The following is a 288358-nucleotide window of genomic DNA, read 5'->3' on the forward strand; positions in this document are numbered from 1 at the left end:
TAGATCTTATGCACAGATTCTGTCAGACCTGGGCCCTGACAGTAAATCTCAGTAAGACCAAAATAATGGTGTTCCAAAAAAGGTCCAGTCACCAGGACCACAAATACAAATTCCATCTAGACACTGTTGCCCTAGAGCACACAAAAAACTATACATACCTTGGCCTAAACATCAGCACCACAGGTAACTTCCACAAAGCTGTGAACGATCTGAGAGACAAGGCAAGAAGGGCATTCTATGCCATCAAAAGAAACATAAATTTCAACATACCAATTAGGATTTGGCTAAAAATACTTGAATCAGTCATAGAGCCCATTGCCCTTTATGGTTGTGAGGTCTGGGGTCCGCTCACCAACCAAGACTTCACAAAATGGGACAAACACCAAATTGAGACTCTGCACGCAGAATTCTGCAAAAATATCCTCCGTGTACAACGTAAAACACCAAATAATGCATGCAGAGCAGAATTAGGCCGATACCCACTAATTATCAAAATCCAGAAAAGAGCCGTTAAATTCTACAACCACCTAAAAGGAAGCGATTCACAAACCTTCCATAACAAAGCCATCACCTACAGAGAGATGAACCTGGAGAAGAGTCCCCTAAGCAAGCTGGTCCTGGGGCTCTGTTCACAAACACAAACACACCCTACAGAGCCCCAGGACAACAGCACAATTAGACCCAACCAAATCATGAGAAAACAAAAAGATAATTACTTAACACATTGGAAAGAATTAACAAAAAAACAGAGCAAACTAGAATGCTATTTGGCCCTACACAGAGAGTACACAGCGGCAGAATACCTGACCACTGTGACTGACCCAAAATTAAGGAAAGCTTTGACTATGTACAGACTCAGTGAGCATAGCCTTGCACAGTGCAATTCCTTGCACAATTCCACAGTGTGCCATCACAGCAGCAAGATTTGTGACCTGTTGCCACGAGAAAAGGGCAACCAGTGAAGAACAAACACCATTGTAAATACAACCCATATTTATGCTTATTCATTTTATCTTGTGTCCTTTAACTATTTGTACATTGTATATATATATATAATATGACATTTGTAATGTCTTTACTGTTTTGAAACTTCTGTATGTGTAATGTTTACTGTTAATTTTTGTTGTTTTTCACTTTATATATTCACTTTGTATGTTGTCTACCTCACTTGCTTTGGCAATGTTAACACATGTTTCCCATGCCAATAAAGCCCTTGAATTGAATTGAATTGAATTGGAAGGAGAGTGCTGTCATAATGGGTGGCTGGCTGTCATAATACCCCAGGCTCCTCTTCACCGGGGAACTATACTTACATTAATAACCATTTGTGATGACCTCACTGTGATATTTATAGGTCCTTCCAGGGTTCCAGGGGCTTTAAGAGGGAAAGGGATCTCAGTGAGAATTGAAGCATCCAGAACTCTCCTTCACTAAGAATGAACTGAGTAACAGTTCTGCCCCTAAACTGATATTCTGCTGCAAAGGGATATTGCTTCCTCTTGTGTGTCAGTGTGTGGGTCTACGTTTCAGAGTTGTTTTCCTTTATTATCACAAGAGGTCAATCCAGCCAATAAAAATAGAGATACTTTGGAATGTAGAATTGTAGAAGAATGTAGAGAATGTAGAATAAAACAAATCAGTCATAAAGATAAAAAGAAAACAACGATTTTTCACATAAGGAAACTATTACGGCTGTAAATAATATTTCTGGTGCCCAGTGGTTTGGGACTGGGTTTGGGTGATTTACTGCTGTATTCTTGTGGAGATTTAGGGTGTCACGGTGCCCTATCTCCTTCTTCTTGACCTTCTTCTCTTCTTCTTTTAAAGGGCCAATCTGCAGTTTCTACATCCATGGTTAAAACTATGATGTCATGTATGGTCAGTTCTTGCATCCATTGCTCTGTCTGTGAATTTGAGAGTGTTTACAATTCTCCAGCCCCATCCCTCAGCTTTTTACCTGAAACAGTGGCGGGGAGTACGCTTTGTTATTGCTTCTACTGCTGATTGCCCCTTTAACTGCATTCTAGAGCATTCCGGCTCAGCACTTCCCCTCCCGTGAGTTGCCGTGGTGCCCTGGGTTCCCAGCAAGATTCAAAGAGGGGAGAGGAGATCACATAGCACGGGGGCTACCAGGGTCTTCATTTATCTGGATTTTTTAAACTACATCTGACAAGGAAATTCAGAGAGGACAGAGCTCAAATCTCACTCGTTCTACATGAGTCCCTTGTTGGATTATTTCCAAGGCAGCTCCTGTCTCTGGGATCCTGCTCGGTGGGGGATCCAAAGTGCCATAAATTCTTGGGCAGTAATGTAAACTAGAGGGCCAGCTAGGTTGGTTAATGATTATGACCTGCTCTGGATCAGTGTGTCCTCTTGTTCATAAAACCTGTATCTCTCTTTCTCCCTCTCTTTCTCTCTCTCTGCTTCTCTCTCTCTCTCCCACCCTTTTTTTTCTCTCCCACACCACGTCTGTTATGATGTCCACACTGTAAACAAAACCTGATTCTCAGAGGCTGTACAAACTCAGTGTTGAAAGCTATTGTTTCTTGTTGAGGTGCATGGGTTTAAAATGTATTGAATTAGCCGTCAGCATTGTCTTTGGTGCCTCCTGTTTCTATTTAGTGATGGGGGAATTTAGGAATTAAGACCTTTTAGGAGGAGTTAGGCAGCACAGACCTCTAGAGGATGTTTTGGCTATGAGAACGGATGCACTCTCGCCCCACTTCCACCCATTTCTCTCAAGAGTTGGGATGGCAGAAGGCCCAGTTAGTTGATGGGTAATCCTTGTATCCCCCATACCTCAGGTCTCTAATGGCCAGACACTTTTTCCATTATACCAGACTTCAGTTGCCTCGCAATCCAAATTATGACATCATTAATGTGTGGTTGAAAAGGTCCCTCTAATAATCGCTTTGAAATAAGGCGGGTAAGAGCATGCTAGTAAGTTAATTGTAGTAGGATAAATCATGCTCTGTTATTAAAAGGAGAAGCATTCAGAAAGTGCGAACTGAAGCCTTCTGGTCTAAGAATCTCAAAGCGCATTAGTCTCAGATGGTATTTTTACGCCACACCTGTCTATATAAGGTCCCACAGTTGACAGTGCATGTCAGAGCAAAAGGAATTGTCTGTAGAGCTCCGAGGCAGGATGGTATCGAGGCACAGACCTGGGAAAGGGTACCAAAAAATGTCTGCAGCATTGAAGATCCCCAAGAACACAGTGGCCTCCATTCTTCTTAAATGGAAGATGTTTTGAACCACCAAGACTCTTCCAAGAGCTGGCCTCGCGGCCAAACTGAACAATCTGGGGAGAATGGTCTTAGTCAGGGAGGTGACCAAGAACCCGATGGTCACTCTGACAGAGCTCCAGAGTTCCTTTATGAAAATGTGCGAGAACCTTCCAGAAAGACAATCATCTCTGCACCACTCCACCAATCAGGCCTTTGTTGTACAGTGGCCAGACTGGGGCAAAGGTTCACCTTCCAACAGGACAAAGCCCCTAAGCACACAGCCAAGACAACGCAGGAGTGGCTTCGGGACAAGTCTCTGAAGTCATTGAGTGGCCCAGCTAGAGCCTGGACTTGAACCCAATCAAACATCAAACATAACAAGAGCTTACTGGTGCTCTTCCATGCCGTCCCTAGGAGGGGTGCGTCACTTGAGTGGTTTGAGTTGCTGACGTGGTCTTCCTGTCTGGGTTGGCGCCGCCCTTTGGTTGTGCCGCGGCGGAGATCTTTGTGGGCTATACTCAGCCTTGTCTCAGGATGGTAAGTTGGTGGTTGAAGATATCCCTCCAGTGGTGTGGGGGCTGTGCTTTGGCAAAGTGGGTGGGGTTATATCCTGCCTGTTTGGCCCTGTCCGGGGGTATCATCGGATGGGGCCACAGTGTCTCCTGATCCCTCCTTACTCAGCCTCCAGTATTTATGCTGCAGTAGTTTATGTGTTGGGGGTTAGGGTCAGTCTGTTATATCTGGAGTATTTCTCCTGTCTTATCCGGTGTACTGTGTGAAATAAGTATGCTCTCTCTAATTCTCTCTTTCTCTCTTTCGGAGGACCTGAGCCCTAGGACCATGCCTCAGGACTACCTGGCATGATGACTCCTTGCTGTCCCCAGTCCACCTGGCCATGCTGCTGCTCCAGTTTCAACTGTTCTGCATGCGGCTATGGAACCCTGACCTGTCCCAGACATGCTATTTTCAACTCTCTAGAGACAGCAGGAGCGGTAGAGATACTCTCAATGATCGGCTATGAAAAGCCAACTGAAATTTACTCCTGAGGTGCTGACTTGTTGCACCCTCGACCAGTACTGTGATTATTATTATTTGACCATGCTGGTCATTTATGAACATTTGAACATCTTGTCCATGTTCTGTTATAATCTCCACCCAGCACAGCCAGAAGAGGACTGGCCACCCCTCATAGCCTGGTTCCTCTCTAGGTTTCTTCCTAGGTTTTGGCCTTTCTAGTGAGTTTTTCCTAGCCACCGTGCTTCTACACCTGCATTGCTTGCTATTTGGGGTGTTAGGCTGGGTTTCTGTACAGCACTTTGAGATATCAGCTGATGTAAGAAGGGCTATATAAATACATTTGATTAATGATTCATCTCTGGAGAGACCTGAAAATAGCTGTGCGGCGACGCTCCCCATCCAACCTGGCAGAGCTTGAGAGGATCTGCAGAGAAGAATGGGAGAAACTCCCCAAATACAAGTGTGCCAAGCTTCTAGCATTACACCCAATAAGATTCAAAGCTGTAATCGCTGACAAAGGTGCTTCAACAAAGTACTGAGTAAAGAGCTGAATAATTATGTAAATGTTATATTTCCATAAAATGTTTACATTTTTTTTTCTTTTTGTTTTGTCATTATGGGATATTGTGTGTAGATTGATGAGGTCATTTAAAAAATATAGGTATTTTAGAATAAGACTGTAACGTAACAAAATTTGGAAAAGTCAAGGTGTTATGTTAGTGTGTTAGTATCGTAGTGGTTGAAGTTTGGAGAGTTAGCGAAGTGTACAGGATTAATTTCATTTTTATAATTTTTGGAGACAATATTAATGCCTTACTTGTACATTTTCAGTGTGAAATCACTAGAACCCGGCTTTGTGCTTTAGCTGTCACTCTGATACATTGGTTGCAGTAGTAAAGTAGTGTAGTTAACTAGCATCCTCTCTGGCACCACTCAACATCCTGTCTCAGCTCGCATGTCTCACAGCATCTGTGTCCTGAGGAGGTATATACTGGAGCCAGACCATATTGACCATATTGATTAATAGGGTGAAGAGGAAGTGTGTTGCATCTGTCTACTTTTTCAGATAATACACGTGTCCAGGCCCAGTGCACCTTGTTTAGGGTGTCACCGGATCACCAGATTAGAGGGCTCTTAGATACTTACATACTGATGTCTTCCCCTGAGGGTGTTGGGTGTTCTCCTTCTCCCGTGTGTCTGGCCCTCATTAGGCCCGTGCTGAGCGTGCCCACTCACACAGGGAGGAGAGGTCACCTCCCTCCCTCCCTCTCTACCACCCTCTCCGCCCCACCTAACTAACCACCACAGGCAGGTGAATCAACACACTCTTTGTTGAAACACCTGAAAGTCTTTTCCCCCTGGATTCCTCATTTACTGATTAGTGGCTTGCTTTCCCAGTGGAGAGAGCAGGGAGTCAGAGTTGCTCTTTGTTGGGGTGGCAGACTGGAGGTAGCAGCTGCCTCTCATTCATTACCTCCCTGTTTTCTTTGTCATCATGAAGAGAAAACTATTTTTGATATGTGTTATTATGGTGGTTGGAGTGGCCGTGTGTGTGCGTGTGTGCGTGTGTGTTTGTGTGTGTGTGTGTGTGTGTGTGTGTGTGTGTGTGCGTGCGTGCGTGCGTGCGTGCGTGCGTGCGTGCGTGCGTGCGTGCGTGCGTGCGTGCGTGCGTGTTAAAGTAGTCACATATTGTAAGAACAGTGAAAACACTTAGCCTTTTTGCTTCAGTCTATTACCTGGTTGTCTGTAAGGACCAAAAATCATTTAAAAGTTAGCAAAAGGAGGAATTAAGAGATCACATAGTGGTGAGGGAGTGGTGGCGGCGGTGGTGAAGGGCCCATGCTGTGTTAATGAGAGGGGCATATACAGTCTCTCCCAGTATGGGAGATGATAACAATGTACACATGATGCAGTTAGAGGTCACTCTTTTATTTCTTCTCAGCTCTGAGAGTCTGTGGTACACGTGTCTATGTGTGTTTAGCATCAATCGCTGAAGTTCGGTTCTTTCTTTCATTTCTTACGTTTACAGAGAAGGGGACTCCATTCATCCAGAGGAGCCCATTACTCCTTATCGTAGTCTTTCTGCTTTCTCACAGCCCCCCTAACAAGATAAACATTGTCATAATGATAAGATGACAAAGATAAGATGTCAAGAGATCAACTGAGGTGTTTTACAGTTTAACCCAAACATGTCTGAATAGGAGTCATTCATGCATAGTGGTGAACTTTTATCAAAACAACCATTGAAAATAGTGAGTGCTATGAACAATGCTTTTTTGGTTACTACCGTACATCCTCAAATGTTGTGGGGTTGCATCATTTTAGGAAAGGTGCTAGGACTAGCTTGTTCCTCAAAAATGTTTTTGTGTGTGAAAGTTTTGCAATTCAGCTTGTCTCTAGGCAACTCCAGCATGGCCTTTCCTGTCTTGTCTCACTGCAGTGCTGTGTAAGTAGAGTCTCTCCGCTTCCACGAGTCACTGCAGCTGGGCAGCTGTGAGGGGTGTAAATATGGTTTATCTGGCTGCTGATTTCTGTGGACTCTTAAACATTCACACTCACACTGGCAAGCACATGAAGACTACTACAAGTGTATGTTTGTTTGGTCACTGTGTGTCCTCAAGGAGAGTTAAACAAGCAGCCATCACTCCCTTTCTGTCTGTTGACCTCAGCCCCTCTTCACACACATACCTACACACAGTCAGCTGTGAGTGGAGCTCGTATCACTGTCTGCTATCTGGATGGACTCATGTGTGTGCTGGTCACTGGACAGCCCCATCAATATGCATCTGTTTCTTGTGACTGCAGCTACAGTATCTAACCTGACTGCAGCCTTTGCCTCTGGTCTCCGACAACTCCTGATTCTCTAGATACTCTCTGTGAGTCAGTCAACCCTTTTGCAGTAACAATGAAACCAACACTTTTATTCATGATGGAATTCATGTGGTCTGCTTGCAAACAAAGACTTAGCTAAGTAATACTGTAAACCAGAGACCTCACCCGGCAGTACTTGTGTTCTCGGAGGTAGGCTTACCTCAGCTCAGTCGGCGATCAAACCCAGTCAACGAGGGCATTATAACTTTTGGGTTAAAGACTATGTAAATGATACAGGCTGTCAGTAGGTTTCTTTTCAAAAACAAATTCTCCTCATGGTTTCCTTCTCCATGGACATCCTTGTGTCACCCCTTCTCTGCCATATCAAAAAGATCTGTTGTGATCTGAGGGATGGGCAGGAACACCAGGCAGGAACACCAGGCAGGAACACCAGGCAAGAACACCAGGCAGGAACACCAGGCAGGAACACCAGGCAGGAACACCAGGCAGTAACACCAGGCAGGAACACCAGGCAGTAACACCAGGCAGTAACACCAGGCAGGAACACCAGGCAGGAACACCAGGCGGGCAGGCAGGCAGGCAGGCGGGCGGACGGACAGACGGACAGACATCAGTCCACAGCATCTGTGGAATTCAGACTGACTCCTCCTGCATGAGTGCACCTGGTAGTTTGTACACAGAATTCAGATGTAGGGTCTTAATTTGATCACTCTTTTGTCGCTGAGAATTTTCCTGCTTGGCAGAGAAAGCAAACTTGTAGTGTACTCAAGGTTTAAAAATGATTCTAAAGTTTGTCATTTACACTTTAAAATGTCAGACTTGATTTGCCTTAATGAAACAGGTATCAACCTCTACAAAAAATGTCCATTAATTATAATCCACATAATAATTCACATTTCCTGTTGGCACAGGATTATTTTCATGCTGTAGCAAACTGGGTCAAATTAAGATCTGTCATCTCTTTCTCGCTCTGTCTGTCTGTCTGTCTGTCTGTCTGTCTGTCTGTCTGTCTGTCTGTCTGTCTGTCTGTCTGTCTGTCTGTCTGTCTGTCTGTCTGTCTGTCTGTCTGTCTGTCTGTCTTCTGTCTGTCTTCTGTCTGTCTGTCTGTCTGTCTGTCTGTCTGTCTGTCTGTCCGTCCGTCCGTCCGTCCGTCCGTCCGTCCGTCCGTCCGTCCGTCCGCCCGCCCGCCCGTCCGTCCGTCTGCCCGCCGTCTGTCATAGTTCATTTCATTACATCTAAGGCTTCAGCACTTACAAGTGTTAAAGAAGGAGAGTAAAATAAAATTTTCACAATTGGTACCGCAAAGTTTCACAGAATAATTCTGCAGATCAAAATACAGCAGAACCCCCGTTCCCACACACATTTTACCGCTGAGAGCATGATTTACTAAATCCCCTGCAATATGTTTTGAATCAAATGCTCTTCCTTTCACATCTAAAGGCCTCGTATAGCAAATCAGAGGACTTGTCTTGCTTCTCTTCTCGCACATTTAATTTACTTTGTATATATATGTTTTTGCCAACCTCAGTATTTGGTGGTGGGTTTCACTGCATTTAAAAAGGTTGTGGTATATAAAGTTCTTGGGACATCCCTCAACTGCTGGTGTAGCCATGGAAATAGAGAAGTGTATTTCCTAAAGGGAAGGGAAAGCCTTACTCATTCTCACAGGCAGAGAGAGGGTGTGTTCTGTTCACGGCAAGAGGTCTCCTGCTACAGCAGTCTCATCCATGTGCTGTGTGAGACTCAGCTGGGAGAGAGAGGTATCCACAAAAAAGAGACAAGCAATCCCACCCTCTCCTCTCCTCTACTTACCCAGCCCTCCTTCTAAGTCTTCCCCCTTCTCTCATTCCGACAAAGTCAGCATGGCCTGCACCACAACTGAGAGAGATGGAAGTAATTACATTTGAGGCAAGAGAAGCACGGGAACATTTAAGGAGACTAAAGTCAAATCAGAGCAGACCACGGGTTTCAAAGCTCTCTCTGTTTCTCTCTCTGCTCCCTCAGCCTGAATGCCAGGACATTGATCAGTGTTTTATTTGATCTGTGATTTAGGATTTATTCTCGAACATTGAGAGCAGGGGGATTTCTGTGGGTTAGGTAGGTAGCAATCCGTGAAAGTATCATGATGGAAGAAAACTGTTCTTGACTATATTTGGTGCTAGCTAGCAGAGGGGGAACTTTCAGACATGACAATGAGGATATAGCTATTGTACTTGGATGTGAGCCCACCATCTAAATCTAAGTCCATCTTCATTTCTCCATCCAGACAATGAGTTTTCTCATGACTCCTCACCTTCACTTTTCATCTTCCCACATCTCTCTCTCTCTCTCTCTTACTCCCTCTCGCTGATCTTCCCTGGGCGGCCGCAGTCACATCATACAGTACATAGATCCCTCCATCTGGCCCTGGACTCAGCCAGGCTGAGGGAGACTCAGCAATGACAGCTCCTGTGGCCAGGCGAAACGCACGCAGAGGCCCGTGCCAAATTGCTAATAGAAGCCAGACGTGTAGCACATGAGGAGTGAGGTTTTCACAGCACAACCCAATTCCAGGGGGGATTGTTGGTGGAGAATATAGGAGGAGAAAGAGAAAAATTGTGGGGGACACAGGGAGAGAAAGGAGAGGAAAGAGGAAAAATATATCTTCTTCACAGGACGTTTCAGGTGGCAGGGCCTCTCTCCCCAGCTCTATCAGATGTCACAGGCTCAGGGGTCAAGCAACCTTTAACTGCTTTTTGTTACTTTGCCCTATTCAGAGAGGCTGGATCACATCGCTCAGAACAGTTGTTGCCTCCCATAGAGGTGTCAGAGGAGAAAGTCCTCTCCCCTGCCAAGATGAGTGGAAGCAGATCGGTAGAACGTCAGCCAACATAACACTTCAGTCAGGTATCTCTTTGGAAGTGGGCCCACTGTCTATGGTTCCACTGTTAGATGGTGTTAGATGGTGCTCTGTGAATACACAGATTGAGCTCTATTTAAACCTTCATTTATCATGGGCTTATAAATAAACATGCACACAGACAAACACACATAGACACACACTCCATAGTGACTATTAGGAAGGCAACATAAGGGATGTAAAAGGGAAAACAGGAGAAAAGTGAGCCAGAATGCTTATGAGAGAGAGAGAGAGAGAGAATAGTTGGAGTCAGAGTATAACTTTGATCAGATGATTCATAATCATAATTATGTGACTCATGATGTCTCCAAGAGAACTCGGGTCTGTTCTTCCCATCCTCCTCTCCTCCCCCTCCTCCCATCCTTCTCTACTCCTCCCCTCCTCCCTCCTCCTCTCCTCCCCTCTTCTCCTGGATGAGTTGCATGGTGGTCATAAGTGAGGCATCCAGAGTGGGAACTGAGCGTCCTCTTTAGGCTCTGCATGCCCCTGTGCCAGAGTTCAGAGCATGCGATAGCAGCAGGAACAGTGAGTGCTACTGAGACTGAAAAACCATTACAGAGAACCACAGACAGAAAAGAGAACATCAAATCAAATGTATTTATATAGCCCTTCGTACATCAGCTGATATCTCAAAGTGCTGTACAGAAATCCAGCCTAAAACCCCAAACAGCAAGCAATGCAGGTGTAGAAGCACGGTGGCTAGGAAAAACTCCCTAGAAAGGCCAAAACCTAGGAAGAAACCTAGAGAGGAACCAGGCTATGTGGGGTGGCCAGTCCTCTTCTGGCTGTGCCGGGTGGAGATTATAACAGAACATGGCCAAGATGTTCAAATGTTCATAAATGACCAGCATGGTCCAATAATAATAAGGCAGAACAGTTGAAACTGGAGCAGCAGCACGGCCAGGTGGACTGGGGACAGCAAGGAGTCATCATGTCAGGTAGTCCTGAGGCATGGTCCTAGGGTTCAGGTCCTCCGAGAGAGAGAAAGAAAGAGAGAAATAGAGAATTAGAGAGAGCACACTTAAATTCACACAGGACACCGAATAGGACAGGAGAGGGACTCCAGATATAACAAACTGACCCTTGCCCCCGACACATAAACTACTGCAGCATAAATACTGGAGGCTTAGACAGGAGGGGTCAGGAGAAACTGGTGAGTCATACTGTAAGTCATCACTAAGACTCCATGTCTCTCTTAAGAGAAGGTTAATACTATTATGAATCAAGAGTTTAGTCCAAACAGTCTAATATTACTGTTTATCCTTGGGGACTTTTCATGACAGGTATCACCTTGAATGGTCAGTTGTGTTGATTTGGAGTGAAGATATTAAGATGATGGTAGACAGAGGTATAGTTCAGCCCTTACATGGAGAGCTGCATCACTCCCTGAAGGTCCACTCACCAATGCATGAGTCTGAGGAATAGTAATCAAGGTAGTAATCATTTACAACATTTGTCAAAACAAATATTTATCTAATTTGAAAGAGCATTTGGAAAAACATTGTGTTTCTAATTTAAACCACTAACCTCTGAATCATGGGCAAGCTGCACACAATCAAAATACATCTCAATTGTAAATCTACAAAGGAATGAGAGAACACCACCCTCTGGGCAGTGGGCACTGATTTCCAGATGTTCCATCTATCTTTACAAGGGATAAACTACAAAGGGATTTGGCCATTAGGATTCAGGATAAGGACAGGTGAACACACACAGCTCTTGGCTTCAGACATGAGAGGACCAACCTGTGTTCTTGTCTCCTTCACCATCTGTGGTGATTTTATGATGAGCTATTACAATTTTTCATCCTCGGTGTTCCACTATCACAAAATCATTAGAAGAAGAACAGATGCAGGATGGGTCCAACGTGTATATTTAGAACACCTGCTGGACAAACAGCTGCCTCTCTTTGGACAAACAAGGTCACTCTCCTTTCCCTGCTGTACCAGCATACAGATGGTCCTTCCTCAGCCCAGTTTGTACCCCCTATACTGGTGACATGTGCACAAAGATTGGGGATAGGGTATAGCGTTCTGCTTTAGACCCTATCGCTGCATGTGAGTGCCGAAATTGGTCAAATAAGTCATATCGTCATTCACAGATGTTTGATGCATTTGATTTCATCACAAATGGCATCAGTCACCCTGAAGCGACCTGAGAGACTAAGTTAGCAAAGAGAAAAATTGTAATAAATCTGGCTGGCATGACAAAGAACCAGAATGTGAGTATTGGGTGATAAAACTCCTTTTAGCCCACAAAGACCAGCATGGTGATTCTCTCTCTCTCTCTCTCTCTCTCTCTCTCTCTCTCTCTCTCTCTCTCTCTCTCTCTCTCTCTCTCTCTCTGAAGGCTTGGGATGCTTAAGCAGTAACACATGAACCAAAACACAACGGGACAAAGGCAGGAAAACTGGGATTGTTTGCCTGTCTCACGTGTTAACTTATAGTGCTTTGGCAGAGAAGACATGACACACTCCCATTGATATTCTGTGTCAATCTACCCCTTTATCACATTCCAAGATTATTCAATCAGTGGGACATCTGTACAGAATGTTTTGATTCTGTGTTCTTCCTGTTCATAATAGAGAGTGTGATTGTTGTTTGCCAATAAACTGTGATGTCATGTTCTTAAAGGCGACCACAACTAGGCTATCTGGTAATAATGGTGGTTTATGTATTTACTGTAGATGTTTGCAATATCACGTTTGTATTTTCTATGTGCGTGCGTCTGTCTATACAACATGCGTCTGTTCATATTTAAATCCACTTGCTTTTTGCATAATGTGTTTGTCACTTGAGAGTTGATACATGAACCTGTCATTCCTGAGAAAAATTGACAGTTTAATAAAAAAAAGAGTGAAAGAATATTTTTAGTTTGGAACAGGCTGTTTGAATTATGGCTTACTGAAAGCCAGCAGAGAAGCCTTACAAGCTGTCTCTGTTACAGCATTAAGTATTGTCCAAAAGCTTCCAGGCCTAGCGAAACATTTTCCATAGACGTGTCTCAGAGCTGGTCCCAGAGCAAGTCAAAGCTCTTGTAAAAAGGCCCGACTGACATCTTTCTTTCTTTCTAACCATTGGCTGTTTGATTCTCACACAGGGCCAGTTGGAGTTGAATGAGCCCAGAAGTACTCCTCACCTCAGTCACATGTCCTCTTCTCCCCCGCTTCAACCTCTCTCTCGGTCTTCCCTCCCTTCTCTCAAATCTCAACAACTGTGATTATATTGTAATCTCACGCCATTCTGACCAGAAGGCCCTGAGACTGAGAGCAGGTGGAGGTCTCTTTGTGGGCCTGTGATATGGGAGGCTGGATACCCTTTATTAGGACCAGGATGTGTCAGGTTTCAACCGGAGAGAGAAAAAAGAGAGATTTTTTTTTTAAACATAATAGATCTGTCGACCCTTGCCCTCTTCATTAGAACAGACTCTCATCCTCTCCTCTGCTTGCTTGTGAAACAACACTCAGGTTTGTTTGAGATGTAACTCAACCCTTGGACAGGACATGGTGTGTAAAGTCTCCTGTCCTCTACCCCTGCACCAAACAAACTGATATTACAACTCCAATCATTCAGGCCCCCCTGTCGTGGCTCTATGGGAATTGAAAGACACTCACATTAAAGGATATCAGTTTCTAAACTTCTCAGACCCACTACGAGATATATTCCTCCAGTGACTCCAGCATTAGTCCCAGCCACTCTCTATATAAGCTCATGCAGCGAGCCTGCCTGTACCTCCTCAACGTTAGTGTTGGTTACCCTATTGCACTGATCACAGAGTTAGCATTTAATATGGCTTCTATATAAGGCTGTGTTGCTCGGTGTGACACCTTGGTGGTCTGTACAGCATGAGCACCAATATGAGCTTATAAGGAGGAGCCTGTTGCTGGGATTAGATGGGGTGCATATAACCTTGTTTTAATGGGAAGTATCGTGACTCACCATCCTAAACATTGTTTTTCCACTTAGAGGGCTGGGACATAGTCATTGTGACGCGCGTGGACTTAGATGATGGAATACAGGCAGAACAAACCCCTGCATTCTTCATTCTGGGGCATTCTTCTAGCCACACTGTCATCCACCAGCCAGGGCTAAACACAGTCTGGACAGGATGTAGAAAAACAATGCAGCAGGAAATGGTTAGGTGTGCGATAGGAGAGAAGTTTGAAAACAAGCAGAAAGACTCAAACACATGGTCATGAAACTAGGACTACAGTTTACAAAGGAGGACAGTCATTTCTATTTATTTATTGTAACAGTGTAAAAATGTCAGCAATTGTATATACAACCACTGTTCGTCATTAACAGACAACCTTATAATACTTTAAAAGTTTCAATACTTACTTCTTATACCTAAATCTAACTGTGTAAATCTGTGTTTGAAATCACACATTCAGTTGAATAGATAGATTTTGTTACTTTTATCTATTCAGGGGAGCCCAATTGAGAGCGTGGTCTCATTCTCAATGGTGCTCTGAGAACAAACAATTCACAAATCAACATGATAATTCAATAGAACAGCGACAAAATAAGAAACTGAAAGATACCTTCAGTCACATATACATTACATTTCGACTAAACAAATAACTGATCGCAAACCTCAGTGAATGACCCCCCCCCCCTTAAAAGATTTAGATGCACTATTGTAAAGTGGCTGTTCCACTGGATGTCTTAAGGTGAACGCACCAATTTGTAAGTCGCTCTGGATAAGAGCGTCTGCTAAATGACTTAAATGTAAATGTAATGTAAATGAATGTATTCCTCAACAGTGTTCTAAACTGCCCTATTGGCACCAAGGATTCAAGATGTAATTAGGATTGTAAATTATTCCAAACATTGGGGGCATTAATAAAACTAGACTGATTTGCCTAGGTTTGTAGAGACACGAGGGACCTACTTCTATAAAAGAAGCCTACTTTAAATCTCAGCTTCAGCTTCTAGCTCGTCTGTATGCTTTTTAAACACACATTTTTTGTCAATCCAGAAGACCAGTTATTTATAGGCGGGAACCTGCTCGATGAGAGAACCATCCAATGCATAAATGTGTAAACCAGCTGAAATATTTCTAAGAGAATTAGAAAACAACATATTTACTGTAGGTAACGCACTTAACACTCTGAATGATAAATTTAGCCCCAGAGCTGATGGAACAGCTTGATAAACAAACAGATGGCCTCATGAGCAGGAAGGAAGCACTAAGAGGCTTCAAACCTCTGTTAGAACCAAGTATGGCTGGATGCTGCAAGCTGATAAGATATGTCTAAAGTCCCCCATAAAATATGTACACTTCTCAGCACCACCAGTTTCTAATATGTGTCCCATTGTGAGGATGAGGTCAATAGTTTTAATGTGAAGGCCTGTGCTTTTTTCCCCCTATTGATCTGAGGTGGGAGATCTTGTGAGATCATGTTGCTAAGATATTGTTCTTTCCCCATCAATCTTTGTCTTGAAGGTTCACTGTCAGAGTAGGAAATATATGTAGCGGGTGTTGAGGAGGATATGTAGCGGGTGTTGAGGAGGATATGTAGCGGGTGTTGAAGAGGATATGTAGCGGGCGTTGAGGGGGATATGTAGCGGGTGTTGAGGAGGATATGTAGTGGGTGTAGAGGAGGATATGTAGCGGGTGCTGGGGAGGATATGTAGCGGGTGCTGGGGAGGATATGTAGCGGGTGTTGGGGAGGATATGTAGTGGGTGTAGAGGAGGATATGTAGCGGGTGTTGAGGAAGATATGTAGCGGGTGTTGAGGAGGATATGTAGCGGGTGTTGAGGAGGATATGTAGCGGGTGGTGAGGAAGATATGTAGCGGGTGTTGAGGAGGATATGTAGCAGGTGTTGAGGAGGAAATGTAGCGGGTGGTGAAGAGGATATGTAGCGGGTGTTATGGAGGATATGCAGAGGATGTTGAAGAGGATATGTAGCGGGTGTTGAGGGGATATGTAGCGGGTGCTGGGGAGGATATGTCGCGGGTGTTGGGGAGGATATGTAGCGGGTGTTGAGGAGGATATGTAGCGGGTGTTGAGGAGGATATGTAGCGGGTGTAGAGGAGGATATGTAGCGGCTGTTGAGGAAGATATATAGCGGGTGTTGAGGAGGATATGTAGCGGGTGGTGAAGAGGATATGTAGCGGGTGTTGAGGAGGATATGTAGCGGGTGTTGAAGGAGATATGTAGCGGGTGTTGAGGAGGATGTGTAGCGGGTGTTGAGGGATATATGTAGCTGGTGTTGAGGGATATATGTAGCAGGTGTTGAGGAGGATATGTAGCGGGTGTTGAGGGGGATATGTAGCGGGCGTTGAGGGATATATGTAGCGGGTGTTGAGGAAGATATGTAGCGGGTGTTGAGGGATATATGTAGCTGGTGTTGAGGGATATATGTAGCGGGTGTTGAGGAGGATATGTAGCGGGTGTTGAGGGGCATATGTAGCGGGTGTTGAGGGATATATGTAGCGGGTGTTGAGGAAGATATGTAGCGGGTGTTGAGGGATATATGTAGCTGGTGTTGAGGGATATATGTAGCGGGTGTTGAGGAGGATATGTAGCGGGTGTTGAGGGGGATATGTAGCGGGCGTTGAGAGATATATGTAGCGGGTGTTGAGGGGGATATGTAGCGGGTGTTGAGGGATATATGTAGCTGGTGTTGAGGGATATATGTAGCGGGTGTTGAGGAGGATATGTAGCGGGTGTTGAGGGGGATATGTAGCGGGTGTTGAGGGATATATGTAGCTGGTGTTGAGGGGGATATGTAGCGGGTGTTGAGGGATATATGTAGCGGGTGTTGAGGAAGATATGTAGCGGGTGTTGAGGGATATATGTAGCTGGTGTTGAGGGATATATGTAGCGGGTGTTGAGGAGGATATGTAGCGGGTGTTGAGGAGGATATGTAGTGGGTGTAGAGGAGGATATGTAGCGGGTGTTGAGGATGATATGTAGCGGGTGTTGAGGAGGATATGTAGCGGGTGTTGAAGAGGATATGTAGCGGGTGTTGAGGATGATATGTAGCGGGTGTTGAGGAGGATATGTAGCGGGTGTTGAAGAGGATATGTAGCGGGTGTTGAGGAGGATATGTAGCGGGTTTTGAGGAGGTGATGATTGTCCAACTCCTCCCAACAATGTTTACTTACTGATGTCATTAGCCAGTTGTTAGAGGGAGACATGGCAATTAGCCTACACTGGAAAGAGAGCTATACAGGGCTAAACGATTTGTCAGGTTAGAAGAATAACAAACACATTTTAATTTGATTGTGTGACTTAAACACCTTTCCATGTATTTTGTCATCTATAAACAGTAATGTTTCTATATTATTGTGTGAACCTTGTTGTCACAAAAGTCTCAATGAAAAAAGTTTATGTTGTGATACCTCGTGTGACTGTGTGTTTTAGGTATGTTAGACCATGGGAGGGGGTGTGGGAAAACCAGCCATATCCTGTGTGTGTGTGTGTGTGTGTGTGTGTGTGTGTGTGTGTGTGTGTGTGTGTGTGTGTGTGTGTGTGCGTGCGTGCGTGCGTGCGTGTGTGTGTGCGTGTGCATGCCTTTGTGTGAGAAAGAAACAGTCCCCTCTGCTCTGCTCTCTCCCTGTACCCCACCACTCCCAGATCCATCCACTACTATACAGCCACATTCCTACACTGCAGGCAGGGCCTCATGTCAGCCCGGTCCCACAGCACGCCCGTCCCACAGCACACCCGGCCCAATAAGATAACACAGGAGGGGGTCACAGGGCGTACATTGTTCTGAGATACAAATAGGCCAGGCAAATAAACATGACACCTAGAACAGAGTAACATAGGTTCTGAATGCTGCAGGAGGAGAACGGTGGTAGACAGGGCAGACTGTTGCTTCAGCGTCTTTTCTTTACTATCAATTTAAACATTCTACAAACATTCCTGCACATCAAATCAAATTGTATTAGTCACATGCGCCAAATACAACAGTGAAATGCTTACTTACAAGCCCTTAACCAACATTGCAGTTTCAAAAATATACGGATAAGAATAAGAGATAAAAGTAACAAGTAATTAAAGAGCAGCAGTAAAATAACAATATTGAGACTATATACAGGGGGGTACCGATACAGAGTCAATGTGCGGGGGCACCAGTTAGTTGAGGTAGTATGTACATGTAGGTAGAGTTATTAAAGTGACTATGCATAGAGAGTAGCAGTGGTGTAACAGAGAGTAGCAGTGGTGTAAAGCGGGGGTGGGGGGGGCACTGCAAATAGTCTGGGGAGCCATTTGACTAGATGTTCAGGAGTCTTATGGCTTGGGGGTAGAAGCTGTTTAAAAGCCTCTTGGACATAGACTTGGCGCTCCGGTACCGCTTTCCATGCGGTAGCAGAGAGTCCTGGATGGCAGGAAGCTTGGCCCCAGTGATGTACTGGGCCGTTCGCACTACCCTCTGTAGTGCCTTACGGTCGGAGGCCGAGCAGTTGTAACACGAGGCAGTGATGCAACCAGTCAAGATGCTCTCGATGGTGCAGCTGTAGAAACTTTTGAAGATCTGAGGACCCATGCAAAATCTTTTCTGTCTCCTGAGGGGGAATAGGTTTTGTCCTGGCCTCTTCACGACTGTCTTGGTGTGCTTGGACCATGAGAGTTTGTTGGTGATGTGGACACCAATGAACTTGAAGCTCTCAACCTGCTTCACTGCAGCTCGTAGATGAGAATTGGGGTGTGCTCTGTCCTCTTTTTCCTGTAGTCCACAATCATCTCCTTTGTCTCGATCACATTGAGAGAGAGGTTGTTGTCCTGGCACCACATGGCCAGGTCTCTGACCTCCTCCCTATAGGCTGTCTCGTCGTTGTCGGTGATCAGGCCTACCACTGTTGTGTCATCGGCAAATTTAATGATGGTGTTGGAATCGTGCCTGGCCGTGCAGTCATGAGTGAACAGGGAGTAGAGAAGGGACTGAGCACGCACCCCTGAGGGGACCCTGTGTTGAGGATCAGCATGGCGGATGTGTTGTTACCAACCCTTACCACCTGGGGGAGCCCCGTCAGGAAGTCCAGGATCCAGTTGCAGAGGGAGGTGTTTAGTCACAGGGTCCTTAGCTTATTGATGAGCTTTGAGGGCACTATCGTGTTAGGGCTTTCTCCTGTAGAGCTCCATTCTTATGGAATGGTCTGCCTATGCATGTGAGAGACGCAGACTCGGTCTCAACCTTTAAGTCTTCATTGAAGACTCATCTCTTCAGTAAGTCCTATGATTGAGTGTAGTCTGGCCCAGGAGTGTGAAGGTGAACGGAAAGGCACTGGAGCAATGAACCTCCCTTGCTGTCTCTGCTTGGCCGGTTCCCATCTCTCCACTGGGAAGCCTATTACAGGGGCTGAGTCACTGGTGCTCTTCCATGCCTTCCCTAGGAGGGGTGCGTCACCGACGTGATCTTCCTCTCCGGGTTGGCACCCCCCCCCTTGGGTTCTTGCCATGGGGGAGAACTTTGTGGGCTGTACTCGGCCTTGTCTCAGAATAGTAAGTTGGTTGTTGAAGATATCCCTCTAGTGGTGTGGGGGGGCTGTGCTTTGGCAAAGTTATATCCTGCCTGTTTGTCCCAGACCTGCTGTTTTCAACTCTCTAGAGACAGCAGGAGCGGTAGAGATACTCTGAATGATCGGCTATGAAAAGCCAACCGACATTTACTCCTGAGGTGCTGACCTCTTTTTATTTTTTTTGAATTTCACTCCTTTTTTCTCCCCAATTTCGTGGTATCCAATTGTTTTTAGTAGCTACTATCTTGTCTCATCGCTACAACTCCCGTATGGGCTCGGGAGAGACGAAGGTTGAAAGTCATGCATCCTCCGATACACAACCCAACCAAGCCGCACCAATGTGTCGGAGGAAACACAGTGCAACCTTGGTTAGCGTGCACTGCACCCGGCCTGCCACAGGAGTCGCTGGTGCGCGATGAGACAAGGACATCCCTATCGGCCAAGCCCTCCCTAACCCGGACGATGCTAGGCCAATTGTGCGTCGCCCCACGGACCTCCCGGTCGCGGCCGGTTATGACAGAGCCTGGGCGCGAACCCAGAGTCTCTGATGGCACAGCTGGCGCTGCAGTACAGCGCCCTTAACCACTGCGCCACCCGGGAGGCCCGGTTCCAGCCTTTCTAGGGAGTTTTTCATAGCCACTGTGCTTCTACACCTGCATTTATTTTTTTTACCAGGTAAGTTGACTGAGAATACATCCTCATTTACAGCAACAACCTGGGGAATAGTTACAGGGGAGAGGGATGAATGAGCCAATTGTAAGCTGGGGATGATTAGTTGATCATGGTGGTATGAGGGACAGCTTGGGAATTTATCCAGGACACCAGGGTTAACACCCCTACTCTTATGATAAGTGCCATGGAATCTTTAGTGACCACAGAGAGTCAGGACACCTGTTTAACATCCCATCCGAAAGACAGCACCCTACAAAGGGCAGTGTCCCCAATCCCTGCCCTGGGGCATTCTTTTTAGACCTAAGGAAAGAGTGCCTCCTACTGGCCCTCCAACACCACTTCCAGCAGCATCTGGTCTACCTTCTCGGGACTGACCAGGACCAACCCTGCTTAGCTTCAGAAGCAAGCCAGCAGTGGGATGCAGGGTGGCATGCTGCTGGCTTGTTTACATTGCTTGCTGTTTGGGGTTTTAGGCTGGGTTTCTGTACAGCACTTTGTGACATCAGCTGATGTAAGAAGGGCTTTATAAATACATTTGATTGAACGCTGAGCTGTAGTCAATGAATAGCATTCTCACATCGATCTTAATCACATTGGCTTACTCACATCGGCTGCGGAGAGCGTGCTCCTCTTTAGTCAAAGAGGGGGTCAGAGTTATATTTATCACAATTAGACCCATCTCGACCGGCAGATAAATTCTTTACCTCTATAATTTGGACACATACTCAGGAAATGAACATGATAGTTTGGGTAGAAACACAACTACTGGTACTACTAGTCTTTCAGTCTCACAGGTTTACACACAGTCTCTGTCAACATGTTCACTGTACCACTAAGACCCCATCAAATTACATCATTCCTATAATGCAACCTTTGTGTTTTTACAGGCAAACATGCGTGAGGTAACAGAGGCTAAACTCTGTGTGAAGCAGCATTATGCTGATGAGAGCTTGTACATGGGCTGTAAATGGTAGCAGCACAGTGGGATCCGCTGGTGCAACGGGACACTTATGTGCATCATAGAGTGTCCAATGATCTCGCTGCCGGCAGGCAGGGCCACAGAGGCCTGGTGTCCTTAGTCATTACATGTGGCGCTGCTTTACTGCTTCTGTAACTGAGGCTGATTAGCGGATGTACATAAAAACACAAGTGCCCATTTTCAGACATTTTGTGGCTGTTTTAACTAGGTAAGCAAACAGTGCATGGACACTTTTGGATGGTCTTACCCCCACCACACATGTTGTCTCAGTTGGCATGGGACCACAGTAAAAAACACACGCAGAGAAGAAGGTCAAAATAAAATAAGTCCAGGGCCTTTTGGAAGAAGAGGGGTAATGAGAATGATTGGAACTGTTTTGCAATGAGAACTACCCAGATGATCCCTTGTCTAAATCAATACTATGATTCACTGTTGCTAGGAGTCAGCGTGTACAACAATGGACAATTCCTTCTGACAACCCTGTCTGTCCAGCCAAGTTCCACTCCTTCATTACGAATCTGTCGACCAGTTGACAGTGTTAGACTGGCCTGGAGTAATCAGCAACACCTCCCCACCCTTCCTCTCCTCTAAATGCAAAGGTTGAAAAGAAAGAGAGGAGGAATTCAAGTGTGTGTGTGTGTGTTTCTAGGTAGAACTCTTTTGGATTCCATGTAGAACCCGTACCACAGAGGGTTCTACATGGAACCTAAAACTTTTCTACCTGGAACCAAAAAGGGTTTTACTAGGAACCAAAAAGGGTTTCTTTAAAGGCTTCTCCTATTGGGAGAGCCGAAGAACCCTTCTGGAAACCTTTTTTATATGAGTGTAGTAGAAACAGGAAGTGCAGGCAGGCCTTCACATAGGAAGAATTTAGATGTGTATTACTACAGTAGAGGAGAGAGAGAGGGGGTAAGGGGGAATACAGAGGAAGGTTTGAGCTGTGTGTGTGTGTGTGTGTGTGTGTGTGTGTGTGTGTGTGTGTGTGTGTGTGTGTGTGTGTGTGTGTTAAAGGTATTGTGAAACAGGTTAAAGGCTTAAGGTTTAGAAGGCCAGTGCTTTAGCATTTGGAGACTACAGTCTAACTCAGGAGTCGCTAAGTGCGAGCTCTCTTTTCCATTTGCAAATCAAGCCTTTATAAATACTGAATAACAATCAAATCTGTCACTATTGCCTCCAATTTCCTTCTTTGACAAGACAATTAAACTTCATTTAAACACACACAAAACAAGATGTCAAATAAAGAGCTTTGCCAACAAGCAAAGCAACAAACAGGTTACAGCTCCTGCTAGCTCTTGCTTGCGGTGGCTTTACTTACTGTATGCATGTATACATCCCATGTAGTCTGTTGTGTCCTTTGTTTGCTCTCTGTTGCTGTGTGGTAAAGTGGCATTTGCATTGGGACTTAAAAGGGTCCGGGTTACCTTATAACTACCATTGGAGTGGCACTCAACCCCAACCCCCACTGTGTCAGTGTTTGTCAAACGACTGTTTGTCTTGCAAAGAGAAATTAGGGTATGGAGGAAGGGGTGCCGGCCAGGGCAGGGTCTCAGTGAATAGTGGGGGATTGAATATCAGATGCACATGCAATTAGTTGCTGCATCAGCAGCGTTCATCTCTGAATGTAGGAGTTTTCTGGCATTTGGAGGGAAATAAAGTGTAAAATATTCAATACTGGTTTTAGTCTTGGTGTGTATTATTCTGGGTATGAAACAGAGAGTTGAATATTAACTGATATTTGGAGACCAAATAATTCCTAGTATTGAGCTTGTTTCCCGCTCTGGCCCATTCCACTGTGCAGCATATCCAGTCTGTTTAACAGTCTAAAAGAATCACGTTACCAGTTCAGAGACAGTTGTAAGGCAGAGCAGAGTCTAACCTCAAAATTGTGTCAGGATCAAAAAGTTGACTGGCCTTGTGGTGTTCCTATTAAAACGTTGCCCTACTGTATGGAAAGACACGTGTCCAATTGCTTGTAATTGAAAGTGTGTGTGTGTCTGTGTGTGAGGTCTATATTTATAAGAGTGGCCAAGCTGTTTGGAGTACTGTGAAGTGTTTTGTTGTGTTCCTAATCTGTTGCCACAACAACATGGTGACGATGTCACAGCTGAGGCATGGGGATAGCCGCACCCCTTTTTTTGTGAGAAATCTCTTATGAAGAGAGAATTCGAGGGTAAATAAATTGAGAAAAATATGGAAAACAAAACACTATTCAGTTGCATACTCTCAAGTTGGCATGGAAAATAACAGGATGTCATAAGGTGAAAGCACCAATTTGTAAGTCGCTCTGGATAAGAGCGTCTGCTAAATGACTTAAATGTAAATGTAAATGTAGAACAGGGCATTTTCAGTTCCATCTGGATTGGCTGACTCCCTCAGAGAGTCAGAATATAGATAAAGTATAGTGAATGGTCAATTCTCTCTCCCCTTTAAAAGATGTAGCATATTGAACATGACCCTTTAGTTGAAATGACAGCACTCCTGGAAAGTGACATGTGAGACAAAAAACCATGACCTAAATCCAACTGCATTACCTAATCTTGTTTTAGTTGTTTTAGCTTCATATTAGCTGTACAGTACCAAAGTTACATTCCCTCCCTGTTTGGAGAGATTTTGAAGTAGTACATGTATTTACAAGATAAGAATCCCTGTACTAAAATGGCTGAGTTCTAAGCTGAACTGCAAAATGCAATAAAGTCGCGCTTATACCTGTGTAGTAACACTGTAATTACTACAGTAATTATATAGGACTTGCTACACAATTACATGGTGTTAGAGTTGAGTGTTGTTTTTTTGTTATTACTTAATTAATAACATAATGAACAGTCTATATTCCAACATGTTAATACAATGTTTTTAATAGTGTAATTACAGAATTACTCCACAGGTTTTTGAGCAACTTAACGTTAGCCCAAACAGCCACCAGATGGCACTATTATGTATTTTACGTCATTTGTCATCTGCATAATGTGCCCAGCCGGCTATACACTCGTGTCCCTTGGTGACCTGGTCGTACATAAAACATCCTTCATTCAAGCTGCAAAGGCATCTATTTCCCCCGTAACTCAATTTAATGGCCCGCCGGCTAAAAAAAACCGGAGAAAATATGCAAACTATCTTAATAAAACACAATTTCCCACCACCACGAGTGGCTAATGCTACTGCCTGATGTTGTGCGCCACGTTCATCCAGACTGCTGCAACCTGATTGGCTGAATGTGGTATGCAACATCCGGAAAATTGTGTTTAATTAAGACAGTAAGCATTTTTTCCCAGGTCAGTGAGATATGCAACCAACGTGGTCCAAGAGCATTTCGTATTATTCTGTACGTAAATCCAAGACACTCCATTTAGTATGATATGTTAAATTTCATATGGTATGCATTAACTTGTGGAGGTCCATCATCAGTTTCGTATGTATGTTACAAATTACAAAGAATTTTCAAAACGTATGATATGTTACAAATTCCAATTTGTTGTAGCAAATGTTAACGTTAGCTAGCTCTAAGGGTTAGGGGCTACGGTTAGGATTAAGGTTTGGTTTTAGGTTAAAGGGTTAAGGTTAGGGGAAGGGTTAACTAAAAGGGTTAAGGTTAGGGTTATGGGAAGGGTTATCTAACATGCCAAGTAGTTGAAAAGTAGCTAAAAAGTAGCAAGTAGTTTGAAAAGTTGCTAATTAGCGAAAATGCTAAAGTTGTCCATGATGAGATTTAAACACACAACCTTTGGGTTGCTAGACGTTTGAGTTATACGCCCGCCCGCCCATCCACCCCAACCAACCAATCTCCTTTTGTTTTTGCTTTAAGTAACCTATCTTATTTAACCATACCAAACATGTAAACATATCATAATAATTTGAGTGTCCCGAATTTTCTTTTACTGTTTCATCTAGTCTATGAGACCAGCTGATGCAACCGGTCAACAATTCAGAGTGCTAGGTGGAACAATCAGCCATAATAATAACTGACTAGGAGCACACAGCTCTCTTATCTGTCCCTTACGTATTCCTTTACCTCTCTCGTCTGTCTGACCTCAAACTTTTGACCCTGCTTTGTCAGGGAGATAAGACTGGGTCTGTGCATGCCTGTCTGTTTACCACAATAATCACAAAACAAGTCATCATGATGATGTGGCAAGTAACACTTTGTTTCTTGAAAGTCCAATATCTGCTGACAATCAAAACATTTTGGCTGTATCAACCGTGGACTTATTTGTATTTATTTTTATCCTTTAAGGCAGGATAAAAATGGGCAAAAACTGGTTGAATATGAAGATGGGCAAAAACTGGTTGAATCAACATTGTTTCCTATCACGTTTCAGGAGAAGACCCAGATGCAGACAGTGTTGAAGTAACAAATATTTATTACTAGAACAGGGGGCATACAAAACGACAGGTCAAGGGCAGGCAGAGTTCAGTAATCCAGATCAGAGTCCAAAAGGTACAGAACGGCAGGCAGAGGTCAATAATCCAGGCTGGTGTGACAAGGTACAGAATGCCAGGCAGGTTCAGGGGCAGGCAGAATGGTCAAAAACGGAAAAACTAGAAAACAGGAACTAGAAAAAGACAGGAGCAAGGGGAAAAACGCTGGTAGGCTTGACGAACAAAATGAACTGGCAACAGACAAACAGAGAACACAGGTATAAATACACAGGGGATAACGGGGAAGATAGGCAACACCTGGAGGGGGGGTGGAGACAAGCACAAAGACAGGGGAAAGAGATCGTGGTGTGACAGTTTCCAAGTAATTGCAACAAAATAATTCAATGTTATGACGTTGAATCAACATAGAATAGTGATTGGATTTGCAAAAAGTCTTAAAGTCACCCAACTTTTAATCTAAATCCAATGACAGTGTGAAATGTTTGGTTTATTTCACAAATGTGAAATGTTGGGGGGGTCAGAAGTGTATGGAAAATTGCTGTACCATTGGAAATTATACAATCTTGAGATCGGAAATAGAATTGGTAATCGTTAGATGGTGATATGATCTGGGTAGAAACTATAAACCCTTGTCATAAACAGACGGTTTCACTTTCATCCATCTGCAAGCTCATCATGTGGGTCTAAAAAGGGAGCGAGATAGAGTGATGAATGGGAGCACTAGCTCCAGGATTAGGGCTGAGAACCGGCATGTTGCCCCCAACAGCTGTTAATCGCCCCGCAGATGATCCCCATTATTATCCCAGCAGCTCTACGACTCTACGACCTCCCCCCCTCGGCATGAAGAGACTATACTATAGAACTAAAAGTAAGGGTGCTTTGTGGTTCTATATTGAACCTTTTTGATGTTCAATATGAAGCCAGCCATTGAACCCATTTTGATTCTAAAGATTTAGAATATTAAAACCATTTATTCTGGAAGTGTAGTTCTAAATATGAGTGAGCCTTGAGTGGACAGTCCTTAGTGCCACCCAGCTAAATGTGGCCCCTCAGTCCCAATCCCCTGTGAATCAGCTAAACCAACAGACACAATTCCAGCCAGGCGAGTGGCTTTATTGAACATCTCATTTCAGTGAGGTGGTTGCTTCTGACTTGCAACGTAACCACTTTCCAACTGTGCGGGTCTCTATTGGTGTGACTCAGAAACAGAAATAGGAAATGTTCTCAGTTAGTTCCTACACCCTGGGAGAAATAACCTCATGCTTTGAGAGATGAAGGACAGAATGCATCATCTACCTGATTCAGATCTTATGTTGCATTATTCAACTAATAGAGAACACATACGCAGCCCAGACTTGTGTGATACTCATGCATACTGTAGCATATGGCTGCATATGGGCAAGATGGAGACAGTTGTTAAAATTCACAACATACATTGTATTTTCCAGAATGTCTGATTAATTATAAACGTTTGACCATTATATCACCTCAAACCTCTAAATCTACTGATGATCATCAAATTCCTGTGTAACCATCCTCAAGAAAATAATGTTGGTAAATAACCACCCTCCTCACTCCATTCCAACCAGGAGGAATACTTAGTAACAACTCGAGGTAGAAAAGGTCATTGAGAGTTGAGGTAATAAACTGATAAATACCGATGATGTTACTCTGTATCAATTGACCACCAAGTTAATAATATACTGTATCTGGTTATCTGTGTTAAATCTCTGTTGGTCAGCATCACCCAGGTAGAAAAGGTTACAGAGAGACAACCATGTGATCTTTATTAGGCAGATAGACCAAAATCCCCTCCACATTCTAAAGGGTTGAACGCAAATGGTGGCTGCGCGCCAAGGAGAGAATAAAATGATCAGAATACCCAGATCGGGAAGATTTCTCCAGACAGTTCGGGAAGATTTCAGTGTCATACAGATGACTCCGTTCTGAGTGTAGCCCACTCTAGATTGACGAAACACGTTGGTCTTCTGTCTGTCTTTTTCTGAATTAAGAGATCCACCTCTTCAAAAGTTTGTCACGAGTCGAGGAACTCCCTCCTTTCAATATTCCTTCAATTAGGACAGAGGAGCGAGCGTAGCGAGGGAGAGCGAGTCGAGGGAAGAAGCTGACTGAGCATTTAGGAGAGATACAGCGAGTTTGAGTTTCAAGGCATGCAGTTTAGAGAAATAGAACAACCACTCCACAAGCTCTACTGATCTAAAAACATAAGAGCAACGCAGGTGTTGATTAAAACAAATACAATTTTAGTGGATTAATTGAGAAATAGAATGGGTTCCAAAAGATACCATTCGAAGACACCGGGAAAACTGAACTACTCATTATTCTGCATTGGGGTTTGTCTAATAATTCTGCTACCGTTGTGTGATACATTCAACTTGGACGTGGAGAACCCTTCTGTCTACAGCGGACCTAATGGGAGCTACTTTGGATATTCCGTGGAATTTTACTTGACCAATTCTTCAAGGTGAGTATTTTTTCTATCCTGGAAGTCATTTAGAAAGTTACTGTGAACACGGTGGGAAATATGAGGTAATTGTCAGTCATTTTCACTGTATGGTAAATGGTAAACATCCCAGGAGGTTAGAGGGTTTATTCCCGAGTTGCCGTGAGTATCAACTGAATCTTTTTGTATAGCCTACATTTAATAAATCAGTTATTACATTAGGTAAATGCACATATGGAATTAGATTTTCTCTTTTGGTTTTGGTTACAAATCCATCCGTGCACGTGCACGATGCACTGGAAAAAGGTTACCCTCTTGATGACGACCAGTGACCGCCCTATGGTACGATTGGGAATAAAAACGTAATCTTTCCTATTGGAAAACGTGTGGGAATGTGACCTCTGAGTCACAAACAAGCTGCGTCTCAGCATCCTGGCATGCAGTGGCTCCATCACATCAGTCCTGTCATGTCATTTCCATGTAAAAGGGACGTGAAGTTCATAGAAGCGTGTCAAAGTGGGTGTAAAATGAAAACTAAGAGTCTATATTTGAGAAATTAAGGCATATATACATTTTTCAAACATTTTCCATCCTAAAAATGTGGAATTAACAAAGGCTTTGATTTCTGATCAGACAGATGGAAAAGGGGTCTTAGAAAACATCTACCAGAAAAAGTCTTAAAACGTGTTAGAAATACATTAAAACACGATGTTGAAGTAAAGACCCCTGCCAACTAATACCAACACTTATATCATTTCAGAGAAAATGTTCTGTCTTCTAAGTTTAAGAAACATTGCCTTGTGTCTTGAAATGTCCATATCCTTAAGATATTTTCTAAATTCTTTCCCTCATGAGGAAGGAGGATAATGAAAGTTCACAGAAGTAACAAGTAAAGGTAAACCTATCGCTTAGTTAGTTTTGACTGATCTTTCAAAAATATATCTATCAATTATTAATTATTAGTAATTAACTTGAAATTGAAACACGAATTTCAGAAAAATCGGTAACAGAATTTCTGCAATTGAGTTTGCTAAAATGGGAAAGCATAGTAGTCACAAACCACAGTTGGGTTCCCAAGTTTGCAAAGCACAGTACTGCACAGTAGAGTAGAGTAAAGAAAAGTAGATTATAGTTCAGTACAGTAGAGTTCAGTGGAGCTCAGTACAGTAAAGAAACATTGAGTTTAGTACAGTAGAGCACACTACAGTCGAGTACACTATAATGCACTCTAGTGTACTGAACTACGCTTTACTGTACTTTAATGTCCAAACTTGTGAAGCATAGATGTCTATGGTTGGTTCAGACCAACCAAATGTGGTCTTGTTTGGCGGCAGAACTCATTAAAATAATAGCCAGTGTGTAGAATAATACTCAAATATGCAAGGAGAATTTTGCATATGTATACCTTTGTATGCCCATTTAGGATACATCACTATCAGGAGAACGACATTGATATCCATCATTATTATGCATTTCTGTGTAGTACAGATCAGGGACCCATGTTGAAATTCCGTTCCCGCAATTCCGTTACCGGGTGTCAATGTGTCATGTCATAGTTAACACCCCATTCTTTCTGCAGACATCGTTGAATCTTAATTCGGAGCGGATATTTTTGAGTTTTTAGAAAACTCTGTGTAAATTGTTGAAAGTAGTCCTTCTGCATAGAGTTGACTGCTTTGTTAAACTTTGAAATCAAAAATATGAGTCTCAGCGTAATTCTGTTACTGTGAATTGTCAGTCCATAGTTCTGCTGAGATCATTCATCAAAGACATTCTCCGGAACTTTGGCGACTGCTAAGTATTTTTAAACCTCCCGCGTTGGGCTGGATGTGTCAATGTGTACTTCATACATGCATCATCTATGAGCAGAATTACTGTCTTACCTGCATTTGCCCCGAAATTCCTAGTTTGAAAGCAACTGTTTTTCTCGAAGCTGTGCTTGCACCATTTTCCCTACATTTCCCCCCATGTGGGCCAACCCCTAACAATTTGAGTTCTAACCAATGAGCTTCAGCCCCTCGTTTTTTGAGTGACAGCTAGCAAGATGCACACACAGCAGAGCGAGATAGCGAGCAATGACGTGGTACACATATCTGCACATATGTGATGTAGTACGCAGTTTTCAGGGACCATATTTGACTTGTGAGTGCTACTCTCAGAACTACTGGCTAGAAAGTATACAAAAGTACCGGAGAAACTCTTTAAGAAGGGTTTAAAACTTAGTCCATGTCACACTTATTACAGGTACTTACAGACTACTAGAGCAGCACAGCCAAAATGTGGTCAGGGTAGAACCCGGACTATTTGCATTGTGTTCCCCCCCCCAACCCCGCTTTTACGCTGCTGCTACTCTCTGTTTATCTTATATGCATAGTCACTTTAACTATAGATTCATGTACATACTACCTCAAATGGCCCGACCAACCATGTAGACCTTTTTTTCTCGTACTATTGGTTAGAGCCTGTAAGTAAGCATTTCACTGTAAGGTCTACACCGGTTGTATTTGGCACACGTGACAAATAAAAGTGATTTGATTTGATAGATAGTCTGGACTGATAGATAGTCTGGACTGATAGATAGTCTGAAGACAGACATAGTTGATGATGGAAGGCACCCAGACGGTCACTGCTGTCCATGGGCTGTTTGCTGTGTGTGTCGACCACCACTCATCAGTAGGCTGTGTCAGCGACTCAGCCTGGACCTAGCTATCTGCCCTGTAATTGTAATAATTCATCATTAACCAAAGTGAAGCTTCGCTGGGGTGTCGGCGTTAGACGCAGTCAGATGTCCTGGCTGACCGTGTTTGTGTCTATCTGCCCAGAACAGTCTCACCTGCCAGAGCGTTCTAGGGGTTTAGGAGAGGGGCTTTGTGCCGAGTGGGTCGCCAGTGACTCCAGTTTCCCAATGTTTCTCCTCCCCACTTTCCTAGTTCTCTTGACTACAGTTCAGACACAGGCAGGTCTAGCAAAGCTGTATGATTTAGGATGTGATGCTAGCAGACACTGAGTCAGAGGAGAGTCCGTTAAAGCCCGTCTACCTCCTCTACCTCCCTCCTCACCCCTTCCTCCCCCCTCTTCTGGTCTGATGTCAATCTGCAGGGTCTTTAACCCCCCTCCCCCTCTGTCTGCCCAGGCCCCGTCTGTCTCATATATGTAGTGTGAAGTCACAGCAACAGCATGAACAGCAGTCATCTCTCCCGCCGATGACTTCATCTTAACTTTTAACAACTGAGACATCGTGGTAAGGGGAGGAGAGAAGAGACAATGGGTTTAAGATTTGAGAACATGTGTACTGTGTTCTAGAAGATGGATACTACATTTAGCATCTACCACACACTTGATTTTGTACTTGTGTATATAGCCAAGTTATCGTTATTCATTGTGTATTTATTCCTTGCTATCTTTACATTTTTCAATTATTTAAAGGACCAGTCAAAAGTTGGGACACACCTACTCATTCCAGGGTTTTCTTAAGTTTTAAAAACTATTTTCTACATTTTCTCCCAAAAAAGTGTTAAACAAATCAAAATATATTTGAGATTTTAGATTCTTCAAAGTAGCCACCTGTAACGCCGTTCTTCGGTTGTAGAAAGAGAGTCGGACCGAAATGCAGCGTGTAGGTTACTCATGACTTTAATGAAAGAATGCATACATGAAATAACTCAAATAACATACTAAGCAAAACAACAAACGGAACGTGAAACTAATACAGCCTATCTGGTGACTATAACACAGAGACAGGACAAACACCCACAAAATACGACGCGAACTCAGGCTACCTAAATACGGTTCCCAATCAGAGACAACGATAAGCAGCTGACTCCAATTGAGAATCGCCTCAGGCAGCCAAGCCTAACTAGACACACCCCTAATCAACACAATCCCAATTACTACAAACCCCAATACGAAACACAACATATAAACCCATGTCACACCCTGGCTTACCCAAACATATACCAAAAACACAAAATATAATGACCAAGGCGTGACACCACCCTTTGCCTTGATAACGGTGTCGTGACTTTACTTTCATGAATCTGATGACTGTTATTTATCGAGTCAACTAACTATGTTTAATTGTTACCCAATTAAATTAATATTGTAACAATTAACTCATTAGGAATTTGGGACACCACGAGAGCTGTTGCCTATCTATCACATCCATAAAACAGTCAACGTATTAATCATAACCTCGTATCATATCATCATTCTGAACAGTCGTAACCTCCTGCATCTACAAAAACTCCAGCCGTACTTATGATTCAGTACTACACAAATTAGTTTTATTATTTATTTACTAGCTAACTACTAACTAAATGATAAGACAGGATAACATACACACTTAATACATTAGGAAAAGGTCCCTAGCGGACTAACGTAACATATGGCGGCTTGTTACACAGGGAGAGAGAGAGAAAAAGACACTTATCGTTGATACATTTTAGAAACTATTCTCACAGTAATCATACCCTTTCCACATGAACCGCCACCCATTTGGAGTAAGAAATCATGAGCGTATTTATGTTTAAATGTCTTCGTTCACCGTGAATCTCTGTCGGGAACCCTCACTCCTTAGGAAGGGTGTTGGGCCTTTCAGCGGCACGCTTGTGAGGCTCTGATTGTCCAAAAGGGTTCTCCCCTCCCCCGTCTTCTACTGTTGTTCTCTCTGGAAGATGCTCCTTGGAAGATAGGCTAGCCAGCTTTTTTGACAGTTCCCATTGGTGATGAAAGGTGTATAATACGGTGATTTGAGAAGAGTAGTAGAATAGGATGGTTTGAAGAGTAGTAGAATGGTCTCTCCTAAAATTAAATTCCCATCTTAACAAAAATACTTTCATTGCTCATATTTCATGCACAATGTAAAGGATTGAGACTTCATACATGTAGTGCGTATACTTTTCAAGTTACAGTATTTCCTTTATAACACTTTTTATGACATCACAAATACCATCCTATATGACATTATTATTTTTTAGATCACCTCTGATCATTTCCCACGTTCTTATGTTAGAAATATTGTTCCAGTATTCGCTTTAGAATATGTTAGTTTTGTCGGGAAAAGTCTCTGAAGACAAAGGAACATTCCTAATTTACGACAGGGAGTGAGCTGTCAACCCCCCAACAGCTCCCTCCTCCCCCCTCTGTGGATGAGAGAGAGGGTCTGGTTACTGTCATCCATTGCCAAGCTGACCTGACCCATTCGGATCCACACAGGACAGTCATGACAACAGTTTTGCACACTCTTGGCATTCTATCAACCAGCTTCAACTGGAATGCTTTTCCAATAGTCTTGAAGGAGTTCCCACATATGCTGAGCACTTGTTGGCTGCTTTTCCTTCACTCTGCGGTCCAACTCATCCCAAACCATCTCAATTGGATTGAGGTCGGGTGATTGTGGAGGACACGTCATCTGATAAAGCACTCATCACTCTCCTTCTTGGTCAAATAGCCCTTACACAGCCTGAAGGTGTGTTGGGTCATTGTCCTGTTGAAATACAAATGATAGTCCCACTAAGTGAAAACCAGATGGGATGGGGTATCGCTGTAGAATTCTGTGGTAGCCATGCTGTTTAAGTGTGCCTTGAATTCTAAATGAATCACAGACAGTCACTAGCAAAGCACCCCCACACCATCACACCTCCTCCTCCATGCTTCACGGTGGGAACCACACATGCAGAGATCATCCGTTCACCTACACTGCATCTCACAAAGACATGACGGTTGGAACCAAAAATCTCACATTTGGACGCATCAGACCAAAGGACAGATTTCCACCAGTCTAATGTCCAATGCTCGTGTTTCTTGGCCCAAGCAAGTCTCTTCTTCTTATTGGTGTCCTTTAGTAGTGGTTTCTTTGCAGCAATTCGACCATGAAGGCCTGATTCACGCAGTCTCCTCTGAACAGTTGATGTTCAGATGTGTCTGTTACCTGAACTCTGTGAGGTGTAGTTAATTGACCATTTCTGAGGCTGGTAACTCTAATGAACTTATTCTCTGCAACAGGGTTAACTCTGGGTCATAGTGCTGGATGGTTTTCCGAATTGACTGACCTTCATGTCGTTTCTCTGCTTATTTGAGCTGTTCTTGCTAAAATATGGACTTGGTCTTTTGCCAAATAGGGCCATCTTCTGTAACTTTTCACAAGGCACATCTGTTAATTGAAATCCGTTCCAGGTGACTACCTCATGAATTTGGTTGAGAGAATACTAAGCGTGTGCAAAGCTGTCATGAAGGCAATGGCTGGCTACTTTGAAGAATCTCAAATATAAAATATATTTTGATTTGTTTAACACTTTTTTTTGGTTACTAAATGATTCCATATGTATTATTTCAGGGTTCCCGAATGGCACAGCGGTCTAAGGCAATGCATGTCAGTGCCAGAGGGGTCACTACAGACACCCTGGTTTGAATCCAGGCTGTATCACAACTAGCTGTGATTGGGAGTCCCAATTGGCTCAGTGTCGTCCAGGTTTGGCTGCTGTAGGCCATCATTGTAAATAATAATTTTTCTTAACTGACTTGCCTGGTTAAATAAAAAATAAATTCATAGTTTTGATGTCTTCACTATTATTCTATAATTTAGAAAATAGTCAAATTAAAGAAAAACCATTGAGTGAGTAGGTGTGTTCAAACTTTTGACTGGTATTGTATATATTTTTCTCTGCATTGTTGGGGAGGGCCCGTAAGTAAGCATTTAACTGTTAGTGTACACTTGTTGTTTATGAAGCATGTGACAAATACAATTTGATTTGAATGTGTATGCTAATGCTACTCCCAAATGTGTAGCCAAACCAAACACAGAATGTGAGCAGAGTCAAATTTAGCAACCAGTGGTCCAAATCAGTCTAATTCTTCCACATTTCACACTCGTTGTTTGTGACAGCTTCACACGTCAATAACATAAACCAACAGGAAACAGACACATCAGAAACAGAAAAGTCTTCAGTTGTCACTCGTTTTCTTCTCAGTTATCAGACTATTGCCCACATTGTGGCGACACGTGGGAGTAAGGGGAGTAGCTGGAATACAGGGGTGAGGTCAGTCTGGCCGGGATGGGGAGGGTGTTCTCTCTATCTGTGTGTGTGTGTGTTTTATTTCTGAGCCTTAACAGCAGCATAGGCCCACAGAGACACACAAAAATGAGAAAAAGCAAGCTAGAACCTTCTCACACATTCATCTCCCTCACCCTACTACACACTGGCAGACTTTCACCCTCACTGATAGCATGGCTCCATGAGGGTGTATGTGTGTCCGCTTCCTGTCAGGCCTGGTCTAGTAGAGTGGCCTGGTCTAGTAGAGCCTGGTCTAGTAGAGTGATGTTAGCTAGTAGACAGAGAGGACACTAGCCATACGCTGACACCACCGTGGTAGACTGCCTGAAGGTCTATGAACTGTGTGTGTGTGTGTGTGGACTAGGGAGAAGTAGCATGTGTGTGTGTGTTAGTAGTCTAGAGAGGGAGAGGCAGCACAGCGTGGGGCCTTTTAACCTGTTGCTTCTACTCGGGACGCTTGCGTCCCAACTAGAGCTCTGGAAATGCAAATGCGCTACGCTAAATGCTAATAGTATTAGTTAAAACTCAAAAGTTCATTAAAATACACATGCAGGGTATCGAATTAAAGCTACACTCGTTGTGAATCCAGGCAACAAGTCAGATTTTTAAAATGCTTTTCGGCGAAAGCATGAGAAGCTATTATCTGATCGCATGCAACACCCCAAAAGACCCACAGGGGACGTAAACAAAATAATTAGCATTTCGGCGTTACACAAACCGCACAATAAAATAGAAAACATTCATTACCTTTCACCATCTTCTTTGTTGGCACTCCTAGATGTCCCATAAACACTATTTGGGTCTTTATTTCGATTAAATCGGTCCATATAAAGCCTAGATATCGTTATATGTAGACTGTGTGATAAACGAAAAAAACATTGTTTCAAAACGTAACGTCATTTTTTAAAATTCAAAAAGTCGACGATAAACTTTCACAAAACACTTCGAAATACGTTTGTAATGCAACTTTAGGTATTAGTAAACGTTAATAAGCGATAAAATTCATCAGGAGGCGATGTAAAGATCATTAGCTGTCCGTCTGGAAAAATGTCCGGCTAGAAACTCAACGAAAATATCCGGTCCTAGACCGGATTAGATACGGTGTCCTGCATGTGTTTGACCAAGAAAAAACTCAAAGGGAAATGACAAGACTCTAGACACCGTGTGGAAGCTGTAGGTACTGCAACCTCAGTCAATTAATTGTGGTTCACCTTTATCAATGGGATCAAGTAGCGCATGGATATATTTTCCCATTTTCAGTGATCAGTTTTTCCTGTGCTTTTCGATGTAAATGCCGTTCTGGTAAAGCCACAGCAGTGATTTAACCAGTTTTTTAAACGTCTGAGTGTTTTCTATCCACACAGACTAAGCAAATGCATATACTATATTCCTGGCATGAGTAGCAGGGCGCTGAAATGTTGCGCGATTTTTAACAGAATGTTCAAAAAAGTAGAGGGTCGACTGAAGAGGTTAAGTATAGGTCTGCTCCTCAACCTGATATGATATGAATCTCAGCGAGGCCTCAGTCCGGCCAGATCCACCATGTTGAGAAGAGGGGATGGACTGCTAAGATGGCTGAGGTCAGAGGTCATACTATAGATGACATGCTGTCTGCGAGGGTCTTGTCTGTCTTGACTGATCGATGTCTGCTACATAGATTTATCAAAGGGTCTTGTCTGTCTTGACTGATCGATGTCTGCTTCATAGATTTATCAAAGAAGTTTCCATGCTCCTGTCCCAATAACAGCAGGCTTTCCTATCTGTCTGTCAGAGGAAGAGAATAGAGGATATGTCAAGAGACCTTTTGAACTATGATGAAGTTATATACTCAAGGAGTCTGTCAGATACTCAGTGCATCACAAATCCGGTGGGCTGACCTGAATTACTGAGGATAGTCTCTGTCTGTCTTTCCGTGTGGTGTAGTTCTGTACAGATTACATTACAAGACAGTCATAAGGAGATGTTTGGTCATGGATGCCTCTGCTGCTGCTGATAATGTTTCCCAGCCTATCCCTGCCACATGTGGTCTAGATGGGGTGGTGTTCTGGATTAGATCATGGATGGTTTGGCTGTGACGTACCCAGATTGAGGTCACCGTGTTCATGTTGGTCACTTTCCTGGAGTTTACCCCCTTAAATAGTGTTTCTGCAAATACAATATTGACACTGGACCCACTGGGGGCTCTGTTAGCTACTAAAATACATTTTTCCTCTGTGTCTATACTGTCTCCCTCTCCATATATGATCAAACAGGTTTCTGGTATTGTTTTCATTGTTGGTATTCTTTTATTTTGTGATATTCTTATAAATCATAGTTTGTGTGTGGGGTAGTTGTTTAAATTGGGCATGTGTATTTGGGCTGCCAAGCTATTCTTCACCCAGGTTCTCTGCTCTGCGATTAGCTGCTTTTCATGGCCCTGTGTGTTGGACAATGGGGCTCTTTGTGGGATGTCAGAAAAGGTTTGCTGTTTTCCGTCTGAGAAGCTTTCCATGTGACTCCATTTTCTTTCTTTCTTTATTCACTTTTTAAAAGGCCTTTGAGTCTTTTTCTATTCATGCTTCAGGCCTGTGAGGTTGGTCTGGTCTCTCTGTAACATTAGTGTGTTGTTTGAAAGGTTAATGGAGACATGCTTAGCCTGGTGACCGAGGTCATGAAACAACCCTGTCTCAAACATTGAAGGGCTGTCTAGATTTTACTGCCCTGTTCGGTAATGGGAGGCTTATATAAAGAAGTGTGTGTGTGTAGGTCAGTCAGTGGAAAAGGGTACGTGTGTTTGGTCATGATAAGCCTAATTGGCCCTGCGGACCCCTGTGTTAGGTCTGCTGTGCCTGTGTGGTGGGAAATGCCCTCAGGACGTCACATACTCAGCAGCTGACTCGTCGATTGAGTCGCCCTGACGACACACACTTAGTTAGATTTAATCTTTACTGCCAGAAGTCCTAGCTTGTTTAACCCTATTAGGGTCAAAAAGGGACTCTATTCATTGTGCAGATTTGGTAACGGCACTCTCCTTTTAGGGAAAATGGACCTAGCCAGACCAAACATTGGACTCAAAATAGACTAGCTCTTTCCAGTTCAGATTCACATTTTCAATTAAATGGAATTGACCACAGTTCTGCTACTCTGGCAGTCAGTTTGCACAAGAGGGTGCTTGGGAGATAACAGAGACAGTTTGTTTCCAGACATCTGTGGTGAATGGGAGGTGATCAGAGGGATGGCTGTGTGACTCTCCTCCCATCGGCTTCACTGTTTTTCTGTGTAGAGGTGGGAAGGACCCCCCTCGGTGGTCACTCTGGAAAGGTGTGAACGGCCTGTAGTTAAAACATCCCTCATGTTTATGAGGTCCATGGGGGTGTGTAAATTAGGGGTTTGGGGATTTTTCAGAGCTGGGGGTGGATTGCAATTTGGCATCAGAAAAATATAGCGTCTGTAACGGCTCTCGTCGGTGGAAGGAAGAGTGGACGAAAGCGCAGCGTGGAAAGTGTTCATGATATTTATTTTCAAGAAATACTCAAACAAAAATAACAAATCCAAAAAAACGAAAGCGAACAGTTCTGTCAGGCACAGACACTAAACAGAAAATAATATAATATATATGATCTCCAATCAGAGACAACGATAGACAGCTGCCTCTGATTGGGAACCACACTCGGAAAAACAACAAAGAAATAGAAAACATAGATTTTCCCACCCGAGTCACACCCTGACCTAACCACACATAGAGAATAAATAAGGGTCTCTAAGGTCAGGGCGTGACAGTACACCCCCAAAGGTGCGGACTCCGGCCGCAAACCTGAACCTATAGGGGAGGGTCCGGGTGGGCATCTACTCTCGGTGGGGGCTCCAGTGTGGGACGCAGACCCGCTCCGCTTTAGGCTCCCCCCACTTCGGTGGCACCTCCGGTGCAGGGATCGTCGCCGGGACTTCTGGACCGTAGATCGTCGCTGCAAGCTCTTAACTGGGGACCGTCGCTGCAGGCTCCAGATTGGGGACCATCGCTGCAAGCTCTTAACTGGGGACCGTCGCTGCAAGCTCTTAACTGGGGACCATCACTGGAGGCTCCAGATTGGGGACCATCGCTGCAGGCTCCAGATTGGGGACCATCGCTGGAGGCTCCAGATTGGGGACCATCGCTGGAGGCTTCGTACGTGGAGCTGGAACAGGTCTCACCGGACTGAGGAAACGTACTGGAAGCCTGATACGTGGAGCTGCCACAACGTGTCCTGGCTGGATACGCACTTTAGCTCGGTGAGTGTGGAGAGCTGGCACAGGACGCACTGGGGTATGAAGGCGCACTGGAGGCGCAGGATATACTGAGCCGTGGAAGCGCACTGGAGGTCGGATGTACCGATCCTGTGCAGGTGTTGTTACACGTGGTCTACCACTGTGAGGACGATCAGCTGTTCGTCCTGTCTCCCTGTAGTGCTGTCTTAGGCGTCTCACAGTACGGACATTGCAATTTATTGCCCTGGTCACATCTGCAGTCCTCATGCCTCCTTGCAGCATGCCTAAGGCACGTTCACACAGATATGCAGGGAACCTGGGCATCTTTCTTTTGGTGTTTTTCAGAGTCAGTAGAAATAACGCAATAATGACCTGCCTCTCTCTCGTTGCACTCCACAAGGAGATTGCCTTTTACACGAATGCAGTAAGCCAAGGTAAGTTGCTAGCTAGTATTAAACTTATCTTATAAAAAACAATCAATCATAATCACTAGTTAACTACACATGGTTGATGATATTACTATATATTATCTAGCGTGTCCTGCGTTGCATATAATCTGACTGAGCATACAAGCATACAAGTATCTAAGTATCTGACTGAGTGGTGGTAGGCAGAAGCAGGCTCATAAACATTAATTCAAACTTCACTTTCGTGCGTTTTGACAGCAGCTCTTCGTTGTGTGTCAAGCATTGCGCTGTTTATGACTTCAAGCTTATCAACTCCCGAGATGAGGCTCGTGTAACTGAAGTGAAATGGCTAGCTAGTTAGCGCGCGCTAATTGTCGTTGTGTTGCTGGTTCGAGCCCAGGGAGGAGCGAGGAGAGGGAAGGAAGCTATACTGTTACACTGGCAATACTAAAGTGCCTATAAGAACATCCAATAGTCAAAGGTTAATGAAATACAAATGGTATAGAGGGAAATAGTCCTATAATTCCTATAATAACTACAACCTAAAACTTCTTACCTGGGAATATGGAAGACTCATGTTAAAAGGAACCACCAGCTTTCATATGTTCTCATGTTCTGAGCAAGGAACTGAAACGTTAGCTTTCTTACATAGCACATATTACACTTTTACTTTCTTCTCCAACACTTTGTTTTTGCATTATTTAAACCAAATTGAACATGTTTCATTATTTACTTGAGGCTAAATTGATTTTTATTGATGTATTATATTAAGTTAAAATAAGTGTTCCTTCAGTATTGTTGTAATTATCATTATTACAAATACTTTTTTTTTTTAAATCAACTTTTTTGGTCCTCCAATAATCGGTATCGGTATCGGCGTTGAAAAATCATAATCGGTCAACCTCTAGTTCAAATCAGATGTTAGTTACTATAATTATTGAATATTGTATGAATTCTATAAGTTAAAAGAGACAATTTGGGTGCAATCAATACTGAATGAACAGTTTTTACCGATTGCTTACATACTGAAAGTGAATGCTTAGACAAAAGCATCAAAACCTTAACTTTTGTAACCATGCCCTAAACAAAGGCACCAAAAGTATGAACACTTTTTCTGCAACACACTTTGCACTTAGTTTGCACGTTGTTTGCAGTTCTGCAACACACTACAGACTGTTTCTTACATTAGACACTTCGTTCAAGAATGAGATATATATGGAAAATTATTCAAAAAGAAAAACATACCTGAAATTGGCAACACCCACACACACACATGAAAACATTCTACAGTAATTGAACCCCAATTAGTCTGAGCCTTACCACTACAAATAGACCTCAGATAAGCTCCCCACTTTTGTGAGAACTTTGCAAACATGGAGGCAGTGAGAGCGAGAGGAAGATGAAGAGGTAGAGGAAGAGAGAGAGGAGTAGGATCAGGACGAGGACAAGAACGAAGAAGGGGACCAGGCAATAGACGGAGACATATTTCCGACGACATTAGGGCCACTTTGGTGGACCATGTCATAAGTGAGGGAGGCTGGGCAGAGTCCAGCCCAACCTGACTCGCTACATGGTAGCATCCATGATATGGACATTTAGACTGGAGAACAGGTATGTTTTCAACTTTCTACACAAGACTGTACCTATGTAATTATTGCACATCATTCTGCATCACAGTACAAAACAATGTAGTCCTTCAATATTAGTTCTATGCTCCTCAGTGAACAAAAACATAGGCATAGTGCTGTGAAGTACATGTAATACTGTTTTGATGTTACTGTGAACCGTATGTAAAAAATAAGAACCTAACCAATGATGACATTCTTGCATTTTCTACAGAACTTCCAGACGACCTCCTGAGGGTTGAAGGCAATGTCTGTTCACCCATGAACAGGAACTGGCCGTTGTCAATCTAGTGTTTGCAAACAACACCATCCGCCTACATCAACTACGAGAGCAACTCATTGCAGATCACACAACATTCCATAATATCAACCGCGTCAGTATGTCGACACTCTGCCACATCTTGCGTCAACACCAACTTACGATGAAGCAGCTGTACAGGGTTCCATTTGAGAGGAACAACGTTAGTCAAAGACCTCCTTGTCTGTGGGGCACCTGCCTTGCCTGTAGCTTGTAGTTTTTGACTGAATGTGTCTGACCCAACCCACCCCCATCCTTGTGTGAAAATGTAGACATTGTAGTTCTGTATTTTTATTAAACACCATATTCACGGTACAGTGTATGCATTTTCTGTTAGAGAGTCCTGGACTTTGAAATATCACCTTGTGTGACGCCATTAGTCTGCAAGGAGTTCTCCATCACCATACCACCCTCGGTCCCTACAATACTGCAACACATAATCATATTTCTGGATGCATTACATAATGCAGTTGTACAGGACGGACCAGAGCAGCCCAGGTTTGTTGTCTTCTGGGATAATGTTAGATTCCACCGGTCTGCTCTGGTCAAGAACTGGTTCACCAACCACAATAACTTCACAGTTGTATACTTGCCCCCTTACTCCCCATTTCTCAAACCGATTGAGGAATTATTGTCGGCTTGGCATTGGAAAGTGTATGACCACCAATCACATGACTGCCTGCCTCTTCTGCAAGCAATGGAAGAGGCATGTGGAGACATTGAGGTGGGGTCAGTCCAGGGTTGGATACAACACTCAAGGCGATATTTTCCCTGTTGCTTAGCCAGGGATGACATTGTTTGTGATGTGGATGAGTGATGTGGCCAGACCCTAACAGAAGGCGGGATCCATAAACCATCCAGCCCATCCCTTTTAAATGTGTTTTTTTATTTTTTTTATTTCACCTTTATTTAACCAGGTAGGCCAGTTGAGAACCAGTTCTCATTTACAACTGCAACCTGGCCAAGATAAATCAAAGCAGTGTGACAAAAACAACAACACAGAGTTACACATAAACAAACGTACAGTCAACAACACAATAGAAAACAATAGAAAAATCTATGTACAGTGTGTGCAATCCCTTACAATACTATTTGTTTACCATCGCACTGCAATTTGACTAATTATTGAGTGAGTTTACAGTAACATATTGTATTGATTACTGTACTGTAATTCTAATTTTCTTTGTGTTTTTGTTGTTGTAAAAGCCTGCAATGGCAAAAAAATAAGCTGTTTATATATTTTTCTGAAGCCCTTCTATTTGTGTGTTCATTGGAATGTGAGTAGATGTACTGTACTTGAACAATCTTTCACAGAAGTCTTTATGAGAAAATGTACTACAAAGTACTAAAGACATCAGTGTGTTGCTGCTTTGAAAGAGTAATTAAAATGGTGTGTGTGTATAATTTTGTTGCAAAATTACAATTTTGAAAACTGATTTTTAGGTTTTCATTGCAGAGGTTCATTTTGCCATAGAAGTGAGATGTTTTTCTCTAAGCGTTGTCTTATTTGGCTTGTGTGTAGAGTTTTGACACAATGAGTCAAATTCCGCAACAAGTTTGTAAGCAATCGCAAAAAAAATGTAATTTCTCAAGAGATTAAATTATATATCAACAAAAGCAGAAATGCCAATCTTATTTCTTTCTAGCAACATAAATGATTCCAGAACAATCAGAAATGGTGGGTGTCAATCTTCTTGTGCTGTTTGAGGTGGAACGACCCTGATACGAAACAGCAGTGTAGTGTATGTGTGGCTCTCTGCACCTGGGCCAGTTCTGTTGATTTGCAGGCCTCCTGCTCCACTGCACAGGACCAATGTCCTTTGGGAGGACATTTCTTTGCAGTGACATTAAGATCCTGTTCTGGAGATGGGATAATGTTTATCAGATCAACATTGGTGGGTGTGTAGTTTTTGTTCGAACTCCTGCTTTTGAAGTACAGTACTCAAGATGGGAGTTTGACAAAGAATGTTTTAACCTGGATGCTGGGTAGTTTTGGTAAATTGTTAGGAAACCCTAATGAGATTGGAACTGTTCCATAATTCTCAAAATAATACTTTCCAGTGCAGGTTCCTACCTCATTTAGTCATTGGATACAGCCTACTGTAGCATCTTACTGGTTGTATGAGTGAGCGTTCTGCACAGTGCTCTCTCTCATTCAGCTCTAACTGTCCCAGCAGGCCCTGGTACTCTCATCATCCCTCTGCCTGTCCCATAAGAGTAAGGAGATCCTGGACAGCAGAACTACACAAATGCTGTGTTTGTGTGAGTGTGTGTGTCTGTGCACGTGTGCCTGTGTGTAGTGATGAGTGGATGACCAGACAAAATAGCAGTTGGGACTCAGACAGTCTGTTTCCCGGTTTGGCATTGGCTCTGATCGAACCGTAGGCCGTGTGATTGACTGAAGGCCGTGTGTCTGACTGTAGGCCTTGTGTCTGACTGAAGGCCGTGTGTCTGACTGAAGGCCGTGTGTCTGACTGAAGGCCGTGTGTCTGACTGAAGGCCGTGTGTCTGACAGAAGGCCGTGTGTCTGACTGAAGGCCGTGTGTCTGACTGAAGGCCGTGTGTCTGACTGAAGGCCGTGTGTCTCACTGAAGGCCGTGTGACTGACTGAAGGCCGTGTGTCTGACTGAAGGCCGTGTGTCTGACTGAAGGCCGTGTGTCTGACTGAATGCCGTGTGTCTGACTGAAGGCCGTGTGTCTGACAGAAGGCCGTGTGTCTGACTGAAGGCCGTGTGTCTGACTGAAGGCCGTGTGTCTGACTGAAGGCCGTGTGTCATGGCTCCATGTGGTCCAAAATAAGTTGTTACATTACAGTACTATTCAACTGGCATTCCCCTCCACAGTGGAATAGTGATTCTGAAGTCGCTCCAGTGATTCAGTCCAGTAATAATGTGACGATGCCATACTTGGTGACGGTCCCATTTGACAGTTTGTTGGCTTTGCTGACTGAAGACCGTCCTCTTCTACAGCCATGCATTTTCTTTAGTTTATTGGCGTCAGTTCGTCGAAGCAGTGCGGCAGTCAGTTTCTCAAAGTGGAAGAGAGACCGTTGCTGCTGTAGCTGTTTACTCATTGGGTTTTGGGCTCAGGATAGATCTCAATATCTGCTAGGGAGTGGTAGGAAGGGAGGTCAAGAGTGCCACGGGCTCAGTCTGGGTCACTACACTTGAGCTAATTCAGTTTCTCCTTATGTGAGGATTTGATTTAGAAGTGTAAACTCCGTGAAGAGTTAGTTGAGTGACTTCATTTTGGTTGGTATTTTGTTCAGGCAGTCCCATCCCTAGCTGAGGTTTGGACCAACGTTTTTGAAGGCTCCTTTACTTATACTTTTGAACTTTTTATGGAGCGGAGGTCCTCAACAGTGCATTTTCAGCAAACTCTTCCCTTGGCAGTTTTCTGGACTTAATTCCAGGTGATTCCTGCCTTGTTCATTTAAAGGCTCCAGTCCTGCTGCCTTTTCTCTGGTCTTTCCCTCATATGTAGACCTACCAGTTCCCTGGGAATCTGTCTGTGCCATACCATTCCCATTGCAGCCAGGGTTTACGACTGCAGATGGTGACTGCAGCCGCCTGCAGTCACCATCTGGTAGTCCAACAAAATGTGATTGTGATTTCTTGCTATTTAGTCAAAGCTGCATCTGTTTTTTTTCCTGGCTGGCTTAAAACAATTATAATAGTGTTCAAGTGCCATAAGCTTTGCAGCTGGGAGGAAGACCATTAACTGTGGAATGGGTAAAAAGCTGTGTTTGGGTGGGAAGGGGACGAGAGGAATTTGGCTTCTGACTGCCTCTCTCGAACGTCATCATAAACTCTATTGGGTTAAGCCTGGGAAAATCAGAGGTAGACCAACAGTTTCCACCATTATACAATGCCCCTTCATTAAAAAAAAACTTATAAATAGTGGCTGCAACCAGCAGCTTATGTATTGCTGATTTCAGAAGCCTCAAATTAGACAACCCTCACCAGCAACAGTCATTATACTGAGGACTCTGTGATTATACTGAGGAGTCTGTGATTGTACTCAGGAGTCTGTGATTGTACTGAGGAGTCTGTGTTTGTACTGAGGAGTCTGTGTTTGTACTGAGGAGTCTGTGTTTGTACTGAGGAGTCTGTGTTTGTACTGAGGAGTCTGTGTTTGTACTGAGGAGTCTGTGTTTGTACTGAGGAGTCTGTGATTGTACTGAGGAGTCTGTGATTGTACTGAGGAGTCTGTGTTTGTACTGAGGAGTCTGTGTTTGTACTGAGGAGTCTGTGTTTGTACTGAGGAGTCTGTGTTTGTACTGAGGAGTCTGTGTTTGTACTGAGGAGTCTGTGTTTGTACTGAGGAGTCTGTGTTTGTACTGAGGAGTCTGTGTTTGTACTGAGGAGTCTGTGATTGTACTCAGGAGTCTGTGATTGTACTGAGGAGTCTGTGTTTGTACTGAGGAGTCTGTGTTTGTACTGAGGAGTCTGTGTTTGTACTGAGGAGTCTGTGTTTGTACTGAGGAGTTTCTGTGTTGTGTGCTCGACACTAGCAGCCTAAATCAATTAGTTTAATTAACGCTGAAACCATCAGACTGGGGTTGGTTGGGATCGTTAGTGGGCTACTGATTGGGGAGTTGGGTCTCGCTTCAGGAGACGCAGGAAAGCCACTAATGTTTTTCTTCCACCCACACTGCCATTCCCAGCAGCAGATTGCTCAAGTCTCCGTACTATACTTTATGCTGTTATATTTCAACATGAAAATATGATGCCAAAATTAACACAATACATTTTTGGGGAAACTATGTCGAAATTACGTCGTAATGAAAATAACCCTTCCTATGATTGCACCAGTGCAGGATTGTGGGTTTCTTGGCTTTGGTTTAGCTGACCCTAAACCAAACCTCTACCAGCATGTTTCTGAAGTATTGTGGCTGTCACCTCGACGCAGGCTATGACTACATCAGAGTTGTGGTGAATCTGCTGGCTGGTCTAGAACCACAGTGACCTCATTGCATCAGCCAATGGCTGCATGCCACGTCATCGACTGTGTCATTGACTGACAAATTGCTAAAACATATGATGTGGTTAGCTGATACGTAAAATACCTATCCAGGCGTTGTAAGATCTTACATGCATCGGCAACGCCTGGGCAGAGGATCGCGCCTTGTGACTTCACTGGTGAAAGTGGCCTATGTTGACCTTCTATAATTAGGACCTCCCTCTTCTGACTGACTCTCTCTGTGTCGGAGATTGTTGATTCAAACTTTGATGTAGATATTGCAGTGTTGACTTTCCCTTGAGTTCCTCATACACTCAATAACATTCTCTGTAGATTTGAAGAGCCTGGTGTTTACATTAAGCAACTGAAATGACTCCCTGTCCTCTATAGTATACCTCTCCTCTGCTCTGTCCTTATCCTCAGAGGGCCAGACGGTGTCCTCTATAGTATACCTCTCCTCTGCTCTGTCCTTATCCTCAGAGGGCCAGACGGTGTCCTCTATATACCTCTCCTCTGCTCTGTCCTTATCCTCAGAGGGCCAGACGGTGTCCTCTATATACCTCTCCTCTGCTCTGTCCTTATCCTCAGAGGGCCAGACGGTGTCCTCTATATACCTCTCCTCTGCTCTGTCCTTATCCTCAGAGGGCCAGACGGTGTCCTCTATATACCTCTCCTCTGCTCTGTCCTTATCCTCAGAGGGCCAGACGGTGTCCTCTATATACCTCTCCTCTGCTCTGTCCTTATCCTCAGAGGGCCAGACGGTGTCCTCTATATACCTCTCCTCTGCTCTGTCCTTATCCTCAGAGGGCCAGACGGTGTCCTCTATATACCTCTCCTCTGCTCTGTCCTTATCCTCAGAGGGCCAGACGGTGTCCTCTATATCCCTCTCCTCTGCTCTGTCCTTATCCTCAGAGGGCCAGACGGTGTCCTCTATAGTATACCTCTCCTCTGCTCTGTCCTTATCCTCAGAGGGCCAGACGGTGTCCTCTATATCCCTCTCCTCTGCTCTGTCCTTATCCTCAGAGGGCCAGACGGTGTCCTCTATAGTATCCCTCTCCTCTGCTCTGTCCTTATCCTCAGAGGGCCAGACGGTGTCCTCTATAGTATCCCTCTCCTCTGCTCTGTCCTTATCCTCAGAGGGCCAGACGGTGTCCTCTATAGTATCCCTCTCCTCTGCTCTGTCCTTATCCTCAGAGGGCCAGACGGTGTCCTCTATAGTATCCCTCTCCTCTGCTCTGTCCTTATCCTCAGAGGGCCAGACGGTGTCCTCTATAGTATCCCTCTCCTCTGCTCTGTCCTTATCCTCAGAGGGCCAGACGGTGTCCTCTATAGTATCCCTCTCCTCTGCTCTGTCCTTATCCTCAGAGGGCCAGACGGTGTCCTCTATATACCTCTCCTCTGCTCTGTCCTTATCCTCAGAGGGCCAGACGGTGTCCTCTATATACCTCTCCTCTGCTCTGTCCTTATCCTCAGAGGGCCAGACGGTGTCCTCTATAGTATACCTCTCCTCTGCTCTGTCCTTATCCTCAGAGGGCCAGACGGTGTCCTCTATAGTATCCCTCTCCTCTGCTCTGTCCTTATCCTCAGAGGGCCAGACGGTGTCCTCTATATACCTCTCCTCTGCTCTGTCCTTATCCTCAGAGGGCCAGACGGTGTCCTCTATATACCTCTCCTCTGCTCTGTCCTTATCCTCAGAGGGCCAGACGGTGTCCTCTATAGTATCCCTCTCCTCTGCTCTGTCCTTATCCTCAGAGGGCCAGACGGTGTCCTCTATATACCTCTCCTCTGCTCTGTCCTTATCCTCAGAGGGCCAGACGGTATCCTCTATAGTATCCCTCTCCTCTGCTCTGTCCTTATCCTCAGAGGGCCAGACGGTGTCCTCTATAGTATACCTCTCCTCTGCTCTGTCCTTATCCTCAGAGGGCCAGACGGTGTCCTCTATAGTATCCCTCTCCTCTGCTCTGTCCTTATCCTCAGAGGGCCAGACGGTGTCCTCTATATACCTCTCCTCTGCTCTGTCCTTATCCTCAGAGGGCCAGACGGTGTCCTCTATATACCTCTCCTCTGCTCTGTCCTTATCCTCAGAGGGCCAGACGGTGTCCTCTATAGTATCCCTCTCCTCTGCTCTGTCCTTATCCTCAGAGGGCCAGACGGTGTCCTCTATAGTATACCTCTCCTCTGCTCTGTCCTTATCCTGAGAGGGCCAGACGGTGTCCTCTATAGTATCCCTCTCCTCTGCTCTATCCTTATCCTCACAGGGCCAGACGGTGTCCTCTATATACCTCTCCTCTGCTCTGTCCTTATCCTCAGAGGGCCAGACGGTGTCCTCTATAGTATACCTCTCCTCTGCTCTGTCCTTATCCTCAGAGGGCCAGACGGTGTCCTCTATATCCCTCTCCTCTGCTCTGTCCTTATCCTCAGAGGGCCAGACGGTGTCCTCTATAGTATCCCTCTCCTCTGCTCTGTCCTTATCCTCAGAGGGCCAGACGGTGTCCTCTATATACCTCTCCTCTGCTCTGTCCTTATCCTCAGAGGGCCAGACGGTGTCCTCTATAGTATCCCTCTCCTCTGCTCTGTCCTTATCCTCAGAGGGCCAGACGGTGTCCTCTATAGTATCCCTCTCCTCTGCTCTGTCCTTATCCTCAGAGGGCCAGACGGTGTCCTCTATATACCTCTCCTCTGCTCTGTCCTTATCCTCAGAGGGCCAGACGGTGTCCTCTATAGTATACCTCCCCTCTGCTCTGTCCTTATCCTCAGAGGCCTCAGAGGCCCAGACCTCTATAGTAAAGTCCATGGAGAATAAGAGCAGCTCCTCCCAGCTGCTCTCTGCACTGAGGCTAGGAAACACTGTCACCACCGATAAGTCTACGATAATCGCAAATTTCAATAAGCATTTTTCTACGGCTGGCCATGCTTTCCACCTGGCTACCCCTACCCCGGTCAATAGCTCTGCACCCCCCACAGCAACTTGCCCAAGCCTCCCCAATTTCTTCTTCACCCAAATCCAGATAGCTGGGCTAGACAATCTGGACCCTCTCTTTCTAAAATGATCTGCCGCAATCGTTGCAACCCCTATTACTAGCCTGTTCAACCTCTCGTCTGAGATCCCTGCTGTTGTCATCCCCCTCTTCAAAGGGGGAGACACTCTAGACCCAAACTGTTACAGACCTATATCCATCCTGCCCTGCCTTTCTAAAGTCTTCGAAAGCCAAGTTAACAAATGGATCACCGACCATTTCGAATCCCACTGTACCTCCTCTGCTATGCAAGCTGGTTTCCGAGTGGGTCATGGCTGCACCTCAGCCACGCTCAATATCATAACCACCATCGATAAAAGACAATACTGTTCAGCCGTCTTCATCGACCTGGCCAAGGCTTTCAACTCGTTTGAAAGACTCAACAGCCTTGATTTCTCAAATGACTGCCTTGCCTGGTTCACCACCTACTTCTCAGATAGAGTTCAGTGTGTCAAATCGGTGCCGCAGGGTTCAATTCTCGGGCCGACTCTTTTCTCTGTATACATCAATGATGTCGCTCTTGCTGCTGGTGATTCTCTGATACACCTCTACGCAGACGACACCATTCTGTATACTTCTGGCCCTTTGGACACTGTGTTAACAAACCTCCAGACGAGCTTCAATGCCATACAACACTCCTTCCGTGGCCTCCAACTGCTCTTAAATGCAAGTAAAACTAAATTCATGCTCTTCAATCGCTGCCCGCACCTGCCCGCCCGTCCAACATCACTACTCTGGATGGTTCTGACTACTCTGGATGGTTCTGAATATGTGGACAACTATAAATACCTAGGTGTCTGGTTAGACTGTAAACTCTCCTTCCAGACTCACATTAAGCATCTTCCATCCAAAGTTAAATCTGGAATCAGCTTCCTATTTCGCCACAAAGCATCCTTCACTCATGCTGCCAAACATACCCTCGTAAAACTAACTCCCCTACCGATCCTTGACTTCGGCGATGTCATTTACGAAATAGCCTCCAACACTCTACTCAACAAATTGGATGCAGTCTATCACAGTGCCATCTGTTTTGTCACCAAAGCCCCATATACTACCCACCACTGCGACTTGTATGCTCTCGTTGGCTGGCCCTCGCTTCATATTCGTTGACAAACCCACTGGCTCCAGGTCATCTATAAGTCTTTGCTAGGTGAAGCCCAGCCTTATCTCAGCTCACTGGTCACCATAGCAGCACCCGCCCATAGCACGCGCTCCAGTAGGTATATTTCACTGGTCATCCCCAAAGCCATCACCTCGTTTGGCCACCTTTCCTTCCAGTTCTCTGCTGCCAGTGACTGGAACGAATTGCAAAAATCACTGAAGCTGGAGTCTTATATATCTCCCTCACTAACTTGAACCTCTTTGGGCTAGGATGTTTGTTGACGTCTGGATGAGAAGCGTGCCCAGAGTAAACTGCCTGTTACTCAGGCCCAGAAGCTAGGATATGCATATAATTGGTAAATGTCGATAGAAAACACTCCAACATTTCTAAAACTGTTAAAATAATGACTGTGAGTATAACAGAACTGAAATGGCAGGTGCAAACACGAGGACAAACCACCCAGAAAAGAAAAACAATTCAGCCCACCACTTATTCCAATGGCTGTCATTTTTTATATGAAGGGAAAACCTCCCAGATTTCAGTTCCTAGGGCTTCCACTAGATGTCAACAGTCTTTAGAAACAGTGTCAGGAAAATGAGCTAGAATTTGTAGTTTTCTAAGTGGCTCCCATTTTGGCTGTAGTGTTTTCATGCATGTGGGCTGAGAGCGCGTACTTGGTTGTTTATCTCTGGTAAAGACAATAACGATTCTCCATCTTAAATTTGATAGTTTATTTACGTATTAGGGTACCTGAGGTTTGATTATAAACGTTATTTGACTTGTTTGGAGAAGTTTGGTAGCGTTTGAGATTCATTTTGTATGCATTTTGAAGGAGGGAAACCAGGGGATTATTGAATGAAGCGCGCCAGCTAAACTGAGTTTTTGGGGATATAAAGAAGGACTTTATCGAACAAAAGGACCATTTGTGATGTAGCTGGGACCTTTTGGAGTGCCAACAGAAGAAGATCTTCAAAGGTAAGGCATTTATTTTATCGCTATTTCTGACTTTCGTGGCGCACCTGCCTGGTTGGAAAATGTTTTTAATGCTTTTGTGTACTGGACGCTGTCCTCAGATAATCACATGGTGTGCTTTTGCCGTAAAGCCTTTTTGAAATCTGAGACAGCCTCTAGATTAACAAGAAGTTAAGCTTTTTTCTGATGTATGACACTTGTATTTTCATGAATGTTATATATGACTATTTCTGTCATTTGAATTCCGCGCTATGCAATTGGAACACTAGCTTCCCACTGATCCGCAAAAGGTTTTAAGCATCAGCTGTCAACGCAGCTTACCGATCATTGCACCTGTACACAGGCCATCTGTAAATAGCCCATCCAACTACCTCATCCCATTTTTCTCTCTCCTTTGCACCCCAGTGTTTATACTTGCACATTCATGTTCTGCACATCTATCACTCCAGTGTTTAATTGCTAAATTGTAATTATTTCGCCACTATGGCCTATTTATTGCCTTTCCTCCCTAATCTTACTACATTTGCACACACTGCATATAGATTTTCTATTCTGTTATTGACTGTACATTTGTTTATCCCATGTGTAACTCTGTGTTGTTTGTGTCATACTGCTTTGCTTTATCTTGGCCAGGCCGCAGTTGTAAATGAGAACTTGTTCTCAACTGGCCTACCTGGTTAAATAAAGGTGAAATATAAAAAATAGTATACCTCTCCTCTGCTCTGTCCTTATCCTCAGAGGGCCAGACAGTGTCCTCAGTCTCTGTATGCAAAGCCCTTTCTAAATCATAATTCTAACTCTAGCTAGACTGATCCCCTGCCAGATAAAGGCCCATTAAATACTAATTATTCCTTATTTAGAATACTTTCAGATCACTATCAATGTGTTATTGTGTGTGTGTGAGAGAGAGAGGTGAAAAAACACACCCCTGTTTCCAGTTTGCTGATTAAAGCACCTCCCCCTTGTTGACTTTTTTCCCTTTGAAATGATGCCATCACAGAATACTTTTAGCATGTATTCAGATCAGATTCTCAATAGATGTAGTAAGCCTACTTTCTTTGGCATTTTAGTGCTTGGGATTTAGTGCTTACTGGCTTTTGTTCAATTTACCCCTGGACAAGGATTTGTAAAAAAACAAACATTTTTGGACTGTACTGATTTTAATTTGTATATCTTCAAATTATACAATATTTAAAACAATTTGTTCAAAGAGTATTGCTCAAAAGCACATTTTGGAACACAGGAGCACAGCCAAACTTGTGTTCTGTATATCTCTCTAGCAATTGAAGAGAGGGGAAGCACTGAGATATGAGACATGAATGGACAAAGCAGAGCTCCACAGCAGCAGTGGGTTATTAAAGGGATAATCCACCCCTAGAAATACAAATCATGAAACTCCTGTCAATTTGGTGACAGTCTATGTTCTGTCAGTGGGTAAAAAAATGAAATCCCTATGATTTAACTTCTAAGTGGTCTGACTGTGAAAATCAGGAAATCGTGTAGGAACAGCGTCATAGCTACATAATTCTCGTCACTGGAGATGGGGGTATAACACACGATCACACTTCATGATGCTTTTAAAACAATGACCTGCTCTTCAGATCACCACATCAGCCAATAGATGGTATGGGCATACTAGAACACATCCATCCACCTATATCGTCATGACAATGTATATATTTCGCTTAGATGTGCTCAATCTAAACAGTGTACCAAATGATTCAACTCTGTTTCTCCTTCAAGTACCATCTTGCAATGCGCCCTGTGTATCTGTGGGAGACAGAGATATTACAGAAAGGAGGAGATCGGTATCCCATTGGGCAATGAATGGAGAAATGTCCCACCCAACTGACTGACCCATCGCATTCACGTTGTAATGCTGCGTCACGTGGTTACTAAACTAATCGTCACGCAATCCCGTCTCAGTGTCAGGGTAGGAGTCGAGAAACCTGCCTATTTTCCTCAAGCTGGTCAGCCAGCACAGAAAGCGAGAGCATTGCATCGTGGGTTTGTAGTAGGCTTGAGCTGCAACAGATTTCCCAAAACAATGTCCACATGTTTCTACCAACCTTGTTATAATGACAAAAGGAAACATTTGTTCATAAAATTTGTTTTCACATATTAGTGTTATTTATAGGAATTAGTGGTTTGGGCTGGATTTATCCCTTCAATGAACAAGTGATGAACCATAGAATATGCTATGGAGTGAACACTCTAGTGTCAAACTTCATATCTGCGTGAGTGTGAAGAGAGAGAGAGAGAGAGCCTGTCAGCTGTCTCATCGTGGGAATCCATGATGACAAAGGTTCTCTGTCATCTACATTATTCTACAGCCAGAGCTCCATTGTCTACTCTTCTGGGAGCTACCCTCCTCAGTCTAAACCCAGGGCCAGAGCACTTGGACTCTCTCGCTCTCTCTCCCCCAAATCCGGACGGCCATGTTTTCTTTTCCCTCTTCCAAAACAAACCAAGGATTTCTGCCAAAGCTTTGACTTGGGTTTGGCCTGCACTTTATCTCTTCTATACCCTCACCTTTATGACCTGGCCCCCTGTTTGGCCTCAGTTTTGAACACCATAAGGCCTGGCTGACGCCAACTTCTTCTCTGTACTCCAATAGTCTCTTCTACCAAACCTTATTTCTATGTAAAAAGACCCATCTATAAGTCCTAACCAAGATGGGAACGTGTCGTGGCTCTACAAAAGCAGTGCAGTCTGACTAGGATGAAAGTATGGTTTCACCAAGGCTGGTTTCTGAAATGACGGTGGATCGTCTTGAGTCTGGACTGGAAATTGTTGAGTAGTTGTCCCCTGAGGGAAGATATTTAAATTTAGCGATAACGTAAACTACCATGCATCATTGGGTGACTGACCTGGAGCAGGAAAGGGTGTGCTCTTCCTGTGTTTAGGAAGACCCCTCTAGGCTCTACTCTACACTCACTGCCCTCATCTCTTCTGTTTTCTGCCCACTTCACTGTCCAGCACCATGCCAGTGATGATGATGGGAGAATTGGAGCCTCGATGAGGTAATGACTACACTGTACTGGTTCAGCCAGACTGTCTACTGGAAAAAACGTCTGTCAGTTGAGCCATGGCAATATGTCCTGGTTCAGTGGATTGTCTAAAAGTTCTCATTACCTGGCTGTTTTGGGTTTCCTCTGTCATTGAATATTCTGTCCCAGTGATTTTGAACCTGGTCAGCTGTTCCTCACACTCACCTGTAAGACCACTCGTTGTTGGTAGATCTGCTGAAGGGGTTTCCGTGTTACAGCCGCTATATGTCTGTAACAGTCCTGGTTTTGCATTTAGTTTACTTCAGGGTTACAGCAGCGATATATCTGTACCAGTCCTGGCTTTGCTATTAGTTTACTGCAGGGTTAAATGGTTTAGCTAGATGTCTGTCTAAAGGGACAGGGCTATACAGCTGTGGAAACAACAGTGTGACCCCACTTAGGCCTTCTGCTTTCTTGTTATCCCATCAAATTTGCCCCACAGAGATCGCATGTGTGTGTGTGACCGGGAGAGGGAGAGAATGTCTTGTACACACATTACAGCAACAATTGCACATGGTTACAATGTTATGTAACATAGTACTGTACTAGAACCTGTTAGAATGTTGGAAGTAGGGGTATAGCTTTGTGAGCAGTGAGATGTATATACAGTGCATTCGGAAAGTATTCAGACCCCTTGACTTTTTCCACATTTTGTTACGTTACAACCTTATTCTAAATTGATTAAATTGCCCCCCCCCCTCATCAATCTACACACAATACCCAAAAGTACATGTCCAAAATAGTTTATTAGAAATGTATAAAAAAATAAAAACGGAAATATCACATTTACATAAGTATTCAGACCCTTTACTTAGTACTTTGTTGAAGCACTATTGGCAGCAATTACGGCTTTGAGTCTTCTTACATGTGACGCTACAAGCTTGGCACCCCTGTATTTGGGAAATTTCTCCCATTCTTCTCTGCAGATCCTCTCAAGCTCTGTCCGGTTGGATTGGGAGTGTCGCTGCACAGCTATTTTCGGGTCTCTTGAGAGATGTTTGATCGGGTTCAAGTCCGGGCTTTGGCTGGGCCACACAAGGACTTTTACATTCTTGTCCTGAAGCCACTCCTGCGTTTTCTTGGCTGTGTACTTGGGGTTGTTGTCCTCTTGGTAGGTAAACCTTAGCCCCAGTCTGAGGTCCTGAGTACTCTGGAGCAGTTTTTCATCAAGCATCTCCTCTGTACTTTTCTCCATTCATCTTTCCCTCGATGCTGACTAGTCTTCCATGCCCTGCCGCTGAAAAACATTGCCACATCATGATGCTGCCATCACCATATTTCACAGTAGGGATGGTGCCAGGTTCCCTCCAGACGTGACACTTGGCATTCAGGCCAAATAGTTCAATCTTGGTTCCATCAGACCAGAGAATCTTGTTTCTCATGGTCTGAGAGTCATTAGGTAACTTTTGGCAAACTCCAAGCGGGCTGTCATGTGCCTTTTACTGAGGAGTGACTTCCGTCTGGCCACTCTACCATAAAGGCCTGATTGTTGGGGTGCTGCAGAGATGATTGTACTTCTGGAAGTTTCTCCCATCTCCACAGAGAACCCCTGGAGCGCTGTCAGAGTGACCATCGGTTTCTCGGTCACCTCCCTGACCAAGGCCCTTCTCCCCCGATTGCTCAGTTTGGCCAGCCAGCCAGCTCTAGGAAGAGACTTGGTGGTTCCAAACTTCTTCCATTTAAGAATGATTGAGGCCACTGTGTTCTTGTGGACCTTCAATGCTGCAGAATCTTTTTGGTTTTTGGTACCCTTCTCCAGATCTGTGCCTCGACACAATCCTGCCTCGGAGCTCTACGGACAATTACTTCGACCTCATGACTTGGTTTTTGCTCTGACGTACTCTGTCAACCGTGGGACCTTATATAGACAAGTGTGTGCCTTTCCAAATCATGTCCAATCAATTGAATTTACCACAGGTGGACTCCAATCAAGTTGTAGAAACATCTCATGGATGATCAATGGAAACAGGATGCACCTGAGCTCAATTTCGAGTCTCATAGTAAAGGGTCTGAATACTTACAGTAACAATCAAAAGTTTGCACACACCTAATCATTCAAGGGTTTTTCTTTATTTGTACTACTTTCTAAATTGTAGGATAATAGTGAAGACATCAATACTATGAAATAACACATATGGAATCATGTAGTAACCAAAAAAGTGTTTAACAAATCAAAATATTTTATATTTATATTTATATTTCTCTTGGCATCCTCTCAACCAGCTTCATGAGGTGGACACTTGGAATGCATTTCAATTAACAGGTGTGCTTTGTTAAAAATGAATTTGTGGAATTTATTTCCTTAATGCATTTGAGCCAATCAGTTGTGTTTTGACAAGGTAAGGGTCGATTACAGAAGATAGCCCTATTTGGTAAAATACCAAGACCATATTATGGCAAGAACAACTCATGTAAGCAAAGAGAAACGACAGTCCATCATTTCTTTAAGACATGAAGGTCAGTCAATCTGGAAAATGTCAAGAACTTTATAAGTTTCTTCAAGTGCAGTCGCAAAAACCATCAAGTGCTGTCGCAAAAACCATCAAGCGCTATCATGAAACTGGCTCTCATGAGGACCGCCACAGGAAAGGAAGACCCAGAGTTACCTCTGCTGCAGAGGAGAAGTTCATTAGAGTTAACTGCACCTCAGATTGCAGCCCAAATAAATGTTTCACTGAGTTCAATTAACAGACACATCTCAACATCAACTGTTCAGAGGAGACTGCGTGAATCAGGCCTTCATGGTCGAATCGCTGCAAAGAAAGCACTACTAAAGGACACCAATAAGAAGAGACTTGCTTGGGCCAAGAAACACGAGCAATGGACATTAGAAAGGTGGAAATCTGTCCTTTTGGTCTGATGAGTCCAATTTTTAGATTTTTTTGGTTCCAATGTCTTTGTGAGACACAGAGTAGGTGAACAGATGAAGTCCGCATGTGTGGTTCCCACCGTGAAGCATGGAGGAGGAGGGCTATTTGGCCAAGAAGGAGAGTGATGGAGTGCTGCATCAGATGACCTGACCTCCATAATCACCTGACCTCAAACCAATTGAGATGGTTTGGGATGAGTTGAACCACAGAGTGAAGGAAAAGCAGCCAACAAGTGCTCAGCATATGTTGGAATTCCTTCAAGACTGTAGGAAAAGCATTCCTTATGAAGTTGTTTGAGAGAATGCCAAGAGTGTGCAAAGCTGTCATCAATGCAAAGGGTGACTACTTTGAAGATTCTAAAATCAAAAATATATTTGGATTTGTTTAACACTTTTTTTGGTTACTACATGATTCCATATGTGCTATTTCATAGTTTTGATGACTTCACTATTATTCTACAATGTGGAAAATAGTAAAAATTAATAAATGTGTCGGTGTCTAAACTTTTGACTGGTACTGTATATAAAAAAGTTATTTCAGTTATTTTGTTATAAATTAGCAAACATGTCTAAAAACCTGTTTTCGCTTTGTCGTTATGGGGTATTATGTGTAGATTGATGAGGAAAAGAAACAATTTAATCAATTTTGAAATGAGGCTGTAACGTAACAAAATGTGAAAAAATTTAAGGGGTCTGAAGGCACTTTACCAGCTCTGCATCATGCTTAAACTGTTGAATATAAGGTCTGGAATGTATTTTTATTTGATACCAGACCAAGAGCAGATATTAACAAACTATAATGACAGAAAATAATACCAAACTCATTCAGTGGATCTAAATTGCTATACTTCTACTGTTATGTTGCTGGGGAAGGAAGCATGTTAGGTAGAGGTGACATAATGACATTTGAATGACTGCATGTTTCTTCTTTCTTCTTACAGCGTCAGTGTAGTAATTGGCGCTCCCAAGGCCAATACCAGTCAGTTCAACATCACAGAGGGCGGGTCTGTGTACTTCTGCCCATGGAGTCTCGGCCAATCTGAGTGCCACAACATTGAATTTGACAATCAAGGTAAGACCCAATATGACCTCATTGCTTTAGGTCTTGATCACGCCTTCTCGCTCTTGCAGTCTGAACATGTTCTGAATTACATTGATTTATCGACTCACAAGTGGTTTAAGCACTAATGTTTGAGTCAAACATCACAGCAGAATGCCAGCTGTCCTTTTCGCTCCGTCCCGGCTCTCTGCTTCCTATAACATAAACCTACATTTACATTTACATTTAAGTCATTTAGCAGACGCTCTTATCCAGAGCGACTTACAAATTGGTGCTTTCACCTTATGACATCCAGTGGAACAGCCACTTTACAATAGTGCATCTAGGTCTTTTAAGGGGGGAGAAGGATTACTTTATCCTATCCTAGGTATTCCTTAAAGAGGTGGGGTTTCAGGTGTCTCCGGAAGGTGGTGATTGACTCCGCTGTCCTGGCGTCGTGAGGGAGTTTGTTCCACCATTGGGGGCCAGAGCAGCGAACAGTTTTGACTGGGCTGAGCGGGAACTGTACTTCCTCAGTGGTAGGGAGGCGAGCAGGCCAGAGGTGGATGAACGCAGTGCCCTTGTTTGGGTGTAGGGCCTGATCAGAGCCTGGAGGTACTGAGGTGCCGTTCCCCTCACAGCTCCGTAGGCAAGCACCATGGTCTTGTAGCGGATGCGAGCTTCAACTGGAAGCCAGTGGAGGGAGCGGAGGAGCGGGGTGACGTGAGAGAACTTGGGAAGGTTGAACACCAGACGGGCTGCGGCGTTCTGGATGAGTTGTAGGGGTTTAATGGCACAGGCAGGGAGCCCAGCCAACAGCGAGTTGCAGTAATCCAGACGGGAGATGACAAGTGCCTGGATTAGGACCTGCGCCGCTTCCTGTGTGAGGCAGGGTCGTACTCTGCGGATGTTGTAGAGCATGAACCTACAGGAACGGGCCACCGCTCATCCACTCATCTCTTTTTATTGTCTTGACTGGTGACTGGAGCGTGAGACTCTTGAGAACTGGAGATTGTAGAGGATGGTTAGCAACCGTTAAGCTGGTCAAGCCGTGGTCCTGTTCTAAGCACTTCTTAAAACCACTGGTCCATGGCCTCCAAGCTCCTGTGGCCGGCAGGTGATCATGTGTCTCTGTTCTACTTCACTGATCCTTTGTTTGACACGTTGGTTCCTGGAAACTCGATGCGCACACACAAACCCACACACTACATATACGCACACACACACGTGCACATCGACAACACAAACACATGCACGCACACGCACACACACGCACACACACACCGATACAACACAAACACATGCGCACACACATACTTTTACGCTCATCATATGCTGCTGCATATATTATTATCTATCCTGATGCCTAGTCACTTTACCCTGCCTTCATGTACATATCTACCTCAAATACCTTATTATTATCTATCCTGATGCCTAGTCACTTTACCCTGCCTTCATGTACATATCTACCTCAAATACCTTATTATTATCTATCCTGATGCCTAGTCACTTTACCCTGCCTTCATGTACATATCTACCTCAAATACCTTATTATTATCTATCCTGATGCCTAGTCACTATACCCTGCCTTCATGTACATATCTACCTCAAATACCTTATTATTATCTATCCTGATGCCTAGTCACTTTACCCTGCCTTCATGTACATATCTACCTCAAATACCTTATTATTATCTATCCTGATGCCTAGTCACTTTACCCTGCCTTCATGTACATATCTACCTCAAATACCTTATTATTATCTATCCTGATGCCTAGTCACTATACCCTGCCTTCATGTACATATCTACCTCAAATACCTTATTATTATCTATCCTGATGCCTAGTCACTTTACCCTGCCTTCATGTACATATCTACCTCAAATACCTTATTATTATCTATCCTGATGCCTAGTCACTTTACCCTGCCTTCATGTACATATCTACCTCAAATACCTTATTATTATCTATCCTGATGCCTAGTCACTTTACCCTGCCTTCATGTACATATCTACCTCAAATACCTTATTATTATCTATCCTGATGCCTAGTCACTTTACCCTGCCTTCATGTACATATCTACCTCAAATACCTTATTATTATCTATCCTGATGCCTAGTCACTTTACCCTGCCTTCATGTACATATCTACCTCAAATACCTTATTATTATCTATCCTGATGCCTAGTCACTTTACCCTGCCTTCATGTACATATCTACCTCAAATACCTTATTATTATCTATCCTGATGCCTAGTCACTTTACCCTGCCTTCATGTACATATCTACCTCAAATACCTTATTATTATCTATCCTGATGCCTAGTCACTTTACCCTGCCTTCATGTACATATCTACCTCAAATACCTTATTATTATCTATCCTGATGCCTAGTCACTTTACCCTGCCTTCATGTACATATCTACCTCAAATACCTTATTATTATCTATCCTGATGCCTAGTCACTTTACCCTGCCTTCATGTACATATCTACCTCAAATACCTTATTATTATCTATCCTGATGCCTAGTCACTTTACCCTGCCTTCATGTACATATCTACCTCAAATACCTTATTATTATCTATCCTGATGCCTAGTCACTTTACCCTGCCTTCATGTACATATCTACCTCAAATACCTTATTATTATCTATCCTGATGCCTAGTCACTTTACCCTGCCTTCATGTACATATCTACCTCAAATACCTTATTATTATCTATCCTGATGCCTAGTCACTTTACCCTGCCTTCATGTACATATCTACCTCAAATACCTTATTATTATCTATCCTGATGCCTAGTCACTTTACCCTGCCTTCATGTACATATCTACCTCAAATACCTTATTATTATCTATCCTGATGCCTGGTCACTTTACCCTGCCTTCATGTACATATCTACCTCAAATACCTTATTATTATCTATCCTGATGCCTAGTCACTTTACCCTGCCTTCATGTACATATCTACCTCAAATACCTTATTATTATCTATCCTGATGCCTAGTCACTTTACCCTGCCTTCATGTACATATCTACCTCAAATACCTTATTATTATCTATCCTGATGCCTAGTCACTTTACCCTGCCTTCATGTACATATCTACCTCAAATACCTTATTATTATCTATCCTGATGCCTAGTCACTTTACCCTGCCTTCATGTACATATCTACCTCAAATACCTTATTATTATCTATCCTGATGCCTAGTCACTTTACCCTGCCTTCATGTACATATCTACCTCAAATACCTTATTATTATCTATCCTGATGCCTAGTCACTTTACCCTGCCTTCATGTACATATCTACCTCAAATACGTCTGCACATTGATCTGGTACTCCCTGTATATAGCTCTACATTGATCTGGTACTGGTACTCCCTGTATATAGCCTCACATTGATCTGGTACTGGTACTCCCTGTAAAAAGCCTCACATTGATCTGATACTGGTACTCCCTGTATATAGCTCTACATTGATCTGGTACTGGTACTCCCTGTATATAGCCTCACATTGATCTGGTACTGGTACTCCCTGTAAAAAGCCTCACATTGATCTGATACTGGTACTCCCTGTATATAGCTCCACATTGATCTGGTACTGGTACTCCCTGTATATAGCCTCACATTGATCTGGTACTGGTACTCCTGTATATAGCCTCACATTGATATGGTACTGGTACTCCCTGTATATAGTTCCACATTGATCCGGTACTGGTACTTCCTGTATATAGCCTCACATTGATTTGGTACTGGCACTTCCTGTATATAGTTCCACATTGATCTGGTACAGGTACTCCCTGTATATAGCCTCACATTGATATGGTATTGGTACTTCCTCTATATAGCCTCACATTGATATGGTACTGGTACTTCCTGTATATAGCTCCATTCTTGGGTATTTTATTCCTCTTGTGTTACTATTTAAATTTTGTAATAATATTTTTTTACTATTTGGGAAGGGCTCGTAAGCAAGTGTTTCACTGTTAAGTCTACGCCTGTTCTATTCGGCAAATGTGCTAATAGTTTTTATTTGATTTGATCCCTTTGAGCATGTCATTAGTGCCTTTCTTTTTGGGACAAAAACGTGTTTTTGGAGTGTTTTAGACAAGGGTATCTTCCCTTTAGGCTAGATACAGTATGTGTTCTGTCCAGGGCACATAACTCCAGGGCATATAGGGAGAACAAATATACAGTCAAAAGAAACGGCCACTACATACAATGACAATAAATACAATTATATATTTGTTCTCGCCAAAGAGCTTAATTTGAACCACCTGAATGTAAAGGGTAGACATACAGTAAACCTTCCCGGGTTTATGGCTCACTATTGTGAGCTCTTCAGAGAAGTGGAGCAGTGTTCCAGTGACTGGACAGCTGAAGGCCTCATCAACCTTTACAGGAATGATGAAAGAATAAGTTAAGGAGTGACAGAGTTGTAGGAGAAGAATTTGCTGTGTATTGTGTATATTAGATTGTTCTCTCCCTCTGGCACACACACACACACACACACACACACACACACACACACACACACACACACACACACACACACACACACACACACACACACACACACACACACACACACACACACACACACACAGTGGAGCCCCATTTTACAGCAGATCTCAAGGAATCAAATTGCTGGTTGCTCCTTTCTTCTGTTTTCATTCCCTTTCTCTTTCAACAGATTCATAAAATGTGTTGCACATCCTTGGATGCTGGCTGAGGGCCATGTTCGTCACAGTGATGTAATGTGCAGCAGGCAGCAGGGCGTTGGGGTGAAGGATAGTCTTTTGGGGATTTGGACGCGAACATTTGATTTGTGAGGAAGAGACAATTCTGCCATCTGGGCCAGCATACAAGAGCCTAGCACCCCTGTCTGTAGGACAAAGGAAATATGTTTTCCTTATTTGCTTATGACATGGCTAGAGCTCGGTAATATATTAGTGTTGACCCTTTATATGAGAGGTGTGTCTGTTTTTGTGACATTATTCAGGGTCTCCCCTGAGTGTGGGTGAGGTCTCCCCTGAGTGTGGGTGAGGTCTCCCCTGAGTGTGGGTGAGGTCTCCCCTGAGTGTGGGTGAGGTCTCCCCTGAATGTGGGTGAGGTCTCCCCTGAGTGTGGGTGAGGTCTCCCCTGAGTGTGGGTGAGGTCTCCCCTGAGTGTGGGTGAGGTCTCCCCTGAGTGTGGGTGAAGTCTCCCCTGAATGTGGGTGAGGTCTTCCCTGAGCCTGACCAAGAGGCCTCCCTCTCCACTTCCCCTTCCAATGAGATAAGACGAGACAGCCCAGTGATCTGAGGGAGGGAGAGAGGGACAGGGGGGAAATCAGAGCCCTGTTTCCATCTATGAACCATCTTCCCCTACCACCAGTAACTCCCCCAGGGACAGCTAATGTGATGAGTGAAAATGGCCACTTGTCTCTGACCGCATCCGCCCTGTACTCTAACCCAGGATATTCCTCTAATGGGTCTCCTCTCGCAAAGTTCAACGGGGAGAGTCTGTGGACACACGCCAGACCCCACCCTACTCTCTTCTGTCCTGTCTCAGGAGAGAGAAGGGTCGAGGGGCACTAGTCACGTCAGCACAAAGTCTACCCAAGTTCACTGAAAGGATGTTACATGACCACATTGCCACAAGCGTCTACTGGATTTTTCTCTCTCGTATCAAAGCCGTGTTTGTCTGGCTTGTCCTGCCTCTTAACCTACTGATCTTTTCATCATTCCATCCGGCACACTCTATGAACGCCAATATGGCACCTCTGACATGGACAATAAGAGCAGTGACAGACACGGAGCTCAGAGCACAGCAGCTCAGAAGTGAAGTGAAGTTAGAGAACACCCCAACGCCAGTTCTGTATGGAGTTGATAGTCTTGGACTCTGAACGTAGCGATTATGTCATTGACATAACTGTAGAGATGTCATGTTGAATATCATTTTCTGTTTCACCGTGACCAGGTGGTCAAGAAGAATCCATCTACTAAAGTTCTGAAACATTAATAATAGATTGATTTCCCTGCTGATACTCATGGTTGCCGGGGTAGTGTGTCCTATTTGGCTTGCATGTCTCCTCAGTGTCACCCTCTCACTTTATCAAAACAAAGGCCCCTGAGTTATGAAAATAGTAGTGCAGATTATTGCTGTGCAGTTAAAGGAACAAGCCTCTTAGATATTTTTAATGTTAGGCATGTTATTTGTGGTATCGCTAAAGCGTGTCTTTCCACACATGTTGGAGGTGACCACATGTATTATGGTAGGGAACAGGGGCCCATGCGTAATGCTGAAGGGGAAGCCTGGTGACGTTATATCTACTGTGACGTTATTAAAGGACCCTAATCCCCACTGCTTTCCTTCCAGGCCAGGGGGAGACCAAACTCCCTGAGAGAAGGAGGTAGTGAAGCAGGGGAGGGGAAGAAAAAGGAACAGAGAACAAGAGAGAGAGTGATGTACAAAGGGATGGACAGAAAGTGGAGAGGGAGAGGGAACACTTGCGAGAGAGAGATGCATGCCTAAGAGGTTGCTAGGAAGAAGCAGAGCCAGAGCGTTTGTTTTCCTTGGACACAGTCCCCCCCTCTTTCTTTCTTTCCTTCCACCAAGACATGGAGCAGAGCAGGCCCTCACCCAGAGCTGACACACAGCCTGCAGAGGAGGCTGAAACACAGCCTGCTTTCCTCACATCCACAGGTCACAACCTCTGGCTCACACCACCAGGCCCCCTTCCCCGACAGATAGATATGGCTCTGTTGCAACACTTGTGGTTTAGCGCTGGAGAATATTAGTGGGGAAAAAGAAGTGGGCTGGGGTGCGGTTGCTGGGTACAAGTTCCACTGGATACGTCTTGTAGTCCGAATTCCAAGCGTTTAGAATACTTGTTACAGGATGTTTCACGGTATGTACACTGTATAAACCGATTTGTTTGGATTTTGTTTCTCACCATGGCAACACAGATGTTGCATCAGTTTTGCCAATAAAACGTCCTGTTTGAACCTGTTTGAACCTGACTCCTGCAGCCATGTCCTGTCCTGTCACAGAGGTTGAATCGTAAATGGCACCCTATTCCCTACATAGTGCATGTCTCTGGTCAAGAGTAGTGCACTATATAGGGAGAATGGTGCCATTTGGGTCTCAGACAACGATGGGGTAGAGCTCTGGGTTACAGGCCAGGTGGCCAAACAGAGTCAGGGTCAGTGTGGTCACCCAGAGCTGGACCAGCCAGAGAACTCAGGTTGACATCTGAACAGTGAGGACCAGAGCCATAATGAGGAATATAAGGCTCTGGTGAGCACCAAATACCTTCTAGTTTTCCTCTGTTTCTCTCTGGAAAGTTCTTCATGAGAAACTTGATGTGTGTTTGTGTTTAATGATGCAGTAAGTAAGTCCTGTAGTAGCAGATGTCTGGATGACGTTGTCTGGAGCCTCCAAGAGAAGAACTACAATGTTTCATTAGGAGCTTTTTTCACTCAGTTTAGTTGTTGTTTTGTCTTCTTCCCAGGGGACCGCATAGTCACTGTCAGTGGCACAGACTACCAGGCTGAAGTCAAGTCCCACCAGTGGTTCGGCGCCACCATCCGTTCCCACGGAGACACCATTCTGGTAAGACGACACTCAGAGACTGAGACCAGGTTGAGAAAGTCAGTTTACTTTCAACGTTGGTCTCTATAGCCCAGAGTCCCTCAACTGTTATGATGTCTGGCGTTCATGTCAAGGGGTTGTATATATTCATTGTTCCAAGTTTGTCTTAAACTTCTTAAAGGTCTTTGTCTATCATGTTGTTGTGACTCTCTTACAATTTTCCCCTCCACTGTGTCTCTCAGAGGAGAAGTGTTTTGTGCTCCTGTGACATTGAAGTTGAGACGACTGTCGTTTTTCTTTTGATGATTGTGAGGGACGTGACCTGGATTTGGTTACATTTGTGACTTTTCTCCAGATGTAACATTAACCTCTCTCTGGGTCTCCATCGAGTTACACAGGGTGTTGTTGTACCTGAAAAACAACTCCCTCCTCTGCCCCCCCCCCCATATAGGCCTGTGCCCCCCTCTACTCCTGGAGAACCAAAGCAGAAAAGCCCCAGTCAGATACCACGGGAACCTGCTACCTCTCTGTCAAGAACTTCACCAAGTTTGTGGAATATGCTCCCTGTCGCACAGGTAATCCTTCTTGGTTTTTCACAAAGACGTCATCTATTTTCTAATGCTCTTCTCTGCCGACCGAATACCCCTCTACCCAACTACCCTACACTACAGGTTACTCCTGTGGCCTACCTCTGACACAGCAGCTGTCCGCACAGCAGGCTATTAGACAGGGGTTAAGTGCTGCGCCTGAAGGCCTCAACAGAAGGGATGTATATAGTCTCAAGTACCCCTACTGAGTAAACACTTCCAGTGACATCACACACTGGCTGTGGGGAAAGAATGTACCTTTATCAGATGCAGTCAACTATGTTATCCCGTATTGACCAAATGTATCCCTACTGCTGGTAATGGCTGGCTGGCTTGGTTCTGTTCAAAATACCCAGTTGAGTCATCACGTCAAGGTTAAAAATATTTCCAAAATATCTACATTCTGAAGTATTGGTTTAATATGAGGCAATTTATGGATCTTTAAATTAGCTTTTTCAAATCAGAAACATTCATGTATAAAACTGATTTATCAACCTTTGCCTCTGTTTATTTCAGAATTCATTAACCAGGGTGGTCAGGGCTACTGTCAGGGGGGATTCAGTGCTGATTTCACGAAGGTAACACTCCTAAACACTTCCTCCCAGTTCACTACCAGAGGTTTATCAAATACTATGGATTGCAAACACACATGATCTCTCTCATGATTCTGTCTCTCTCTCTGTTGCTCTCGCTCTCTCGCTTTCAGGATGGGAAAGTGGTGCTTGGAGGACCAGGCAGCTTCTTCTGGCAAGGTACAGGGTCTGACAACCCCCCTGGACCACAAGCAAATAAGTTGTAGCAGTATTCTGAAGGTATTTGTGTGAAACCTGAGAGAAACTTTCCATTCACTCCCTGTTTCCTGCTTCATGTGTCTCCTCAGGTCAGGTGATCTCAGCAGCCAAAGAGGAGATCATCAAGGCCTACTATCCAGGGTACTTCATGCAGTCTGTGGAGGGACAGACCCAGACCAGACAGGCTCAGATCAAATATGACGACAGCTACCACGGTAAGACTTTCCTCTCTCGTAATTCTATCACTCTCGTGATCCCCTTGCTTTCCAAACATGCTGGTTTCCTGTGTAGGCTACTCGAGTCTGAGAACTATGATTTGGAAACGTCACCACATTCCCTCTAACCCTCTGAGCTCTGATAAAAGGCGGATAGATGCAAAGTTGGGCAAAGTACATGTCTTTATCCTGCTCTCTCTTGCGGCCTTGCAGGTTACTCTGTTGCAGTTGGGGAATTCAGTGGAGATGACGTGGAAGGTAAAGACATCTGTACCGCAGACTTCCACAGGCCTGGCTGCACATCAGACAGCCATTAAAGGGTTCAGATTGTTTACTATACCTGAAGTGAACTCAAACTGAACTCACCTACACAATTCTGTCCCGCTACTAAGCTGGAAAGACTGCGATCGCTGGAATTCTCAGAGTTCCAGACAGCTGTGACCTTTGTGATATTTCCCCTCCTAAATCTTCAATTTTTTCTCTGTTTTCCCCCTGTCTGTGCACTTCTCAGATGTTGTGGCTGGGGTCCCAAAAGGGGTCATGCTCTATGGTTTGGTAAGAAAACCTCATCACCGCTCTCATTTTGAGTGTAATATCGTAACACAGGCCTAATACACTATACATATGTTGGACCTCAGAGATTTTGACCATGTGTTCTGTGTGTGTGTCTGCTCTCTGCAGGTGTCTGTTTTAAATGGCACTGATCTGAAGTCCATGCTCAACTACACTGGCGAACAGGTAAGCCACAAACCTCAAAACAGGTTTTTTCAGACAGACTCTGCGGTTCCATATCTAGCTGTTTCTCGTGGCAACTCTTAATTTCCTGAGTCAGTGTGTACTGGAACACTGATGATATAAGCACAATAATTTCCTTTACAAGTCTCTGCTAACTGGATTTCAAGCCATCTGTGGTTTGCTATAAAGCATAATTATTGAAGTTAAAGTGCAGAAGCAATTTTCTCCAAATGAGCAGCATGATCCTTTCTGCAAATGGAATGGAAATAGCGTGAGCCCCTTTTAATGGTCTGATTGGTTCAGCTGAATAAATAAAATCATACATGTATTTTCTTAGCCTGGGAGTCTGGGAATTAAGCGTTTTCTGTGTCTTTGCTACTTCAGATAAAAATGTATTATACAGACATGAAAAAAAAGACTAACTTAACAGCTTCAAGCTAGACCAAGCAAGCACCATCATTTTCATTGACCATTTTTGTCTCTGTTAGTAGTCTCTTCTTCAGGATCTCTCTTAATTCAAGTAGATTTACTATAATTTATGTTATAGAAGCCCCTTTGCTTAAAAGCAGCTTTTCTATTTTGAGCCGTTTTGACCCCAGATAGATAGTGATGTTGTAGGAATGTGACATGATGTCTTGATATTTTCTCAGATGGGCTCCTATTTTGGGTATACTGTGTCCACAGCCGACATCAATAACGACGGGTGAGTTCTCGAGGAGTCGAACGTCACATTCTAATGAAACATTGTCGTACAGTATGTTCTTGCCCATGAGCAACATTGAATTTATCCAATAATGTTATGGGAAAACTCAGTCAACATCAATAATGACGAATGAGTAGGAGTCGGTTCTCAGACAGCTGACATAGTGGCGTTCTCACCCTTTTTAATGATATGGGTGGTGGTGAGACGGGTTTTCTGAGCCAATGACTACTTTTATGGGAAATGTGTCTTTTGTGTCTGTACTAGGGTTGAGAAATTGTAAAAAAGAATCCAGAAATTCCCAGATATCTCGAAAACCTGGGAATTTGAGGAAAGCTTCCTGAATTTGCCACATTAGTCTGTACAATGTATATGTCTGTGACCATGTGTTTCTCTCTCCTCCCCTCAGCATGTCTGACCTGTTGGTGGGAGCTCCCATGTACATGACCCGAGGGTCAGACGGCCGTCTGGAGGAGGTGGGACGTGTGTACCTCTATCTGCAGCGTGGACCACTGGACCTGGAGCCAACTCTCAACCTGACCGGGACCCAGGTGTTTGGGAGGTTTGGCAGCACCATCGCACCTCTGGGAGACCTCAACCTGGACGGATACAATGGTGAGAGGTGTGGTGGTAATACTGGAGCTTTAAGGGACAGAAGCATTATTTGATTGAAAAGTGAAACCTTCCCTCTTATGGACCGTTTGTGTGTCAGGTTATTGGTTTTGAGACTACTTATGTCGCTTTTGTTGGTCTCATGTAGTTCATTCAAAGTCCTAGTAGTCTGGAAAGTTCTGAGTGATCTCACGGTCTTCTCCTGTTCTCTCCTCTTCTCTGATTGGTAGACTTTGGAAAGTTCTGAGTGATCTCACGGTCTTCTCCTGTTCTCTCCTCTTCTCTGATTGGTAGACTTTGGAAAGTTCTGAGTGATCTCACGGTCTTCTCCTGTTCTCTCCTGTTCTCTGATTGGTAGACTTGGCCATCAGCTGTCCTTTCGGTGGAGAGGACCAGCAGGGATTGGTTCTCATCTACAACGGATTCGCCGGTGGGCTCAGGAACACACCCTCTCAGGTCATAGCTGGCCAATGGGCTTCAGGCACAGTGCCGGCCAGCTTTGGATTCTCACTCCGAGGTGCTAAGGATCAGGACATGAATGGCTACCCAGGTGAGTGACAAGACCAGTGAATTTTTAAAAACATCTCTCATAGTTCTGAGTGTGCTTATACTGTGTACTTATTGTTTACTTGTAGTCTATGAACTAGAAATGTCTTTTCACAACAGATCTTATTGTTGGTGCTTTCGGAGTTGACAAGGCGATTTTGTACAGGTAATTTCATTTTACTCATAACCTTCTATCTGTCAAACTATTGAGGGATTGTTTTTTTTTAATAAAGTGTTGAGTTAAGGGGTTTACCCAAAGTTCTGCCTTTACCATATGTAACTTCAGCCCAAAGGTCTGCCTCTATCATATGTAACTTCAGCCCAAAGGTCTGCCTCTATCATATGTAACTTCAGCCCAAAGGTCTGCCTCTATCATATGTAACTTCAGCCCAAAGGTCTGCCTCTATCATATGTAACTTCAGCCCAAAGGTCTGCCTCTATCATATGTAACTTCAGCCCAAAGGTCTGCCTCTATCATATGTAACTTCAGCCCAAAGGTCTGCCTCTATCATATGTAACTTCAGCCCAAAGGTCTGCCTCTATCATATGTAACTTCAGCCCAAAGGTCTGCCTCTATCATATGTAACTTCAGCCCAAAGGTCTGCCTCTACCATATGTAACTTCAGCCCAAAGGTCTGCCTCTATCATATGTAACTTCAGCCCAAAGGTCTGCCTCTATCATATGTAACTTCAGCCCAAAGGTCTGCCTCTATCATATGTAACTTCAGCCCAAAGGTCTGCCTCTATCATATGTAACTTCAGCCCAAAGGTCTGCCTCTATCATATGTAACTTCAGCCCAAAGGTCTGCCTCTATCATATGTAACTTCAGCCCAAAGGTCTGCCTCTATCATATGTAACTTCAGCCCAAAGGTCTGCCTCTATCATATGTAACTTCAGCCCAAAGGTCTGCCTCTACCATATGTAACTTCAGCCCAAAGGTCTGCCTCTATCATATGTAACTTCAGCTCAAAGGTCTGCCTCTATCATATGTAACTTCAGCCCAAAGGTCTGCCTCTATCATATGTAACTTCAGCCCAAAGGTCTGCCTCTATCATATGTAACTTTAGCCCAAAGGTCTGCCTCTATCATATGTAACTTCAGCCCAAAGGTCTGCCTCTATCATATGTAACTTCAGCCCAAAGGTCTGCCTCTATCATATGTAACTTCAGCCCAAAGGTCTGCCTCTATCATATGTAACTTCAGCCCAAAGGTCTGCCTCTATCATATGTAACTTCAGCCCAAAGGTCTGCCTCTATCATATGTAACTTCAGCCCAAAGGTCTGCCTCTATCATATGTAACTTCAGCCCAAAGGTCTGCCTCTATCATATGTAACTTCAGCCCAAAGGTCTGCCTCTATCATATGTAACTTCAACCCAAAGGTCTGCCTCTATCATATGTAATTTCAGCCCAAAGGTTTGCCTCTATCATATGTAACTTCAGCCCAAAGGTCTGCCTCTATCATATGTAACTTTAGCCCAAAGTTCTGCCTCTATCATATGTAACTTCGGCCTCTGCTCCCATCTAATGTACCACAGATCCCGGCCCATCGTCAACACCAGTGCCTCCCTGACCGTCTATCCCACAATGATCAACCCAGAGGAGAAGAGTTGTTCAGTCAACAACGGCAACACCACCATACCGGTCTCCTGGTAAGCACTGCATCATATCTGTCTCCTGGTAAGTACTGCATCATACCGGTCTCCTGGTAAGCACTGCATCATATCTGTCTCCTGGTAAGTACTGCATCATACCTGTCTCCTGGTAAACACTGCATCATACCTGTCTCCTGGTAAGTACTGCATCATACCTGTGTCATGTTGAGTACCGCATCATACCTGTCTCCTGGTAAGTACTGCATCATACCTGTGTCATGTTGAGTACCGCATCATACCTGTCTCCTGGTAAGTACTGCATCATACCTGTCTCCTGGTAAGAACTGCATCATACCTGTCTCCTGGTAAGTACTGCATCATACCTGTCTCCTGGTAAGTACTGCATCATACCTGTGTCATGTTGAGTACCGCATCATACCTGTCTCCTGGTAAGTACTGCATCATACCTGTCTCCTGGTAAGTACTGCATCATACCTGTGTCATGTTGAGTACCGCATCATACCTGTCTCCTGGTAAGAACTGCATCATACCTGTCTCCTGGTAAGTACTGCATCATACCTGTCTCCTGGTAAGTACTGCATCATACCTGTCTCCTGGTAAGTACTGCATCATACCTGTCTCCTGGTAAGAACTGCATCATACCTGTCTCCTGGTAAGAACTGCATCATACCTGTCTCCTGGTAAGAACTGCATCATACCTGTCTCCTGGTAAGAACTGCATCATACCTGTCTCCTGGTAAGAACTGCATCATACCTGTCTCCTGGTAAGAACTGCATCATACCTGTGTCATGTTGACTAATTGTCTCGTCTCCAGGTCCCGAGTGCTGATCAAGGATCAGGTCTCCCTGTCCATGTTATCTTTTTCAAAAGTGTAAATTGATCCTAGATCAGCAACCCCTACTCTAAGACAGTTTGTGAATACAGGTGCAGACTCCATTATCTAAGGGTGTTGTTGTCTAACTGCTGCTTGATTGACATTCTGCACAACAGGAAGGAGTTCCTCAAAACTAGCTCTCATTTGTAATTAGACAGGAAGTCCCTTTGAGGACATACTGTATCACTCCACAAGACTAATCATGTTATTTATTTGGGAGACAGTCTGGTGGTGGTGGTGACCTGTTGTTATAGCAACTTCATAACAGATTCTGTTTCTTCGAGAGGAGCAGTGAATATGCAGCATGGTACTCATTACCATCCAATGGGAGCCGATACAGAACAGAACAGCGTTTCTCTGATCTCTGGCTGTGCTGCCCAACATGCTTGACACTGTGTTGGTGTGTCTGCTGCTTCCCCCCCTGCATTGCCAGGTGATGGTGGGATGCAGGTGGGGGTGGAGGGAAGGCGGGATAGAGGGGGAGATGGAGGGAGGGAGGGGTCGGGAAGTTTGCCAGCTGCTTTTGAATGAGTTATTGTTTGGTGTTGGAACACAGCTGGGAAGCATCAGGATGTGGAGATGCTCCTGTGCAGGCACACACTCTTACACAGGCACAGGCACACACTCCTACACAGACACAGACAGAGGCACAGGCACACACTCCTTCACAGACACAGACACAGGCACAGGCACACACTCCTTCACAGACACAGGCACAGGAACACACTCCTACACAGACACAGGCACACACTCCTACACAGACACAGGCACAGGCACACACTCCTTCACAGACACAGACACAGGCACACACTCCTACACAGACACAGGCACAGGCACACACTCCTACACAGACACAGACACAGGCACACACTCCTACACAGACACAGGCACAGGCACACACTCCTACACAGACACAGGCACAGGCACACACTCCTACACAGACACAGGCACAGGCACACACTCCTACACAGACACAGGCACAGGCACACACTCCTTCACAGACACAGACACAGGCACACACTCCTACACAGACACAGGCACAGGCACACACTCCTACACAAACACAGGCACAGGCACACACTCCTACACAAACACAGACACAGGCACAGGCACACACTCCTACACAGACACAGGCACAGGCACACACTCCTACACAAACACAGACACAGGCACAGGCACACACTCCTACACAAACACAGACACAGGCACAGGCACACACTCCTACACAAACACAGACACAGGCACAGGCACACACTCCTACACAAACACAGACACAGGCACACACTCCTACACAAACACAGACACAGGCACAGGCACACACTCCTACACAAACACAAACACAGACACACACTCCTACACAGACACAGACACAGGCACAGACACACACTCCTACACAAACACAGACACAGGCACAGGCACACACTCCTACACAAACACAAACACAGACACACACTCCTACACAGACACAGGCACAGGCACACACTCTTACACAAACACAGACACAGGCACACACTCCTACACAGACACAGACACAGGCACAGGCACACACTCCTACACAAACACAGACACAGGCACACACTCCTACACAGACACAGACACAGGCACAGGCACACACTCCTACACAAACACAGACACAGGCACAAGCACACACTCCTACACAAACACAAACACAGACACACACTCCTACACAAACACAGACACAGGCACATACACACACTCCTACACAAACACAGACACAGGCACAAGCACACACTCCTACACAGACACAGACACACACTCCTACACAGACACAGGCACAGGCACAGGCACACACTCCTTCACAGACACAGACACAGGCACACACTGCTACACAGACACAGGCACAGGCACACACTCCTACACAGACACAGACACAGGCACAGGCACACACTCCTACACAAACACAGACACAGGCACAGGCACACACTCCTACACCAACACAGACACAGGCACAGGCACACACTCCTACACAAACACAGACACAGGCACAGGCACAAGCACACACTCCTACACAAACACAAACACAGACACACACTCCTACACAAACACAGACACAGACACAGGCACAGGCACACACTCCTACACAAACACAAACACAGGCACAGGCACACACTCCTACACAAACACAGACACACACTCCTACACAAACACAGACACAGACACAGGCACAGACACACACTCCTACACAAACACAGACACAGGCACAGGCACACACTCCTACACAGACACAGACACACACTCCTACACAAACACAGACACAGGCACAGGCACACACTCCTACACAAACACAGACACAGGCACAGGCACACACTCCTACACAAACACAGACACAGGCACAGGCACACACTCCTACACAAACACAGACACAGGCACAGGCACACACTCCTACACAAACACAGACACAGGCACAGGCACAAGCACACACTCCTACACAAACACAGACACACACTCCTACACAAACACAGACACAGACACAGGCACAGGCACACACTCCTACACAAACACAGACACAGGCACAGGCACACACTCCTACACAGACACAGGCACAGGCACACACTCCTACACAAACACAGACACAGGCACAAGCACACACTCCTACACAAACACAAACACAGACACACACTCCTACACAAACACAGACACAGGCACAGACACACACTCCTACACAAACACAGACACAGGCACAGGCACACACTCCTACACAGACACAGACACACACTCCTACACAGACACAGGCACAGGCACACACTCCTACACAGACACAGGCACAGGCACAGGCACACACTCCTTCACAGACACAGACACAGGCACACACTGCTACACAGACACAGGCACAGGCACACACTCCTACACAGACACAGACACAGGCACAGGCACACACTCCTACACAAACACAGACACAGGCACAGGCACACACTCCTACACAAACACAGACACAGGCACAGGCACAAGCACACACTCCTACACAAACACAAACACAGACACACACTCCTACACAAACACAGACACAGACACAGGCACAGACACACACTCCTACACAAACACAGACACAGGCACAGGCACACACTCCTACACAAACACAGACACACACTCCTACACAAACACAGACACAGACACAGGCACAGACACACACTCCTACACAAACACAGACACAGGCACAGGCACACACTCCTACACAGACACAGACACACACTCCTACACAAACACAGATACAGACACAGGCACACACTGCTACACAGACACAGGCACAGGCACACACTCCTACACAGACACAGACACAGGCACAGGCACACACTCCTACACAAACACAGACACAGGCACAGGCACACACTCCTACACCAACACAGACACAGGCACAGGCACACACTCCTACACAAACACAGACACAGGCACAGGCACAAGCACACACTCCTACACAAACACAAACACAGACACACACTCCTACACAAACACAGACACAGACACAGGCACAGACACACACTCCTACACAAACACAGACACAGGCACAGGCACACACTCCTACACAAACACAGACACACACTCCTACACAAACACAGACACAGACACAGGCACAGACACACACTCCTACACAAACACAGACACAGGCACAGGCACACACTCCTACACAGACACAGACACACACTCCTACACAAACACAGATACAGGCACAGGCACACACTCCTACACAAACACAGACACAGGCACAGGCACACACTCCTACACAAACACAGACACAGGCACAGGCACACACTCCTACACAAACACAGACACAGGCACAGGCACACACTCCTACACAAACACAGGCACAGGCACAGGCACAAGCACACACTCCTACACAAACACAAACACAGACACACACTCCTACACAAACACAGACACAGACACAGGCACAGGCACACACTCCTACACAAACACAAACACAGGCACAGGCACACACTCCTACACAGACACAGGCACAGGCACACACTCCTTCACAGACACAGACACAGGCACACACTGCTACACAGACACAGGCACAGGAACACACTCCTACACAGACACAGACACAGGCACAGGCACACACTCCTACACAAACACAGACACAGGCACAGGCACACACTCCTACACAAACACAGACACAGGCACAGGCACACACTCCTACACAAACACAGACACAGGCACAGGCACAAGCACACACTCCTACACAAACACAAACACAGACACACACTCCTACACAAACACAGACACAGACACAGGCACAGGCACACACTCCTACACAAACACAAACACAGGCACAGGCACACACTCCTACACAAACACAGACACACACTCCTACACAAACACAGACACAGACACAGGCACAGACACACACTCCTACACAAACACAGACACAGGCACAGGCACACACTCCTACACAGACACAGACACACACTCCTACACAAACACAGACACAGGCACAGGCACACACTCCTACACAAACACAGACACAGGCACAGGCACACACTCCTACACAAACACAGACACAGGCACAGGCACACACTCCTACACAAACACATACACAGGCACAGGCACACACTCCTACACAAACACAGACACAGGCACACACTCCTACACAAACACAGACACAGGCACAGGCACACACTCCTACACAAACACAAACACAGACACACACTCCTACACAAACACAGACACAGACACAGGCACAGACACACACTCCTACACAAACACAGGCACAGGCACACACTCCTACACAGACACAGACACACACTCCTACACAAACACAGACACAGGAGCACAACAGAGGGGTTTCTCCTAGATAGATACAGAAAGAGGGTGTCTATTTCATTCTCTTTTATTTCTTCCTTCCCTTGTATTCTATCAACACTATCTCTGTTTCGCTCCCTTTTTTCCCCCATCGCCGCCTCGCTCTTTCTTTCCAGTCAGTGAGGGTTTGGTTGTAAAGGGCTTGGGTTTGCGTTGCGGACTGTTGGAATCTGTGACTGATGTCATGGGAGAGAGAGAGAGCTCTGAGCCCGTACACATACAGACACTGACTGACTGTCCTGTCTGTGGGGATACATGAGATGATGTTCAATTTCACCCTCTTTAACTCAGCCATTCCAGGCTGGAGAGCTGAGGATGGGGGGGACACGCCACGTTATTAACTTGGCTGGCTACACCATAGAGATGCCTTTCCTAACATTACCCATATGACTAGCCATTCCTTCATATGATACAGTGTTACCCATTATACCACTTGGCTTGTCTTGTTAGATATCTGAAGGCGGATTTGAGAGGAAGAGCAAGTATGGGAGGAAGAGAGTGAATGAGTGAGATGTCTGTGCGTTTCCATGTATGCTGTTTGCTTCCCTTATCGTGTCTCTGTTATGTCTCTCCTCTGTTCTAAACAGTGTCAACCTGAGTTTCTGCCTCTCTGCCAATGGGAAGTACCTACCAGACAACCTAGGTGAGCCGACTGTCCACATCTGGTCCAGATGACATACAATACCATATTACAAACTCTCAATTGCACACGAATATCAGATGTGCACACAACGTCGTGTATGTTGAATGACTTTGCTGATGCTTTGTATTGTATTGTGACAAAGATGTGAGGAGCAGTGTCAGGCTTCCAGAATCCCCATATCTGCTCTGATCCTTTTAATGATTTCAAATCAAAGCACTAGGCTCCTCTTTGTTCATACACAACCCCAGCAATTATTCCACTAATCAGCCCTCTATGCATATAGTTACTGTGCTAGGTGCCATATGGTAAAACAAACTACATAGTCTGGATTCTCTATTCGCTTGAGATTATGCAAGTTAGTTTTAATGTGATGGTGTGTAAAACAATAGCACATTCATGGTTGTGTGTATGTGTGTGCGTTCCAGGCTTCCTGGTAGAGGTGCAGTTGGACCATCTGAAACACATGCAGAAGGGAGGGGTGAAGAGGGCTCTGTTTGTAGACTCCCAGCAGGCAATGCTTCAGAGGAGTGTGAGAGTGCGGAGCGGAGAGCGTGTGTGTCACGAGACCAAGATCTACCTGAGGGTAAGTGCTCTACCCAAAATTACAACCAAGTAATTGCACCATTACCACAAAAATGGAAGAGGAAAGTGGAAGGGAAAAGGTAAGAACTGGTCTGTCGGCCCGGCATTAAAGACCATCATTGGTTAAAGAAAATTGTGATCAATAAAAAAGTATACCAGTTTCATTTAAGGACCAAATAATTGACAGCCGTGCCATATAGATTGCAAAATAGTTGGGAAGAGATTTTTGACGTACTGATTCCATGGCACATGGGCTCCCGTGTGGTGCAGCAGTCTAAGACACTGCGTCTCAGTGCTTGAGGTGTCACTACAGACCCCCTGGTTCGAATCAAGGCTGTATCACAATCGGCCGTGATTGGGAGTCCCTTAGGGCCGCACACAATTGGCCCAGCGTCGTCCGGGTTTGGCCGGTGTAGGCCGCCATTGTAAATAAGAATGTGTTTTTACCGGACTTGCCTAGTTAAATAAAGGTTAAATAAAAAATACAAATAAACATGGTTTTTGAACTGATATGCAAAACGATGCTAGATTCAAAACTTAGAATTTTTCAATGTAAATTATTATACAGAATTCTTGCAACCAACATAATGTAATTTATATGGGAGAGACAACCTTCCCAGCTCTGTAGATTTTTGCTGCGAAGAGGCAGAATCACTAGATCACTTGTTTTGGTACTGTCCGTATGTAGCTTGTTTTTGGTCACAGATAACACTACTGGGCGAACTGAAAAGTCACAGTCAATCGATCAATAATATTATAATACTTTTAGCAACAATGTTTATTTTCAATTTACAATCTGTAGAAACTATGAGAATAGGAAGGTTCAGAACTTTTGTGAAGAAAAAGTTGTGTTTACTTGATAGCTACCTACACAAATAGCTAGCTAGATATATCATTGTGTTTACTTGATAGCTACCTACACAAATAGCTAGCTAGAACAAGGTGTTAATAAGATAACATCTTTTTAATGAATTTAATGCACCATTGAAAAATATATGGCAGATAGAAAGCCAATATGGATGGTGTTAAGAGATAGATGGGAGGGGTTGAATGGAGCTGACGGTTGGGACTAATAACAGCAAGATAACTCATGTAAAACATACTGTGTCCTCAAAACCTATATATATACATTTTGGAAAGAGCACAGTTTGAAATATATGGCAAATAGAAATCAAACTGGATGGACATCAGAAATATATGGGAGAGGTTGAGGGTAGAGGAAGGACAAGAGTTAAAAACAAACAAAATCAAACTATTGTAAAGTAGACTGTGTCCATAAAATATATGTACTATGTGTGTAGTATGTATGTAGTATGTATAAGCTGGAAATACAGGCCTAAGCGTTGTTGTTCACTAGTTTGCTCCAATTGGGTGAGGGGTGGTAGGGTTGGAGGGTAATAAAGAAAATAAAAAGAAAAGAAAATATGTATTTATATGTATGTATATGTATATACATATATATTTGCAAAAATATATATGTGGGATTGGAAGTGATGCGGACAATTACATTGATGGAAGCTACAATCTATCTGCAATATTAAAGCTGATCTAACCCCTAAAAAACACACAAAAAATACAAAATAATAATAACAATGATTTAAAAAATGTTTTAAATAAAGTCTCGGCCCCACGGACACAGACACACTCACTCGCTCGCTCGCTCACTCACTCACTCACTCACTCACTCACTCACTCACTCACTCACTCACTCACTCACTCACTCACTCACTCACTCACTCACTCACTCACTCACTCACTCACTCACTCACTCACTCACTCACTCACTCTGATAAACCCTCTCTATCTCTCTGTCTCTCTCCATCTGTCTCTTTCTCTTTCTCTCTGTCTCTCTATCTGTCTCTGTATCTGTCTCCATCGCTCTCTATCTGTCTCTCTATCTGTCTCACTCTCTCTGTCTATCTCTCTCTCTATCTATCTCTCTCTCTATCTATCGCTCTCTCTCTGTCTCTATCTGTCTCTCTCTCTGTCTCTATGTCTCTATCTGTCTCTCTATCTGTGTCTATGTCTCTATCTGTCTCTGTATATGTCTCTGTTTCTGTCTGTCTCTCTCTGTCTCTCTATCTGTCTCTATCTGTCTCTGTCTCGCTCTGTCTCTCTCTGTGTCTCTCTCTCTGTCTATCTATCGCTCTCTCTCTGTCTCTCTCTGTCTCTCTGTCTATCTATCTGTCTATCTATCTGCCTCTGTCTCTGTCTCTCTATTTGACTGCAGGATGACAAGGAGTTCAGAGATAAGCTCTCCTCCATCTACATCTCCCTCAACTTCAGTCTGGATCCTCAGGCAGCGTTTGACTCCCACGGCCTCAGACCCATCCTTAACTACAAGACCACCGAGCTCATCGAGCAGAAGGTACTTCAATACACCCCCCCCCCCTGTCTAACTATGACCGCCCCAGCCCTTAGCACCCCCACAGCACTGCTGACCCCCAGCACCACTGACCCCCAGCACAACAACCCCACAGCACCACTGACCCCCAGCCATCACCCCCCGCAGCACTCCTGACCTCCAGCAGACCCTCCCGCCCTTCTGTCTGACCCCCAGCGCAGCACTCCAACCCTGGAGGACTCCTCTGAGTCAACAGCCCCTGTATCTCTGGTGGTGGAGCACTGCACATGTTTTAATGAACAAGACTTAGTGAAGACGTGGCTGGAAATCCATTCACTCACTCAGAGGTGATGGTAATGTTTTCACCTTGACCAGACCTCCCCCTTCCTTCCCTCTCCCCCACACACACCCTCGGAACGACTCAGGCTGCTCTCCTTGTTGATTTCCAAACCGCTCTGCTGGGAAGGGGTCCAGAGGGTCTGGAAAGCAGTTTTCAACAGAAGAAATTTGAGGCATGTGCACACTATGGTGGAGAGAGAGTTAGAGTTTGACTGCCCCTCCAGGAATAGCAGCTTTCAGCCCAGCTAGGCGGTGTAACGGTTGATACAGTAAGTCATGTTCTGACTGAGGGGTGCACAGTCAGACACACAGGGTTAATAGATATAGATAATAGATAATAGATTCTGGGTAGGGCCAATGCGGTGCTTCGCTCGCAGCACACAGGCCATGTGCCATCTGGTGTAGATTTGTCTGAATTTTTCCAGTTTTCTCCTGGCAGGCAAAGAGAGGGAGAAAGACGTGAGCAGGGCTCAACGTGTGGGCTGCCTGCCTTCAGCTGTGGCATGCTGGACCATATGACACAAATGTGGACACTGACTCAAGTAACAAATTTGATGACCTGAGTCTCAACTTAATAGAAAATAAAATAACTTAAGACTGATGACTTGAAATGATCTGTCTGGGTTTTGAACGTTTTGTGGCACAGAGTCTCCGTGGATTACTTTCCACGCAGCCAGACACAGTAACCGCAGCCTCTCTCTCTCCCTCTGCATTTCTCCCTCTCTCCCTCTGAGCAGGGCAGGACTGAGCCCTGTCATTGGTGTCTCCTTGTTGTATCAAAGCTGCCGGGGCCTCATCAGATCTGCTGTGTTGTACTTACACTACATCTAAATACTCAACTCTAAAAATGATGTTGTAGTACTGAAACTGAACTTCAGAGTGGGGCTTGAATAACCCATGTGTGTCTATGATGTATGTGGGGGTTAGTAGTGTAAAGCTGCTGACATATTTCTTTAATCATGGATACCCATTGTGAATGTAACACCGTGTAGGGGGTGATTACTGACTACCGTCTGGATTGAATCACATGCACCATGCTTTATTATGGATTTCACTATATGGCATCGTATGTACTGGGCTGGCAGTTGTGGTTTACCCCGGTTCTCACACCCTCTGGTTGCCGAGTGAGAGCTCACTGATGCCTCTGTGTAGTTTCAGAGTTTCTCTGTAATGTGCTCCACATGTTGCCGTGAAGCCGAGGCACTGTCAGTTGATATTTCTTAGCTTCAGCGAGGATAGGAACCTGTAACTCTTTCTCCGACTGTGGGCCATGCAGCACTCACTGAGGGAGGGGGCAGAGTGAGCTGGAGGTTACTATGGTTACCCTGCTTTCCCTTAATTCAAACCCCTGGCTGTGTAATGACAGGGGAGGCACTGAGCTCTTTCTAATCTCGCTCAACTTATATTTATTATCCTCATTGTCAACTAAAGCATCATGATCATCACTCTGTGATGGAATCACACAGGGAGACCATTACCTACGCTAAGCCTGCTACACACACACATGTTCAGTGGTTATTGCACCCTTTCCTGCTTAGTTCATGTCTTTCTGGTCATTCTACCGTAGCGTCTAGGCCTCAAGATCACCCTGGCCTAAAGTGAGTGTTTTTTCGGCTGTCGAGAACACAAACATTTTTCTAGAGGCAAGCTGAAGTTTGGAGCCGAATCAGACACGCACTGCAAACAAGGAGGAGGATCGACTACTGGACGAGTTGTGGTGAATAGTGTACAGTGGTTTTATTGTCAAAGATGCACTAATACCGCTTGGGAATGTCTAGAGGCAGGATTGTCCATGTAGAAGGTACAGAAATGAGTTGAGGTGGTGCAGAGTTCTTCTGACCTGTCTCTGCACCGCTGTGTCACAGACTAAAGCACAGACTGTGTTGGCGGTTTGAGATCCCCACCAGGTACAGCCTGTGACTGGCTGTCCAGGTCATATGACTCTAGCCAGGGGAGAGTGTTCTGGAAGGGCCCAACGTAGTAGCCAGGACCAGAGGTGTGAAACTGGGGGATGGTAGTCACTGCTGAGCTGGAGGGTTTCCCTCCAAATATTGTGCCTCTGTGTCCCAGGCCAGAGAGAGGGTTTAAAAGAGGGGTTTTGATCACACAGTCAGATGTGATCTTGAGCTTCTCCTGCCTTCTTATTGAGCCATTTCCCTCAAAATGGAAGTGAAGTCAGACACAGGGCTTAATTAGTGTTATTTGTGTCATCACACAGTCATACAGTCTATAGAGAGGACTGTTAACAGGATTATTACAGGTGTCTGGTCTTTAGTGATGACTCTCTACTCGTGGGCGGTTGAGGGTTGGACTGGAATATATTCCTCCATGTCCCGTCCCGCTACAGTCACTCTATTGTATGTTTACCATCAAAGCAAAGTGTGTCTAATTCTCTGTGTGAATTCTAATTGAAAGAAGTGTAGGGTTAATTTTAAAGGGGTGATCTACTGTGTGATCATGTATAAGCTCTGTCACCGTTTAATGTGTTCGTCTCATCTTCTTCCCTCCTTTAGGCCCAGATTCTGCTGGACTGTGGAGAAGACAACATCTGTGTTCCCGACTTAAAGCTGGCGGTGCACGGGTGAGTTAGTCCCTTCATTTCCTTCTCTATAAGTCCTAGACCATACACGGCTCAGGACATCCACTGGATCAGGAGAATATAGCTATGTATGGTCAACTGTGAGCCAGGTTGTAGTGAGTGAACTCTTCACCCCACTATGCAGATGAGTCGGCCTTGTTGTTGTTTTGATCTGATGGGTAAGTAAAGCTGTGTCGTACTCCACCCGTTTGTTTAGTTTAGCCAGTCTGTTAATAGCCCTACAATGCTCCACTAGCAGAGGATACTACTTTGCTTTGAAAACAGGAAGGAGTGCTGGTCTACAGGGACAGGGATTGGCTGTCAAGCTGGTGGGGGGGAAAAAGACAGGTGCGATGGAACAGATTTGTTGGAACGTATGGTAACTGGGGAGGGAGTTGTAGGTGTGCCAACCAGTACCAGCCTCCCTCTCGAATCGTTTGAAGTAGTATTCAGAGTATCGACACACTTTGATCTGTGGGCATTTTGACCCCCCCCCCCCTCTCTTGCTCTCTTTCTGACCTATCATTTTTGTAACGGTTGTCTTCCTCTTCTGATGAGGAATAGGAAGGATCAGACCAATATGCAGCGTGGTAAGTGTTCGTAATTTTAATCAATAGCAAAACAAAACAGTTCCGTCTGGTAAACTACATACAAAGACAGAAAACAACTACCCACCAATCATAGTGGGAAAGCAGGCTGCCTAAGTATGGTTCTCAATCAAGAGACAACGATTGACAGCTGCCTCTGATTGGGAACCATACCAGGCCAAAAGCAGAAATACAAAACACAGAACAAAAACATAGAATGCCCACCCCAGGCCCTGACCAAACTTAAACAAAGACCTAAAAAAGAACTAAGGTCAGGACGTGACAATATTGATTTCTATATTTGTTTGCGCTTTCAATTCGTCATTGGTCTTCTATCACATAAACAAGTCCATTTAAGTAATTATGAGTTTTCATAAAAATGTAATCAAATTTGATTGGTCACGTACACATATTTAGCAGATGTTATTGCAGGTGTAGTGAAATGCTTGTGTTCCTAGCTCCAACAGTGCAGTAATATCTAACTATTCACAACAATACATACAAATATAAAAGTAAAATAATGGAATTAAGAAAAATATAAATATTAGGATGAGCAATATCAGAGTGGCATTGAAAAAAATACAGTAGAATAGAATACAGTATATACAAATGAATGAGTAAAGCAGTATGTAAACATTATTCAACTGTCTATTAAAGTGACCAGTGATTCCATGTTTATGTATATAAGGCAGCAGCCTCTAAGGTGCAGGGTTGAGTAAGCAGGTGATAGCCGGCTAGTGATGGCTATTTAACAGTCTGATGGCCTTGAGATAGAAGCTGTTTTTCAGTCTCTCAGTCCCAGCTTTGATGCACCTGTACTGACCTTGCCTTCTGGATGATAGCAGGGTGAACAGGCAGTGGCTCGGGTGGTTGATGTCCTGTGACATCAGGTGATGTAGGTGTCCTGGAGGGCAGGCAGTGTGCCTCCGGTGATGTGTTGGGCAGATGACACCATCCACTGGAGAGCCCTGTGTTGGGCAGATGACACCATCCACTGGAGAGCCCTGTGTTGGGCAGATGACACCACCCACTGGAGAGCCCTGTGTTGGGCAGATGACACCACCCACTGGAGAGCCCTGTGTTGGGCAGATGACACCACCCACTGGAGAGCCCTGTGTTGGGCAGATGACACCATCCACTGGAGAGCCCTGTGTTGGGCAGACGACACCACCCACTGGAGAGCCCTGTGTTGGGCAGATGACACCACCCACTGGAGAGCCCTGTGTTGGGCAGATGACACCATCCACTGGAGAGCCCTGTGTTGGGCAGACGACACCACCCACTGGAGAGCCCTGTGTTGGGCAGACGACACCACCCACTGGAGAGCCCTGTGTTGGGCAGACGACACCACCCACTGGAGAGCCCTGTGTTGGGCAGACGACACCACCCACTGGAGAGCCCTGTGTTGGGCAGACGACACCACCCACTGGAGAGCCCTGTGTTGGGCAGACGACACCACCCACTGGAGAGCCCTGTGTTGGGCAGACGACACCACCCACTGGAGAGCCCTGTGTTGGGCAGACGACACCACCCACTGGAGAGCCCTGTGTTGGGCAGACGACACCACCCACTGGAGAGCCCTGTGTTGGGCAGACGACACCACCCACTGGAGAGCCCTGCGGTTGTGGCAGTGCAGTTGCCGTACCAGGCGGTGATACAGCCCGACAGGATGCTCTCAATTGTGCATCTATAAAAGTTTGTGAGGGTTTTAGGGGCCAAGCCAAATTTCTTCAGCCTCCTGAGGTTGAAGAGGTGCTGTTGCGCCTTCTTCACCACACTGTCTGTGTGGGGGGACCATTTCAGATCGTCAGTGATGTGTACGCAGAGGAACTTGAAGCTTTTCACCTTCTCCACTGCGGTCCCGTCAATGTGGATAGGGGCATGCTCCCTCTGCTGTTTCCTGAAGTCCATGATCAGTTCCTTCGTTTTGTTGACGTTGATGGAGAGGTTATTTTCCTGGCACCAGTCCGCCAGGGCCCTCACCTCCTCCCATTGTTGGTAATCAGGCCTACTGCTGTTGTGTCGTCTGCAAACTTGATGATTGAGTTGGAGACATGCATGGCCACGCAGTCATGGGTGAACAGGGAGTACAGGAGGGGGCTGAGCACACACCCTTGTGGGGCCCCTGTGTTGAGGATCAGTAGAGTGGAGGTGTTGTTTCCTACCTTCACCACCTGGGGGCGGCCTGTCAGGAAGTTGCATAGGGCGGGGTTCAGACCCAGAGCCCTGAGTTTGATGATGAGCTTGGAGGCCACTATGGTGTTGAAGGCTGAGCTATAGTCAATGAACAGCATTCTTACATAGGTATTCCTCTTGTCCAGATGGGTTAGGGCAGTGTGCAGTCCAATGGCGATTGCATTGTCTGCGGTTCTATTGGGGCGGTAAGTAAATTGAAGTGGGTCTAGAGTGTCATGTAAGGTAGAGGTGATATGATCCTTAACTAGCCTCTCATGGCACTTCATGATGACAGAAGTGAGTGCTACAGGGCGATAGTGAGTTCAGTTGAGGAAAATCATAATGCATTAACTGTCTTTGGCAGTTAGATGATAGTGCTGCATTTATTTCAATACTTTGTATAATAGTAGCTTGGGGCAAAGGGTCAATTATGAAATTCCCAGCAATGTATCCGAGACATATCCTTCATTCCTGTAGTTGATATTTCTACTGTTTTCCTGCCAAGGCACACAACCTGTTCCACAAGGGGAAAGGTTTTTGTTTTTTATGGGTTCTTTCAATGTTAGCCCTTTGTTTTCTTTAAAGGGAAAATCCACTCAAACTATTTAGGAATTTTTTTCATTAGTCCACTTGATACAGTCCCAAACTGTTTTGTATGTCAGCAGTCAAGTTTTCAAGATATTGGACTTTCAAGAAGTGTCCCTGGCTGTTGGAGTCTGACTAGGCTGGCTGGCTGTTTTAGTCTAACTTGGCTGGCTGTAGGAGGCTGGCTGTAGGAGGCTGGCTGGCTGGCTGTAGGAGGCTGTTTGGCTGTAGGAGGCTGACTAGGCTGGCTGTAGGAGGCTGACTAGGCTGGCTGTAGGAGGCTGACTAGGCTGGCTGTAGGAGTCTGACTAGGCTGGCTGACTATAGGATCAAATCAAATGTATTTATATAGCCCTTCGTACATCAGCTGATATCTCAAAGTGCTGTACAGAAACCCAGTCTAAAACCCCAAACAGCAAGCAATGCAGGTGTAGAAGCACGGTGGCTAGGAAAAACTCCCTAGAAAGGCCGAAACCTAGGAAGAAACCTAGACAGGAACCAGGCTATGAGGGGTGGCCAGTCCTCTTCTGGCTGTGCCGGGTGGAGATTATAACAGAACATGGCCAAGATGTTCAAATGTTCATAAATGACCAGCATGGTCAAATAATAATAATCACAGTAGTTGTCGAGGGTGCAGCAAGTCAGCACCTCAGGAGTAAATGTCAGTTGGCTTTTCAGAGCCGATCATTAAGAGTATCTCTACCATTCCTGCTGTCTCTAGAGAGTTGAAAACAGCAGGTCTGGGTCAGGTAGCACGTCCGGTGAACAGGTCAGGATTCCATAGCCGCAGGCAGAACAGTTGAAACTGGAGCAGCAGCACGGAGTAGGAGGCTGACTAGGCTGGCTGTAGGAGGCTGACTAGCCTGTCTGGCTGTAGGAGGCTGACTAGGCTGTCTGGCTGTAGGAGGCTGACTAGGCTGTCTGGCTGTAGGAGGCTGACTAGGTTGTCTGGCTGTAGGAGGCTGACTAGGTTGTCTGGCTGTAGGAGGCTGACTAGGTTGTCTGGCTGTAGGAGGCTGACTAGCCTGTCTGGCTGTAGGAGGCTGACTAGGCTGTCTGGCTGTAGGAGGCTGACTAGGCTGTCTGGCTGTAGGAGGCTGACTAGCCTGTCTGGCTGTAGGAGGCTGACTAGCCTGTCTGGCTGTAGGAGGCTGACTAGGCTGTCTGGCTGTAGGAGGCTGACTAGCCTGTCTGGCTGTAGGAGGCTGACTAGGCTGTCTGGCTGTAGGAGGCTGACTAGGCTGTCTGACTGTAGGAGGCTGACTAGGCTGTCTGACTGTAGGAGGCTGACTAGGCTATCTGACTGTAGGAGGCTGACTAGGCTATCTGACTGTAGGAGGCTGACTAGGCTATCTGACTGTAGGAGGCTGACTAGGCTATCTGACTGTGTAGGAGGCTGACTAGGCTATCTGACTGTAGGAGGCTGACTAGGCTATCTGACTGTAGGAGGCTGACTAGGCTATCTGACTGTAGGAGGCTGACTAGGCTATCTGACTGTAGGAGGCTGACTAGGCTATCTGACTGTAGGAGGCTGACTAGGCTATCTGACTGTAGGAGGCTGACTAGGCTATCTGACTGTAGGAGGCTGACTAGGCTATCTGACTGTAGGAGGCTGACTAGGCTATCTGACTATAGGAGGCTGACTAGGCTATCTGACTATAGGAGGCTGACTAGGCTATCTGACTGTAGGAGGCTGACTAGGCTATCTGACTGTAGTAGGCTGGCTGGCTGTAGGAGGCTGACTAGGCTGTCTGGCTGTAGGAGGCTGACTAGGCTGTCTGGATGTAGGAGGCTGACTAGGCTGTCTGGATGTAGGAGGCTGACTAGGCTGTCTGGCAGTAGGAGGCTGACTAGGCTGTCTGGCTGTAGGAGGCTGACTAGGATGTCTGGCTGTAGGAGGCTAACTAGGCTGTCTGGCTGTAGGAGGCTGACTAGGCTGTCTGACTGTAGGATGCTGACCAGGCTGACTAGGCTGGCTGACTGTAGGAGGCTGACTAGGCTGGCTGACTGTAGGAGGCTGGCTGGCTGTAGGAGGCTGGCTGGCTGTAGGAGGCTGACTAGGCTGGCTGACTGTAGGAGGCTGACTAGGCTGGCTGGCTGTAGGAGGCTGGCTGGCTGTAGGAGGCTGACTAGGCTGTCTGACTGTAGGAGGCTGACTAGGCTGTTTGACTGTAGGAGGCTGACTAGGCTGGCTGGCTGTAGGAGGCTGACTAGGCTGTCTGACTGTAGGAGGCTGACTAGACTGGCTGTAGGACTAGGCTGGCTGACTGACTGGCCGGCAGAAGATCAGTGTTTGAAATATGGTCCATGTTGCTTCCTCTCTGCCTGGTTTTATGAGTTCAGCTGTAATTAGAAGCGTCTGTGTGGCCCTTGTATGGTTTTCCTTTCTCATTGTGTTCAGAGAGGGAGAGAGCTGGAGGGAGAGATCGAGGGGAAGGGGGAGATGTTTTAAAGTCCTAGTCTGTGCTCTATCGCATGTATGACTTTACTGCTACATTGGAAACGTTTTGTGTGAGGGGGATGCAGGGGGAGGGAAGGGGGTCAGGGGAAGGGGGAGGGAATTTCCTGAGATGAATCTATGTGCTTTGGGCTGTGTCCCGTTCTGAATCCCGGCTCTAAATCAGCCTGATATGTAGAGCAGAAAGCCTGAACAGGGAAGAGGAAGAGAAAGCACAAAGTATCAGGCTGTAGCAACAAAACATGTTAGTGGCCAGACTGCTATTGCCAACTACTATCTGAACTGTACACAAAGCTTTAACAGTTCTCTCTCCCACCTCTCTGTGCTTATTTACCCTCAGAGACCCGACACCTCTTGACCTGACCTCTGACCCTATTAGTAATCCATTTCTGGTTTTGTTGGTCCATCAGGGACAGGAAGGAAGTGTACCTAGGTGACGACAACTTGCTGACCTTGACTTTCAACGCGCGGAACGAGGGTGAAGGTGGGGCCTATGAGGCTGAACTGTATGTGGTGTTACCTCCTGAATCAGACTACAGCGGTATAGCTCGCAATAACGAGGTGAGAGCAAATACTAAACATTCAGCTCACCCCAGCATTTCTATTAGATATGGAGGCTCCCAGTCTATTGGCTTATAAGACTTACAATGATAGATTTATTGGGAGGACTGTTATGGAAGTTATGAAAACTTTAAGTGGAACCAAATGTTCTTGAGTTATGAAACGTTTTATAATGTTGCTGACTGCTGCCATCTTTAACATGTCATCTTGCAAAATAGATTTGAGCTAATTGAGAGCAGCCTATTTACATAAGGATGAAATCATAAAATGAGTCTATAGATTATAAATATCTTTCTTATCTATTGTGTTCTAATTTCAAAATATTTTCTCTTCTTTCTCACCCAGAGTCTGACCCAGCTGACCTGTAGCTACGAGGCTGAGAACCAGACCCGCTACCTCAGCTGTGACCTGGGCAATCCCATGAAGTCTGGCACCAGCGTAAGTCAAGGATCTAGGTTCTGCTCGCCCTTTCTGAAAGTGTTGTTTATGAGTAGGGCCAGGAGTATTTTCTGGTTAGGTCACATGGGTGGAAAACAGGAGCAGTTCTGGCTCTTGAAGTGAAAACATTGTTGATGTTTCAGCCATCTTGGTCTCAATCAGAATGAGGTCACATGGACCTAAAAAGAAACTCCCGCTCTGGTCCTACTCAAGACCTTTCTGAAGCGCATTGATTATGAATAGGGCGACCAGGTTTTCCTGATTATGTCACATGGTCCTGGCCCTACTCATAAGCAATATCCTTCATTGGTTCTGATGAGTTGTGATGACCAGTGGAATAGTGCGCTAGCCCTCTGAGATTTGTTTAGGGGGGAAAACAGTCATCGGAGCTATGCAGAGAATCACTTTTTTCTCTTGTGTGAAGGAAGGGATTGTGTTGTGCTATCGAGGGGTTGGTAGAGAATTGGACAGGAAAGACTTTGTCATGTTACATCAGTATTCAGAGAGGAAGTCCCTGTCCGGTTAGCAGGAAGCTGGTCTACTTCCCTGCTGAGCAGAGGTTCCCTCCTAATGACCTGCTGGCCGTGGGCAGGTTGTTGCTGTGGGTTTGTAGTGTGTCTGACTCCAGAGGAAGACTGTAAAGTGGACGTTGGTGGAGAGGTTTTTCTGATAAAATGGTTTTATTTCAAGTGTAAACTAAAGTTGAAAAACTTTAGTATGCAACAAATACATAGTGTATATATAGATCCTGCCATTGTAATACTCATTGTGTGTGCTGATTATACCTAGGCTAGTTTGTCCCTGGAGTGGATTAGTGATAATTCATAATTGCATATATACAGACAGATGATATGGATTAATATATTCATTGAGCCAGGGAGAAACCAGCATTTTTATGAGCAGTATTTTCATTGCACACACACACACACACACACACACACACACACACACACACACACACACACACACACACACACACACACACACACACACAGTTAAATAGTAAAAGCTTTAACCTTGCTGGTCTCCTGATTGCAATTACTGTGCTGTATGTGCGTGTGGTTTGGATGGAAAATAAAAGTGGCATGACATTCCAATAGAGAGAAGGGCAGCAGAACAGAATGCTGTAACCAGGAACTCCCAGACCTGCAGGCCCAGGTGTATTACAGCTGTATACCACCCAGACAGACAGGCAGATAGGCAGAGAGTACTGATTGATTGACCTCTGAACAGAACAGAATTGGGAGGAGAGAAGACGAGAGGCAAGGCCAGTTAGCCTGGTGGGAACTGCCCCCCCCCCCCAGGATTTGCTGTAGTCTGCTCACTGTCTCTGTACTGTATGTGTAAAAAATATTAACCAAACAGTTACATCATGTTGGGGCTGTAGTCCTTGACCACGTTGCTTCTCATCTGCAGCTGTGGGCAGGCCTGCGTTTCACTGTGCCACGACTGAAGGACACACGCAAGACGGTTCAGTTTGAGCTGCAGATCCGCAGGTATGACTCACAGTTACCTCTCCTCTCTAAGCATATGTTTGAACTGGGACTATAACTGGACATGTGTTTGTGTCATTGACAAAATAATTGAAGGCTAAACTTTCCAAGGCGCTCTTACCAGACAGTTGCTGATAGGTGTGTGTATTCTGTACTTCACCACCCTCTCTCTCTCCCTCTTTCCACAGTAAAAATGAGAATAATTCCCACAGTGAGGTGGTGCCCTACAAACTGGAGGTGGTTGTCCAGGCCAATGTTATTTTACAGGGGTGAGTTCAGAGGGAAGTCTGGCGGTTGGAAGAAACTCTGTCAGTGTTAGAAAACCTTTTGGAACTCCATAGAAGTGCTATTCTTTAACCCCCCAAACACATACACACAGTCACTCACTCTCTCGCTGCTATCTCCTTCTCTCTGCTCTCTCTCTTTTTGAAGTGTCTCCCGGCCAGACAAGGTCTTCTTCCCTCCCCTCAACTGGAAGGTCTCCAAGACCCCCCAGGAGGAGCAGGACATTGGGCCTGTAATCCAACACGTCTATGAAGTAAGGAGCCAGAGGGTTGGGGTCGGGCAGGTTAGGATTAGGATTATGGTGGGAAGATCCAATGGAACATTCAATGCATAGAAAAAGGGAAGTGCATCATGGACATTCTCTTTTTTCAATGTAAGCAGCCAGAGGCCCTCCAGGAGGCTAGCTGCTAGCCGTCTGGACAGGCAGAGTCATCGGGATGTAGCACAGGGTTCTATACAGAAGACACTGACCTTTAGCAGGTCTGTAGTAGCAGGTAGTACTTCCCAGACAGTGGCCTTTGTGTAGAAGCACACCAGACAGACACTACTTCCTGGAGAAGCTGAGAAGCACACCAGACAGACACTACTTCCTGGAGAAGCTGAGAAGCACACCAGACGGACACTACTTCCTGGAGAAGCTGAGAAGCACACCAGACGGACACTACTTCCTGGGGAAGCAGAAAAGCACACCAGACCGACACTACTTCCTGGGGAAGCAGAGAAGCACACCAGATGGACACTACTTCAAATGAAATTGTATTAGTCACATTCACCTTACAGTGAAATGCTTACTTACGAGCCCCTAACCAACAATGCAGTTTCAAAAAATACAGATAAGAATAAGAAATAAAAGTAACTAAATAAAAGTAAGAAAATAAAAAAGTAACAATAAAAGTAATTAAAGAGCAGCAGTAAAACAACAATAGCGAGACTATATACAGGGGGTACCTGTACAAGAGTCAATGTGCGGGGGCACCAGTTAGTTGAGGTGGTATGTATATCTAGGTAGGATTATTAAAGCGACTATGCATAGATGACAACAACAGAGAGTAGCAGCTGTGTAAAAGAGGGGTGGGGGGGAGACTATGCAAATAGTCTGGGTAGCCATTTGATTAGGTGTTGAGGAGTCTTATGGATTGGGGTAGAAGATGTTTAGAAGCCTCTTGGACCTAGACTTGGCGTTCAGGTACCGTTTGCCGTGCGGTAGCAGAGAGAACAGTCCGACTAGGGTGGCTGGAGTCTTTGACAATTTTTAGGGCCTTCCTCTGACACCGCCTAGTATAAAGGTCCTGGATGGCAGGAAGCTTGGCCCCAGTGATGTACTGGGTCGTTCACACTACCCTCTGTAGTGCCTTGCTGTCGGAGGCCGAGCAGTTGCCATACGAGGTGGTGATGCAACCAGTCAGAGGTTGGTAACAACACATCCGCCATGGTGCAGCTGTAGAATCTTTTGACGATCTAAGGACCAATGCCAAGTCTTTTCAGTCTCCTGAGGGGGAATAGGTTTTGTCCTGGCCTCTTCACGACTGTCTTGGTGTGCTTGGACCATGTTAGTTTGTTGGTGATGTGGACACCAAGGAACTTGAAGTTCTCAACCTGCTCCACTACAGCCCGTCGATGAGAATGGGGGTGTGCTCGGTCCTCTTTTTCCTGTAGTCCACACTCATCTCCTTTGTCTTGATCACGTTGAGGGAGAGGTTGTTGCCCTGGCACCACATGGCCAGGTCTCTGACCTCCTCCCTATAGGCTGTCTCGTCGTTGTCGGTGATCAAGCCTACCACTGTTGTGTCATTGGCAAACTTAATGATGGTGTTGGAGTTGTGCCTGGCCATGCAGTCATGAGTGAACAGGGAGTACAGGAGGGGACTGAGCACGCACCCCTGAGGGGCCCCTGTGTTAAGGAACAGCGTGGCGGATGTGTTGTTACCAACCTGTACCACTTGGGGGCGGCCCGTCAGGAAGTCCAGGATCCAGTTGCAGAGGGAGGTGTTTAGTCCCAGGGTCCTTAGCTTATTGATGAGACTAGAGTGCACTATGGTGTTGAACGCTGAGCTGTAGTCAATGAATAGCATTCTCACATAGGTGTTCTTTTGTCAAGGTGGGAAAGGGCAGTGTGGAGTGCAATAGAGATTGCATCATCTGTGGATCTGTTGGGACGGTATGTAAATTGGAGTGGATCTAGGATTTTGGGGATAATGGTGTTGTGAGCCATGACCAGCCTTTCAAAGCACTTCATGGCTACAGACGTGAGTGCTACGGGTCAGTAGTTGCCTTAGTGTTCTTGGGCACAGGCACTATGGTGGTCTGCTTACAACAGGTTTGTATTACAGACTCGGACAGGGAGAGGTTGAAAATGTCAGTGAAGACACTTGCCAGTTGGTCAGCTCATGCTCGCAGTGCACATTCTGGTAACCCCTGCGGCCTTGTGAATGTTGTGAAAGAGAAAGAAGAAGAAATAAAGACATTCCAGGACGCACAGGGGTTTGTTTTGAGCCTTACATCATTACAAGTCTAACTCAATTTGTAAGGACAACCTAGACTCATGTTGTCAGACATCACACCGGACAACCTTTCTCAGAACAGGAAGAAAAACAGTGCTCAAGTTTAGATGACATCACATCAACATTCCATTTCCTGGAGGTCTGGGTCAGCCTGAACAGATTCATTTTTTGAGAAGAAAGACTAGGTGGGGGATTATATTCTTGTAATATTCTACTTACTTTCTCTCTTCCTCCTCGTTCTCTCCCCTGTCCCTGTCAGCTGGTGAACAAAGGTCCCAGTGGGATCAGCCACACAGTGCTGCAGCTCAGCTGTCCTCTCAGTGTTCAGGGCCAGGGTCTCCTCTACCCCCTGGAGATGTCTACTGAGGGACCCCTCAACTGCACCACCAACCACTCCATCAACTACCTGCAGCTCAAGGTGAGCAGTCAATTACTGGCATGTCTTTGGATGTATGACAAGGAATGTAACACTTTTGTAAAGGTGGAGCAGGTCTCAAACAAATTTTCTCTCACGGTCAACATATTCACTCACACGCACGCACGCACGCACGCACGCACGCACGCACGCACGCACGCACGCACGCACGCACGCACGCACGCACACACACACACACACACACACACACACACACACACACACACACACACACACACACACACACACACACACACACACACACACACACTTCTCAGGGTCACATGAGGCTCATCTCTGAGTCTAGAACACTTCAGAGAGACAGGCACTGTGAAGATATCCCAAAGGTTATAATTCAGTGTGTGATTAACAGTCTCAGCTCTCCACACCCAACTCCCTCCCAGCCTAACCAGCCCCACCCAGGACACCAGCCTTACGGTCACTTTGATCTCTCTGGTCTTCCCTCAGCCCAGTACAGCTTGATGAACCACTTCTGTACCGATACTCACTCATCTTCTCCATTTAATGTTTGGCTAAAACCCAGCAGAAAGGGAACTCAGGGTTCACATGGGCGCATGACTGGTGTAGTCGCTTGTTTGTGTCTAGAACTTCTAAAACAGATGCTGAGATGGGCCCGACGTGGTTGTCCATTTAGCAGTGATCTGTACAAAGCCATGTGGATAAGACCGCACATGCACTAGATTAATGATGAGGATGAGACCCCACATGCACTAGATTAATGATGAGGATAAGACCCCACATGCACTAGATTAATGATGAGGATGAGACCCCACATGCACTAGATTAATGATGAGGATAAGACCCCACATGCACTAGATTAATGATGAGGATAAGACCCCACATGCACTAGATTAATGATGAGGATGAGACCCCACATGCACTAGATTAATGATGAGGATGAGACCCCACATGCACTAGATTAATGATGAGGATAAAACCCCACATGCACTAGATTAATGATTAGGATGAGACCCCACATGCACTAGATTAATGATGAGGATGAGACCCCACATGCACTAGATTAATGATGAGGATAAGACCCCACATGCACTAGATTAATGATGAGGATAAGACCCCACATGCACTAGATTAATGATGAGGATGAGACCCCACATGCACTAGATTAATGATGAGGATAAGACCCCACATGCACTAGATTAATGATGAGGATGAGACCCACATGCACTAGATTAATGATGAGGATAAGACCCCACATGCACTAGATTAATGATGAGGATGAGACCCACATGCACTAGATTAATGATGAGGATAAGATGCACCCCACATGCACTAGATTAATGATGAGGATGAGACCCCACATGCACTAGATTAATGATGAGGATGAGACCCCACATGCACTAGATTAATGATGAGGATGAGACCCACATGCACTAGATTAATGATGAGGATAAGACCCCACATGCACTAGATTAATGATGAGGATGAGACCCCACATGCACTAGATTAATGATGAGGATAAGACCCCACATGCACTAGATTAATGATGAGGATGAGACCCAACATGCACTAGATTAATGATGAGGATGAGACCCACATGCAGTAGATTAATGATGAGGATGAGACCCAACATGCACTAGATTAATGATGAGGATAAGGATGGGTCACTAACGTCAGTACTTATATTGACCTAATGGGTGGTGTACTCTTCTCTCATGGGTGAGGTCAGTGTCTGTAATGCATTGACCTAATGGGTGGTGTACTCTTCTGTCATGGGTGAGGTCAGTGTCTGTAATGCATTGACCTAATGGGTGGTGTACTCTTCGGTCATGGGTGAGGTCAGTGTCTGTAATGCATTCTGTAATGCATTGACCTAATGGGTGGTGTACTCTTCTCTCATGGGTGGGTGAGGTCAGTGTCTGTAATGCATTGACCTAATGGGTGGTGTACTCTTCATGGGTCCATGGGTCATGTCTGTAATGTATTGACCTAATTGGTGTACTCATGGGTGAGGTCAGTGTCTGTAATGTATTGACCTAATGGGTGGTGTACTCTTCTGTCATGGGTGAGGTCAGTGTCTGTAATGCATTGACCTAATGGGTGGTGTACTCTTCGGTCATGGGTGAGGTCAGTGTCTGTAATGCATTGACCTAATGGGTGGTGTACTCTTCTGTCATGGGTGAGGTCAGTGTCTGTAATGCATTGACCTAATGGGTGGTGTACTCTTCGGTCATGGGTGAGGTCAGTGTCTGTAATGCATTGACCTAATGGGTGGTGTACTCTTCTGTCATGGGTGAGGTCAGTGTCTGTAATGTATTGACCTAATGGGTGGTGTCCTCTTCTCTCATGGGTGAGGTCAGTGTCTGTAATGTATTGACCTAATGGGTGGTGTACTCTTCTGTCATGGGTGAGGTCAGTGTCTGTAATGCATTGACCTAATAGGTGGTGTACTCTTCTGTCATGGGTGAGGTCAGTGTCTGTAATGTATTGACCTAATGGGTGGTGTCCTCTTCTGTCATGGGTGAGGTCAGTGTCTGTCATGTATTGACCTAATGGGTGGTGTACTCTTCTCTCATGGGTGAGGTCAGTGTCTGTAATGCATTGACCTAATGGGTGGTGTACTCTTCTGTCATAGGTGAGGTCAGTGTCTGTAATGCATTGACCTAATGGGTGGTGTACTCTTCTGTCATGGGTGAGGTCAGTGTATGTAATGTATTGACCTAATGGGTGGTGTACTCTTCTGTCATAGGTGAGGTCAGTGTCTGTAATGCATTGACCTAATGGGTGGTGTACTCTTCTGGCATGGGTGAGGTCAGTGTATGTAATGTATTGACCTAATGGGTGGTGTAATCTTCGGTCATGGGTGAGGTCAGTGTCTGTAATGTATTGACCTAATGGGTGGTGTACTCTTCTGTCATGGGTGAGGTCAGTGTCTGTAATGCATTGACCTAATGGGTGGTGTACTCTTCTGTCATGGGTGAGGTCAGTGTCTGTAATGTATTGACCTAATGGGTGGTGTCCTCTTCTCTCATGGGTGAGGTCAGTGTCTGTAATGTATCGACCTAATGGGTGGTGTCCTCTTCTCTCATGGGTGAGGTCAGTGTCTGTAATGTATTGACCTAATGGGTAGTGTACTCTTCGGTCATGGGTGAGGTCAGTGTCTGTAATGCATTGACCTAATGGGTGGTGTACTCTTCTCTCATGGGCGAGGTCAGTGTCTGTAATGCATTGACCTAATGGGTGGTGTACTCTTCTGTCATGGGTGAGGTCAGTGTCTGTAATGTATTGACCTAATGGGTGGTGTACTCTTCGGTCATGGGTGAGGTCAGTGTCTGTAATGTATTGACCTAATGGGTGGTGTACTCTTCGGTCATGGGTGAGGTCAGTGTCTATAATGCATTGACCTAATGGGTGGTGTACTCTTCTCTCATGGGTGAGGTCAGTGTCTGTAATGCATTGACCTAATGGGTGGTGTACTCTTCTGTCATGGGTGAGGTCAGTGTCTGTAATGTATTGACCTAATGGGTGGTGTACTCTTCGGTCATGGGTGAGGTCAGTGTCTGTAATGCATTGACCTAATGGGTGGTGTACTCTTCTGTCATGGGTGAGGTCAGTGTCTGTAATGTATTGACCTAATGGGTGGTGTACTCTTCGGTCATGGGTGAGGTCAGTGTCTGTAATGCATTGACCTAATGGGTGGTGTACTCTTCTCTCATGGGTGAGGTCAGTGTCCGTAATGTGTTGACCTAATGGGTGGTGTACTCTTCGGTCATGGGTGAGGTCAGTGTCTGTAATGCATTGACCTAATGGGTGGTGTACTCTTCGGTCATGGGTGAGGTCAGTGTCTGTAATGCATTGACCTAATGGGTGGTGTACTCTTCTGTCATGGGTGAGGTCAGTGTCTGTAATGTATTGACCTAATGGGTGGTGTACTCTTCGGTCATGGGTGAGGTCAGTGTCTGTAATGCATTGACCTAATGGGTGGTGTACTCTTCTCTCATGGGTGAGGTCAGTGTCTGTAATGTATTGACCTAATGGGTGGTGTACTCTTCGGTCATGGGTGAGGTCAGTGTCTGTAATGCATTGACCTAATGGGTGGTGTACTCTTCTCTCATGGGTGAGGCCAGTGTCCGTAATGTGTTGACCTAATGGGTGGTGTACTCTTCTCTCATGGGTGAGGTCAGTGTCTGTAATGTATTGACCTAATGGGTGGTGTACTCTTCGGTCATGGGTGAGGTCAGTGTCTGTAATGCATTGACCTAATGGGTGGTGTACTCTTCTCTCATGGGTGAGGTCAGTGTCCGTAATGTGTTGACCTAATGGGTCAGAATCTTCTTTCCCTCTGTGTCTCCTCAGCTCCAGCAGACTTCCACAGAGCAGCCGCCCCTACTTGTGCCTGGTCAGGATCACCACATCGAGAGGAGAGAAGTCCAGAGAGACCAGCTGGCAGAGCACACTAACCTGGTGAGGTCCTACACAATGCCAGACTGATGGACAGAGCGATGGAGAATGCGAATGCTGAAATGAGTTATTAGGGCAATGACCCTAATTCAACAGGCTTTTAGAGTGATAAGCAGGGCTTGTTTTTAACCTCTGATTGTTAAGGACTGTTTCCTGTTGTCAAATAGTTCAAATTAACAGCACAAGTAGATGGTAGAGACCAGGGGCATTTCTTTGGATATAGATCTGAGCTGGAGAGTTGAACCTTCTATGTTCCTCTGATTCACTTGGAGCCATGGCATGTTGTTAATCTGGGACGGTGGCTCTGGCCTGGTCCTGCTCTTAGATAAACCCCCTGGGATTGGCTAATGAGGTATGATGTAATTAAGGGTGAGGGGTCAGAGGGCGTGGGGTGGTGGTGCTCCCCGCTTTGGGGATTAACATTAAAGGGCTGCAGGGAGACGGGGTGGAGCTTGGGCAGTAAGGGCATGAGAGTAGGGGGATCTGTGGAACTAGGGGAACTACCTGGGCATGATGATCTGGTTACATGCTGACCACACCGCTCGCGTCGCGTGTGCGAGCATTGCAAAATAAATGTACACATACATGTTATTCAATCATTGCCCCCACACTGCTTGCTCGCGCCAACAAGTGTCTGCGTTGCCTAGCGCTAAAATAGAAGTCAGTTCTATTTGTGGCGCTGAACGCGGTGCAAGTCCGACCTGTCCCCAAATTAATATAATTGGTTTTGATAGTTTTGTGTTTCAACCTGTGTGTCGTGATCACGTTTGTGGTGGGAGGACAAAATCAATTTGCGCACGTTGGGACTCACGCGTCCGGTTTGGTCATGGTATTAGTTGACAGACCGTGGTGTTGTTAGTGCAGGCACCCTGCCCTGGCACACACTGGCCCAACTGATATAGCCTCACTGTTGTTATTTTACTACTGCTCTTTAATTATTTGTTATTTATTTATTTATTTTTTACTCATCTATTTTTTACTTAAAACTTATTTTTTAAACTGCATTGTTGGTTAAGGGCTTGTAAGTAAGCATTTTACTGTAAGGTTGTACCTGTTGTATTCAGCGCATGTGTCAAAAAATATTTGATTTTGATTTGATCCAACCAGTTGCAGTACCAGCTATCTCTCCCTCTGTTTTCCCTCTCCCTCTGTCTGTCACTACCTGCAGCACTGAAAGAGGTCTTTGTCCCCCCATCTGTTGCTCTTTCCGACCCCTCGTTTATCAAGCCTGCCCGATGACACGTTTCTAGAAAGTCTTCCATTCTTTGTTTCACTCTTAGCGCTTTAGTTGTCATGCTAACTTGGAACGAAGGACAGACGTCTTTGTTGAAAAGGTCTTTGAATAGAAATACAAAGTGTGTTAGTTTTGTTCAGCCCCTTGATTGAATCTGGTTTCAGTAGGTTGTCTGATAAATGAGGGAGACCTTGCTGTATGGCTGGCCTCGTCCTAGAAGACCTGTAAATAGACACACTGTCAGCTGAGCTTGGTCTCTAAACTGCTATTGGTACAATCCAGAAAAATGAAGGTGTAATTATTATTTACATTCATATCACACAGTGGCTGTCATTGTACACTTCAACACAACCACACACACCTGCATTATATAGCCAGTCGCTGCTATTCTACTCATTGTGGGAACAGCAGCTATCCTTCCAGCCCCCATCTCCTGCCCTTGACCTAGGCCGCTCCACTAGGGAGGATAGGGGGACTAATGGCTGCAGCATCTTTGGCACTGGACCATATCCATATGGACCATTTCCCCAGGCCCACCAGGCTCCCTCAGCCTCCCCAGACCCACCAGGCTCCCTCAGCCTCCCTTAGACCCCAGGCCCACCAGGCTCCCTCAGCCTCCCCCAGACCCCAGGCCCACCAGGCTCCCTCAGCCTCCCCCAGACCCCAGGCCCACCAGGCTCCCTCAGCCTCCCCCAGGCCCCAGGCACACCAGGCTCCCTCAGCCTCCCCCAGACCCCAGGTCCACCAGGCTCCCCCAGACCCACCAGGCTCCCTCAGCCTCCCCCAGACCCCAGGTCCACCAGGCTCCCTCAGCCTCCCCAGACCCCAGGCCCACCAGGCTCCCTCAGCCTCCCCAGACCCCAGGCCCACCAGGCTCCCTCAGCCTCCCCCAGGCCCCAGGCCCACCAGGCTCCCTCAGCCTCCCCAGACCCCAGGTCCACCAGGCTCCCCCAGACCCACCAGGCTCCCTCAGCCTCCCCCAGGCCCCAGGCCCACCAGGCTCCCTCAGCCTCCCCAGACCCACCAGGCTCCCTCAGCCTCCCCAGACCCACCAGGCTCCCTCAGCCTCCCCCAGACCCCAGGCCCACCAGGCCCCCTCAGCCTCCTCCAGACCCACCAGGCTCCCTCAGCCTCCCCTAGACCCCAGGCCCACCAGGCTCCTTCAGCCTCCCCCAGACCCCAGGCCCACCAGACTCTCTCAGCCTCCCCCAGACCCCAGGCCCACCAGGCTCCCTCAGCCTCCCCCAGACCCCAGGCCCACCAGGCTCCCTCAGCTTCCCCCAGGCCCGGGGGGGGGGGTGGGTCCTGTCTACCACGAAAGCACTAAAAGTCAGTTTTTGGAGGTTTACAACGAAGGCGCCCAGCTCCCATGATGAGGATTTCATTAAGATTGTGTATTCTAAAAAGTGGGCTGGTTTCAGTGGTTGGGCAATAATGTTGGATGGCGGTGAGCGTCGACTGCGTGCTGCATTTTCTGTTTCATGACATTCCCTCAATCTCTTTCTAATTGGAAGCAGCCCTGGATGGGGATCATAACATTGAGCTCTTTGTTATATTTGTTTGGCCTGCAGTATGGCCTGCAGAGTTAACGTTGCCTTTACTTATTTTACTTTTTGGGGTATTGAAAATCATACACTCTGCATTTCAAGATACCCCAGTATACCGCCCAAGCCTACTATCCACCTCCTCCCTCTACTGACCTCTGCACCAGTTTTTAAATCATGCATTTAGCTAACAATTGTTAAATTATGCCTGATAGAATGACAAATTACCTTTGTTTTGTAGCTGTTTGGTTTTTCTTGGTGAGGACAGCAATAATAGATTGAGCATGGCATATCTCAAATCATGTCAAATCTTATGTTATCTGTTTAGCATTAATACGCTCCCTCTCTTTCCTCCTCTTTCTCCCTTGCCCTATCTAGTCCTGCTCTAACGTGGAGTGCTGGACACTGCAGTGTGACGTGGGTCTTCTGGAGAAGGGGACCAGCGCCATTCTCAAATTGCGCTCCCGCATCTGGGCTGAGACCTTCATCGAGGTACAGTATGTGTGGACTGGAGATCAAACCAACCACTCTGCATAGTCAAACACACATCACTTGTCTGAGTTGCTGGGCCGAAGAAAACTATACAGATGATCTAGGACCTACACACACAATTGCTCCACAACACACCTTTAAAGTGGAACTGGCAATGTTTTAGCAACAGGGTTGCGTTCAGAAAGTGGAACTGGCAACGTTTTAGCAACAGGGTTGTGTTCAGTACGTTTTTACGTTCTGGAATGTACAATTGAATGGAAACGGTGCTGTTCTGAATGGCCAGTTGAAAAACGGGGAGGTTGTGGGTTGGGAAACTCTGTCAGCGTGGCCACTGCCCTTTAAAAACGTCACTCATTGCTTCAAGCCACACCCAACAATCGAACCTCAGTCTGTTCAAGAACGTACAATAACGTTTTTGGGAAACGTGCCTTTCAGTACAAACCGTTTTGCAACATAGCAAACTTACAAGGGAATTGAACACACCTCAGGACGGGACTCTACACAGACCGGTGCGCCATAGCCAATCAGAGCTACAGTTGGCCTATATGCAAATAAGCCATTTTCCACACGGGCCTGCCATCATTCACTTTGTACTGGATTATGTATTTACAGGTAGTAGCAACAGCGCTACTTTAGAACAGGAAGCATTTGCCAAAAGCCACCTGAATGGATTTCTGCAAATTACCACGGGAGTCCTCTGACATTTAGGAACTCTTATTGATCAAACAACCATGAACAGGTAGTCTCTCTCTCCCTCAGACAGTTGCCTATGATCAACAACTGTTAGCCAGAGCGAGATGCGTTAAAATCTAACGAGGGAACAGTAGATAAACCCTCAAACTTTTTTAGCTTGTAGAATAGTAGCCTGCTCGCCCTCCAGCAGCTTGCCTGCCAAAGCATGCCTGTCCCCACCAATGGCGTATAATAAACCCTGGGTTGCCGATACTATGTATTGGCCATTGAGAGACTTTGAAGCCACTGGTCGGCCATATTGGCTCTCCCTAGTCCTCCATATGGATGTTTTATTTATTTAACTAGGCAAGTCAGTTAAGAACAAATTCTTATTTACAATGACAGCCTACCAAAGGCAAAATGCCTCCTGTGTGGAAGGGGGCCTGGGATTAAAAATAAATACAACATAAATATAGGACAAAACACACATCACAACAAGAGAGACAACACAACACTACATAAAGAGAGACCTAAGACAACAACATAGAAAGGCATCAACACATGACAACATAGCATAGTAGCAGCACAAAACATGGTACAAACATTATTGGGCACAGACAACAGCACAACGGGCAAGAAGGTAGACAACAATACATCACACGAACAGCCACAACTGTCAGTAAGAGTGTCCATGATTGAGTCTTTGAATGAAAAGATTGAGATAAAACTGTCCAGTTTGAGTGTTTGATTGCAGTTCGTTCCAGTCGTTAGCTGCAGAGAACTGAAAAGAGGAGCGACCCAGGGATGTTTGTGCTTTGGGGACCTTTAACAGAATGTGACTGGCAGAACGGGTGTTGTACAGTGGGGCAAAAAAGTATTTAGTCAGCCACCAATTGTGCAAGTTCTCCCACTTAAAAAGATGAGAGGCCTGTAATTTTCATCATAGGTACACTTCAACTATGACAGACAAAATGAGAAACAAAAATCCAGAAAATCATGTAGGATTTTTAATGAATTTATTTGCAAATTATGGTGGAAAATAAGTATTTGGTCAATAGCAAAAGTTTATCTCAATACTTTGTTATATACCCTTTGTTGGGAATGACAGAGGTCAAACGTTTTCTGTAAGTCTTCACAAGGTTTTCACACACTGTTGCTGGTATTTTGGACCATTCCTCCATGCAGATCTCCTCTAGAGCAGTGATGTTTTGGGGCTGTTGCTGGGCAACACGGACTTTCAACTCCCTCCAAAGATTTTCTATGGGGTTGAGATCTGGAGACTGGCTAGGCCACTCCAGGACCTTGGAATGCTTCTTACGAAGCCACTCCTTTGTTGCTTCACAGTAGGTATGGTGTTCTTTGGATGCAACTCAGCATTATTTGTCCTCCAAACACGACGAGTTGAGTTTTTACCAAAAAGTTATATTTTAGTTTAATCTGACCATATGACATTCTCCCAATCGTGTGGTTCTGGTATTTTTGCTCACCGTTCTTGTGATCATTTTGACCCCACGGGGTGAGATCTTGTGTGGAGCCCCAGATCGAGGGAGATTATCAGTGGTCTTGTATGTCTTCCATTTCCTAATAATTGCTCCCACAGTTGATTTCTTCAAACCAAGCTGCGTACCTATTGCAGATTCAGTCTTCCCATCCTGGTGCAGGTCTACAATTTTGTTTCTGGTGTCCTTTGACAGCTCTTTGGTCTTGGCCATAGTGGAGTTTGGAGTGTGACTGTTTGAGGTTGTGGACAGGTGTCTTTTATACTGATAACAAGTTCAAACAGGTGCCATTAATACAGGTAACGAGTGGAGGACAGAGGAGCCTCTTAAAGAAGAAGTTACAGGTCTGTGAGAGCCAGAAATCTTGCTTGTTTGTAGGTGACCAAATACTTATTTTCCACCATAATTTGCAAATAAATTCATTAAAAATCCTACAATGTGATTTTCTGGATTTTTTTTCTCATTTTGTCTGTCATAGTTGAAGTGTACCTATGATGAAAATTACAGGCCTCTCTCATCTTTTTAAGTGGGAGAACTTGCACAATTGGTGGCTGACTAAATATTTTTTTGCCCCACTGTATGTGGAAGATGAGGGCTGCAGTAGATATCTGAGATAGGGGGTAGTGAGGCCTAAGAGGGTTTTCTAAATAAGCATCAACCAGTTTTGCAACAGGTATCCAGAGATGACCAGTTTACAGAGGAGTATAGAGTGCAGTGATGTGTCCTATGAGGAGCATTGGTGGCAAATCTGATGGCCGATTGGTAAAGAACATCTAGCTGCTCGAGAGCACCCTTACCTGCTGATCTATAAATTATGTCTCTGTAATCTAGCATGGGTAGGATGGTCATCTGAATCAGGGTTAGTTTGGCAGCTGGAGTGAAAGAGGATTGATTTACAATAGAGGAAACCAAGTCTAGATTGTGCTGAAAGAAGAACAGTGTACCGCCTAGCTATACTCCCAAGTACTTGTATGAGGTGACTACCTCAATCTCTAAACCCTCAGAGATAGTAATCACACCTGTGGGGAGAGGGGCATTTTTCTTACCAAACCACATGACCTTTGATTTGGAGGTGTTCAGAACAAGGTTAAGGGAAGGATGAATAGAATTATACAGTATTTCAATAACAAATTACTTTGGTTTTTATTTATTTAACTAAGTCAGTTAAGAACAAATTCTCCATGAAATGTTTCAAGGACAAAATTACATGTATTTAAGTATTGTCTGGTTGTAGTGGGGACAGTAACAGAACTCTAAAAAAAACTTTAAGTAAAATGCTTTTATATATATTTTTTTATGTTTAGCTCACAATATAATTTCAAAGTATGCATTAAGGTTTCTAATACAATAAACGTGTCAAACTAATGTAGAGATTAATACATGCATTTCTATAGTTTCTAAAATATTCCAAGAGTTCCAAGATGGCTGGGCGGTGGCTTCAATACAGCGCCCCCTGTCAATCATCCAGGGTAATCCAACCCACGTTTTGACAACTGAATGGGAACTTGCCTGCCTGCCCTCCCATTTGATTGATGATGCCAAATACATTTGATTGACAACAAAGAGATGCCAACTGTCGATAACAGTAGTTCAAGTTCAGCATAGCTAGCAAAGTGATTAACAGTTCTTGCTAGCTAAACAAATGACACCTGCATCTCTAGTTGTAGCCACCAAAAAAATGATATGGTAGGAAAAAGTCGGCCACTCACTGACTCGTCCAATGACATGATATCCTCCCAGCAGCTAGCTAGCTAACATTAGGCACCGTGCTTTTAGCTTGCTAAATAAATAGCTATTGTACATAAACAGACAAGCTAGCCTATTAGCCACGCTATGACTGACTTGTGGTCATTGCCCTTTTATAGTTTGATTGTGCTGACATTCCCAGCCTAAGTTACATTTGTGTTTTTTGTAAAAAATATTGAGTCAATGAAACGGATACAGTGCATCCTGAAGGGCTGGAGGCAGCAAACAATGTACCAGGCCAGCTGTGATTTACAACATGATAGCAATATTTGTTGGACTACCAAGAAATGTATTGGTGAATTAGCTATATTAATCATGCATTGAACTGCATCCATCTATTCTGCCAACATTTTTTTTTAAATTGTACCTTTATTTAACTAGGCAAGTCAGTTAAGAACAAATTCTTATTTTCAATGACGGCCTAGGAACAGTGGGTTAACTGCCTGTTCAGGGGCAGAACGACAGATTTGTACCTTGTCAGCTTGGGGATTTGAACTTGCAACCTTTTGTCCAACGCTCTAACCACTAGGCTACCCTGCCGCCCCAATGCTTTACTTGACATCATTACATTTTTTGTCAAATAGAAGCTATTATTAAAACCTCTTTATAAAGTTGGTTTTGTAGCATAAAGTGAGAATTTGATATGTGACTGATATTATGATTGTCTGTTTGTTTCATATCTGCAATGTAGCTAAAACACTGTCAGTTCCACTTTAATTAGGTCATCAAAGAGTGGATCTTAGTCAGGTTCAGATGCGGAGATGAAAGCAACCGCCAGAACTACTGGTTTTGTCTCCTCTCAAACTCACTACACATGCAGACACATTTCTACCAGATGACAATGGCACTGACTGCATGAAACGGACTGTCTCAGTTTGTGTTCTGTCTGTAGGCCTATCTGTCTATTCACATTGCTGTCTGTGTATTTTCTCATGTCAAGATTTGGCTGAGTATAAGCAGAAATATTCATTTAAGTAGCTATACAAAGAAAACACCAAGACTTAAAACCTCAAATTAGAGACTGTAAAATATGAATGACCAGTCAGACTCACACATGTGATTGTATTGACTAGATGTCTGTATTAATGCTAGCTCAGAGCTAAACTCTGCCAATGTGAACAGACTCAGATATTTGATGAAAATAAATGGAAAACAGTAGCTTACAGAGTGAATAATTAAATTCTAATTTCAATAGTTCTGTGAGCGTATCATTTGTGTGTTGGTCTATAGTGTGTTAGGTATAGCAGAGCTGGAGGGTATCAGTCCACAGAAGCCGTTGTGAGAAAGACCTTACACCAAGGCTTATGTGTAAGTGCATTGGAAATTCATTAGTTGGCGGTCACGCCTTCTCATAGGATTGGAATGTCAGAGGGGTTTTGTGAGAAGAGCCAGTCGGTCTGATGAGGTTCATCAGTCTCTGTAGCACATTACTGCCTCCTACTGGACATGAGTCAAACAGGACCCATCACTAGTCCACACATGGCCAGCACCCGTACAGGTTGCAGTTTGCCTTTCAAATACTCCTACAAAAATTATTTGAAAAATCACAATGGATATCCAATCTGATCCTGTTGTTTTGTTTCCGTTCTCAGAGGGCATACAAGGGCTACGTGCTGGAGTGCCTGGCAAGGTTCAGTGTGGTCAAGATGCCCTATGCCATCTTGCCCAAGGAGGTACCGAGTGGATCTAAAAAGGTATGGGTATGTGCAGTGCACTCATGTCAACAAACCTCTATATTTTATATGTATTGTTAGTCTTGCATTAACATACAGTTAGTAGTTAAATTGGGATTTGGGAGGTGAGGCTTCTAGTTTGGGGGCGTGCCCTGGAGGATTTAATATAGTAGCCTATAATCTATACTGACGAAAGGACATCACAGCATACTACAGGTCGTGGAGGGACCTTGTGAGGGGGATATTATTTTCGTGCACAGAATGTGATGATCTGAACAATTGAATAGATAGACAACCCTATAGTAAAATAGTTTAACTTTGCTATTGCTTACTTGTGTTGGTAAAAAAAGAAAAAATCATTAGATAATTTGAAATTCGCATAACCAAAGTTAGAGGGTCTAAGCTCTGCCTGGATCTCATTTGGATCATAGGAGTTGGGTCTCGGACTCGGTTGGATCCGGCCTAACTTAACCCCTGTATATAGTGTGCCCATGTTTCGTTCAGCACTCAGCTGTTGGGAAAATGCAGGAAGCCTGGAATCGAGGCTATTATACAGTGCCTTCGGGAATGTTTTAAGACCCCTTGACTTTTTCCATGTTTTGTTACGTTACAGCTTTATTCTAAAATTGTATTAAATTGTTTTTTTCTTCTACACACCACCCTATAATGACAAAGCAAATTTATTTTTGCTATTTTATTCACAATAAAATACTTATTTACATATTGTAAGTACTCAGACCCTTTACTCAGTACTTTGTTGAAGCACCTTTGGCAGTGAATACAGTCTTGATTCTTCCTGGGTATGACGCTACACGCTTGTCACACCTGTATTTGAGGAGTTTCTCCCATTCTTCTCTGCAGATCCTCTCAAGCTTTGTCAGGTTTGGAATGGGAACGTCGATGCACAGCTATTTTCAGGTCTCTCCAGAGATGTTAGATCTGGTTCAAGTCCGGGCTCTGGCTGGGCTACTCAAGGACATTCAGAGAATTATCCCGAAGCCACTCCTGCGTTGTCTTAGCTGTGTGCTTAAGATCATTGTCCTGTTTGAAGGTGAACGTTCGCCCCAGTCTGAGGTCCTGAGCTCTATGGAGCAGGTTTTCATCATGGATCTCTCTGTACTTTGCTCCGTTCATCTTTCCCTCGAGCCTGACTAGTCTCCCAGTTCATGTTGCTGAAAAACATCTCTGCAACATGATGCTGTAACCACCATGCTTCACAGTAGGGATGGTGCCAGGTTTCCTCCAGACGTGACACTTGGCATTCAGGCCAAAGAGTTCAATCTTGGTTTCATCAGACCAGAGAATCTTGTTTCTCATGGTCTGAGAGTCTTTAGGTGCCTTTTGGCAAATTCCAAGTGGGCTGTCATGTGCCTTTTATTGAAGACTGTTTTTCGTCTGGCCAATCTACCATAAAGGCCTGATTGGTGGAGTGCTGCAGAGATGGTTGTAGTTCTGGAAGGTTCTCCCATCTCCACAGAGGAACTTTAGATCTCTGTCAAAGTCACCATTGAATTCTTGGTCACCTCCCTCACCAAGGCCCTTCTCCCCCGATTGCTCAGTTTGGCCGGGCGGCCAGCTCTAGGAAGAGTTGGTGGTTCCAAACGTCTTCCATTTTTAAGAATGATGGAGGCCACTGTTTTCTTGGGGCTTTCAATACTGAAGAAATCTTTTTGTACCCTTCCCCAGATCTTTGCCTTGACACAATCCTGTCTCGGACCTCTGCGGACAATTCCTTCGACCTCATGGCTTAGTTTTTGCTCAACTGTGTGCCTTTCCAAATCATGTACAATCAAATTGATTTGCCACAGGTGGACTCCAATCAAGTTGTAGAAACAGCTCAAGGATGATCAATGGAAACAGAAGTCACCTGAGCTCAAATTCGAGTCTCATAGCAAAGGGTCTGAATACTATTTCTGTTTGACATGTAATAAATTAGCAAAAATCTATAACCTGTTTTTCTTTGTTCATTATGGGGTATTGTGTGTAGATTGATGAGGATTTTTTATTTATTGAATCCATTTTAGAATAAGGCTGTAATGTGGAAAAAATACATTCAGACCCATTTAGTCACTGTAAGTGGAGGTCATGACTAAATGTGTTCCCCCTCTTCAGGTGGTGACCCCGTTGGTGTGGAACAAACAAGACAGCCAATACTCTGTGCCCTTGTGGATCATCATTCTGGCCATACTGGCTGGGCTTCTGCTGCTGGCACTGCTCATCTACGTCCTGTACAAAGTGAGTGGTCGGGATAGCGGTGATGTTAATGTCCAGCAGAGTGGGAAATTCCCATCTCTTCACTTCCCATATTTTCCTTGAGAACTTTATTTTTAGAATGTGAAATGTCAGAATAATAGTAGAGAGAATAATATATTTCAGATTTTATTTCTTTCATCACATTTCCAGTGGGTCAGAAGTTTACAAACACTCAAGTATTTGGTAGCATTGCCTTTAAATTGTTTAACTTGGGTCAAATGTTTTGGGTAGCCTTCCACAAGCTTCCCACAATAAGTTGGGTGAATTTTGGCCCATTCCTCCTGACAGAACTGGTGTAACTGAGTCAGGTTTGTAGGCCTCTTTGCTCGCACATGCTTTTTCAGTTCTGCCCACACATGTTCTATAGGATTGAGGTCAGGGCTTTGTGATGGTCACTCCAATACCTTTACTTTGTCGTCCTTAAGCCATTTTGCCACAACTTTGGAAGTATGCTATGGGTCATTGTCCATTTGGAAGACCCATTTGCGACCAAGCTTTAGCCTTTCTAGGGCAGGCGTTCCACTAGCAGAACCCCTCCACAACATTCTGCTAGCGGAACCCCTCCACAACTCTCTGCTGAAAAGGCAGCGCGTGAAATTCAAAAATATTTTTTCGAAATATGTAACTTTCACACATTAACAAGTCCAATACAGCAAATGAAAGATAAACATCTTGTTAATCTACCCATCGTGTCCGATTTCAAATATTCTTTACAGCGAAAGCACAACATATGATTCTGTTAGGTCATAGCCAAGTCAAAAAAACACAGCCATTTTTCTAGCCAAAGAGAGGAGTCACAAAAAGCTGAAATATAGATTAAATTAATCACTAACCTTTGATGATCTTCATCAGATGACACTCATAGGACATCATGTTACACAATACATGTATGTTTTGTTCGATAATGTGCATATTTATATCCAAAAATCTCAGTTTACATTGGCACGTTACGTGCAGTAATGTTTTGATTCGATTTTGCAGAAATACTCATAATAAACATTGATAAAAGATACAACTGTTATTCACAGAATTAAAGATTCTGCTCCTTAATGCAACCGCTGTGTCAGATATATATTTTTTACTTTACGGAAAAAGCATAATCTGAGAACGGTGCTTAGAACCCAAAACAGCCAGAGGAATATCCGCCATTTTGGAGTCAACGGAAGTTAGAAATTACACCATAAATATTCACTTACCTTTGATGATCTTCATCAGAAGGCACTCCCAGGAATCCCAGTTCGACAATAAATGACTGATTTGTTCCATAAAGTTCCATAAAGTCCATCATTTCTGTCCAAATAGCCACTTGTTGTTAGTGTGTTCAGCCCAGTAATCCATCTTCATGAGGCGCAGGCACTTCGTCCAGACAAAAACTCGAAAAGTTCCGTTACAGTCCTTTAGAAACATGTCAAACAATGTATGGAATCAATCTTTAGAATCAATCAATCTTTATCTTTTTTTAACATAAAACATCAATAATGTTCCAACCAGAGAATTCCTTTGTCTGAAGAAAAGCACTGGAACGAGAGGTAACTCTGTCGGGAGCGCGCGTAATGAGACCAAGGCACTCTGCCAGACCACTGACTCAAAGAGGTCTCATGAGCCCCTCCTTTATAGTAGAATCCCCATTCAAGTTTCTAAAGACGGTTGCATCTAGTGGAAGCCGTAGGAAGTGCAACTTTATCCATATCTCATTGTGTATTCGGTAGGCCAAGCTTTGAAAAACTACAAACCTCAGATGTCCCACTTCCTGGTTGGATTTTTCTCAGATTTTCGCCTGCCATATGAGTTCTGTTATACGCAAAGACATAATTCAAACAGTTTTAGAAACTTGAGTGTTTTCTATCTAATAATAATGTGCTTATATTAGCATCTGGGACAGAGTAGGAGGCAGTTCACTCTGGGAACGCTATTCATCCAAAAGTGAAAATGCTGCCCCTATCCCAAAATAGTTAACTTCCTGATTGATGTGTTGAGATGTTGCTTCAATATATCCACATAATTGTCCATCCTCATGATGCCATATATTTTGTGAGGTGCACCAATCCCTCCTGCAGCACAGCACCCCCACAACATGATGCTGCCAATCCCGTGCTTCACGGTTGGGATGCTTCACGGTTGCAAGCCTGCCCCTTTTTCCGCCAAACATAACGATGCTCATTATGGCCAAACAGTTCTATTTTTGTTTCATCAGACTAGAGGACATTTCTCCAAAAAGTATGATCTTTGTCCCCATGTGCAGTTGCAAACTGTAGTCTGGCTTTTTTTATGGCGGTTTTGGAGCATTGGCTTCTTCCTTGCTGAGCGGCCTTTCAGGTTATGTCGATATAGGCCTTGTTTTACTGTGGATATAGATACTTTTGTACCTCTTTCCTCCAGCATCCTCACAAGGTCCTTTGCTGTTGTTCCGGGATTGATTTTCACTTTTCGCACCAAAGTACATTCATCTCTAGGAGACAGAATGAGTCTCCTCCTGAGCGGTATGATGGCTGCGTGGTCCCATGGTGTTTATACTTGCGTACTATTGTTTGTACAGATGAATGTGGTACCTTCAGGCATTTGGAAATTGCTCCCAAGGATGAATCAGACTTGTGGAGGTCTCCAATGTTTTTTTCTGAGGTCTTGGCTGTTTTCTTTTGATTTCCCCGTGAAGTAAAGAGGCACTGAGTTTGAAGGTAGACCTTGAAATACATCCACAGGTACACCTCCAATTGACTCAAATTATGTCAATTAGCCTATCAGAAGCTTCTAAAGCCATGACATCATTTTCTGGAATTTTCTAAGCTGTTTAAAGGCACAGTCAATTTAGTGCATGTACACTTCTCACCCACTGGAATTGTGATACAGTGAATTATAAGTGAAATAATCTGTCTGTTAACAATTGTTGGAAAAATGGCATGTGTCATGCACAAAGTAGATGTCCTAACCGACTTGCCAAAACTATAGTTTATTAACAAGAAATTTGTGGAGTGGTTGAAAAATGAGTTTTAATTACTTCCACCTAAGTGTATGTAAACTTGCGACTTCAACTGTCTGTTTTTTTTAAACAGTCTGGCTGGAGAGACATATGAAGATTTGAGGTGTTGAAATATGATATATTTAGTTCTAACTTTGATAACGTCGTCTTTCTTCCTCCCAGCTTGGCTTCTTCAAAAGGTCGCTACCCTACGGCACGGCTATGGAGAAGGCCCAACTCAAGCCCCAGGCTGCGTCTGAGGCCTAAACACCACATAGAAAGGATTAAAACAAACTATTTTGTTGTCACAGAACCAAAGAAACCTAGAAACCCACATGATTGCAATGGAGAAATGTGGTTAATTTAAACATCCAGAGAGGATTAGACTGCAGTTGAAGAGGGAGGAGGAGGAGGAGGAGGAAAGACCACTGGAACTCCACTGTACTGCACTAGAGGAAGAAATACCCAAAGAACTCCAAACCAAATGAATGTTTTTAATTTAATATATGTTTATGTTTGTTGTCGTTGGGTTGGGGTTGATCACCAAGCTGAACTTCAGTGTCACAGTCAGACAAACTGGCTTTAGACTTACTGATCCTATTTGAGTTGAAGTCCAAGACTAGTGACTACAGAAGAAGAGGAGTAGCCTATGGAAGGCCTTGATTCGATCAAGGAAGATGCTTGGTTTCTCCCTGCACATCTTTTTAAACAGCTTTGTATTCCCTTGTGGATCCTTGTGAAAGATAATTGTTTTACTATTTTTCAACTGCCTTCATTTTGGTGCTAAAAAAGTGTGATCACTGCTTTTAAAAGGTATATGATGGTGTTGAGGGGGACTGAATGCATCTCCCTTCCTTTTTGTAGCCATTAAAGAAATCTGATCTGATACTTTCCCAACCGAAGTTAGAAACATGCTTCCTGTTCAGGGCACCAGAGGAGCATGTTCACCAGAGGAGCATGTTCACCAGCAGAGGAGCATGTTCACCAGAGGAGCATGTTCACCAGAGGAGCATGTTCACCAGAAGAGCATGTTCACCAGAGGAGCATGTTCACCAGAAGAGCATGTTCACCAGAGGAGCACAGACAGAGGATGTCTGTCTCGTGTCTCCATAATCTACACCTGAGCTGTTTACCCATCCACATTTCTACCAAACATGTTTTTACAGCCAATCTTTTGTTTAATGTAAGTTCAGTTTGGCTCCAGTAATGTTCGGCACGTACAAACTCCTGTACTGCCAAAATAGCTTCTTCAGCCACAGAGGGGTGGACATACAGTGCTTGGTCCAGTTGTTTTGCACTCAAAAGAAATCTACTGATGTCTAACAAGATGCCAAAAACAGACAGGATACTGACGGACTGATCTTCCTTTGGGTTTTGACTTGACCATTACTGATCACTTTGTTGATCCTGTATGTTTGTGTTTGTTGTGACAGATCAAAGCATTGCCTCAAAGTTGACTGGGACTTGACTGGATCCATCCACCATGGGCCTGTGAGATAGATCCCACTGAAAGCTGGAAACACTCTGGTGCCAGTACTCTGTCTGGTGACTTGTAAACAAGTTTGTCCAGACTTTGCTTGTGCTGCAAGAGGCAGTATGGAAATTGATTTGAAGCAAAGATCATCCAGGTGTATCCACAGCCTTGGTGTGTAATGATGTCTTGAAGTCAGTACATTACTATGTTGCCAACAGAGATCAAGGAAGCTGTAGGACATACAATCTGGGTGGGTTGCTTGCAGGTAAGGGCTCACTCCGGTGAGTGTCAGGGAAACAGCCAAATATCCAGTCCCTACACATTTCACCTTGATCTTGTAGTGTGCTAGGAGCATCTTTGCTCTGGTTTGTTTTAATTTTTATTTTGATGTCCTTATGATAACAAAAACTGACTGAATACCAGAAGCTCTCACACCACGATGCTGCAGCTTCATCCATGGACTGAATATGTGGGGCTCTTTTATTTGTCATGTAAATACGTTTTGTGTGTGTGTCAGACTGCCTGTGTCTTCATGTGTTGATGTTCCTGTCTGTTTTTTTGTGTGAATCAGAGATCAATCCCAATGCTAAGTCCTCTCCTTTCTCTCTTGCATCACGAGGGAAAGGTAGACTTGTCCAGCAGTAATGCTGATCATCGCATCACTTCAATCTGTACTCAGGATGGGTTGAGACTGCCTGATTAGAGTTTAGGACAGCTAGGACCAGAGTAGCTATTCATTTAGGGCCCAATTCAGACTTGAGATAAGTCATTTAAAAAAAAAAACTTACGTCCATGTTAAGTCAACTTATCGCAGGTCTGAATCAGGCCCTTAATGCAATAGAGAGACTGCAATGAAAATGCACATGCATACACAGTAAAATCAGTTTGCCTCTTGTAAAGGGATAGCAACTGGGCATTGGGGGGTGGGATGGTTTGTACGTGCAATATTATTATTCACTCTGGTTGATATTGGTTTTAGTTTTTGCAGTAGTTTTTGAATTTTCTTTCATTTTGTTCCGGAGGGGTTGTGTTAAACCAGGTGTATTTAACATCTAATGATGAGTCTGTGTTAAAAACCATACCAAGTCTGCTCCCTATGGTCGGATGGGGGTATTGTCAAAAACAATTGGTCTGTCCCCCCTAGATTTTTCCACTGCACGTATTCACCACTTTTACATTTTGCTCCACTGCTATAACTAGCCAATGTTTAGTATCACTATTTCAGATATCAGTGGTAAAAAATACATCCATCAAACCTCCTGAGTTGAACTCGAGTGGGCATGTGTGATAATGTATGTTCAGTTCAATTATATCACCTATCCAAACGCAGCCATAATGCTACACATCTGTTTTCACTATTTGTTTTGAATGCCCTCTAGCTCATATTGGTGATTTAATCCACAAGCTTTATCAATACTCATGATGCAAAGACTGCTAACGCCACTCAGTGGATTCATTTAACATGTATCATATTATTTTTAACAGTATTTGTATGATATTGTTTTGAAAAGTATATGTCTGATCGTAGTGTCCAGACTGAAAATGTCAACCTAGTATTATTTATATTGAAAGAGGATGTTTTAAACAGAATCCTCTGTGGTTACAGTAGAAGACTACACTGGGTTTATCCTTGTTTTCTCAATGCTTTCTAGGCCCCCTTTTAAAAATCTCCTTTTTACAAAGTTGTAAATATTTCTGACGAGAATATTTTTTAGATCCAATTGGAAAAAAAAACATTTGTGAAATTTACTCTCCCCATATTGGGGAGACTTTCTGGGAAGATGATTTAGTGTTTTAGTGATCATTTGTGTCTTATTATATGGTTTGCATTTCAATTAAAAAAATGACATGCTTTGATTGAATACACAGTTCTGAAAATAATTTATTTAAAAAAATAAACTTGCCCATGGCATGAAATGTTTTACACATTTGTTTATGCGGTTTGGCAACAACTGATTGCTCAACAATTTATTGTTCATTATAGTTGTATTACAAAGTGGAGAAAAATACCCAACACAAACACCATAACTAGGAGCTATAGCATAGAACTATTGCATGTGCTTTTAGGGCACTCACTTGTAAAACCATAAGCTTATCTTACAAATAGTATACTATACAAATTATCATATAAATAACAGATAATGCCAAATGTATATACTTCTTCCTCAGGTTGCAGCGCCGCACTGTCATATCAGTAACAGTGGTCGGTGAGGACAAACAACTTATCTGGTAAGACGTTAGAGGTCACTAAATACTGCCAGTCAGATCCCTCCTCAGGTCCTATTGATGAGTAGTCCAACGAGCTGCTTCTCTTCAATGCTCTCTGTGTGATATTGACCATCCCAGAAACATCCCCACAGTCCTCCATTCCTGACACCAGACATGTACATGAGTCTATAGAAGATCTTGCATGTGGATTAGTATGACCGTGGAGGTGTATATTCCCCTGCCAACCTCTGATTCACAGGCTGTAATAAAAGAGTCTTTATACACTGGTTTGGTTCAACGCTCCATTGCTCTGGACAGTTGTGTCAGTTTGTGCTGGTTGTCGATCACTTCAAAGTTCTGAACATAGTGGCGGATGTTGCTAGGATTCCTGAGAGGGGGGGATTGCTCGGAATCTGGACACGAGACAGGAAGATATGTGTTTAAAAAAAAATGGAAGCGCTACATTTACTTAATATCATTTGAAGGTCTCAGAATGGAAAATGAGTGTTGATTTTTGTAGATAAGGCATAGCTTACATGTGGACAGCCGAATGGAAGGCGCCTCCAGAAACATTCTGTCTGCAAGTCCCTTCTGAGGTGATGAGGGCACTGTAGGACAAAGAACCATAGAGAGTGAACACCCTGGCACAACATTGTCCTTCTTATCCCGTCCTTTTCTAGAACTTTGTTGTATTTTGTTTTCTTACCGTAAGGCGTGCTTCTGCACCCTCGAACTATCTTCACTGTCTTAGCAATCAAGCGCTGCAACGGTGAAACAAGGTAGCTTATATAGCCAATAGTTTACAGACACAAAGAGAAGACAACTTAGGTAAGGGCTGAGGGATGGTAATCTCCAGCACATCTACAGGATGTGAAAGTATAAAAGTTAGGCTAGACAACTCACCATTTTCTCAAAATTGACCAGTTTGTCCGTGTAGTTCTTGTTTCCCTCATGGATGAATGTCATGTCTAGAGGTAGGTACAGTTGGTGAACGGAATGACGTACTGGTTCAGTACAGGGTCATGTTGAATTAACTCAGGTATTGAATGTTACGTCTGTCACGAGGCTAAGAAAGCATTATTACCTTTGAGTAGCAGGGGCATGAAGGGGATGTAGGGAGGACTGAGCTTTGCCACAGCCAGTCTGTACGCTCTGTGATTACGTGACGGATCCTGACACATTAACAGAAATAAAAACAATTTGCCATTAGTAGATTAATATAATTTTATTGGTCAATTGCACACAAGGTCCATCCAAAATTTGCTTTAAACCCAACCCCTTCGTAAGACACACATGCATCTTTTGATGGGAGAGGTGCGGGGGGGGCTGCCACACTGGTTGCTGGCTTGCCTCGCTAACCGCTAGGCTACCTGCCGCCCCTACTTATATGCAAGTTGACATTTATTGGGATAAATCTTGTCCTGGAGGCAGACCTGAGCGATTTCCACAAGATGGGCCAGCTGAAAAGTCCAAATTGGCTATACACAGAGTATACAAAATATTAAGAACACCATGACCGACTGATCAGGTGAAAGCTATGATCCCTTATCGATGCCACTTCAATCAGTGTAGATGAACGAGATGAGACAAGTTAAAGAAGGATTTGTTTTGCCTTGAGACAGTTGAGACATGGATTGTATATGGCAAGACAAAATATTTAAGTGCCTTTGAACTGGGTATGGTAGTAGGTGCCAGTTTGTGTCAGGAACTGCAACGCTGCTGGGTTTTTCACACTCAACAGTTTCCTGTTTATATCAAGAATGGTCCACCATCCAAAGGGCATCCAGACAACTTTGGGAAGCATTGGAGTTAACATGGGCCAGCATCAATGTTCCCTCTAAGCTGCGCACCACTCCCCCGGGGTTGCTGCGCAGGAGAAATATCAGCCCGTGCAGAGAAGCACGAGATTTAACTTTACTCAACTTTCTAGAGTTTTCCCCGTTAGTTAACACTATTAACGTTTCCCTTCACTGGGAATTGTGATCAAATCAACACAATATTATCTACTTTCAATGTAACATACCAAAACAAAATGAACTATGCAAGAATTAGTATGCAAAACTAACTATGCAAGCAATTTTGTTGTAGGCAGAACACATCGGAGTAGGATTCTATTGCATTGACAGGTACGACTCAGGCCCGTACTCTACACAGACCGGTGCGTCATAACCAATCAGAGCTACCTGTAGGCCTATATACAAATAGACCATTTCCGTATATGGATCAGTGTCATTCACTTTAAACTGGACTGTTTTTACAGCATTAGCAGTCGTAAATAGATGCACTTGTTTTGAGATCAAAGCGAGAGATACATGTAGTGACGTTGTACATTTTGTTCATATCCTTTGCTAGTTAGTGAGTTATTAGCCCAGTTATAGATCATTTGTAGTCAGAAATGGGGGAGTGATTGCTTCCTACAAGAGCACAAAATGAGCTCTTTGCTTTTTTTAAGGTTAGGGTTAGGCATAAGGTTAGCAGTGTGGTTAGGCTTAGGTTTAAAAACAGATTTTTGGACTTTGTGGCTGTGCCAGATAGTGACAACTCTGCAGAGCTGCCTCCAGTACATGAGTCATCCCAATAAATCCCAACCTGCTAATTATATAGGAAATATATCTATTGAAAACATGTTTACATATTACTATAGGAGGAAAACATGATTCATACACACAATGGAAATGAAGTGGAGGGATTGTCAAGTGGCCTGTGATGTCACCGGTCATTATCAATGACATACAATGAAACACTGCTATATAGCTAGCTTGCAAGTGCGCACACATTAACTCACTCACCATTAACCTCTCGTATGCACAATAGACCCTTTTCGTCTTACTCGGCACTCTCTGTCAACAACAACAACAACTGTTACAACGTCTCCTCTGATATCCATTTCACATCTGTTATAATCAAACCAATTTTTATAAGCGATAACCAAAATGTAGGTCATTGTCCCTAGCAGACCTCACCTCCCAGGTCTTGTAAAGTCTCTGTACAGCACTATTACTCAGACCAAACATCACCGCAAAGAACGAGTTTAGGTTCTTCTGCTCCTTCAATCTGAAACAGGAAACACAGTCAGTAACAGCTGTGGGCAGACTAAACATGCATTATCTAAGTGATTATTTTATCACTTACTGGCAAAATATCTGATCTGATTGGTCAAAAGACCAATTAATAGCAAAAGGTCAGAATAAGGCTGCCTGTGTAAACGAAGGCTTGGTGCATCAGTGACCACAGACAGAGTGGCATCCTTTACCAATATTTTATAAATCAGTTTAGCTGGATATGAAAACATGATTTCTGCTGGTATGTTACATTTTTTGAATATAGTCTGTTATTGTACAAAATTATACTGAGTATACCAAACATTAGGTACACTTCCTAGTATTAAGTTGCGTACCCCCTACAGGGATGCTGGCCCATGTTAACCACAATGCTTCCCACAGTTGTGTCACGTTGGCTGGGTGTCCTTTGGGTGGTGGACCACTCTTGATACACACAGGAAACTGTTAAGTGTGAGAACCCAGCAGTGTTGCAGTTATTGTCACAAACCAATGCACCTTGCACCTACTAACACACCCTTTTCAAAGGCACTTAAATCTTTTGTCTTTCAAATCAAAGTTTATTTGTCACGTGCGCCAAATACAACAGGTGTAGACCTTACAGTGAAATGCTCTGTAAGGCTCTAACCAATGGTGCGAGAAAAAAAAGGTATGTGTGTGTGTAAGTAAATAAAACAACAGTAAAAAGACATTTGAAAAAAGAGTAGCAAGGCTATAAACAGACAGCTGTTAGTTAGGCTTATTGAGGTAGTATGTACATGTAGGTATCGTCAAAGTGACTGTGCACAGAGAACAGAGACTAGCAGAAGGGTAAAAAAAGGGTTTTGGCGGGTGGTGGGACACAATGCAGATAACCCGGTTAGCCAATGTGCGGGAGCACTGGTTTGATCGGGCCAATTGAGGTAGTATGTACATGAATGTATAGTTAAAGTGACTATGCATATAAGATAAACAGAGAGTAGCAGCAGCGTAAAAGAGGGGTTGGGGGGGCACACAATGCAAATAGTCCGGGTAACCATTTGGTTACCTGTTCAGGAGTCTTATGGCTTGGGGGTAAAAACTGTTGAGAAGCCTTTTTGTCCTAGACTTGGTACTCCGGTACCGCTTGCCATGCGGTAGTAGAGAGAACAGTCTATGACTGGGGTGGCTGGGGTCTTTGACAATTTTTAGGGCCTTCTTCTGACATCGCCTGGTGTAGAGGTCCTGGATGGCAGGCAGCTTTGCCCCAGTGATGTACTGGGCCGTATGCACTACCCTCTGAAGTGCCTTGCGGTCGGAGGCAGAGCAATTGCCGTAGCAGGCAGTGATGCAACTGGTCAGGATGCTCTCGATGTTGCAGCTGTAGAACCTTTTGAGGATCTCAGGACCCATGCTAAATCGTTTTAGTTTCCTGAGGGGGAAAAGGCTTTGTTGTGCCTTCTTCACGACTGTCTTGGTGTGTTTGGACCAATCTAGTTTGTTGTTGATGTGGACACCAAGGAATTTGAAGCTCTCAACCTGCTCCACTACAGCCCCGTCGATGAGAATGGGGATGTGCTCGGTGCTCCTTTTCCTGTAGTCCACAATCGTCTTCTTAGTCTTGGAGAGGTTGTTATTCTGGCACCACATGGCCAGGTCTCTGACCTCCTCCCTATAGGCTGTCTTGTCGTTGTTGTAGATCAGGCCTACCACTGTTGTGTTGTCAGCAAACTTAATGATGGTGTTGGAGTCGTGCCTGGCCATGCAGTCGTGGGTGAACAGGGTGTACACGAGGGGACTGAGCACACACCCCTGGGGAGCTCCAGTGTTGAGGATCAGCATGGCAGATGTGTTGCTACCTACCCTCAACACCTGGGGCGGCCTGTCAGGAAGTCCAGGATCCAGTTGCGGAGGGAGGTGTTTAGTCCCAGGATCCTTAGCTTGGTGATGAGCTTTGAGTGTACTATGGTGTTGAACGCTGAGCTGTAGTCAATGAACAGCATTCTCACATAGGTGTTCCTTTTGTCGAGGTGGGAAAGGGCAGTGTGGAGTGCAATAGATCTGGCATCATCTGTGGATCTGTTCCCATTCACCCTCTGAATGGCACACATACACAATCTATGTTTCAATTGTCTCAAGGCTTAAAAATCATTCTTTACCCTGCCTCCTTGATTATGCAAGAATGGGCTGCCATCATACTGCAAATATTGACTCTTTGCATCAACTTCATGTAGTTGTCAATAAAAGTCTTTGACACTTATGAAATGCATGTAATTATACTTCAGTATTCCATAGTAACATCTGACAAAAAATATCTAAAGTCACTGAGGCACCAGACTGTGAAAATTGATATTTGTGTCATTCTAAAAACCTTTGGCCACGACTGTACGCTAATGGATGTGGATTTAACTAGTGACATCAATAAGGGATCAAAGCTTTCACCTGGATTCATCCCATCAGTCTATCATAGAAAGACCAGGTGTTCTTAATGTTTTGTATACTCAGTGTAGTATACTGTTCTATGTAGATAGTTACCCCTAAGATAACCTAATAATGAATCTACAATTTACAAGGTAAGCTGTGTTTTAATTTGCCACTCACACGACGGCTATCTTGATGAACTTCTTGAGCAGCATGGCTCTCTTGACCAGATCAGTACACAGACACACCTCCGTCACCACCCAGTACTGCACCTCGTTGAAGCGATGCACGAAACGCTCCAGGTTAGCTGTGGTGGCACCGGGGAATTTATGTCGCCCAAATATATAGTAGACTAATTCCACCTGATGGGAGAGAGACATTTATTTACCATCCACATGTACTGTAGCGGACAAATCGAAAGCTATTTATATGGACCTGAATACTGTATATGAAGCAAACATCCAATGGACTAAGGGCTCGATTCAATACGTAGCGCTGAATCGCAAGGACTTGAACTTGATTTCCTTGGCAAACAGCCCACTGGGCACAGACGACAATTAAGCATCTATTCCATGTTGGGTCAACGTAATTGTATTGAAATTATGTGCAAACAACATCGATTCAACCAGTGTGTGCCCAGTGGGAAGCGTATTGACCTCAATGGGAAAACCTGGTTAAATCAACGTTACATAAAGAGGCGTGTGTGTCAGATGAAACACGTGGCTGATACATCAGTTGAGGAGATGTTCTGATGGCTGATATGATGCTGCAGTAGCAGTTATCAGATTGAAGATGTCAGAGAAAGAATAACTTATAGATATTCCTGAGTGACAGACAGACAGCAAATCCTTTAGCCCCGTTTATACCTGGTGGTAACATGCGTCCTGTAAAATGTCCACATTCTGATTGTCACTTTTTCAGACGATTAAAAGACACATTGGGAACTGACTGTGAATCGATCTTACAAGTGTAAATGGACAAGATCAATACAAGATCAGGACGAAGGATAGATGTTAGCACGAAGACAGCTCACATCTGAGTAACTTTGCCTCGTTGCACTAGCTACCTACGAGAGTGCTTACACACGTGAGATAGATGTCATGCCCTTAAAGACCTTACATGTTCTTATCCAGGGATACTCAGTTTCTCCACTTTTAACTTTTGTCCTGCTGGTCCCAAATCCATAACTCCCACTTCACAATATTGGCACAGCTCTGGCATGGCCTCACCTCGTTTCCTTCCTTACCTCGTGCATGGCGGTGAACAGTTCCCAGTCGTAGTTGGTGAGCTGGCTGGCGATGTCCTTGGGACACATCTGCTCCCAAGTGTCCATGGTGCTCTGATTAGGACCCTGCTGCTCCTTCAGGGGTGTCTGTGAAGGTGCCAGAGAACAACCATCCAAAATAATGACATGACATCATGATACTGGACCTTAGGGGGGCATTCACACAAAAATCTACAGTATGCTATGATGACTGTCTGGGTGTTTTGTTGTCTGATTCACCATGTAGTGTAGTTATAGATATAGATAACTTGTAGCTACAGTATGTTAATCTATGCACACATGAGCGACTATAGATGCATTATCTAGACCAGGTATACCCAAACTGGGGTATGCGTACCTCCAGGGTAAAGCGCAATGCTGTCGGAGGTACGCCAAAAAACAACAACAACAATTTCTTCACATTTTCAAACAGTTCATTTAATATTATCCAACAGGGCTATACATTTTGGTGAGGTTTTTTTCTCGTCTTGAGTAGCCTCGTTTCACTGACAAAAATAAAATGAAACCATCTAGTGTTCAGCGAAATAACAACACAATTTCAAATACAGGTAGCCTCGTCAAATAATTAACATCCCATTAGCCATTACTCTCTCACAGGAATTCTACTAACGGTCCGTATGTAGCCAAACGTAGCTGCTGCTCATTCCGTTTGCTCTAAAATAAAAAAATGGTTAAAAAAAAGTAAGCCGCATCCATAGAGACACATAGCAGCTCTACTGATAGTACTGCTACTACCAGCAGTACTACACCTGCACCTATCGACGAAACAAGTTGTTCTGCTTCCACGAGCACATCCAATGCTAGCATCAGTAATTCTACATTTGTTGTTTGCCCAGCTAGCATGGACTCTGACATGCTGACCAGACCGGACACGTCGCGTGGGCGAGCGTCGCAAAATGTAGAAATCCATGTTATTCAATTATTGCACCCACACTGCTCGCACGCGCCAATGAGCGTCTGTGTTGCCAAGGACTAAAATAGAACTCATTCCTATTTCTGACGCAGATCGCAATGAAAGTCTTGCCTCTCCCATCTCCTCATTGGTTTATAGAAGCTGGATACCCACGTGACATCTCCTCATTAGTTATACCCACGTGGGTGATTGAAAGACGAACTTTGTTCCCGGTTGTTGTGGTAATACTATGATACTAATACTAAGTTTAGATGCGATCACCATATAAGTTCAAAGCTGAAAAAGCCTGGAAGGAGGAGAGATGACGATTCGGTTGGCCGTTTTATGTGTGGATTAATTGTTGGAGTAGAGGTCCTTGTGCATTTCAGGTAAAATAACACTCAATGTTTATATCCGAGGACAAATTAGCTAGCAACAGCAAGCTAGCTAAATTTAACAAATTAGCTAGCAAGTGCAAGCTAACTAGCTAAATTGCCATACATGTTTAATGCTTTTCGACCTGTCCCCAAATTAATGTCATTGGTTCAGAGTTTGTTTTGATATTTGAACCTACGTGTCGTGATCGCGTTTGGTGTTTTATGGAGGGACAAAATAAATGTATGCACGATAGCGCACGATGGCGCACGTGCACAGCCGGTTTAGGTTCCGTGTAACAGTTGTGGATTTGGAGAGCTACGGCCCCCTTACCGGGGAAAGCACCAAGCTACTGCCCCCAATTACTGCTTCTCATACAAGCCAGTAAAATCTATGCGTTACAGCTTGATGAGTCAACAGATGTGGTGGGCCTGGCACAGCTGGTATATATCAGTTACTTTTATGGGGGATCAATTAAGGAAGACATCCTCTTATGCAAACCACTGGAAACCAGGACAACAGGAGAGGATATTTTTTAAAGTAATGGCTTTCAAATGGACTTTCGCGGTCAAGATGTGTTAGTATACACTACCGTTCAAAAGTTTGGGGTCACTTGATCTTGAAAGAAAAGCACATTTTTTGTGCATTAAAATAACATCAACTTGATCAGAAATACAGTGTAGACATTGTTAATGCTGTAAATTACTATTGTAGCTGGAAACGGCAGATTTTTAATGGAATATCTACATAGGCGTACAGATGCCCATTATCAGCAGCCATCACTCCTGTGTTCCAATGGCATGTTGTGTTAGCTAATCCAAGTTTATAATTTTAAAAGGCTAATTGATCATTAGAAAACCCTTTTGCATTTATGTTAGCACAGCTGAAAACTGTTGTTCTGATTAAAGCAGCAATAAAACAGGTCTTCTTTAGACTAGTTGAGTATCTGGAGCATCAGCATTTGTGGGTTCGATTACAGGCTCACAATGGCCAGAAGTAAAGACCTTTCTTCTAAAACTCTTCAGTCTATTCTTGTTCTGAGAAATTAAGGCTATTCCATGCGAGAAATTGCCAAGAAACTGAAGATCTCGTACAATGCTGTGTACTACTCCCTTCACAGAACAGCACAAACTGGCTCTAACCAAAATGGAAAGACTGGGAGGTCCCAAGGCAGAACTGAGCAAGAGGACAAGTACATTAGAGTGTCTAGTTTGAGAAACAGATGGCTCATAAGTCCTCAACTGTCAGCTTCATTAAACAGTACCCGCAAAACATCAGTCTCAACGTCAACAGTAAAGAGGCGACTCTGGGATGCTGACCATCTGGGCAGAGTTGCAAAGAAAAAGCCATATCTCAGACTGGCCAATAAAAAAGAAAATATGGGGAAAGAACACAGTCACTGGACAGAGGAACTCTGCCTAGAAGGCCAGCATCCCGGTGTCGCCTCTTCACTGTTGACGTTGAGACTACAGTGTAAAAGGTTAACTTTGTTAAAGCAAATCCCCTGAACTCTCGTGTATTTTCTACACTATGCAATGATATGGGCAGCGACCATGTAACACTTTTACAACATACAGAAGTGCGCTGGTTATCAAGGGGCAAAGTATTGACACTTTTTTTAATTGAGAGACGAGTTTAAAGTTTTCTTTACTGACCATATTTTTCACTTCTCTGACCGCTTGCATGATGATGAGTTTCTCACACGACTGGCCTGTCTGGGTGATGTTTTTTCCTCGCCTGAACAATCTAAATCGAGGATTACAGGGACTCTCCACAACTATATTCAATGTGCGGGACAAAATTAAGGCTAAGAAGTTGGAGCTCTTCTCTGTCTGCATTAACAAGGACAAAACACAGGTCTTTCCATCATTGTATGATTTTTTTGTGTGCAAATGAACAAGCTTACGGACAATGTCAAATGTGATATAGTGAAGCACCTGCGTGAGTTGGTTGTGCAATTACGCAGGTACTTTCCCGAAATGGATGACACAAACAACTGGATTCGTTATCCCTTTCATGCCCTGCCTCCAGTCCACTTACCGATATACCTTTCTGCATCCTTTGACTCTCTATGTCCCCTATCCTCCAGGCCGGCTCGGTCCTCCCCTCCCGCTCCGTGGCTCGACGACTCATTGCGAGCTCACAGAACAGGGCTCCGGGCAGCCGAGCGGAAATGGAGGAAAACTCGCCTCCCTGCGGACCTGGCATCCTTTCACTCCCTCCTCTCTACATTTTCCTCCTCTGTCTCTGCTGCTAAAGCCACTTTCTACCACTCTAAATTCCAAGCATCTGCCTCTAACCCTAGGAAGCTCTTTGCCACCTTCTCCTCCCTCCTGAATCCTCCTCCCCCCTCCTCCCTCTCTGCAGATGACTTCGTCAACCATTTTGAAAAGAAGGTCGACGACATCCGATCCTCGTTTGCTAAGTCAAACGACACCGCTGGTTCTGCTCACACTGCCCTACCCTGTGCTCTGACCTCTTTCTCCCCTCTCTCTCCAGATGACATCTCGCGTCTTGTGACGGCCGGCCGCCCAACAACCTGCCCGCTTGACCCTATCCCCTCCTCTCTTCTCCAGACCATTTCCGGTGACCTTCTCCCTTACCTCACCTCGCTCATCAACTCATCCCTGACCGCTGGCTACGTCCCTCCCGTCTTCAAGAGAGCGAGAGTTGCACCCCTTCTGAAAAAACCTACACTCGATCCCTCCGATGTCAACAACTACAGACCAGTATCCCTTCTTTCTTTTCTCTCCAAAACTCTTGAACGTGCCGTCCTTGGCCAGCTCTCCCGCTATCTCTCTCAGAATGACCTTCTTGATCCAAATCAGTCAGGTTTCAAGACTAGTCATTCAACTGAGACTGCTCTTCTCTGTATCACGGAGGCACTCCGCACTGCTAAAGCTAACTCTCTCTCCTCTGCTCTCATCCTTCTAGACCTATCGGCTGCCTTCGATACTGTGAACCATCAGATCCTCCTCTCCACCCTCTCCGAGTTGGGCATCTCCGGCGCGGCCCATGCTTGGATTGCGTCCTACCTGACAGGTCGCTCCTACCAGGTGGCGTGGCGAGAATCTGTCTCCTCACCACGCGCTCTCACCACTGGTGTCCCCAGGGCTCTGTTCTAGGCCCTCTCCTATTCTCGCTATACACCAAGTCACTTGGCTCTGTCATAACCTCACATGGTCTCTCCTATCATTGCTATGCAGACGACACACAATTAATCTTCTCCTTTCCCCCTCTGATGACCAGGTGGCGAATCGCATCTCTGCATGTCTGGCAGACATATCAGTGTGGATGACGGATCACCACCTCAAGCTGAACCTCGGCAAGACGGAGCTGCTCTTCCTCCCGGGGAAGGACTGCCCGTTCCATGATCTCGCCATCACGGTTGACAACTCCATCGTGTCCTCCTCCCAGAGCGCTAAGAACCTTGGCGTGATCCTGGACAACACCCTGTCGTTCTCAACTAACATCAAGGCGGTGGCCCGTTCCTGTAGGTTCATGCTCTACAACATCCGCAGAGTACGACCCTGCCTCACACAGGAAGCGGCGCAGGTCCTAATCCAGGCACTTGTACATCTCCCGTCTGGATTACTGCAACTCGCTGTTGGCTGGGCTCCCTGCCTGTGCCATTAAACCCCTACAACTCATCCAGAACGCCGCAGCCCGTCTGGTGTTCAACCTTCCCAAGTTCTCTCACGTCACCCCGCTCCTCCGCTCTCTCCACTGGCTTCCAGTTGAAGCTCGCATCCGCTACAAGACCATGGTGCTTGCCTACGGAGCTGTGAGGGGAACGGCACCTCAGTACCTCCAGGCTCTGATCAGGCCCTACACCCAAACAAGGGCACTGCGTTCATCCACCTCTGGCCTGCTCGCCTCCCTACCACTGAGGAAGTACAGTTCCCGCTCAGCCCAGTCAAAACTGTTCGCTGCTCTGGCCCCCCAATGGTGGAACAAACTCCCCCACGACGCCAGGACAGCGGAGTCAATCACCACCTTCCGGAGACACCTGAAACCCCACCTCTTTAAGGAATACCTAGGATAGGATAAAGTAATCCTTCTCACCCCCCCCTTAAAAGACCTAGATGCACTATTGTAAAGTGGCTGTTCCACTGGATGTCATAAGGTGAAAGCACCAATTTGTAAGTCGCTCTGGATAAGAGCGTCTGCTAAATGACTTAAATGTAAATGTAAATGTAATGATATCTGAACAAGAGAGACTCATCGAAATTGCAACAAGCGAATCAGTGAAAATTTAATTTAATCAGAAGCCACTGCCAGATTTCTGGATTGGGCTGCGCTCAGAGTATCCTGCCTTGGCAAATCGCGCTGTTAAAACACTGATGCCCTTTGCAACCTTGTACCTATGTGAGTGGATTCTCGGCCCTCACTAGCATGAAAACTAAATACAGGCACAGACTATGTGTATAAAATGATTTAAGACTGAGAGTCTCTCCAGTAGTTATTCACAATTTTCGATGAACAAATATAGTTATGTGTAAGATGGCTAAATAAAGAGTAAAATTATTATTTGTGCCCTGGTCCTATAAGAGTTCTTTGTCACTTCCCATGAGCCGGGTTGTGACAACACACTCTTAAGTTTTAATAAATGTATTGTATAGTGTGTGTGTGGCAGGCTTACAATCATGGCAAAAAAAACATTTGAGAGTGTGCTGACCGCGGTGCTAGAGGGGGTACGCAGCTGGAGGTTGAATGTTTGAAGGGGTACGGGACTATAAAAGTTTGGGAACCACTGATCTAGACTATAGTCAAACCATTTCACCTTGGAGTTACACCGTTGTATAGTATTGGCTACGTTATCTTATATTGATAAGCAGTGGTGAGCTACTGATCTCTGACTGGGTGGCAGGTAACCTAGTGGTTAGAGTGTTGGACAAGTGACCGAAAGGTTGCAAGATTTGAATCCCCGAGCTGACAAGGTAAACATATGTAGTTCTGCCCCTGAACAAGGCAGTTAAACCCACTGTCCTAGGCTGTCATTGAAATTAAGAATTTGTTCTTAACTGACTTGCCTAGTTAAATAATGGTATTTTATTTTATTTTTAATTTAAATTTTTACAGCAGACAGAAATGGATAAGTAGGTGATGAGGGGAGGTTATGACTCACCAGTTGTTCCACCTGGCTGGCAGAGCAGAGGAACAGTCTCTCATTCAGCCCCAGGGAGGTATAGACTGCTGTGGTATCCAGCTTCAGCTGAGTCCTGTCTATGATACAGCAAACACAAACCATTTAATACAGCTCACAGACATTCCCCAACGTATCAACACTCACTGAGCACTACACATTATTTCAATAAAACATACCTCCATAAAATATCTGCCGTTTCCAGCTACAATAGTCATTTACAACATTAACAATGTCTACACTGTATTTCTGATCACTTTGATGTTATTTTAATGGACAAACAATGTGCTTTTCTTTCAAAAACAAGGACATTTCTAAGTGACCCCAAACTTTTGAACGGTAGTGTATATAAAATCGTAATGTTATGAATAGTGTTGTATCAAGTGTATTAACTGATAGGGAACTAAAATCTAATTTATGCTCGATCTGAAAATGTGGACTTCGTATGGAGGGTGTGACACAATAGCGAAGCCTCCGGAGGCCCAATCAAGCTCCGTACCGCATCGCTATGCGCCTCTCGAATTTTGTAACAATGTAGAGGGCAACGTATAGCTCCACATTGACATGATTGGGTGACAGTAGGTGAGGGCGGAAGGTTCTGTATAAACACAACATTCGTCACATCAGTTCTGCAATGCTCCGCGAAGAGCAAGAAGTATGAATGCCCTGACTTCTGCAGAGGCCGTATCACCGTAAATGCTGCACGGCCAATGCAGACGATGGATTGACCATGCAATGCCTTTATTGCATATCCTGTACAGTTGTATGAAGTTTGAAGTTATTCAAATTGCTTCCAGATGACATGAAGAGCCACCCACCTCCCTTGGAATTCATTTTGACCAGGACGTGGTCTCCTCCTGGGTTTACCAGCGATGACATCACTTCCTGAACAGAGGTGTTCACCGGCAGCATCAGCGTGACTGACGTATGGTCTGGCCGAAATATCTCATACAATACTAGGAAACACAGAGACATGGGAGAAGACATTTTGCATGAAAACAAAGCATAGAAACAATCATTAATACCGACCAATCTGTAAGTGCCTTTCATGGTTACAGTGGGTTGTGAATGGTTAACCAATAGCAATAAATAGTAAAACATTTAGCCTTTTGTGTCATTATAGAAAAGGCATAGTTCAGGACATTACCATACTATTCAAGACATAGTTATTATCATGCTATGGTTGACATAACTCGTAGTAGTCTCACTGACCTTTGTCCTGTGATCTGATTGGCAGGCACTTCCCTACTGGCTCCTCACAACTGGAGAACCAGTCAAACTGATGGTGACAAATAACACACAGAGTACATCAGCCACAACTGTGGCTTTTAATTTCTCTATGTTTGTTATGCTTTTATATCTTTTAGCTCAGGGAGGCGTTATGTGCTGTCTACTTTTCCAGAATTTCTGTTATCTCACAATCTGCCTAAGTAAAGGGGGCATGTAATGTGGTAATAACCAGAGGAGCAGAAGTACACTACATGACCAGAAGTATGTGGACACCTGCTCGTCGAACATCTCATTCCAAAATCATGGGAATTAATATGAAGTTGGTCCGCCCTTTGCTCTAATAACAGCCTCCACTCTTCTGGGAAGACTTTCCACTAGATGTTGGAACATTGCTCTAATAACAGCCTCCACTCTTCTGGGAAGACTTTCCACTAGATGTTGGAACATTGCTGCTATAACAGCCTCCACTCTTCTGGGAAGACTTTCCACTAGATGTTGGAACATTGCTGCTATAACAGCCTCCAGTCCTCTGGGAAGACTTTCCACTAGATGTTGGAACATTGCTGTTATAACAGCCTCCAGTCTTCTGGGAAGACTTTCCACTAGATGTTGGAACATTGCTGCTATAACAGCCTCCAGTCTTCTGGGAAGACTTTCCACTAGATGTTGGAACATTGCTGCTATAACAGCCTCCAGTCTTCTGGGAAGACTTTCCACTAGATGTTGGAACATTGCAGCGGGGACTTGCTTCCATTCAACCACAACAGAATTAGTGAGGTCGGCACTGATGTTGGGCGATTAGGCCTGGCTCGTAGTCGGTGTTCCAATTCATCCCAAAAGTGTTTGATCGGGTTGAAGTCAGTGCTCTGTGCAGGCCAGTCAAGTTCTTACACACCAATCTCGACAAACCATTTCTGTATGGACATCGCTTCGTGCACGAGAGCATTGTCATGCTGAAACAGGAAAAGGCCTTCCCCAAACTTTTGCCACAAAAGTTTGCACAGAATCGTCCAGAATGTCATTGTACGCGGCTGTAGCATTACGATTTCCCTTCACTGGAACTAAGGGGCCTATCCCAAACCATGAAAAACAACCCCAGACCATTATTCCTCCTCCACCAAATTTGACAGTTGGCACAATGCATTGGGGCAGGTAGCGTTCTCCTGGCATCCACCAAACCCAGATTCGTCTGTCGAACGTTTCCACTGTTCCAGAGTCCAATGGTGGTGAGCTTACACCACTCCAGCTGACGCTTGGCATTACGCATGGTGATTTTAGGTTTGTGTGAGGCTGCTTGGCCATGGAAACCAATTTCATGAAGCTCCTTGTGCAGTTCTTGTGCTGACGTTGCTTCCAGAGGCAGTTTGGAACCCGGTAGTGAGTGTTGTAACCGAGGACAGGCGATTTTTACGCGCTACATGCTTCTGCACTCAGCTGTCCCGTTCTTTGAGCTTGTGTGGCCTACCACTTTGCGGCTGAGCCATTGTTGCTCCTAGAAGTTTCCACGCCACAATAACAGCATTTACAGTTGACCGGGTCAGCTCTAGCAGGGCAGAAATTTGACAAACGTACTTTTTGGAAAGGTGGCATCCTATGACGGTGCCACATTGAAAGTCACTGAGCTCTTCAGTAAGGCCATTCTACTGGCAATGTTTGTCTATGGATATTGCATGGCGGTATGCTCGATTTTAAACACCTGTCAGCAATGGGTGTGGCTAAAATAGCCAAATCCACTCATTTGAAGGGGAATCCACATACCTTTGTATATATAGTGTATGTGTGTGTGCACAAGTGATCTTTATTGAGCATGTACTCTCGTGGACAGACTACTAAAACATAACTTGAGAATCTGACAAAATTACGCAAGATTTTTGTTCTGGGTTAACCAAGATGATTCATTATAAGCATATTATTATTATTAGAATTATTATTATAAAGTAACTTACCCTTGCCAGTGACCCAAAACCATTTTCCAGCCTGGAAAGATATTGAAAAATACAAAAACGCTAAATTATTTGCATTAGAATCTACATGCTAGAAATACTCCCATCATCCTGGTTACAATACTTCATAATGTTAACAACGTGGCTGCTTCAGCTTCTGTCGACTGAGCTTCTGTCGTCTGTCTCTTCAGCAGGGGGAGCTAGATGCCTTGTTAATTTGTTTTGGTAGACAGATGAAAAAATACACTGCCATAAATGTTGGGTATGTGAGCCTCTCAAAATGTGAGTACAGTACATAGAAATAGACATAACTTAAGTTTCACATTACTGAAGTCATACCATTAATATCCAATCCAAACCATGATATATAACAGGTATCTTGACCTCATTCATTCACCTGGTCGGTTATTCTATATGACAGACTGACTGGGTGATGTGTTCCTACTCACACTCTGGTTCTCCTCCTGTCTCTGAGCTGCTCTCTCAGCATACTGGACAGACGGGAGTCACCTGACACCTCTTTCCTCAGCGTCTGCCATGCATACAATATGTTCTATATTATCTACTTTTCAGAGCCTTATATTTGGATAAATAACATTAATATAAGACTGCTATTTTTGATCCTGTGTAGATAATCTACAGATGTAGGATCTTAATTTGATCACTCATTCGTTGCTGAGAATTCTTCTGCACAGCAGGAAATGTAAACTTGTAATGTATTCAAGGTTTACAAAGACTTCTAATTTCCACTTTAAAATGTCAGTCTTGATTTGCCCTAACAAAAAATGTATCAACCCCTGCAACAATTTTTTCAATAATTAATATCTACATAATAATTCACATTTTCTGTTGGTGTAGCAAACTGTGTCAAATTAAGATCCTACATCTGTATATATCTGTACGTACACATAATATCTGTGTATGTTCATACCAAACTCACTCACCTCCAGGAAGTCAACAGCGATGGGGTCATCTTTGAGCATCTGGCTAAACAGCGCCACCCACTGGCCAATCAGCTTCACTATCTTTTGCTTGGTGTTGAGGGCGTAGGCTGCCTTCTCCAGCTCTGAGCCCTCAGACGGCTCGGCATGGTAAGTGCAGTCAAGGTTAAGGAAGGGAACCTACCCATCTGAACAACAACTTAACACAGCTATTCTAGACCTAGATCGCTGTCTGAGCTCCTGTCGACTGAAGAGACACTAGTCTGTCTCTTCAGTTTGAGGAGCTGGATGCTTTGGTTAAATTATGTTAATTTATTTCATTTAATAACATTTAAAATGTTTCATTTGTTTTTGGTAGACCAATTAAAAATACTCCCAAAAATGGTGGGTATGTGATCCACTTAAATCAGAATGTATTGGTCCCGTACATATATTTTATGCAGATGTTATCGTAGGTGCAGCAAAATGCTTATGTTTGTAGCTCCAACAGTGCAGTATACCTAAGAATACAAAACAATACACACAACCCCCCCCCCCCTCCCACCCTGAAAGTATTCAGACCCCTTGACTTAGTTCCACATTTTGATACTTTACAGCCTTATTCTAAAATCTTTTTAATTTTTAAAAAATTTAAATATCCTCAATCTAAACACAATACCCCATAACGACAACGGGAAAACAGTTTTTTTTTTTAAATGTTTGCAAATATATTATAAATAAAAACAGAAATACCTTATTTCTCACTGATCATCCCTAAAGCTAACACCTCATTTGGCCGCCTTTCGTTCCAGTGTTGGAGACTTTTATCTCCCTCAACAACTTTAAACATCTGCTATCTGAGCAGCTAACCGATCTCTGCAGCTGTACATAGTCTATCGGTAAATAGCCCACCCAATTTTACCTACCTCATTCCCATACTGTTTATATTTATTTACTTTTCTGCTCTTTTGCACACCAGTATCTCTACCTGTACATGACCACCTGATCATTTATCACTCCAGTGTTAATCTGCAAAATTTTAATTATTCGCCTACCTCCTCATGCCTTTTGCACACAATGTATATATACTCTCTTTTTTCTACTGTCTTTTTTCTATTGACTTTTTAATTGTTTACTCCATGTGTAACTCTGTGTTGTCTGTTCACACTGCTATGCTTTATCTTGGCCAGGTCGCAGTTGCAAATGAGAACTTGTTCTCAACTAGCCTACCTGGTTAAATAAAGGTGAAATAAAGAAATAAAATGTACATAAGTATTCAGACCCTTTGCTATGAGACTGGAAATTGAGCTCAGGTGCATCCTGTTTCCATTGTTAATCCTTGTAATGTTTGATTGTGTCACGCCTGCTCCCGCTCTCCCTCCCTGGCACGCGAAGGCGCTAGGTTCCCCAGCATTACACACTCCCGCCACCTTCAGTAAGCACACCTGCCTTTCCCCGTCAGGCTTGCCCAGGCGGGACACCGGGTGGCGCCCCTAGAGGGAGGGGTACTGTCACGCCTGCTCCCGCTCTCCCTCCCTGGCACGCGAAGGCGCCAGGTTCCCCAGCATTACACACTCCCGCCACCTTCAGTAAGCACACCTGCCTTTCCCCGTCAGGCTTGCCCAGGCGGGACACCGGGTGGCGCCCCTAGAGGGAGGGGTACTGTCACGCCTGCTCCCGCTCTCCCTCCCTGGCACGCGAAGGCGCCAGGTTCCCCAGCATTACACACTCCCGCCACCTTCAGTAAGCACACCTTCCTTTCCCCGTCACGCGTGTCAGCGATTAATGGACTCACCTGGACTCACCTCTGTCATTACCTCCCCTATATCTGCTGGTTCCACACTTTATTCACTGTGCAGCATTGTCATATGTGCTTGTTTACCCGTGTGCTGACGCTGTTCCTGGTTTGTTGCCTGTCTGTTTTGTATTAAATATCAACTCCCCGTACCTGCTTCTCATCTCCAGCGTCGGTCCTTACAGAATGCTGCAGCCATCTAATGAAGTATCAGGGAGTGCTGGCGTTCCGGTTGGTGGTGACGTTGGTTCCGGCGGCCGACACCGATGGAACCGGGGGTGCCTAAGCCAGCTTGTCGAGCTGTCATGCCCTAGTTGGCTCAAGAGGTTCTTGCCCCGGTTGGCTCAGAAGGCGCCCATCCCACGTCGGGCCTCAGCCAGATTGTCAGGTTTTTACGCCCAGACTGCTCATCAGGCTGCTACGCCTCAGCCGGATCATCGGGCTTCCACGCCGCAGCGGGATCGACAAGCGTTCACGCCACAGCCGGATCGTCAGGCTGCTATGCCTCTGCCGGTTCATCGGGAATTTACGCCCAGCCGGTCAACTCCCAGTACCTGCTTCTCATATTTAGCGTCGGTCCTTACAGATTGGAGACTGTGGTAAATTCAATTGATTGGACATGATTTGGAAAGGCACACACCTGTCTATATAAGGTCCCACAGTTGACAGTACATGTCAGGGCAAAAACCAAGCCATGAGGTAGAAGGAATTGTCCGTAGAGCTCAGAGACAGGATTAAAAACATTTCTGCAGCACTGAAAGTCCCCAAGAACACAGTGGCCTCCATCATTCTTAAATGGAAGAAGTTTGGAACCACCAAGACTCTTCCTAGAGTTGGCCGCCCGGCCATACTGAGCAATCGGGCGAGAAGGGCCTTGTTCAGGGAGGTGACCAAGAACACGATGATCACTCTGACAGAGCTCTAGAGTTCCTCTGTGGAGATGGGAGAACATTCTAGAACTACAACCATCTCTGCAGCACTCCACCAATTAAGCCTTTATGGTAGAGTGGCCAGACAGAAGCCACACCTCAGTAAAAGGCACATGACAGCCCGCTTGGAGTTTACCATGAGAAACAAGATTCTCTAGTCTGATGAATCCAAAATTAAACTCTTTGGCCTGAATGTCAAGCGTCACAACGTCTGGAGGAAACCCGGCACCATCTCTACGGTGAAGCATAGTGGTGGCAGCATCATGCTGTGGGATGTTTTTCAGCAGCAGGAACTGGGAGACTAGTCAGGATCGATGGAAAGATGAACGGAGCAAAGTACAGAGAAACCCTTAATGAAAACCTGCCCCAAAGTGCTCAGTACCTCAGACTGGGGCAAAGGTTCACCTTCAAACAGCACAATGACCCTAAGCTCACAGCCAAGACAACGCAGGAGTGGCTTCGGGACAAGTCTCTGAATGTCCTTGAGTAGCCCAGCCAGAACCTGGACTTAAACCCGAACGAACATCTCTGGAGAGACCTGAAAATAGCTGTGCAGCAATGCTCCCCATCCAACCTGACAAAGCTTGAGAGGATCTGCAGAGAAGAAGGGGAGAAACTCCCCAAATACAGGTGTGCTAAGCTTGTAGCATCATACCCAAGAAGAATCAAGGCTGTAATCACTGCCAAAGGTGCTAAAAACAAAGTACTGAGTAAAGGCTCTGAATACTTCTGTAAATGTGATATTTCCATTTCTTATTATGAGGTATTGTGTATAGATTGAAGAGAAAAAACAAACAATTGAATCAATTTTAAAACGAGGCTGTAACGTGGCTGTAAAAAGTCAAGGGGTCTGAATACTATCCCGAATGCACTGTATGGCCAGTGTTCAATGACTATGTACATAGGGCAGCAGTCTCTAAGGTGCAGAATAGAGTACTGAGTGGTAGCCGGCTAATAACAGTAACTAAATTCAGGGCAGGGCACTGGGCGGAGGCCGGTTAGTGGTGACTATTTAACGGTCCGATAGGAGCTGGAGATAGAAGCTGTTTTTCAGTCTCTCGGGTCCCAGCTTTGATGCACCTGTACTGTCTCCGCCTTCTTGATGGTAGCGGAGTGGACAGGCCGTGGATCAGGGGGCCAAGACAAATTTCTGTTGCGCCTTCTTCACCTGTGTGGATGGACCATTTCAGGTTGTCAGTGATTTGCATGCCGAGGAACGTGAAACCTTTCACCCTTTCCATGCCGAGGAACGTGAAGCTTTTCACCCTCTCCACTGCAGCCCAGTTGATGTGCATGGGGGTGTGCTCTCTGCTGTCTCCTGAAGTCCACAATCAGAGCCTTTATTTTGTTGACGTTGAAGGAGAGGTTATTTTCCTGGCACCACTCCGCCATGGCTGTCTTGTCATTGTTGTTAATCAGGCCTACCACTGTTGTATCGTCAGCAAACTTGATGATTGAGTTGGAGACGTGCGTGGCTACGCAGTCATGGCTGAAAGGGAGTACAGGAGGGGGCTGAGCACGCACCCTTGTGGGGCCCCCGTGTTGAGGAACAGCGTGGCGGAGGTGTTACTACCTGGGGTTGGCCTGTCAGGAAGTCCAGGACCAAGTTGCACAGGTCGGGGTTCAGACCAATGGCTCCAAGCAAAGTGATGAGCTTGAAGGGCACCATGGTGTTGAAGGCTGAGCTGTAGTCAATGAAAAGCATTCTTACATAGGTATTCCTCATGTCCAGATGGGATAGGGCAGTGTGCACTGCGATGGTGATTGCGTCATCCATGGATCTGTTGGGGCGGTATGCAAATTGAGAGCTCACAGTCCTCATGAACGGCGCTGGCCCACGTTGGCGGCTCTGTGTTTTCCTCGAATAAGGTGTTTAGCTCGTCCAGGAGGGAGTCGTCAGTTTCCACGACATGGCTGGCTTTCCCTTTATAAGGACAAATTGTTGTCTCTTTATCGAGACATAATGTAAATGCTAGATTCTAGTAGATTTCGGAGGTGGAACTGCGTTAGAGCTGTCAAAAGCGTCAAATCCACAAGTGGCTCCTTTTTCTTATCACGGACGCTACTATTGGATGCAACAAAACCACCAATTTTTTATAATCTGACAAATCCCATGCAGCCAGGTTAGAAGTTCATGCATCTGTGTTACAAGTTCAAGCACTTGAATGCGTGATATTCTATGTTCTACACCTCGATTAGACTGAGAATCTATAAATCCCCCCCCCATCCAAATTAACATGAAAACATGCCTACACTTTCTGCTACCGTTTGAGCTTCTAACGCGGTAGGTATAATAAGGAAAGGGATGGTTTGTGATACACAAGCTCAGCCCATAGGGGCAGCAGGTAGCCTAGTGGTTAGAGGGTTGGGCCAGTAACCGAAAGGTTGCTAAATCGAATCCACGAGCTGACAAATTAAAAATTGGTCGTTCTGCCCCTGAACAAGGCAGTTAACCCACTGTTCCTAGGCTGGCATTGTAAATAAGAATTTGTTCTTAACTGACTTGCCTAGTTAAATAAAGGTTAAATAAAAACATTTAAAATACACTGCCAAAACATCTGCTATAAGGATGTCTGCCAATGCCGGTTAACACTTGATCTGATTGAATTGAGGCATAGAAAATAAAAACAAACAATTTATGGCATTGACATCATTATCACACCTACATCATCATAAAGGATATTGCTGTTGTAGGGCCGGGCAGAGCTGGCTGGAGGGCATGAAGACCCTGTGGGTCAGTAGGAAGTCACTCACGCAGGGATCTGTAGGCACACAGACAGAACAACACATAACACACGAACAAGGCCTAATGGCATTATGTGTCCCTCCCGCAGTCCCCGTGGTTCCTACCTGAAAAACACAGGAACAATTTGAGTCATCTGATGTTGGCTTTTAGCGGAGATATAATATATAGCCAGGAATGTGACAGACCTGATTCTGCCTGTTTTTTTCTGTCGTTGTTGGCTGTTTCATGTGAATGACTCAAAAAAACAGTTCCCATAAAACTATCTTTAAAGTTTGGCTGACGATTCAGAGGTGAAGCTACTGTATGTTCATCCTGGTCACCAGATTGTTCACTATAGTGTGTCTTAAAAGAGGTACTCCTGTTCTTTGAACATAAAACAGTGGGAGTATGTCAGTGGTCTACTGACATAGAGGGGCCCAGCCACTATAGTAGAGAGATGTTTGGACTAAGGCAAGCCATATAGCATCCTACCTATAGCATAATACCTACAGTATCATACCTATAGCATCATACCTACAGTATCATACCTATAGCATCATACCTACAGTATCATACCTATAGCATCATACCTATAGCATCATTGCCATTAGTATCCAACTTCACTGTCTCAAGCAGGTGTTCTAGGATCTTCTCTGGTGTTCCAGACATCACCGTATACCTGTGTGTTTGTGGGAGAGGGAGACAGAGGGAGAGAGAGCAAGAGAGATAGAAAGGTAAGACAGGAAGAGGAAGAGAGTATAGGTATGTGTGCAGGTGTGTAGAGAGCAACAGGCAGACACTTTACTAAAGAGGCAGTCAGTCAGCATCACCAGCATCACATTCATTAAACCCAACGTTTGTTAAAACACTTGAGGTGAGATAAAGTGTAATCCATTCAACTGAACAGGGTTGAAATCCATTTATGTGTTGAATCAACAATAGGTGAGCAGGTCCACAAAAATGGTACTGAAACGTGTTACACTCTACAGCAAAGAAATGTGTTTACATGACATTGGATTAATAACGCCTTGGATGAGTGTGTTCATTAAGGTTGAATGATGGATCTAAAAGTGCTTGTTTAACTGTTTAATACAGTATGCTGTATGAGAGGTGTGCGTGCCTTACTTGCTGATGTTTCCTGTCCCTCCCTGATTGGTCGACTCAGCCTTCTCCAGCACCAGCACAGCTTTTCCATGTTCCTCCAGACGCACAGTGTTAGCCTCCACATCCTGAAACACAGTCATACAGACTGTATGTACTTACACACATACTGTATAAATGAACGCAGGACAGTCCACATCAGTATGAATACCATATGTACACAACATCAGGTTGTGACCAAACCCACCTTGAGGATGCGTATGAAGTCCTGTTTGTCGACTCGTAGGAAGTGGCAGTTGTCCTCTCTCAGGATGATGGTGGCTGCTCTGGGAGCATCGTTCACCAGAGCCAGCTGCCCAAAGTCTTCTCCCTCATGTAACGTCGTCACCAGGCCCTGCATCACATACATGCACGTACACACACAAGGTATAACTATGTAACTGTAAGTACAGTGTGAATACAATTCAAATTTAGTCTCCAAAAATGTATCAAAAGTGTGTATACTAAAGAATTGTAAACAAATAAGAGACTTGGGGTAATGGCCTTACCTTTCCATGTGTGATGACATTGACTGAGCCCTTCCAGATGATGTACCAGGAAGTACCTTTGTCTCCCTGACTGAACACTGAGAAACACAGAGACACATAAACAGGGTTAATCAGTAAAATACTACTTCAGTAAAAGTCTAAAAGTATTTGGTTTTAAATATACTTAAGTATCAAAAGTAAATGGACTCACTAAAATGTCCTTAAGTATCAAAAGTAAAAGTAAAAGTATTAATCATTTCAACGTCCTTATATTAAGCAAACCAGACGGCACAATTGTCTTGTTTTTTATTTTATTTACGGACAGCTAGGGTCACACTCCAACACTCAGACATAATTTACAAACAAAGCATGTGTATTTAGTGAGTCTGCCAGATCAGAGGCAGTAGAGATGACCAGGGATGTTCTCTTGATATGTGTGTGAATTGGACCATTTTCTTGTCAAAATGTAACGACTAATTTTGGGTATCAGGGAAAATGTATGGAGTAAAAATGACATTACGTTCTTTCGGAATGTAGTGAAGAAAAAGTAAAAGCTCCCAAAAATATAAACAGTAAAGTACAGTACAAATACCTCAAAAAACGACTTAAGTAGTACTCTAAAGTATTTTTACTTATGTACTTTACACCACTGACTAAGTCCAATAAAAACAAATGGCTGGGAGGCAAAATACTGGTAGTCTGTATCTTCTTGTCCATGTTCACAAAGGTACACATGGCATTTAGGTTGGCGTTTCAGTCAGCTCTGCCGATACTCAGCTTTCTCTGACAATATAGTGGACTGATTGTCCAAGATAAAGATGTTGAAATATTCCAGTGGGTTTCAGTAGGTTTTACATCAGTGGCAGGAATAATTAGTTCTGCCTAAAGGACAGGTTAGATGTATACTGCAGTGAGGGGGAGGATGGAAACAGAGACAGAGCATCTATAGCACTGTGGTAGTTATGTGGGCCCACCACAGTTCAAACAAACATCACAGACGACTATTACAGACTATCACACTCACATACTGTGCCTGCTTTGGCATGGGACTCAAACACCAACACTGCTGCCAACTCCTTACGCACCTACAGGAGGGAAAAGGAAAGGGAACAAGACAGGGTTGAACAGGGAGAGGTCAGAGGGAGGGGCAGTGTAAAGCTCTATGGGACATACAGTAGGGTCACTTCCTCCTCCTCTACTCTATTGAGGATTGCTTTTGCATCCCAGGAGTAGACTTAATCTGGATCCGGGAAACCATCATCATGTGCAGGCTTTCTAGTCCACAGGAGGCACAATCCACTTTCTAAGAACTGGATCCATATTTAATTCACAAAGTGTCTAAGAGTAGGAGTAGTGACCTAGAATCAGACCCCCCCCCGTCCAAATAATCTTATTCATTATGATCTATGAGGCAAAACTGACGCTGTATCAGTACTCCTACCTTGAGACTTTGAATACGGCCCATGGTGTAGCAGTTTCTTATTACTACAGAACGTTCTGAACATCTTCTGACTAGACTCAGGCTGTATGCATCCTAAATAGAACCCTATTCCCTATGGAGTTTACTACTTTTGGCCAGAGCCCTATGTGCCTTGTTCAAAAGTAGTGCACTACACAGGGAAGTGTGACATTTAGGACTCAGCCAGCCCAGGGACAGAACAGGATGCTGTCACTCACGGAGGTGGAGAGATGAGCAGCAGCCTTGACATGAAGCAGCTCCTCATAGATCACTTCCAGGTCCTCAGCACTTCGCTGGCTAGGGCTACAGATTGGAAGGGATATGGGCAGGTTACAATACTGTCACGGGCTATGATTTAGAATAAGATGGGTTATGATAGGATAGGATAGAATACAAGTTCATTGTCCCCTCGACTTCAAGGGTAAAACAAACTTGATTCAGACACACTATAATAAAATGTAACTCACCATTTACGTAAAATCATGGTCAGAAGAGCATCTGGACCCATCTGGAGTAATAACGACAAACCCTCCTGCAGCTCTTCGTCTGATTGGTCCTTCTCATGGGTTGTGTGTTTCAGGTAGAGATTCTCATTGGCCGTGTGATTCAGTGCATTCTTCTCATTAGTCAAGTGGCTCAGTCCAAACTCCGAATCCAGGAAGCGGTAAAATTGAGTGTCTTTGTCATGGAAGTTTAACTCTTGCTTCACTACATTGTGATGATAGGAGACATTGAGTTTTGTTACACTCACAGAGAGGAGTTGATTCTCACTGATCATATTTGATAATAGATTATGATAATACTATCACCCACTCTAATGACAGTGAGTACTTGTTAAAAACAAGGACTATAACTATCACAAAACTTACAATGACCAAAACTGTTATGGCTTGATTAAGAATTTTGAACTGTGATGAAAGAAAGAATTGCAGTTACTCATTTACCATGAACAATGATTCCTTCATCCACCAGGACTTGCCACATTCCAACTGCCTGGCTCCTTGATTGGAGGCATTTGTTTAGCTTCATCAGCCAATCAACAAGATCTTTCCCCGAACAACATTGTCTGTAAGGAGAGAGTGAGACCTCTACAAGGGAACTACACAAAGCAATAGTTATTGCAGTCATTGATATAGGAGGCCCAATACATACCTGTAGCTCTTCAGGTGATGCTTTCTGTCTCTGATCAGGTCAGGGTTACGCTCTATCAAGGCACTGTACACCACTCTCGCTGCTTTCAGAATACGATCAGACAGAAACTTCAAGGGGTGAGAGTGAGAGAAAGAAAGAAATAGGGAGAGAGAGAGAGAGAAAGCTTAGAAAATACTTGATACAAGTGGAATGTAGGCTTTGTACAAATCAAAAGATAATTGGACGACGGGTCTCTTTCTATGCTTATCATAGACACACAACCAACAATCCTTTATATGATGTGTTAAGATAGCAGATTCTAGGAATAAAGAAGAAATGGGAAATATCACAAAGGGTCTTGTTTATCAATAGAATAAGTGGCAGCAGTGACCTACTGCAGGCAGGAGTTAGAGTGAAACGTGAAAAGCAAGTGTCAGAAAACATATCTTCTGAGAGGAGCATTATAGAAAGTAGACCATGTGTGATGTCACATACGTCACTAGTGTGAGTGGAGAGTTTTTCTTTGCGGGGGGCCCTAATTGTGTGTGTGGGAGGCAAGCACACAACTAAATTCCCTCCGCATAAGAGTGAAGAGGTGGATTCCTTTCTGACAGCTTTCACTTTCCTTCCACTTTCTCACTATCCCCCCTGGGTGTAGCAATCAGTGATGCAGACCAGAGCTTACTTAACTCACAACACATTGTGACTACTGCTATGCTATCTCTGGCATACTTTTTCCTGTTTATGCGTAACGTCTGTGACAAAACCAATATTACAAACTACTACATAACAATTGACAAAACCAATATTACAAACTACTACATAACAATTGACAAAACCAATATTACAAACTACTACATAACAATTGACAAAACCAATATTACAAACTACTACATAACAATTGACAAAACCAATATTACAAACTACTACATAACAATTGACAAAACCAATATTACAAACTACCACATAACAATTGACAAAACCAATATTACAAACTACTACATAACAATTGACAAAACCAATATTACAAACTACTACATAACAATTGACAAAAGCAATATTAAACTACTACATAACAATTGACATAACAATATTACAAACTATTACATAACAATTGACAAAACCAATATTAAAACTACTACATAACAATATTTACTGGATTTATTAATGAACTAGAACACTTTCACCTTCTTCTCCCTTTCTTATTTTCACTCTCACCCACTCTGTATTTTCTTGCTCCTAAACTAGTCTTGTGATTCCACTAGTGACTCACACAGTTGCTTGTTTGTTCTTGGGCTTCTTTCAGGGCACTGTTTGTCCAAGGTGGTGGTCTTGAGATTCAGATTGAACTCAACAAACACCATTTCCTATGGCTTTTCTCTCCACTTGGCTTGGTGTTGTGGTGTTCCAGTCTCCCTGTGAGGACATTTGGCCTCTCTCTCCTCTCGCTAGCCTGCCCTGGCCAATGGCTCTGGCTCCACGCCACTAAGGATGAAATTATTGGCTCTTGACCCGTGACTGATCTGCCGACTCAGGCCTCTGCGATGACAACATAACCTGACAGAACCTGGGATTCTCATACAGTCAGACTCAAGTATTAAAGACCTCAGCAACATTTCAAATAGTGTTTGAAGTGTTTTCAGAACCATGGGCAAAGGAATGGAAGTTCATAGAGACACACCTGCTGTGTGAGAAGTTAACTGAGGGATCCTCAACCCTCCCTTCTCTTCCCCTTCATCCACCAGTTTTCTCATTGGCTGTTTTATTCAGACTGTAGGCATCATTCTGAACCTCTCATCCCCTCCTCTGGCATCTGCTGTTCCCCCCCGTTCCCAGGCCTGCAGACTGGCTCTACTGGTTGTGCTTGCTGGAGGTCACTACTATTCCCATGTGCCCTGACTGTCCCTGTGGGACCACTAGCTACCACCATGTTCTTAGGCAGGTTACCTCTGACCTCTGACACTGAGATAATAATCTCCAAATGCATAAATCCCCTATCTGTCACGTTCTGACCTTTATTTCCTTTGTTTTGACATTATTTAGTATGGTCAGGGCGTGAGTTGGGGTGGGCAGTCTATGTTTGTTTTTCTATGATTTTGGGATTTCTATGTTTTGGCCTAGTAATGGTTCTCAATCAGAGGCAGGTGTCGTTAGTTGTCTCTGATTGAGAATCATACTTAGGTAGCCTGGGTTTCACTGTTTGTTTGTGGGTGTTTGTATCCGTGTCTGTCGCCACACGGTACTGTTTCGGTTTGTTCACGTTTATTGTTTTTGTATTCATAGGGTTCAGTTTATGTTTTTAAATAAACAATGGACATGGACACTTACCATGCTGCGCATTGGTCCTCCGATCCTTCTCGCTTCTCCTCCTCAGACGAAGAGGAGGAGGAAAATCCTTACACTATCATTATTGCAGCCAGGCTGGCACTTCTACTGTGGCTGTGTTCCGTTTGCTATCTTAAACACGTTATTAATAAAACAGACCAAAACATAACCTTTCCTACAGTACATCCTGGGTACAGAATGTCCCTTCCTAACCTTGATCATAGACAATAAAAAAAGAAAGGCAGTGTGTTAGTGATCCTGTATGTCTAGTTCTTCACTTGTTCTGACTGCATGTGTCAGGTTACAGAGTAAACACTTTTCACACAGGTGTGCCAGTGCCAGCGAATAACATACTGTATTTACTGTAGACGTGGCCCACTCTCTCACTGCTCTCTTTGACGTTTCGGCTCCGGAAGAGATTGACTATGTGCTTTAGATAAACATGAATAAAGAAATGTCTTATGGAGACCAAGTAAAGTCTGCCTTAGATGGCTATGTCTGTGTTTGAATGGTGTAGCATTGGGCTTTACCCTGAACATCTGGGCCTGTTCAAACGGTTTATGGGTTGGATGTCTCTGGCTGGTTGTCTCTGACAATAGCTAATGTGGTCTGCGGTAATGCCACCCCCCAAAAAAACAATCACTGTTTGGTAACTTCATTCTTCAGGCTCAGTGAGAGTTACTGTTTTAATCAGTGAGAGTTACTGTTTAGAATACATTTTATAACGCAATTCCTACAATTCTACACAGTTTCACATGACGTATTATGCATCTGTAAGCTGTTAGTGTCTTAACGACCGTTCCACAGGTGAATGTTCATTAATTGTTTATGGTTCATTGAACAAGCATGGGAAACAGTGTTTAAACACTTTACAATGAAGATCTGTGAAGTTATTTGGATTTTTGCGAAATATCTTTGAAAGACAGAGTCCTGAAAGAGAGCTGTTTCTTTTTTTGCTGAGTTTATTTACCATATCAAATGGAGACAGAAACCTTTTACTTTATCACAAGTAGATATAATTGCAAATGATTAAATCCTTCCAATAACTAATATTTAGTTACGAATTGAACTTTGATTAAATGAGTTGACTCTTCACATGGATGATTTCGCTGAACAACAAAAGGGAATATTGAATGATCAGCAATGATCCATTGCGTCTCCCAAAAACGTTTTCAACATACATCTGTAAAATGATAGTCTAGAAACTAAAGCTTTGGTTGTCTTCCTCTCAGGCTTCCATGTCTTCTCCTTGGACCTCCTCAATGTCCACCTCTTGAGCATCAGACTCTGAAGCCTCATCTTCACTGTCACTTTCCAACCTTGTTGAGGATGGCTCAAGGTTCACTGTTATAAGCTAACTTTTTTGATGAATGTAAGTAAAATTACCAAAATTACAGGGCTTAACTTCACATGGAAAAATTCCGTAAATTTACCGGAAAGTTTCCGACCCTTTGCAATCCTAGTTCTTATGCTGACATTGCTTCCAGGGGCAGTTTGGAACTGTGTTGCAACCGAGGACAGATGTTTTTTATGCACTACACGCTTCAGCAGTTAGCAGTCCTGTTCTGTGAGCTTTTGTGTGGCCTACCAATTTGTGGCTGAGACGTTGTTTCTCCTAGAAGTTTCCACTTGGCAATAACAGCACACCAGGGCAGCTCTAGCAGGGCAGAAACTTGACAAACTGACTTGTTTTCAGTAGGACCATTCTACTGCTAATGTTTGTCTATGTAGATTGCATGGCTGTGTGCTCGATTTTATACACCTGTCAGCAATGGGTGTGGCTGAAATAGCCGAAACCACACAATTGAAGGGGTGTCCATATTGTCCACATATTGTAGCTACCTCAATTAACTGGTACCCCTGCACATCGACTCAGTAATGGTACTCCTTGTATATAGCCCTGTTATTGTTATTCACTGTGTATTTATTCCTCGATTCACTATCTATATTTAAAAAAAACTGTAACTACAGATAATGAGTTTTCGCCCACGCCTCACCCACCCCTCCGGAAAACGCTTTCTTCTTTCTTAAAGCTAACGCTTCGATCACACCACCAGAATTACATTCATTTCCAATGAAACGCTGCGTTTGCTTGCAGCATTGCATTGCAGAGGCAGTTGCAGTACGTTCGGTGTGTTGCATATGTTGGATTTATCTAACTGTATGTGTAGACGGCTTGACAGAAATGGTAGCAGGGGAATGTTGAACTTTTGTTACACACATGTCCAGATGACGCTGCATACCATTTTGCACCAGCACCACCACAACCGTCGGTGTGATCGAGAAGTAATGATCGAGAAGTAATGATCCGGATCACGCTGTGCGCACGTGTTATTTTCACGCACACATTCACACTCCCTTTAAGTTTTGGTCTTTACGCACCCTCTTCTGAACAGCTGAAATACACACCCTGCGGATATTTGAAAGAACATTTCAAAACATATATATTATAAAAGGCTACAACCTTCTCTCTTTGTTGTTCCAGTTGCACAAGCAGGACGTCGTCTCTATACTTTGGAGAAAAAACAAACCGCGGTTTGTGTGAGGATGTAGGCTAATCTTTATAGTTGCTGCCATATTGTAGTACCTGAAAAATGAACACTACTTTACTGTCTGCCTGCTCAGTCTAGACAATGTTTGTAACGGTGATGAAAAAAATAACATTCAAATCGCTAATTACACTGCGTGTCTGTTACTTGCTGCTTTCCACCTCTGAGCTGCCGAACGTTCTAGGCAGCGAGCGTGTATCCAGACCGGTAAACATAGTCTGACAATGAGCGAGTTCGGTTTGCATTACCCGGTGCCATAGTGATGCCGTATATGCATCGTTATTATGGCGAGAGTAAATAGGGGCATGTAACTCAGCAGTTTATAAGAACATGAAATCGCTAGACTACCTGTTTGTGTCGTGCTTATGTTTGCAAATACTGACAACAGCGTTTATACGAAAATGTCGATAATGTATTTCGTGGCATGTACTGTAGCCTACTCTCCTTCTGAAAAAAAACAACAGTAAATCGCGCTTATGCTTACTGGGGCATGGAATGCAATAGTTCGAACAGTGTTGTGTACAACATGCAGTTCGTAGGAAATCGTGCTTATGCTTTGTAGCCTACTGAGGGAATGAAATAGTTCGAACAGTGTTGTATACAACACGAAGTTTGTAGTCCCACACCAGAGACGAGACAAAGACGACCAACGTGAGGTGGGGACAGCGGAGAACTCAGCACAGTAGCTATGTAGGTAGCGGAGTGGGCCCTCACAATTGTAAAAAAAAATAATCCAGGGGGCCCACAAACAAATAAATGAGTCACTGAGTGTGGTGTGTGGGTTTACTGAACTACTTCCTCTAGTCTGTGTTAAAGTTTCCTCTGTGGGCGAGTCTACAGTCTCCCTCTGTGCTGTGACCTTGGTGGGCTGTGTTGCCATGAGGTTCTCTCTGGAACATGACTGTATCTGGAGGGAGACGTGTAGCATCACCAAGGTGGGCAGAGAGAGGAGCTGTAGACAAGACCAAGTCAGACTTTCTGAGGGGTTATAGTTTCCCACCAGCGTACTTCCTGCCCCACTTCAGAAATACCTCGCTACACCACTCTATTTTTATATATATTTTTTTTTTTACTTCAAACAGGATGTGATCATTTAGGTCAAAAGCTCTTATGACCAGTACTTGCAAAAGACATGACGGCATTGATGAGAAGTTTTTTAAGTTTTTTAACTGTGTGTCCTGTATGTGAATATACCTAGCACCAAACCCCAAACCATCTCATGATTAGATATTAGGTGCAGTGCTCTCCTGACTTGGAATGTGTTTCTATAGACACCACTGCTCAAGCAATTCTATATCAAAAAGTTGATATAGAATTGAGATGACTAAAATTGTTGTAGAATGTCATGCAGGGCTGTGCACAGACCTTTCAGGAGGCAGGTGCTCAAATAAAAAAAGGGGCACATTTTTTTACATCGGGAAAGAGGGTAGGCTACCAGTTGATCACTGATTTTTATTGATGTAAATCTGCTAGCTCGATAAAAAATGAACTTCAACGATCTTAAACACACTAAATGTATTGGGTAAAGTGTTATGAAATGTAATGTCATGTAATATTTTAAATTGTATATAACTGCCTTAATGCTGCTGGACCCCAGGAAAATAAGATGCTGCCTTGTCAAATACAAATAATAACTTCATAATATATTCTAATTTTCATAATGTTCTAGCTCATGATATATGGCTAGCTTGCTGGCTAGTGGCTTGTGTGGATATTTTAGTATATGGTGGTTAGAGTCAATATTGCCTGTGTTCAGTGTCAATCGGGAGCTACCTGAACTAAAGTGAGTGAGAGAGGAGCGTAACCCGGGGAGCTCTGAGGAACCAGAATGCATGAGAAGAAAAGAGAAACCTCGTGGCATAGAGCAGTAGAGTAGAGGTGCTTACAGAAGTTGCACACATGGGGACCAGCTAAGATAGTTTTTTCCTTTATTAAATGCATTTCATGCAATTCTCTGTCATTTTTACATGCCTGGAGACTTTGACAGAATCTATTTTAAAACCCCACAAATGATCAAAATGACAGGCTACTTAGACACTGACAAATTGAGAATCTGACATCAATAAAAACGTCCTTGTCTTGAATCCATCAATAGCCTAGGCCTAGGTGTGTGGAGACACACATATTGTACAATATGAGGAGGAAATTATAGTCCTAAAAAAGCTTTCCAGTTTCACTGACTCACCCAATGATGTGCAGCTCACTCACAGGCGAGTGCCAAAAGCCTACCTCTCCTCTGTGTTTTACTTTGTAAAACAATGTTCGCTCAATATGCCTACCATAAAACTTCAATTAATAGCCAGGGTGTTTATTTGCTTAAATCACTGAACAGAACATGTGCTTATTAGAGACAGGCTTCTATTTGAGCCAGCAATCTATTTCCTTAATGCGCACAGCTTTGGCTTATTTAGATATGTTATTGTTTAATAAATTATATTTAGAAAAATATGTAATTCTCCTCTTTGAATGTGCATTTCTGGGGGTCTGTACTCCCGAAGACTGTTTTTGTGCTTGCCAGTTAACTAGTGGTTCTCAGCTGTTAGCAGCCAATGGGTAGCAGTTTCTTACTTGGATAAAAACAGATAATTGCCATAATTTTTTCAAGTCATTACTGAATTATTAATGTAGCAAATCAAACATTTAACCTCCTACAAAATGTATGGTAACCTCATAAACAATGCAGATTAGACCAGTGGAGGCTGCTGAAGGGGAGGACGGCTCATAATAATGTCTGGAACGGCGCTAATGGAATGGCATGAAAACCTGGAAACCATGTGTTGTATGTATTTGATACCATTCCACCTATTCCACTCCAGCCATTACCATGAGCCCGTCCTCCCCAATTAAGGTGCCACCAACCTCCTGTGATATAGACCTGGTGTTTATTTGAAGCGGGTGTTTATTTGCTGAAATGTATGTCATTGCCTGGCTATTAAAAGTGACAGGCGGCTATTTGAGACCACATTTAAGTGAAGTTTTACAGTATTTGAAAGTTGATTAAATAATTTGGTAGCCTACAGCAGACAGATTAGAGTCTTCTTTTTTCAGCAGGAGCCATTTGCTTTTCAACCTGTGTTTTCCTGCGATTGTATTTGTAAAATTGCAAAAGGCCTGTTTTGTCTGCATGCTGTTCACTGACAGATTTGATGCGTGTTCCCGACTGTAGGCTATGCCTTGTTATTTGGCTACACAACATCCACAGCTAGGCTGTGGCTAAATTATAGGACTACCCATGGCGTAGAAAGCTTTTCTGAATTATTTACTTTCTTCCTGAACAGACAGCAGTAATTTCAGAACGTTGGCAAATGTATTAACACGTTATAGCAGCATCTCCAGCCCCTTTCCGCGGCTATGATTCTGTAAGGAAATAAATGATGAAGTGCTGCATACAACCAAACTGCATATTATTGATGATATAAATGATGAAGTGTTATCAAGTGTTAAAATGTTATGCTGCTGTGGCAGTACTGCTGATATTCTAAGTAGGTAGCTTGCTACACACACTCAACGAACCAGTGACCGCATTTCAAGCCCTGCATATTTGGATAACTGGAGTGCGCAACCTCCGTACAGGGCAGACCAGAAACTGTATACAAAAAATGTCATATATATACAGTATATATACCACCACCCAAAAGGGAACTTGGCGAGTGAGAGGGCAAAGGGACAAGCGCTCGGGCACAGGTAGACCCCTATCTAGTAGTGCCTGAAGTCATGTTTGTTTTTGGATCATCATTTTGAGGCTTACTGTATGTTGGAGATCTTACTGTATGTTGGAGATCTTACTATATGTTGGAGATCTTACTATATGTTGGAGATCTTACCGTATGTTGGAGATCTTACTGTATGTTGGAGATCTTACTGTATGTTGGAGATCTTATTGTATGTTGGAGATCTTACTATATGTTGGAGATCTTACTGTATGTTGGAGATCTTACTATATGTTGGAGATCTTACTGTATGTTGGAGATCTTACTGTATGTTGGAGATCTTACCATATGTTGGAGATCTTACCATATGTTGGAGATCTTACTGTATGTTGGAGTAAGATATGTTGGAGATCTTACTGTATGTTGGAGATCTTACTGTATGTTGGAGATCTTACTGTATGTTGGAGATCTTACTATATGTTGGAGATCTTACTATATGTTGGAGATCTTACTGTATGTTGGAGATCTTACCATATGTTGGAGATCTTACTGTATGTTGGAGATCTTACCGTATGTTGGAGATCTTACTGTATGTTGGAGATCTTACTATATGTTGGAGATCTTACTGTATGTTGGAGATCTTACCGTATGTTGGAGATCTTACTGTATGTTGGAGATCTTACTATATGTTGGAGATCTTACTGTATGTTGGAGATCTTACTATATGTTGGAGATCTTACTGTATGTTGGAGATCTTACTGTATGTTGGAGATCTTACTATATGTTGGAGATCTTACTGTATGTTGGAGATCTTACTATATGTTGGAGATCTTACTGTATGTTGGAGATCTTACTGTATGTTGGAGATCTTACCGTATGTTGAGATCTTACCATATGTTGGAGATCTTACTGTATGTTGGAGATCTTACTGTATGTTGGAGATCTTACTGTATGTTGGAGATCTTACTGTATGTTGGAGATCTTACCGTATGTTGGAGATCTTACTGTATGTTGGAGATCTTACTATATGTTGAGATCTTACTATATGTTGGAGATCTTACTGTATGTTGGAGATCTTACCATATGTTGGAGATCTTACTGTATGTTGGAGATCTTACTATATGTTGGAGATCTTACTGTATGTTGGAGATCTTACTATATGTTGGAGATCTTACTGTATGTTGGAGATCTTACCGTATGTTGGAGATCTTACTGTAATAATCTGCTCAGACCCCAACCAAGGAACATCAAAAGTCGTGCTATAAATTCACAGACAACACAAAGATTCCTTGATGCCCTTCCAGACTCCCTCTGCCTACCCAAGGACGCCAGAGGACAAAAATCAGTTAACCACCTAACTGAGGATCTCAATTTAACCTTGCGCAATACCCTAGATGCAGTTGCACCCCTAAAAACTAAAAAGAAATTCTCATAAGAAACTAGCTCCCTGGTACACAGAAAATACCCGAGCTCTGAAGCAAGCTTCCAGAAAATTGGAACGGAAATGGCGCCACACCAAACTGGAAGTCTTCCGACTAGCTTGGAAGGACGGTACCGTGCAGTACCGAAGAGCCCTTACTGCTGCTCGATCATCCTATTTTTCTAACTTAATTGAGGAAAATAAGAACAATCCGAAATTCCTTTTTGATACTGTCGCAAAGCTAACTAAAAAGCAGCATTCCCCAAGAGAGGATGACTTTCACTTTAGCAGTGATAAATTCATGAACTTCTTTGAGGAAAAGATTATGATTATTAGAAAGCAAATTACGGACTCCTCTTTAAACCTGCGTATTCCTCCAAACCTCAGTTGTCCTGAGTCTGCACAACTCTGCCAGGACCTAGGATCAAGAGAGACGCTCAAGTGTTTTAGTACTATATCTCTTGACACAATGATGAAAATAATCATGGCCTCTAAACCTTCAAGCTGCATACTGGACCCTATTCCAACTAAACTACTGAAAGAGCTGCTTCCTGTGCTTGGCCCTCCTATGTTGAACATAATAAACGGCTCTCTATCCACTGGATGTGTACCAAACTCACTAAAAGTGGCAGTAATAAAGCCTCTCTTGAAAAAGCCAAACCTTGACCCAGAAAATATAAAAACTATCGGCCTATATCGAATCTTCCATTCCTCTCAACATTTTTAGAGAAGGCTGTTGCGCAGCAACTCACTGCCTTCCTGAAGACAAACAATGTATACGAAATGCTTCAGTCTGGTTTTAGACCCCATCATAGCACTGAGACGGCACTTGTGAAGGTGGTAAATGACATTTTAATGGCATCGGACCGAGGCTCTGCATCTGTCCTCGTGCTCCTAGACCTTAGTGCTGCTTTTGATACCATCGATCACCACATTCTTTTGGAGAGATTGGAAACCCAAATTGGTCTACACGGACATGTTCTGGCCTGATTTAGATCTTATCTGTCGGAAAGATATCAGTTTGTCTCTGTGAATGGTTTGTCCTCTGACAAATCAACTGTAAATTTCGGTGTTCCTCAAGGTTCCGTTTTAGGACCACTATTGTTTTCACTATATATTTTACCTCTTGGGGATGTTATTCGAAAACATAATGTAAACTTTCACTGCTATGTGGATGACACACAGCTGTACATTTCAATGAAACATGGTGAAGCCCCAAAATTGCCCTCGCTAGAAGCATGTGTTTCAGACATAAGGAAGTGGATGGCTGCAAACTTTCTACTATTAAACTCGGACAAAACAGAGGTGCTTGTTCTAGGTCCCAAGAAACAAAGAGATCTTCTGTTGAATCTGACAATTAATCTTAATGGTTGTACAGTCATCTCAAATAAAACTGTGAAGGACCTCGGCGTTACTCTGGACCCTGATCTCTCTTTTGAAGAACATATCAAGACCATTTCGAGGACAGCTTTTTTCCATCTACGTAACATTGCAAAAATCAGAAACTTTCTGTCCAAAAATGATGCAGAAAAATTAATCCATGCTTTTGTCACTTCTAGGTTAGACTACTGAAATGCTCTATTTTCCGGCTACCCGGATAAAGCACTAAATAAACTTCAGTTAGTGCTAAATACGGCTGCTAGAATCCTGACTAGAACCAACAAATTTGATCATATTACTCCAGTGCTAGCCTCTCTACACTGGCTTCCTTTCAAAGCAAGGGCTGATTTCAAGGTTTTACTGCTAACCTACAAAGCATTACATGGGCTTGCTCCTACCTATCTCTCTGATTTGGTCCTGCCGTACATACCTACATGTACGCTACGGTCACAAGACGCAGGCCTCCTAATTGTCCCTAGAATTTCTAAGCAAACAGCTGGAGGCAGGGCTTTCTCCTATAGAGCTCCATTTTTATGGAACGGTCTGCCTACCCATGTCAGAGACGCAAACTCGGTCTCAACCTTTAAGTCTTTACTGAAGACTCATCTCTTCAGTGGGTCATATGATTGAGTGTAGTCTGGCCCAGGAGTGGGAAGGTGAACGGAAAGGCTCTGGAGCAACGAACCGCCCTTGCTGTCTCTGCCTGGCCGGTTCCCCTCTTTCCACTGGGATTCTCTGCCTCTAACCCTATTACAGGGGCTGAGTCACTGGCTTACTGGGGCTCTCTCATGCCGTCCCTGGAGGGGTGCGTCACCTGAGTGGGTTGATTCACTGTTGTGGCCATCCTGTCTGGGTTGGCGCCCCCCTTGGGTTGTGCCGTGGCGGAGATCTTTGTGGGCTATACTCAGCCTTGTCTCAGGATGGTAAGTTGGTGGTTGAAGATATCCCTCTAGTGGTGTGGGGGCTGTGCTTTGGCAAAGTGGGTGGGGTTATATCCTTCCTGTTTGGCCCTGTCCGGGTGTCCTCGGATGGGGCCACAGTGTCTCCTGACCCCTCCTGTCTCAGCCTCCAGTATTTATGCTGCAGTAGTTTATGTGTCGGGGCTGGGGTCAGTTTGTTAAATCTGGAGTACTTCTCCTGTCCTATTCGGTGTCCTGTGTGAATCTAAGTGTGCGTTCTCTAATTCTCTCCTTCTCTCTTTCTTTCTCTCTCTCGGAGGACCTGAGCCCTAGGACCATGCCCCAGGACTACCTGACATGATGACTCCTTGCTATCCCCAGTCCACCTGGCCATGCTGCTGTTCCAGTTTCAACTGACCTGAGCCGTAGGACCATGCCCCAGGACTACCTGACACGATGACTCCTTGCTGTCCCCAGTCCACCTGGCCATGCTGCTGCTCCAGTTTCAACTTCCACCTGACTGTGCTGCTGCTCCAGTTTCAACTGTTCTGCCTTATTATTATTCGACCATGCTGGTCATTTATGAACATTTGAACATCTTGGCCATGTTCTGTTATGATCTCCACCCGGCACAGGCAGAAGAGGACTGGCCACCCCACATAGCCTGGTTCCTCTCTAGGTTTCTTCCTAGGTTTTAGCCTTTCTAGGGAGTTTTCCTAGCCACCGTGCTTCTACACCTGCATTGCTTGCTGTTTGGGGTTTTAGGCTGGGTTTCTGTACAGCACTTTGAGATATCAGCTGATGTACGAAGGGCTATATAAATACATTTGATTTGATATGTTGGCGATCTTACCATATGTTGGAGATCTTACTGTATGTTGGAGATCTTACCATATGTTGGAGATCTTACTGTATGTTGGAGATCTTACCGTATGTTGGAGATCTTACTGTATGTTGGAGATCTTACCATATGTTGGAGATCTTACTGTATGTTGGAGATCTTACTGTATGTTGGAGATCTTACCATATGTTGGAGATCTTACCATATGTTGGAGATCTTACTGTATGTTGGAGATCTTACTGTATGTTGGAGATCTTACTGTATGTTAGAGATCTTACCGTATGTTGGAGATCTTACCATATGTTGGAGATCTTACCATATGTTGGAGATCTTACTGTATGTTGGAGATCTTACTGTATGTTGGAGATCTTACCATATGTTGGAGATCTTACTGTATGTTGGAGATCTTACCGTATGTTGGAGATCTTACTGTATGTTGGAGATCTTACCATATGTTGGAGATCTTACTGTATGTTGGAGATCTTACTGTATGTTGGAGATCTTACTGTATGTTGGAGATCTTACCATATGTTGGAGATCTTACTGTATGTTGGAGATCTTACCGTATGTTGGAGATCTTACTGTATGTTGGAGATCTTACTATATGTTGGAGATCTTACTGTATGTTGGAGATCTTACCGTATGTTGGAGATCTTACTGTATGTTGGAGATCTTACTATATGTTGGAGATCTTACTGTATGTTGGAGATCTTACTATATGTTGGAGATCTTACTGTATGTTGGAGATCTTACTGTATGTTGGAGATCTTACTATATGTTGGAGATCTTACTGTATGTTGGAGATCTTACTATATGTTGGAGATCTTACTGTATGTTGGAGATCTTACTGTATGTTGGAGATCTTACCGTATGTTGAGATCTTACCATATGTTGGAGATCTTACTGTATGTTGGAGATCTTACTGTATGTTGGAGATCTTACTGTATGTTGAGATCTTACCGTATGTTGGAGATCTTACTGTATGTTGGAGATCTTACTATATGTTGGAGATCTTACTATATGTTGGAGATCTTACTGTATGTTGGAGATCTTACCATATGTTGGAGATCTTACTGTATGTTGGAGATCTTACTATATGTTGGAGATCTTACTGTATGTTGGAGATCTTACTATATGTTGAGATCTTACTGTATGTTGGAGATCTTACCGTATGTTGGAGATCTTACTGTAATAATCTGCTCAGACCCCAACCAAGGAACATCAAAAGTCGTGCTATAAATTCACAGACAACACAAAGATTCCTTGATGCCCTTCCAGACTCCCTCTGCCTACCCAAGGACGCCAGAGGACAAAAATCAGTTAACCACCTAACTGAGGATCTCAATTTAACCTTGCGCAATACCCTAGATGCAGTTGCACCCATAAAAACTAAAAAGAAATTCTCATAAGAAACTAGCTCCCTGGTACACAGAAAATACCCGAGCTCTGAAGCAAGCTTCCAGAAAATTGGAACGGAAATGGCGCCACACCAAACTGGAAGTCTTCCGACTAGCTTGGAAGGACGGTACCGTGCAGTACCGAAGAGCCCTTACTGCTGCTCGATCATCCTATTTTTCTAACTTAATTGAGGAAAATAAGAACAATCCGAAATTCCTTTTTGATACTGTCGCAAAGCTAACTAAAAAGCAGCATTCCCCAAGAGAGGATGACTTTCACTTTAGCAGTGATAAATTCATGAACTTCTTTGAGGAAAAGATTATGATTATTAGAAAGCAAATTACGGACTCCTCTTTAAACCTGCGTATTCCTCCAAACCTCAGTTGTCCTGAGTCTGCACAACTCTGCCAGGACCTAGGATCAAGAGAGACGCTCAAGTGTTTTAGTACTATATCTCTTGACACAATGATGAAAATAATCATGGCCTCTAAACCTTCAAGCTGCATACTGGACCCTATTCCAACTAAACTACTGAAAGAGCTGCTTCCTGTGCTTGGCCCTCCTATGTTGAACATAATAAACGGCTCTCTATCCACTGGATGTGTACCAAACTCACTAAAAGTGGCAGTAATAAAGCCTCTCTTGAAAAGCCAAACCTTGACCCAGAAAATATAAAAACTATCGGCCTATATCGAATCTTCCATTCCTCTCAACATTTTTAGAGAAGGCTGTTGCGCAGCAACTCACTGCCTTCCTGAAGACAAACAATGTATACGAAATGCTTCAGTCTGGTTTTAGACCCCATCATAGCACTGAGACGGCACTTGTGAAGGTGGTAAATGACATTTTAATGGCATCGGACCGAGGCTCTGCATCTGTCCTCGTGCTCCTAGACCTTAGTGCTGCTTTTGATACCATCGATCACCACATTCTTTTGGAGAGATTGGAAACCCAAATTGGTCTACACGGACATGTTCTGGCCTGATTTAGATCTTATCTGTCGGAAAGATATCAGTTTGTCTCTGTGAATGGTTTGTCCTCTGACAAATCAACTGTAAATTCGGTGTTCCTCAAGGTTCCGTTTTAGGACCACTATTGTTTTCACTATATATTTTACCTCTTGGGGATGTTATTCGAAAACATAATGTAAACTTTCACTGCTATGTGGATGACACACAGCTGTACATTTCAATGAAACATGGTGATGCCCCAAAATTGCCCTCGCTAGAAGCATGTGTTTCAGACATAAGGAAGTGGATGGCTGCAAACTTTCTACTATTAAACTCGGACAAAACAGAGGTGCTTGTTCTAGGTCCCAAGAAACAAAGAGATCTTCTGTTGAATCTGACAATTAATCTTAATGGTTGTACAGTCATCTCAAATAAAACTGTGAAGGACCTCGGCGTTACTCTGGACCCTGATCTCTCTTTTGAAGAACATATCAAGACCATTTCGAGGACAGCTTTTTTCCATCTACGTAACATTGCAAAAATCAGAAACTTTCTGTCCAAAAATGATGCAGAAAAATTAATCCATGCTTTTGTCACTTCTAGGTTAGACTACTGAAATGCTCTATTTTCCGGCTACCGGATAAAGCACTAAATAAACTTCAGTTAGTGCTAAATACGGCTGCTAGAATCCTGACTAGAACCAACAAATTTGATCATATTACTCCAGTGCTAGCCTCTCTACACTGGCTTCCTTTCAAAGCAAGGGCTGATTTCAAGGTTTTACTGCTAACCTACAAAGCATTACATGGGCTTGCTCCTACCTATCTCTCTGATTTGGTCCTGCCGTACATACCTACATGTACGCTACGGTCACAAGACGCAGGCCTCCTAATTGTCCCTAGAATTTCTAAGCAAACAGCTGGAGGCAGGGCTTTCTTCTATAGAGCTCCATTTTTATGGAACGGTCTGCCTACCCATGTCAGAGACGCAAACTCGGTCTCAACCTTTAAGTCTTTACTGAAGACTCATCTCTTCAGTGGGTCATATGATTGAGTGTAGTCTGGCCCAGGAGTGGGAAGGTGAACGGAAAGGCTCTGGAGCAACGAACCGCCCTTGCTGTCTCTGCCTGGCCGGTTCCCCTCTTTCCACTGGGATTCTCTGCCTCTAACCCTATTACAAGGGCTGAGTCACTGGCTTACTGGGGCTCTCTCATGCCGTCCCTGGAGGGGGTGCGTCACCTGAGTGGGTTGATTCACTGTTGTGGCCATCCTGTCTGGGTTGGCGCCCCCCCCTTGGGTTGTGCCGTGGCGGAGATCTTTGTGGGCTATACTCAGCCTTGTCTCAGGATGGTAAGTTGGTGGTTGAAGATATCCCTCTAGTGGTGTGGGGGCTGTGCTTTGGCAAAGTGGGTGGGGTTATATCCTTCCTGTTTGGCCCTGTCCGGGGTGTCTCGGATGGGGCCACAGTGTCTCCTGACCCCTCCTGTCTCAGCCTCCAGTATTTATGCTGCAGTAGTTTATGTGTCGGGGCTGGGGTCAGTTTGTTAAATCTGGAGTACTTCTCCTGTCCTATTCGGTGTCCTGTGTGAATCTAAGTGTGCGTTCTCTAATTCTCTCCTTCTCTCTTTCTTTCTCTCTCTCGGAGGACCTGAGCCCTAGGACCATGCCCCAGGACTACCTGACATGATGACTCCTTGCTATCCCCAGTCCACCTGGCCATGCTGCTGTTCCAGTTTCAACTGACCTGAGCCGTAGGACCATGCCCCAGGACTACCTGACACGATGACTCCTTGCTGTCCCCAGTCCACCTGGCCATGCTGCTGCTCCAGTTTCAACTTCCACCTGACTGTGCTGCTGCTCCAGTTTCAACTGTTCTGCCTTATTATTATTCGACCATGCTGGTCATTTATGAACATTTGAACATCTTGGCCATGTTCTGTTATGATCTCCACCCGGCACAGGCAGAAGAGGACTGGCCACCCCACATAGCCTGGTTCCTCTCTAGGTTTCTTCCTAGGTTTTAGCCTTTCTAGGGAGTTTTTCCTAGCCACCGTGCTTCTACACCTGCATTGCTTGCTGTTTGGGGTTTTAGGCTGGGTTTCTGTACAGCACTTTGAGATATCAGCTGATGTACGAAGGGCTATATAAATACATTTGATTTGATATGTTGGCGATCTTACCATATGTTGGAGATCTTACTGTATGTTGGAGATCTTACCATATGTTGGAGATCTTACTGTATGTTGGAGATCTTACCGTATGTTGGAGATCTTACTGTATGTTGGAGATCTTACCATATGTTGGAGATCTTACTGTATGTTGGAGATCTTACTGTATGTTGGAGATCTTACCATATGTTGGAGATCTTACCATATGTTGGAGATCTTACTGTATGTTGGAGATCTTACTGTATGTTGGAGATCTTACTGTATGTTAGAGATCTTACCGTATGTTGGAGATCTTACCATATGTTGGAGATCTTACCATATGTTGGAGATCTTACTGTATGTTGGAGATCTTACTGTATGTTGGAGATCTTACCATATGTTGGAGATCTTACTGTATGTTGGAGATCTTACCGTATGTTGGAGATCTTACTGTATGTTGGAGATCTTACCATATGTTGGAGATCTTACTGTATGTTGGAGATCTTACTGTATGTTGGAGATCTTACTGTATGTTGGAGATCTTACCATATGTTGGAGATCTTACTGTATGTTGGAGATCTTACCGTATGTTGGAGATCTTACTGTATGTTGGAGATCTTACTATATGTTGGAGATCTTACTGTATGTTGGAGATCTTACCGTATGTTGGAGATCTTACTGTATGTTGGAGATCTTACTATATGTTGGAGATCTTACTGTATGTTGGAGATCTTACTATATGTTGGAGATCTTACTGTATGTTGGAGATCTTACTGTATGTTGGAGATCTTACTATATGTTGGAGATCTTACTGTATGTTGGAGATCTTACTATATGTTGGAGATCTTACTGTATGTTGGAGATCTTACTGTATGTTGGAGATCTTACCGTATGTTGGAGATCTTACCATATGTTGGAGATCTTACTGTATGTTGGAGATCTTACTGTATGTTGGAGATCTTACTGTATGTTGGAGATCTTACTGTATGTTGGAGATCTTACCGTATGTTGGAGATCTTACTGTATGTTGGAGATCTTACTATATGTTGGAGATCTTACTATATGTTGGAGATCTTACTGTATGTTGGAGATCTTACCATATGTTGGAGATCTTACTGTATGTTGGAGATCTTACTATATGTTGGAGATCTTACTGTATGTTGGAGATCTTACTATATGTTGGAGATCTTACTGTATGTTGGAGATCTTACCGTATGTTGGAGATCTTACTGTAATAATCTGCTCAGACCCCAACCAAGGAACATCAAAAGTCGTGCTATAAATTCACAGACAACACAAAGATTCCTTGATGCCCTTCCAGACTCCCTCTGCCTACCCAAGGACGCCAGAGGACAAAAATCAGTTAACCACCTAACTGAGGATCTCAATTTAACCTTGCGCAATACCCTAGATGCAGTTGCACCCATAAAAACTAAAAAGAAATTCTCATAAGAAACTAGCTCCCTGGTACACAGAAAATACCCGAGCTCTGAAGCAAGCTTCAGAAAATTGGAACGGAAATGGCGCCACACCAAACTGGAAGTCTTCCGACTAGCTTGGAAGGACGGTACCGTGCAGTACCGAAGAGCCCTTACTGCTGCTCGATCATCCTATTTTTCTAACTTAATTGAGGAAAATAAGAACAATCCGAAATTCCTTTTTGATACTGTCGCAAAGCTAACTAAAAAGCAGCATTCCCCAAGAGAGGATGACTTTCACTTTAGCAGTGATAAATTCATGAACTTCTTTGAGGAAAAGATTATGATTATTAGAAAGCAAATTACGGACTCCTCTTTAAACCTCGTATTCCTCCAAACCTCAGTTGTCCTGAGTCTGCACAACTCTGCCAGGACCTAGGATCAAGAGAGACGCTCAAGTGTTTTAGTACTATATCTCTTGACACAATGATGAAAATAATCATGGCCTCTAAACCTTCAAGCTGCATACTGGACCCTATTCCAACTAAACTACTGAAAGAGCTGCTTCCTGTGCTTGGCCCTCCTATGTTGAACATAATAAACGGCTCTCTATCCACTGGATGTGTACCAAACTCACTAAAAGTGGCAGTAATAAAGCCTCTCTTGAAAAAGCCAAACCTTGACCCAGAAAATATAAAAAACTATCGGCCTATATCGAATCTTCCATTCCTCTCAACATTTTTAGAGAAGGCTGTTGCGCAGCAACTCACTGCCTTCCTGAAGACAAACAATGTATACGAAATGCTTCAGTCTGGTTTTAGACCCCATCATAGCACTGAGACGGCACTTGTGAAGGTGGTAAATGACATTTTAATGGCATCGGACCGAGGCTCTGCATCTGTCCTCGTGCTCCTAGACCTTAGTGCTGCTTTTGATACCATCGATCACCACATTCTTTTGGAGAGATTGGAAACCCAAATTGGTCTACACGGACATGTTCTGGCCTGATTTAGATCTTATCTGTCGGAAAGATATCAGTTTGTCTCTGTGAATGGTTTGTCCTCTGACAAATCAACTGTAAATTTCGGTGTTCCTCAAGGTTCCGTTTTAGGACCACTATTGTTTTCACTATATATTTTACCTCTTGGGGATGTTATTCGAAAACATAATGTAAACTTTCACTGCTATGTGGATGACACACAGCTGTACATTTCAATGAAACATGGTGAAGCCCCAAAATTGCCCTCGCTAGAAGCATGTGTTTCAGACATAAGGAAGTGGATGGCTGCAAACTTTCTACTATTAAACTCGGACAAAACAGAGGTGCTTGTTCTAGGTCCCAAGAAACAAAGAGATCTTCTGTTGAATCTGACAATTAATCTTAATGGTTGTACAGTCATCTCAAATAAAACTGTGAAGGACCTCGGCGTTACTCTGGACCCTGATCTCTCTTTTGAAGAACATATCAAGACCATTTCGAGGACAGCTTTTTTCCATCTACGTAACATTGCAAAAATCAGAAACTTTCTGTCCAAAAATGATGCAGAAAAATTAATCCATGCTTTTGTCACTTCTAGGTTAGACTACTGAAATGCTCTATTTTCCGGCTACCCGGATAAAGCACTAAATAAACTTCAGTTAGTGCTAAATACGGCTGCTAGAATCCTGACTAGAACCAACAAATTTGATCATATTACTCCAGTGCTAGCCTCTCTACACTGGCTTCCTTTCAAAGCAAGGGCTGATTTCAAGGTTTTACTGCTAACCTACAAAGCATTACATGGGCTTGCTCCTACCTATCTCTCTGATTTGGTCCTGCCGTACATACCTACATGTACGCTACGGTCACAAGACGCAGGCCTCCTAATTGTCCCTAGAATTTCTAAGCAAACAGCTGGAGGCAGGGCTTTCTCCTATAGAGCTCCATTTTTATGGAACGGTCTGCCTACCCATGTCAGAGACGCAAACTCGGTCTCAACCTTTAAGTCTTTACTGAAGACTCATCTCTTCAGTGGGTCATATGATTGAGTGTAGTCTGGCCCAGGAGTGGGAAGGTGAACGGAAAGGCTCTGGAGCAACGAACCGCCCTTGCTGTCTCTGCCTGGCCGGTTCCCCTCTTTCCACTGGGATTCTCTGCCTCTAACCCTATTACAGGGGCTGAGTCACTGGCTTACTGGGGCTCTCTCATGCCGTCCCTGGAGGGTGCGTCACCTGAGTGGGTTGATTCACTGTTGTGGCCATCCTGTCTGGGTTGGCGCCCCCCTTGGGTTGTGCCGTGGCGGAGATCTTTGTGGGCTATACTCAGCCTTGTCTCAGGATGGTAAGTTGGTGGTTGAAGATATCCCTCTAGTGGTGTGGGGGCTGTGCTTTGGCAAAGTGGGTGGGGTTATATCCTTCCTGTTTGGCCCTGTCCGGGGGTGTCCTCGGATGGGGCCACAGTGTCTCCTGACCCCTCCTGTCTCAGCCTCCAGTATTTATGCTGCAGTAGTTTATGTGTCGGGGGGCTGGGGTCAGTTTGTTAAATCTGGAGTACTTCTCCTGTCCTATTCGGTGTCCTGTGTGAATCTAAGTGTGCGTTCTCTAATTCTCTCCTTCTCTCTTTCTTTCTCTCTCTCGGAGGACCTGAGCCCTAGGACCATGCCCCAGGACTACCTGACATGATGACTCCTTGCTATCCCCAGTCCACCTGGCCATGCTGCTGTTCCAGTTTCAACTGACCTGAGCCGTAGGACCATGCCCCAGGACTACCTGACACGATGACTCCTTGCTGTCCCCAGTCCACCTGGCCATGCTGCTGCTCCAGTTTCAACTTCCACCTGACTGTGCTGCTGCTCCAGTTTCAACTGTTCTGCCTTATTATTATTCGACCATGCTGGTCATTTATGAACATTTGAACATCTTGGCCATGTTCTGTTATGATCTCCACCCGGCACAGGCAGAAGAGGACTGGCCACCCCACATAGCCTGGTTCCTCTCTAGGTTTCTTCCTAGGTTTTAGCCTTTCTAGGGAGTTTTCCTAGCCACCGTGCTTCTACACCTGCATTGCTTGCTGTTTGGGGTTTTAGGCTGGGTTTCTGTACAGCACTTTGAGATATCAGCTGATGTACGAAGGGCTATATAAATACATTTGATTTGATATGTTGGCGATCTTACCATATGTTGGAGATCTTACTGTATGTTGGAGATCTTACCATATGTTGGAGATCTTACTGTATGTTGGAGATCTTACCGTATGTTGGAGATCTTACTGTATGTTGGAGATCTTACCATATGTTGGAGATCTTACTGTATGTTGGAGATCTTACTGTATGTTGGAGATCTTACCATATGTTGGAGATCTTACCATATGTTGGAGATCTTACTGTATGTTGGAGATCTTACTGTATGTTGGAGATCTTACTGTATGTTAGAGATCTTACCGTATGTTGGAGATCTTACCATATGTTGGAGATCTTACCATATGTTGGAGATCTTACTGTATGTTGGAGATCTTACTGTATGTTGGAGATCTTACCATATGTTGGAGATCTTACTGTATGTTGGAGATCTTACCGTATGTTGGAGATCTTACTGTATGTTGGAGATCTTACCATATGTTGGAGATCTTACTGTATGTTGGAGATCTTACTGTATGTTGGAGATCTTACTGTATGTTGGAGATCTTACCATATGTTGGAGATCTTACCATATGTTGGAGATCTTACTGTATGTTGGAGATCTTACTGTATGTTGGAGATCTTACTGTATGTTAGAGATCTTACCGTATGTTGGAGATCTTACCATATGTTGGAGATCTTACCATATGTTGGAGATCTTACTGTATGTTGGAGATCTTACTGTATGTTGGAGTTCTTACCATATGTTGGAGATCTTACTGTATGTTGGAGATCTTACCATATGTTGGAGATCTTACTGTATTTTGGAGATCTTATGACATGACACAGTAACGTGGGACATAATTTGATGCAATACGACACAACATAGGCCACATAGTAAATGTTTAACCCTAAAGACCTAAAGATTCAAGAGGTTAACTACACTACATTCAATATTTAGTGTACTTTCATTCACCATTTCCACTATGCTTCTAATCTATGGTGTTTCTATGGTGTAACAGATTATTTAAGGGTGAGGTCAAAATGGCTGAAATGAATAACGTTCCTACTCAGTGACCTTGTTTGTTTCTCTTCTCAGGAAGATTGTGATTCATCAGAAGATTCATCAGAAGCCAGAGCAGATTTATGAAGGCTAGCCGTAGGGGTGTGATGCACATACACTCCAAAAAGGTCCTTCGGCTGTCCCCATAGGATAACCCTTTTTGGTTCCAGGTAGAATAATGTTTTTCCCCAGGTAGAACTCTTTTCGGTTTCCATGTAGAACCCTCTTTGGAAAGGGTTTTACATGGAATCCAAAAGGGTTCTCCCTGGAACCAAAAAACTGTTCTTCAAAGGGTTCTCCTATGGGACAGCCGAAGAACCATTTTATGTTCTAAATAGCACTTTTTTTTAATAAGAGTGTATTGTGGGCGGCAGGTAGCCTAGTGGTTAAGAGTGTTGGGTCAGTAACTGAAATGTTGCTGGTTTGAATCCCAGAGACGATTAGGTGAAAAATCTGTTGATGTGCCCTTGAGCAAGGCACTTAACCCTAATTGTTTCTATAAGTCAATCTGGATAAGAACATCTGCTAAAATATAAATTCTCTCTCTCTCTCTCTGTTGCTCTCACTGTCTCTGGACTAGCATACTATGTACCTGTTTCATGGTGTCCTGTGTGTCAAGAGCCTCTGGCAGGGCGGTCTATGGGAAAGAAAGAAAGACACATGTACTATTAAATAATTTCACTCTCCATCATAGGTTCATATCCTATTCAGAAGGCCTATAATATCAAGGCATTGCTGAAAAATAAGGCCTATAATATATTATGGCTTCCTCTCATAGGCATTCCAACAGAACTAGCTCAACTGATTGTTCTCAGAAAACACTGGGTGGGACCAGAAAGGTTGGATGAATCTGGAATATTCTTATGTTTAATGAGATACATATTTTTGTGTACATTGTTTGTTTTCAGGGAGGGTTTTCTGTATGTCAATTGGTTAAGCCAATATATGGATCTGGTGTAAACCAAATGACATATGGGTAAATCCTCCTCTCAAATCAAATGAACGTTTATTGGTCACGTACAGTTTAGCGGGTGTTACAGCAGGTGCAGTGAAATGCTTATGTTACTAGCTACTAACAACCCAAATAGCACTGTAGCAATAATCAAATGCAATCTATGCATATGTACACCGGGATCATTTACACAAGATCAGCTAAGATCACCTGATGTCATCAACACCATCCTGTAGACTAATTCCCACTTCCTCTTTTAAGGGTTTATAACTCTTATTTTATGATCCACTTACAGCCTCTCTACATGTGTTCCCAAGCCAGCTGCTAAATTACATGATATAGATGGGATCTGCTAGCTAAGGTGTCAGAGGAGTTACACAGTCACTTAACATGGGCCTTTGTTCAGGCCACTCTCTCCTGTATCTTTCCAGGTCTGGTTAACTGATGAGTGCTTAGTGCCTTGCCTTGAGGGCTACTCAGAAGAAAAGACAGACGACGTAACATACAGGTCCTATATTTTCACTGTGTCACAGTGTGAGATCGTCAGCTTCATCGATGAGAACAATAGAAATATGGAACGTGACGAGATATTATCATCTCTTCTCTTTTTGTGTGGGAGCTTGTGCTATGCTTGGGTATCAAATGCAGCAAGATGAAAATAGTTTGAACCCCTCAGCTCCATTATTGCAGTCAGAACACTATATGGACTCGGAAAGATAGAGACGGATAAGAAGGTGATAATGGGTAAACAGCTGTCTGCTTCAACAGACACATTTCTGTAATCTATAAAGAATATAGACGAAAAAGTATTCTTCTTCCATTCCCTATACTTAGATATTGTTCCATTTTTCTTTACTTATTATTTTACTGGATAGTTTGTCTCTTAAGTCAGGTGTACAATGCTCATTCTCCACGCTCCTAGCATGGAGAACTCTCCACCCTTTATTTCTGTTGACAGAGTGTGCTGGTTGTCTTCCAGCCAACTCTGTCACATGCTCCCAACCAGAGGGACTTACCATGCTCCATTGTTAACTCCTACAAAATAGACTTACTGGAAGTCTCTCTCATGTGTGCTGTCTTGTATGCTCTGTCAATCTCAGGGCAGCAAAACCATGCCTGTAGAGGTGTCACTTCTTGGTTAATCTAGCATCACACAGACACACCTGTAGACTTTAGAGACTTTGATTATTTTCCTTCACTCACATCTTAGAGAAAACTCAAGTCCTGGGAAGGCAGCAGTGGAAAATACCAGATGCCATGTCCTGTCCCTCTTATCAAGAAGTGCCCTTTTTGCTATGTACCTCTATGAATGTGAGGCATTTTGTCCTGCTCTATCTCCAGAAGTCACCACCACCACCCCAGCTGTAGTATGCAATAAGCAGGGCCATTTTCTTTAACCTTTATTTAACTAGGCAAGTCAGTTAATAACTAATTCTTATTTACAATGACAGCCTACCAGGGAACAGTGGGTTAACTGCCTTGTTCAGGGGCAGAATGACAGATTGTTTTCCTTGTCAGCTCAGGGATTCGATCCAGCAACCTTTCAGTTACTGGCCCAATGCTTTAACACTATTGCCATTGGGGTAAGGACAGGTTCTTATTAAACATCTAATTATAAACAACAACTCTCTCTGTCGTCAAATGCTACCAGTGGTGGTATCTTACCACACGTATCACACGTCTCAATTAACTACAGTTAGCTGGCTCCCAGTTTGAAGCCAGTTTAATTGGGTCCAATATTAGTGCATGCAGCCCATGAATTCCAGACACATCATCAGATACACACAAGGATAATGTGGAGCCACATATGCTTTAGTAATACTGTATTGATGTTTGTCTGAACATCTACGGTAAGGTTGGACTCGAAATACTGTAAACGCACCAGCAAATCAGCTCCAAATGATTGTAATGATGGAAATCTGTTCCAAAGCCATCCCACACATAATATGTGATCATTTACAAATGTAACCAAGGTTTGAAATGATTATGTTTTAGTCAAATATCTGTTTGGGCTTCTTTCAGGTCATTTGCAGTTTACAAATGATTTGTAATTATGTTCCAGCCCCTGACCACCTCAAGAAAAAACTGAATCTAGTTGATGATCCCTGGTTTTTCCAAACTTGGTATTGTATGTTTAGCTTTTAGTAGACCTTCTCACTAGCAACTTTCCTACAGCAATTGCAATGAATAATCTCAGGCGTTTGATAGCATTGCTCTATTGATCTATTATAGGGTTGTAGTTGTAGTTGAACCTCCAGCCAGGCACTAGTGCACCGTAGCTTTACGAACATTAAGCACATGGACTACATTAAGATATGATCATTGCCATAGGGTGTCCTATGTAATTAATCAACTATAGGCTTCTTAAAGACAAACAACATCCAAATAAACAAATGAATAAACACAAAAACTCCTTTTACAAGATGATATCTATAGCCGTTCCTAAACCATTATTCACTCATTCTTACTTGTGAAGTAATAATAAGTAATATCTCCATTGAAGTCCCAATAGCACCTGGAAATATGTTGTGTCTAGTAGGCTCCATATTGCCAAACATACAGTGTATGTATATGTGACTTTTTTTAAAAGCACCTTGTTCATTTGATGTCATATTTTTCATGCATGAAGCCTTATCGAGGTACATTAAGGTCATCACTGATGCAGCTAACCATACAGTCTTTAAACTAGTAACTCTAGATTAGTATATTCTTCCTGACCTATTCAATAACAAAGTCAAAGTCAAATTTAGCTCCTCCTTGAGGAGCACTATTCTGAATCTTCCTGTGGCTGAGGGAAAATATACATTGTTGTATCCCCTGTAAATTGAGTTGGGGGATTGAGGTGAACAATAAACAATGCACCATTAATAACCAGAGTTTAATGCACCAATTTGTAAGTCGCTCTGGATAAGAGCGTCTGCTAAATGACTTAAATGTAAATGTAATGTAAATGTAATCAAACTTTGGCTGGGTCTTTGTTACCTTCCTCTCCATACTCAAGACAATAGAGAAGTCCACTGCTCAGTCTAACCATTCTCCACATGCTCACATACAACGCAAGACGCTGCTTTTGTTTTGGGGACACATACAGACTGTGTCACAGTGGATGTGGTGAGCCTTCTTCCCCCCTCTTCTTCCCCCCTCTTCTTCCACCAACACAGTGTCTGACTCTTACTCCAGAGCCCCTCACTCTACACTCCTGCAGTGCACACCACCCTCCCACACATCTCACACAGACACAAATAGCACAATCACACACAGCCAGATACAATCATATAAGCTTTAATGCTGAAGAAGTGCTGCAGTGTTTTGAAGTGTGATCCAGATTCCCTCCTCTTGCAGTGTTTACAGTAACAGGGATGATCAGTGAAGTGTACATTGTGTGAGAAAGGTAGAGACAGTGCATATCAAGTGCAGCCACTTGCAGCCACGTCAGACTTTCTGTAGAGATTGCTTTACTTCCCACCACCTTCTTTTCATCAAGTAGGCTACTGTGGCGCAGCATTACTACCTATACCGTGAGCCTCACTCTCAAAACATATCCCCATAATACGCTATATTATTTATTGAAGGCCTATAGTTTACTGTGAAAACATTGTTGCCATGGGTTGCAATATTATGAACATATTTTCAGTCATAGTCATACTTTCAGAAGATAGAAAATGTTTTTTTTATGGAGAATTATATTATGACTCATGAGCACTCACCATCCTCATCATCAATCATCAACCATCACAATCCTCATCATTAGCATCACCATCATGCATTATCTTCATCATCATCATCAGACCATCTCAAAGCTAAATAATTCCACGTGGTAAAGACAAAAAATGATGATGATGAGTAGTGATGATGATTATCATTATTAGGCTACAATATGATTAGCCTACTAGCCTAACGTTACTGTCTTTTAACTACTGTTGGAATGTAATTCTACATATAGAGTATAATTTCTAGGCAGTAATAACATACCCAACTGATGCCTCGAATGCTCGATGTTTCCACAGAATAACGATCCGGGAAAACTCGATAATTGTAACTCCGGAACAGATGCATATTTTTTTCCAATCAAACAGAACAACTTTCCCGGTTAGTGGATCTGCGGTAATAACGCATGACGAAGACGGCACCTCCAAGCATGTCTACCCGTTACAGACTCAGGACCATTACAACAACATTGGATACTGACTCATTGCATGACCAATTGAATCCACACATGTTGCCCTTCTGTCACCAAAGCCACAAGTCTACATTATCTGTATCCGACCGGACTGCTGGTTAGGCTACTGTGCTAACATGAAAACTCAGCCAGGTCCCTTCCAACTCGCGCGACGTTGCTGCCTCTGCTCTGTGGAGAGACTACAACCCACTTTCAATCAGCCTCAACTCTCTCAGCACAGGCGCATGATTGTCACTTTCCGTGAGCACACTTGCTCTCAAATGATTCCCCGCTGCTCAATAAGGCATTATCATTAAAGTAATAAAAAATCGTCTGCCTCTTCAGAATGATATGATTCTCTATTCACTGCAGCAAATTTACTTTTTTCCCCCACAACATTGCAGTTGCATGGCATTTTGGGAGTCTTTCCAAAAGCTGATCTAAACTTTTTGTATAGCCTGCTTCTGTATGGGTCTCCAATATATTGTTTTGCTATTAGGTCAGTCCTATCTGATTCCAAAACACACCACAATGTCGAGCCTGAGCCCAGGCCTGCAGCTTCAGCACTCTGTTTGACCTGCCAGATGAGATGGATTTAAGGAGAAGTAGGGGGTCTATATCAAATATAAGTGTTCATAATGTTCCAGAACAGCTTCAGTGCACCTTGGCATGTGACACCATTCTACCACAAGAAATTCCATCATTCGTTTTTTTGTTGATGATGGTGGAAAACGCTGTCTGGGGAGCCACTCCAGAATCTCCCATAAGTGTTCATTTGGGTTGAGAACTGGTGACTGAGATGGTCATGGTGTATGGTTTATATCATCAAACCATTCAGAAACCACACATGCTCTGTGGATGGGGGCATTGTCATCCTATGGGGGCATAGCCATGGTAGCGAACATAATGGCCTTCCCAGCATTTTTATACATGACCCTTAGCATGATGGGATTTTTAATTGCTTAATTAACTCAGGAACCAAATCTGTATTATTTTGTCAGATACCTTCCACTGGGCACACACTGGTTGAATCAACGTTGATTCCATGTCATTTCAACGAAACTACCTTGAACCAACGTGGAATAGACGTTGAATTGACATATGTGCCCAGTGGGCTTTAGCCTCCCCCTGATATATAGGTGATTTTTGACATGGGCAGAATTAAGTCAGAGAACACCATTCTACTTTTAAAGATGCTCATTGGGACTTTAAGATTCGTTTTGCTGTGGGGAATTTGGTGTTTGTGTTATGAAGAGGGAGAACTCTGGGTGTCTTGGTGACCTGATGTATAAACATGATAAACTTACTTCCCCCTCCTCTGGTGTTATCCGTCTGGATGGAAACAGGATAGATTTGAAGAAGGTATCCATGGAGAACATGGCTGAAGCCGTCACTAGGTAAAATAAGACAGAGGGAGAGGAAAGACAATTGGATTTAGTTTCCTCTAGCAATGTTCTGGGGGGGGGCAGTCTATCTTGGCAACATCCTTCAGAGTTCACCTGGAGGGCAGGAGTTAGGAGATGTAAATCAGTAGAATGTCCGGCTGGACAGATCTTGTCCAAAATGGCACCCTATTTTCTAGTTTATAGTGCACTACTTTTGACTCTAGTAGTGCACTATATAGGGAATAGGATGCCATTTGGGACACATCCTAGGTCTCTCCCAGCCATTGTTCCAGCAGGGAGCAGCCCTTCCTGTGGCTGACCCTACTGAGGGTGTCACAGCCCACTCTCTGTTTATTTATCTCGATCCAGACACCAATTGTTTTTCTTCAAAGTATTTTGCAGTTTTGGATTTCACCCTTCCTCACTCTATCACTGCCTCTAGAGACAGTAGGTGAGCAAGTTAAGGGTGTTCACAAAACTGGTTGCCTAGTGGTTGGGCGGTAACCGAAACAGGTTGCCTAGAGGTTGGGCGGTAACCGAAACAGGTTGCCTAGTGGTTGGGCGGTAACCGAAACAGGTTGCCTAGAGGTTGGGCGGTAACCGAAACAGGTTGCCTAGTGGTTGGGCGGTAACCGAAACAGGTTGCCTAGTGGTTGGGCGGTAACCGAAACAGGTTGCCTAGTGGTTGGGCGGTAACCGAAACAGGTTGCCTAGAGGTTGGGCGGTAACCGAAACAGGTTGTCTAGTGGTTGGGCGGTAACCGAAACAGGTTGCCTAGAGGTTGGGCGGTAACCGCAACAGGTTGCCTAGTGGTTGGGCGATAACCGAAACAGGTTGCTTAGTGGTTGGGCGGTAACCGAAACAGGTTGCCTAGTGGTTGGGCGGTAACCGAAACAGGTTGCTTAGTGGTTGGGCGGTAACCGAAACAGGTTGCAGTAACCAAAATGCAGTAACCGAAATGTCGCTGATTCAAATCCCCGTGCAGACTAGGTTAAAAAAATCTGTTGATGTGCCTTTGAGCAATGCACTTAACGTTAATTGCGCCTGTGAGTCGCTCTGGATAAGAGCGTTTGCTAAATTACTAAAATGTCAAATGTACAACAAACATCTAACCCCAAAATATCACCCATTAAACACTTACAGCCTATGTGAAATGTCTCATCCCTTCAAAGCAAGCCAAAAAACCTCTCCCTGTACTTCTGAGGAAAACAATCCACCTGAAAAGCAGGCAACAACAATCTCTTACCAAATATGACTTCCTGAGGACTGCAAAGGATGTTTTGCCTATCTGCGATCCTGCTTAGACAAGACCAAAAATTCCCAAACAAACAAATAAACAAAAATGTACAGTCTGTGGTGAAGACGCACAGACAACACGGCAAGGGAGGCAGAGTGAGCTTCAGAGGCTCTAGTGTTTGTCTCTGTCTCGCTCTCTCTTTCTCTCCCTCTATCTCCTGAATGCCTTCCAGGGACTCCACCATGCTAGTTCAAGAATCCTCCCAGTGAAGAAGGAATCCAGTTTTCATTCTTATGACCTCCTCGGGGAATGTCAACATGTCCGTTTGTTCGATAAGGAATAACACATGCTGTAGCTAGCTGCTAGGCTCCATCAGATAGCATCTCACAGAGCAACCTCCATTGTCTAACTGCACAGCAGAGTGTCATGAGGGCTGCAAATGTTAATGTTTTATTTTAATTCTGTAGTTTAATGGTTTGGTTGAATGGGTTAGTCTCACTGAAAAGGCTTATATTAATACATATCTGTTGAGGAAAACTATATCCGGTTTACATAATGACCAACAAATATTTTCTAATCATACTTTTGTTAGGACTGGGAGAATTAAAATAATTAAATCCTTTCACACCTATGATTGCTTTATCAGGAAACAAATTGGAACACAAGCCAGTAAACACTGTGTTTGAGCTCAGGAACAGCTGGACCTAGGGCTAGGCCCTAAGGCGGTGGCAACTACAGTAGATTCAGCTATGGGACAATTTTTTGTCAGAGCAGATAGACTGGGGGCCTGAAGATAATTCTAATAACTGTTACACTGCAAATTGACCACAACTAAGTCTAAAAATAGATTGTATTTTAAAATAAGAATAATTTTATACCTTGAATTACATTGAGACACGATCACATATGTTTCTTGGGAACAGATGTCCTAAATTAAACTCATTTTTAGGTGAATTCCTTGTGATTTTACAGTCTTATTTGTTTTGACCAAAAGCTTTGGGGGGTCAAAAAAGATTACTTGGAGCCTCTCTTGCATTTTGTGAATTGAATGCCGCCACCTAGTGAATGCATACTCACACTACAGTCTCAGTCACTGTCCTCAAGTAATCTACATTTGAGTGGCCCTGTGGACTAACAGTGAGTCATTTTGACATATTAATTCCATTGAGTTTGAAGAGATATGATCCCCCTCCCCCTCATTTTTGATTTCATCTGTGCATTAATTTACATATTATATTCCTGTCAGTAATCTGGGAATACTGAACTTGTTTGCTTGTTTAAATGACATAGATTTACAGTTTGGATAAACAAGAAGAGGGGAGTCAATGTTTTTTTCCCATGAGAAGCTTGTCATCAACTCATCAGTGTAAGTGTTTGTGTCTGTCTCTATGACTGTGTGTGTGTTTTACTCATACAGGAGGTCCTCTGGGAAAGGGAGTGGGATTTCCTGCATCACATCTACGCCCATTTGGAATGTGCTCTTAGCCAGCTGTCTTTGCTGTGGCTCTTTGTTACAACTGCCTGTAACACACACAACACACACACACACACACACACACACACACACACACACACACACACACACACACACACACACACACACACACTGTACAAGACGGGGACAGCACCTCATGGGACTCCCTTTTCCATGTTCCTGGAAAAATACCTAAATTACTGTACAATATGCACTATCCTCTTGCTGTACTTGGGCTCTAAAACTCTAAGCACATTTTCAATAGATTAAGTACATAACATACATAGAGTCACTTTTTTTTAACCAAACTTAATCAGTGTTTCATCTAGAAATACATGTTCCACATTGCAGTACATGGTAATATAAAGTAATTGCCTTTCACAATGCAATGCTCATATTACCTTTGATGTGATTCTCTTCTCTTTTGATAAAATACATTTACTTTGATATATGACATTTACGTAGCAGACACTTTGTCCAAAGTAACAACAGTCCACACATTTTGGTATGTGGCCCCAGTGGGAATTGAACAGTGGTGTAAAGTACTTAAGTAAAAAATACTTGTAAGTACTAGTTCAGTAGTTTTTTGGGGGGTATTTGTACTTTACTTTACTACTTCTATTTTTGGCAACTTTTACTTTTGTCCACTACATTCCTAAAGAAAAGAATGTACTTTTTACACCATACACTTTCCCTGACACCCAAAAGTACCTGTTACATTTTCACCACCCTTCTTCAGGCCATGAATGAGGCATGCAATGGTTTCATTCCAGACCTACTCTATGTCAGGCTTGGATTTTCCATGCCAAAAGGTTTTTCCCTAGGTGCATGAACAATGAGGATATTTACTGCAATTTTGATAAAAACCTATTACCAAATGCTCAAGACAAGCTTGTTGCAAACTTGTGCCTGCTAAGCATTATGTTTCTTTCATTTGATTACATTGTGAAAAATATCTTCAATGATCACACCTTGATCATAAATGGGATGGAAATGATGGAAATGTGATGTTCAGTCATTTTGAATGGGTACTGTAACTAAGTGTATTGCCTAATGTGAACACTACTTTCAAAGGGCGATTGTGAAACATGTACTGTATCTTACATTTTTTTGCTATTGGATTAACAGGTTGTTAAAATAACTAAATTGAGATTATATCAATCAGTATGTTGTGTTTTGGTGATTACACCAATATAGTCATTATATTTCACACTAAACTTATATTTTTATATCAATGGTTGTGTGGTGAAAGATGTATAGAAACAAAATGAATGCACAATTGAAGGTTTTGAATGTAAGACAGGCTGCGTTACAAGTGTTACCAATATGGAGTTTTGTACTAAGATACAAAAAAGCACATTTTACTTCTGTCCTGAAAGTCTGTACAGTACAGTACATACACTCTTAGAAAAAAGGGGTTCCAAAATTGTTCTGCGGCTGTCCCCATGGGAGAACCCTTTTTGGTTCCTGGTAGAACCCCTTTTGGTTCCAGTTGGAACTTTTTGGGGTTCTACATGAAAGGGTTCTACATGGAACCCAAAAGGGTTCTACCTGGAACCAAAAGGGTTCTACCTGGAACCAAAAGGGTCTACCTGGAACCAAAATGGGTTGTTCAAAAGGTTCTCCTATGGGGACAGCCATAGAAACCTTTTGGTTCTAGATAGCACCTTTTTTTTCTAAGAGTGTACCCGGGAACTTTTCCCATCCTCCCACTCGCCTTTTCCTTCCTATCGTCTCCCTTGGGCCTGGCCAGTTAGAAAGTAAAGAGAGGATGTCAGAGTATTTATTCACCTGACCCTATGTTCATAGAGGAAGGGAGGACTGCTTATACTGACAGACAAGCAGACAAGTAGACTCCCTCTCTTTATACCTCACTGAAATGCTTATTCCTGTTGTCCAACAGCACATTCAAAAACACAACTGTTAGAAAGTCCTGTGCCTGAAAGGCAACATGTGGGGAGCTGAGGCAATCTGCTCCTGATAATCCAAACCAACTTGGTTTGGTATCACATACATTTACAAATTCCTTCTTACCTGTATTTTGAATGCACCCCCTCAAAAAAGTAACAAACTAACTTTATACTAAATTATTGCCACAATGAGTAAAAAATATGACTTGTTTTTCTTGAAGCTCATAAATTATATTTCTGTAATTTTGCAGTCTGTCTGTCTATACATGTGTGGTAACAAGCTAAAGTCTTCATACCTGATACCTCCTCTGCCATGTTTCAGTCTCCGCGTTCTGTTTTGAGAGCACAAAGCTGTCTTCCTCTTTCACGCTCCTCTCCTTTTGATATGCCAGTACCTCACAGATACGGTTTGTGAGCTTTGTGAGCTTTGTGTGTGTGTGTGTGTGTATGTGTGTGTCAGCTTCCTATGGCTGTCTGATTGGATATGACTAGTGTGCCCATAGGAGCTTGGGATGGCAGCATGGTGGAGGTGGATAGGGGGAGGTAGTCACGGTGGGAGTTGTCCTAAAATGGCCCCTACTCTGCTACACCGTCACAGTGTTACAGTAGTACTTACCTGTACATGATGTGATGCTGACCATGACGGTGAGTGAGGGAGGGGAGTGAGGGCGAGAAACATCTGTGTATCATTGTCTCTGTGGAGTTTGGATAAATGCATCAAAATATTTTACACATATTGAATACTAACTCATTGTTAAAGCAAAGCAAGGATCTGGTTTACCTTTGTGAAAGACAGTCGAGTCCACACTATGATAACCACACCGGAAAGCTAAGCTGTCTCTGTCTATATCCTATTAATCATAAATGAATAATAATTTGTTGTGCTGTAGAATTAAGATACCTTTAGATATAGTACATTTGTGCCAGCAGCCCACCACCCTCTATCACACCAGTGGCTTTCCTCTGAAACTAAGCAGGATTGGTCCTGTATTGGTCCTGTCCAGATGCTGCTGGAAGTGATGTTAGAGGGCCAGTAGGAGGCACTCTTTTCTCTGGTCAAAAAAAGATCCCAATGTCCCAGGGCAGTGATGGGGGACATTGCCATGTGTAGGGAGCTGTCTTTAGGATGGGACGTTAGACAAGTGTCCTGACTCTCTGTGGTCACCAAAGATCCAAAGGCACTATCATAAGAGTAGGGGTGTTAACCCTGGTGTCCTGGCTAAATTCCCAATCTGGCCACCATACCATCATGTTGTTGCTATAAAATGTGTTCTCAGTCAACATACCTGGTAAAATAAGGGTTGCATATTTTTTTGGGGGGAGATACAGTGCGTTCGGAAAGTATACAGACCTCTTGACTTTTTACACATTTTGTTACCTTACAGCCGTATTCTAAAATTATTATTATTTTTAATGTTCCTCAATCTAGACACAATACCCCATAATGACAAAGTCAAAAACAGGTTTTTAGAAATTGTTGCAAATGTATAAAAAAAATGGATTGATTAATTTATTTTGTACAGTTAAAAACGATTTAAAAGTAGAAAAAAGAACCCAGAGGACGAGCGTTAAAAACACTTCTTTCATGTTGCCGGGATATCCATGATCCGTTTGTCATGACCGTCGTATGAATAAGTGGGCCAAGGCGCAGTGTGAGTAAAGGTCCACATTTTTAATGATAGTGAAACTTCCAAAACAACAAAGATATAACGATCGGGAAATACGTCGCACACATTGGCACTCAAACAAAACAATATCCCACATCGCAGGTGGGAAAAAGGACACACTAAGTATGATCCCCAATTAGAGGTAACGATTATCAGCTGCGTCCAATTGGGAACCATACACACACACACACCAACATAGAAATATAATACCTAGAAACCCCCCTAGTCACGCCCTGACCTAAAACACCATAGAGAACCCCGAGGGCTCTCTATGGTCAGGGCGTGACACCATTCTATTGTTGCATCTACTGTATAGTGCATTCAGAATGTATTCAGACCCCATTAATATTTCCACATTTCGTTATGTTACAGCCTTATTCTAAAATGTATATTTTTTTCCACCTCATTATTCTAAACACAATACCCCATAATGACAAAGAAATGTTTGCAAATGTATTAAAAATTAAAAACAGAAATATCTTGTTTACATAGGTATTCAACCCCTTTGCCATGAGACTCGAAATTGAGCTCAGGTGAATTCTGTTTCCATAGATCACCCTTAAGATGTTTCTACAACTTGATTGGAGTCCACCTGTGGTAAATTCAATTGGTTGGACATGACTTGGAACGGCACACACCTGTCTATATAAAGGTACCACAGCTGACAGGACATGAGGTCGAAGGAATTGTCCACAAAGCACCGAGACAGGATTGGGTCGAGGCACAGATCTGGGGAAGGGTACCAAAACATTTCTGCAGCATTGAAGGTCCCCAAGAACACAGTGGTCTCCATCATTCTTAAATGGAAGAAGTTTGGAACCACAAAGACTCTTCCTAGAGCTGGCCTCCCGGCCAAGCTGAGCAATCGGGCGAGAAGGGCCTTGGTCAAGGAGGTGAACAAGAACCTGATGGTCACTCTAACAAAGCTCCAGAGCTCTTATGTGGAGGTGGGAGAACCTTCCAGAAGGACAACCATCTCTGCAGCACTCCACCAATCAGGCCTTTATGGTAGAGTGGCCAGATGGAAGCCACTCTTCAGTAAAAGGCACATGACAGCCCCCTTTGAGTTTTCCAGAAGGCACCTAAAGGACTCTCAGACCATGAGAAACAAGATTCTCTGGTCTGATGAAACCAATATTGATCTCTTTGGCCGGAATGCCAAGTGTCACGTCTGTAGAAAACCTGGCACCATCCCTACGGTGTAGCATGGTGGTGCCAGCCTCTTTTTGATTTTGAGACTTTTCAGGATTGAGGCAAAAATGAATGGAGCAAAGTACAGAGAGAATTTTGATGAAAACCTGCTCCAGAGCGCTCAGGACACAGCCAAGACAACGCAGGAGTGGCAACTCTCGGAATGTCCTTGAGTGGCCTAGCAAGAGCCCAGACTTGAAACTGATCTAACATCTCTGGAAACCTGAAAATAGCTGTGCAGAGCTTGAGACAGAGCTTGAAAGGATATGCAGAGAAGAATGTGAGAAATTCCCAAAATAGAGGTGTGCCAAGCTTGTAGCATCACACCCAAGAACACTCGAGGCTGTATTCGCTGCCAAAGCTGCTTCTTAGGGCTAGGGTCCTTTTTCTCAATTTCCGCCTGACTGACGTGTCCAAAGTAAACTGCCTGTTACTCAGGCCCTGAGGCCAGGATATGCATATAATTGGTACCATTGGAAATAAAACACTTTTAAGTTTGTAGAAATATTAAAATAATGTAGGAGAGTATAACACACTACATATGGTAGGAGAAAATCCCCCCCCAAAACAACCAGAATTTTATTTTTGAGAGAGAACATTCTCTTCCAATGGCAAGTATAAGCACATACTCAATTCTAGCTCCCAGGATGCAATTCTTATGGCTTCCACTGGGTGTCAGCAGTCTATGCGTAAGGTTTCAGGCTTGTAACTTCCAAAACTAATAAGAAATATGAGTTTTAGTAGAAGGACACAGTCTTGGAAATTTGTGTTTGGGCGTGCGATGAAGACAAGATGCACGTGCTAAAATTGGTTTCCTATTGAACATACTTCTTTCTGTAAGAAATATTATATATAGTTTGATTACATTTTAGGGTATCTGAGGAGTATATAGAACATATTTTGACTTGTTGAAACAAAGTTTAGCGGTAGATTTTCAGATTCCTTTCTCTGCATGTTGAAGAGTGGATTACTCAAATCGATGGCGCCAACTAAACAGACTTTTTGGGATATAAAGAAGGATTTTATCTAACAAAACGACACTACATGTTATAGCTGGGACCCTTTGGATGACAAATCAGAGGTTGATTTAAAAAAGTAAGTGCATATCTAATCGCTATTTGTGAATTTAGGAAACATGTGCCGGTGGAAAAATATTTGGATGTGGGACATCGTCCTCAAACAATCGCATGGCATGCTTTCGCTGTAATGGCTACTGTAAGTCGGACAGTGCAGTAAGGTTAATAAGAATTTAAGCCTTCAACCAATATAAGATACTTGTTTGTACCTAAATGTTTAATATCCATCGTTTTTATGATTATTTATTTGAATTGCACGCCCACCAGTTTCACCGGAAGTTGTCCAAGGTAGTGGGACACCTAGCCCAAAAAGGTTGCTTTAACAAAGTACTGAGTAAAGGGTCTGAATACTTATATAAATGTGAAATTTCAGTTTTTTATTTTTAATACATTTGCAAAAATGTCTAAACCTGTTTTTGATTCATCATTATCAGGTATTATGTGTAGATTGATGAGGAATTTTGTGACGTAACAAAATTTGAAAAAGGTCCAGGGGTCTGAATACCTTTCGAAGGCACTGTATATAAATATATATATACACAATATATCAAAAAGTACAGTTGAAGTCGGAAGTTTACATACCTTAGCCAAATACATTTAATACCGGTAAAAAGTGCCTGTTTTAGGTCAGTTAGGATCACCACTTTATTATAAGAATGTGAAATGTCAGAATAATAGTAGAGAGAATGATTTATTTTAACTTTTATTTATTTCATCACATTCCCAGTGGGTCAGAAGTTTACATACACTCAATTAGTATTTGGTAGCATTGCCTTTAAATTGTTTATCTTGGGTCAAACGTTTCAAGTAGCCTTCCACAAGCCTCACATAATAAGTTGGGTGAATGTTGGCACATTTCTGACAGAGCAGGAGTAACTGAGTCTGGTTTGTAGGCCTCCTTGCTCGCACACGCTTTTTCAGTTCTGCCCACAAATTGTCTAAGGGATTGAGGTCAGGACTTTGTGATGGCCACTGTAATACCTTGACTTTGTTGTCCTTAAGCTATTCTGCCACAACTTTGGAAGTATGCTTGGAGTAATTGTTCATTTGGAAGACCCATTTGCGACCAAGCTTTAACTTCCTGACTGATGTCTTGAGATGTTGCTTCAATATATCCACATAATTGTCCTGCCTCATGATGCCATCTATTTTGTGAAGTGCACCAGTCCCTCCTGCAGCAAAGCACCCCCACAACATGATGCTGCCCCCGTGCTTCACAGTTGGGATGGTGTTCTTCAGCTTGCAAGCATACGCCTTGTCCTCCAAACATAACGATGGTCATTATGGCCAAACAGTTCTATTTTTGTTTCATCAGACCAGAGGACATTTCTCCAAAAAGTACAATCTTTGTCCCCATGTGCAGTTGCAAACCGTAGTCTGGCTTTTTATGGCGGTTTTGGAGCCTTGCTGAGCAGCCGTTCAGGTTATGTCGATAAAGGACTTGTTTCACTGTGGATATAGATACTTTTGTACCCGTTTCCCCAGCATCTTCACAAGGTCCTTTGCTGTTGTTCTGGGATTGATTTTCACTTTTTGCACCAAAGTACATTCATCTATAGGAGACAGAAGGTGTCTCCTTCCTGAGCGGTAATGAAGGCTGCGTTGTCCCATGGTATACTTGCATACTATTGTTTGTACAGATGAACGTGGTACCTTCAGGCATTTGGAAATTGCTCCCAAGGATGAACCAGATTTGTTGAGGTCTCCAATTTGTTTTCTGAGGTTTCCCCATGATGTCAAGCAAAGAGGCACCGAGTTTGAACGTAGGCCTTGAAATACATCCACAGGTACACCTCCAAATGACTCAAATTATGTCAATTAGCCTATCAGAAGCTTCGAAAGCCATGACATCATATTCTGGAATTTTCCAAGCTGATTAAAAGCACAGTCAACTTAGTGTATGTAAACTTCTGACCCACTGGAATTGTGATACAGTGCATTATAAGTGAAATAATCTGTCTGTAAACAATTGTTGGAAAAATGACTTGTGTCATGCACAAAGTAGATGTCCTAACCGACTTTCCAAAACTATAGTTTGTTTAAGAAGAAATTTGTGGAGTGGTTGAAAAACGAGTTTTAATGACTCCAACCTAAGTGTATGTAAACACCCAACTTCAACTGAATGTAGACACCCCTTCACGTTAGTTGAATCACTAATTTCAGCCAAACCTGTTGCTGACAGGTGTATAAAATCGAGCACACGGACATTCAATCTCCATAGACAAACTTGGGCAGTAGAAAGGCCTTACTGAAGAGCTCAGTGACTTTCAATGTGGCACCGTCATAGGATGCTACCTTTCCAACAAGTCAATTAGTCAAATTTCTGCCCTGCTATAGCTGCTGTTATTGTGAAGTGGAAATGTCTATGAGCAACAATGGCTCAGCCGCTAAGTGGTAGGCCACACAAGCTCACAGAAAGGAACCACTGAGTGTTGAGGCGTGTTACGCTTCAAAACCGTCTGTCTTTGGTTGCAGCACTCACTACAGCATTCCAAACTGCCCCTGGAAGCAATGTCAGCACAATAAATGTTTGTCAGAAGCTTCTTGAAATGGGTTTCCATAGCCTAGCAGCTGCACACAAGCCTAAGATCACCATATGCAATGCCAAGCGTCGCCTGCAGTGTTGTAAAGCTTGACGCCATTGGACTCTGGAACAGTGGAAATGCGTTCTCTGGACTGATGAATTACACTTCACCATCTGGCAGTCCGATGGACAAATCTGGGTTTGGTGGATGCCAGGAGAACGCTACCTGCCCCAATGCATAGGGCAAACTTGTCACGCCCTGACCTTAGAGAGCTTTTTATGTCTCTATTTTCGTTTGGTCAGGGTGTGATTAGGGTGGGCATTCTATGTTATTTTTGAAATGTTTTTGTATTTCTTTGTTTTGGCCAGGTATGGTTCTCAATCAGGGACACCTGTCTATCGTTGTCTCTGATTGGGAACCATACTCAGGTAGCTTTTTCCCACATGGTTTTTGTGGGTAGTTGTTTTCTGTTTAGTGTTTTGCACCTGACAGGACTGTTTTGGTTTCGTTTATTCACGCTGCGCTTTGGTCCGATTCCTCCTCTTCAGAAGACGACATCTGTTACAAAACGGTAAAGTTTGGTGGAGGACGAATAATGGACTGGGGCTGTTTTTCATGGATCGGGCTCGGCCCCTTAGTTCCAATGAAGGGAAATCTTTATGCTACAGCAGACAGTGACATTCTAGATGATTCTGTGCTTACACCTTTGTGACCATTGTTCGGGGAAGGCCCTTTCCTGTTTCAGAATGATAATGCCCCTGTGCACAAAGCGAGGTCCATACAGAAATGGTTTGTCGAGATTGGTGTGGAAGAACTTGACTGGCCTGCACCGAGGACTGACCTCAACCCTATCAAACACCTTTGGGATTAATTGGAATGCCGACTGCGAGCCAGGCCTAATCGCTCCCAAGATCAGTGCCCAACCTCACTAATGCTCTTGTGGCTGAATGGAAGCAAGTCCCCACAGCAATGTTCCAACATCAAGTTAGTGGAAAGCCTTCCCAGAAGAGTGGAGTTATAGCAGTAAATGAGGGACCAGCTCTATGTTAATGCCCATGATTTTGTACTAAGATGTTTGACGAGCAGGTGTCCACATACTGGTACTGTCTACATACACCTACTCATTCAAGGGTTTTTCTTTATTTTTACTATTTTCTACATCGTAAAATAATAGCAAAGACATCAAAACTATGAAAGAACGCATATGGAATCATGTTGTAACCAAAAAAGGATTAAACAAATCAAATTATATGTTATATTTGAGATTCTTCAAAGTAGCCACCCTCTGCCTTGATGAAAGCTTTGCACATTATTGGCATTCTCTCAACCAGCTTCCTGGAATGGATTTCAATTAACAGGTGTGCCTTCTTAAAAGTTAATTTGTAGAATTGATTTCCTTCTTAATGCATTTGAGCCAATCAGTTGTGTTGTGACAAGGTAGGGGTGGTACACAGAAGACAGCCCTATTTGGTAAAAGTCAAGTCAATATTTTGGCAAGAACAGCTCAAATAAGCAAAGCGAAACGACAGTCCATCATTACTTTAAGACATGAAGGTCAGTCAATCCAGAAAATTTCAAGTGCAGTCGTAAAAACCATCAAGATCTATGATGAAACTGGCTCTCATGAGGATCGCCACAGGAAAGAAAGACCCAACGTTATCTCTGCTGCAGAGGATAAGTTCATTAGAGTTACCAGCCTCAGAAATGCAACCCAAAAAATGGCTTCACAGAGTTCTAGTAACAGACACATCTCAACATCAACTGCTCAGAAGGGAGACTGCGTGAATCAGGCCTTCATGGTCGATTGCTGCCAAGAAACCACAAGTACACCAATAAAAAGAAGAGACTTGCTTGGGCCAAGAAACCCAGGCAATGGACATTAGACCGGTGGAATTCTGTTCTTTGGTCAAATGAGTCCAAATTTGAGCTTTTTGGTTCCAACCGGATGATCTCTGCATGTGTCGTTCCCACCGTGAAGCATGGAGGAGAAGGTGGGATGGTGTGGGTTGCTTTGCTAGTGACACTGTCTATGATTTATTTAGAATTCAAGGTACACTTAACCAGCATGGCTACCACAGCATTCTGCAGCGATACGCCATCCCATCTGGTTTGCCATTAGTGGGACGATCACTTGTTTTTCAACAGGACAACGACCCAACACACCCCCAGGCTGTGTAAGGGCTATTTGATCAAGGAGAGTGGGGTGCTGCATCAGATGACCTTGCCTCCACAATCCTGTGACCTCAACCCAATTGAGATGGTTTGGAATGAGTTGGACCGAAGAGTGAAGGAAAAGCAGCCAACAAGTGCTCAACATATGTGGGAAGTCCTTCAAGATGGTTGGAAAAGCATTCCAGGTGAAGCTGGATGAGAGAATACCAAGAGTGTGAAAAGCTGTCAACAAGGCGGCAGGTTGCTTAGTGGTTAGAGTGTTGGGCCAGTAACCGAACGGTTGCTGGGTTGAATCCCCAACTAAAAAATGGTCCGCTCATGACTGTAACTACATACGTTATTAACAGTTTATCTCTGAGCCGCAGTAAGAAGATCTTCTAATTGCTTGCTAGATAGTTCACTTCTTATATTTATCCATTTAATTCCTTCGCTTGTAGATACTTCAGTGACACAAACTTTGTCTAGTTAGCATTACATGATGGATGTTTCCCAATATCCAGGCATACAAGACAGCTTACTTGAGAAAGCGCAGGGCACACTTAACCAGCAAATGAATTTGACTCGCCTCTTGGCTGAAGACGGAAAACTGTAGCGTTGGTTCTTGAACATAAAACACAATCTTGATCATTCTTGGGCGGGTGGGATAAACAGTCGTTATTTTGTTGACACTGTAAGCTGCTTTTTAATAATAAAAAAAATTGGTTGTTGGTGTTTGATACAATTGTAGGGAGTATTGTTTTCGTTCGATAATCAATTTGTTTGTATCGATCAGCGATGGTTCATCCGGGGTTGTTGAAATCATCGGTCGATCTGTAAACTATAAACTGTCAGGCTAACACGTTACATGGCATGTGAATGCCTTTTTATTGGCCGTCTACAGAAGTTTGTTTTCAACCTATTGTAGCGACCCGCACAGACAGCTGTGTGTTATGTGCTAGGCTAGGAGGTGGTTGTGTTGTACTGACCAGTACCCGGTGTTCGCGGGGTCCGACATGTCAATCAACCTGCTATCTGCCAATCACGGGAATGCCTGGAATGTTCTGATGCCGGGCATCCTGGTGGTTGGCGGAGTGGCGTGGAGGGGGGTTGGGCATTGGAAGTTAAGACCAGGTTCAGCCTTTGTTCTCTCTCTCTTACGTCTGGGCTTCACAAGAGAAGGTCACGATTGGCTTGTGGGTTATCTGTCATCTATTTGGCGTGTGCTACGGCCCAAACAGTAGCCTGTGTAAAGTTGGTTCAATAAACCGTCAATTCGCAAACTCAAGCCTCTGTCTGGACAATTGTTCATTTATGATCTAGTCAGGTCATTACATTGGTGTCAGAAGTAAAAACGTTGATACAAGTTAGCTAGCTAGCTAGCTGACTTATGTGGCTAGCTACCGTAGGTGAGAACGGGATTGAAAATGCTTCGAGGGAATCCGAAAGTGAAGGTGGAGGTAGGGGACGATTATGGCCAAGGAGGTGCGTGTGAATGGACGTCGGGGTTCTGTCTGAGGAGATCGCCAGGGCGTCGGAGCGCAGAGGCCGCTTGAGGGAGGACGTTAGAGTGATGGCGGCTGAAGCGGGCAGGAGTGCTTCGTCGAGTGTATTTCGCGCGGATTCTGGTGGGCGGACCGAAGTGGCGGCGTCGACGCGGCGTGACGAGGAATCTGGGGCTCAGGATGTAAACAAACATGGCGGCGCCCAGTTCCCGGCTGCGTCCGTATCTGTTAAGACCCGAAGTATTCCGGTAAGGCGGATTGGGAAGCTTTTCATGCTCAGTTTGAACTGTTAGCTCATTTTAGGGGTGGTCGGATGAAGAAAGGGCACTGCAGTTGGCTTTATGCCTCACGGATGAAGCTCTGGCCTGTTTGATATTGATTAGCCCCGAGGACAGGCATGATTATGGTGCTCTAGTGGGAGCACTGAGGAGGGCGCTATGGACAGTGTGTACAGCCCGGGCTACTGCGCTCCGAACTGAGGAATAGACGCAGGCAGCCTGGAGAGCCTCTACGGGTGCTAGCTAATGACATTGAGAGCCTCTCTCGGCGGGCATATGCTCACATGCCCCCTCCGTGCAGAGCGAGCTAGCACGGGACCAGTTCATACAGGCGCTCTCCCTACGGAGCTGCGCATACAGACCCAGCTGGCTCATCCTGAGTCATTGCAGACAGCCTTGGAGATGGCTTTGGAGAGGGAGCTGGTGTGGGCTGGGGCTTCAGCTGGGGCTTTGGTGGGGGTGCAGGGAGACACACCCTCTGTGCGAGCTGGGGGGCAGAGCAGCCCGGAGCCGGAAAAGCCTGCTTGGGTGGCCGAAATGACAGAACTCATTCGGGCTGTGTCGCTACAGGCGGCACGAAACACAAGCCCTGGTCCCAGGGTCTGCTGGGGTTGTGGCCAGCCAGGCCATCTGCGCCGAGATTGCCCCATGTCCCCCAGAGCTCAGGGAAATGGCTCGGGGTCCGCATAGACCGGGTAGTGCGGACCCCTGGCTTTCTATCCCAACCACCATCATCTTCAGGAGGAGCCCACCGGCACAGACGGGGAAGCAAGGCTCCACTTCCCCAGAAGCAGACGAGGGCAAGCGGATGGAGCCTGTTGTTGTGGTGGGCCGGACCTGTGTTGGGGACTTTTGTCATGTCCCTGTCACTGTGGAGGGGTGCCCTGCTCCGCCCTGGTGGACACTGGGTCCACAGTAACCCTGGTGAGGCCAGATATTGTGCCAGGTTGGACTCAGTGTGAGCCTACAACTGTGCAGCTCCGCACAGTCACAGGTGAGCTGGCACCTATGAAAGGGAAGGGAATAATGACTCTGACAGTAGGGGCAGGACTGTGCGTCATCCTGTGTGGGTGGCGGCTGTGCAGGACCCTTGTATCCTGGGGTTGGACTTTCTTAGGAGCACAGGCTGCCAGTTAGACCTAAATAGGGGCACACTGAGCTTCCAGGGAGGGACGGAAGTCACCATGGCCCCCCCTAATGTCACATTCACTCAACCCAACAAACCCTTTACTCCAACAGTTAAAGCAGCAGAGACTCATGGCTGCGCCCCCTCCCCCACAGCTGTGTGTGACTTTTCCCCAGTCCCCCTGTCACCTACGGCGGTGTGTTACATTCCCCAGCTACCTCCATGACACAGCCCTCTGTGAGCCCGGGCCGCACCCCCCAGCCCAGCTACCCCAGATGGGAGAGGAGAGGACACTGTCTGCAGTGAGGGAGATATGGGGAGGAACTGTGTTGGTCTTGACCCTGAGCAGCAGGAACGGTTTTGGCAGTTGCTGTTTGAATTCAGAGACAGCTTTGCGTTGAGTGAGGAAGAGGTGGGTCAGACTCTTCTGGTGCAGCATGAGATCGACACAGGTGATGCTCGACCCATCAAGATGCGTCCCCGCCGTATCCCGCTGGCACGCCAGGAGGCGGCAGACAAGGCTGTGTTGGAGATGCAGCGGGCAGACTTCATTGAGCCCTCAGACAGCCCCTGGGCGGCGCCAGTCGTCATGGTTCCGAAGAAGGGGGGCAAGCTGAGGTTCTGTGCGGACTACAGGCGGCTGAATGAGGTAACCAGGAAGGACTCATACCCCATACCACGTATCGATGAGTCGCTGGACCTGGTTAGGGGTCCTCCTGGTTCTCCTCACTAGACCTCCGCAGTGGCTACTGGCAGGTGCCCCTCTCCCCAGAGGCCAGAGCCAAAACTGCGTTCTCCACTAACAGAGGACACTGGCAGTTCAAGGTCCTGTGCCTTGGCCTGTGCAACGCTCCAGCTACTTTTGAGCGTTTGATGGACAGGGTGCTGGATGGCATCCCCCGACAGCAGTGTCTGGTATACCTCGATGACATCCTGGCCCATGGCAGCTCCTTCCAGTCAGCCCTGGGGGCGCTACGGCGTGTGCTGGAGAGGGTGGCTGCCGCAGGTCTGAAGCTCCACCCCGAGAAGTGCCACTTCATGAGGAGAGAGGTGTCCTTCTTGGGCCACCGAGTGGGGAAGGAGGGGATCAGCACCATGGAGGACAAGGTAGGGGCTGTCAGAGACTGGCCCACCCCCACCGACCAGCGTCAGCTGAAGAGCTTCCTGGGCCTGGCCTCGTACTACAGGAGGTTTGTACGGGGCTTCTCAAGCGTTGCTGCTCCACTGAACCGCCTGCTGCCGAAGGACAAGGCTTTCACTTGGACAGTGGAGTGTGAGGAGGCGTTCAACACCCTCAAACGTGCACTGATCGAGGCCCCCGTGCTCGCCCCCCCTGACCTCACCTTGCCCTTTATCCTGGACACAGACGCGAGCAATGTGGGCATGGGTGGGGTGCTGGCCCAGGTGGGGCCAGAGGGGGAGAGAGTGGTGGCGTACTTCAGCAAAACATTTGACAAACATGAGCGCCGCTACTGTGTCACCCGGCGGGAGCTCTTGGCTGTTGTGGCTTCCGTCAAACAATTCAAGTACTACCTGGGTGGTCTGCCCTTTACTGTAAGGACTGACCACTCTGCTCTCCAGTGGCTCATGTCTTTCAGAGAGCCAGAGGGGCAGGTGGCACGCTGGTTGGAGGAGCTTCAGCCGTATGACTTCACGGTGGTGCACAGGGCAGGGGCACGCCACTCCAACGCCGACGCCATGTCCCGTCGGCCCTGTACTGCAGACGGCTGCCGCCACTGTGAACGGAGAGAGGGACGGGAGAGAGAGCTGCGGGCAGAGGAGGGTGTCTGTGCCACAGTGTGTCGGGCGAGCGGGCCTGTCTGCTGTGAGCTGCAGACTGTCGACGTGGCTGAATGGCGGCAGCAGCAGGGACGGGACACAGACCTACAGCCAGTGCTACAGTGGGTAGAGGCGCAGGTGAGGCCACCATGGGAAGAGGTGACAGCGCTCTCACTCGCGACCAAAGGGTTGTGGTCAAAGTTTGAGAGACTGCGGCTGGCTGATGGCGTGCTACAGCGGGCATGGAAGGAGTCAGCTACGGGAGAGGAGAGGTGGCAGGTGGTGGTCCCAAAAGCATTGCGGGAGGCTGTGCTCCAGAGTACTCATGGGGGGTGGGGACTGGACACTTTGGGGTCACAAAAACACTGCGCCGTCTCCGTCAGGGCTTCTACTGGGGGCAGCACAAGAGGGATGTGGAGGACTTTTGTCGCCGCTGTGACAACTGCACAGCGAGAAAGGGCCCCCAGGCCGCTCTCATGCTCAGCTCAACAGTTCCCAGTGGGGGCTCCCATGGAGAGGGTGGGAGTGGATGTAGTTGGGCCGTTCCCCACCACAGACAGTGGAAACCGCTGGGTGCTCACGGCCATGGACTATTTCACAAAATGGCCCGAGGCCTATGCTCTGCCTGACCAGGAGGCAGAGACCATCGTCGACGCCCTGACAGCGGGGATGTTCAGCAGGTTTGGAGCTGCAGAGTCCATCCACAGCGACCAAGGCAGAAACTTTGAGTCCCGTGTGTTCGCCACCATGTGTGAGAGGCTGGGTATGCACAAGACCCGCACTACTCCTCTCCATCCTCAAAGTGATGGCCTTGTGGAGCGCTTCAACAAAACGCTTGGACAGCAGCTGGCCATCGTCTCTTCCAAACACCAGCGTGACTGGGACAAGCACCTGCCTATGGTCCTCATGGCATGCCGCTCCGCTGTCCAAGACTCCACCTCCTGCACGCCTGCCCTCCTCATGCTGGGGAGAGATCCGCACCCCTGCGGAGATGGCGTTTGGTCGGCCCCTGGATAGCCCTCATGTTCCTCCGGGGCCGGAGTATGCCCGGAGACTCCAGGACCGCCTGGAGACAGCCCACACCTTCGCCAGAGAGCAGCTGGTGAATGCAGGTGTGAGGCAGAAAGGAACTATGACGTGCACACCGGGGAAGGCACTTTGTGGCTGGGGAGCTGGTCTGGGTCTACAGCCCCCTAAGGAAAAAAGGCAGATGCCCCAAGTTGGACAGTCACTGGGTGGGACCCTGCAGTGTCCTGGAGAGGGTAGGGGAGGTTGTGTACCGGGTGCAGCTTCCTCCCAGGGGGAGAAAGGTGGCACTGCACCGGGACAGGTTAGCCCCATACAGAGGGGCCTCTTCTCCCCAAACCCCAGGAACCCCCACAATTCCCCTCTCTGGCAATGACATTCTCCAGGCACCCACCCTCAGGTGCCGCAGACAAGGCTCCAGACAGCCCACTCCCCCTGTCTCCCCCCCTGTGTCACCGCGTGGTTCCCCAGAACCACGGACTGTATTACCCGTTCCCGCTTCCTTGTCCCCCATATCCCTGCCTTCATCCCCTGGTTCCCAGAGGGCACTCTGCGACCATCACGGCCACGCAGGCAAAGGAGACCTCCTGGTCGCTTCAGAGACTTTGTTTGTTCCCTCGGGGACGAGGGACTTTGTGGTGGGGGGGCTGTGTAGCGACCCGCACAGACAGCTGTGTGTTATGTGCTAGGCTAGGAGGTGGTTGTGTTGTACTGACCAGTACCCGGTGTTCGCGGGGTCCGACATGTCAATCAACCTGCTATCTGCCAATCACGGGAATGCCTGGAATGTTCTGATGCCGGGCATCCTGGTGGTTGGCGGAGTGGCGTGGAGGGGGGTTGGGCATTGGAAGTTAAGACCAGGTTCAGCCTTTGTTCTCTCTCTCTTACGTCTGGGCTTCACAAGAGAAGGTCACGATTGGCTTGTGGGTTATCTGTCATCTATTTGGCGTGTGCTACGGCCCAAACAGTAGCCTGTGTAAAGTTGGTTCAATAAACCGTCAATTCGCAAACTCAAGCCTCTGTCTGGACAATTGTTCATTTATGATCTAGTCAGGTCATTACACTATAGCTATTGTCATATCCGTGTGAATGGGGAAGAGTAGAACATACGTACGTATAGGATATGCTACCTTTGGTATGCTGGTTGGATTTTCAGCGTTTTTGGTCTGGAACATAACATACAAACAGCCATGGACAGCGGCAATGGGCGGATTGTCAGGTACAGTGGCGGCATAACACCAGCACAACAACATAAGAAGACGGACTTGTAGGTCTCTGCCTAGTTAAAATCTCATTTCACCACAATGTTGAATAGTATTGTCAATGTCGTCCACTACTATGTCAGTGCATATAAATCACTCAGCCTGTACTGATGATTGGCATGAGCCTGTTTGATATTTCTCATGGTTTCTGTCAAATGTTGTTTTTGTGTCTTACTTTACTGTAGCAAAATAATTTGCTCAAAGATCTGCCCCGATGAACAAATACTTACGTACAACTTTTGAACTAGTGTGTGGAAGAAGTATGAATTGAATAGGCTGAATAGGCCAACTGTTTGCATGATATTTTACATCACAACCTTTTATTAGAGCAAGGACCCCTCGCATCTGCTTTACCAATGGCTTTTTCTGTGATGAAGCACTTTAACTTAGCACACTGACTATGTCCTAGTTCAGTCATGATGAGGTCTCACAGTATGCCTGCCTTTCTGGAGAGTACGATGATGAGGTATTCCACGTTTCTTTCCCCCAACAGGAGTGCTGGCGCTCTGGGCCCTTGTCACCCACATCATGTACTTGCAGGACTTCTGGCACACATGGCTGAAGGGACTCAAGTTCTTCATCTTCGTTGGGGCTCTCTTCTCCATACTGGCTGTGGTGGCCTTCACTACCTTCCTCACCCTCGCCATCACACAGTAGCAATGTAAGTCTTCCTCTATTTGGCTCATACTCTCTTATAGCCCTAATTGGATCATGTCACACAATTTAAATGTGAAAGCTTTATTATATATGTATTATTTACCTTAATGTAAAGTGTTACCCAGTGAATTAACCTTTTGCAATATTTCCTCACTGAAGTTTGATCATTTGTTCTGATGCAGAGCAGTTCATATATGTTGTTTATAATAGTAATCCAATAATTTACTACCTGCATCCTGATAATGTCTGACCCTGGCTGTGACCCTGCTCCCTGAGGGTGTATCAGGGGGAGTTGCAAAAAACACATTTCCAATTCTCACATGGCTCTAATACACACTTCTCACATGGCTCTAATACACACTTGTACATGTGTGAAACAGAACAAATATGAGCACCCACCAAATTATGATTATTATTATAATTTAATACCTGCATCCTGAATATACAATACCAGTCAAAAGTCTGGACACACCTACTCATTCATGGGTTTTTCTTTATATTTACTATTTTCTACATTGTAGAATAATAGCGAAGACATCAAAACTATGAAATAACACATATGAAATCATGTAGTAACCAAAAAAGTGTTAAACAAACCAAAATAGATTTTAGATTTGAGATTCTTTGAAGTAGCCACTCTTTGCCTTGATGACAGCTTTGCACACTCTTGGCATTCTCTCAACCAGCTTCACCTGGAATGCTTTTCCAACAGTCGTGAAGGAGTTCCCACATATGCTTAGCACTTGTTGACTGCTTTTCCTTCACCATCTCAATTGGGTTGAGGTCGGGTGATTGTGGAAGCAAGGTCATCTGATACAGCACTCCACTCTCCTTGATCAAATAGCCCTTACACCGCCTGGAGGTGTGTTTTGGATCATTGTCCTGTTGAAAAACAAATGATAGGATGGGGTATCACTGCAGAATGCTGTGGTAGTCATGCTGGTTAACTTGAATTCTAAATAAATCACAGACAGTTTCACCAGAAAAACACCATCACACCTCCACCTCCATGCTTCACGGTGGGAACCACACATGCGGAGATCATCCGTTCACCTACTCTGCGTCTCACAAAAACATGCAGTTGGAACCAAACATCTCAAAATGGGACTCAGACCCAAGGAAAGATTTCCACCGGTCTAATGTCCATTGATCATGTTTCTTGGCACAAGCAAGTCTCTTCTTCTTATTGGTGTCCTTTAGTAGTGGTTTCTTTGCAGCAATTCAACCACGAAGGCCTGATTCACACAGTCTCTTTTGAACAGTTGATGTTTAGATGTCTGTTACTTGAACTCTGTGAAGCATTTATTTGGGCTGCAATTTCTGAGGCTGGTAACTCTAATGAACTTATCCTCTGCATCAGAGGTAACTTTTGCGACTGCACTTGAAATTTTCCGGATTGACTGACCTTCATATCTTAAAGTAAAGATGGACTGTCATTTTTCATTGCTCATTTGAGCTGTTCTTGACATAATTTGGACTTGGTCTTTAACCAAATAGGGCTATCTTCTGTATACCACCCTTACCTTGACAAAACACAACTGATTGGCTCAAACGCATTAAGAAGAAAAATAAATTCCAGGAATGAACTTTTAAAATGGCACTCTTGTTAATTGAAATGCATTCCAGGTGACTACCTAATGAAGTTGGTTGAGAGAATGCCAAGAGTGTGCAAAGCTGTCATCAAGGCGGAGGGTGGCTGCTTTGAAGAATCTCAAATATAACATATATTTTCATTTGTGTTATGGTTTCTACATGATTCCATGTGTTATTTCCTAGTTTTGATGTATTCACTATTATTATAGAATGTAGAAAATAGTAAACACAAAGAAAAACTTTTGAATGAGTAGGTGTGTCCAAACCTTTGATTAGTACTGTATATATTTTATATTTCATTTACCTTTAATAATGCAGTTGGGACTTGTTATACCATGTTCATGAAGTGATTATAGATGTGTAATGAATACTCAATGTATATATAGTCAAAGAAATTGTCACCGAAATGTATTCAGATGTGTGAATGGTGTGTGTTTTTGTTTGAGTGAAAGCGAGTTAGACTTTTGGTGAGAGGGAGGGGAATATTTGAAATAAGGAATTTGTTTGCTTTGTTTGGTATGAGTTTTTTTATTCACAAAATGTATTTCAGATATACATTTTATTTTAATAAATGTTGATGTGACTATGCTGTGTCTTATTATTCAGACAGATCGTTAATTGCAGTTTGTATTGCCCTATTCAAATCACACTTCCACAAATGAACTATTCCTTACCAAACGTGATGCCCATGACTTTCCCTCTAAAGCTAAGCTACATGTAAGCCATGGTTTGCCATGTATGGCTCCTCCCATGGAGAAGGTGTCAACAAAGCTCCAGTATGAAACCAATAAACTGGTTTACCGTCACATCATAGTTCATTCCAGCTGTAAGGTACAGTACATTATATTAGCTTTGATTTTAAATTGTTGGTCACTTTACTCTGTTTAAATAAATTAGGTTGTTTCAGAGTTTGGAAAAATGGTTAGCATGATGTAAAGCATCTCATCAACAAGAACAGTTGCTGTTGGTCTTTTGTCTTTTAAACTCTCTGAAAAAAAAACAATTCTGACTCTGGTACACATGATTGTTTCTCCCCGTGGCCTCTGAGACTCATGAAATGTGAGCATTCACATCTCAAAATATGTTATGCTCTTTATCTCTATTTATTTACTTGCGTTATGGAAAAATGTTTTTTAATTTAATTTTGAAATGTCAATGATGCCACTCATTCTCCCAGTGAACAGGTACAGTATTATTTCAGTTTTAATATAGTCATTGTAAGTTGAGAAGGGCTAATGTTTGACACCATATGCCTGTAGTTTGTGTGATTGGTTAGATTAGGAACCCAGCAGAACAGCAGAGGTTTACACTCAGGAAATAACTGTGCTTAATTCAACCATACATGCAAATGTCTTCTATTTTCAGTGTTAGTAATATGATTCATCTTCAGGTTACATGTTTCTACCCACTACCTCCCATGTGTTCTAATTACTTGGAATTTTACAATATTTATAGACCTTAGTTTATGGATGCCAACAAGTAAGCCACGTGAAACAAGTTATTGCTGTGTGAGTGTCCTTTGAGTAGCCAGAGTACCAGTTTGTTTCACCTCTCTTACCAACTCCTTGTGGAATTGTCATTCTAAAGCTACTGTATGTTGTTTGGCTTGACAATAACAGTAATTGAGTTGGCAAGAGCAGAAACAGATCTGGGACCAGGCTAGCCTTTGAGTAATGTTGTCATGCAATGTTATCAATGTAATATAATCTCTTATTCAAAGGCCTCAATGCAGATTTAATGACACCATATCATAGCATCATTTGACCTGTCTAACTGTCCTCTGATTGGCTGATGCCATGCAACAAGACTGGCCACCCTATGTGATCAACAGGCCGGCCTACTCGCTCCCAGACTTCCATAGGAAGTTTGACATGAAGAAACGGACCTTCCCCATAGGACAGAAAGTGAAGAAATGCTTCAGGTACAGTATTTACATTCTGCTAACAATCAAAAGCCAGCAAATGTTTATCTCTTTCATGAGTCAATACAGTTTATCCAACAAAACCTTAGTACTTTTGTTGACATTTACATTTGAAACCATTATGTTCCTGTCGAGAGATCTGTGATGTGATTCTTGGGCTAGTACTATACCAAAGGAAGAGGAGCCATGTTATGAGGCCATAGGGACAGACTTGCATGTTTATGCGTATCTTTAGGTGCTCTGGGTCTCGACTCAAGTCCCTGCTGTTCAGACACCTGCCTATCCTAAGCTGGCTGCCCAAGTACAAGGTGAAGGAGAACCTCCTCTGTGATGTTATCAGTGGGGTCAGCGCAGGTCTTTCATTCTACTCCCTCTGGTGTTCTTCCATTCATGTTCTGTGCCTTTAACATTAAAGAGGGACTGAACTTACCAATTCCACATTCGTTTTTCCAGTACTCATTGGGCTCATTTGAGTGGATGACTTGTCAAGTTGTGACAATCGTTGGATGTTTGAGTAGGAAAAAACCCAAACCCGTTTCTAAAAAACAACTCTCGTTCTTTCAACATTTGCGACAATGGTCTTGTATATATTGATGTCAAACAAGTCTGAGGCGCTGCGTGTCAATGGTTAGTTTGTCATTCTGTAAATGAATGGGCGGGTTGTAGGTTGATTCTGGTGAGCAATAGGATAGCGTGAGCTGCAGCACGCTGGGCAGCTGTGCTCCTGATAATTTGATTACTGCCTCGCAGTGCCAGCCGTGATTAGACTGTGCCAGGCAGTAGTCCCATGTGGGCAGGCTTAAAATCAAAACCCAACCATCAGGTAAACTGTGGCAACCTCAGTTGTATGATGGTTCAAGACAACTCAGAACTAGGAAATCTTTGACCTCCGACTTCAGTGCGTTCCAGACAATTGGGAACTCTGAAAAAAACGAGCTCCGACTGGGAGAAATCATTTTGAAAGATCATCCAAGTCGGAAACTCTGCCATCATTCTAGAGCTCCGACTTCTCCAATCTGAAGATTACTGACGTCATGATTTTTCCAAATCTTTTCTTTTTTTGAGTTCCCAGTTTTCTTGAACGCACCAACAAATCTCAGTTTTGGACAATAATGACTATATGATCAAAATTATCCTATTTACACTACAGTCAATGTTGGCACTAGACTAAATGTTTTTGACTAATATTGATGCCACATAGGCCATTTTCAACCAGAGAAGTTGGTTTTTGAGTTCAGCCTCTCTTTAAGATAAATCTCTAAACATAAATATTTTCTAATACAGTTTCAAAGTGAATCATGGCATTTTTAACAACATTAATATGAATAGGTCTCAACATTAATATTCCAGTTAATTATCAGAAATAATATTTTCCTTGATTATGGTTGTTCAATTGATTTTCTATTTTTTACAGGCATGGCCTTTGCCTTGCTGGCTAATCTACCTCCTGTCAATGGCCTCCACTCCTCCTTCTTTCCTCTCATCCCCTACTTCTTCATGGGCACTGCTCATCAAATGGTCCCAGGTAAGTTTACCATAATCAAAAGCATATGTTATAGGATGTAATTGTCCCAGACACGCTGAAGCTTGAATAGTCACGAAGTGAAGTGTCCTTCGGTGGGTGGTTTTTTATGCATAGGACATAGGATTCATCTTCTTAAAGTGTAATGGAATGTTCTCTGAGTCCAGGTACCTTTGCTGTGCTTAGTATCATGGTGGGCATGGAGTGCCTGAAGCTGGCCCCTGAGTCTGACTTCAGCCACTTCAATGCCACCATTAACGCCACAGTGATGGATGAGGACAGGATGAACGAGGTTCGACTGGGCATCTCTGGGACGCTGGCCTGCCTTACTGCTATCATACAGGTACTGCAGCAACAGAGAAGCCTAGTTTACCATTGTACAGTATATGTGACAGAACGCAGGTTGACATTTATTGTCAAGAATCCTGCCCTAGAAGCATAACTGACCGATTTCGGCTAGATGGGCCAGCTGAAAAGATGGGTTAGGCATTAGGGTTAGCAGTGTGGTTAAGGTTAGAGCTAGGTTTAGATCCGATTTTATGGTTTTGTAGCTGTGCCAGCTAGTGACCACTCTGCAGAGCTGCCTCTGGTACATGAGTCATCCCAATAAATGTCAACCTGCGGTTTGAACCCCGGTGATTCTGTGTGCCACAACTGTGTCAGCGTTCTACGCTATAAAGCCTAGGCATTGTCTCGGGAGGTAATGCAAGTATTAAGCTCTCATACTGTACCTTAAATGTGAATGAATTAACTGTTGCACAAAATCTGTCTGAGCAGATGGGCCTGGGCTTGATGCAGTTTGGCTTTGTGGCCATCTACCTGTCCGAGTCCTTCGTCAGAGGGTTCATGACAGCAGCTGGACTGCAGATCCTGATCTCTGTACTAAAGTACATCTTTGGCATCAAAGTGCCTTCCTACAGTGGACCACTAGCCACTATCAATGTGAGCCTCATTTGATGAAAAGTTACCTTTGCTCTTCATATCTGCATGCAGAACTACAGTGCTACTTACACTAACCATGCACATAATGTCCCTTTTTGTCACAGACTCTTAAAGATATAGTTTATGGCCTGCCTAACACCAACATAGCCTCGCTGGTCTTTGCTCTGATCAGCAGTGTGGTTATTATAACAGTGAAGGAGCTGGGTGCACGCTACCACCAGAAGCTACCCTTCCCCATCCCCATGGAGATCATCATTGTGAGTAATGGAGGACTCTAATTTGTTCCTCTTATTCTATGCTATATTATGCTATGCCTTGTTATGCCAGCCTGGGCTATACTATGATATGCTGTTATGCCATCCTATACTATATTATGCTATGACATCCTATGCAATATTATGCTATGCCATGTAATGCCAGCCTATGCTATGCTATGATTTGCTATGTTATGCTATGCTATGTTAGGTTATGCTATGCCATGTTATAACATCATGCTATGCTATGTGAGGTTATGCTATGGAGTTATAAGAACTATATAAATGGTTAAACCAGAACCTCCCTTTGCGCAGGTGGTGGTGGCCACAGCCATATCGGGCCCCCTGGACCTGCCTGATAAGTATCACATCGACAGAATGGGGAAGATTCCCCTAGGGTAAAGGACACAGAATATCACCAGAAAAGTTGACTGTTATTGTGTGCTATTATGACTGTTTAACAGTCTATCCTCACATTGACAAGGAGGTTCTGTAATCTCAACCTCTCCTCCTAGATTTCCTGCTCCGATCCTCCCAACAGTGAGTCAGTGGGAAGGGATGCTGAGCTCAGCCTTCTCCCTGGCTATCGTGGGCTATGTGATCAACCTGGCTATAGGCAGGACAATGGCAGCAAAGCATGGCTACGATGTGGATCTCAATCAGGTACGAATAGGGGACAAGCATGAGGGGAAGGTGTTATTGACTGTTCGTTGTGTTATTGTGTTATTGACTGTATGTTTGTTTATCCCATGTGTAACTCTGTGTTGTTGTTTTTGTCGCACTGCTTTGCTTTATCTAGGCCAGGTCTCACTTGTAAATGAGAACTTGTTCTCAACTGGCCTACCTGGTTAAATAAAGGTGAAATCAATTTAAAAAATAAAAAGGAAGAAAATGTCAAGTTTATTTTTCACCACATTATTGTCAAATGTGACTTGCCTAGTTAAATAAAGGTTACATTTTAAAAAAGGGAAAAAAAGTATTTGAATTTTTAATGTTACTTTTCCTGTTGTGACATGAGGATACCTGGATCACCTATTGAGATAAGCCTTTTGTTAAGTAAATCAGGTGATAAATAAAATGAAAAGGAGTGTGTCTTTAACATATTATATTTTTGTTTGTAATCTCATCAAATCCTTCTGCCTAAGCTTTCTGACTATAACTGACTATAATCTCCATTACTCATCATAGTGTACTATAAACACTGATGTGTGTTCTTGTGCAGGAGATGTTGGCTTTGGGCTGCAGTAACTTCGTGGGGTCTTTCTTCAAGATCCATGTGATCTGCTGTGCTCTGTCTGTCACCCTGGCAGTAGACAACGCTGGGGGAACATCACAGGTCAGACATAGGGAGCCTTGAGACACAGGGAGCATTGAGACACAGGGAGCATTGAGACACAGGGAGCATTGAGACACAGGGAGCATTGAGACACAGGGAGCATTGAGACACAGGGAGCATTGAAGCAAGACAATGTAGAAACTTTGAATGGCACAAGACAACACAGAATTCATTGAACACACCTCTTACTTTTATGTTTAACAATTCACTTAATACTAATTAACTCGTTAATTCCCTTTGTGGTTGATTGACTGACATTTTTTTTGTTGGTAGAATCCCCCTTTTGCAGAAGCATCAGCTACTCTTCCTGGGGGCCACAAAAACACAAAACAACAATAACATCAGAGCTCTGTTCAGGACACAACAGTTAGTATGTAGTAGTATTGGCATCTTGTCTCAATAAAGACTCAATCCTATTCGTTCTTCTTCACAGTTTTCCAGTCTGTGTGTGATGCTGGTGGTCATGGTCACCATGCTGGCCTTGGGGCATTTCCTCAAACCACTACCAAAGGTGAGGACCTTTGTTTCGATGCATTCAAAAGAGATAGAAACAGTGACGTACAGCAGGTGTTCTCAACCATTTCTTTTCCGGGGGCCCACTGAAGCACTTTCAAATCGAGGAACCCCTGAAAGCTCTCTTAGACCCCTCAGGGGTTCTAGACCTCCTGGTTTAGAATCACTGATGTCCAGTAACACTGAGCGTTGAAAATCAAAATAAGTATTTGTTTCGTCTTACATCATACATGTTTATGATGTAGAAATAACATAAAAGAAAAAAATGTACTGAGTGTTGATCACCATTTATTCCTATAGTCTGTGCTGGGAGCCCTGATAGCGATCAACCTGAAGAACACTCTGCTGCAACTCTCTGACCCATATTACCTCTGGAAGAAGAGCAAACTGGACTGTGTGAGTCAAATCCATTACTCATTGTCTGACCAACACATGCCTAGAAAACTCAGATTAAGTGTAAACTCTGATGTCGATACTCAAACACTGTCAAATCTACTGCTCTAATGATCCCGTATCTTGTCCAGTGTGTGTGGGTTGTCTCATTTTTAGCCACCTTCTTCCTGAGTTTGCCTTATGGAGTTGCCATTGGAGTCAGCTTCTCCATCCTCATGGTTATTTTTCAGACCCAGTTGTAAGTAAAACAACATTGATTGTGTCACAAAAGTCACAAACTGGTATATTTGATATGCTCATGTTTTTAATTGTTAAGAAATATATTAGATGTAATTTATTTTGTTCTCCACAGTCGAAATGGTTCAGAGATGGCTCAGATCATGGACACAGATATATACAAAGATCCCAAGGTCTACAGCAAGGTAGTGAAACTGTGTTCACCATTAACTTTGGATTTACGTTCATGTCTTCTTTCACAGCAAGGTTGTATGTCTGTAAATATATGGTTCTATTTCTATAGGAGAAATGTATAGAAGGGGTGAAAATAATGAACTACTGCTCCCCTCTCTATTTTGCCAATACAGAGATATTCCGACGAAAGGTCATCAAAAAGGTACCTCGATGACTATAGGATGACCATATCTCTCTCTCTGCCATCAATTATGTTTAGAACCATTTACCATCTGCTGTGTGTTTGTGCGTAGACTGGATTGGACCCAGGTAAACTTCTCCTGGCTAGGAAGAAGCTTCTGAAGAAACAGCAGGAGGAGTTAGACAGGCAAAACAAGGAAACCAAGAAGAGGAAGCCCAGCTCTCTGGTAACCATGAGATCTCAGGTAAGAGGTCACAGGTCAGGGATTTAGTGTATTTATTTTGGGTAGATACATATAACTATACTGAACAAAAATATGAACTAAACATGTAAAGTTTTGGTCTCATGTTTCATGAGTTGAAATAAAGGATACCAGAAATTATTTCACTCCAATTTTGTACAGATTTTTAAAAAACATCCCTGTTAATAAGCATTTCTCCTTTGCCAAGATAATCCATCCACCTGACAGGTGTGGCATATCAAGAAACTGATTAAACAGCATGATCATTACACAGGCCACTCTAAAATGTACAGTTTTGTCACACAACACAATGCCACAGATGTCTCAAGTGTTGAGGGAGTGTGCAATTGGCATGCTGACTGCAGGAATGTCCACCAGAGCTGTTGCCAGAGAATTCAATTTTAATTTCTCTACCATAAGCCACCTCCAAAATAATTTTAGAGAATTTGATTTCCTTATGAACTGTAACTCAGTAAAATTGTTGCATGTTGTGTTTATATTTTTGTCCAGTATAGATATAACCTTCGTAAAGACTTCTCACTGGGAGCACACTGGTTGAATCAACGTTTTTTCCCATTTAATTTCAATGAAATTACGTTGAACCGATGTGGAATAGCCCAGTGTTTTCTGTGCGTTTAACATAATATATTAGTGAACAGCTATATTCCGTGGATGGTTTTGCAATTGCATGCCCCTGCTGGGGTAGCTGCGGTGAGAGAGCGATGCAGGAAAGTTCGCTGTGGCAGAAGCGAATGCGCAAAAATCTCTTGTTTTATGGCACTGCTTCGCAGGTCAGGTCAAAGGCATCTGATCTGACCACAAATAGGCCGTATGACCAAGCCTTTTGGGTTTTGAAGGTGTTATGTGAAACATACTGTACATTTGAGATTAAATTATGTCAAAGCTAGAGATTTATCCCAGTGTAATTTTTGCCCTTGGATTAAAGTTGACTGTTTTGTGGCTCTCCTTCTCCCACGTCTAGACCTTATCACAGCTAGAGCTTCAGAACGACTTTGACATTGGTAACGGCAATCCTTACCCGCCACCATCACCCACCAGCTGTGTCAACTTCCACTGTAGTGATAATGAGCTGGGTGAGCAGTCCCGTGACCCAGACCAGCCCAGTGCCTCCCCTGTCATCCTGGACTCTCAGCCCATCCCCTTCCACACACTCATCCTGGACCTGTCAGGGGTCTGCTTCATAGACCTCATGGGAATCAAAGTACTCACCAAGGTCAGACAGCTAGCCATTTGGTTGTTGTTCTTTTTTACAATTCTAGATCCTATTATGGTAATGCTGAGATGGGATTTTAACCGTTAACTGTATTCTCTTCCATCTTCTATGTGTCCTTAGTTTGTAGACAGTGACTCGGCTTTTGCTCCTGCAAATGAGATCCTGTTCCCATGACTACTATTAATCACTATGACCTTGAATCACTTCTCAAATCCTCATTGAGCAATGAGAAAGTAAATGATACAGCGACTACATCTGAACAACATCTTGTCTGCAATTTGGTGAAAGATAAGGACATAACAATTCATAGATATCTAATCTATGGGACAGGTCCAGTTAAAATAGTTTACAGACGTTGACATAAAATTTTTAATAATATATGATTACTGTTTTCCAAACCTCCATGAACGCATCTGAGGCAGTGAGGGTAAACAGAACAAACATATAACAAAATGGCAATGATATTGTTTTTTGTTATTTTAGCTGCCTCTGAGGTAATAATGAAACTTCATTCACATAGATAGACATTTCGGAGAGCGAGAGAGTGCTCGAGTCAGCAGTGGACCCCTGCAGTGGGTCGTTTGGCGTCACCCTTCAAAGTCACTGCGTACCGGGGTGAATCCCCACAGGCTCCTCCTCTGCAGAGCAGACAGGACATAAGCCCCTGGTTCTGCCTACATCAAGACTTTACCCCCACCATCTCTCCTCTAAGCATGAGAGAACCTACAAAAGCCCTGTCCCAATCCTCCATGAACATATCAGGGGCAGTGAGGGTTAACAGAATAAAATGCCAGAGAGCTTGTTACCACTGCTATACCATTTACTTCAGAACTTCACGTTGATACCTGATGTCGACACAGGTCATAAAAAATACAATTGAGTCTTTTTCTCCCCTCTTTTCTCTCCCATTTCACACCCAGAGCCAGAATGCCCGGGGTTATATCACTGGTTCAGATCGTGTTGCAGGCCGGCAGTTGAGTTCAAAACCAATACAATGCTAGAGGAAATGTGTTAACGATAATTTACGTGTGTGTGGAGTTATGGATGACTGAAGTGTCTCTATAGGCTTGCATGGGGTTGCAGACAGAGCAAAACAAGAAGGAGCTGGTCCTCAATTTTCAGGAGGATGAGGAGAGGGACCTTGAGCAGGTACACTGACTAAATTAAAACTGGAATCCATATATCCGGAGGCTGCATTCATTGTAGCTGGGAATTTTAACAAGGCTAATCTGAAAACAAGACTCCCTAAATTTGATCAGCATATCGATTGCGCAACCAGGGTGGGAAAAACCTTGGATCATTGCTATTCCAACTTCCGCGACGCATATAAGGCCCTGCCCCGCCCTCCTTTCGGAAAAGCTGACCACGACTCCATTTTGTTGATCCCTGCCTACAGACAGAAACTAAAACAAGAAGCTCCCGTGCTGAGGTCTGTTCAACGCTGGTCCGACCAATCTGATTCCACACTCCAAGACTGCTTCCATCACGTGGACTGGGATATGTTCCGTATTGCGTCAGACGACAACATTGACGAATACGCTGATTCGGTGTGCGAGTTCATTAGAACGTGCGTTGAAGATGTCGTTCCCATAGCAACGATTAAAACATTCCCAAACCAGAAACCGTGGATTGATGGCAGCATTCGCGTGAAACTGAAAGCGCGAACCACTGCTTTTAATCAGGGCAAGGTGACTGGAAACATGACCGAATACAAACAGTGTAACTATTCCCTCCGCAAGGCAATCAAACAAGCTAAGCGTCAGTATAGAGACAAAGTAGAATCTCAATTCAACGGCTCAGACACAAGAGGTATGTGGCAGGGTCTACAGTCAATCACGGATTACAAAAGAGAACCAGCACCGTCACGGACCAGGATGTCTTGCTCCCAGGCAGACTAAATAACTTTTTGCCCGCTTTGAGGACAATACAGTGCCACTGACACTGCCCGCAACTAAAACATGCGGACTCTCCTTCACTGCAGCCGACTTGAGGAAAACATTTAAACGTGTCAACCCTCGCAAGGCTGCAGGCCCAGACGGCATCCCCAGCCGCGCCCTCAGAGCATGCGCAGACCAGCTGGCTGGTGTGTTTACGGACATATTCAATCAATCCCTATCCCAGTCTGTTGTTCCCACATGCTTCAAGAGGGCCACCATTGTTCCTGTTCCCAAGAAAGCTAAGGTAACTGAGCTAAACGACTACCGCCCCGTAGCACTCACTTCCGTCATCATGAAGTGCTTTGAGAGACTAGTCAAGGACCATATCACCTCCACCCTTCCTGACACCCTAGCTAGACCCACTCCAATTTGCTTACCGCCCAAATAGGTCCACAGACGATGCAATCTCAACCACACTGCACACTGCCCTAACCCATCTGGACAAGAGGAATACCTATGTGAGAATGCTGTTCATCGACTACAGCTCGGCATTTAACACCATAGTGCCCTCCAAGCTCGTCATCAAGCTCGAGACCCTGGGTCTCGACCCCGCCCTGTGCAACTGGGTACTGGACTTCCTGACGGGCCACCCCCAGGTGGTTAGGGTAGGCAACAACATCTCCACCCCGCTGATCCTCAACACTGGGGCCCCACAAGGGTGCGTTCTGAGCCCTCTCCTGTACTCCCTGTTCACCCACGACTGCGTGGCCACGCACGCCTCCAACTCAATCATCAAGTTTGCGGACGACACAACAGTGGTAGGCTTGATTACCAACAACGACGAGACGGCCTACAGGGAGGAGGTGAGGGCCCTCGGAGTGTGGTGTCAGGAAAATAACCTCACACTCAACGTCAACAAAACTAAGGAGATGATTGTGGACTTCAGGAAACAGCAGAGGGAACACTCCCCTATCCACATCGATGGAACAGTAGTGGAGAGGGTAGTAAGTTTTAAGTTCCTCGGCGTACACATCACAGACAAACTGAATTGGTCCACCCACACAGACAGTATCGTGAAGAAGGCGCAGCAGCGCCTCTTCAACCTCAGGAGGCTGAAGAAATTTGGCTTATCACCAAAAGCACTCACAAACTTCTACAGATGCACAATCGAGAGCATCCTGTCGGGCTGTATCACCGCCTGGTACGGCAACTGCTCCGCCCACAACCGTAAGGCTCTCCAGAGGGTAGTGAGGTCTGCACAATGCATCACCGGGGGCAAACTACCTGCCCTCCAGGACACCTACACCACCCGATGTCACAGGAAGGCCATAAAGATCATCAAGGACAGCAACCACCCGAGCCACTGCCTGTTCACCCCGCTATCATCCAGAAGGCGAGGTCAGTACAGGTGCATCAAAGCTGGGACCGAGAGACTGAAAAACAGCTTCTATCTCAAGGCCATCAGACTGTTAAACAGCCACCACTAACATTGAGTGGCTGCTGCCAACACACTGACTCAACTCCAGCCACTTTAATAATGGGAATTGATGGGAAATTATGTAAAATATATCACTAGCCACTTTAGAGTGGAGTCACAAGTTTTCAAGTCAATTCTCAAGTCAAGTAAAAAAAAAAAAGTGCCATATCATACAAAATATACAAGTAGATTGACCAAAAATACACGGACAATAGCTCAAAACAAATACTGTATCAGAATTTACCTGTCCTATCTGAATGGACACAGGTAGAGGGCAAGATGTACAGCCTCCCCTTGAGAAACTAAATAGAAATCGAGGCTCAAACATGGACAAATTAGCACTTGGCCCCTCCCAGGACCATGAAAACCCAATTGGCAATTATAACCAATAAACTGGTTCTACAATGTAAAAGGCCATTTCCACGTAAATTGTTACATTGGTACATTCGTCTTAATCAGACGTAATGATTATTTATGATATTTCATCACCATTAATAATTGTAACAATAATTTTCTCTTATTCAACGTAAGGACTCCAAAGCGGGGCCCTCAAGCCTTGTAGCCTATTTCTATGCACACTGAGGCTCTCCTATTACTCACAACAAGAATGACAGAGACAGGCACAGACACATGGAACTACGGCATAACCCGGGAAATATGAACAGAGGAACCATACATTGAATTAAATAAACAGAACTTCTACCTCATGAGTCTTGTGAACGTTCATGTTCACAATAAACATCGGACCTACTCAGAGGGTAAGAAAACAACAGGCGTAGACTAACAGTGAACAACAGGCGTAGACTAACAGTGAAATGCTTACTTGTGGGCCCTTCCCAACAATGCAGAGAGAAAGAAAATAGAGAAATAATAGAACAATAGTAACATGTAATAATAAAAGTACATTCGGAAATGTTGTGAAATAGCAGTTACAAATACAAGTCAAACTGAATGGACATCAGAAATAAAGGAAGGACTATAAACAAACAAAATATAACTATTGTAAAATAGATTGTGTCTGTAAAATGTGTATAAGATGTATAAACTGAAGGTAGAAGCCTAAGTGTTATTGTTTATTAGTTTACTCCAATTGGGGAAAGGGTAGTGGGGTTTGCAGGGAATAATAAAGGTATATTCTAAAAAAGTATGTATGTCTATATAGGTATGTGTATGTATGTATGCATATGTGTATGTACGTGTATGTACTGTATATGGATATATATATATTGAAAAATAAATAATACAAGTAATAATAAATATACAATGAGTAATGATAGCGTGGCTATATACACAGGGTGCCATATTCCATTGATAGCCGGGGGAGTTTTGTTAAGAGCCCCAACACTAGTCTTAACATTAACACGCATCACTTACGGTACATATTTGGAAACATAAGAAACTTTCATATCAGGAAGAAATAATAATTATAAAAAACTTTAAATTACGACACACCTTTATAAGTTTAGGGTTAGTCTTCCCACACGGCCATATCGCCATGTTACATCGCTTGTTTACGGAAGACCGAGGCAACCACTTAGCTCTCTAGTGTGCTCTGAACACCTGTGTGTAAGCATAACTGGGGAGGAAGTGTAGTTCATCAACTGGAAGCACACACAGCTTGTGGATCTATGCACAACTGCTACAGTAAGTGTATATTTTTTATTTGAAATATTCTTTCTCGCTGGTATAAAAGACACGGGGCATATCAACATATCATTTGAAAATCGGTTTGAATGCGATGATTATTGATGTTTACAAACGTTAAAACACATCGTCGGAATTGTAGTTCACATGGAGCTAAATATGGGCAAATGTAACATCTGAAAACCCTACATACAGAGAAGTGTTTTCAAGAGCTAAAGGTACCAGTACTGAGTTGATGTTCAGGGGTATGATTTTTCATATCTTCATTTAATTAGGCAAGTCAGTTAAGAACAAAGTCTTATTTTCAATGACGGCCTAGGAACAGTGGGTTAACTGGTCTAGGAACAGTGGGTTAACTGCCTTGTTCAGAGGCAGAACGACACATTTTTACCTTGTCAGCTCGGGGATTTGGTCTTGCAACCTTTCGGTTACTAGTCCAATGCTCTAACCACTAGGCCACCCTGCCGCCCCCGAGGTTATGGGGATGGAATGATGAAACGCTAGCAATTATTATAAGATGGAATATAGATTTCCATTGCTTGATAACCAATTACTGTTGAGCTTGCAAAGTAAACAGTTAATATTATTGATCACCCCAAAAATGTGGATCCTCTCTCCCTACAATTTGACATTTGTCCCTACCCCCGATCCAATAGCTGTACAGAAAACAGGGCTCTAGCCTTAGCCTGAGCCTGATGTGACATTTGGTTATAACAAAATAACTACACAATTTTCCATGGTCCAGAGAGAACAAATTTGAAGTTTTACAGCTAATTTACTACAATTCCAACAAATTTACCAATGGGTGGAGATATATTTTTGCAGTATTAAAGCTAATTTCCTCCAAATCTTTACATTTTGAGTTATGCAATGTAAATGGTATCTGAGTGAGAGTGACTAACAAAATCAATGGTGGCCCCGTAGAGGTCAGGGTCCCTGGGCACGTGCCCTTTGTGCACAGTCAGTATTCGGCCATGATTACTACAAGTTTAGATAGCTGGCTTGACTAACTAGTGGGCACACTAAAAGATCGCTTATGTCGCTTTTGCCTGGAGCTCACCAGACCTGTGTTGATTGACAGTTTAATGGTCCAATCAGAGGACAGAGTACGTGTTTCACTCTTGCATGCTTTTTTTTGTTGCGGTTACTGTCTCTTGCTGCATGGAGAGTAATCCACGGGCTTTGTGCCACAAAATGAGTGACAAAACGTTACACAACCTTGCCAGATAATTTCAAGTCACCAGTCTCAAGTCAAAGGCGATTCGCAAGTCTTTAGGCCCCAAGTCCAAGTTGAGTCTCAAGTCATCAAATTTGTGACTCTTGTCCAAGTCATGTTACCTGAGTTCACAACTGTGAAAAATACATCTGTATATTAGAGAACTACAAAAATGGATTACAGGCCAAAGGAATTTGATTGGATAAGATGCTAGCGTCATGACCTGTGCGACGGTTTGAAGAAGAGGTCAGACAGTGTTGTGATTAGCCTATTAGGTCAATTTTCTTCTTGAGCTGAATATGTAGTTATTATTTTCTTAATTTGAAGTGAAACCTTCACAAATGTTTCATTCATTCGCTGGTGTAGAGAAACACAGGAGAACAGTTGTCTTAACTGGCTTACAGGCAGCAATACTGTCGGTAAGTAGGCTAATTAGGCTACGTTTAGACAGGCAGCCAAATTCAGATTTTCTTTTTTACTAATTGGTCTTTTGACCAATCAGATCAGCTCTGAAAAAGATCTGTCTGTCTGTCTAAATGCTCTGAACAAATGATCACAATGTAGAGTTCTCAACATGAGCTTACTTACTACTGCCAGCATTAGTAAATATAAATATTTTATCACACCATTTTGTTATATTTCAGATAGTCTGCTGAAACATGTTTGAATCATATTTAAAAAATTATATGCACAAAATCAAGTGGTTAATCAACACGGGTGGCATATTAGCTCACGTAACCCATTATTGCAAGTGAAATATAGACCTGTAAACACAGAGGTACAACAGGTGGAAATATCAACTATGTATTTAGGATGAATGTAAGCTTAACTTTTTGGTAGCTGATTAATAGGCAACTTTCCAAGTCAAATGTGCTCTCATTCAGTGCTGTATGGTTCTGCCTGACATAAATACACCCAGTTACACATGATTTAGGATGTTGTGGCTATATTGTAATCTAATCGTCTTTAAGGAAAACAAGTGAGCTGAGAGTGAAAACGGTAATTTCTCGGTAGATTTGATATTTTCAGCCTCTTGCAATTATATTAGGGGGGCCCACCTAGATTTGACTCCAAATCCATTATGGCGTCCAAAATCCAATATGGCTGCCACAATACCAATAAATGGTGGTTTAATCACCTGTATACACGTTTTAAATTAGAGACGTCTTTCAGATTTGTGTACTGTACTTATGACCTGTACTCAATACCATTTTCATTTAATTCAATTAAGTTGGGTATCCAGTAGGCCTTCCATAATGACACTCAAACACCATTGTCTGGATATATAAAAGGCAGCAGACTGCTTGGCATGGCAACAACAAAGTATTCCAAGTCACTAGCCTCTTTGAGGATCAATGAAAGGAAAGAGAACCCTGTACACCCTCTCCCTAGCTCTACAACTTGCGGTATACCAACTGTGGTATAACTTGTGCCTCCAGGACTGGGCTCTTAAGTCACCTCATTATTTAGATGTAAGCTTTGATTCATTGCTAGTCCAATACGGCTGCCTGAAATCTAACATGACCTTTCGCTTGCTCACTTTATTCCTGATGTGCATTGGGATGTTCCGTTGCACTCTTAGGCTGTTTGGGTTGAACTGCCACCATCCTGGCTGTCCTGGAGTTGCCGTAGGTGGTGGATGGGGTGGATGCAACCACACATGATGATAAGCACATAAGGCAGGTTTTCACTACAATGAACAAATTCAACCTGACACTCATTGACAAGAAATGCCATCAACTTGGGCCTTAACATGTAATAGAAATTGTGCATATCAATGTCAATCTCCCAGTCTTCCCTGGAGTTGCTGTACATGTTGACTTGGTGACATTATGGTTTATGAGGAGGATGCAACCACCTATGATGACAAGCTTATACAGCAGGTGTTCACCACATTGAACCAACACACCTCAACACACCTCACCTGAATCTCAGAACTGTCCTTGATAAGCCCACTCCACACTCAGTCCCCCCTCTGGCAGTATATTTACATTTACAGTACTCAGTGTCAAATGAAGGCCAAGAAGATTTATCAAGGACGTAAGCAGGTCCTTTATAAATCTTCACCATCTAACACACAGAGATGATACAGGTGCATCAAAGCCGGGACCGAGAGACTGAGAAACATCTATCTCCAGGCCATCAGACTGTTGAACAGCCATCACTAGCCGGTCTACCTGCCCAGTACTCTCCCCTGCACCTTGAGACAAATGCCCCATGTATACAGAGTCATTGAACACTGGTCACCTGATATACTGTGTATGTTCAGGTAACTGACAATATATAGGAAACAGCAACATAAAGTGTCTTAATAAGGCATTGGGCCACCACAAGTCAGAACAGCTTCAATGCACCTTGGCATAGATTCTGGACCTCTATTGGAGGGATGCAACACCATTCTTCCTTGAGAAATGGTATCATTAGGTGTGTTGTTTATGGTGATGGACAATGCTGCCTCAGGCGCCGCTCCAGAATCTCCAAATGAGTGTTCAATTGGGTTGAGATCTGATCTGAGACGGCCATGACATGCAGTGTGTTTTACATGGTCATCAAACCATTCAGTGCCCTGTGGAGGAGGTCATTGCCATTCTATGGGGGCATAACCATGGTACTGTAGCCAAAATAATGTCCTGTCCAGCATTTTTATACATTACCCTAAGCATGATGGGATGGTAATTGCTTAATTAACTCACAACCACACCTGTGTGGAAGCACCTGCTTTCAATATAATTTGAATCCCTTATTTACTCAAGTAGTTCCATTGTTTTGTCCGTTACCTGTATGTACTGTATTCTGGACATAGCTCATCATAATATACCTACTATTGTACATACCATGTTCCTTACAAATTATATACTGTCAATACACACCACATATTTATATTCTGGATTCTGACACATGCTTTGGGTTGCACCTGCCCTGGTTTTCCCAAAATCCCAGTTGGAGGATCCCGGAATCAGGAGAGAATAAGCAGGAAATCTGAAATCCTACAACCAGGATATATGGAAAACCAGGGGATTTACTGAAAACCATACACATGCTCAGTCTAATATATTAACTCTGGATTGTTAATTTGGACTCGTTCTGTCATTTTTTAAATTTCTTGTTTAGATTTTATATTATTTGTGTATTTGTATTGTATTTTTACTGCAGTGTTGGAGCTAGTAACATAAGCATTTCAATGCACTGTAACGTCTGCTTCCAACTCACAACCTCAAACACGTAGATTCCCTGAATGCAGCTCACTTCCCAGCCCACTTTCCAGCTCACACTCTCAAACACCTAGATCCGCTGAACACAGCTCAGATACCAATCACCTGAATTCTAATCACCTGTTCACACACCTGTATGTCATTATCACACACTATTTAGTTCAGTTCTTTGCACCCCTCACTGTGAGGTATTGTTTGTTTTGGGACACATGGCTTTCAGAGTGCTGGGGTTCCCGTGAGTTACGCCTCCTGTGTATGATAGTTTTGCCTAATCCCTGCCTGTATTTTAGCTTTCCTGTTATCTACCTATTGCCTGATCTCCCAGACTACTTTACTAGCCTTTTCCCTGCCTGTACTTTTGTCCTTTTGGACCCCCTGTGTATGACCTTCTGCCTGCCCCTGGAACCAGCTACCTGCTTCTGTGTATGACCTTCTGCCTGCCCCTGGAACCAGCTACCTGCTTCCTCCTGTGTATGACCTTCTGCCTGCCCCTGGAACCAGCTACCTGCTTCCTCCTGTGTATGACCTTCTGCCTGCCCCTGGAACCAGCTACCTGCTTCCTCCTGTGTATGACCTTCTGCCTGGAACCAGTTACCTGCTTCCTCCTGTGTATGACCTTCTGCCTGCCCCTGGAACCAGCTACCTGCCTCCTCCTGTGGTCCTTTGCAATAAACACCTGCTGCGCCCTGCACTTGAAACCAGCTCTCTGTCTCCCCTTGGGTTCATTACATGCACCTACTATAACACCTGCAAATCTGTGTACACAGCCATGAACTTCGATTTGATTTTTATTTGTTTTAATAAAGAACGAGACCCCAAGGAACTGGACTGGCAGCAGGCCATTCAACAACTAAAATGCCATCTGGAAAGTGCTGTTGTGCAATGCCCTCATGTACCTATTTTGCTACCACCCCATGGCTGGCTGGCCCATGTGACACCTGAACTGGACTTGCATTTATAGAATGAGCTCTCATGCTGATGTGACTCGTGCATTGGTCTGGGAAACTGTTCAGTAAGCCCAACATCCCTATAAAACAAGGATGGTCAAACTTAAACAAATGCTCTGATCGTGGCTGGGGATTGACTGTGAGATAGTGTTCTTTGTGCACCATGCTTGATCAGATCCACCATCTCTACAACCCCTTTTTCCTGCCATCAAAGCCCAGGGATCATCTTCAAATGTATGTGTGTGGAGCTGTGCTATGTTCCTCAAAACGGACACTTCATAGTCGTCTATGACCTACATGCTAAGTAAACTCTAGGTAAACGGAGATCACCCTCAGATTCTGTCATTCTCCTCATCTCCTAATGGGTCTGCCCCAGACCATAATCACAGCCAACTACCCACAGTAAATATCAGCCGAATAATCATCCTACCCGACGTCCAAAAGAATATAATGAAATATGTAGGTTGTGACCTAAAGGACTTTTTTTTGCCACATTCAACATAAAAAAAACTCCAATCACAGGTCAATCAGGTGTTGGAAAGATCTAAGGGCAGGGCTGTATGTGACAGTCTTTCACAGATTATCCTTCACAACCAGACAACCAACCATTCCACTACTGGAGTATCCCCAGCTTCATTCAGGCTGAGATAACATTCCATTTAATCAATGGGTCTAGTTGACATGCAAGCTGCATCTGCCCAGTGCCTGCACTCAACTGTTGTAGAAATGGAAACTGATCACCACACAGCCCTGAATACCCTACCAGTCATACAGGAAGGATACAGCCCTTGTCGCTGCAGCTTGCCTAGAATGACCAGTTAGCTGTGCAACCTGGTCAGGTACCAAAACTACAACCACTACTGGCTACTTTGTCTCCTCACCCTGTTACGACACGCTCATGTCCTGGTCACCTCAAAGAAGATGAATCAACCTTGCACACTTAGTTTCAGTGGAGAAAATAGGGGGGAGATGTTAGAGCTGCGCACATACGCTACTAGAGTGGCTGACTGTTGTATTACAGGTTGCTTTCCTGTAACTTGGTGACGCTACTATGTGCTTGTGTCTTGAAAAACAGGAACACACATTGAAAAGCTAGTTGTCTTCAGCTATTCAAACACAACAGAGGTATGTCAGTGCCACTCATAGTCCTAGTTATAACAAGAGCCACATGAAACCCTTTAGAAGACAGAATAACACCATACTAAATAAACCATGGCAATTTATTTGCAGGAAAACATGTTTGAGTGTAATTATGTTGGCAATATGATTCGGAATAAAATATATTCATACCAAAACAGCCTTTATGGTCATGAGTGTTGTACACAATGCGGAAGAAATGCCTCTCATCTACATAAACATATTTTCTGTAATTTTGATGTCTGAGCCCACTTGTTCAACTCAGAGCAGAGTACAATAGCTACAACATCATAAAACATGTATAACTGTATGTATTGTTTATCATTTAGCATTGTTTATTCTGCACATTTTTAGTTTAGGGTGTGTGTCACTACCTATAAATATGAATCACTTTTGCAGTAAAATATTTTTCACAACCATCCATTTCATAAATGGGAGACATTAGAGATGTGAAAAAACATTGCTGTGTTGTGTTTTTCCTCGGGTTGGGGTATGCCAAAAACGTTGAGGCCTTGCCACTAACCTAATATGATGTAATACAACACTGGAAGAGATTCAAATGTGTGAAATTAATTATAATTTAATTGATAATATTCTATTACTAAACGTGTTGACAAAGCATACCATATAAAATAAATTACCCTCATCTTATTTGACATAATAAATTCTACAAGTTCAGGTTCAGGTCAACTTTATTATCACATCAGGGGGAAATTAATTTGGTCATGTGCTTAAAAAGATGGTACATAAAACATGAACACACAGAAACTACACAATATAATGAATTGAAAGTGCTATATCTTACACATTTACACTGAAAGTACAATATGCTGTGTACTAGAGGGACCAACAGACTATCCATTGTACAGCCATTGAAATAAGAGTCCCCATATCTATCTGTTTTGATCTTCTTTTGAAGAAGTCTCTTTCCCCTTGTCCGGCTGCTGCCGTGACTGAGTTTTGAGTGGAGGGGATGGGTACTGTCCTGTAAAATTCTTTCAAGTTTTAAGAGGATGAGTTTTGTGTACAGGTTGGTGGCTGATTCTAGATCTATACCAATTATCCTTCACGCTGTCTTGATCAAGCGCGGAAGCTTGACCTGGTCTTGCGCTCGCATGTTTCCAAACACGCATATCAGAGACCAAAGGACAGCACACTCTGCAGGACAGATTTATAGAACATTTTCAGGAGATGGCGACGACATTAAAAGGGTTCAGTTTGCGTTAAAAAAAAACATACTCTGTAGCAATTTCTTTATTTTTGCAAGGGCACAGTCATTGCATGTCAGTGTATTGTCTATTTTGATTCCCAGATATTTCAATGTGGTCACTCTATCGACTGATTCCTTATTGATCTTCGTTGGGGGCAGTGCAGTTTTGTTCGTTTTAAAATCTATTTCCATCTATTTGTTTTCTTAACGTTTATTTCAAGAAAGTTATCTGCGCACCGCTCGACACATTTTGCTGTTTCTCTGTCAAGACCTTGAAGGGAGGCTTGGTCTGGAAAATCGGTGTCATCTATGTATTTAACGAATTCGTGGTTTGAGTGAGGCTTGACAATCGTTAGTGTAAAGTGTGTATAGTATAAGTGAAAGTATACAACATTGCGGAGCTCCCCTATTCACTGATCTAGTAGAGATGTTAAACTTCACTAGTCGAGTACGGTTGACAAGGAAACTATTACCCCGCTTGATCAGTGGTGTTGAACCGAGGTAAAGACCGTTTCAGGTTGGATATTCGACAGATATTCGCCTTCAATCTTCAATAGCTTTCAAACCACTTGAGCCACTGACTCCATATAAGTGTCATGATGTTGGAAAAATTGCGCACTACATTGCACAGGTCTTATTTTCACGATTTGGACAATAATTAACTTTCCAAAGCTAATAAACTTGTGGCAATGTGAGCAACATTGAATTAGTTAGGGAGCGTAAACAAAGTACAAACTGTTTTTACATTCAAATTTCAATAGCTCCAATAGCTCCTTGGTCATGCGACCTCAAACAAGGTTTAGAATGTACAATCAGTGGGCCTACACACTGCACACCCTTTAGTTTGTCCATTTTGTCCCACACATTTCGTACATTCATTTTTCAAACTTTCTAATTTCAATAGCTCCTTGGTCATGTGACCTACTGGACTCAAACAAGGTTCAGAATGTCCAGTGACTACCCTTCTATATTGCACACCCTTTAGTTTGTCCATTTTCGTCTCACAAGGTTTTACCTGAATTTACAATGTTTTTCAATGTCTCTAATTTCAATAACTCCTTGGTCATGTGACCTACTAGACTCAAACAAGGTTCAGAATGTACACTCAGTGGGCCTCCATATTGTACAACCTTTAGTTTGTCCATTTTAATTTCACACGTTTTTACATAAATTTTTCAAACTTTCTAATTTCACGCTCTCCTTGGTCATGTGACCTACTGACCTCAAACTACTTTCAGAATGTCCATGGACTGGTGGAGATGGGTGCCACGAGGCGTCCAGTGCGGTAATGCGACCGATTTGTGAAGGGCAGGGCGCCCTGGAATGGGTTCACCCCAAGAGAGGGACGCAAGATCTGGAAAGCGTCACGGTTCCGGCTGCATCTGGTGAGCTCTTGCTGGCCCTTGAAAATCCGGGGGAGAGGGTATAAACCTTGCGCCGGGCTGTACCCATATCCACAGAAGGTCTCCAAGCCTCTGGCATGTTAGAACAATCCTTATGTATAAGGGAAGTCTGCAAGTCAGATCTGTAACTTCGGAATAAAATTTGGCCTAAGGGCTAGGTCGGTCGGACTGGGGTGTGAAGTGGGGCTCGAGCTGTGGCTGGGGGAGCAGTTGCTCCGTCGCCCTCCGTCGCCCTCCTCTCGCCACCGTTGGAAGTTTGTTGTGCGGACCATCCCACGGTCTCTCGTGCGTAGTCTTGCAAGGGGCTGCGTGCAGGGTTCGTCGTGGTGTCCAAAGGCGGGCCAAAGGCGGTGGTTGGTGGTGGCGACTCTGGACCGGCCCCATTCGTGCTGGGTCCCCGGCGGGTCGCATCGGCTGACTTAGAACTAGTGCGGACCAGGAGAATCTGACTGTTTAATTAAAACAAAGCATCGCGAAGGCTCGAGGTGGGTGTTGACATGATGTGATTTCTGACCAGTGCTCTGAATGTCAAAGTGAATCAATTTGATGAAGTGCAGGTAAACGGCAGGAGTAACAATGACTCTCTGAACATGGGTGAGGTCAGTAGGTCACATGACCAAGGAGCTATCGAAATTAGAAAGTTGACAAAATTAATCTCAAAACGTGTGTGATGAAAATGGACAAACTAAGGGTGTGCAATGTGTAGGCCCACTGAGGCCACCAGGTCACATGACCAAGGAGCTATTGAAATTCTAAAGTTTGAAAAATGAATGTAAAAACGTTTGAGATGAAAATGGACAAACTAAAGGGTGTGCAATATAGAAGGGTAGTCAGTGGACATTCTGAACTTTGTTTGGGTCCAGTAGGTCACATGACCAAGGAGCTATTGAAATTAGAATCATTAAAAAACATTGAAATTGAATGTAAAATTGTGTGAGATTAAAATGGACAAACAAAAGGGTGTGCTCCATATAAGGCTACCCAGTGGATATTCTGACAGCAGTTTGAGGGTTGTAGGTCACATGACCAGAGAGCTATTAAACTTCAAAACAATAAAAAACAGAACAATTAATGTAAAATCACCTGAGATGGCAATGGAAGAACTAAACGGTGTGCAGTATATAAGGCTAGTGACTGGATGTTCTGAAAGTAGTTTGGCCACATGACCAAGGAGCTATTGAAATTTGAAAATTAATGTATAATCGTGTGAGATGCAAATGGATAAACAAAAGGGTGTGCTACATACAGTTGAAGTCGGAAATTTACATACACCTTAGCCAAATACATTTAGACTTAGTTTTTCAAAACTCCTTACATTTAATCCTTGTAAAATTTCCTGTTTTAGGTCAGGTAGGATCACCACTTTATTTTAAGAATGTGAAATGTCAGAATAATAGTAGAGAGAATGATTTATTTAGGTTATTATTTCTTTCATCACATTCCCAGTGGGTCAGAAGTTTACATACACTCAATAAGTATTTGGTAGCATTGCCTTTAAATTGTTTAACTTGGTTCAAACGTTTCGGTAGCCTTCCACAAGCTTCCCACAATATGTTGGGTGAATTGTGGCCCATTCCTCCTGACAGAGCTGGTGTAACTGAGTCAGATTTGTAGGCCTCCTTGCTCGCACACGCTTTTTCAGTTCTGCCCACACATTTTCTATGGGATTGAGGTCAGGGTTTTGTGATGGCCACTCCAATGCCTTGACTTTGTTGTCCTTAAGCCATTTTGCCACAACTTTGGAAGTATGCTTGGGGTGATTGTACATTTAGAAGACCCATTTGCGACCAAGCTTTAACTTCCTGACTGATGTCTTGAGATGTTGCTTCAATATATCCACATCATTTTCCTCCCTCATGATGTCATCTATTTTGTGAAGTGTACCAGTCCCTCCTGCAGCAAAGCACCCCCACAACATGATGCTGCCACCCCCATGCATCACAGTTGGGATGGTGTTCTTCGGCTTGCAAGCCTCCCCCTTTTCCTCCAAACATAACGATGGTCATTATGACCAAACTGTTTTATTTTTGTTTCATCAGATCAGAGGACATTTCTCCATGTGCAGTTGCAAACCGTAGTCTGGATCAGTGGCTTCCTTTTTGCTGAGCGGCCTTTCAGGTTATGTTGATATAGGACTTGTTTTACTGTGGATATAGATACTTTTGTACCTGCTTCCTCCAGCATCTTCACAAGGTTCTTTGCTGTTGTTCTGGGATTGATTTGCACTTTTCACACCAAAGTACCTTCATCTATAGGAGACAGAACACGTTTCCTTCCTGAGTGGTATGACGGGTGCGTGGTCCTATGGTGTTTATACTTGCGTACTATTGTTTGTACAGATGAACGTGGTTCCTTCAGGGGCTTGGAAATTGCTCCCAAGGATAAACCAGACTTGTGGAGGTCTACAATTTTTTCTCTGAGGTCTTGGCTGATTTCTTTTGATTTCCCCATGATGTCAAGCAAAGAGACACTGAATTTGAAGGTAGGCCTTGAAATACATCCACAGGTACACCTCCAATTGACTCAAATGATGTCAATTAGCCTTTCAGAATCTTCTAAAGCCATGACATCATTTTCTGGAATTTTTACAGTTTTATTAGTTTTTAAAGTTTTATGGGTAATGGTTAAAGAGCTATTGAAATTTGAATAATTAAATTTGTCACTATGTTGATGGTCCCTAACTGCTGTTTGTGAACGTAAGGAAAACTACAGGCGAATATTCATCGAATATCCTACCTGAATCTGTTGTTACCTCGGTTAGAGTTGACACCCAAATTCACTAGTTTATCCATCAGTAGGTGGGGTTGGATGGTGTTAAACCCGCAACTGAAGTCAATGAATACAATTTTCACTAGGCTATTTGCCTATTATAAGTGTTCATAGATATTGTAGAATATGACCAGTAACCCATCATCAACAACGCTGAAGACACAGTAGGCAAATTGATTTGGATCTAATTGAGACGAGAGACTAAAGAAATGTTTTTCACAACAGGGCGGAAATCGTTATTTTCTCTGGGCCTGTTGTTTTTGGGTATTGGAACAATCAGCAACTTTTTCCATAAATCTGGAAATATCCCACTGTCCAGTGACAGCTGGAAAAGCTTTTGGAATGGTTATGCAAGCTGGTCTGCACAGGCCTGAAGTGCCTTGCTGCTGCCGGACCATATGATTTCTGTGGGTTAACACTTGAAAGAATTGCTTGATGTCATTCACAGAGATCTGTATATAGTATCAATAGTATGTTGTCTATACTGTCCAGAACCACTCAAACCTACAATAGAAACTGTTCAAATAATTTGCAAAAACAAGGTCATTTTCAATGGTCATACAAAGTCTCTTTGGTTTGAAGCCTGTAATGGTCTGTAGCCCTTGCAAGGCTTCCCTAATGTCCTTGTCCTTCATTTTGAAAGGTTTTCTCATTTTTCTTTGTATGCTCCCTTTCACTGTCACGACTTCCGCCGAGGTTGGCTCTCCTGCCCGTTCAGGCGGTGCTCGGCGGTCGTCGTCACCGTCCTACTAGCCACTACCGATCCCTTTTCGTGTATCTGTTGGTTTTGTCTGATTGGTTTCACCTGTTTGTTGTTTAGTTAATTAGTGTCTGTATATAATGTAGGTTGTCCCACCCTTGTTTTGTGCGGGATTGTTTATTTTGTCATTCATTTTCATCTGTCGGTGTTATTGTGTTTCTTATTCTCCGGTTAGTCTGTTATCCTGTGTTGGATAATTTCACCGTGTGTTTATTTGGGTTGACCGTGTTTTGTTCACCGGAGAATAAACTTTATATCTCTATCTGCTCTCTGCGCCTGATTCCACCCACCTTGATTAGACGTGACATTCACTCCTTGATTTTACTTTTGAGTCCTGTCTGAATATTCCCTCCTCCCCTCTTTACTGCCACCTGATTTAAAATAAAACAATTCTGGTTGAGTAGCTCTTTGAATTCCGGGGTTACCCCCATGTTTATTACTGTGGAAGATGTTGGTAACACTGACAGTGTTACATTTAACACTGTTCCAGTGTCTATACAGGTCCACTCTTTTAAGTGCTGAATCAACACACTGCTTAAGGTAAAGCCTTATTTAGTGCCTTGCCTTTCGAGTGAATTGTAGAGTTACCACCCATGACTATTTGTTAGTGATAGAGAAATGGTTGTTGGATTCATCAATGTTCAGTCCTGTGGCCTTCACAAAGTGAGATCCCAAGTGAATATGATATCATTCAAATGTAATTCTTTGTTTAATAAGGCCTAATTTTGAGGGCCTAGTTCACCAAAATACAGTGGCCTGAAACTCAAAGTTTTCTAGCTTGCAAATCAGATTATGATGGTTCACAAAGTGATGTGTAATTGCTATTGGAATCCAGCTGAATGCAAAATGACCTGTATCTCAACTGGATCAACCATTTCAGTAATGGATAGTTAGAAGTAACATTTTGGATTAGTTTAGAAAAATGTATGTTATTTATATTTGAGTAACATAAGATTGATGAATTATTTAATGTATATGCAAAAACATAGATATTGAAACAAACAATTCTAAAAATCAACCTGCAGTGGAGTATGCTGGACAATATGATAATGATGGGCTTGGGTTTGGGTTAACACTGGTTATTAACACCAACACGGAGGTTATTTTTCACCAATGGGTGCTATTTTAACACTTACAGTGTTAATTTAACACCTGACTCAACACTAGAAATGTTACACTACAAAATCAACACTTGGTAACACTGGCCAATCTGCTGTGTATTAGGTGTAAAATATAGATCAGTGTGACAAAACAGGATGTGGTCTTTCTGGGCTCTGTCTTCATGCACGTTCACATCATGTCAGAGTGATCGGAGGAACGGCTTGTCTACTTCGGAGTAATGACTTGGAGCATTCATGTACTCGGAGCTCAGAAGGGCTGCAAGAACCATTCTCACCATTGACAGCCGAAATCACAGCCATGTTTGTTGCTATTTTCAACGTCAGAGTTCAGTATGCGGGAAAGACGGGTCCAGAGATCATAGTTTCTTACAGGGAATCTCAATTGCATAATTCTCGTTTCCTGTCTCCTCTCTCCTTGCCTCCCTCTCAAAACCAATTGTCAGTGGGGCTGGAATATTCTGGAAACAATGTTTACTCTCTCTTACTCTCTCCCACTGAAATATTCTGCATGCATGCATGCTTAGGATTGGACAAAACATATCAAAATTAACTTAGTGTCCAATTAAATGTCCATTAGTATTATATGGAATTCTTCTCTCATCACATTGTTGTGGACTAAAATGAAAAGTAATTTGTAGTAGTTATTGTTTTTACCAGGACATCTCGTCTCGTTATCGTCATAATTCTAGTCAGGAAAAATTGGTTGTTGATGAGTATTTTCTGTCATAGTTATTGTTGACACTGCAGGGGGCAGTATACTACAGTATAAGACAAACACAAATCAGACAGTATGGGCCCGGGAACTCACAAAGGACATTTAGCCTACAAATGTTGTTTCGAGAAGTTGCTGACTAAACCCATCTGCTGCATGGTAAGACAGTGGTCTTCCTGTAATTAACAGAGACAGTCTGAGTGTGCATCTATGAAAGCAGCTGTGGAGAGGAGAGATCCGGCTGGTCTCTGTGGAGTGTATAGAAGCAAGGGCAGGCTGTAGAGTGAGCGGAGGAACTTGGCATCAGCACTTTCATATGACATTATTTTCCTCGCTGGTCTGTTTAATAGTACAGCATTATATCCCTATTGGGTTGATATATAGTCTAGTCTCAACGTAGCGTGGAGGCTTGTTCTGGAGTATCCATTAACATACTGTAACCTGACAATGCCATGGCACAATTAAATAAGTTAAGGAGGACATAAATACATATAAAGGTTTTGTGTATACTCCTGCAGACTGGGAGAACATACTATTTTACTTGTATAGTGGTATTTAACAAGAGCCATTTTATCAGTTTGACTGCAGTTTTAAAACATCCTTCCTTGCTCAGTTCTAAAGCCAAGAACACAGTCTTATGTGAAATGCATAAGAGATATATGATTACATTACATTATGTATTCATATACTAGTATAGATGTATCCCACTCATATTTAGTATATGTCCAAGGGGACAACAGTGCCAACCCTCTTACAGTTTTTATCAATTGCTAAAACACAATTTCTGAAACCTTGCTCCATTTCCTGAAAACATTCAACACAACACCTCATCTTCAAGCACTATTTACATAACCTCTGACTCTTCTTGCAAAATGAAACATTCGCCTCAAAACAGTTTTACCTGTGTTCAAAATCAAACACTGCTCTCAAATCATAAACAAAGTGATCAAAATGATATACACTCTCAAGCAGGCAGTAAACAATACACCGAAAAATAGAAAACACACTGTTCAAAACATATAATTCTCAGGGAGAAGTACATTTTTAATTAAAAAAAATATATATATATTTTTCCGTCATTGTCTTTTGATGAACGAAAACATGTTCTATCATAGTAGCTCAAAATTGATCAGAAATTACTACTCTGCTTTGCTCTTTGAAATTTTATTTTTTGTTCTTCCTCCTCCTTGTACCCCTATTTTTTTACAGTACTGTACCCTGCATCTCACAAACTTGTCCTTTGTCTCTGTGATACTGTAATTATTGTTCTTTGTTGATATGAACCTGCAACCAGTCAAAATCTATTGAGCAGTCAGTACTGTTAATAAATGGAAAGCACAACGTTCAGGGCAATACAATTTGTCCATTGTACAGTATACAGCCTACAATGCACTGTACAACAGTATCCATTCTCAGACTTTCTCCTTCCCACCTTCAACAACCTGTTTGCTCTCTGAACTGGCTTATATTGGTTGTGTCGCATCATTTGAAACAGATTAAATCAATTTTGAGTGGTTGTGTTCAATCAATGACATGTGTTCTCTATTTGTATTTGATTGTTGCCACTTGTGTTTACCAGTATGGATGACATGTGCATTAGAGTGCAGAATGTGTTTTGAGAATGAGAATGTGTTTAGAGTTTTGCTGAAAAGTCTAAGTGAGATCTGCAAATTGTGTTTTACCATGTGAAATGGTTTAATGTATTGACAACAGACTGCATAATTAGCTAAACGAGTCCAGGCAACTGAGAACTTTGTTCAGCCAATGGGTTTTAGTGTTTTAGCAATTGAGAAAAACTGTAATGTTTAGCACATGGGGCCTAGCACCTGGGCCTGATGTGGAGCTACATGATTGAGTTGAAATGATGTTCTAAATTATGCAGAGATGGATGTTTGTGTGCGTACACATCTTTCCCCAGTCACATTATCCCAGCTAGTCTACTCTGAACCTTATCCCAGCTAGTCTACTCTGAACCTTATCCCAGCTAGTCTACTCTGAACCTTATCCCAGCTAGTCTACTCTGAACCTTATCCCAGCTAGTCTACTCTGAACCTTATCCCAGCTAGTCTACTCTGAACCTTATCCCAGCTAGTCTACTCTGAACCTTATCCCAGCTAGTCTACTCTGAACCTTATCCCAGCTAGTCTACTCTTACCCTCTGATTCCCAGTAGATGGTCACAGCTAATGACATTGGAATATCAAACTAATTCATTTCCATTTGGCTTCATCATGGCAGAATCTTTTAAATGTTATTAAATGTAGAATTAAGTTGCAATTTAAGATGTATGAGCAGATGTGATGGGCTTAATGAACTCAAAGCTAACACCTCAATTGTTAAAAAATAGTTATGCTGATTGTATTGTTATGACACAGGAATACCTTCACAGTAATGACAGATACAACATAGCGAGTGCCAACTCACATAGCGAGGTTGCCAGTGAGTCTATAGCAGTTCGAGTGTTGGGCCAGTAACTGAAAGGTCGCTAGTTTCTAACCCTAATTGCTCCAGGGTCGCCGTTAACAATGGCAGACCCTGGCCGTGACCACACTCTCTGAGGGTGTCTCAGGGAGAGTGGGATATAAAAAAAACATGTATAAAAAAATATATATATATACAGTACCATTCAAAAGTTTGGACACAGCTACTCGTAGCTACTCAAGGTTTATCTTTATTTTTTACAATTTTCTACATTTTAGAATAATAGTGAAGACATCAAAACTATGAAATTACACATATGGAATCATGTAGTATCCAAAAAGTGTTAAACAAATCAAAACGTATTTTATATTTGACATTTTTCAGAGTAGCCACCCTCTGCCTTGATGACAGCTTTTCACACTCTTGGCATTCTCTCAACCAGCTTCATTAGGTAGTCAATGCATTTCCATTAACAGATCTGCCTTGTTAAAAGTTAATTTGTGGAATTTCTTTCCTTCTTAATGCGTTTGAGTAGTTGTGTTGTGACAAGGTAGGGGAGGTATACAGAAGATAACCCTATTTGGTAAATGACCAAGTCCATCATTACATCATGACAGTCCATCATTACTGTAAGACATGAAGGTCAGTCAATCCGGAAAATGTTTCTTCAAGTGCAGTCGCAAAAACCATCAAGCGCTATGACTGGTTCTCATGAGGACCGCCACAGGAAAGGAAGACCCAGAGTTTCTTCTGCTGCAGAGGATACGTTCATTAGAGTTACCAGCCTCGGAAATTGAAGCCCAAATAAATGCTTCACAGAGTTCAAGCCACAGACACATCTCAACATCAATTATTCAGAGGAGACTGTGTGATTCAGGCCTTTATGGTCGAATTGCTGCACAGAAACCACTACTAAAGGACATCTTGCTTGGGACAAGAAACATGAGCAATGGACATTAGACCGGTGGAAATCTGTCCTTTGGTCTGAGTCCAAATTAGATTTTTTGGGGTTCCAACTGCCATATCTTTGTGAGACGCAGAGTAGGTGAACGGATGATCTCAGCATGTGTGGTTCCCACCGTGAAGCATGGAGGAGGAAGTGTGATGGTGAGCGGGTGCTTTGCTGGTGACACTGTCTGTGATTTATTTACAATTGAAGACACACTTAACCAGCATGACTACCACTGCATTCTGCAGCAATACGCCATCCCATCTGGTTTGCGCTTAGTGGGACAATAATTTGATTTTCAACAGGACAATGACCCATCACACCTCCAGGCTGTGTAACGGCTAATTGACCAAAAAGGAGAGTGATGGAGTTCTGCATCAGATGACCTGTCCTCCAGTATCACCCGACCTCAACCTAATTGAGTTGGACCGCAGAGTAAAGGAAAAGCAACCGACAAGTGCCCAGCATATGTGGGAACTCCTTCAAGACGGTTGGAAAAGCATTCTAGGTGAAGCTGGTTGAGAGAATGCCAAGAGTGTGCAAAGCTGTCATGAAGGCAAAGTTTGGCTACTTTGAAGAATCTCAAATGTAAAATATATTTTGATTTGTGTCCAGACTTTTGAATGGTACTGTATTAATACGCATTAATACACATTTGTACATGTGTGAAATAGGACAAATATAAACACCCACCAATTATTATTCATAATTATTATAACTGAATCCCTGCATCATGTTGGTTGCAGGTGCATCTAATCCTTATATCCCATTGGCAGTCAGTGGATGGAAGTCAGCGGATGTTGGTATGCTGTTGGTATGCTTGAGATGCATGAATAGATTTATGAAGCTATTAAGAAATCATCCTAAAATATACTGGCTCACCAGGTCCTGTGGCCTCCCTCCTCTCCGGAGCAAATTGGCACCATAAGTAATTACAGAGCTCCTAGGGCCATCAGCTTTAATCAGGAGTCGTGGGAGAGCCACTACGAGCCACTCCACTTTTTAATGGCTTTCTCTCTATCACGCTGTTTTTTTCTTCTAGTAATAGCAGCCATGCCCAGACCCAGCAGGTGTCACTGGTAAGCTACAGTACAACCCTCTTAAGAAGAAATGTCTTCTTAATTTAACAATAGATTTATGAAGAAAGTTAAGCAAAGTTGCTATTCCTCAAAAAGGTTATTGGAAATGTTCTTATGTTATTTCTTATGTTTTTCCTTAAGTAAAAAGTAAGAAGAAATTTGATTCTTGAAAAGAAAGTTATTGGATTTCTTCTTGGAAATGTTCTTGAGAGAATAAACTGGCAGTGAGAGAATAAACTAATGAAAGCAATCTGATTGTGAGTCATGGTGGGAGTGTGCTATACAGGGTTCTAGAGTTTAATGGAATGCCATTCCATTCCATTCACTTGTTCCATTAAAAGTGATGTACCGTGGTACTGTAGCTCCTCTCTGCACTTATTACCTACTCGTATAGGTAACCAGAATAGAATCAGCACATAAAATAATGATTGAATTTCAATGTAAGGACACTGGGCATTTCATATTTTTAAGTCAGATGACCATTGTAGTGTAATTTTACCCAATAATTAATGTCTATTTTCTCATGTAATCACTGCTTAATCAACTACTCGTAGGTAACCTGAAGTAATATAGTTAGTGTTTAGTGTAATACCCCTCATACAGCTGTCCTGCCACGACTGATTCCTCCAGATGTTGTGCTCCCTGTGTGTAGCCTATATACATGACTCCATGAGGAATGTATACCCCTGGGCTACAGTCAACCACTGGATTAGATCAGCCACTGCATTACATCAACCACTCGATTAGATCAGCCCACTCAATTAAACCAGCCACTCAATTAGATCAACCACTGGATTAGATCAGCCACTGCATTATTTAAGCCACTCGATTAGATCAGCCACTTCATTTGATCAGCCACTAGATTAGATCAGACTCTAAATTAGATCAGCCATTCAATTAGATCAGACTCTGCATTAGATCAGCCACTCGATTAGATCAACCACTCAATTAGTTCAGCCACTCGATTAGATCAGCCACTTGATTAGATCAGACTCTCGATTAGATCAGCCACTCGATTAGGTCGAGTATCTGATCTAATCTAGTGGCTGATCTAATCGAGTGGCTGGGCGGCCTAGTGGGGTAGCCTAGTGGTTAGAGCATTGGGCATTAACCGAAAGGTTGCTAGATCGAATACCCTAGCCGGCGAGGTCAAAATCTGTCATTCTGCCCCTGAACTAGGAAGTTAACCCACTGTTCCTAGGCCGTGATTGTAAATAAGAATTTGTTCTTAACTGACTTGCCTAGTTAAATACAAAAAGATCAACCACTGAATTAGATCAGCCACTGGATTAGATCAACCACTGCATTAGATCAACAACTGGATTAGATCCGCCACTGGATAGATCAGCCGCTCGATTAGATCAACAACTGGATTAGATCCTGCACTCGACTAGATCAGATTAGATCAACAACTGGATTAGATCCGCCACTGGATTAGATCAGCCACTCGATTAGATCAACAACTGGATTAGATCCGCCACTGGATTAGATCAGCCACTCGATTAGATCAACAACTGGATTAGATTCGCCACTCAATTAGATCAACCACTGGATTACATAAACCACTGGATTAGATCAACCACTCGATTTGATCAGCTACTCGATTAGATCAGCCACTCGATTAGATCAACAACTGGATTAGATCCGCCACTGGATTAGATCAGCCACTCGATTAGATCAACAACTGGATTAGATCAACCACTGGATTACATAAACCATTGGATTAGATCAGACACTCGATTAGATCAGCCACTGCATTAGATCAACCACTGGACTAGAACAGTCACTGCATTAGATCAACAACTGGATTAGATCAGCCACTAGATTAGATCAGCCACTAGATTAGATCAGCCACTGGATTAGTTCAGCCACTGGATTAGATCAGACACTCGATTAGATCAGACACTCGATTAGATCAGACACTCGATTAGATCAGCCACTGCATTAGATCAACCACTGGACTAGATCAGTCACTCAATTAGATCAACAACTGGATTAGATTAGCCACTAGATTAGATCAACCACTAGATTAGATCAGCCACTGGATTAGATCAGCCACTGGATTAGATCAACCACTGGATTAGATCAGTCACTGCATTAGATCAGACATTCGTTTAGTTCAGCCACTTGATTAGATTAACCGCTGGACTAGATCAACCCCTCGATTAGATCAGCCACTCGATTAGATCAGTCACTGGATTAGATAAACCACTGGATTAGATCAGCCACTCAATTAGATCAGCCACTTGATTAGATCAAACACGAGATTAGATCAGCCACTCGATTAGATCAACAACTGGATTAGATCCGCCACTGGATTAGATCAGCCACTCGATTAGATCAACTACTGGATTAGATCAGCCACTCAATTAGTTCAGCCACTCGATTAGATCAGCCACTTGATTAGATCAGACTCTCGATTAGATCAGCCACTCGATTAGGTCGAGTATCTGATCTAATCTAGTGGCTGATCTAATCGAGTGGCTGGGCGGCCTAGTGGGGTAGCCTAGTGGTTAGAGCATTGGGCATTAACCGAAAGGTTGCTAGATCGAATACCCTAGCCGGCGAGGTCAAAATCTGTCATTCTGTCCCTGAACTAGAAAGTTAACCCACTGTTCCTAGGCCGTGATTGTAAATAAGAATTTGTTCTTAACTGACTTGCCTAGTTAAATACAAAAAGATCAACCACTGAATTAGATCAGCCACTGGATTAGATCAACCACTGCATTAGATCAACAACTGGATTAGATCCTGCACTTGACTAGATCAGATTAGATCAACAACTGGATTAGATCCGCCACTGGATTAGATCAGCCACTCGATTAGATCAACAACTGGATTAGATCCGCCACTGGATTAGATCAACCACTGGATTAGATCAACAACTGGATTAGATTCGCCACTCGATAGATCAGCCACTCGATTAGATCAACAACTGGATTAGATCAGCCACTCAATTAGATCAACCACTGGATTACATAAACCACTGGATTAGATCAGCCACTCGATTTGATCAGCTACTTGATTAGATCAGCCACTCGATTAGATCAACAACTGGATTAGATCAGCCACTGGATAGATCAGCCACTCGATTAGATCAACAACTGGATTAGATCCTGCACTCGACTAGATCAGATTAGATCAATAACTGGATTAGATCCGCCACTGGATTAGATCAGCCACTGGATTAGATCAACAACTGGATTAGATACAGCACTCGATTAGATCAGATTAGATCAACAACTGGATTAGATCCGCCACTGGATTAGATCAGCCACTCGATTAGATCAACAACTGGATTAGATCAGCCACTCAATTAGATCAGCCACTCGATTAAACCAGCCACTCGATTAGATCAACAACTGGATTAGATCAGACACTCGATTAGATCAGCCACTGCATTAGATCAACCACTGGACTAGATCAATCACTCAATTAGATCAACAACTGGATTAGATCAGCCACTAGATTAGATCAACCACTAGATTAGATCAGCCACTGGATTAGTTCAGCCACTGGATTAGATCAGACACTCGATTAGATCAGACACTCGATTAGATCAGCCACTCAATTAGATCAGCCACTGCATTAGATCAACCACTGGACTAGATCAATCACTCAATTAGATCAACAACTGGATTAGATCAGCCACTAGATTAGATCAACCACTAGATTAGATCAGCCACTGGATTAGTTCAGCCACTGGATTAGATCAGACACTCGATTAGATCAGACACTCAATTAGATCAGCCACTGCATTAGATCAACCACTGGACTAGATCAGTCACTCAATTAGATCAACAACTGGATTAGATCAGCCACTAGATTAGATCAACCACTAGATTAGATCAGCCACTGGATTAGATCAGCCACTGGATTAAACCAAACACTGGATTAGATCAGACACTGCATTAGATCAGACATTCGTTTAGTTCAGCCACTTGATTAGATTAACCGCTGGACTAGATCAACCCCTCGATTAGATCAGCCACTCGATTAGATCAGCCACTGGATTAGACCAAACACTGGATTAGATCAGACACTGCATTAGATCAGACATTCGTTTAGTTCAGCCACTTGATTAGATTAACCGCTGGACTAGATCAACCCCTCGATTAGATCAGCCACTCGATTAGATCAGTCACTGGATTAGATCAACCACTGGATTAGATCAGCCACTCAATTAGATCAGCCACTTGATTAGATCAAACACGAGATTAGAGCAGCCACTCGATTAGATCAGCCACTCGATTAGATCAACAACTGGATTAGATCCGCCACTGGATTAGATCAGCCACTCGATTAGATCAACAACTGGATTAGATCCGCCACTCGATAGATCAGCCACTCGATTAGATCAACAACTGGATTAGATCAGACACTGGATAGATCAGCCACTCGATTAGATCAACAACTGGAATAGATCCTGCACTCGACTAGATCAGATTAGATCAATAACTGGATTAGATCCGCCACTGGATTAGATCAGCCACTCGATTAGATCAACAACTGGATTAGATCCAGCACTCGATTAGATCAGATTAGATCATCAACTGGATTAGATCCGCCACTGGATTAGATCAGCCACTCGATTAGATCAACAACTGGATTAGATCAGCCACTCAATTAGATCAGCCACTCGATTAAACCAGCCACATGATTAGATCAACCACTGGATTACATAAACCACTGGATTAGATCAGCCACTCGATTTGATCTGCTACTCGGTTAGATCAGCCACTCGATTAGATCAACAACTGGATTAGATCAGCCACTAGATTAGATCAGCCACTCGATTAAACCAGCCACACGATTAGATCAACCACTGGATTACATAAACCACTGGATTTGATCAACCACTGGATTAGTTCAACCACTGGATTATATCAGCCACTCGATTAGATCAGCCACTGGATTATATCAGCCACTCGATTAGTTCAGCCACTCGATTAGATCAGCCAGTGCATTAGATCAACCACTGGATTAGATCAGTCACTGCATTAGATCAGACATTCGTTTAGTTCAGCCACTTGATTAGATTAACCGCTGGACTAGATCAACCCCTCGATTAGATCAGTCACTGGATTAGATCAACCACTGGATTAGATCAGCCACTGGATTAGATCAGCCACTTGATTAGATCAAACACGAGATTAGAGCAGCCACTGGATTAGATCAGCTACTGGATTAGATCAGCCACTCGATTAGATCAGCCACTCGATTAGATCAGCCACTCGATTTGATCAGCCACTGCATTAGATCAGCCACTCAATTAGACCAGCCCCTCGATTAGATCAGCCATTCGATTAAATCAGCCACTCTATTAGATAATTATAGATCATCGATTGTTGTTGGTACGTGAGAGTAGACTGTTTCTGTAGACTGTTACTCAGACTTCTTTTGGAGCTGCCTTCTTTAGCAAAATGTTACGTTTGACCTTTGAATTTGAAACATGCAGCACTTGCATAACAAGCCAAGGAGGGGGGTGGATCACATTTGGATAACATTCGACGCCACTGCTGCCAAAATGGAATATAGGCAATCTGGGTATATCAGCCTGCCATTAAATACAACCAGAGTTATCCCAATTTCTACATCGCCTAAGGATGAACAACAACTAGACAACTAAAAGTTTAAGTAACAGTCACTTGACATTGATCAACAGTCTACGGTTCGTCTTATGGATATGCGTGGGTCTGGGATAGAGGGCTTGTGGGTCTGAGGGAGATCTATGGAGCTTCGGTAACAGGAAAGTTTACAGCTAAGGGGATCATTAATCTTGATTGTGCCATTTCAGGAAAATGCTGTGGCAGGCCGCGCCTTTTGGACAGGGTTTATTTACAGTCTGGCTGGGGGCACATCTGACCACTGATATCTAATATTCATTAATGTTGCCTATTGTCTTCCTCCACTACTCCTTTGGTAATTAAATGGTTATAAGAATGGAGTGTTTCCCGGGTGATTAATTAAGGTATAAAATTACAGATGCTGCTTCTGGTAAGAGGCCGGTTAATTATTTAACGTCCAATTATACGATCACGACATTGGCCCATGGCTTGATGTAAAATACTGTACAATCTGTTTTCTATTTGGCCAGCAAAACCAGTGAAGAAGATGGGCCTAGTAACTAGCCTGTTGTTCTTTGAGAGTATTTCAATGTTAGAGCCTGTCAAATCAAACTGGTTTACTCTAATGGTAAAGTCTACACTTGTATTCGGCGCATGTGACAAATAATGTTTGATTTGATTTAGTTTTGATTTGATAACTCTGATTCACGACTTATATTGTTGCTGATTCATTATGTGTTAGAATGTAATGCATTGGTCACGTCTGATCTTTTGACTTATTCACTTATTGGGGTAAATTGATTCAGTAGTCTGATAATGAACTGGTGTAGAATAGTTGGCCCATTTCCACAAATTACAGTATAGTATCACATTTTAGCTTGGAACAGTGAGTTGGAATCTCTGTAATGAGATTTTTATTATGGACACTTGCTGGTTATCTTGGGATTGGACACATTGCGCTATGAATACTTTTTCTGGACAAGGATTTAATGAATCCCTATCAAGAAACCAGGGAACAACTAAATCAATAAGACTAAATATGATTCTGGATAAAGAATAGGATTATCAATTAGTTAAGGTGTACTTTACACTTAAGCAATAAGGCCCAAGGGGGTTTGTGATATACGGCCAATATACCTTGGCTAAGGGCTGTTCTTAGGCATAACACATCGCGGAATGCTAGGATACAGCCCTTATCCGTGGTATATTGGCTCTATATCACAACCCCAGAGGTGCCTTATTGCTACTATAAACTGGTTAACAACGTAGCCTAAAGGTTTTTGAAGCCTCACACTGTCAATTTCATTGCCCTGTCAAGGCACTGTCACCTGTTGCAGTGACTAAACATCACCACAGGAGAGCACTGTGTCTTCATCTGTAAACTCAACCAGCTGGTCTGATCAGGAATAGAAACTTTGCTGAAGTGTCTCATTCCCCCAAAGGAAAGCAGAAAGTGAGAAAAAGAATGGAGCACAAAAGTGGAGGTTGAGGTGATTAAAACAGCATGTCTTTAAAGAAGATGCATGTAAATGTGATATTTTCTTCCTGTGATCCATATGTATTGAGCCAGGGGTGAGTTGGTGGGTGGGAGTCAGGACTCACCGAGAGGTAGCTGATGGCTGAGCGGGGGGATTGGGCCAGCAAGGGCTGCAGGATCACTGGAAATGCAAATGGAGGGAGGGGAAGGAAGTTAAAGCTTTTAATGACACTAAGCACACACCAGAGACCCGGCTACGCCCGGTGCTCTCCACACTCAGCATATCAAGGACACACCAGCCTCTTCTGTCTTAGCCCCAGCCTGAGCCCCAGCCTGAGAATCTCCTCGGCACACCTCACATCCTGTCGATCTTTAGTTTTATCCCCGACAAGCATTTCTGACTCCTTCTGCTGAGCAGAGCCGATGACAGGAGACAGATGTGCTCTCTTAGGAGAATAGAGAATCCTTTTTGATGAGCCCTCTGCTCTGCAGGCTGGTAATAACCACAAGAAAACATCATAAAAGAAAGTCGATCTACATAAGAACGGATGGATATGCCTGAAAAGTGTCGTCTTTCTCATTTTCTGTGCTTCAGAGATGAATGTCAATTTGATGTCAGATTTTACTGTCTATTTCCAACTGTGAGTTCTGTTATTGCTTCTTCGAATGAGAGAACTTGGAAATGAAGGTTAGGCATACTTCATCATGGTACAAGGCCTGAACTTGTAGAGAGGGAATGAATTCAAATGTCCAAACAATCACACAAACAATCAGACCATACTCCAATCTAAATATTTGAGGTTGCTGAAATTTTATAGTAAAATGAATTGAACAATCTTCACATCTCCATCTCTCAGGCAATGTTCCCTCTAAGCTCCGCATGTGCGTGGGCGCACAGCTCCCCCCGGACAGCCATGCAGAAGAAATATCAGCCCGTGCGGAGAAGCGCGAGATTGAACTTCACTCAATTTACTAGTTTCCTTTACTGTGGGAATTTTGATCACATCAATGCAATACTAGCCACTTTCAATGCGACAAACAAAACAAACTATGCAAGAGATTTTGTTGTAGGCAGAACGCATCGCAGTAGGATTCCATTGCATTGAAACACAGGACTCAGTCATACTCTACACAGACCCAGACTGGTGCGGCATAACCAATCAGAGCTACAGTAGGCCTATATGCAAATAGACCATTGCCATATATGGATCTGTGCCATTCACTTTAACTGGACTGTGTTAACAGCATGAGCGGTCGTGAGTAGATGTGCTTGTTTTGAGATCAAAGCGAGAGCTGCATGTAGCCACTTCTGCACATTTGTTCATGTACTTTGCTAGTTAGTGAGTTATTAGCCCAGTTATAGACAATTTGTAGTCAGCAATGGGGGAAGATTGTTTCCTAGACATCGTTTCCTAGACATGAAAAGCGAGTCGGTAAAGAGATTTTTTTGTCCTAAAGGGGCAGTGTTGTATTTTGAGACAGGCTCGAAAAAGCTAAGTAGCCAATAAACAGAGGTTAGTTTAATTTGTCTGACGCTCTGTAATAATGGTATGGGAAAAATAATGCATTTGAAAGTTTTTTTTTGCATCAAACAACACAACAACATTTTAAGTCACCTCCTTGTCTAAAGGACACGTGGATAAACCGTTTAATGTCAAGCCCTGCATTTTTCTTCCTAAAAGTCTCATGGAATGTAGGCCTACATTGAACACCACACATTGGCTGCTACTGTTGGCTGAATAACAGCTCTTTCCATGTTAAAATGTTATGGGATGCATTTTCTCCATTCTTTTTTATTTATTGTAGACCACTTTTGTAGGTCTACATTATACCCTGGTGTGACAACACACTGTGTCTGTACTGTCTGCGTGTCTACTGTGAGAGACGGGTCCCAGGTGGGATGTTGTCTTGTCTGTGGTTCATTCTGACATAGAGAACACCAGCTCTCCTCTCTCCTGGTTACTGCAACACAGGTGAGCCCACAGCGGTGGCTGAGCCTGTCATTGTCACTAGTATCACCAGGGTTTTACCATTCTTCAGGGTGAAATAGTATTTTGTCAGGGAGGGCCAAAGGTTGACTTTGGTCAAAGGGTTTGCCTTCTTGGGTTCTAGGGTTCCATCAGTTCTTCATGATATCTTAGTAAAGTTATTGTATCAGAAAATATGATTCCTTTTTAATCAAATCAGCTTGATATATTATTTCACTTCTGTTTCCAACATAGGAAAAAAGTGTTAAAATAACTATGTGGTTAAACCATCTGGAGTCTCCTCATGTAGACACCACAGTTAAACTAGTTGTGATAACTGTTGTCAGAACATTCTCCCTTTGACTTCTGCAATGTGTTCTACATCCATGCCCTCGTGGGCACACACAGATCCAACTCTAGCTAACTATAATTTGTTTAGATGTTGATTTATGAACTAATTGCCTCTAATTGCTACTTAGTAGTACTATTAATCTGAGCCGCCTGCTTCCTGAAGCACATTAGGACACATTTGTATAATTAAGTAATTAGTTAATTTACTGTATATACGAACTATAAAAAGTATGGATGCACTAAGCACTAAGCCCACTTCATTGCTGCGAGGGTAGCCTACTGTTGGGATATTCTGAAAGTGTTTGTCTCAGCACTATTCTATATGTCAAAGGTTTTTTTGCAAGCAAAATGTTACATTGCATGTAATGAATTAGAATGGTTGCTTTAAGACAATGGCGTGCTGCCATGCAGTTTGAGTTTGCGCCATCACTAATAGATATTTCTGTGAAATGTAATCTTGTCATGTTCAGCTTTGAAACATCTAGGTCCCAGCTACTGTAGGCTTACAGTTTACTCACCTACACGATACGTTGTTCTTTCTGTGGGCCTTGTAGCTAGTTTCTTATTTTCCATTCGAACTCTGTCTCTCTGTCTCTCAGAGAGGCTGCCATGTCGTTGTCACTGCCAAGCTGTGTCTCATTGTCTGCTAGCGTTGTCATTTGTATTAGTGTTTGGGATAGGACTGTCTGTGGAGGTATGGATAGGCAGACATTCTCTAGGGAGAAGGCGGCAGGCTTTATAATGAGTTGCTCCTCAACGCAAGACGGGCACACCGCCGTCACCGCCACTGGGAGGTAAAGGTGGGCATGGTGCCGCCCGTCACCGGGAGGGAGATGGGAAGTGGCATGTTTGTCACAGGAACACTGGAACACCTTTGGCGTGAGGGCTGGGATCCAACGGTTCCAACGCATCTGTCATAGTCACACCACTCATCTCATCTAACCATTGGAAAGACGGTAATGCTTATTACCTCACCAAACACAGAATGGATTATTAGTAGTTTATCGGAAAGTGCTTTATTATTATCGTCTTTATCGTATCATAATTAGGAGCGATGTAGTACAAAAGTAAATGTCCAGCTGCATTGGTTGGAGGACGAGGGGCTGGCTACTGGAGATAGCAGTGCTTGGATTAATATTAGTATTATAGGACATTACTTATTGGCTACTGCTGATAGCAGTGATTGGATTAATATTAATATTATAGGACATTACTTATTGTTAATGGTGTAATAAAATAATGCTGATTATTGCAGCTAATTATTAGAATCAGGTGCGCTAGATTATGGTTAGAGTGAAAACCTACAGGACAGGAGCTCTCCAGCCCTGATCTAGAGTGAGTGTATATTTCACAAGTGACCCACCACCTGGATATGTTTGATGGCGCCGAAGAGGATGGCTGACGTTTTACATGCTCCTAACCAACTGCGCTATTTTGTTAGTTTTTTTGTGATGACTCACCACGAACTGGAAGAAGCATTTTCCTTTGATGAGTTTGACGAGAAGGATATAATGCTCCCCCGGGAACAGGCCTAAATCCCTGTCATTTGCATGAAGAAAAGACGGAGGAAAAGAGGATGCAGATCGGGCTGCCTTCTGAGAATCTGTAGGCGAGCAAGTAAACTCCCACTGCCCTCCATTCTACTTGCGAACATGCAGTTATTGGAAAATAAAATTGATGACCTACGATTACAATTATCCTACCAATGGGACATTAAGAACTGTAATATCTTATGTTTCACCGAGTCGTGGCTGAACAATAACACAGATAATATAGAGCTGGCGGGATTTTCCATGCACCGGCAGAACAGAGAAGCTACGAGGGGTGGAGGTGTGTGTCTTTTTGTCAATAACAACTGGTGCGTGATGTCTAATATTAAAGAAGGCTCGAAGTATTGCTCGACTGAGGTAGACTACCTTATGATAAGCTGTAGACCACACTATCTACCATGAGAGTTCTCATCTATATTATTTGTAGCCGTCTATTTACCACCACAGACCGATGTTGGCACTAAGACCGCACTCAACCAACTCTACAAGGCCATAAGCAAACAATGGCCTTTTTCTCACCCAGAAGTGGTGCTCCTAGTGGCTGTGGACTTTAATGCAGGCAAACATAAATCAAATTTACCAAATTTTTTCCAGGATGTCACACGTGCAACCAGAGGGAAAAAAAATTCAAGACCACCTTTACTCCACACACAGAGACACATACAAGGCTCTCCCCCACCCTCCATTTGGCAAATCTGACCATAATTCTATCCTCCTGATTCCTGCTTACTGTAACGACGTTCGTCTGTTGAAGGAAGAGAGTCGGACCGAAATGCACCGTGTTGGTTACTCATGACTTTAATGAAGTAATCGCGGTACATGAAATAACTGATACAAAATACAAAAAACAACAAAACGGAACGTGAAACTATTACAGCCTATCTGGTGAACACTACACAGAGACAGGAACAAACACCCACGAAATACAAAGCAAACTCAGGCTACCTAAATACGGTTCCCAATCAGAGACAACGAGAATCACCTGACTCTGATTGAGAATCGCCTCAGGCAGCCAAGCCTATACAACACCCCTACTCAACCGCAATCCCAATAATACAAAACCCCAATACGAAATACAACAACATAAACCCATGTCACACCCTGGCCTGACCAAACATATAATGAAAACACAAAATACAATGACCAAGGCGTGACACTTACAAGCAAAAACTAAAGCAGGAAGTACCTGTGACTTGCTCAATTCGGAAGTGGTCAGATGACGCGGATGCTATGCTACAGGACTGTTTTGCTAGCACAAACTGGAATATGTTCCAGGATTCATCCAATAGCATTGAGGAGTATACCACCTCAGTCATCGGCTTCATCAATAAGTGCATGATGAAGGTAGTCGCCACAGTGACCATACGTACATATCCCAACCAGAAGCCATGGATTATAGGCAACATCCGCATCAAGCTAAAGGCTAGAGCTGCCGCTTTCAAGGAGCAGGACACTAATCCGGACGCTTATAAGAAATCCTGCTATGCCCTCAGAAGAACCATGCAAAGCGTCAATACAGGATTAAGATTTAATCCTACTACACCGGTTCTGACGGTGGTCGGATGTGGCAGGGCTTGAAAACAATTACAGACTACAAAGGGAAACTCAGACGCAACACCATCATTAAGTTTGCTTGATGACACAGCGGTGGTAGGCCTGATTACCGACAACGATGGGACAGCCTTTTCAGAGGAGATCAGAGAACTGTCAGTGTGGTGCCAGGACAACAACCTCTCCCTCAATGTGAGCAAGACCAAGGAGCTGATCATGGACTACAGGAAAAGGCGGGCCGAGCAGGTCGAGAGTTTCAAGTTCCTTGGTGTCCACATCACCATCAAACTATCATGGTCCCAACACACCAAGACAGTTGTGAAGAGGGCAGGACAAAACCCTTTTCCCCTCAGGAGACTGAAAAGATTTGGCATGGGTCCCCAGATCCTCAAAAAGTTCTACAGCTGCACCATCGAGAGCAATGTTGTTTGCATCACCATCTGGTATGGCAACTGCTCAGCATCTGAGGGTAGTGCGTACCACCCAGTACATCACTGGGGCCAAGCCGCCTGCAATCCTATATAATAGGCGGTGTCAGAGGAAAGCCCATAAAATTGTCAGACTCCAGCCACCCAAGTCATAGACTATTTTCTCTGCTACCCCTCAGCAAGCGGTACTGGAGCACCAAGTCCAGGACCAAAAGGCTCCTTAAAACCTCTTAAGGCTAGGGGGCACTATTTTCACGTCCAGATGAAAAGTGTGCCCAAAGTAAACTGCCTGCTACGCAGGCTCAGAAGCTAGCATATGCACATAATTGGTAGATTTGGATAGAAAACACTCTAGTTTCTAAAACTGTTAAATCAAATCAAATCAAATTGTATTTGTCACATACACATGGTTAGCAGATGTTAATGCGAGTGTAGCGAAATGCTTGTGCTTCTAGTTCCGACAATGCAGTAATAACCAACAAGTAATCTAACTAACAATTCCTAAACTACTGTCTTATACACAGTGTAAGGGGATAAAGAATATGTACATAAGGATATATGAATGAGTGATGGTACAGAGCAGCATAGGCAAGATACAGTAGATGGTATCGAGTACAGTATATACATATGAGATGAGTATGTAAACAAAGTGGCATAGTTAAAGTGGCTAGTGATACATGTATGGGTAAGTAACATTATATAAGTTAGCATTGTTTAAAGTGGCTAGTGATATATTTACATCATTTCCCATAAATTCCCATTATTAACCTGTTGCTTCTACTCGGGACGCTTGCGTCCCAACTAGAGCTCTGGAAATGCAAATGCGCTACGCTAAATGCTAATAGTATTAGTTAAAACTCAAAAGTTCATTAAAATACACATGCAGGGTATCGAATTAAAGCTACACTCGTTGTGAATCCAGGCAACAAGTCAGATTTTTAAAATGCTTTTCGGCGAAAGCATGAGAAGCTATTATCTGATAGCATGTAACACCCCAAAAGACCCACAGGGGACGTAAACAAAATAATTAGCATTTCGGCGTTACACAAACCGCACAATAAAATAGAAAACATTCATTACCTTTCACCATCTTCTTTGTTGGCACTCCTAGATGTCCCATAAACAATATTTGGGTCTTTATTTCGATTAAATCGGTCCATATAAAGCCTAGATATCGTTATATGTAGACTGTGTGATAAACGAAAAAAACATCGTTTCAAAACATAACGTCATTTTTTAAAATTCAAAAAGTCGACGATAAACTTTCACAAAACACTTCGAAATACGTTTGTAATGCAACTTTAGGTATTAGTAAACGTTAATAAGCGATAAAATTCATCAGGAGGCGATGTAAAGATCATTAGCTGTCCGTCTGGAAAAATGTCCGGCTAGAAACTCAACGAAAATATCCGGTCCTAGACCTAAGGAGATACGGTGCCCTGCATGTGTTTGACCAAGAAAAAACTCGAAGGGAAATGACAAGACTCTAGACACCGTGTGGAAGCTGTAGGTACTGCAACCTCAGTCAATTAATTGTGGTTCATCTTTATCAATGGGATCAAGTAGCGCATGGATATATTTTCCCATTTTCAGTGATCAGTTTTTCCTGTGCTTTTCGATGTAAATGCCGTTCTGGTAAAGCCACAGCAGTGATTTAACCAGTTTTATAAACGTCTGAGTGTTTTCTATCCACACAGACTAAGCAAATGCATATACTATATTCCTGGCATGAGTAGCAGGGCGCTGAAATGTTGCGCGATTTTTAACAGAATGTTCAAAAAAGTAGAGGGTCGACTTAAGAGGTTAAAGTGGCTGGAGTTGAGTCAGTGTCAGTGTGTTGGCAGCAGCCACTCAATGTTAGTGGTGGCTGTTTAACAGTCTGATGGCCTTGAGATAGAAGCTGTTTTTCAGTCTCTCGGTCCCAGCTTTGATGCACCTGTACTGACCTCGCCTTCTGGATGATAGCGGGTAGTGTACATAGTGTACTATGGTGTTGAATGCCGAGCTGTAGTCGATGAATAGCATTCTCACATAGGTATACCTCTTGTCCAGATGGGTTAGGGCAGTGTGCAGTGTGGTTGAGATTGCATCGTCTGTGGACCTATTTGGGCAGTAAGCAAATTGGAGTGGGTCTAGGGTGTCAGGTAGGGTGGAGGTGATATAGTCTCTCAAAGCACTTCATGATGACGGAAGTGAGTGCTACGGGGCGGTAGTCGTTTAGCTCAGTTACCTTAGCTTTCTTGGGAACAGGAACAATGGTGGCCCTCTTGAAGCATGTGGGAACAGCAGACTGGTATAGGGATTGATTGAATATGTCCGTAAACACACCGGCCAGCAGGTCTGCGCATGCTCTGAGGGCGCGGCTGGGGATGCCGTCTGGGCCTGCAGCCTTGCGAGGGTTAACACGTTTAAATGTCTTACCCACCTCGGCTGCAGTGAAGGAGAGACCGCATGTTTTCGTTGCAGGCCGTGTCAGTGGCACTGTATTGTCCTCAAAGCGGGCAAAAAAGTTATTTAGTCTGCCTGGGAGCAAGACATCCTGGTCCGTGACTGGGCTGGGTTTCTTCCTGTAGTCCGTGATTGACTGTAGACCCTGCCACATGCCTCTTGTGTCTGAGCCGTTGAATTGAGATTCTACTTTGTCTCTGTACTGACGCTTAGCTTGTTTGATAGCCTTGCGGAGGGAATAGCTGCACTGTTTGTATTCGGTCATGTTACCAGACACCTTGCCCTGATTTAAAGCAGTGGTTCGCGCTTTCAGTTTCACGCGAATGCTGCCATCAATCCACGGTTTCTGGTTAGGGAATGTTTTAATCGTTGCTATGGGAACGACATCTTCAACGCACGTTCTAATGAACTCGCACACCGAATCAGCGTATTCGTCAATGTTGTTATCTGACGCAATATGAAACATATCCCAGTCCACGTGATGGAAGCAGTCTTGGAGTGTGGAGTCAGCTTGGTCGGACCAGTGTTGGACAGACCTCAGCGTGGGAGCCTCTAGTTTTAGTTTCTGTCTGTAGGCAGGGATCAACAAAATGGAGTCGTGGTCAACTTTTCCGAAAGGGGGTGGGGCAGGGCCTTATATGCGTCGCGGAAGTTAGAGTAACAATGATCCAAGGTTTTTCCACCCCTGGTTGCGCAATCGATATGCTGATAAAATTTAGGGAGTCTTGTTTTCAGATTAGCCTTGTTAAAATCCCCAGCTACAATGAATGCAGTCTCCGGATAAATGGTTTCCAGTTTGCAAAGAGTTAAATAAAGTTCGTTCAGAGCCATCGATGTGTCTCCTTGGGGGCGGATATATACGGCTGTGATTATAATCGAAGAGAATTCTCTTGGTAGATAATGCGGTCTACATTTGATTGTGAGGAATTCTAAATCAGGTGAACAGAAGGATTTGAGTTCCTGTATGTTTCTTTCATCACTCCATGTCTCGTTAGCCATAAGGCATACGCCCCCGCCCCTCTTCTTACCAGAAAGGTGTCTGTTTCTGTCGGCGCAATGCGTGGAGAAACCCGTTGGCTGCACCGCTTCGGATAGCGTCTCTCCAGTGAGCCATGTTTCCGTGAAGCACAGAACGTTACAGTCTCTGATGTCCCTCTGGAATGCTACCCTTGCTCGGATTTCATCAACCTTGTTGTGAAGAGACTGGACATTGGCAAGAAGAATACTAGGGAGTGGTGCATGGTGTGCCCGTCTCCGGAGTCTGACCAGAAGACCGCCTCGTTTCCCTCTTTTTCTGAGTCGTTTTTTGGGGTCGCTGCATGCGATCCATTCCGTTGTCCTGTTTGTAAGGCAGAACACATCCGCGTCGCGAAAAACATATTCTTGGTCGTACTGATGGTGAGTTGACGCTGATCTTATATTCAGTAGTTCTTCTCGACTGTATGTAATGAAACCTAAGATGACCTGGGGTACTAATGTAAGAAATAACACGTAAAAAAACTAAAAACTGCATAGTTTCCTAGGAACGCGAAGCGAGGCGGCCATCTCTGTCTTTGAGTATAACATAACTTATTTGGCAGGCGAAACCCTGAGGACAATTTTTTGGGGGGTCACTCTCTTTTCAATTCGTTTTCTATGGGGAACTAGATTTCCAAGGCACTTGCTTGCAGTTCCTATCGCTTCCACTAAATGTCAACAGTCTTTTGAAATTGGTTGATGTTTTTCCTTTGAGAAATGAAGAAGTAGCCATTTCCTTTCTGGGAGTTGAGCTAAGTGTACTGTTGTGGTTGGGGCACTCGACCTGAAAGCTCGCTCCACTTTGTTTTTGTCTGGTATTGAACACAGTTCATTCCGTGTAAAATTTTATCGATTATTTACGTTTAAAAATATCTAAAGTTGGATTAGGAAAGTTGTTTGAAATGTTTGGATCTAGTTTACAGGTAACTTATTAGATACTTTGTAGTCAAGTTGCGCGAGTTGGAACCGGCGTATTTTCTGAATCAAATGCGCCAAATAAATGGACATTTTGGGGATATAACGACGGAATTTATCAAACAAAAGGACCATTTGTGATGTTTAATGGACATATTGGAGTGCCAACAGAAGAAGATCTTCAAAGGTAAGGCATGAATTATATAGTTATTTCTGACTTTTGTGTCGGGCCTGGCGGGTTGAATTTTGATTTTCATGTGTTTGTTTGATGGGGTGCTGTCCTCAGATAATAGCATGGTTTGCTTTCGCCGTAAAGCCTTTTTGATATCTGACACCGTGGCTGGATTAATTAACAAGAAGTTCATCTTAATATATAACACTTGTATGATTTATCATTATTATTATGAGTATTTCTGTTTTTGAATTTGGTGCGCTGCTATTTCACTGGGTGTTGTCAAATCAATCGTATTAACGGGACTGGCACGCAAAGGGATCACTAAGAAGTCAACAGCCTCTACCCCCAAGCAATAAGACTGCTGAAAAATGTATCAAATGGCCACCAGACTATTACATTGACACCCCCCCCCATTTGGTTTGCTGCTACTCACTTTTTATTATCTATGCATAGTCACTTCACCCCTACTTACATGTACAAATTACCTCAACTAACCTGTACACCCGCACACTGACTCGGTACCAGTACCCCCTGCATATAGCCTCATTATTGTTATGTTATTGTGTTATTTTTTATTTTTTATTTTTTACTTTAGTTTATTTGGTAATATTTTCTTAGCTCTTCTTGAACTGCACTGTTGGTTAAGGGCTTGTAAGCATTTCACGGTAAGGTTGTTGTATTTGGCGCATGTGACAAATAAAGTTTGACTTGATTTGGGTTCGGACCTATGCTAGAAAATGGTATATCATACCCTGCAGTTGAGGAACCATGGGAAAGTAATTCTGCATTGAAAGTTGATAAACTTGTAATCCCACCTTTGAGAAAATGGCCCGTGAATGTTTTGGAACACCTGCTGGAGAGCTCTTCTTTGTCTACACCCATTCAGCATCATTCACACCATCTTAAGCTTTAGCCCCACCCATCTCTTTAAGGATTCACATGTGAGGCCATGTGCTAATCAGGGTGAATAAGGTAGTGTAGTAAACAACCAAAGATTTCAAGACTAAAAGTGGTGAAAGTAGTAGCAGAAAGTAGTAGTAAAAATAAACGTTATCTAGTCCTTGGCCTATATCCTAATCTGACTTTGGTGCAGGTCATATTGTTCTTAACATTACTGTCTCTGGTAAACACACACTATATAAAATAAAATCTATATTTATTTGTCACATGCACAGGATACAGAAGGTGTAAATGGTACAGTGAAATGGTTACTTGCATAGTGTCTGTTGTTTAGACATGCGCTGTATCTAAACAATGAACCACAATCCCAACTCGATTGCCACATTAATAACAACTGGGAACTCGGATATCTCCCACCTCTGACTTCAGGGAGTTCAAAACAACTGGGAACTCAGAAAAAACTAGCTCAGACTGGGAAAAATCTATTTGAACGGTCATCTAACTTGAAGGTCCAAACTCGGGAACTGGGCCCTCTTTCTAGAGCTCCGACTTTCCTACCTGAAGATCACTGACTTCATGATTTGACCTCGTATTTTTCAGAGTTCCCAGTTGTTTTGAACACGGCAATACTACCATGCACCATGCATTAATCTGTAGGTAACTAAAGCTAACCAACTAGTTTAGCTAGTTAGCTAACATTAGGCTACAACTAGCAATGCAAATGGATTTCTGAGATACAAATAATATTATTACACAGATTATACACGTAACGTTAGCTAGCAAGCCAGCCAGCTAATCTTAGCCAGCTAGCTAACAGTACGCTTTAACTTGCAATGAAAACGACTTTCGATTAGAAATGTACAATACTTGAAAATGTAGCTAGACACTTATACATGTATGAACCCTTCTCCCTTGTTACTTAGTTTGAAGATGTAATCCGGAGACAGGTGTTTTATACGACAGCGTTCTGTATTCTCTTTTCGACTCTCTACATATTTGGCAATCACGTCTCTGCTTCCACCGAGCATTCCACTGATTTCAAAATCCGGTTACCTTCTTCCAGGACAACGACACTGTTGATCACCACTTCTTCCTCATCACTGTCATCAGAAGACTCTACAATGTCTGGTGCAATGAAAATGTTTTTGCCTAAGTCAGGGATTTCCTCATCATCTGATTCATTTTCAGTCAGAGAAAGTCAGCATGACACGATCGTCCTCCCCCTGATCTTTGTCGATAACACCTATTAACTTCAGGGCAAGTAATGTTGAAAGCAGTTGCAACACTTAAAAAAACCAAGGCCCCTGGCTTGAATCCCTTAACCTTTCCAAGTTACTTTATCGGTGGACATTTTTGCTGATGTCACATCTCCAGCCATAGCCATGTTTTTCTGGCTTGTTTTTGTTTTTGTTTTGTTTTAACCTGGCCTCCATGCACGTGAGAACTTGGCCTTCGTGCCTGTGAGAATCTCCAGAATCTTTTTTGACAGGTGTAATACCCTTGGTAGAACCAAGTATTTAGTTTATTTGTTATAACTAATTGGTAAGGTAAAAGTGAATAGGTTGGTTTACTTTTAAGTTTAAGTTTTGACCAATAAGGTTGCTTGTTAAGCTGTGGCCAATGGGAGTTGACCTGGTTAACGGGAGGCCTGGGGGGAAAAGAGAGGGAGAGCGACGTCGAGAAAAGGATGGACATTACATTATGACCGTTGGTGAAGATTAATTATAAAGGAAGACGATAAAAATAGAACAAAACCCATACCTACCGAGTTTTGAAGGGAAAACCGATTTTATTTTATAAGAGAGTTGTTATAATTTTGTTAAGAAAGACTTAGTAAAGACTGAAGCCACCGTCTCATCGTGGAGGTATTTGACAGCCTTGAGGTCAGCCTAGCATCATGTGACACCGAGAGATAATTGCTTGGGAAAGATTAATGAGTTCATGTTCCCATGAGATATCGGTTACTGCTAAGGAGTACTGTCTGCATTGATAGCAGTACTTGCTGTGGATCTTGTGAGGAAACCTGCACAGAACTGCCATACTTGGCTGAGGGAATATCTACGAGTAGTGAGTAACCACAATGGTGGGGTGATTCGGGACTTTATGTGTGTAGTCGTTTTTTTGAGCTCCAGCGCGCGCCAATGGGTTAAGCAAGCTTTTAAATAATTGAGACAGGGGTTATGCATGACTAATTGGGGTTTATTATTTTTGTTATTTTGATGTGGTGCTTTGAAAATGTAATAATACACATCTTGAACCTTATGTATGTTGCCTTGATGGAGTCATTTACTATTTCAATTTAATTTAATGCATGGGAAAGCATATCCTTATACAATAACAAAAATCTATAATCATTCCAACTGAAGTTAATACCCTAATTGTCATTACCCTAGATAGTTTACAATAGGGATTCTTATTGGAGATGTCCTTCTCACCTAACATCCCATGCTGTTGAGATACTCTACGTAAGTTAATATCGTGAGATTCAAATTCGAGCCTGGTGAGAGGGTTACACATGTGATAATTGCATTTTTGAGTTTGCAAGTGCCCTGGGAAAAGTAGTTAGTCAAAGTGAGGTGTCAGGGGAAACATCAGGTTGATGCTGATTATTAGTAATACACTGCATTCGGAAAGTATTCAGAACCCTTGAACTTTTCCACATTTTTGGTTACATTACAGCCTTTTTCTAAAATTGATAAAATATTTATTTTTCCCTCATCAATCTACACACAATACCCCATAATAACAAAGACAAAAACCAGGTTTTTAGAAATGTTTGCGAATGTATTAAAAATAAAAAACAGAAATAACTTATTCAAATAGGTATTCAGACCCATTGTAATTAGACTTGAAATTGAGCTCAGGTGCATCCTCTTTTCATTTATCATCCTTGAGGTGTTTCTACAATTTATTGGAGTCCACCTGTGGTAAATTCAATTGATTGGACATGATTTGGAAAGGCACACACCTGTCTATATAAGGTCCCACAGTTGACAGTGCATGTCAGAGCAAAAACCAAGCCATGAGGTCGAAGGAATTGTCCATAGAGCTCCAAGACAGGATTGTGTTGAAGCAAAGATCTGGGGAAGGGTACCAAAACATTTCTGCATCATTGAATATCCCCAAGGACACAGTGAACTGCATCATTCTTAAATGGAAGAAGTTTGGAACCACTACAACTCTTCCTAGAGCTGGCCGCCCGGCCTTACTGAGCAATCGGAGGAGAAGAGCCTTGGTCAGGGAGATGACCAAGAATCTGAAGGTCACTCTAACAGAGCTCCAGAGTTCCTCTGTGGAGATGGGAGAACCTTCCAGAAGGAAAAAAACATCTCTGCAGCACTCCACCAATCAGGCCTTTATTGTAGAGTGGCCAGACGGAAGCATCTCCTCATTAAACGGCACATGACAGCCCGCTTGGAGTTTTCCAAAAGGCACTTAGTTTTCCAAAAGGAGTTTTCCAAAAGGACTCTCAGACCATGAGAAACAAGATTCTCTGGTCTGATGAAACCAAAATTAAACTCTTTGGCCTGAATTCCAAGCGTCACATCTGGAGGAAACCTGGCACCATCTCTACGATGAATCATGGTGGTGGCAGCATCATGCTGTGGGGATGTTTTTCAGTGGCAGGAACTGGGAGACTAGTCAGGATCGAGGAAAAGAAGAATGGAGCAAAGTACAGACAGATCCTGGATGAAAACCTGCTCCAGAATGCTCAGGACCTCAGACTGGGGCTAAGGTTCACCTTCCAACAGCACAATGACCCTAAGCACACAGCCAAGACAACGCAGGAGTGGCATTGGGACAAGTCTCTGAATGTCCTTGAGTAGCCCACCCAGAGCCCGGACTTGAACCCGATCAAACATCTCTGGAGAGACCTGAAAATAGCTGTGCATAGACGCTCCCCATCCAACCTGACAGAGCTGGAGAGGATTTGCAGAGAAGAATTCAGGTATGCCAAGCTAAGAATTCAGGTGTGCCAAAGTCCCCATATTTGGTCAAGGCTATAATCGCTGACGAAGGTACTTCAACAAAGTACTGAGTAAAGGGTCAGAATACTTATGTACAGTGGGGCAAAAAAGTATTTAGTCAGCCACCAATTGTGCAAGTTCTCCCACTTAAAAAGATGAGAGAGGCCTGTAACTCTCTGATGGTACTCCACCACATACTTCTTCAGGTGTTTGTCCTGGTTGGTGTTCTTCCCCTCGTCTGAAAGAACATCAGAGCATTGGTGCTTTGAATGATTAAACATTCCTGTCTGTAATATATGACGGAACTGATAACTGGAGTGCCTGTACAGATACCCTACTGCCCTAAATGTTTACATTAAGAATCACAGAAAACATCCTATCAAAAAAATGATTTTGCTGAAAATAATATACTTTTCGTATCTTAGATTTTTCTGGCACATCTCACATAGAAACTTCATTGGGGGGGAAGGATGTTTGATATGCTATTTTTGAGAAAATCATGATTAAAGTGGCCATTGCAGGCCCTTTTTAGACCTATACACTCTTAGAAAAACAGGTTCCAAAAGGGTTCTACTTCTGTCCCCTTAGGATAACCATTTGTTTTGTTCCACGTAGATCCTTCTTTTTGTTTCAGTTAGAACCCTCAGTGGAATGGTTTTTACATATAACCCCAAAAAGGTTAGCCCCAAAGGGCACACTTTCATCATGATTTTCCCAAATATTGTTTGTGATAAAATGTACAAAGCATGGTAAACATCCTTCATCTCAATTAAGTTTGGATCTGTGATACCAAAAATATTTTTTAAATCGCTTAAAATCACACCAACATGTGTTGGGTGCCCTCCATAAGTTAATGGACTTGAACTAAGCATGCTTTAGGTAGTGTAAATAAAATGAGTTCCGCAATACAGCAACTGATCTCTTTTTGACTAAATATAAACAAACATACCAAGTTGCTGTGTAAAAGTGGATTTATTCCTCTCTATCTCTCCATATCTACTCTCTCTCTCTCTCTCTCTCTCTCTCTCTGATGATGAAAGGAGCAGATGGTTCATAGTGAATGTGGTGTCACTCCACCGAGTCCTCTGTCAGATCATTTACACCACCTCGGATCCATCGGTATTCAACTGTGGAGTCTCTTCCAAACTGGACCCCACCACATGCCAGAGACAGGCATTGTGCAAAATATAAAAATAAAAAAAATTCGAATTAAAACGGATCTTGTTGTTATGAAGTAATTATGTAGACATTGTCATTGAAGCCTTGTTATGTGAAACCATGTCCAAATCAAATGTTCAACTTAATGTATTATGTTGTTCTACTCTGGCAACTGAATCCCATATCTTTGATGACTGCTTTCAATGAGACATCATCAGTGCTGTGTCTGTGTCATCTGAACGGCATGGCTGCCTGTCAATCTGTCAGTCCGTCTGTGTCTGACCTGACCTATGCAGGCCGCGAGACAGCCTGCGTACATCTGTTCTCCGTCAGCAGCCAGTCTGCCCCTGAGCCTCACTGTCTGAAATGTCTGTCAGACAGCAGGCCCAGCCACACTGCTGCAGCTAACTAGGAACAGGCAAACAGAGCAGGACACAGGGGGAACAGACCGCTCACTCTCCTCTGAGTCCTCACAGACTGGGATAAACAACAACGTCATTGAGTGCTGTGTATTCAGCTACATTTACATTTGAGTCATTTAGCAGATGTTCTTATCCAGAGTGACTTACTTAATTCATCTTAAGATAGCTAGGTGAGACAACCACATACCACAGTCACCCTTTGATTGCTGCGTTGCTCTAAGACTCCCTTCAATACATAGAAATGTGTCAAAGTACGGTAAATGTATGGTGTAGACACAGTTGAGTTTGCAAAGTGTATCATCTGAGCTAATGATTGTGATGTACTGTCAGCGTTGCAGTACCTGTGTCTGTCTTGTCTCTCTTCTGGAGGTCCAGCTGGTTGTTCTCCAGTGAGAGACGGTCCAGCTGCTGAAAGATGTTCTGAGTGGGACAGGGCAGGGAGGTGGTTCTCACACTCTCTGGAGGTTAACAGCTCCACCAGACGACCCAGCTGGTGAACACCCATGTCCTCTGCCACTGTGGAGGTGCGTTGGAGTGCATAGGGAGGGGGGGGGGGGGCATGATGCATTAATACTATGCTATGATATAACCATTGTGACAATGCCTACAGGTATGTCATTACGGGAACAGATTTGACTAAATCTAGTGCTAATTATCATCATGTCAGGTAGGGGTTTAACTTGCTACCAATTAGAAACTACTCTACGTGTGACGAAAACTCATTTCCCTCGCTTTTACAATGACAATTAAATAGAGTCATTATAACTGAAGACGACTTTTCCAAGAGATGTTCTCGTTAGCACGGTCTTCCCCTAGGCTCGGGCTGGGGCTCAGGAGGAGCAGGAAGAGAAGTGAGAGAGCTCCCCTGACTGGCATGATTATTCTAGCAGTACTAGTGTCCAGTCCACGTACAGTGCAGGAGGTGCTCCCTGGCTACAGTAGAAGCTATTTTCAAACCATTGCAGTGATCCAGAAATCATAGTCACAAGACACTGGAACAGTGAGTTACCTTCTCTGTTTTATGTAGGACCTGTTCAACACAGTATGAGAGAACGAGTCTGTCAATGGTGATTGGCATTTTGTTCACAACACAGAACATTAAGCTATTCATGTTTTGTTGTTGTTTGGTGTCCACCTTCGCATTAGACAGGAAAACAGGCAGTTGATTACTTTATCAATCACATCCCTGCTTCAGCAAAGCCAGCACTCTCCTGTTATGTGTGTTTTTGTGTGTTTGACATTCTAGCATTGCTGTCTCTTTGTAAAATAACATTGTACATGAAAGCCTGCCGTCGTTTAGTTGCTCAGACTCTGTTTGAGGCATACAGAAAATGCTTCCATGCTAATGAGAGCAGGAGGGTGCATTTATTGTTATAATGAGAGGAGCCACAGGGGTAACCCTGGGCTGAATATCTGTTTCTTTGCTTTTTGGATTCATTTTTTTGTTTTTTAATTTAGAAACTCTCCGAAGGGGAATTGATTAAACGGCAACCAAAACAAAGAAATGCCACTAATGTAGCAAAGGGCACAGGTTAAAACCCCCAGATGGAATGCTTTGCTTTATCCCAAACACTATTGAACATAAAAGCTTTAGCCTGACCAGGTCTGGTGGAAAACCTACAGCTACTGAGTTTGAGCTCAGAGAACACATTACTCTGTGAAAGACCAAAGATTACATATGAATCTTGTTCCACTACAGTTCACTATTTAAGGACACATTTTGATTGGGTTTGAAATGTAATAATCAAAAGACAAATGACAACTGGGAGGGATGCTGCAACCCACAGCACACCACTGGGTCAGCGGACATTAAGTGGTTGTGTTCTACTTTCACTCTATGGCTGCTTTCCAAATGGCACCCTATTCCCTATAGGGGAGAGTGGGATAAGTTGAGCAAACAGGGTAAGTTTAGCCACCTTGCTTCTAGGAAACCATACACAAAATGAATCATTTGACCAAATATTTAGGAAGAGGTTACTTCCTTCACATACTCCATGAAATGAGCCTGTTTTCCATCTCAAAGCAGCGTAATGGTCTAAATGAAGGATGTATCGCCATAATACTATTTACACAGTTCCTACTACGCCCTACATCCTAAAGATAACTTCCACCTCTTCCAACAGCAAAGCAATCTAGTGTAGCTGTATTTTTTTGGAAGAGGTGGAAGTTATCTTTAGGATGTAGGGCGTAGTAGGAACTGTTTAAATAGTACTCTTTCGCATATAACCCAACCCCTCTGAATCAGAGAGGTGCGGCGGGCTTCCTTAATTGACATCCATGTCTTCGGCACCCAGGGAACAGTGGGTTAACTGCCTTGCTCATGGGCAGAATGACAGATTTTTACCTTGTCAGCTCAGGGATTCGATCCAGCAATCTTTCCGTTAATGGCCCAATGCTGGTTAGAGCTCAACTTGCCAATGCAATTGTACAGTGGGGCAAAAAAGTATTTAGTCAGCCACCAATTGTGCAAGTTCTCCCACTTAAAAAGATGAGAGAGGCCTGTAATGTTTATTATAGGTACACTTCAACTATGACAGACAAAATGAGAAAAAATCGTTGTAGGATTTTTAATGAATTTATTTGCAAATTATGCTGGAAAACAAGTATTTGGTCCCCTACAAAGAAGCAAGATTTCTGGCTCTCACAGACCTGTAACTTCTTCTTTAAGAGGCTCCTCTGTCCTCCACTCGTTACCTGTATTAATGGAACCTGTTTGAACTTGTTATCAGTATAAAATACACCTGTCCACAACCTCAAACAGTCACACTCCAAACTCCACTATGGCCAAGACCAAAGAGCTGTCAAAGGACACCAGAAACAAAATTGTAGACCTGCACCAGGCTGGGAAGACTGAATCTGCAATAGGTAAGCAGCTTGGTTTGAAGAAATCAACTGTGGGAGCAATTATTAGGAAATGGAAAACATACAAGACCACTGATAATCTCCCTCAATCTGGGGCTCCACGCAAGATCTCACCCCGTGGGGTCAAAATGATCACAAGAACGGTGAGCAAAAATCCCAGAACCACACTGGGGGACCTTGTGCAGAGAGCTGGGACCAAAGTAACAAAGCCTACCATCAGTAACACACTACGCCGCCAGGGACTTAAATCCTGCAGTGCCAGACGTGTCCCCCTGCTTGAGCCGGTACATGTCCAGGCCCATCTGAAGTTTGCTAGAGAGTTTTTGGATGATCCAGAAGAAGATTGGGAGAATGTCATATGGTCAGATGAAACCAAAATAGAACTTTTTGGTAAAAACTCAACTCGTCGTGTTTGGAGGACAAAGAATGCTGAGTTGCATCCAAAAAACACCATACCTACTGTGAAGCATGGGGGTGGAAACATCATGCTTTGGGGCTGTTTTTCTGCAAAGGGACCAGGACGACTGATCCGTGTAAAGGAAAGAATGAATGGGGCCATGTATCGTGAGATTTTGGGTGAAAACCTTCCATCTGCAAGGGCATTGAAGATGAAACGTGGCTGGGTCTTTCAGGATGACAATGATCCCAAATACACCGCCCGGGCAACGAAGGAGTGGCTTCGTAAGAATCATTTCAAGGTCCTGGAGTGGCCTAGCCAGTCTCCAGATCTCAACCCCATAGAACATTTTTGGAGGGAGATTAAAGTCTGTGTTGCCCAGCAACAGCAACAGGAGAGCTGCATGGAGGAATGGGCCAAAATACCAGCAACAGTGTGTGAAAACCTTGTGAAGACTTACAGAAAACATTTGACCTCTGTCATTGACAACAAAGGGTATATAACAGAGTATTGAGATAAACTTTTGTTATTGACCAAATACTTGTTTTCCACCATAATTTGCAAATAAATTCATTAAAAATCCTACAATGTGATTTTCTGGATTTTTTTCTCTCATTTTGTCAGTCATAGTTAAAGTGTACCTATGATGAAAATTACAGGCCTCTCTCATCTTTTTAAGTGGGAGAACTTGCACAATTGGTGGCTGACTAAATACTTTTTTGCCCCACTGTAAGTGTTTTCTTTCCAGGCGTAATGCAAGGCATTATCCCTGGGATATTTGTATTTGTTTTATTTCACCTTTATTTAACCAGGTAGGCCAGTTGAGAGCAAGTTGCGACATGCAACCTGGCCAAGATAAAGCAAAGCAGTGCGACAAAAACAACAACACAGAGTAACACATAAACGTACAGTCAATAACACAATAGAAAATAAAAAGAGACAAATCTGTGTGCAATTGAAGATGAGTATGGAGGTAGGCAATAACTAGGCCATAGAGGCAAAATAATTACAATTTAGCATTAATACTGGAGTGACAGATGTGCAGATGATGATGTGCAAGTAGAAATACTGGGGTGCAAAAGAGCAAGAGGTTAAGTAATAATATGGGGATGAGGTGGTTGGGTGTGTTATTTACAGATTGGCTATGTACAGGTACAGTGATCGGTAAGCTGCTCTGCTAGCTGATGCTTAAAGATAGAGAGGGAGATATAAGACTCCAGCTTCAGTGATTTTTGCAATTCTGGAACTGGAAGGAAACTGGGAACTGGGAAATAAAGATTGACATGGTTTTAACAAGGTAGTGGTAATATTATATTCAGTACAAACATTTTTATGCGGCTTAACTCTGAACCTGAACCAGGGAAAGTTGTGTTAGAAGACCACTTTTTTGGACAAGCTGTTTTCAAAACTGTAATGTTTGTTAGAAAGAATAATATATTTCCCTTGACAGAGTAAAACATTTCTCAACTCACCCCACTCTCCCTTATAGTGGACTACTTTTGACCAGGGCCCATAGGGCTACTGTCAAAAGTAGTGCACTATGCAGAAATCAGGGTGCCAGTTGGCATTCAACAGAGATGCATCTCAAGTAGCGATACATTTGTAATCATTGTTTTGCGGGAAGGTTAGTCTGGGTAGCACATTCTGAATAGATAATAGAAATAGGCAGTTACTCTGAGGCCTCTCAGCTAAACTTCATTGGCTGAACTTTAGCATTGTGTGTTTGTGTGTGGGCTGGTCTCAGATGGTCCATATCAGCTGATGAAAAAAACATGTTGTGGCATTGAGATCTGGTGTGTTACACCAAAGTGCGTGGGTGCTGTAAATGGCTGAATGTAAATTTGTGGAAATGTTTTTGAGTAGCTCTTGCAAAAAGGACAGGATCAGAGACAAAATACATTTAGGCCATTCAGCAAACAAAGAGATGGAATAAGAATTTGAATCAGATTGCAAAACATTTACATTTATGATGAAGATTAAATTAGCAATCAATCAACCAAATGCATTTATAAAGCCCCTTTTACATAAGCAGTTGTTGTAAAGTGCAATGACATTCCTCCCAGAGCACGATCAATAATACACAATCCATGTTTTCCATTGATATTGTTAGGTGTAAATGATTAGACTTAGTACTTATTACTTTTCTTGCAGCAGCACTTTGGAAATGGACTCAATTGCTCGGTAAGGTTGTGAGGTTCGAGTTCCATGTCTCTTACACTTCACTTCACAGAAATCTGTTTAGATAAAGACACAGACTCCGGTGGAATGAAGGATAGAATGCACAGAATGTTCTTGCAGATACAGTAGGGCCCCAGCAGTCTGAAATAAAATAAACAAAAGTTCTGTCAAATGAACAATTGAGGTAACTTTGTTTAGGCTAGTTAACACATTTCATTATCCCTCCCTCTCTCCTATTATGGAGAACAAAACTGCAGCAACACACCCTTTCTCACTGCTTCTGGATTATGCACAAACGCTGAGATCAGAGGGTTGGAAAGCTTGGCCTGGCACCAGGGAGCTGCTGCATGTAGAGCCCTGAGTGATTTGTGACTCCAATCAGTAGGTGTAGGGGGGTTGGGGTGAAGGGGGTGAGGTTGTGGAGGTGGCAGGGACAGGGAATGGAGCAGAGCAGTGCAGGGAGTGTAATTTGGCCTCTCCCTATCAGCATGAGTCTGATCTAGAGCGAGGCCAGACCTGCTCTGTAACTGCTCTAGGGCTCCAGGGCTCCAGGCATGCAAGGAGCAGAACCTGGCCTCTTTCTGGCACACAATCACAGGCCTGCCTGAGTGCTTGCTCTGGCTGGATCTGTCATCTCTCACAAAGCCCTGCCACCTCCAAGGCGCACTCCCCCACCGCTGCCCCTGAGCCCCCTCCTGAGGAAACCAAACACCCTCAACACCATCACCGTCCCTCTACTGCTTCGCACACCAGCTTAGGAGCTTCGATACTGATCCCCCTCCCTCCCTCCCTCCCACACACACACAAACACACACACACCCATGCGCACACACACATACACCCATGCACACACCCATGCACACGCACACACACACACACACACACACCTACATGACAAACAACTCCTCCTCAGGTTCTAATGTACCATTTGTGTTAATTACATGGAGATTGTTAGATTAGTATCACATTTTTATTAGGTTCTTAATGTTTTCAGTCACCTCCTTTCTGATTTCTAATGAGCTGTTATTCCATAACAAATATGTAATTTCTCCACAGCATTGAATTGCATGAAATCCATGATTCTGCTATGATTATGAAGATGTCTGCAAAAAATTATTTTCCAATTCTACACTACTTCCAGATAAAAACAAGATTGGAATAGCATGGAGGAGTTTTTAAGACTTTTCACACTTTCAACATTGCTAATTAATATAGATATTTCACTCACCTCACTCAGCTTGCTGGTGTTTTAGTCCACACCTTCTGTAGATGAACGCAGAAGCGAAAACCAAATTATGAAATTAGTTAGAGAACAGCCAAAAATCTTCTCACACAAACAGATGCAAACAGAAACTGAATACAAAAGAGTGATGTTACCAATGGAACAAAATAGAAACTTTCTTCAGACTGACTTTACTTCTCTACCTGACTCAGGTAACGCTATTTTAGAGGCCCAGCATCGACCAATGGGATATCAGCCCCCCAAATAAGGCCTACCCCCCACCCTCCTCTCCGTTATAGAGGAGCCACACCCTTCTATGTGGTATTGTTTTACAGTCTATTCTCATTATGCTACACCTCTGGATTCCTGGAATCTTTCATTCAAAAATGGAAAATTGAGACATTGTATTGAACATTGAATGAATAGTACCCAGGGCTTAGGGCCATATATTTGATCGGTTCTATTTGTGCATCGTAGTAATGTAGAGCTCTGTTCAGCGTAGTAATGTAGAGCTCTGCTCATCGTAGTTTTTATTTTATTTTACCTTTATTTAACCAGGCAAGTCAGTTAAGAACACATTCTTATTTTCAATGACGGCCTGGAAACAGTAATGTAGAGCTCTGCTCATTGTAGTAATGTAGAGCTCTGCTCATCGTAGTAATGTAGAGCACTGTTCATCGTAGTAATGTAGAGCTCTGCTCATCGTAGTAATGTAGATCTCTGCTCATCGTAGTAATGTAGAGCTCTGCTCATCATAGTAATGTATAGCATTGTTCATTGTAGTAATGTAGAGCACTGTTCATCATGGTAATGTCAACGTAGTAATGTAGAGCTCTGCTCATCAAGGTAATGTAGAGCTTTGTTCATCGTAGTAATGTAGAGCACTGTTCATTATGGTAATGTCATCGTAGTATTGTAGAGATCTGCTCATTGTAGTAATGTAGTGCTCTGCTCATTGTGGTAATGTAGAGCTCTGCTTATCGTAGTAATGTAGAGCTCAGCTCATCGTAGTAATGTAGAGCTCTGTTCATCGAAGTAATGTAGAGCTTTACTCATTGTACAGTTGTAATGTAGAGCTCTACTCATCGTACAGTCGTAATGAGCTCTGCTCATCATAGTAATGTAGAGCTCTGCTCATCATATTAATGTAGAGCTCTGCTCATTGTAGTAATGTAGAGCTCTGCTCATCGTGGTAATGTAGAGCTCTGCTCATCGTAGTAATGTAGAGCTCTGCTCATCATAGTAATGTAGAGCTCTGCTCATCATAGTAATGTGCTGCTGAAACTCTGCTCATTCTGCTCCTTCCCATCAGAGTATATCACTCTCCTCATTAAACGGGTTCTTTTGTGTTGTAATCCACGGCTTCTCTGTACCCGTATGAATTCTCATAGCAAAATTGGAGAGATAATTGCATAGGGTTTGTTAAAAGGAATAATTTGTGTCGTCGTAATTAACGACAACCATGACTGTTCCAACGCTTAGCGGCATTTATCCCCTAGAATTACTATAATCCACATATAAATGGGATATTAACATACTAATTCAACAATAGAGTTCTTTTTCATGCAGGCTTTGGTTTATTGTAATGTCCAGTTTAATAACTTTTCAATTTCAGCAGCAACTAACTTCATAGAAATATAGAACATTCTGGCAACTTCTTGGTAACATTACCAGCGAACTCTACAGCTCTAACTCCTCCTCTCAAACTTAGTGAAATGGGGCGACACCCGACAACATCCCTCACTCTTAAAGGGCTGTGGCTCCCTGAAATGAATTCCACCCCCAGACAATGGTGGGAACAGGTGTAGCACAGGGGGATGGAAGAGGGAGCGATGGAGGAGGAGGGGGACAGTTCTAACACATTCCTGAGTTCTATATGCACCAAGCCTCAGCTGACAATATATTTCTCTTGAGAGAGCACATTCATTTGAGACCAATCTTCATTTTATGTGATTTTATTGACAAGGACACCAATATCTTTGAGTTATGGGCTGTGTTGTTCTCCTCAGACAGGCACACTCTGGGGTAGTGTGGGCCTGATAGGCCTGGACAGGGACAGCCTTATGGGTCCTGGTCAAAAGTAGTGCACTACATAGGTAATAGGGGCCATTTGGGATGCATACTGGCGCTTTTCAGGGTAATCTCAAGGAGCGAGAAGTGACAGGAGAAAAGGGAGCCTGTAAAAGCTCTCCGATTAGAGATAACTCTGTCTCGCTTTTTACCACAAGAACAAATAGTTCACAGCACAACAGAGCAGAACTACATGGTGTAGAGAAGCAAGGCATTGGTCAGTGGACAGACACTGAGGTTGGGCCTTTGCTTTCCCCCTCTCTTGATGACCTCAGTGATGATTCTGTAACTTTGGGGAGTCGTCCCAGATCAAATGAGATAAAATAGCTCAGGTGTTACCATAGGGGATAGGGGGTGGAGGTATGCAAAGGGAAAGTCAGCAGAACAGTGTTGCCTATAGAACGAAAAGCTTTGTAGAGCATTTTGAAAAGAAGGGTTACATTACATATAGGATATACTTTCTCATGATGTGCATATCATGGGTAAGCTAGAACAATATGAGTAAATCCTGCTTTCATATCAACCCCATGGCTGATAATACAGCTTGTGACAGCACACATTAAGTTGTGCTGCGTAGTCACCTAAATGTATTATTATTATTTTTTAAATGTTTTATTTCACTTTTATTTAACCAGGTAGGCTAGTTGATATCAAGTTATCATTAGAAGGTAGAGTAGAAGTTAAAGTAAAGTGGAAGGTTAGTGTTTAGATTGAGATTGCGTGGCAATTTCACAGTCCTCCTATGGCTGTTTAAACGATCCCATTGGGTTGAACCCACTCATGTTTGTTAGTTGTTGGATGGCATTACTCCATGCTTAGGTCAACATCCTACCACATACTGACGCTGTATAAGGGTCAGAAGTTAACCCCAAGGTGTCATCAGCTCTTTGTCCTTTTAGAAACCTTTGTTTTGGAGTACCACAGAATAGACCAAATAGAATATTGGTCAACTCCTACATCCATCAATGTTTCCAGAGAAAATTAGTTGTTTACTTGTCCAGAGGAAGCTTGACAGAGTTTAGGGATGACGGCAAGCCTGGTCAGTGGCAAGGGAACACAGCCATTGATAGGAGTGCCTGGTGAGGAGTGATGAGGAGGACACGTTGTTACTGTATAGTAATGATTCAGACCTAGTTGACATGTTGGCCAATAGAACATGATGTGTCTTAGCAACAGTGTTCAGTGTTTGGGTGGCTTATTTCTCTTCAAATAACAAGCAGGATTCATTGAAAGCCTGGAAGGAAGGTGTTTGTTATTCATTTGATTCAGGGAGAGCACTGAACCACAGACCCACAGAGAGTGAACGAGAGAGAGACAGAGAGAGATGTGTTTGTGAGAAAGAAAGAAAGAAAGAGAGAACGAAAGAGAAAGAGATGTGAGGACTGAGGAGATGGTGGATTTCAGCACTGCCATGCCATGAAGGCAACTCCCTCCAAAGTAAAGGCTGTGTCTGAACATGCTACAGTCAGGAAAGAATGTGAGCAGAGCCCTTCAGGCAGTGAGTTCTGAGAATGGCTTATGTAAAGCCTCTCTATCATTCTGAAGCCACACACTGATATGTAAAAGTGCACTGTGTCAAAAGTAGTGTCTAGATCTTTTAGATACTGTGTACTAAGAAAATCATACCAATTGAATAGTTATGTAATGAGTGATGTACTACAGTTCTTTTAGATGAGGCTATCCTGTTAAAGGGGCCATGGCAAAATTATTTTCTTAAAGAAAGGACAATACATGGTATCTCTATCTTAATCTTCTAGTTCTTACATTACAATAGGCTTGAATAGTGAAGACCTAATCCAAAACCACACCCCCAACATCATTAAACAAGTCCACTCAGGAATAATTAGTCAGATCACAGAGTGTCTAAGCATTAGTGGCTAGTTTGTATCAACTACCTTCACTAAAACCATTGCAAAGGTTTTGCCTGCAAACTGCGTAGTTCTGGCTTGTCTGCCACATGGTTTGTTGTGAGAGTTGTCTGTCTTCACTTATGGAAGTTGCCAAAATAATCCGTCATTGAAACCAGACCCTAATCACTGTTGCCTGGGTAGGGTTTTCAAGACGACTGGGCTTATGGGGGCTCGGCCCTGTCCATAGTCTTTAACCTGGACCCCTGCTGCTGCATTTGCCCCCTCTCTCCCCCCTCTCTCTCCTTTCTCTTTCATCTCTATCCTCTCTTTCCTCTATCCTCCTCTCTCTCCCCTCTTTCTCCCCTGTTTGTCTTCTTCTCTCTCCCCTCATTCTCCCCTTTCTTCCCTTTCTCCTCATCTCTCTATCCCAGCCACTGATGGAAATCTGATGACTCGTTTAGTGAGTCTGTTCTGACTCGCCCGAGCAAGAATGCACCAGCCATCAAATGCACTTTTATGTCCCAGTAAATTGACAATGAAGTGTGCCGTCATTTTGCAGCATAAATATTTCACTATCCATTTGGATGCAGATTTCAAGATGTGCAAATAAGCTATCTCTCACTAGGAAAATGAGTTGCACCCTCAGTGAATAGGTTTGTGTGTGTGTGTGTGTGTGTGTGTGTGTGTGTGTGTTTGTGTGTGAGGTAATCTTGTTATCAGTCCTCTTTAGATGCTGTTGGAAAGTTAGGACATTAATCCAAAAAGGTCCATTTGTATTTTGTAGAGTATATATCATCATTATAAACCAGTTGCACATTTACTCTAGAACATTCACAATCTCTATATGCACATTATGAGGTCTTACATTCAGAACTATCCTTTCCTATCTCTTTCCCTTTCTCACACTGATTTGGAAATTGACTACGACTGCAAGCGGTACCGATGTACCAAGTCTGGAACCAACAGGACCATGAACAGCTTCTACCCCCAAGCTATTAGACTGCTAAATAGTTAGTTCAATAATTAACCAATAGTTAGTTACATTGAATATCTCCATTTATCCTTTTTGCACTAACTCTTTCACATTTACATTTGATATTTTAGTCATTTAACAGATGCTCTTATCCTGAACAATTTACAGTAGTGAGTACATTTTCATATTTTTTCTGTACTTTTGACTCATCACATATGCTGCTGTTACTGTTTATTATCTATCCCATCACTTTATTCACACCTACAGTTGAAGTCGGAAGTTTACATACACCTTAGCCAAATACATTTAAACTGAGTTTTTCACAATTCCTGACATTTAATTCTAGTAAAAATTGTCTTAGGTCAGTTAGGATCACCACTTTATTTTAAGAATGTGAAATGTCAGAATAATAGTAGAGAGAATTATTTATTTCAGCTTTTATTTATTTCATCACATTCCCAGTGGATCAGAAGTTTACATACACTAATTAGTATTTGGTAGCATTGCCTTTAAATTGTTTAACTTGGGTCAAACGTTTCGGGTAGCCTTCCACAAGCTTCCCACAATATGTTGGGTGAATTTTGGCCCATTCCTTCTGACGGAGCTGGTGTAACTGAGTCAGGTTTGTAGACCTCCTTGCTCGCACACGCTTTTTCATTTCTGCCCACAAATTTTCTATAGGTTTGAGCTCAGGGCTTTGTGATGGACTTTGTTGTCCATAAGTCATTTTGCTACAACCTTGGAAGTATGCTTGGGGTCATTGTCCATTGTCCATTTGGAAGATTTGCGACCAAGCTTTAACTTCCTGCCTGACTGATGTCTTGAGATGTTGCTTCAATATATCCAAATAATTTTCCTTCCTTATGACGCCATCTTATTTGTGAAGTGCACCAGTCCCTCCTGCAGCAAGCACCCCCACAACATGATGCTGCCACCCCCGTGCTTCAAGGTTGGGATGGTGTTCTTCGGCTTGCAAGCCTCCAGCTTTTCCTCCAAACATAACGATGGTCATTATGGCCAAACAGTTGTATTTTTGTTTCATCAGACCAGAGGACATTTCTCCAAAATCTTTTGTCCCCATGTGCAGTTGCAAACCGTAGTTTGGCTTTTTTTTATGGCGGTTTTGGAGCATTCTTCTTTGCTGAGCAGCCTTTCATGTTATGTCGATACAGGACTCGTTTTACTGTGGATATAGAATACTTTTGCAATTGTTTCCTCCAGCATCTTCACAAGGTCCTTTGCTGTTGTTCTGGGATTGATTTGCACTTTTCGCACCAAAGTACGTTCATCTCTAGGAGACAGAATGAGTCTCCTTCCTGAGCGGTATGATGGCTGTGTGGTCCCATGGTGTTTATACTTGTGGTACTATTGTTTGTACAGATGAATGTGGTACCTTCAGGCGTTTGGAGATTTCTCCAGACTTGTGGAGGTCTACAATTTTTTTCTCTGAGGTCTTGGCTGATTTCTTTTGATTTTCACATGATGTCAAGCAAAGAGGCACGGAGTTTGATGGTAGGCCTTGAAATACATCCACAAGTACACCTCCAATTGACTCAAATGATGTCAATTAGCCTATCAGAAGCTTCAAAAGCCATGACATCATTTTCTGGAGTTTTCCAAGCTGTTTAAAGGCACAGTCAACTTTGTGAATGTAAACTTCTGTCCCACTGGAATTATGAAACAGTGAATTAAAAGTGAAATAATCTGTCTGTAAACAATTGTTGGAAAAATGACTTGTGTCATGCACAAAGTAGATGTCCTAACCGACGTGCCAAAACTATAGTTTGTTAACAAGAAATTCTTGGAGTGGTTGAAAAACAAGTTTAATTGACTCCAACCTAAGTGTATGTAAACATCCGACTTCAACTGTATATACACATACAGTGCATTCGGAAAGTATTCCAACCCCTTGACTTTTTCCACATTTTGCTACATTACAGCCTTATTCTAAAATGGATGAAATCGTCCCCCCCCCCCTCATTAATCTACACACCATACCCCATAATGACAATGCAAAAACTGGTTTTTAGACATTTTTGCAAATGTATAAAAAATAAAAAACGGAAATATTTTATTTACATAAGTATTCAGAACCTTACTCAGTACTTTGTTGAAGCACCTTTGGCAGCGATTACAGCATCGGGTCTTCTTGGGAATGATGCTACAACCTTGGCACATCTGTATTTGGGGAGTTTCTCCCATTCCTCTCTGCAGATCCTCTCAAGCTCTGTCAGGTTGGATGGGGAGTGTCACAGCACAGGTATTTTCAGGTCTCTCCAGAGATGTTTGATCGGGTTCAAGTCCGGGCTTTTAGAGACTTGTCCCAAAGCCACACCTGCGTTGTCATGGCTGTGTACTTAGGGTCGTTGTCCTGTTGGAAGGGGAACCTTCACCCCAGTTTGAGGTCCTAAGCACTCTGGAGAAGGTTTTCATCACGGATCTCTCTGTACTTTGCTCCCAGTCCCTGCCGCTGAAAAACATCCCCACAGCATGATGCTGCCACCACCATGATTCACCGTAGGGATGGTGCCAGGTTTCCTCCAGACGTGATGCTTGGCATTCAGGCCAAAGAGTTGAATCTTGGTATCATCAGACCAGAGAATCTTGTTTCTCATGGTCTGAGTCCTTTAGGTGCCTTTTGACAAACTACAAGCGGGCTGTCATGTGCCTTTTACTGAGGAGTGGCTTCTGTCTGGCCTCTCTATCATAAAGGCCTGATTGGTTGAGTGCTGCAGAGATATTTTTTTCCCTCTGGAAGGTTCTTGCATCTCCACAGAGGAACTCTGGAGCTCTCCCTGACCCTTCTCCCCCGATTGGTCAATTTGGCTGGATGGCCAGCTCTAGGAAGGGTCTTGGTGGCTCCAAATTTCTTCATTTAAGAATGATGGAGGCCACTGTGTTCCTGTTTTGTACCCTCCCCCAGATCTGTGCCTTGACATAATCTTGTCTCGGAGCTCTACGGACAATTCCTTTGACCTTATGGCTTGGTTGTTGCTCTGACATGCACTGTCAACTGTGGGACCTTATATAGACATGTGTGTGCCTTTCCAAATCATGTCCAATCAATTTAATTTACCACAGGTGAACTCTAATCAAGTTGTAGAAACATCTCAAAGATGATCAATGGAAACAGGATGCACCTCAGCTCAATTTCGAGTCTCATAGCAAAGGGCCTGAATACTTACGTAAATAAGTACAATTTGTAAAATTAAAATAAAACTGTTTTTGCTTTGTCATTATGGGGTATCATGTGTAGATTGATGAGGGAAAACATTATGTAATCTATTTTAGAATAAGGCTGTAACGTAACAAAATGTGGAAAAAGGCAACCGTTCTGAATACTTTCCGAATGCGCTGTATCTACCTCAATCACCTCGTACCCCTGCACATCGACTCAGTACCGTTACCCCGTGTATATAGCCAAGTTATCTTTAGTCATTGTTTATTTACTCCTCATGTTCATATTTTTCTATTGTTTCTTATTTTTTTCTCTGCATTATTGGGAAGGACCCAGAAGTAAGCATTTCTTTGTTAGTATAGAAGTGTTTTTTTTACGAAGCACGTGACAAATACAATTTGAGTTCATTTGAGTATGTAACGCTTGTCTATGGTGGAAGAAGGTGAGGACCAATGCGCAGCGTGGTAAATGTTCATATTCTTTAATAGAACTCAGAACAAAACCAACAAGAGAACGAAATGAAAACCGAAACATTTCTGTCTGGTACAGATACGAAACAGAAAATAATCACCAACAACTCAAGGGTGAAAACAGGCTACCTAAGTATGGTTGTCAATCAGGGACAACGATTGACAGCTGCCTCTGATTGAGAACCATACCAGGCCAAACACAGAAATCCCAAATCATAGAAAAAAGAACATAGACTGCTCACCCCAACTCACGCCCTGACCATACTAAAACAAAGACAAAACAAAGGAACTAAGGTCAGAACGTGACAGAGTAGGTACCAAGATAGATATTGATGCCCTGATCTCTTGAGAAACTTTCAAACTAACACATGAATGGAATCCTAAAAGATATCAAACTTTCATTCCAACATGATTCTCATAGAGTATCTGTCTGGTGAGTCTCATATTGGACTTTCTGGCAGGAGGGCTGTTAGAAACCTGTGTTTATCTGTCTCCTCTCTCTGACATGGTGTAATGGAACACTCAGAAATAACAGAGGATGAATTGCATCACAGCAGATCCCTCAGGCACTCTGGGCCTAATCACAATATTATTGAAGCTACTATAGAGATCTTATTAAATTACTAATTCTATGGGAAGCTACCAGGATATCAGCATTTTTGTGAAGCTACCAAATACATCCTATTAAATGACTAATTATATGGAAGCTACCAGGATATCAGAATATTAGTGAAGCTACCATTAAGATTCTATTAAATGACTAATTATATGGAAGCTACCAGGATATCAGAATATTAGTGAAGCTACCAAGAGATTCTATAAAATTATGAATTATATGGAAGCTACCAGGACTTGTCAGTGCAATCCTCATTAAAGACACAGACAGAGATACCTGACCAAGTTTATTTTGATTTTTTTTGCAATTTGGCTTCCTAATATTTAATATACAGTTGAAGAGAAAACACATGACAACATATGAGCTAATTGATCTCTGTTGAATAATACTTGAACTTTACTCATTCTTTGTTTTATAAAAGTTAGCTTCCAGTCCACTGTAATTTGTTGTGTACACAGTAGGTGGGTCTATATGACATATAGAAGGCTACTGTGTGAATATGTGCCGTTCATAGATTAGTAGTTATTCTATATTTGTGAAAGAGCTTATAGCTCTATGTGTGTCTGCACAGTATCTGAGCACTTTGCTAAGCACTCCACTCCTCCACCTCTCATCCCAGTGAGCACTGGCCTCTGTGAGTGAGTCTGGGCTTACACTGTGTTGAAACCTGCTGTTTCCCCGAGCCATCGTCACTGTTCTGTTTCTATAGAGACTGACACAGTAGGACATTCCAATTGGGTATGAGGTGCTGATTAGTTGAGGTCTGCTTTGAGATGTTCTTTGTGCTCCTGAAAAGGACAGTGACACTGTGAACTCAGCACAGGTAAAAAAAAACCTCCCTCCTCTATTGACACAGATCAAAATATCTCTCCTCTTATGACATAGGTGAAAGCCTATACACCTCAGCATCTTTCCTACTCTCCACCTCTCCCCAAGTTCCAGAAAGCAATCCTTTGACTTGATTCAGAACAGTGAGAAACCGGTTAAAGCACAGAGCAGCTTTGAGATGGAATGCCACACTTTTGAAGTCTGTTTACTGGAATATATCGGAGTGCTTCCCTCTGCTCAAACCTTCTCCAACCTATCTCCTGATTCTGCCTCCTCAACCCTCCTCTCCTCCCTTTCTGCATCCTTTGACTCTCTATGTCCCCTATCCTCCAGGCCGGCTCGGTCCTCCCCTCCCGCTCCGTGGCTCGACGACTCATTGCGAGCTCACAGAACAGGGCTCCGGGCAGCCGAGCGGAAATGGAGGAAAACTCGCCTCCCTGCGGACCTGGCATCCTTTCACTCCCTCCTCTCTACATTTTCCTCTTCTGTCGCTGCTGCTAAAGCCACTTTCTACCACTCTAAATTCCAACCATCTGCCTCTAACCCTAGGAAGCTCTTTGCCACCTTCTCCTCCCTCCTGAATCCTCCTCCCCCTCCCCCTCCTCCCTCTCTGCAGATGACTTCGTCAACCATTTTGAAAAGAAGGTCGACGACATCCGATCCTCGTTTGCTAAGTCAAACGACACCGCTGGTTCTGCTCACACTGCCCTACCCTGTGCTCTGACCTCTTTCTCCCCTCTCTCTCCAGATGAAATCTCGCGTCTTGTGACGGCCGGCCGCCCAACAACCTGCCCGCTTGACCCTATCCCCTCCTCTCTTCTCCAGACCATTTCCGGAGACCTTCTCCCTTACCTCACCTCGCTCATCAACTCATCCCTGACCGCTGGCTACGTCCCTTCCATCTTCAAGAGAGCGAGAGTTGCACCCCTTCTGAAAAAACCTACACTCGATCCCTCCGATGTCAACAACTACAGACCAGTATCCCTTCTTTCTTTTCTCTCCAAAACTCTTGAACGTGCCGTCCTTGGCCAGCTCTCCCGCTATCTCTCTCAGAATGACCTTCTTGATCCAAATCAGTCAGGTTTCAAGACTAGTCATTCAACTGCGACTGCTCTTCTCTGTATCACGGAGGCGCTCCGCACTGCTAAAGCTAACTCTCTCTCCTCTGCTCTCATCCTTCTAGACCTATCGGCTGCCTTCGATACTGTGAACCATCAGATCCTCCTCTCCACCCTCTCCGAGTTGGGCATCTCCGCGCGGCCCACGCTTGGATTGCGTCCTACCTGACAGGTCGCTCCTACCAGGTGGCGTGGCGAGAATCTGTCTCCTCACCACGCGCTCTCACCACTGGCGTCCCCAGGGCTCTGTTCTAGGCCCTCTCCTATTCTCGCTATACACCAAGTCACTTGGCTCTGTCATAACCTCACATGGTCTCTCCTATCATTGCTATGCAGACGACACACAATTAATCTTCTCCTTTCCTCCTTCTGATGACCAGGTGGCGAATCGCATCTCTGCATGTCTGGCAGACATATCAGTGTGGATGACGGATCACCACCTCAAGCTGAACCTCGGCAAGACGGAGCTGCTCTTCCTCCCGGGGAAGGACTGCCCGTTCCATGATCTCGCCATCACGGTTGACAACTCCATTGTGTCCTCGTCCCAGAGCGCTAAGAACCTTGGCGTGATCCTGGACAACACCCTGTCGTTCTCAAATAACATCAAGTCGGTGGCCCGTTCCTGTAGGTTCATGCTCTACAACATCCGCAGAGTACGACCCTGCCTCACACAGGAAGCGGCGCAGGTCCTAATCCAGGCACTTGTCATCTCCCGACTGGATTACTGCAACTCGCTGTTAGCTGGGCTCCCTGCCTGTGCCATTAAACCCCTACAACTCATCCAGAACGCCGCAGCCCGTCTGGTGTTCAACCTTCCCAAGTTCTCTCACGTCACCCCGCTCCTCCGCTCTCTCCACTGGCTTCCAGTTGAAGCTCGCATCCGCTACAAGACCATGGTGCTTGCCTACGGAGCTGTGAGGGGAACGGCACCTCAGTACCTCCAGGCTCTGATCAGGCCCTACACCCAAACAAGGGCACTGCGTTCATCCACCTCTGGCCTGCTCGCCTCCCTACCACTGAGGAAGTACAGTTCCCGCTCAGCCCAGTCAAAACTGTTCGCTGCTCTGGCCCCCCAATGGTGGAACAAACTCCCTCACGACGCCAGGACAGCGGAGTCAATCACCACCTTCCGGAGACACCTGAAACCCCACCTCTTTAAGGAATACCTAGGATAGGATAAAGTAATCCTTCTCACCCCCCACCTTAAAAGATTTAGATGCACTATTGTAAAGTGGCTGCTCCACTGGATGTCATAAGGTGAATGCACCAATTTGTAAGTCGCTCTGGATAAGAGCGTCTGCTAAATTACTTAAATGTAAATGTAAAATGTAATGTTTTTTATTAACTATTTACAACATGCTTTACCCATTCAAATAACTCTGTCCATTGTTAAAAGTCTTAGAAAGTACTCCGTAAGACCATCTGATAGAGCAGGGGATTGGACACCAGGCCCCAGCAGCACAAAGCATGTCTAGATTAAAAGGAAATCACTGTGCCTTGACTGAAAGGTTAACTGAGAGCCAATTTAGATTCCTGTGCCTCTGCAGTAGGAAGGCAATTTAGATTCATGTGCCTCTGCAGTAGGAAGGCAATTTAGATTCATGTGCCTCTGCAGTAGGAAGGCAATTTAGATTCCTGTGCCTCTGCAGTAGAAAGGCAATTTAGATTCCTTTACCTCTGCAGTAGAAAGGCAATTTAGATTCCTGTGCCTCTGCAGTAGGAAGGCAATTTAGATTCCTGTGCCTCTGCAGTAGAAAGGCAATTTAGATTCCTGTACCTCTGCTGTCAGGAGGTCATTTAGATTTCTGTACCTCTGCAGTCAGGAGGCAATTTAGATTCCTGTACCTCTGCAGTAGAAAGGCAATTTAGATTCCTGTACCTCTGCAGTCAGGAGGTCATTTAGATTCCTGTACCTCTGCAGTCAGGAGGTCATTTAGATTCCTGTACCTCTGCAGTCAGGAGGTCATTTAGATTCCTGTACCTCTGCAGTCAGGAGGTCATTTAGATTCCTGTACCTCTGCAGTCAGGAGGTCATTTAGATTCCTGTACCTCTGCAGTCAGGAGGTCATTTAGATTCCTGTACCTCTGTAGTCAGGAGGTCATTTAGATTCCCGTGCCTCTGCAGTAGAAAGGCAATTTAGATTTCTGTACCTCTGCAGTCAGGAGGTCATTTAGATTCCTGTGCCTCTGCAGCCAGGAGGTCATTTAGATTCCTGTACCTCTGCAGTCAGGAGGTCATTTAGATTCCTGTACCTCTGCAGCCAGGAGGTCATTTAGATTCCTGTACCTCTGCAGTCAGGAGGTCATTTAGATTCCTGTACCTCTGCAGTCAGGAGGTCATTTAGATTCCTGTACCTCTGCAGTCAGGAGGTCATTTAGATTCCTGTACCTCTGCAGTCAGAAGGCAATTTAGATTCCTGTACCTCTGCAGTCAGGAGGTCATTTAGATTCCTGTACCTCTGCAGTCAGGAGGCAATTTAGATTCCTGTACCTCTGCAGTCAGGAGGTCATTTAGATTCCTGTACCTCTGCGGTCAGGAGGCAATTTAGATTCCTGTACCTCTGCAGTAGAAAGGCAATTTAGATTCCTGTACCTCTGCAGTAGAAAGCCAATTTAGATTCCTGTACCTCTGCAGTCAGGAGGTCATTTAGATTCCTGTACCTCTGCAGTCAGGAGGTCATTTAGATTCCTGTACCTCTGCAGTCAGGAGGTCATTTAGATTCCTGTACCTCTGCAGTCAGGAGGCACATTTAGATTCCTGTACCTCTGCAGTCAGGAGGCAATTTAGATTCCTGTACCTCTGCAGTCAGGAGGTCATTTAGATTCCTGTACCTCTGCAGTAGAATGGCAATTTAGATTCCTGTACCTCTGCAGTCAGGAGGTCATTTAGATTCCTGTACCTCTGCAGTCAGGAGGTCATTTAGATTCCTGTACCTCTGCAGTCAGAAGGTCATTTAGGTACCTCTGCATTTAGATTCCTGTACCTCTGCAGTCAGAAGGTCATTTAGATTCCTGTACCTCTGCAGTCAGAAGGCAATTTAGATTCCTGTACCTCTGCAGTCAGAAAGGCAATTTAGATTCCTGTACCTCTGCAGTCAGGAGGTCATTTAGATTCCTGTACCTCTGCAGTCAGGAGGTCATTTAGATTCCTGTACCTCTGCAGTAGAAAGGCAATTTAGATTCCTGTACCTCTGCAGTCAGAAGGCAATTTAGATTCCTGTACCTCTGCAGTAAGGAGGTCATTTAGATTCCTGTACCTCTGCAGTCAGAAGGCAATTTAGATTCCTGTACCTCTGCAGTCAGGAGGTCATTTAGATTCCTGTACCTCTGCAGTCAGGAGGTAATTTAGAGTCCTGTACCTCTGCAGTCAGAAGGACATTTAGATTCCTGTACCTCTGCAGTCAGAAGGTAATTTAGATTCCTGTGCCTCTGCAGCCAGGAGGTCATTTAGATTCCTGTACCTCTGCAGTCAGGAGGTCATTTAGATTCCTGTACCTCTGCAGCCAGGAGGTCATTTAGATTCCTGTACCTCTGCAGTCAGGAGGTCATTTAGATTCCTGTACCTCTGCAGTCAGGAGGTCATTTAGATTCCTGTACCTCTGCAGTCAGGAGATCATTTAGATTCCTGTACCTCTGCAGTCAGGAGGTCATTTAGATTCCTGTACCTCTGCAATCAGAAGGTCATTTAGATTCCTGTACCTCTGCAGTCAGAAGGATATTTCGATTCCTGTACCTCTGCAGTCAGGAGGTCATTTAGATTCCTGTACCTCTGCAGTCAGAAGGTCATTTAGATTCCTGTACCTCTGCGGTCAGAAGGCAATTTTATATTCCTGTACCTCTGCAGTAAGGAGGTCATTTAAATTCCTGTTCCTCTGCAGTCAGAAGGTCATTTAGATTCCTGTACCTCTGCAGTCAGAAGGCAATTTAGATTCCTGTACCTCTGCAGTCAGGAGGTCATTTAGATTCCTGTACCTCTGCAGTCAGGAGGTCATTTAGAGTCCTGTACCTCTGCAGTCAGAAGGACATTTAGATTCCTGTACCTCTGCAGTCAGAAGGTAATTTAGATTCCTGTACCTCTGCAGTCAAGGAGGTCATTTAGATTCCTGTACCTCTGCAGTCAGGAGGTCATTTAGATTCCTGTACCTCTGCAGTAGAAAGGCTATTTAGATTCCTGTGCCTCTGCAGTAGAAAGGCAATTTAGATTCCTGTACCTCTGCAGTCAGGAGGTCATTTAGATTCCTGTACCTCTGCAGTCAGGAGGCATTTAGATTCCTGTACCTCTGCAGTCAAGGCATTTAGATTCCTGTACCTCTGCAGTCAGAAGGCAATTTAGATTCCTGTACCTCTGCAGTCAGAAGGTCATTTAGATTCCTGTACCTCTGCAGTCAGGAGGTCATTTAGATTCCTGTACCTCTGCAGTCAGAAGGTCATTTAGATTCCTGTACCTCTGCAGTCAGGAGGTCATTTAGATTCCTGTACCTCTGCAGTCAGGAGGTCATTTAGATTCCTGTACCTCTGCAGTCAGAAGGTCATTTAGATTCCTGTACCTCTGCAGTCAGAAGGCAATTTAGATTCCTGTACCTCTGCAGTCAGGAGGTCATTTAGATTCCTGTACCTCTGCAGTCAGAAGGCAATTCAGAAGGCAATTTAGATTCCTGTACCTCTGCAGTCAGGAGGTCATTTAGATTCCTGTACCTCTGCAGTCAGGAGGTCATTTAGATTCCTGTACCTCTGCAGTCAGAAGGACATTTAGATTCCTGTACCTCTGCAGTCAGAAGGTAATTTAGATTCCTGTACCTCTGCAGTCAGGAGGTCATTTAGATTCCTGTACCTCTGCAGTCAGGAGGTCATTTAGATTCCTGTACCTCTGCAGTCAGGAGGTCATTTAGATTCCTGTACCTCTGCAGTCAGGAGGTCATTTAGATTCCTGTACCTCTGCAGTCAGGAGGTCATTTAGATTCCTGTACCTCTGCAGTCAGGAGGTCATTTAGATTCCTGTACCTCTGCAGTCAGAAGGTCATTTAGATTCCTGTACCTCTGCAATCAGAAGGTCATTTAGATTCCTGTACCTCTGCAGTCAGAAGGATATTTTGATTCCTGTACCTCTGCAGTCAGGAGGTCATTTAGATTCCTGTACCTCTGCAGTCAGAAGGTCATTTAGATTCCTGTACCTCTGCGGTCAGAAGGCAATTTAGATTCCTGTACCTCTGCAGTCAGGAGGTCATTTAGATTCCTGTACCTCTGCAGTCAGAAGGTCATTTAGATTCCTGTACCTCTGCAGTCAGAAGGCAATTTAGATTCCTGTACCTCTGCAGTCAGGAGGTCATTTAGATTCCTGTACCTCTGCAGTCAGGAGGTCATTTAGATTCCTGTACCTCTGCAGTCAGAAGGCACATTTAGATTCCTGTACCTCTGCAGTCAGAAGGCAATTTAGATTCCTGTACCTCTGCAGTCAGGAGGTCATTTAGATTCCTGTACCTCTGCAGTCAGGAGGTCATTTAGATTCCTGTACCTCTGCAGTAGAAAGGCCATTTAGATTCCTGTACCTCTGCAGTAGAAAGGCAATTTAGATTCCTGTACCTCTGCAGTCAGGAGGTCATTTAGATTCCTGTACCTCTGCAGTAGAAAGGCTATTTAGATTCCTGTACCTCTGCAGTCAGAAGGCAATTTAGATTCCTGTACCTCTGCAGTCAGAAGGTCATTTAGATTCCTGTACCTCTGCAGTCAGAAGGTCATTTAGATTCCTGTACCTCTGCAATCAGAAGGTCATTTAGATTCCTGTACCTCTGCAGTCAGAAGGTCATTTAGATTCCTGTACCTCTGCAGTCAGGAGGTCATTTAGATTCCTGTACCTCTGCAGTCAGAAGGTCATTTAGATTCCTGTACCTCTGCAGTCAGAAGGCAATTTAGATTCCTGTACCTCTGCAGTCAGGAGGTCATTTAGATTCCTGTACCTCTGCAGTCAGAAGGCAATTTAGATTCCTGTACCTCTGCAGTCAGGAGGTCATTTAGATTCCTGTACCTCTGCAGTCAGGAGGTCATTTAGAGTCCTGTACCTCTGCAGTCAGAAGGACATTTAGATTCCTGTACCTCTGCAGTCAGAAGGTAATTTAGATTCCTGTACCTCTGCAGTCAAGGAGGTCATTTAGATTCCTGTACCTCTGCAGTCAGGAGGTCATTTAGATTCCTGTACCTCTGCAGTCAGGAGATCATTTAGATTCCTGTACCTCTGCAGTCAGGAGGTCATTTAGATTCCTGTACCTCTGCAGTCAGGAGGTCATTTAGATTCCTGTACCTCTGCAGTCAGGAGGTCATTTAGATTCCTGTACCTCTGCAGCCAGGAGGTCATTTAGATTCCTGTACCTCTGCAGTCAGGAGGTCATTTAGATTCCTGTACCTCTGCATTCAGGAGGAAATTTAGATTCCTGTACCTCTGCAGTCAGAAGGCAATTTAGATTCCTGTACCTCTGCAGTCAGGAGGCAATTTAGATTCCTGTACCTCTGCAGTCAGGAGGTCATTTAGATTCCTGTACCTCTGCAGTCAGGAGGTCATTTAGATTCCTGTACCTCTGCAGTCAGGAGGTCATTTAGATTCCTGTACCTCTGCAGTCAGGAGGTCATTTAGATTCCTGTACCTCTGCAGTCAGAAGGCAATTTAGATTCCTGTACCTCTGTCAGGTCATTTAGATTCCTGACCTCTGGTCATTTAGATTCCTGTACCTCTGCAGTCAGGAGGCAAGATTCCACCTCTGCAGTAGAAAGGCAATTTAGATTCCTGTACCTCTGCAGTCAGAAAGGCAATTTAGATTCCTGTACCTCTGCAGTCAGAAAGGTCATTTAGATTCCTGTACCTCTGCAGTCAGGAGGTCATTTAGATTCCTGTACCTCTGCAGTCAGAAAGGTCATTTAGATTCCTGTACCTCTGCAGTCAGGAGGTCATTTAGATTCCTGTACCTCTGCAGTCAGGAGGTCATTTAGATTCCTGTACCTCTGCAGTCAGGAGGTCATTTAGATTCCTGTACCTCTGCAGTCAGGAGGTCATTTAGATTCCTGTACCTCTGCAGTCAGAAGGCAATTTAGATTCCTGTACCTCTGCAGTCAGGAGGCAATTTAGATTCCTGTACCTCTGCAGTCAGGAGGTCATTTAGATTCCTGTACCTCTGCAGTCAGGAGGTCATTTAGATTCCTGTACCTCTGCAGTCAGGAGGTCATTTAGATTCCTGTACCTCTGCAGTCAGGAGGTCATTTAGATTCCTGCAGTCAGGAGGTCATTTAGATTCCTGTACCTCTGCAGTCAGGAGGTCATTTAGATTCCTGTACCTCTGCAGTCAGGAGGTCATTTAGATTCCTGTACCTCTGCAGTCAGAAGGTCATTTAGATTCCTGTACCTCTGCAGTCAGGAGGTCATTTAGATTCCTGTACCTCTGCAGTCAGAAGGTCATTTAGATTCCTGTACCTCTGCAGTCAGGAGGTCATTTAGATTCCTGTACCTCTGCAGTCAGGAGGTCATTTAGATTCCTGTACCTCTGCAGTCAGGAGGTCATTTAGATTCCTGTACCTCTGCAGTCAGGAGGTCATTTAGATTCCTGTACCTCTGCAGTCAGAAGGTCATTTAGATTCCTGTACCTCTGCAGTCAGAAGGTCATTTAGATTCCTGTACCTCTGCGGTCAGGAGGTCATTTAGATTCCTGTACCTCTGTGGTCAGGAGGCAATTTAGATTCCTGTACCTCTGCTGCAATTTAGATTCCTGTACCTCTGAAAGGCAATTTAGATTCCTGTACCTCTGCAGTAGAAAGGCAATTTAGATTCCTGTACCTCTGCAGTAGAAAGCCAATTTAGATTCCTGTACCTCTGCAGTCAGGAGGTCATTTAGATTCCTGTACCTCTGCAGTCAGGAGGTCATTTAGATTCCTGTACCTCTGCAGTCAGAAGGTCATTTAGATTCCTGTACCTCTGCAGTCAGGAGGTCATTTAGATTCCTGTACCTCTGCAGTAGAAAGGCCATTTAGATTCCTGTACCTCTGCAGTCAGAAGGCAATTTAGATTCCTGTACCTCTGCAGTCAGGAGGTCATTTAGATTCCTGTACCTCTGCAGTCAGGAGGTCATTTAGATTCCTGTACCTCTGCAGTCAGGAGGTCATTTAGATTCCTGTACCTCTGCAGTCAGGAGGTCATTTAGATTCCTGTACCTCTGCAGTCAGGAGGTCATTTAGATTCCTGTACCTCTGCAGTCAGGAGGTCATTTAGATTCCTGTACCTCTGCAGTCAGAAGGCAATTTAGATTCCTGTACCTCTGCAGTAGAACCTCTGGCAGGTCATTTAGATTCCTGTACCTCTGCAGTCAGTCAAGGTCATTTAGATTCCTGTACCTCTGCAGTCAGAAGGACATTTAGATTCCTGTACCTCTGCAGTCAGGAGGTCATTTAGATTCCTGTACCTCTGCAGTCAGAAGGTCATTTAGATTCCTGTACCTCTGCAGTCAGGAGGTCATTTAGATTCCTGTACCTCTGCAGTCAGGAGGTCATTTAGATTCCTGTACCTCTGCAGTCAGGAGGTCATTTAGATTCCTGTACCTCTGCAGTCAGGAGGTCATTTAGATTCCTGTACCTCTGCAGTCAGGAGGTCATTTAGATTCCTGTACCTCTGCAGTCAGGAGGCAATTTAGATTCCTGTACCTCTGCAGTCAGGAGGTCATTTAGATTCCTGTACCTCTGCAGTCAGGAGGTCATTTAGATTCCTGTACCTCTGCAGTCAGGAGGTCATTTAGATTCCTGTACCTCTGCAGTCAGGAGGTCATTTAGATTCCTGTACCTCTGCAGTAGAAAGGCAATTTAGATTCCTGTACCTCTGCAGTCAGAAAGGCAATTTAGATTCCTGTACCTCTGCAGTCAGGAGGTCATTTAGATTCCTGTACCTCTGCAGTCAGGAGGTCATTTAGATTCCTGTACCTCTGCAGTCAGAAGGTCATTTAGATTCCTGTACCTCTGCAGTCAGGAGGTCATTTAGATTCCTGTACCTCTGCAGTCAGGAGGTCATTTAGATTCCTGTACCTCTGCAGTCAGGAGGTCATTTAGATTCCTGTACCTCTGCAGTCAGGAGGTCATTTAGATTCCTGTACCTCTGCAGTCAGGAGGTCATTTAGATTCCTGTACCTCTGCAGTCAGAAGGTCATTTAGATTCCTGTACCTCTGCAGTCAGGAGGTCATTTAGATTCCTGTACCTCTGCAGTAGAAAGGCAATTTAGATTCCTGTACCTCTGCAGTCAGAAGGCAATTTAGATTCCTGTACCTCTGCAGTCAGAAAGGCAATTTAGATTCCTGTACCTCTGCAGTCAGGAGGTCATTTAGATTCCTGTACCTCTGCAGTCAGGAGGTCATTTAGATTCCTGTACCTCTGCAGTCAGAAGGTCATTTAGATTCCTGTACCTCTGCAGTCAGGAGGTCATTTAGATTCCTGTACCTCTGCAGTCAGGAGGTCATTTAGATTCCTGTACCTCTGCAGTCAGGAGGCAATTTAGATTCCTGTACCTCTGCAGTCAGGAGGCAATTTAGATTCCTGTACCTCTGCAGTCAGGAGGTCATTTAGATTCCTGTACCTCTGCAGTCAGGAGGTCATTTAGATTCCTGTACCTCTGCAGTCAGGAGGTCATTTAGATTCCTGTACCTCTGCAATCAGAAGGTCATTTAGATTCCTGTACCTCTGCAGTCAGGAGGTCATTTAGATTCCTGTACCTCTGCAGTCAGGAGTCATTTAGATTCCTGTACCTCTGCAGTCAGGAGGTCATTTAGATTCCTGTACCTCTGCAGTCAGAAGGTCATTTAGATTCCTGTACCTCTGCAGTCAGGAGGTCATTTAGATTCCTGTACCTCTGCAGTCAGGAGGTCATTTAGATTCCTGTACCTCTGCAGTCAGGAGGTCATTTAGATTCCTGTACCTCTGCAGTCAGGAGGTCATTTAGATTCCTGTACCTCTGCAGTCAGGAGGTCATTTAGATTCCTGTACCTCTGCAGTCAGGAGGTCATTTAGATTCCTGTACCTCTGCAGTCAGGAGGTCATTTAGATTCCTGTACCTCTGCAGTCAGAGGCATTTAGATTTAGATTCAATTTAGATTCCTGTACCTCTGCAGTCAGAAGGCAATTTAGATTCCTGTACCTCTGCAGTCAGAAGGTCAATTTAGATTCCTGTACCTCTGCAGTCTGTCATTTAGATTCCTGTACCTCTGCAGTCAGAAGGTCATTTAGATTCCTGTACCTCTGCAGTCAGGAGGTCATTTAGATTTCTGTACCTCTGTAGTCAGGAGGTCATTTAGATTCCTGTGCCTCTGCAGTCAGGAGGTCATTTAGATTCCTGTACCTCTGCAGTCAGGAGGTCATTTAGATTCCTGTACCTCTGCAGTCAAGGAGGTCATTTAGATTCCTGTACCTCTGCAGTCAGGAGGTCATTTAGATTCCTGTACCTCTGCAGTCAGGAGATCATTTAGATTCCTGTACCTCTGCAGTCAGAAAGGCCATTTAGATTCCTGTACCTCTGCAGTCAGAAGGCATTTAGATTCCTGTACCTCTGCAGTCAGAAGGCAATTTAGATTCCTGTACCTCTGCAGTCAGGAGGTCATTTAGATTCCTGTACCTCTGCAGTCAGGAGGTCATTTAGATTCCTGTACCTCTGCAGTCAGGAGGTCATTTAGATTCCTGTACCTCTGCAGTCAGGAGGTCATTTAGATTCCTGTACCTCTGCAGTCAGGAGGCAATTTAGATTCCTGTACCTCTGCAGTCAGGAGGCAATTTAGATTCCTGTACCTCTGCAGTCAGGAGGCAATTTAGATTCCTGTACCTCTGCAGTCAGGAGGTCATTTAGATTCCTGTACCTCTGCAGTCAGGAGGTCATTTAGATTCCTGTACCTCTGCAGTCAGGAGGCATTTAGATTCCTGTACCTCTGCAGTCAGGAGGTCATTTAGATTCCTGTACCTCTGCAGTCAGGAGGTCATTTAGATTCCTGTACCTCTGCAGTCAGGAGGTCATTTAGATTCCTGTACCTCTGCAGTCAGGAGGTCATTTAGATTCCTGTACCTCTGCAGTCAGAAGGTCATTTAGATTCCTGTACCTCTGCAGTCAGGAGGTCATTTAGATTCCTGTACCTCTGCAGTAGAAAGGCAATTTAGATTCCTGTACCTCTGCAGTCAGAAAGGCAATTTAGATTCCTGTACCTCTGCAGTAGAAAGGCAATTTAGATTCCTGTACCTCTGCAGTCAGGAGGTCATTTAGATTCCTGTACCTCTGCAGTCAGGAGGTCATTTAGATTCCTGTACCTCTGCAGTCAGGAGGTCATTTAGATTCCTGTACCTCTGCAGTCAGGAGGTCATTTAGATTCCTGTACCTCTGCAGTCAGGAGGTCATTTAGATTCCTGTACCTCTGCAGTCAGGAGGTCATTTAGATTCCTGTACCTCTGCAGTCAGGAGGTCATTTAGATTCCTGTACCTCTGCAGTCAGGAGGTCATTTAGATTCCTGTACCTCTGCAGTCAGAAGGATTCCAATTTAGATTCCTGTACCTCTGCAGTCAGGAGGTCATTTAGATTCCTGTACCCTGCAGTCAGGACATTTAGATTCCTGTACCTCTGCAGTCAGGAGGTCATTTAGATTCCTGTACCTCTGCAGTCAGGAGGTCATTTAGATTCCTGTACCTCTGCAGTCAGAAGGTCATTTAGATTCCTGTACCTCTGCAGTCAGGAGTCATTTAGATTCCTGTACCTCTGCAGTCAGGAGGTCATTTAGATTCCTGTACCTCTGCAGCCAGGAGGTCATTTAGATTCCTGTACCTCTGCAGTCAGGAGGTCATTTAGATTCCTGTACCTCTGCAGCCAGGAGGTCATTTAGATTCCTGTACCTCTGCAGTAGAAAGGCAATTTAGATTCCTGTACCTCTGCACTCAGAAGGCAATTTAGATTCCTGTACCTCTGCAGTCAGGAGGTCATTTAGATTCCTGTACCTCTGCAGTCAGGAGGTCATTTAGATTCCTGTACCTCTGCAGTCAGGAGGTCATTTAGATTCCTGTACCTCTGCAGTCAGGAGGTCATTTAGATTCCTGTACCTCTGCAGTCAGGAGGTCATTTAGATTCCTGTACCTCTGCAGTCAGGAGGCAATTTAGATTCCTGTACCTCTGCAGTCAGGAGGCAATTTAGATTCCTGTACCTCTGCAGTCAGGAGGCAATTTAGATTCCTGTACCTCTGCAGTAGAATGGCAATTTAGATTCCTGTACCTCTGCAGTCAGGAGGTCATTTAGATTCCTGTACCTCTCTGCAGTCAGGAGGTCATTTAGATTCCTGTAACTCTGCAGTAGAAAGGCAATTTAGATTCCTGTACCTCTGCAGTCAGAAAGGCCATTTAGATTCCTGTACCTCTGCAGTCAGAAAGGTCATTTAGATTCCTGTACCTCTGCGGTCAGGAGGTCATTTAGATTCCTGTACCTCTGCAGTAGAAAGGCAATTTAGATTCCTGTACCTCTGCAGTCAGAAGGCAATTTAGATTCCTGTACCTCTGCGGTCAGGAGGTCATTTAGATTCCTGTACCTCTGTAGTCAGGAGGCAATTTAGATTCCTGTACCTCTGCAGTCAGAAGGCAATTTAGATTCCTGTACCTCTGCAGTCAGGAGGTCATTTAGATTCCTGTACCTCTGCAGTCAGAAGGCATTTAGATTCCTGTACCTCTGCAGGTAGAAAGGCAATTTAGATTCCTGTACCTCTGCAGTCAGGAGGTCATTTAGATTCCTGTACCTCTGCAGTCAGGAGGTCATTTAGATTCCTGTACCTCTGCAGTCATTTAGATTCCTGTACCTCTGCAGTCAGGAGATCATTTAGATTCCTGTACCTCTGCAGTCAGGAGGTCATTTAGATTCCTGTGCCTCTGCAGCCAGGAGGTCATTTAGATTCCTGTACCTCTGCAGTCAGGAGGTCATTTAGATTCCTGTACCTCTGCAGTCAGGAGGTCATTTAGATTCCTGTACCTCTGCAGCCAGGTCATTTAGATTCCTGTACCTCTGCAGTCAGAAGGTCATTTAGATTCCTGTACCTCTGCAGTCAGGAGGTCATTTAGATTCCTGTACCTCTGCAGTCAGGAGGTCATTTAGATTCCTGTACCTCTGCAGTAGAAAGGCAATTTAGATTCCTGTACCTCTGCAGTCAGAAAGGCAATTTAGATTCCTGTACCTCTGCGTAGAAAGGCAATTTAGATTCCTGTACCTCTGCGGTCAGGAGGTCATTTAGATTCCTGTACCTCTGCGGTCAGGAGGTCATTTAGATTCCTGTACCTCTGCAGATTCCTGTACCTCTCAGAAGGTCATTTAGATTCCTGTACCTCTGCAGTCAGGAGGTCATTTAGATTCCTGTAACTCTGCAGTAGAAAGGCAATTTAGATTCCTGTACCTCTGCAGTCAGAAGGCAATTTAGATTCCTGTACCTCTGCAGTCAGGAGGTCATTTAGATTCCTGTACCTCTGCAGTCAGGAGGTCATTTAGATTCCTGTACCTCTGCAGTCAGGAGGTCATTTAGATTCCTGTACCTCTGCAGTCAGGAGGTCATTTAGATTCCTGTACCTCTGCAGTCAGGAGGTCATTTAGATTCCTGTACCTCTGCAGTCAGAGGTCATTTAGATTCCTGTACCTCTGCAGTCAGGAGGCATTTAGATTCCTGTACCTCTGCAGTCAAAGGCAATTTAGATTCCTGTACCTCTGCAGTCAGGAGGTCATTTAGATTCCTGTACCTCTGCAGTCAGAGGCAATTTAGATTCCTGTACCTCTGCAGTCAGGAGGTCATTTAGATTCCTGTACCTCTCAGAAGGTCATTTAGATTCCTGTACCTCTGCAGTCAGAGGTCATTTAGATTCCTGTACCTCTGCAGTCAGAAGGTCATTTAGATTCCTGTACCTCTGCAGTCAGGAGGTCATTTAGATTCCTGTACCTCTGCAGTCAGGAGGTCATTTAGATTCCTGTACCTCTGCAGTCAGGAGGTCATTTAGATTCCTGTACCTCTGCAGTCAGGAGGTCATTTAGATTCCTGTACCTCTGCAGTCATTTAGATTCCTGTACCTCTGCAGTCAGGAGGTCATTTAGATTCCTGTACCTCTGCAGTCAGGAGGTCATTTAGATTCCTGTAATTTAGATTCCTGTACCTCTGCAGTCAGGAGGTCATTTAGATTCCTGTACCTCTGCAGTCAGGAGGTCATTTAGATTCCTGTACCTCTGCAGTCAGGAGGTCATTTAGATTCCTGTACCTCTGCAGTCAGGAGGTCATTTAGATTCCTGTACCTCTGCAGTAGAAAGGCAATTTAGATTCCTGTACCTCTGCAGTAGAAAGGCAATTTAGATTCCTGTACCTCTGCAGTCAGAAGGTCATTTAGATTCCTGTACCTCTGCAGTCAGGAGGTCATTTAGATTCCTGTACCTCTGCAGTCAGAAGGTCATTTAGATTCCTGTACCTCTGCAGTCAGGAGGTCATTTAGATTCCTGTACCTCTGCAGTCAGGAGGTCATTTAGATTCCTGTACCTCTGCAGTCAGGAGATCATTTAGATTCCTGTACCTCTGCAGTCAGGAGGTCATTTAGATTCCTGTGCCTCTGCAGCCAGGAGGTCATTTAGATTCCTGTACCTCTGCAGTCAGGAGGTCATTTAGATTCCTGTACCTCTGCAGTCAGGAGGTCATTTAGATTCCTGTACCTCTGCAGTCAGAAGGCAATTTAGATTCCTGTACCTCTGCAGTCAGGAGGCAATTTAGATTCCTGTACCTCTGCAGTCAGAAAGGTCATTTAGAAACCAATTTAGATTCCTGTACCTCTGCAGTCAGGAGGTCATTTAGATTCCTGTACCTCTGCAGTCAGGAGGTCATTTAGATTCCTGTACCTCTGCAGTCAGGAGGTCATTTAGATTCCTGTACCTCTGCAGTCAGGAGGTCATTTAGATTCCTGTACCTCTGCAGTCAGGAGGCATTTAGATTCCTGTACCTCTGCAGTCAGGAGGTCATTTAGATTCCTGTACCTCTGCAGTCAATTTAGATTCCTGTACCTCTGCAGTCAGGAGGTCATTTAGATTCTGTACCTCTGCAGTCAGGAGGTCATTTAGATTCCTGTACCTCTGCAGTCAGGAGGTCAATTTAGATTCCTGTACCTCTGCAGTCAGGAGGTCATTTAGATTTTAGTCATTTAGATTCCTGTACCTCTGCAGTCAGGAGGTCATTTAGATTCCTGTACCTCTGCAGTCAGGAGGTCATTTAGATTCCTGTACCTCTGCAGTCAGGAGGTCATTTAGATTCCTGTACCTCTGCAGTCAGGAGGTCATTTAGATTCCTGTACCTCTGCAGTCAGGAGGTCATTTAGATTCCTGTACCTCTGCAGTAGAAAGGCAATTTAGATTCCTGTACCTCTGCAGTCAGAAGGCAATTTAGATTCCTGTACCTCTGCAGTCAGAAAGGTCATTTAGATTCCTGTACCTCTGCAGTCAGGAGGTCATTTAGATTCCTGTACCTCTGCAGTCAGGAGGTCATTTAGAGTCCTGTACCTCTGCAATCAGAAGGACATTTAGATTCCTGTACCTCTGCAGTCAGAAGGTCATTTAGATTCCTGTACCTCTGCAGTCAAGGAGGTCATTTAGATTCCTGTACCTCTGCAGTCAGGAGGTCATTTAGATTCCTGTACCTCTGCAGTCAGGAGGTCATTTAGATTCCTGTACCTCTGCAGCCAGGAGGTCATTTAGATTCCTGTACCTCTGCAGTCAGAAGGCATTTAGATTCCTGTACCTCTGCAGTCAGGAGGCAATTTAGATTCCTGTAACTCTGCAGTCAGGAGGTCATTTAGATTCCTGTACCTCTGCAGTCAGGAGGTCATTTAGATTCCTGTACCTCTGCAGTCAGGAGGTCATTTAGATTCCTGTACCTCTGCAGTCAGGAGGTCATTTAGATTCCTGTACCTCTGCAGTCAGGAGGTCATTTAGATTCCTGTACCTCTGCAGTCAGGAGGTCATTTAGATTCCTGTACCTCTGCAGTCAGGAGGTCATTTAGATTCCTGTACCTCTGCAGTCAGGAGGTCATTTAGATTCCTGTACCTCTGCAGTTAGATTCCTGTACCTCTGCAGTCAGGAGGTCATTTAGATTCCTGTAACTCTGCAGTAGAAAGGCAATTTAGATTCCTGTACCTCTGCAGTCAAAAGGCAATTTAGATTCCTGTACCTCTGCAGTCAGGAGGTCATTTAGATTCCTGTACCTCTGCAGTCAGGAGGTCATTTAGATTCCTGTACCTCTGCAGTCAGAATGGTCATTTAGATTCCTGTACCTCTGCAGTCAGGAGGTCATTTAGATTCCTGTACCTCTGCAGTCAGGAGGTCATTTAGATTCCTGTACCTCTGCAGTCAAGGAGGCAATTTAGATTCCTGTACCTCTGCAGTCAGGAGGCATTTAGATTCCTGTACCTCTGCAGTCAGGAGGCAATTTAGATTCCTGTACCTCTGCAGTAGAATGGCAATTTAGATTCCTGTACCTCTGCAGTCAGGAGGTCATTTAGATTCCTGTACCTCTGCAGTAGAAAGGCCATTTAGATTCCTGTACCTCTGCAGTAGAAAGGCAATTTAGATTCCTGTACCTCTGCAGTAGAAAGCCCATTTAGATTCCTGTACCTCTGCGGTCAGGAGGTCATTTAGATTCCTGTACCTCTGCAGTAGAAAGGCAATTTAGATTCCTGTACCTCTGCAGTCAGAAGGCAATTTAGATTCCTGTACCTCTGCAGTCAGGAGGTCATTTAGATTCCTGTACCTCTGCAGTCAGGAGGCAATTTAGATTCCTGTACCTCTGCAGTAGAAAGGCAATTTAGATTCCTGTACCTCTGCAGTCAGGAGGTCATTTAGATTCCTGTACCTCTGCAGTCAGAAGGCAATTTAGATTCCTGTACCTCTGCAGTAGAAAGGCAATTTAGATTCCTGTACCTCTGCAGTCAGGAGGTCATTTAGATTCCTGTACCTCTGCAGTCAGGAGGCATTTAGATTCCTGTACCTCTGCA

The 288358-nt window shown here is 43.8% G+C and overlaps 3 protein-coding genes across 8 annotated transcripts; 2 read left to right on the plus strand and 1 right to left on the minus strand.

Moving 5' to 3' along the window:
* Positions 1–27554: 27554 nt before the first annotated feature.
* On the plus strand, positions 27555–117457 carry LOC115132406 (integrin alpha-5-like). The gene is made up of 30 exons (XM_029665020.2): positions 27555–27966; positions 58465–58595; positions 66052–66152; positions 66583–66706; positions 67235–67296; positions 67425–67470; positions 67599–67724; positions 67938–67982; positions 68236–68279; positions 68406–68462; positions 69110–69162; positions 69569–69774; positions 70130–70321; positions 70438–70483; positions 71855–71968; positions 78216–78271; positions 78697–78854; positions 81084–81221; positions 84050–84117; positions 90330–90480; positions 90826–90918; positions 92335–92414; positions 92600–92680; positions 92844–92949; positions 95457–95615; positions 99948–100055; positions 103209–103322; positions 108832–108933; positions 111025–111147; positions 114305–117457. Exons 1-30 carry the CDS (start codon positions 27770–27772, stop codon positions 114386–114388), a joined length of 3165 nt encoding a protein of 1054 aa, XP_029520880.1. The 5' UTR covers positions 27555–27769; the 3' UTR covers positions 114389–117457.
* A 2-nt stretch (positions 117458–117459) lies between these two features.
* Positions 117460–179416, minus strand: LOC115132407 (rap guanine nucleotide exchange factor 3-like). Of its 6 annotated transcripts, XM_029665021.2 has the most exons (28): positions 179247–179416; positions 174252–174337; positions 168426–168470; positions 144721–144827; positions 144513–144634; positions 144036–144276; positions 143787–143871; positions 143134–143194; positions 142131–142207; positions 141830–141976; positions 141607–141710; positions 141072–141160; positions 140440–140518; positions 135057–135207; positions 134562–134644; positions 134116–134146; positions 132152–132218; positions 131758–131895; positions 130922–131019; positions 124488–124613; positions 123422–123603; positions 120767–120857; positions 120593–120643; positions 118888–118975; positions 118707–118771; positions 118510–118564; positions 118340–118411; positions 117460–118216 (listed from the first exon to the last, which is right to left on the minus strand). In XM_029665021.2, exons 1-28 carry the CDS (start codon positions 179263–179265, stop codon positions 118098–118100), a joined length of 2679 nt encoding a protein of 892 aa, XP_029520881.1. In that variant the 5' UTR covers positions 179266–179416; the 3' UTR covers positions 117460–118097. The 6 variants fall into 6 exon arrangements, 4 of the variants coding, with proteins under 4 accessions (XP_029520881.1, XP_029520883.1, XP_029520882.1 ...); XM_029665023.2 differs by lacking the exon at positions 174252–174337; XM_029665022.2 differs by lacking the exons at positions 174252–174337; positions 179247–179416 and adding an exon at positions 172758–173151.
* A 19163-nt stretch (positions 179417–198579) lies between these two features.
* LOC115132640 (solute carrier family 26 member 9-like) lies at positions 198580–205911 on the plus strand. The gene is made up of 16 exons (XM_029665368.2): positions 198580–198704; positions 198940–199058; positions 200119–200229; positions 200394–200569; positions 201004–201168; positions 201273–201425; positions 201738–201820; positions 201938–202085; positions 202645–202758; positions 203192–203269; positions 203572–203667; positions 203796–203902; positions 204017–204089; positions 204188–204277; positions 204369–204500; positions 205480–205911. Exons 1-16 carry the CDS (start codon positions 198580–198582, stop codon positions 205816–205818), a joined length of 2109 nt encoding a protein of 702 aa, XP_029521228.2. The 3' UTR covers positions 205819–205911.
* The last annotated feature ends 82447 nt before the right edge of the window (positions 205912–288358 follow it).

Source organism: Oncorhynchus nerka, linkage group LG7, assembly GCF_034236695.1.
Source record: "Oncorhynchus nerka isolate Pitt River linkage group LG7, Oner_Uvic_2.0, whole genome shotgun sequence".
Taxonomy (NCBI): domain Eukaryota; kingdom Metazoa; phylum Chordata; class Actinopteri; order Salmoniformes; family Salmonidae; genus Oncorhynchus; species Oncorhynchus nerka.

Coding starts and splice junctions, on each gene's coding strand:
- LOC115132407 (XM_029665021.2), bottom strand. Junction 144,277..144,512: donor TGAAGGAATCATTGTTCATG/GTAAATGAGTAA, acceptor ATCACAATGTAG/TGAAGCAAGAGTTAAACTTC. Junction 123,604..124,487: donor TGTTCACCGCCATGCACGAG/GTAAGGAAGGAA, acceptor CTCTCCCATCAG/GTGGAATTAGTCTACTATAT.
- LOC115132640 (XM_029665368.2), top strand. CDS start 198,580: ATGCAACAAGACTGGCCACCCTATGTGATCAACAGGCCGGCCTACTCG. Junction 201,426..201,737: donor TCCCCATGGAGATCATCATT/GTGAGTAATGGA, acceptor CCCTTTGCGCAG/GTGGTGGTGGCCACAGCCAT. Junction 203,270..203,571: donor TCCTCAAACCACTACCAAAG/GTGAGGACCTTT, acceptor TTATTCCTATAG/TCTGTGCTGGGAGCCCTGAT.
- LOC115132406 (XM_029665020.2), top strand. CDS start 27,770: ATGGGTTCCAAAAGATACCATTCGAAGACACCGGGAAAACTGAACTAC. Junction 66,153..66,582: donor CCCACGGAGACACCATTCTG/GTAAGACGACAC, acceptor CCCCCCATATAG/GCCTGTGCCCCCCTCTACTC. Junction 67,297..67,424: donor TCAGTGCTGATTTCACGAAG/GTAACACTCCTA, acceptor TCTCGCTTTCAG/GATGGGAAAGTGGTGCTTGG.